At 36.5% G+C, this 288,358-nt stretch overlaps 13 protein-coding genes and 1 long non-coding RNA gene across 21 annotated transcripts; 3 read left to right on the forward strand and 11 right to left on the reverse strand.

Moving 5' to 3' along the window:
* Nucleotides 1-17,103: 17,103 nt before the first annotated feature.
* LOC122361482 lies at nt 17,104-59,343 on the reverse strand. The gene is made up of 4 exons (XR_006252965.1): nt 59,148-59,343; nt 41,396-41,507; nt 34,643-34,764; nt 17,104-17,736 (listed from the first exon to the last, which is right to left on the reverse strand). It is a non-coding gene; the product is annotated as an uncharacterized LOC122361482 (long non-coding RNA).
* A 22,715-nt stretch (nt 59,344-82,058) lies between these two features.
* Nucleotides 82,059-128,636, reverse strand: ryr2b (ryanodine receptor 2b (cardiac)). Its single transcript, XM_043263700.1, is given in 104 exon segments — nt 82,059-82,779; nt 82,936-82,987; nt 83,622-83,722; nt 83,996-84,060; nt 84,392-84,548; nt 85,047-85,181; nt 85,477-85,623; nt 85,714-85,774; nt 85,990-86,117; nt 86,852-86,894; nt 87,050-87,180; nt 87,553-87,741; nt 87,936-88,022; nt 88,143-88,269; nt 88,796-88,863; nt 89,145-89,849; nt 89,931-90,460; nt 91,129-91,210; nt 91,300-91,404; nt 91,669-91,797; nt 92,059-92,147; nt 92,921-93,001; nt 93,136-93,209; nt 93,510-93,586; nt 93,717-93,796; nt 94,286-94,385; nt 94,575-94,625; nt 94,699-94,750; nt 95,145-95,254; nt 95,803-95,899; nt 96,107-96,219; nt 96,364-96,444; nt 96,538-96,588; nt 96,711-96,881; nt 97,173-97,265; nt 97,986-98,073; nt 98,154-98,394; nt 98,560-98,856; nt 98,953-99,071; nt 99,996-100,077; nt 101,008-101,246; nt 102,166-102,226; nt 102,492-102,541; nt 103,332-103,453; nt 104,100-104,176; nt 104,984-105,099; nt 105,193-105,316; nt 106,332-106,407; nt 106,648-106,725; nt 107,849-107,986; nt 108,080-108,169; nt 108,270-108,348; nt 108,539-108,702; nt 108,898-109,038; nt 109,126-109,216; nt 109,413-109,636; nt 110,515-110,684; nt 110,925-111,045; nt 111,234-111,345; nt 111,425-111,611; nt 111,696-111,831; nt 111,923-112,026; nt 112,124-112,256; nt 112,439-112,553; nt 113,328-113,604; nt 113,781-113,921; nt 114,029-114,134; nt 114,614-114,814; nt 114,962-115,772; nt 116,201-116,427; nt 116,807-116,893; nt 117,124-117,283; nt 117,602-117,762; nt 117,858-117,972; nt 118,056-118,363; nt 118,511-118,719; nt 118,850-119,024; nt 119,135-119,343; nt 119,841-119,988; nt 120,144-120,303; nt 120,402-120,485; nt 120,566-120,669; nt 120,739-120,843; nt 120,977-121,196; nt 121,348-121,540; nt 122,314-122,555; nt 122,657-122,790; nt 123,070-123,188; nt 123,305-123,400; nt 123,476-123,611; nt 123,698-123,881; nt 124,025-124,146; nt 124,509-124,676; nt 124,828-124,984; nt 125,085-125,159; nt 125,234-125,330; nt 126,078-126,195; nt 126,272-126,384; nt 126,488-126,546; nt 126,548-126,564; nt 126,645-126,719; nt 126,800-126,904; nt 127,004-127,120; nt 128,513-128,636. Coding segments are annotated over 104 exon segments (14,613 nt in total). The 5' UTR covers nt 128,558-128,636; the 3' UTR covers nt 82,059-82,683.
* Nucleotides 128,637-128,978: 342 nt separating this feature from the next.
* actn2b (actinin, alpha 2b) lies at nt 128,979-143,539 on the reverse strand. 3 transcript variants are annotated; one of them, XM_043263127.1, is made up of 22 exons: nt 143,240-143,539; nt 140,036-140,150; nt 139,647-139,766; nt 139,336-139,422; nt 138,978-139,065; nt 138,770-138,848; nt 136,688-136,769; nt 136,022-136,107; nt 135,839-135,931; nt 135,522-135,752; nt 134,990-135,137; nt 134,705-134,855; nt 133,608-133,716; nt 133,400-133,540; nt 133,096-133,278; nt 132,787-132,921; nt 132,444-132,623; nt 132,037-132,183; nt 131,320-131,397; nt 131,001-131,066; nt 130,232-130,390; nt 128,979-130,136 (listed from the first exon to the last, which is right to left on the reverse strand). In XM_043263127.1, exons 1-22 carry the CDS (start codon nt 143,366-143,368, stop codon nt 129,978-129,980), a joined length of 2,766 nt encoding a protein of 921 aa, XP_043119062.1. In that variant the 5' UTR covers nt 143,369-143,539; the 3' UTR covers nt 128,979-129,977. The 3 variants fall into 3 exon arrangements, with proteins under 3 accessions (XP_043119062.1, XP_043119061.1, XP_043119060.1); XM_043263126.1 differs by lacking the exon at nt 131,320-131,397; XM_043263125.1 differs by lacking the exon at nt 131,320-131,397 and having other exon boundaries at nt 135,839-136,107.
* Nucleotides 143,540-144,467: 928 nt separating this feature from the next.
* Nucleotides 144,468-154,350, reverse strand: p4ha1b (prolyl 4-hydroxylase, alpha polypeptide I b). Of its 3 annotated transcripts, none has more exons than XM_043263129.1 (15): nt 154,136-154,350; nt 151,806-151,882; nt 151,414-151,510; nt 151,163-151,314; nt 149,972-150,109; nt 149,561-149,800; nt 149,054-149,268; nt 148,790-148,966; nt 147,579-147,649; nt 146,301-146,400; nt 146,116-146,169; nt 145,631-145,696; nt 145,463-145,531; nt 145,272-145,368; nt 144,468-145,124 (listed from the first exon to the last, which is right to left on the reverse strand). In XM_043263129.1, exons 2-15 carry the CDS (start codon nt 151,879-151,881, stop codon nt 145,054-145,056), a joined length of 1,623 nt encoding a protein of 540 aa, XP_043119064.1. In that variant the 5' UTR covers nt 151,882; nt 154,136-154,350; the 3' UTR covers nt 144,468-145,053. The 3 variants fall into 3 exon arrangements, with proteins under 3 accessions (XP_043119064.1, XP_043119063.1, XP_043119065.1); XM_043263128.1 differs by lacking the exon at nt 147,579-147,649 and adding an exon at nt 148,438-148,508; XM_043263130.1 differs by lacking the exons at nt 147,579-147,649; nt 154,136-154,350 and adding exons at nt 148,438-148,508; nt 153,242-153,373.
* A 764-nt stretch (nt 154,351-155,114) lies between these two features.
* On the reverse strand, nt 155,115-159,918 carry LOC122361948 (probable rhodanese domain-containing dual specificity protein phosphatase). Its single transcript, XM_043263181.1, has 5 exons — nt 158,329-159,918; nt 157,958-158,100; nt 157,634-157,787; nt 157,381-157,517; nt 155,115-156,332 (listed from the first exon to the last, which is right to left on the reverse strand). Exons 1-5 carry the CDS (start codon nt 158,346-158,348, stop codon nt 155,671-155,673), a joined length of 1,116 nt encoding a protein of 371 aa, XP_043119116.1. The 5' UTR covers nt 158,349-159,918; the 3' UTR covers nt 155,115-155,670.
* Nucleotides 159,919-160,224: 306 nt separating this feature from the next.
* si:ch211-248a14.8 lies at nt 160,225-165,911 on the forward strand. 2 transcript variants are annotated; one of them, XM_043263182.1, is made up of 5 exons: nt 160,225-160,399; nt 161,097-161,244; nt 161,484-161,691; nt 163,079-163,376; nt 164,476-165,911. In XM_043263182.1, the coding sequence occupies exons 2-5, from the start codon at nt 161,213-161,215 to the stop codon at nt 164,862-164,864; spliced, it is 927 nt and encodes a 308-aa protein (XP_043119117.1). In that variant the 5' UTR covers nt 160,225-160,399; nt 161,097-161,212; the 3' UTR covers nt 164,865-165,911. The 2 variants fall into 2 exon arrangements, with proteins under 2 accessions (XP_043119117.1, XP_043119119.1); XM_043263184.1 differs by having other exon boundaries at nt 161,114-161,244.
* A 133-nt stretch (nt 165,912-166,044) lies between these two features.
* ecd (ecdysoneless homolog (Drosophila)) lies at nt 166,045-170,715 on the reverse strand. The gene is made up of 13 exons (XM_043263180.1): nt 170,563-170,715; nt 170,196-170,426; nt 169,903-170,108; nt 169,216-169,394; nt 168,944-169,136; nt 168,692-168,820; nt 168,417-168,542; nt 168,183-168,268; nt 167,812-167,918; nt 167,427-167,622; nt 167,273-167,340; nt 166,887-167,080; nt 166,045-166,800 (listed from the first exon to the last, which is right to left on the reverse strand). Exons 2-13 carry the CDS (start codon nt 170,404-170,406, stop codon nt 166,591-166,593), a joined length of 1,905 nt encoding a protein of 634 aa, XP_043119115.1. The 5' UTR covers nt 170,407-170,426; nt 170,563-170,715; the 3' UTR covers nt 166,045-166,590.
* Nucleotides 170,716-171,467: 752 nt separating this feature from the next.
* gnrh3 (gonadotropin-releasing hormone 3) lies at nt 171,468-172,959 on the forward strand. 2 transcript variants are annotated; one of them, XM_043263359.1, is made up of 4 exons: nt 171,468-171,841; nt 172,366-172,504; nt 172,654-172,728; nt 172,822-172,959. In XM_043263359.1, exons 2-4 carry the CDS (start codon nt 172,367-172,369, stop codon nt 172,891-172,893), a joined length of 285 nt encoding a protein of 94 aa, XP_043119294.1. In that variant the 5' UTR covers nt 171,468-171,841; nt 172,366; the 3' UTR covers nt 172,894-172,959. The 2 variants fall into 2 exon arrangements, with proteins under 2 accessions (XP_043119294.1, XP_043119292.1); XM_043263357.1 differs by having other exon boundaries at nt 171,468-172,504.
* Nucleotides 172,960-176,073: 3,114 nt separating this feature from the next.
* mgmt (O-6-methylguanine-DNA methyltransferase) lies at nt 176,074-180,254 on the reverse strand. The gene is made up of 5 exons (XM_043262158.1): nt 180,135-180,254; nt 179,756-179,892; nt 177,039-177,175; nt 176,825-176,964; nt 176,074-176,736 (listed from the first exon to the last, which is right to left on the reverse strand). The coding sequence occupies exons 1-5, from the start codon at nt 180,195-180,197 to the stop codon at nt 176,581-176,583; spliced, it is 633 nt and encodes a 210-aa protein (XP_043118093.1). The 5' UTR covers nt 180,198-180,254; the 3' UTR covers nt 176,074-176,580.
* Nucleotides 180,255-180,281: 27 nt separating this feature from the next.
* ebf3b (EBF transcription factor 3b) lies at nt 180,282-185,919 on the reverse strand. Its single transcript, XM_043262157.1, has 16 exons — nt 185,551-185,919; nt 185,215-185,371; nt 185,056-185,119; nt 184,907-184,962; nt 184,581-184,654; nt 184,352-184,420; nt 183,902-183,983; nt 183,580-183,697; nt 183,202-183,335; nt 182,779-182,905; nt 182,509-182,597; nt 182,309-182,374; nt 182,054-182,207; nt 181,707-181,979; nt 181,222-181,301; nt 180,282-181,100 (listed from the first exon to the last, which is right to left on the reverse strand). The coding sequence occupies exons 1-15, from the start codon at nt 185,625-185,627 to the stop codon at nt 181,261-181,263; spliced, it is 1,581 nt and encodes a 526-aa protein (XP_043118092.1). The 5' UTR covers nt 185,628-185,919; the 3' UTR covers nt 180,282-181,100; nt 181,222-181,260.
* An 891-nt stretch (nt 185,920-186,810) lies between these two features.
* bnip4 (BCL2 interacting protein 4) lies at nt 186,811-189,065 on the reverse strand. Its single transcript, XM_043263860.1, has 5 exons — nt 188,856-189,065; nt 188,372-188,519; nt 188,218-188,284; nt 187,413-187,642; nt 186,811-187,330 (listed from the first exon to the last, which is right to left on the reverse strand). Exons 1-5 carry the CDS (start codon nt 188,896-188,898, stop codon nt 187,285-187,287), a joined length of 534 nt encoding a protein of 177 aa, XP_043119795.1. The 5' UTR covers nt 188,899-189,065; the 3' UTR covers nt 186,811-187,284.
* A 570-nt stretch (nt 189,066-189,635) lies between these two features.
* smndc1 (survival motor neuron domain containing 1) lies at nt 189,636-193,032 on the forward strand. Its single transcript, XM_043263120.1, has 6 exons — nt 189,636-189,796; nt 190,320-190,439; nt 190,678-190,820; nt 190,942-191,106; nt 192,078-192,231; nt 192,326-193,032. Exons 2-6 carry the CDS (start codon nt 190,320-190,322, stop codon nt 192,461-192,463), a joined length of 720 nt encoding a protein of 239 aa, XP_043119055.1. The 5' UTR covers nt 189,636-189,796; the 3' UTR covers nt 192,464-193,032.
* Nucleotides 193,033-193,095: 63 nt separating this feature from the next.
* On the reverse strand, nt 193,096-202,646 carry add3b (adducin 3 (gamma) b). 2 transcript variants are annotated; one of them, XM_043263117.1, is made up of 15 exons: nt 202,468-202,646; nt 201,515-201,762; nt 199,894-200,029; nt 199,582-199,733; nt 198,517-198,597; nt 198,225-198,374; nt 197,913-198,056; nt 197,545-197,643; nt 196,686-196,856; nt 196,283-196,543; nt 196,006-196,122; nt 195,818-195,907; nt 195,313-195,430; nt 194,272-194,379; nt 193,096-194,164 (listed from the first exon to the last, which is right to left on the reverse strand). In XM_043263117.1, the coding sequence occupies exons 2-15, from the start codon at nt 201,734-201,736 to the stop codon at nt 193,824-193,826; spliced, it is 2,190 nt and encodes a 729-aa protein (XP_043119052.1). In that variant the 5' UTR covers nt 201,737-201,762; nt 202,468-202,646; the 3' UTR covers nt 193,096-193,823. The 2 variants fall into 2 exon arrangements, with proteins under 2 accessions (XP_043119052.1, XP_043119053.1); XM_043263118.1 differs by having other exon boundaries at nt 201,515-201,831.
* Nucleotides 202,647-217,485: 14,839 nt separating this feature from the next.
* sorcs3b (sortilin related VPS10 domain containing receptor 3b) lies at nt 217,486-268,953 on the reverse strand. Its single transcript, XM_043263702.1, is given in 28 exon segments — nt 217,486-218,391; nt 220,163-220,398; nt 220,628-220,733; nt 222,578-222,677; nt 223,466-223,597; nt 224,333-224,445; nt 224,582-224,705; nt 226,585-226,718; nt 226,982-227,107; nt 227,110-227,167; nt 228,144-228,315; nt 228,454-228,567; nt 230,375-230,508; nt 232,117-232,234; nt 232,531-232,638; nt 234,695-234,786; nt 235,495-235,571; nt 236,821-236,923; nt 238,008-238,154; nt 239,004-239,183; nt 239,268-239,357; nt 241,238-241,356; nt 243,520-243,584; nt 245,782-245,855; nt 246,025-246,183; nt 246,273-246,372; nt 251,875-251,942; nt 268,203-268,953. Coding segments are annotated over 28 exon segments (3,693 nt in total). The 5' UTR covers nt 268,785-268,953; the 3' UTR covers nt 217,486-218,329.
* Nucleotides 268,954-288,358: the final 19,405 nt, after the last annotated feature.

Below are 288,358 nucleotides of genomic sequence, written 5' to 3' on the forward strand. Positions count from 1 at the left end.
AGCACACTCAGTCTCCTGTATAAACACAACAGCGGGAGAGGAATGCTCAAGCTGGGAGTAAGAGAGGGCTTACTGTAGGACATCGGCTTAGGGACGTCCATCGGTGCAGCTTATATCAACAGCATTGTTAGAGCCGAGATGAACACGGACGTGTGTATGGGTCATAAATGTATTGATCAGGAAGGATGATCGTGGTCCTGTTTACACACGGTATTAACATCACTCTCTGGGAATCGCAAGTGGTCAGCCGAAACGCTTTGCTGTTTACACCTGGTAATAACATGCATCTCAAACATGTCTCCTGTGACAACTTGTAATCAGATTTTGAGGGTCCCTCTTTTCTCATAGCTACATACATCATTTTTCACATCAATGTGTTACAGTGGAAAGCACCAAAAAGTCTGCACCGTTTCTCGTAAGTATCTAACCACAAATAAGATGTTTTATGTTGAAGTGCAATTCTCACTAATATTAGTTCATACACGTATATAACCCTTAAGTCTTAAGTCGCTTATTTGCAGCAATAGCCCAAAATGCACTGCATGGGTCAAAATTGTTGATTTTTCTTTTATGCCAAAAATAATTAGGACATTAAGTAAAGATCATATTCCATTAAAATATTTTGTAAATGTCCAACTGTAAATGTATCAAAGCTTAATTTTTTATATGTATTGCTAAGAATTTAATTTGACAACTTTTTCATAATATTTAGATTTTTTTTTTTTATCTCAGATTTCAGATATTCAATTAGTTGTATTTCAGCCAAATTTCAGCCATTTTCCTATCTGAATAAACTACATAAATGCAAGAAAAATATGCAGATTTATTTTTTAAATAAGTTTTGTGGTCCAGGGTCAAGTATGTGTTTTTCCAAATGTATGTCCAACATTTTCTTTTTAATTACAATATAAGGATATAAGAAAATCTTTTAAACCGTATTTGACTGCTTTCATTTATAAATGGTGCTTGATCTGCACATATGTTTTTTTTTCTGATACAGAAATAAAAATAATAAGAAGAACCGAAGATTCATGTTTTAGCTGATTTAAAGGATATCTTAAAGGATTTATTACAAACGTGGAGCTTTTTGCTTCATAAATTCGGGTGGATTACTTTTGGATTATTGTGATGTTTTTTTTTCATCAGCAGTTATTATAGTCATTATAACGGCACCCATTCACTGCACAGGAGCCATCTACAGGTGCTCAAATGACTACATTTGCACAAAATCTATTCCAATAAATAAACTAACCAATCAGCACAATTTTCATTTTTGACGTAAAAATCATGTCCATGTTATTTTCATAGTCATAGTCAATGTGAACTGTAAAAAAAGCAAGTTTACATGAGTCCTAAAAAGCATGAAAATGTAAATTATTCTAGTAATATTGTGTCCCTGCCCCTGTAAGGGTGATTGTGGGCAAGTCCTTGTTTCGTGGTTTATATGCATTCTCCATTACATTAGTAATGATCCACCTACATTTACTTTATGAATGCAGTAAAGACGTACAGCATTGTACTTGAGAACTTGAGCGTAGGAAACCAACTCACATCTGATTTCTTGCAAGGATGTTTTATTCCCTGCGAGTTCAGTGCAATTATTTTCCACAGAAGCAAACTCATCTCCTCTGGATATGTCTCTGTATATTACATTGACTCCTGGGTTGGAGCAAAATGAATGTTCCCTTTTCCCTTTCATCCGACCATAACCCTGCAGCCAAAATTGCATTAAATATTCCTTTTATATCTTCACCTTCGGAGGGCAGTCCCTTGTAATTGCTTGGCTGCACTGTATGCCAATAAATAACTAATAAAAAAAACACACACACACACACACACACATACACACGCACACAAACCCTAATTTCTGGTCATGCTGGAACAGATCCTGGGAGAAATGCATTCTGTATTCATTACAATGACATCGTGAGGACATGCCTGGAATTTAGTATGCTCGAAAAGCATAATCTGAGAAAAACAGTTTAGTTTTTTCCTGCAGCGTACAAAATTTATCTACAAGTAATGTGTACACTGCAGTGAGTGTACAGTATATTGGCAAACAAGATGCCTGAGGCGGCTATGAATATTTAAGAGCTTTTTTAATTTAGAAACGGCAAAGTGAATCATTGTATACTTCAGTCGGACGGGGGGTCTTATCAGGGACAGATCCATAATCACTGATACCTGACTGTATGTTTCATTACTCACAGAGGCGCACATGAATGTCTTGGCAAAAGCGAAAAGAGAATGAGTAAAAAGGCAGTATATACAAACTACTGATAAATAATATCGACCTGTAAAGCTGCATACTAGTGGAACGTGTAGAATTTCCTGCGAGCGAGGATGCTAGAGGAGGCAGGAGTGGTGATAGATTAGCTGTGCCGGTGTATTAATGGCAGGCACTTAGTGGCTTGGTGGGGTGTCATAAGCAAGGTCAGCATAATATATAAATTACTTAAACACGGACATGCTGTGTTCCGCCAAAATGATTTCTTTTTTCTTGAAACAAAAACTGATCATTACTCTATTAGTGAGTGCTCTTGGTCGTACTGTGAATGATTAATAAAGCTATTTCTAAAAGAATACAATCGTCTTTATACGTTTTTATCAAAGTAACTCACTTTTTCTATAATTACTTTTTAGAGTAACCAACAAATGGCCAAAAATAAAGGAAAAGTCTCACCAAAAATCTAAATTTGCTGAAAATCTACTCACCCTCAGGCCATCCGAGATGAGTTAGTTTCTTCATCGGAACAAATTTGGATAAAATTAACATTGCCTCATTCGCTCACCACTGGATCGTCTGCAGTGAATGGGTGCCGTCAAAATGAGAGTTTAAACAGCTGATATGAACATCTAGTGATGTGAATGGCTGTGTGTTTGTAATAAACAAATTCATCATTTAAAGGGGTCATATGATTGTAGGGGATCAGAGTCAATCAGACACTTTAAGATAAGATCGGAACATTGAAACAGGAGGAGCTGAAATTCCACAAAGTGGCCAAGACAACCGGATGCCATAAAATTAGGGGCAACCAGATCCAGCAGACTCTGTCATAGGACAGCTTGCAACAATAACACAATAGAATACTTACTGATAATCCAAACTCAGGAAAGAGATTGTCAATTTTGGGGCAAGTATTCTAGATTAATATTTAAAGACACAGTACATCATGAGCATCACATGGGTACAATAATGAAAGACTATTGGATGGATCTCCATGCACCTCTGGTCTTCACAGAACTGCACTTACATTTGTGAACTGGCGCAGAAACTGCCCTTTTCGTGCATATACATGCTCAGAATCATTTTAACGGCATATTACATGTAACCCACATTTAACTATCATCTGCTAATCACTCATTGTGCGAGTTTTTTTAATTCGGGCTAAACTGGTGAATTCAATGCGAGGGTAATCATGTGACTGATTGTTGTTCAGGTCTATGCAATTGCACATATTGCTAGGGATTTCACATATCCAATCTCTTAAACTCATTCTTTTCTCACTCTTCCTGCAACTTGTATGAATGATTGTGTTTATGTGTTATATTAGTTTATGTGCCTTAGATTTATCCATTAAAGCCTTTTGAAAAGAGAAGTATCTTGTGTTTTGTGCTTAGTTAATGTTTTAACTGCGATCTTGTTAATGTGGTAATTAATAGTGTTTTCACTATATTTTGGTTTGATGTTTCACACTCCATTCAGTGAATGGCTGACCGACTCAGTGATCACCTGTAAAATACATACATTTTTACATAATGCTTCCGTCAGTGAAAAAAACCCATCTCCTGTCTTCCTCTCAGATAGAAACCCACCAACATATTTGTTTAGAACCTTTTTGGCTTATTTTTATTTCTAAATGGTGTGCATGTGAATTCTTGTGATGTTTTAAATCAGCTGTTTGGGCTCATATCCTGATGGAACCCATTCACTGCAGGGGATCCATTAGTGAGCAATATATGAAAGGTTCAGTTTCTCTAAATCTGTTATGATGAAGAACCAAATTTTTGTACATTATTTTCTGTAGTAAATTTCCAGCAAATTCAAATTTTTGAGTGAACTATTCTTTTAAGGACAATTTTAGTTAACTCACATTCAGCCACTTTTAACATCCAACAAATTTCACATAACATACCATTATATTGTCAATTCACATATGATTATTTATAAAAATGAATATGTTGAATTTGTGACAGAAACCTAATGTTATAGGTAGAAATCTGTTGCCATTGTTTCTAATAAATGCATAACAGCTTATAAGTGTCACCTAGGATGGGTAAAAGTCTATAATTTCTCACAGTGCATTAATAGAGAGGTCGTCACATCTCTTACTCTTGCTGTTCCCACTCGACTACAGTATCAGGAGGCGGATCGCTGCTCATTTGCATAAAGTCTGCTCAACTTTTTCCACATCGCCAACAGTCGCTGTCACTCACGTCGTCTCACATCACCAACTCTCCTCAAAAATGAATTAATTCCGGGTTGCTTTGTCACTTCTGTCACTTTTGAGATCGTTTCCCTGTTTATAATTTCCAAATGGTTCAGTTGGCTCCATCTCATTAACAGACACCGAAGAGGTTATGACAAAAACAGCAGTTTCTAACACGGCAATGAAAATGTAACCGTTTCAAATGGAGAAAATCTGAAGATCTGAACTCAGGAGTTGGCTGAACTAAATTTATGTTTAAGATTTATTAAAGTGAGGTATGTAATATCGTTAGAGCCAAATATTTCTTCTATTCCAGTTTATCATGCAGAGACATAAGTAATCCATTCCTAGGCTGATTTCCCAGATAACTGTAAACACGGTAGCTCAGTGGTGCTTTCAAAACATTGCTGTTTGTTTTAAGATCCAGGACAAACTGACACAGCACTACTGTCCCAACCAATGACAAGACATTAGGGTGGAGCTACCAGTTTGGGCAAATGATTGGTGTATTACTGTATTAAAATGATTATTTTTACTTTACTCTGTATGGTGCATAAATTACACCCTTCGGCTTTAAATCTGGCAGTGGAACTGCAAGGGTAATCTTTCAGAATGGCGAATGTCTACTCTATGCATCATTTCTGCACAGTTAGACCCCAAGAGAAGTGCACATATTATAGTGAACACAGAGCAGAAGTCAACCGCTGACAGCCACTCAAAAACATGTGTGTCACTACAATAACACACAGTACATCAAGCTCTTTGCTGCATATTTATTATTCCAGAAAGGCATTCAGGTGTACTTATATCTCTGGTTACGATATCAAGTAAATATGAAATCACCAAACTCAAAAGAGCACTAATAAAGCAGTGTTGGGGAATAACTAACCAAAGTAGTTCACTTACTAATAAATACATCCATATAACTTTTAAATACAGCAGCTCAGTTTTTAGATAAACATAAGTAGTTAGATTTTCTGTATGTCCCCAGCAATAACTGAGTGAAAAAAAACTCAATCATTTCCTAATTTGCTGCCTATTAATAGATAGTAAAGTAGTTGTCAAGTTTAGGTTTTGGTAGGATTAGGAATGTAGAATAAGGCATTAATATGTGCTTAATTATTACTTATTGCTATTAAGAAACTGTTGTCTATCTCACATTGGGAAGAACTGAGGTATGACTGATTTCTGCGAGTCAGTTTTTAGTGCATTGTGATTTTAGTGCATGGTTCGTGTAAATAAATGATCAAGTAAAGTCCATGCACAGTCCTGTAGCAAAATATTTAGTTAGATGCTTAGCGCTTAGTTAAATGCCATTTCAAAGTAACTTCCCAAACATTGCTACGCTTACATTACATTACTGCAAATGAAACAGCTAAGGACGCAGACGCCTGCCAAATACTCTAAGGAGAAAGACGAGAAGAGAACGAGAGCCAGAGAAAAACACAGAAGGTGTTCCTATTACTGAGAACATGCACACCAGAGTTTCCCCTCAAGTGTGAATCAATTCAATATTAAATTGTATACAAATTTAATGTGGACTGTGAGAGGTACAGAGCTCTGATCCCAAACCAGCAATAATAATTCCTCGTCTCTGAAGTGCTCCCCAGAGATACCTTAAATCTACAAACCTGAGCAAATGAACTCTCGGCTACTTAAAATGTGTTTTTATGCTCACACTTCCCCGTGGAGAGCATTATCTTAAGGCTATTATGTATTTCTCTCACTACTGTAATGTGATGATAACTAGCAGGAGCTTCCACGGGGAGATGGTTGAGTTATCTTGAGTGCCTGACAGGGAGCTGATAGTGTTTATGACTGTGGTTTGTGGTTCTGAATTCCCAATGCATTCTCAACCAAATAAAATACCTCACACCAGGTCTTTAAGCTTCAGCTATGGTTTATGGTGATAAAACATCGGCTTATGCTGCTGCACGCTGATGACTGTCTAAAACAGTATATAGGTGGTCTGTCTATAAAGAAAAAAGCATCAAAGGAAACTATAAAGGAAACTCACGAAGACCTGGACAGGTGTGATATTGCTTTGCTGATCTGTTCCATACAGTCAATGGGTTTTGTACAAAAGATGACAATCATTGACTGACAACCATAAAATATGGACTATCTGGACCATAAACTCGTCAAACTATGAGGAAGACTAATAACCTCCTGTCAAACATCAAAGGTGGGAAATACATCTCAGGAAATTTTTAGCAGCACTTAAGAAAAATTCTTTGAAAAGAAAATGCATAGTCAAATGGCACTGATCTGATGCCATACATTAAATGATTCAGAAAGGGCCTCTTCATATTTACACAAAGTTTTTAACACAAATTATTAGGGCAAAGCATTTCAGAGTCAAACATTCTAATCATATATAATTATGGCCTTTTTCTGAAACGATTTCTGAAGGACCACATGACACTGAGGACTGGAGTAATGACTGCTTGAAATTCAGCTTTGCCATCGCATTTATAAATGAAATGTTAAATATATTTATTTTAAATTGAAATAATATTTCACAGCATAACTGTTTTTACTGATGAATAGTAGAGTCTTTCTTCAAAAACAAAACAAAAAAAAATTGAGAGGCCAGATGCTTGGAAAGCGGTTTAAGTTCATCAAGACATTATTCTCTGTTAATTATGTTCAGAAGTTAATATTTTTACATTTTATCATAAAATGTGTAGTATCACTACACATGGGTCACCAATAAAAAATTATGTGACAAATACTTAAAGTATTATACAAATGTTACTTATTAACAAATCATAATTGACTTTAATTAATGAATCCATTTAATGTCACCAAAGTTAAACAGCTTTAAAATATTGCATTAAAACAGCATTAAATAAATAATTATTTTTCTTATGTTGACCACTAAAATTATCAACTCAAAATGAGTGAAATTATATATATATATATATATATATATATATATATATATATATATATATATATATATATATATATATATATATATATATATATATATCTTTAGCACACACATGCTTGTGATCAGAAGTCATTTTAAAATGCAAATGTTGATTTTTAAAAAGCTGTAGTTGTGGGATGTTTTTTGTCCCACATGTCTCAAGAACTACTGAAGTGATGAAGATGTTTAATAACATCCGAGGGAAGACAGTTTGCAAAGTAGGGCAGGAAGGGCACGTAATGGCACAATGTAATAATTAACCAAGAATAAAAAAAACAATAACAATTGGAAGCTAGAAATCATTCCGGCTGAATTATGTTCCACCTCCTCAACCGACTTTTCAATCTGCACGTCGGCCTGACAAATTACTCTCTCACCAGCTCTATTCTGATTACGGCCTGATTACAGTCTGATGAGAAATACACAACTGCCAAATACAATAACAGGGTGCAGACATATGCCTATCAGGACTTAATTTGGGAGACATTTGGCAGAGGCGGTTAACCTTCTGAGAATGATGAAGGATGGGATATCCAAACTTTGCAAAGAGTCCAATCCCACAGTAATCCTAATGACACAGAATTCTGTCCTCTAGCTAATAAAAAAGCAGCTCTAATGCAGCCTCAACTAGCCTGCAATTTTTAAGCCAAGTTTAAGGACTTAAGTTGCTGGACTTTGTGTGGGGCTTGCAAGTCAAAGAAACCTGAACCCAGAGAAATGATATGTCACTCCCCAAGCCCCCAAGGCACTGATAGACCTGAAAATGGAAAAGCTCTTGAACTGAGCGAGCCAATCGGTGTCATTCAGCCCAGACACTAGAGTTGAGGCTCAGGCACCGCGAGCCAATTTGGGATGCGATGGATCAATAATTCTGTCAGGGAAACAGCTGAATAGGGAGGGAGGGATGCAGAAGAAGGGCATGGAGTCTTTCAAAGACATCGGAAAAAATATTACCCCAAGTTTGCATATCTCTCTTTGCTTGCCAAATGATTTGAATTCCAAAATTAATAGAAAATGAAAAAGTGCAATATGCAAAAAAAAAAAAAAAAAAAAAAAAAAAAAAAAAAAAAAGACACAAGAAAGACACACTGGTAGTTTGTATTCTGTTTATAATAAATGCCATTATAATTATTTTATATAATACTTTTCTTTTAGATATTTCATTCCCTTTCTCTTTTTGGGCTTTAACCTTGATGTGTTTTAATGCCATTTACTATTATTGTTTTCAATGAATGAATGAATGAAGTAAAATTTGCTAATGCCATTCACTATTCAATAAAAATAAGTTTTTACTTGTAGGTATTTGGGTTTCTTAGTTCCCAAAGCTATAATGAACCGAATGCTATACATCTTCTGAAAGAAGCAAGTTTCTTAAGTAACTTTTTGGCTGAAATAAAGATGTATTAATCCTACTAATGAGATTTGGCTCCACTGTAATAACGAATGTCCCTCTCTTACAGCACTTAATTGGGAAAAGCATATGTTGCAGTTTCAGTACAGAAAGCTTCTTCCCAGTTTCAGTCGAGGAAGTACAGAGCAGTGAACCATTCAGGCTGATCAAAGCAGAGCTGCATTCACAACAAATCACATTTAACCGACTGTATAACGATTGCTAATCTAAATGTTTCTTCCTGTGGAAAACTGCATGGACCATAGACAGGTAATTGCTGGAGACACATCATAAATACTACAAAGCGCAGACAAAAAACAGAAGTCTCAAGTATGTCATTAAAACAAATGTTTTTCTCTTAAATTGAGGCATTTTTTCTGTTACTACTAGTCTGAAAAGTGAGAAAAGCAGTTTTACCTTTATTTTATTAACATGCAGTGTGGCCAAGTAATTCGAGGCATTTTATGCTAGAAGCAGCTCTGTCACTGTGTGCGGGCATGTTTTGAGGGTGTATGAGGCTGTACATGAGCTGTGACCTTGTTCAATCCGCCTAAGAAACAGGCATCCTGGGATGGAACAAATGTGGCGGTGTGAACGCACCACATCAACATCTAATGTTTCTGGAAGAAATATTAGAGGTGAGGGAAGCGCTGTACAGGGATTTGGCATAATCAGTTCTTGGTTTGGATGGGTCTAGACACCTAAAACATACACAAACATGCAAAGATGGAATGTATGCCTCAAGTTAATGAAAAATAATAAACAAGAATGGTTTTATATAAAACTGCACCACAGCAACACGACGAAAAAGCATCGGTCTACATCACCACCCAATTACATTTTGATTTCAGCAATTAGATTTTTGTTTTTGTGGTAACCAAAAGCATTCCATAACGCTGATGCCATGTAATGTTTCATTTACTTTCATTTACCAGTGTTCCTCATTAAGGAACCGAGAGGATTAGGACATCTTAAATTTCAAATAATTTCAAATCCATAACCCAAACAACACAATCAAAAGGCCTGCTCATGCCAAGGGGTAAAGTTTTCCTCTACTGGTACAGCAGTATCTGTCTCATTTAAAACCCGTTCAAAAATAGCCCCCCCAAAAAAGTAATAAATATATGAATCAGGAATATATCTGTATCAGATTGGTTACTGAATATGTAATTGTGCGTGCTACATGCATGCAACAGGTAAAATAAAATGATAATCATTTATTAACGTAAAAATATAACCATAAAAGCTTGAGACTTGAAAAAAAAAAATATATATAGTAATAATAATAATAATAATAATTCTTCTCATTATAAAATAACATTTAGGTTGGACTACTTAAAAAAAATAATAATTCAACTTAATCTGAAAGCGAATAACAATTTAAGATATTGTACAGCATACAGTACATGTTTTATAAACTGTAAAGCATGTTATGACTTTTTAGCTGCTAGTTTTTATTTTATTAAAAAAAATTGTATAGAGCTGTAAAACTGTACAACATGAAATTAATTACTGTTTATCACATTAGCGAAATTTAAGTTTCGATGCATTTTTTAAATTTCGACGTGTTTTCTACTCAAAGTAAATGTTTTTTAACATAAATGACTGCCAAGAATGAAACAAACAACCGAAATGTATGACAAGAATTATGCAAACAACTGAAACAAATCACTATTCAAACCAGGATCAAAATGAAACGCACACACTTTAATGTGAGAATCAGCCATCTGGCACTATAGATTTCACATGCGTGGTGTGCAAAATACACACCATCTGATAATACAAATTTCAGACACAAAGAGGGGAAACAGAGTTAATAGAGTCTTGCCTTTACAGCAGAAGAGTGACAATTTCCCATTTCTCGGCGTACACCGTGCACAAGATCCCCCAATCTGTCAATTCAACCTTCAGATATGAAGGAGGAAGCTGATATTAATCATCCAAGCTGATCTAGAAGAATGACAGCACGATGTGCGCTACCTGTAGCTACATGCAAGCAGGATGTATGAGTTCTCATTCCGCCAATCATGTGCGTTCTCCCATCTACAGCAGCTATTGATCATCTTTGGTTTCCTACTACAGAGGTGAAAGCAAAAGATGACATAAAACCAGAGGGGAAATCTGTGTAATAAAGAAATGGAGTGTGAGCAGAAGTGGATTCGTTAAAATCCATATGGATAGAGAAAAGCATAACTTCAAGCTTGATTATTGCCAAGATCAAAGCCATCTCAGGCCAGTCACCTCATATCAATACTTCTGTGTAACGGCACGACCGTCCGCTCGCCAATTAATCTGTAAAATCAAAGGCTGAGATGGAAGAGCAGCACAGAGAGAGAGAGAGAGCGAAGAATTCACAGAAAGGAGGTACGATCAGACTTAAAATTGGCTTAATTCTCCAGAACAGCCTTGCTTCTATTATTAGGGCCAAATTAATAATTCACTATTTGACTTCCCCCTCCATCAGTGTAACCCGTGCACCCTCTGACAGCACAAGAGAAAGCGCTGAATAAAACATGGTAATGTAATTTGTTCTCACGTTAAGGTCTTAAAATGTCTCAATCACGATCTGTCTTGAGTTTCGCTTTGACATCTGTGTCCTTCAGCCGTCCAACAAACGAGAAGCGCTGGTCACTATAAATGAGACCGGCCATGCTGCCTGAATAAAAAAACATAGAGCGAGTCGATTGGCCGTTTCCAATGCGATCATCCATAAAATTCGACTGACGGCATTAAATTTCCTCTCGCAATTAGCACCTTGCATTGTCCCGCCATCAAGTATTAAAATCTCATCAAGCAAAGGTTCATGTGTAAGTAAAAGCGATTGACATTTTAAAACATGGCGTACGCTTAGAGCACGTAAGAAAGTGATTTGTTTGAACACAAGCTTAAAAAAAAAAAGTTAAAAGCATGGTTAGTTTGAGATAATAATCTCTTCCTTTAAAACAAAGCCGTACCTTTTTTGTTCTGTCTTGCATCCATTTAAGTCTAACGTTAACCAGACACTACAACCCCAATCACGGTATGAAATGTCACATTGCTTTAATAAGCGTTTCTAAAACATGCTCTGTTTGGCCCTCATGGTTATTTCCACTCGCCTGACCTTTAACGGGTCTAAAGGTAGTATCTAATGAGTTTGGCTCCATGCAAATGTAACATGAGGTGTGTCAGGTTTAGTGTGACGCTCAGTCATCAGGCTGGGCAATGAATAATACAGCAGCGCAGTGTGAAAGGCAAGACTTAAACAAGGCTGATGCTCAGCAATTTAAGAGCATCACTTACACCACAGTTTAAGAGCAGAGACCGCACATGCATTGTGAGAGTCGCTTTATTTGAATCCTTTAAAGCGTGAGCTAAAACGTAACAGGTGCTCATATGACATGCTAGGGAGCCTCATCTATATGCGCAACAGATTATTACAAGAAAATAGAGGACTGCAAGGTCTCTATTTTAATGAAGCACACAGATCTTATTGAAAGTGGCTATTTTCAGTTTTTTTTATGTGTAATCTGACCATCATCAACAATTATTATTATCTCCTTTAGATTTAGACCTATGACTTCAAATTATACTGTTTAAGAATACTTTGTATAATTCTGATTAGCTCTTTAGATGATAGTCACTGAAATGTGTGAGGAGCTATTAAATACGCTGTTATTGAAAATGCTATATATTTCAACTTTTCAAAAGTTCAAAAGAAGTCAGTAATTTTTTTAATGAAGGCTTTTATTCAGCAAGGACACATTATTTTGATAAAGTGAAGACATAAAATTCCAAAATAGTTATATTTTTAATCAATTCTGATGCATCACAGTTTTTAGAGATTATTATTATTAAGCAGTACAGCTAATGAGAATAAAATAATAAACAATAAAAAAACGTTTCTTGAGTACCAAATCATATTAATGGATGCTGAAAATTCAGAGGAATAAATGGCATTTAAAAAGGATATAAAAAAATAAGATGGTATCTTAAAAATATGAAACAGTATCTTAAATTAGAAAATTTAGCATAAACTAAATATTACTGTTTAACTGTTTTTTTACATGTATTATAGTATATATTAATTGATACACTGCTTTAAAAATATATCCATATAAAATATCAAATTAACTGAAGAAATAATTACCAAATTAACCAATTATCAAAACAGTAAATAACTGTCCATAACTTGACGTTTTCTCTACATAGCCTAAATATGCTGCAGGTCCTACCTGTGGTTTCTTTCTTCTTTCACTGTGTGTGTGTGTGTGTGTGTGTGTGTGTGTGTGTGTGTGAAGATGAGGACTGCATTCATGGGCACATGTCTGAATTGGCTAATTAAGTTTAATGGCTCTGATCATCTCTGAACACTGCAGATCTACGGCAGACGAGTCACCTGTGTCCACGCTATTTAAAACCTCATTTCCAAACCAGCCCTAAAGTGTCCTCCCTATTTACCTCTTAAAGAACAACTCACGCCGCATTGACTCGCCAGTGGGTTCTTACATTCACTTCATGTTAGTCTCGTAGGTACGCTCTGTAATAATAGAAAAATCACAGCTTCTAAGAGCCTAAAATCATTTAAACTGTGATTTTTGTGCTATTGAACTAGTCATATGAACTTCGTAACATTAATACTGTTGTTTAAGGCAGAGGTTAAATCATGTATACAATGTCAGTCTGAATGAGGTTCAGATACTTGGCCTTTGCACTCAGACTATTACGGCTCTTCAGCACAGGTCCTTATGGGAAATGAAGTGCACACTCCAGTCATCAATCCTTATGAATATGAAATCTACATGACCTCGGTGACCAAGGAGACTGCTAACTGGATAACAGCACACCTTACGCAGCAATCTACAGTAAAAAGGAGATTCCAAGGGCTATTTGATGGACGAGCTCCCTGGTCAGAGCCCTCTGAACCTAAGTCCCAGCTAGCCTCTTACAGAGAACAGGAACAACCGCAGAATAAACTGCAGACTTGAGTGACGAAGGTAACACAATGTACTTGGGCTATTCCTGTTCTGCTGTGCCTTGTGAACTCTTTAACTTATAAAAAATGAATACCCTTGTGTTGTAATTTAGGGAAGTATTTCCATAAAAGGGTATATTGCAGCAGACTTAAGCTCAGCCACATAAACTTTATTAATTTAAACCTAACTATTTACACAATGGCGAGAAAATGTTTCTATCAGCTCTAACAGGATGAAACCAAACAGGATGAAAATTTCTCAGTGAGGGATTAGGAGTTAGCTTACGTCAAAGTCAATTTTGGACAGTTTTTTTAATCATCTTTCTAATTTCAATAAGCCATTTTAAGCTGTAACCATTTTGTAAAAGCCTCTCGTACCTTATTGCTTACATATACAAGGCAGAATTTAGAATTTTTCATGACAGTATATACGCTTTTCTCTGTGAGAAAATAACACTAATTAAGACATTCCTAAAGTTCCCTTTAGGGATCGATAAACAACATCTGTTTATATGTTAATCTCCTTCTGACTGGTAACATATGGGAAAATGAGCAACTATGGCCTTTCAGTGTTTATCAGTGATGCAGCTGGGTATCAAGAACTGGTCTTAATTAGATTTTCTAATCTAAATATAACAAATATAAGGTAGACAACTGTAGGTTTGTTTTATTGAAAAAAGTGCCAAATCTGTCTGGCCTCACACCACAACACTGCCTCAACCAGTCATTGCCCTGTCATAATGAACATCTTAAACAACGCTGAGGTGTCTTGAGTAATTGCTTGACAGGAGACGATCTGTGAGGGTAATATCAAACACAGCATCAATGTGACATCCAGATGGGCTTCTTGTAGTGTCTACTATAAACACCATCCCTTCCTTCACAGTCAGCCGATATTTCAGCAATGATTAATCTTTACTGCCCTGTGGGAACAAGCCATCATCTGAGGAAAATAGATGGACTGGTTGTTAAAGAATATGAAAATACATTAAAATATGCATTAGCACACTGTCAGGAAAAGAACTCGCCTGCAGTCAGGAGCTGTGTAAAAATATCTGTTTTTTTCCATGTAGTGACAAAATCCAATGTATAAAATATAGTACTAGGTAAGTTTATTTTTTTTTTTCTTGTGAGCTTTGACAGGACATGGTGATTATCAACTATTTGATCTTTAAAAACAATCTTGCACAGAAAAAAATACATTTGGAGTGAGTAAACATCCTTTCTGAGTTAACTATTCCTTAATTACATCACCTGAGATACACTGTATTAGGAATTATCAAAATGCAAGTCAGCTTATTACTTTTCTCTCTTTCCCCTAAGATTAAAAATGACATTTCAGTGAGTTAAAGTTTTGGACTTTGAAGACTTTGCCATGAAGGTACAAGATCCTTGACTCCCCCGCTGGCCCTGAGGTCTTCACATTCTCCATTCCCAAAAACCCTCATTAAAACGTTTACACATGACTGCCCACATCTCACCACCTACGCATTTCAAATAAAGATCAATCGATTGGAAGAACTCATGAAATGTTATATTGTTATTACCAAACATTGCTGATTGGGTTATATTTATATGTTGCTGGCTCCTTAATATTTTGAAAAAATGCACGTCATTCAAAAGTTTGGGGTTACCAGAGATTTTTTAGTTTATAGTTTTTTTGGTTATGGCAAAGCTGAAATATTTTTTTATTTCTCACGATTCTGCGATGAATAGAAATTATCCTTCTTTTTGCTCTCTCCAGACACACTTTCTCAGATGGACCCAAAAAAAAAAAACAGAAGGCAAAGGCTTTGAGACAGGCTGAAATATGGTGGCAGCTCATTGCGATTCACCCTGAACTCAGAAACAAATCAAACGGGAATCCTGAACCCAATTGTACGTTACATTTTCCTGCATCAATTTCCTTTTTCAATTAGTGAAACATTGCGTTTCCATTAAAGCCAACATTATGAAGTGCCTGACTCCTCTTTCACGCTGTCTTTTTCTTTCCATCACTGCTCATTAATACGAATCCGAATCTGTTGTTTCCTGTCAGCACAGAGAGCGAGCAAGTGTGCGCTACAGAGAGAGAGCGAGAGAAAGAAATAGGCTGTGGTCTTTAAAAACTGTAGGAACGGTTCCTGCTCAGACACATTCCTTCAAAGGATTTCCTCATTATACGGTGAATGAAGCGTATTAATAATAGAATATGAAGTTCATCACTCCAAATCCTTTTATTAAATATTGACATTATTCAGAGCCAACAGGACTTATTGAAGGTGAATACACATGTCTAAAATATCTGTTTTATGTTCAACAGATTCAAGAGAGAGGCATTATCAATAATAGAAGGTACTTTTTCTTAAGTACTCATTACGCTTTGTATAATACCGCAGCAAAAAAGCTCCACACTGGCACTAACAGGCTTGTCTTCCTCAAAGCCTAGGAAATCTAGCTCATACCAGATTCTAGTGGTTTTTAGATAGTAAAACTTAATCATTTATGGCTATTAGTTGGTCAAAGATCTGTCCTAACCATGAACACCGTAGTATGTTTCAATTAGGAATGCAATATTAAAATTTTGTGTGATACCGATAAGCCAGTAGTTATCTTCATGATAAAACAAAATCAATATAAGACAGAATTTGAACGTACAGTATGAAATATGGACTTGCTCAAGAATCAAGTATACAGAGCTGCAAGGACAAAAATCCATTCATTCGATAAGAATTACTGCAATCAATCTTGTTTCCATATTCCCTATTGAACACCGTTCCGAAAAGATAAATATGCAAACACTTCTAATGAAGTGATATTTGACATAACACCAGCCTCTGACCTCTGCTCATCACCAACAGTGAGACGAGGTTTATTGATGAACATGATGGATGGATTAAACAGGGACCATTGAAATCTAATGACTGTGACATGCTGGCAGATGCCTAGAGTGCCTTAATGGAAGTGAGACAGTTGTGTCAATCAAGTAATGAGGTAAATTAACATTGAGAGCATTACAGAATTATGATTAGAAGGCGTCCATGAGGTCTAGCGTGAGGAACGAATGCTAATGCTAACTGTCCCTCAAAAGAAAAGTCAGATACAATGAATAACATACAAAAACGATTGCTCAAATCTTCAGCTTTGTTATGTTAGGTTTTCATTTATAAAAGGTGAGTGGCTGACCATGGGTAAATAACATTTCTCAAGACATTTGATTTTTTGTTTCGAGACGTTAAGTAGCATTTAGTTGAATTCAGCTGAATTTAGTTTTTTGTTAAAACAATGCAGACAGCATGTGCAATAAAATAAACCAAAAACACTTTTATTTTACAAATATGCATTTAATGAATGAAAAATGACAAAAAACGTTTACAATATTACAAAAAGAAAGATCGATTTCATATAAATGCTGTGCTTTTAAACTTTCTGTTCAAAAGAAATAATAACTAGTACTGTTTTAAACAATAGTAATAATGAGAAATGTTTCTCGGAAGCTTAAAATTCAACTTTGATTTCACTGTAGTAAATTACATTTTAAATTCTAGTGACATTAAACAATGTTACTGTTTGCTGCATTTTTGATCTAATGAAAGCAGGTTTGTGAGCATAAAAGACTTCTTACCGACCCCAAACCTTTGAACGGTAGTTAAAATAAGACCAGCCTCAGTGTACAGAGGTTTTCAGATATTGTGCCTGTTTATTTTTATACCGGGACTAGCAAACAACTTGAAATGTATGTCAAAAGCCTTTAAAGACTTTTAGTGAAAGCAAGATTAAAGCTTATCTGGCATCCTTTCAGGCCTCCAGTCAACACATTCTACACCACATTGGACATAGTACGGTTTTCAGGGACGCAATCTTCAGCTCCGTTGGAGATGTTTCTCTCCGCTCTCAGAGCGCTGTACAATATGCTCTGTTTCAGATGCTGTCTGGTAGGGTGCCAGAGATGAAACGCTCACAAGCCATCAGTATAAATGACACCGGGACCCAATAGAAGCAAACACACATCTACTTCAGCCAGGCAGGCACATGCATCAAGATGGGTGATCTGTCAATAGCCAGAGCCACAGTTTAGACACGAGCATCTGATTTATTAATATGAGCCTGAGCTAAACAGTGGGGTCATAGAAATGGCTCATAGTTTTGAGATTAATAACTTGAAAGGCTGTCGAGGAAATGTAAATTACAACATGATATAGATGTGTCACTGAGCAAATGAACTGTTATAAATCAGTTTTTGTCAGAAATTATCAATATTCAATGAATACTGAGGACAGAACTGAATATGGCGATACCGAAGGATTTTAAACTAGTTCAGACTAGCTGGGCCCTCACACACTGGACTATTTTGAGAAGTCTGAAATAACAGTTGAAGTGTGAAATCGGACACAAAAAAGAGAAAGGAAAAGCTTCATTCAGATCAGAGCTGCAGTATTACCTAGTTCAAAGCTACTAAAAGTGGTACGACGGTATGAATGTGCAGGAAGATTTCTCTAACACACTGTCAGACTGCTGTAATCTGTGTAAAGGAGAAACGGCTCTGAAAAGACTTTTAAGAGACTGTTAAATTACCGGGCATGATTGATTGCCAGTGCTGACTTTAGCCATTCCTACTAAATGGGAAAGATTTAAACAACAAACAGGGTTACTAAGCAGCAATGCTGTGTGTCTCTACACTCGTAAGTGTTTTATAACCATCCTCTTTACCCGCTGACATATGACCATGCTCGACATTTACTGCCAGGGACTCTAAATTACCCACAATGCTTTTCTATAGGACAGGCACCTGACCTACGGGTGACAGAAGAGGACACTTTTCATGGTTAGTAGATTATGGAGGATGAATTCAATGAGGTGCAAACAGAATCAGCACACTTGGTCTTGTACGTTCTGTCAGGCACACAACAAATCACATCTGCCCTTAAAAATAAACACATAAGGTCAGAGACATTGCTAAATCCTGTTTAGTGATGCCAGCAACCTTATCTTACATTGCAGTACCCGAAATTGTATTTATTTATTTATTTTTTTCTGTTCTATTCTTGCATTTGTCAAAACCTGTGGCTGCCATTCGGCAATGCTAAGATCTGGCAGAAATATGATTGGCTGGCTTCTTTTCAAAACAAAATGACTGCAAACCAACTTGTTATTTTTGGAAAGAAATCCCAATTAGGAATTGTTAATTGTATACACATCTTTTCGCATTTGGATGCGCTACTTTGTTGTACGCTGATCTAGTATTTCAGCAACAGCTATTTAAGATTTTGATCACAAAAAATAATAATTAATTATAATAATAATCATTTAATAAAATTGTATTATAGTTTATCTGTAAAGTATATATATATATATGGAATAAATAATATTAATAACAATAATATCTTTTATTTTTAGATTACAATATGCAGCTAAATTAAAGGAGGAATAATAATAATAATAATAATAATAATAATAATAATAATAATAATAATAATAATAATAATAATACCATTAAATCATTGCTACTATTATTACTTCTACCAGAATTATTAGTATTAGAAAATTCAAACATATGCACATATAAAAATAATTTTACCTGCTTTAAAAAATGTACATGCTTCATTTCACTAGTTCCAGATTTTTTTTTGTAAAATTCAGTATTATTGTTGTTGTTGTAAAATTCGAGAAACTTAAAAAAATATACAACAACAAAAAAACTTGACTCTTAATTTGACCTAATTTCAATAGGTTCCAGATGTCTGGGACGTAATTGACTGATATCATATTTTACATTATGTCAAAACAAAAATACTAGAGGACCTTAAACTACCAGTTGGATCATGTCAGTAAGAAGCCCTCTTCCTCTCTCAGCGGGTGGCTGTACAACGTGTTCCAGATTTTATTGCTATAGTCACAATTTACTACATAAAGGTTAATAAAACTAAATGAAACAAACAAAATAGTCTGATATGACAGATCTGCTTTTAAGTGGTCACAAATGCTTGGTCTATGATTTGATCTTGGTTCTGGCAAAGAACAAGAATGTCTGGAATTGCTCTGTTACTCAGGCACGGATGTCTCCTCAAAGTATTTGTCAGGTGTTTGGCCAGTTCTTGACGGTCAGTTTCACATTTCCTGTTTCAGATCTCCACACTTGATTCCTTGCCTTATAATGCTATATGCCTCTAGAATGTTCTTTAATGCTTTTCTTCACGTTCTATTTACACTTCACACTCTCTCTGACTTATGAAAGGGATCTGATTCCCTTTCAAATAAACGCATGCAGCGGCTGCAGAAGAAACTTTCTGTTTTGTTCCTTCTCAAAAGACTGATGATTGATTCTGTGCAGTATTCACTGCAGGTGTGAAGTATTTATCAGGCTGCATGATGATGGAAAGCCAACGAATCTGGCAAACACAGAACCTCTGTGGTCCATAACAGACGATCACTCACTCTCTCACTCCTCCTCTTCTCCTTCTTGACATTACCCAGCTGTATTTTTCTTCTCCTTATTTGGCTCTTAATTGAGAGAAAAACACATACTGTATGATTAACTCTCCAGTTTGAAGTTAGTTAGAAAAAGAAACTCTTGTATGGTCAATTAGAAACCCAAACAGTGTAGAACACTTTGTAGGATGAAACAGACTTGCCAAAGTTTGCCATCATGTTTGAAAGTTGCTCATTAGTAGGATTAACAGGAATATTCCTGTTTCTTTCCATTTACTTCATATGTAAAGTAAGTAAGATGCATTTTGTTTATGCAGCAGATAATCAACCATTTATGAAGAATTATGGTTTACCATAATTTGAATAAAATGTATTTAAGTTGACCAGTGGCGGCATTTCACAAAACCACAGGGTATAAACATTTTTTTTAAATAATTAAACACTGCGTCATCAGCTCGTATTATAACGTTATTAAATAATAATACTGATGGTGCTTATTTTTTTGTTTGAATGACACTGTGCACCTTCTATATATGTTACTGTTTAAAAGTTGCTTTGGGTCATCATGTGATTTTATCATCACCACCTGCCTTTGGTGGTTATCAGTGTATTTTCAAAAGTGCAAAACATTACTATTTCAGTACTCTAATACGTTGTTTTAGTAGCATTATATCAGTTAATGAAATTACGGTATTTAACTGTAAATTTAAGGTAAAAATCGTACCATATCTGTTACCGTATTTTTTACGGTAGAATTCCAGCAACCACAGCTGCCAGTTTTCACCATAAATTTTACAGGATTTCTTTTGCAGCGTAGCTTCAGATCTTTATTTAATCATTTTTTTGTTATTTGTTGTCACATCCTTTCCGGTTTCTTTCACCTGTGAAATTTTACAGAGCAACAGTAAATAACCACATCTTAGTTGACTGCAAGTTTACAGAAATAGAGAACATTTCAAAATTATCTGTTTGCACGTCCTAAAATAAGTCCACTGGCATAGACCTCTACAACCAAACAAACAAATGGTTAGCTGTGGGATTTGGGCAGCTATGTTCTCACACACACACACACACACTTCCTGAAGACATTGGATCTCTGACCACACAAATGCTGACTATCACAACACAGAGCTTTTGCTGATGGGAGACTTCCTCCACCATGTGTGGGGCTATTCCTGGGTCTATAAAACCCAGACAACCAGGACTACTGTAATGACTCTGCCCTTAGGAAATTACAAGCCATTCCTCAAAGTGCTGAAGGATGCACTCAGAGCTAGAACGCTCTTTTCTTTCATTCACTTTCTCTGATGATCGACTCTAGAGTCTGTCAACACCGCACAGGTTAGCAAAGTTCACAGTCAGAGCTGAACAGGCAACCTTATTAAGCTAAGATAAGCTAAGTGCTGAGAATGTTTTTTAAGAGAAATTATGAGCTATGTTTGTAAAAAAAAAAAAAAAAAAAGCTACAATATAGGAGAAGACTCAGAAGAAATGACTTGTGTATGGTGACAGAAATCTAGCAATATATCACAGTCGTACAAACCATCTTTATTGCACTTCTCTATCCTTTTTTCAACTTAACTCTTGACACTGAGACAAATTATGACAGAAATTTCATTTTTAAGTGAACTACTGTACAATATCACAAACATTTCAGTTGGCAGTCATGAGCTCTAGCAGCTACTCTGCTGTGTGCTTTAAACTTCATTATAACGAGATCAAGAAGCGAGAAAAAGTACAGTAAATACAGCTCAGTGTTTCCCAGACATTAAAAGAGCAAGAAATGAATAACATTACCTCAGCATAGAAAACTTGCCAATCATTTATGTAATACGCTCTGTGTCAAGAGCTTTGGGTTTCTCGAGGAAAATAAATGAAATGAAACTTTTAAAACAAAGAGTGATAGGAACTCTTGCTGAACAAATTTTATCCGTTGACCAAGACCAATGACACCAATAAAAACAAAGGCAGCCTTTAATCAGGTCAAAGTGAAAGCATTTGTCATCGTAGAAAGGAGAAGGTCAATAAATGAGTTCTTCTCAAAGGTTCTTATTACAACGTTTTTCAGAGTTTATCTGGCAGATTATACATAAAGCGGAGCTTATCTGTGAAAAAGGGACAACAAAACAAGGCAGGATTATTATTAAATCCATATAGTTCTCCCAAAAAATTGTTCTGTTATCATTTACTCAGCCTCAAGTCATTGAAAAACAATATGACTTTCTTTCACAGAAAACAAAAGAGACACTCTAAGAATATTTTGCTAGTTCTAATATAGTCCTAAAACAATAAAAGTAAATGAGGATGAGGGCTAAAAAAAAAAAAAAAAAAAAAAAACATTTTATTGGAGTTATGTTTGAGGTTATCTGAAACCATTGATAGCTTTGTGTGAAAAACAGATCAAGTTAATAAAAAACTTAATAAAATATGTTGATGAATCGGACAGATTCAGTTCTCAGTTCATTTACACAATGATCTGGACGCTAACAGCTCAAAGAAAGAACAGTGAATAATGACCTAAATTTCATATGTTTTCAGAAGACTTGGAATGTAGTGCAAAAGCGTTACGGCCCACATTTATGACAGATTTATGATGCTTCTGCATTCTTTCTGTAGCTCCTAATTTATTACAACTGCATGTAAAAATGTTTTTGTAATTATTTATTTCAAATTTATAATGAATCCAAAATCAAACTAAGGTAATGAGGTATAAATTCCAAATACACACTAATCCCTTTTTTTCTTATTATTTGCTTTGTCCTGTCCATTAAATTTTGGCAACCTAGAGTGTACTTGACAGTTCACACTGATAGCTTATCTCGACTTGAATCAGGCACACACAGAGAGCCATAAGGCTAACCTGCTCCAACGCCTCAAATCTCATCTGCTCATAATATAAAAAAAAAAGAAAAAACTTTTGAAAAAAAAGTTTAGCAATCAAGACACCAGAACATCCACTAACAGCCTGCCAGGAATAAAAATTAGCACATGCACATTTTGAAGGAGTTGAGAAGGAAAAGAAATAAATTTATATTGCAAATAAATGGGTCCCTGTATGAAACTCTTAATTAGTTTTGAATTCATAAACAGTTCCAGCAAACTGATTTAGACTGCTGAGAGACCTGGCTGCTTAGAGAGTAAAAATTGCCACGTTTTTACTCAAACACTAACAACTTAATAAGTGACTAAAAGAAATTTGGGGAATTATTTTACAAACTAGGAGAACTGATATGAGTTAATTATCCCAATATGAAGTACATACTAAGAGAAAAAGATGTTGAAAGGTTTTTGAACCTGATAAGCCAGTCAAAGCGTGCAGGACATGTGATAAAACATAGATAATGAGGACTTAATTTAAATTCCTTAAGGAATCTAATCGAAGTTCTCCTCCGTGGTTTGCATATAATGTTTCCAGTCTCGTTGACCCTTGTAATTAGAAATAAATCACTGAAAAATTAGCCAATCTCTCAATGTTTGGTTCATTTAAATGGACACGGAGAGTGGATAAGAAGTCAGGAAATCATTTCTATTACATTTTCAGTATTAGCTGAAATGTTTTCAGGTTTCTGACTTTATGAAATCCTAGGACTTTGGAGTGCAACTCTGTTTCAAAATATGGACCTGTTGGACTGGGAAAGAAGTTTTAAGCTCTGAAAGTAACAGTGTGTTTTCACAGTAAATGAACTCTTTTATCTCAAAAGATCAAGGAATTTCAGTTTCTCATGATATTACTCCCCTTTAACGACATAAGCCCTGCAGCAAAATGCAAATTCGCTTTATAAAATCCAGGTAAATACAAGAGTTATTCCTCTTTTCTGCAGCCCACGCCAGCTTAAGTCTCTATCCCTTTAAGTAGGCAATATTATGACTGACGGAGTATGCAAATTTGGGTGATCCCACTGTGGTGAGATCTGGTACCCGTGGGCTTTACAGCACCACATTAACATTCATGGACCTGGATGCCAGGGGTGTGTTCCAGCTGCCTACAGTCGCTCACGGCCTTTTGCTCTGCCACTCAAATGCCAATCTGTTACCGGGCAGAGGTGGACACTTCTGGCTGATCTGAGATCAGCAGCCCTGTCTAGATCAGATATGTGATGAGGCCGTAAGGCCGATCTGGGTTCAGGCACACAAGGGAACGTCTTCTAATATCACCTGTCAATAGTGCAAAAGGACAAAACATGGGTAAGTAATTAGGACTATGGCTCCTTTCCCAAGACGATTTCTCCTGAGTACTGAAGGGAATGTTAATGCAAAAACAAAACAAAAAAAAAGTCTGGCCAAGAGAGATTACAGAGGGCAAATAAAAATGTAGAATGCACAAATAAACATTTAGGGTACAAAAAATGTATTTTGCCGTTAAGCATATTTGAGACTTGGCACATTCCCCTTTTGATTATGACAAATTCAACTGGACTAAAGCTTTTTTGGAACGTGAAGCCAGTCCACACACATGTTGGGAACATGTCCAAGTGCACCGGAGCGTGACATGAGTTTGGAGGGATTCCACAGAGCTATCGACCCACTATACGCAGAAATCATTCAAACAACTGATAATGACTTCTCCAAAGGCGCGGTGTTGTGTTAAATTACTTTCCAAGGGCCATTCACTGAACTGACGACCTTTAACCTCCTGGGTTAACGAAAAATGCTTCTAGATCAGGACTGAAGCCTGACCTAATTTTTTTTTTTTACGTTTATTGCCGCCCTATAACATTGAGTCAGGACTGCATAGAGATTACCATCTGACAGGTGATGACACACAGCTCTTGTCTGTATGAGGTCTTCTTTGTGTCATGTTTCTGGTCAGTGGACAAAACCATCTAATCTCAGGCCACTGATAAGGTGACGAGTAGAATGGATTGGACATCTTGCTAAGAAAAATGGCTTTATATTTTGGCTTTGTTCTTTTTATTGGTGGTATCGTACAATTTCGGTCTGGCAATCAGACAAATACCTACACTGAATGAGATCAAGATCCTCAGAGCATATGGAATATAGTTGCTCTGTAACTGAGGTGTAAATGCTTACTTTTAATATCTTGGGGTGTAAAAAGTGCAGTGAGCAATAGAGGGCTAGTTCACCCAAAAATGACTATTCTGTCGTAATTTACTTATACTTAATGTTGTTCCGAACCCATACAACTTTCTTTCTTTTGAAAAAGAAGACGTTTAGCAAAAGGACTGAGCTGTTCCTTTCCTTACAATGCAAGTGGATGGGGACCAAAAAAAGCACAAAAAACTTAATTAATGTGATCCAAATCATTAATGAACTATTTTCCTGATCCTCTGAAACCATACAATTGCTTCATTGTTTGAGACATTCTTAATTAAAGAAAACCTTGCTGTTTTTACTATTCACTATCACTGTATGGAAAAGAACAGCTTGGAGGGTTTGGGGTGAACTGTTCCATTAAGAGATAACTTCATACAGTGATGACATAATAAAGAAAGGATAATAAGGAAATGACAATGGAAAAACATTTTGCTTGGACAAACTTGTCCTCACCATTTCATAAAACTGTATTTCTAATATAATATAATTATTGCTGTCAAATGATTAATCGCATCCAAAATAAATTACACAATAAATTAATACATACTCTATATATTTATTACGTACATATAAATACAAACACATGCATGTATATATTTAGGAGATTTATATATGGAGATAATATATATATTTCAAGATATATACTTTGCCTGTGTGTGCATTTATATATACATAATAAATATACACAGTACACACAAATATATCATATAAAAAATAATAATAATTTTGGATGAGATTAATCACGATTAAATGTTTGATTTAAAAAGATACAGTAAAACACTAAAATATTGAATTTTATTATTCAATATTTGAGGTTAACCTAATTAATATTCTGCATTAAGTGATGCCATAACCAGACCGTCAAGTAGCACACACACTTCAAAACTTGTTCTGGTTTCACTGTCCTCACCACTTAACACAAAGTGACGCCCATAAGCGAAGAGTAAGTCCGTCCCACAAGCATTGCTAATTCTGGCATAGATTAGCATAGCCTGTAAAGAATTGATGTGATCACTAAAACAGGCTATACTAATTAAAGCCAGAATCATCAATTCAGATCTTCAGGATTTTTAAAGGTTTCCCTCCAAAAGGCAGCACTGTAAATAAAAAGCATTAGTTTTCATCAGAAAGCTTTTGAACAAAAGTTGAGAAAATAAAGATACTGCATAACGGCGCGCTTGAACTGAACCCTTTGGGGGGCTGCTATTTACATCATATGACTTGCGGTGCAATAATACGCCTTTTCAGATTGCAGATCCACAATTCATCCCTGTTCCACAATTGCCATGTTTTCCCAGGCGACTGTTCTCAAAAAACAACTGTTTTTCAAAAGTCGTAGCTCTCACAAAGATGAATGTCTGACTAACCTGTAATAAACATCTGTAAGTCACAGGGCAAGTGATTATGGCAATAACTAACCCTTTCAGAGCAAAGTCATGATGAGTAATAAAAGCGTAAATATGCAGGGTTCTTGGAAATCTAAGATGAATGTGAAATGAGGGGTCCCCTGAAGAGGGTCTTTTCATCACACTAAACATCTTCTCAGTGAATTATCCTCTTCACAATATGCAACCTCCGTCTCCTGCATCCATTATTTATGCTTGAATGATGCATGACTCTGAATAAACAGATAAGCTAACTGTCACGTATACAAATGTTCAGAAAATTAACAATTAATCACAGATGTTTATTTGCACACACTGGATGCATAGTTTTCGTTGCCCCATTTTATCAAAAGAAGCATGCAAATCAGTGTAATAGCATAAATGCAAATACAAATTCTGCTCGACACAATTTGCATGGTGCAATTTCTGACTTTGCTGGCCATTATTGTATTGTCAGATTGATAAAAACGCAGCAGACTACCAAGATATGGCATACTTTACTGGGACTGTAAGAAACACACCAGAAAACATCCACACTTCTGGACTTATGCCTGCTTATAATGCTTTTCCACATTAACTGATCATCATTTGATAAATCACTGCATCCATTAACTGGAAATGTACACAAACACCTCTTTTAAATGAAACGGCGTGAGTTTTGCAAATAACGTTTAATCTATAATGACTATATTTCATTTGCATATAAAAGAGGTGTGTTTGCACTGAATAATAATGAATTACAACGATAAATGTAGTGGTCTTGTTCTATCAGTGCATTCACACCTTGTTAAATTGGACTAAAAGTTTTTGGCTTCGCATCATGTCTCCAAGATTACTTGAACCTTAAAAAGGCCTTGATTAAGCAGGGAAAGTTAATGTTGTTGTGGTCAGGATTAATGAACTGAAGAGCAGTCATTACGGCTTGGAGACATTTAATGTCGGTCAGAGGTATTTAGAAGGAAACAATGATATTTCTACTCCATGCTAGTTGCCATTATGGGCTTAGTTCACATTAGCATAATGCGATAATTGTCTGGCTTTCACTGTGGTCTCTTCCTTTCTGTCATTAGGCTAATTACAACTAGCCCGTCTCTCCATGACAACAAGTTGATTCGGACAGCTTATGGCATTTTATGATAGATTTAACGATAATAATGTTCAGCCGAAGTTGTTACCTTGGAAAGTGTTGTAACAGCGCTGCATCGCTGTCAAAGCATATTCAGCAAGTCTCGATCGATTTGTATAAAATTACCCTGAAATTAAGACAAATCGCTTACAGTCAATCAGTTTGAGATAAACTGTCATAACACATCATGAGAAGAATACAATGAAATATAAAATGCTCATTACAGGCATGAGTTGCACTCAAGCCAAACCCAGGTTGAAAAATAAATGAAAGCGTTTTATAATGAGATTGAATTGCAGCGAGGGTGAAGCATCTGTTCACGAGTGGCTGAGGTGGGGACGACCATTTAGGAACTAATTTCACATAAAACCGAAATGAGAGAATGAGTCATTTGGTACTGAATTATTGATGAAAATGGCAAAATCAGCTGCCTCCCGGGGTAAGTTTAACTCGCATTTATTCAAATTACTACTTCTGGATAAAAAATGAGTGATTGTGTAACATAGGTGCCAAAAAGTATTAACTTTACAAGCTCACTGCATCACTTTATCAAAAAAAACCAAAAACAAAACAAAACAAAGAAGTGAATCAAAGTTTTTCAATTCGGTGTCGGATTCTGTCTGCCATCCTCTCTGTCCTTCTGTCCTCTTATACGTTAAGAGAAATAACAGAAACTCCATCTTTCACTGAACCGCTGCAGGACGTGGATTGAGTGTTTTTTTTCAACCTCAGTGATATTTACACAGAGTAAAGGCATTTCATTCACAAGCAGTGACCTGAAACGGTCTCTTTCAGCAGTTGTAGCTTTCAGTTGTCAAGAATATGGTAGTTTTTGTTATTAATATTATATTACAAGGACAGGGATCCTCCGTCTGTCAGGGATTGCACTATAAGAAGTGAAGGCAGTCAAAAAAAAGTTTGGGGTCAGTAAAAAAAAATCATTAATACTGTTATTCAGCAAGGACACGTATAAAACACACTGCTCCATGCTTGTCAATTCTCCTGCATCAGCTCAACTGACCTGTTCATTTACCCTAAGAATGAAATAAACCAAGTGACCGCGGATGAACCGTTTGATCCATTTCGACTAACTCAAACCGCAGCGTTTGCTCAAAATTTGACACGTAAATCACAGTTGCCTGCGCTCTGTGAAATCCCGCTATCTCACATCTCAGACGATCAAAAGGGAAAGCATCTAGAGGGAGATTCGGTCTGTCAAATTGTGCTCTGCCATCTCTGACAAAGTGTTTCAACTTAATTACCAAATACCGCAGCTGTTTGACAAAACACAGAAAGATAAAAACTCCAGTGAAGGGAGAAGGAAGGAGTGACGTCAAACAAAAGGTTGAATAAAAACGGTTTAGACTTCAGCTGAGTGAAAAAGAGCAGCATGGAACTGATGTGGTTTGAGTGATGGATTAATTGAACACACTTGAAAAACATCAAACAACAACGGTCTTCTTTTAAAGATTTTATGACACACACACACACACACACTTTTTTCACCTGCACCATAACACCTGCACAATGCCAGTCCAGACGAACTGAGTGTGTGAATCGAGAACAGAGGATATGAGGAGAGAGAGAGACATGTGGACATTGAAATCCATCCAAGTGGATGAAAAGATAACAGGTGCAGGTGAAAGCACCTGTGAAGATGAGGAATTTACCTCTGGAGGCAAAACATGAGCTTATTCAGAGCTGATCCTATTCTGTGCCTCAAGAAACTTCAATTATGACACACACACACATGCACGTACCATTATCTGTCTGTCTGTCTCTCTTTTCAAACGGATAATCTAACTTCGCCTCCCACCATCTGTTCGGCGAGTAGTCCGCGGATATGTAGAATATTCAAATGAGCTTTTCAAACTTTGCTGGAAGACTCGGGTGCTGCACAACTGTGATGTGTGACCTTTCTTTTATGTTAACGATTTCACTGCGATAGGTTATTAGTCTATAGGTAACCCTAATTAAACAGGCATTTAAAGGCACTTATCCCCACAGTTCATGAGTTAAGATTTTACCTGTATTTAACGCCGTCTCCTATAATGCAAGCTATTTACTATTAATGACACTTTTCATTACTACAGTTCAAAATAGTGTCTTAGTTTTATATTCTAGTAACATTTAAACTAGATATTAAGCTGTTCACAAAAAAGTAAATAAATACAAAATAAATATACAATAATAATACAGTTGGCAAACAGGTAAAATGTAACTGTAATAAAAATGTATGATTTTTTTTTTTAATTTTATAAACAAACTAAACAATACAACAAAAAAACACTGAACTGGATATACACAATGTAAAATAAAATTATTTGAGCAAATATCGGCTTGTAGTTATTGCTAAACTGAAATACTTAATGCTTAAATAAAGAAAATGTATTGATTTAGTCAAAACTATATGGTGAAAAATAACTAGTAACAGGGATACGGGAGAAAGCTCAATATTTCTATTTAAAATAATATGCGGTATATAAGGAATTATATTTTTGGTGAAATAGATGGGTCATATCTGAAACTAGAAAAATAACTTTTGGCTTATCCTAGTAAACACCCACCTAAAACAATCATAAAATAAAACTAAAACTGCATCAGTGGCAACAATAAACACCACAGCACTGTGATGATGAACGCCGCTGACTCATTTTCTCCCCAAAATGTAAAAATCTGGTCTACCATGATATAAAGTACAGCACCATTAAACACTGATAAATGAGACTTGATCTTTGCGAGAGGCAGAATTACCGTTGGATAATCCAAGCGTTTGGAGGCATTTAGCGGCGTCAAGTAAACACAATTTTTCAGCACACTGTTCAATGCTATTTACTCATGCAGGCCGGCAGTTCAATGTGATTATTCCCGCTCTGTTAGAAACGCATTCCTGGCATACGCTCTGCGCTGCGGTTCCTGTCAAAGCCAAAAGACAGAGTGTAGCATGCGTGACTGACATAGATAAACCAAAATTATTCCCCTCTTTCCATAATTACCAATTTCGACAGTGGTGATCATTTTTTTCAGTCGTGGTAGTGGTGGCAGTGTGCATGTGTGTTTGTGTAACATAATGTCTTTGGGGATAAACTCTCTCCCTGTCGTGCTTAGGAGGATGCTGTGATGTGATTGGCTAAGAATCATGAGGTTCAATAGTGAACGTGGCCTTGGGCCAGTGGGGCAAAACTATGGCATTATGCATGCTTTTCTGTGATAAAGTTGCTTATGACTGAACCCAATCAACCAGAGAGAGTCAAATGGGTTTACAGCTTCTCAGAAAAATTGGAATTCAGATGGCAGCTGTTTAACACGATCAGTCAGGGGAACAATGTAACACAGAGAATGACAATGAATAATACACCATACACAGAGTATGATTAGCTACTAAAACATGCATGTTTTTAAATTACAATTATCAACTATTATAAATTATGAAAGCACCAAATAATTCATGAAGGGATTTTTATTTTTTCCTAAATATCTTCCTTTGCGCTGTTTTGTTGCTGTCATCAGTACCTATTAAAATTAGTTTTGTTAATTAAAACAAAGCTGAAATAAAATATAAATACTGAATGAAAACTGGCAAATCATTAACGCTGAAATACCAAATGACTTACAAAAATGACTCCCCTCTTTCTAAAATTTCTAAATAAAAATACAGACTAAAAATATAAATTTAAGCTAAATTAAAATTAAAACAATAAAATGAGAAAAGCATTTCAGTAAAAAATAAAATAATGAACTAAAAATAAACACAAATTCAAATATCATTATAATACATACAAATATTAAAATAACACTGTTTACATGCAGAAAAAACAAAATAAGGTGAATTTTATTTTTCAATGAACTATTGCTTCAGGTTTAGTTCCATATGTCATGTTTGCCCATAACATGTTCAAACTCACATATATGCAGCCTCACACACTTAAACTTTACTCTATGGTGAGTGTGTTAGTGTGACAGGCAGGTACAATACCCTGCAGCCTGTACAAGCAGCCAATTAAATCCCATTGCAGACTCGTTCTCCCATCAACGGCTCACCGCCCTCTTTCTTTTTTGCTCTATTGCACTTCTCCCCTCGTCGCAATCCATCTTTTCCTCTCAGCACTGGACACTCTCTACCTCCCTCCAGTCTTCCCCTTTCAGAGTGTTAATTAATCCCTGATAGTGGATGAACCAACACACACACACACACACACACACCTGGAGAATCCAGACAGATGCGGGGGAGGGCTGTGTATATCAAATGAGAACGTGCTCAAATGGCCGAGCTTCATTTCAGATATGGGAAGCAATGCTGGGGGTTTTTCGCTCCCTGCTGTCAGTAACCGGAGGCAAAAGAGGCCCAACTTACATCAGCCTCAGTGCCGAAGCCTTACATGTCAGTCTTATCTGTTTGAAACACGGGGCAACTTTGCAGAAAGTTCAGGCTGTATCTCATCGTTGACAATGTACACGATAAGACAAAGATGAAAAGACACACTCAAAGAGAGGGTGAAACAACAAATAGTATAAATCAGTGCTGAGTGAAGGTGCAGGATGATACAGATACAAAAAAAAAAAACTGAAATTAAAAATAAATAAAGAAATAAGTGTTAGTGTGTAGTATGTATATTTAGACTGTCGTTTTCGAAAGAAGTCTCTTATGCTCACCAAAGCTGTATTTAGTTGATCAAAAACACAGTAATACTCACAATACTGTGAAGCATTATTACAATTTAAAATATATGTATTTCAATGTATTTTTAAAATTGATATATTCCTGTGGTGGCAAACACGGCCATTCTAATTTATTCACTGTCGTTATTAAAGCTGAAAGTTGAAAATAATTGCCTTTTTGAACAGTATAGTCTTTTTATAGTTTTTATAGTTATAGTACAACAGTCTGACTATTTTCTACAGAACCGGCCTGACCTCACTGCTTATAAATAAATGCATTCATATTTTGCATTACTTTATGTCATTTCTGTTTGAGTGGCACTATGCTGAATGCATTTTGACAGACTTCTGATTCGTCTGTGAATACACAGACCGCACTGGTCATTTAAATCCATAAATAAGCAATTCATCCAAATCAAATGTGTACATAACACAGTCTCTCTAAAACTGATTTGGATCTAATCGAGACGAGCAAAATAATCTGCCTGAATCTTTCAGCGGGTCACCAGAAGAGGATTAGAGATGTTGAGAAAGTGTCCCCTGTTATTTTATACTCTAATCATGCTATCTAAAAGCTGATCGGGGGGAAAAAACAGGAAACTGCTTACAAAGTCAAAGGGTTTCCTTTTATCCTGACTAACCAACCACATAATCAACAAAATTTCAGTCCAATACTGTCTAATTCTCCACATTCAGGACGACACAAAGCTGAAAATATGCAGGACGTGACACCGTTTTGCTCTCAGTTACTGTTTAAAACAAACCCTGATTTAGTGATTCAGCGTATCAAGTAAATACCACTTATTGATTGCGACAAAGACATATTGGCACTGATAAAAGACCAAGAAGCACACTTTAAATATCAGACTGCAATATTCTGACAAACTAAAACTAAACTTCAGTAGCTTAGCTATAAGTATTATGAGCATGAACTGCTGTAATATTTATTGAAGTGCTTTCGAGTAGTAAATACCACGGTACATGAACAGAGCAATTTTGTAATGCGACGATACTTACCAAAGTATGATCTGTAATTTTTTAGGTAGCAAAATGCCATTTTCATCATGAGAAACCCAAACATCTATCATAAATCTCATCCATCATTGTCATTCAGCACACAAACACACACATATGTCGCTCTATGTAAAGTCATGCACCTCGGATGGTGTTAATGATGGGTCGATTTTGATGTTCATGTTCAATGATTACGGCGAGAGATCGAAACGTTTCATTCTCCCGACGTGACAGGACCATAATTAAGCTCCGAAGATTTCAGTGTCAAGCTGCTAACCGACACACCCACGCAGAGAGACAGAGACCTTTCTGACAGGGAGAGCAATCGCTGCTTTGGATTTGAACACAAAACACATTAAAGTTACCATATGCTTTTCCTGAGCACCTCAGAACAAGGTATGGATCAAAGAGATTGCAGAGAGGAGCAAAAAGGTATTTATACACTTTAGCTATTTTGACACATGCACGCTAGTGTTCAAAAGTCTGGGGTTAGTATGATTTTTTTTATTCATTCACTCATTTTTTTGTTGAAAGAAATTAATGCTTTTATTCACCAAGGATTCATTAAACTGATTAAAAGTCACAGGAACGACATTTATAATGTCTCAGAAGATTTCTGCTTTAAATAAATGCTGTTCTGTTTAACTTTGTATTTATCAAGTCTTCAGAATATATCACAATTTTGACAAAGATAATAAGCAGCACAACACTGATAGTATGAAAAAATGTTTCTAAAACACCAAATCAAAATATTAGAATTACTAAATTGTATTTATTTTTTTAATAATAATAATTATGTGTCATTTTTGTTTTTAGTTTTGTTGGATTAATAGTTTTTATCTTTAAAATAAATTCCCATTTTGTAGTCAAAATACGTTATGTTCACTTTATGACAAGAAGATGTAGCATGAGAGAATATGACAAAACTGTTCCTTTCTCTCCATAAAAATAGACTGAAGAGACACTGAGGGAATCAAAGTGAGATTTAAGAACATGAAGATTAAATTATTCTACAAAAAGTCTCCCTTACTGACATTTCCTTCAATCGAACGTATATGACCTTTAATGGCCTTTCAGTAATAATCAGCACGAAGTGAGTTGTCTGAATTCAGAATGAATTATTTTCATAATCATTACTTCCTATCAAATTAATTCCGTTATTTTCAAAGGCTCACCTAAGCTGCAATTTCACGACAGAAGAGTAAACTACAGCAAGAAAAACTGAGCTTAAAACTAAATCTCTCTTTCAACAACAGTGCTGCGTACGGTTATTAATTCTGGTCACTCACCCTGTAGAGTTTGGATTGGGGCAGAGAGGTCACCTTCTGACAGGAGGGTTTAGGTTTACCTCGACCTGAGACTTCGGTTGGCATGGAGACAGGACATCAGTCAGGTTCATACTGCCCCAGACCTGCGGACACACAAACAAATATACAGTCAGATCTGTTTGATCCCAAAAAGAATCAGTCTGAAGCAGCACTCTCCTATCATTATTCAGACATCAACAAATGAATAATTCAACTTTGATCTGTAAAAAACATGTAATTTTAGCTGCCACTGGCTGAACACTCGACAAGAATTTAAACTTCTACACAACGGAAATAACTTGCCCTATCCAAAGCTCATAAACAAGTATGTCATGGGCTGCTGTTAGATTTAATCCTCGAACCGCTGAAGCTACAGAACGAGTCGAGGGATACAGTCAGCGTCTCAAAGCATCTTGAAAGACTTCCAAACTGTCTGCTTTCATGTGACAGTGTCCTGAATAGACATAAACCATGCTTGTTGTTTTAATAGGCTAACAAGAGCAGTGATGTTAGTCTTGAAGTCACTCTAGCTGCAGTCATTAGGTGACGTTCATTCATTAAATGTCTGATGCATTTGCAAAAACAACATTATCTGATTAAAATCACCCGCTTCAATCTGATAGGCTGGCTTCTGCACTTTTTTTAACAGAGGGTATTGCTCAATATGATTTTACAAAGAATTTCTATATTGCAGCTTTTGACCTTGCATTAAAAATTGTAAAATATGCTGAAAACTTCTAAGCGTCAAACGCTATAATGTGTAATGTTAATATGTGGGCAGATTATGTAGTAATGTAGATGGTTAAATCATCATTCAGGGCAATTGGTGAAAGCAGCTCGTAGCAGAAAATCAAGCAAGATTTTAGTAAAAAAAAAGGAACGTACATACATTGGATTTCCATTAGATCTTACTGCAAGATGTGATGAAGGGAATTTACTATGCACTGCAATATCAGACAAATATTGCTCATCTTTAGGTGGCATTAGCATAATTTGCTATTCAGTATGATCAAAAATAAAGGGATGGCAGGTAGGAGTTTTTATTACACTTCATTCACACTTATCTAATCAGCTCATAGACACAAGCAACATTGAAAAACACAACTTTATATGAATGCCTGCAGTGTGATAACAGTACAGCTATATTAGATATGAATAGATAGATAGATAGATAGATAGATAGATAGATAGATAGATAGATAGATAGATAGCGAGAGAGAGAGAGAGAGAGAGAGAGAGAGAGAGAGAGAGAGAGAGAGAGAGAGAGAAAAAGAGAATTACAATTTTCCTAGGCCATTCTTTCACAACACAATTCATTCTTTCTCTACGTGAATGTTATGTGGGGTCTAAAATCAACAAAGCACAATGGCCCCAAAGAAAGGATAATAGAGGTATTAATGAGAATTCATTAACAATGAAATGGTTACAAATAGTAAAGATTGAGAATAAGGGAAAACTGAACGAGGCAGAGAAAGAATATATCAGCTATCAAGTCTCTTAGCATGCAAAATATATGAGTATCCCCCCTTGTTTAAGACCCTGTCTGAGGCAAACAATAGACCACCACAGCGCTGAAAAAGAACTGCTGGAAATAATTTATACAACCTAACAAAGACAGTTCCTCCACAATGACAGAAGCATCCACTGTGGTAAAATGTGCGCAGTATGGGCTTATCACATGTAGTCACATTCATATAGCTTCCTTAATCATGCCGGCAAATTGAACTAATTATGATGTGACAGAAATAATGAATTGCTATCCTCTTTCTGTTTTGTACCAGCATACGAAACATTGTAAAAATGACTTTTTTGTCTTGTTAACTTTTTTTTATGTTCAACATGACCTACACAAGCTGTCAGTCATGCATTATTTAAACTTTCAGAGGACCATGACAGGGCTGTTCTTGTGTTTAGCTCGAGACGTAGCGCCTGGGAATTGAATGAAATTATTACGGCCCAATGTTTTGAAACTGACACTTTTCGATAGGGCCTATTAAAAATGCTTATGCGCAACACACTAAATAGGAACATTAGAAAGATGCGACGCAATGTTTAAAGATGCCCGTCCACCACATTTAAAAGCAGCAGAGCGGAATAATATGGAAACATCCTATCATTAAATATCACTTTAATGTTTTATTGAAAATACACAGTCAGCTGACAAGAAACGCAGTAATAAATGTAGTGCTGAAAAAACTATGCTTTTGGGAAGTATCCTAAATTGCACCGCTTTTTTAATATAGGGAATAATAACACATTTCATCCTCTCTGCTTCTATTATTTTGTTGTTGTTTTATTTGGTTCATTCTGAACGGTTCTTACTAAAAAATAGACTACTGTACATTGGAAAGCGCATTGAATTCTAGTCAATCGGTTCATCCTAATGTTCTCAATATGAATATTCATTCTAGTGAATCAGTTGATTCTAAATGGTTCTCTTTCCAACACGCCATTTGAAGTTTCACACTTCTGAATCTTTCGGCCTACAGTATGAGACTGTCGTGTGATTTGTGTAAATAAGAATTAGTCACCAAATCTGTGAACTATGTTTTCGACTTGGTTACGTAAATTGAGTTGATTACGTTTGTCACTACACCAATGCCATTTTCATCACACTGCGGGCCGCTATTGTTTCTTGAAAGGACTTTAGTTTTCAGGTTGCCTACATCTTGTTCATTACATTATTGTACATTATTGGATTTCTTTTCTTAGCTGAACAACAGATAAGTTACAAATCTAAAAGAAAGGCCACTTAAATAAGTATTTTATGTAGCTATTTATTTGTTCAGCAGCGTGTGGGGGTTTATTTTGCGACGACAACGGCTGACTGCTCATGAGTTAATCTGCATATAATGTGATTAATTCATTTAAAACTTTAAATAGACTGACATAATTGTAAGTCCAAAAATATTACACACTATTTCTGCCGTGCGTAAAATCTTCAGCATCTGAGGCAGAACATAGAGCATTTTAGTGAATAATGAGCAAGAAGATACAAACGAGTAGATCAAGGCAAGACGGAATTAATTTCTTCCTTTCATCTGGACACAGATTATACTCCCGTTTTTTTCATGAGACGAACCTGGGATGCAACAGGGTGTCTGACAAATTACTTGGGACACACAATTTCTGCTCATGTCAGATATGACCAAAAATCTGCTACAACATGAAACCCAACAAACTGAGCATGACACCATAAACTGAGCCAGCGAAGGAACGAAGCGAAGCGAGAATGTGTGTCACTCGTAGAAAAGCAGATTGATCTGGAATCCACCTCATTATTTAGAGTGTCCTGTGTGTCCTTGTTATTTGCACTACAAGACACAGCGTCAATTTTAATGGTCTAATGTCAAGTGAGAGTTGAGGTGGTATGTTTTGTATTGCGGGCTTCTGAGGTAAGAAGCATCTGTTTGAAGTGTAAATGCACACTGGCCTACCTAAAATGTATAAATGTCACTGCATTAGATGACATTTGTGGAAATCATTTTACAGAAATCTGTGGAATTAATTTTACAGAAATAAATGTTTGAAGTGAAATTCGTGTTTAAGGTAAAAGGTCGTTGACAGAGTTCAAACATACCCCCATAAAGCCTTATATGAGACAAACCCAACCTGTTCTCATACCATTCAAATGAAACAAAGCGCACGTAGCCCACGCTCTAAATTTTCAGAAAGACTTGGTATGCTCTATCAAAACACATTTCCAAATCTTGTCAGAGCTTGGCAAATATCCTATCATAACCACTTTAATGAGTACAAGGTTTTGTCTGAAACATCCATTCATCTTTAATCTAAAGCAGATGTTATTTCTGGCCATTTCTAGATTTAAAATGGCTGATGCAGGTTATCACTTAAACCTGTTAAGTTTGACTGTACCTTTCCCATGAGACTGCTATTTGTTTGAATTCAACGAACAAAAGGTCACAAATGTAATGCATTTAACAATGCGTTCACTGACTACTGCTGTGGTCAACTCTTATAAGGGTTAATATAGATCAATTTAGAAGAAACATCGTTAAAAAAATATATATATATATTTTTTAATTAATGAATAAAGAACCATGAAGAACCTTAAACATCTATGGAATGTTCTGAGTGCAATGCTCTTTAAAAACATGACTTTTTAAGAACTCCAATTGATTCTTCTATGGCATCAAAAAAAAGTATAGTACATTCTGATCCTGAAAGGTCCCTGTTTCAGGATGTTCTAAACAGGTGCAATGCAACAAAAATACTAAATGCTTTACTTTACTTTACTACCTACACCACGAGTGAGTGGAATAAAATCCCACGCCAGATTTATATCGAACATAAAACTGGGCAAGGTGAATTTTGCTGTGAAAACATTGGATATTGTGTGACAAATGCCTCAAGTTTCACAGGGAAAACCATAAAAGGACTTGTCCGCATGCTGTTCTGATTGGTTATTACTTTGCTGCACCCCACAGTGTTTTCGTCTTATCATGGCTGGTTAGGACACTGTGAAACTGCTGAGATCTCAGGAATATTGCAGCAACCTGGAAATCACAATCAGTTAATTCATCTGAAGAACATAACTCGCTGACTACAAAGAACACATACAAATTGCGAACTGTTATCCGACCCTACAAGTCTGCTCTGCTAATTCAACTGGTTTAACACCAAAAATACATAATGAAAATGTCCTAAGACTGTACGTGCCAGATTTTTATTACTTGTTTATTACTGTTTTTTATTACTTGTTGATTTATTACTTGGGCAGTTTTAGTTTAATGCGAACAGGTCTCTGGCCTTTTTTGGTTGTCAAAGCTCATTCAACTGACCCTTTCACAACCCAGAGTCTGTGCCAAACGAAACATGGCTCCCATCATGGGTGAAGTCGTGTGTTCCTCGCATGATTTTGTTCAAAGTGCCATTCATGACTAATTGACACAACAATAACGGTGGAATCTGAGTAATGCTTTATCATAACAAACACAGAGCAGTTCTGGTCTATAAAACCATGACACTTCTTTATACAAGTACTATAGTAGCCTATATATTGAAATTATATCAGCATCATCTTTAAAGCATCACGGAGGACAGAAAATGCATAAGAACAGGTTTATTACATGTAGCTCATATATGATTTAGTAGTATATGCATTAAGTGGGCTCTGGCATGCACTTGCGTTAAAAAACAGCTATTGTTTATGTGCATGTTCCAGTGATGGACGAGAAAAGGGTGCAGGAGTCTTCCTTGTTTGGTCAACTGGCATAAGCGCAGCACATGTTAGGCTGGGGAAAGCTTAGCCTTCTTCTGGCAGGCATGATCTGTGTATATATGAATATAGAAGCTGATTGGGAATTCTGATTGCTGCTCCAGGGCAAGGCTGCCCGCAAGTGCTAATCTAGGATCAGATTCAGCAGCTAAAGGAAAACTCTATGCTACATCATTAGCTGCACGCATGCGATGATACATTTTCTTCATTTTTGGAGTGAAAACACATAAATAAAAATAGAAATCTATGTAAATTAAGGATTTATTAAATCATGGATTCATTTTAAACTGAAGTATTTAAAATGTACTTTTTACGTGACATACATATTTTTCATGACGCACATTAAAATCATGACACAATAAATCTTCAATTAAGTTAAAACGTGGTGATTTGGTGAAAATACATTTGTGAAGAAGACAACTCTAAACTGGATCCCAGCTTTCTAAAAACTAACAAAGAGTTTAGTTTCTAACTATTTTAGGTTCTGACATTGTCAGTAGTGACTACATATGATTTTGGGGTATAATGCAAGATTGATTGCATAGGATTTTACCATATTAGGTGAGATTATTAGTTGATTGAAATACCACTAAAACCAGTTCATACATACATGAGCTGCCTAAATAATATGATGCTAGTATTAATTTGTGATTGTCTGTGCAAATTGCAGTATTAACAAATGCTGGTTCTTTTTATGAGGTACATTTGATCATTTTCTTTTTATTAGATTTATTAATATTTTAAACTACAAAGAACTAAAATGTCATTGTATGTATTGTTTCAAGTTAGTTTATATTTTAGTAATTATATGTTTTTCTCATTTAATTTTTTTGTTTAGTTTTAGTTCTTTGTTTCTTTTCTATTTCTATACCTATATCTTTCATTTTTATCTCAAATTTTGTTTATGAAATGTACTTCAACTTAAATTTCTGTTGACTACCTGGAGGAAACACTACTTCTACCTACATAAAGTTTTTTTGCATCCAATATTTATTACATATACTAATATTTAAATATACTTTTCAATAAAAGAAAAAGTTATCCATAACAACAACGCTGCCTCCAGCTATCTGGATAATAATCAAGACCTCCCATCCGCTGTGAGTGAGTTTGTGGTAACGTTAAAGGACAGGTTGCTTATATGTGAGCGGCGTTTTGACTAATAGGGCAGTGAGAAGACACTAGTAGGTCATGAGTCTTCAGTCTTGGAATGGAAAATAGGTAAAGGGTGCCAGATGAGAACTGAAGCTCCTACAGTTAGAGTACAAGCTGTCTACACTCTCACGAGAATGAGTTTAAGCACATATAAACAGCTTCACACGACCTAGGGTTACTTCAGTCTATAAACATGTCACCTACAACTAGCTGATGATGACCTTATTCGAACGTTCCCTACACTTCCTAAAGTTTATTATTGAAAAAAAGCCCTATTTTCAGTCATCCATGAATATTAGCCTAAAAGCCCCTTGAGATTTACCCTTGAGAGCCGAGCTCACCAGAGTGTAGACAGCTTTTCTCCAGAACGTTTCCTGACTCTGACAGTCCTGTTCACCGCAGGCAGAGGTGTATGCAGCCGTCTCCTGCCTCGCTGTGTTTATGTTTCTGCTCCTGCAGGGACCATAGCAATAAGACAGATGATATAAGTGTCACTGTCTGTTTCAGACAGGATAAATCAGACAGAGATTTCTCCTTATGAGAGACGAGAGGAAACACAGAGACAACGACGTGTGCCTACTTCCAGCAGCCTGTTGAATTGGGTGAATACATTTTCATATTTTCCATTACGATATGCTCGTACTATTTAGTACAAAAACTATGGAACAGTGCCGCCTTTGCTTTGTATTAAATATGAATAATTATTAATAACTGAGTTGAACTAGAGATATCAATTTATTGGATTTGTGTGAATTACTTAAAAAGTTGGCATTCAAATATGTTTCACCTTTATTTGTGAGCTTTTCTTGGCATATATAGATACATGAAATCAATCATTCATTGCATTACTTTATTAGATATAATAAAATGCAATTACCTTTTTTAATTGATTACTCACATTGTATGAAAGGAAATTCTAGAAAACTCAATATAACTCAATACAACTCAACTCAATACAAATATAATAATAGGTTATGAGGTCTGCTATAATAATAGTTGTTTTTTTTTGTTGATGTTTTTTTTGGAAAGTTTATGGATACCTTCTTTAACCCCTAAAACACAACACAAATATAACTGCTTTTTATTAACAATTAATTACATTAAATCTTATTTTGTTTTTTAACAGTGTGCTTTTTAAATGTGTATTTATTGTTATTTATTTAAAATGTATTAAACTTATGTATTAAAATCAGATTTTATGTTTTTGTCATAAGTAATATATTTAAATGAAATTATTTTTTTCGTTTTTTAGATTGTTATTGATTTTATAATTTACATAATGCAAACAAAAGCATGCACATGAATCTCAGATGGGTGCTCGACTAAAAGACAACTAGAAAAATTGTATGTAAATGCTGACAACACCAAAGCGCTAAAAATGTTACAAAATGATTTTAAAAACATTTGCTTCGAGCATGCAGGTATTGGCAGTATTGATATCGTCATGAATAACAGAAGCAAAATCTAGCCGCATGTACATAATCTTTTGTCCTTTACAGACTTGTTTGGTGGGTTCATAAATAATGATTTCAAAAACATTCCAAAGTGGATGCACTGATTATTGTTATTATTTTTGAAATAATAAAAAAAAAAACATTGTAAGAAATGTCAAGTGTCATTGGCTCTGACGGAAATCATCGCGTTAAAAAGTCCAAAAATAATGTTATTTTTATAATCGTGCACAAACTCACAGTCACACCTCCACAAACAAATACTATCAAAGTGTGCCTCTGACACAGTTCCACAAACATAGAATCTTTTCAGGCATATCTCCTGTTGAATTTATTCTCCTTCCCTTGAATGCGGATGTCAGAATGACAGACTGTTGACAGCCCTAAATAAACGGCACATAAAAATATGGAACGGGCTCTGTTTGCTTACTCACAGTCCTGGTCCCCCAAGCTGCTCCCAGAACTCAGAAATCATTTCAGGCTGAATGATGCGATGCATTTACATGCATTTGGATTAATGACAATTTGCATGTGAGAGAGAATAGGAACACCTCGTAATATAAAACACTTCACAAGCTTCTCACCTGATAAATCAAACGTTTCTCGGTGAGTCATGGGCAAGGTTTTTGCAAGTCTGCTTTTCGTTTCAGGCATAGATTTAATGAGGTAATACTACAGCAATACCTGCCGACCCCAGTCACTGATGACATCACATTACTGATGCAAAATCATTTAAATCAGGCAATGCTGGAGTGTTTTTAAATGCCCTAAAAACATTCTCCAGCTTAACAAATTAATAACCAGTCACTGGGAAGATGCGATTCAAACGATTACCCTGAAACCACTGGAGTAGAAATGTGCGGTTTTAAACACTCATTTTAATTATTCCGTACATTAAAGTGTTTTACCGTTATGCGTTATTGATGAAATTCCCTTCAGTGAAGTTTGCTTAATTGGAACTGTTTAACAAAATGATGTTCAAATATGTTCATTTTGCTTCATTTTTGCTCTTCGTGTTGACGGTTGCCATCTTCAGTTTAAACATTATACAGCAAATTGTCCTTGGCTAAACCGTATCATTTGGCCCAGACAAAGTTAGTAAGTAACTTCATCATACTAGTATTGTGTACAATAAGAAATGCTGTGATTTTTTTAGCATTTGCCCCAGTGCCACGTATTGCCTGCATGGAAAACATTGTTTTCTAAAGTAATTGACAGCCTGACAGATGCTGTTGAAAGAGCCTATTGAACCCAAAACAATCTTTTAAGACTGGCTTCTGTAAGAGAATTGAATTATTTTCTAATCAATGATCTTGGGAAATCTGCAGAGCCATATCACCTGTTACTGTGTTTATAGAAAACATACAATAGAGCTGAATCCATTTAGGAAAAGCATGACTTTTATTAACTCAGGTACTGTGTATGAAACTAAAACAACTTTAAACGAATCCTCTCACTCCTCTACACATTTTCATACCGCTGACCTTAACAGTAAACTCCTGACCGCTACAAATCAAGCTCCAGTAATGAGGGTTAACTCACACTGGGGTGTGTGTGTGTCCTTAATAAACTCTAAGTGGATTGGACAGATAGTTGACTCCATACCGTGACACCTCAGGGGTTATGAGGGGAACCAGAGGAAGGAATGAAGGGGAAAATTTCAGGAAAAACCAAACCATCCAATCACTGCGAAACCTAATGATTTATGATTCTTAAGGTTGCTAGCTACTAAGAGCTTTTTAAGGCACCTACTGTTTCACATTAACGGCATGAAACTAATCAATCCCCAGATCAAATGTCCAATCAATCAATGTTCAGCCATCAGCTATTTGATCAATATGTCAGTCAGTTCCGCTAGATTTTGCTCAGAAACATTGCTGTTCATGTTTTGGTTACCAAACGGGCTAAAAATCAGTATTATATAACAAAGTGTCACACAAGTGTCAAAGTGTCAAGTAATTTAGTGCAATCGTGATGCTGTACATTTTAACATTTTACAAAATTAGCATTTTTAGGAATTGAAATAAGATTTGATTTCATGAGAAAGAAGAAAAATGTATGCTCACCAAGGCATTTATTTGATCAATATGCATTAAAAACAGTAATATCACTTATTATTACAATTCATAACTTTCTTAATCATTTATTTCTCTCTTTAAAAAAAATGTACTGACGCCAAACTTTAAACAGTACGCACTGATATAAATCCACATTGCACAGAATGCACAAACTGGACACAAATAATCAATTATTTATTTACCCTGCGTTCTTTTTTATTTACGTGTTTGATAAGGTGTTTTTCCTCCGATGGACTGAAAGCCCAGCCTTGGAATGATTCATGAGGTAAAAAAAAGTGTTTGGATGATCTTTAGTATTTAAAACATGTAGGGAGACTGTATATACACAGACACGGGAGCATTCCATACACGGACAGAGGAAGTTGAAAGAGAGGAAATGGGGCTACTAATGTCAGCCAGGATGATATCTGCTAGACTATATTAAATCCAAGCCAAAGCGCTCAGAGGTAAACTATTTCTGACACTAATTAAAGACTGTGTCCTGACTATATGCCTCACTGAACCATGACCTCAATGTATGTGTGTAGATCTATAGGTATGTGCCTGAATATATGAGCTAAATCAACCATCCTTAAAACATTCATTGATGTGGACTTAGAATATAGAAGATAAGAAGCTTCTGTTCTTTAAGTCACATATTCTCACACCAGAGGGTCAAGTTTAAAGGGCTACAGCTCACTTAACATAAAAAAATCATAAAAATTATCATTGAGGTTCTCAAGTTTCAAAAAGGATTAGAGTGGCAAGTATAGAAAAGAATCATTAGAGTAGTCCATTTGACTCGTTCCCTATGTTTCTTGTGAAGTCAAAAGATAGACCAAAATCATTATTGACTAATAATCTCCTTCGGTGAGCTGTTTACTTATGTTTCCAGTTCACTGAGTCAGATCAGATCAGTCTAATTTATGAATGGTTCATTCAGATCAGTTTTATGAACTGGATCAACCGATTCACTGAACAGATCAGACTCAAAAGAACCATTTTTTTGTTTGAACCTTTTAGACATCACTACTGTTCTTCTCATTAAATTTCAAGCTTATTTAGCCATATTAAGAAAATACACAAGTATGTAAACAAAAACAAAATCCACAAACTACAAACATAAAACATCAGTTTCAGTCCTAGAGCCTGATAGTGTCACGCTTTTAAAAGATAACTCTACTTTGTATATAAAATCATGCTCATATCCCAAAACTAGCAAACATTTGATGAAAATGCCTTTAATCTGAATATTTATATGTTTAGAAAAGGATACAAATATATTTAGTGCCTTCTATTGAAGCTCATCTTTTAAACAAACAATTTACTCAAGCAACCAGACATACTATTTTCTCACGACATCCTTTCTGTGTTTCTTACGTAATGGTCCATAAACCTGCAACACAGAACATAGTTAAGTGTGTGTGAGTGGGTGTGTGGTGGTTTTGTGGTTTATGGAGACACAAATTTGTTTAATGAAATGGTTATGAGAGAGGTATTACAGTTTGAAGGTGGTTTACGAGGACACTGACATAATTAGGCCTAAAAAACAGTTTTTTTTTTTAAAACCTAAAAATGCATGAAGTTTCTTGTGAGAGGAACACAAATACCAACGTGTGTGTGTGTGAGTGTGTGTGTGTGTGTGTGTGTGTGTGTGTGTGTGTGTGTACGAAGTAAATGCACAATGACAAAGGAATATTTTGATGCAGAGTTAAATGAATTATGTTTTTGAAGGCAGTTTTCTTGCAATATAAATGCCATTTCATCATCTGATGTACAGGACATAGATTTAAAAAAAAAAAAACTACTCAGTTTGGGAAATACCTATCAATTTGAAATTTTACAGAGAGAGGCATGACCATATTTCACTCTCTGGCTCTTTGAGTCATTTCTCAACTGCTCTCACTTTACAGAATTCTCCTTCACATGTATAATGGCCAAAAGCATTGTGCTCAGGTACACACTGACTTGTGAGTTTGCTGTCATGTCAAAGATAGCTTTTAACTCCCCCATCCTTCTATAGCATCCATTTGACAAAATTTGCATTAAATTGTGACAGGTTCACAACACAATCTTCTCGTAAATGCAACAAATAAATGGTTAGGCTCAAACTGAAATGATCATGTGAAACATGAATCCTGCTCTCTTTGTTTTACCTTACTAAACACGTGGTATGTTTTTTTTTATCAGAAAACAGTAATTACTGATCTGTAAATGTAGATGGCCTTCAGCTGATGCATTCATCAGTGTGAATTCACAAAGTTGCATATGTTTTGAGCTTGAAACTAGCAGTGTGTTTGCACCTTAAACTATTAAGTCCACTCCTTTATACAGCAAAATACTTTATATGGAGTGATTTGTTTCAGTATTCATTTTATAGTATATAGTCATTGTGAGGCAACATGTTCCCCCCTGACACTCTCGAGAACATATTGCTCTGTGTGGTCTCTGTGAAAAAATAAAAATGTGTTGACTCTGGATCGAGTTTAGACAGCAGGACTCTTAAACTAATTAACTGAGCATCTGATCACAGAGGGGACTGTGGAAAAATGAGACAAATTAAAACAAAGACACAAAACAAAAGAGACGAGATACACAGATAAGAAGAGTGTTTTAGGCAGAGAATAAAAGCTGGATATACAGAAAGCAAAAGACATGAGAGAGAGAGAGAGAGAGAGAGAGAGAGAGAGAGAGAGAGAGAGAGAGAGAGAGAGAGAGAGAGAGAGAGAGAGAGAGAGAGAGCATCAGTCATCTGGTGCAGACAGGTTTGACTTTGATTGACAGCTATTAAAGCAGATTCCTTCTTATATCCTGCAAGGAAAAGTAGAAGCCTTTCTATATTGGCCTTTTCCAAAATACATGTCTATACTTCTACACAGGCATGTTGTGTGTGGTCTTGATGGTTGACTGAAATGGCAAAATATTGCATGCATATACATATACACGCACAGTTGCTTCAATAAAACGTTTACTGTATTAAAAGCAGTGTATTGTGTGTAGTAGAGCATTATGAGATTTTGAAGCAAGTGGGATTAAATGCATCTGAAACTGCATTCATTTATCAGACCAATCTCATATTCTCAATAAAATATACATTTGAATGTCCAACAGGTTTGTAATATCTTTTCATCTGATCCCTGATTACAGCCCTACATTGCATTTGTTACAAGATTTTAGAAAGAAAAACATTTACAGGATTTTTTTTTTTTTTAGTTTTGGTGTTTATGTGCTCTCAAAGATCTCATCTTACATCTAAACTTTGTTGATTACATTTCTCATTAGATATGTGAATGTTTAAGAATATGCAACATAACAAAATGCAGCGTTGCAAAATGCTTTGATGTTTATTAATAAGCAAACATTTGTTTACAGTTAGAAATTACATCAAAAATTGTCAGAATAACTCCCTTGAAACAAGTCATGGTAGATTAATAATTGCGTTAAATTGCATCACAGCTGCATTTCCAAAAAAAAAAACTCCAAAAAAGCTTAATTTTAGGATTTCTGCTGCATATTTTTCAAGCTAACCCTGCTTGCTTAAACCCTCCACCGAGGCCTAGGCTAAATCTCTGTGTTGTGTTTTCCTTGCGTCGTCTTGAGGCAGAACGAAAGTCTAATTTGCTGGAGATGGTTGTGGTCTGCTGGAGACAGCACTGAATGAATGGCTCATTAACTCCTGCATAAGCACTCAGCGAGCTTGTGATGGTGGAAAATGAATTTATGCAGTCTTCTGCCAGACATAACATCAAACTCATAGCAAACTGGGGAAAATCATAAGGGGGGGAAAGGGAGGGAGGAAGGAAGCTGGAAAAAGAAAGAGAGGGAAAGAGGGTGTAAGTGGAAAGTCTGACCTAGGAGTCTTGCCTCAAATAAGTGACATTCTTAAATCTCGCTGAAATGTAAGTCACAGATCCCCTGGTCACGCTGTCCAGCATCAACAGCAAAAACGGACCGCTCATTCTTCTTTCGGACAGATGAACCGGCCTGCGTTTCCCCCGTGAGAGGTGTGTGAGGTCACGAGGGAGTTGATGTAACCAGAATGAACTTTACAACACGTTAGCTGAGGCAGTGTATGCGTCTGTAAATGCAAGTTTCTAGCTTAGTTAGCCGCTCTCTGGAGCTGAGCGATGTATTTTGAACATTAGATTTGAAATTAATGACCTGGCAAATAGCATTTAGTCATAGTTTATTTACTCTGGAATTACATATAATCTCATAAAAAATGAAAAAAATTGTTTAAAATTGTTATTTAATGTTATTTAAATATTGTTTACAGTGCCAGAATGATATAATAATCATGGCAATTCCATTAATGCATATTTATTAATGCATTGCTGAAAAAAACAAAGAGAGCTTGACAATGCTATAAAAGTAATACTAAGGCCTCATATTTTTATCAATCAAAACATTGCGTTATCAAGAATAATACTGTTAATGTTCATTTAAAGACGTAAACCTTATTTTGAAATACGTACAATAAAATTCAATCTTCCGGTACTCAAATTTCTCATCTGTAATGGCATGCAAATATCGTACAATTTATATTCAAGAAAACAAATTCGCAATCAGTTTTGACTGTATTTGCATAGCTTGATGCTTTGCTTCACTATTAAAAAGAAATGGCTCAATGAATTGTGAAATTTTTCGTGAATTAATCTGAATTCAATTTAGGTTGTTTTCAAGTTTACCCTTTTACATCTGTCTGCATTGCTAGTTGCATTGTGTCGATTGCTTGCTGTGCAGATCGAGAAGAATCAACTAAATTTTTCCAAAAAAAAAAAAAAAAACTGACTTAACCTTAAGCAATACAATGCAGTAACACACTATGCAACAGAACTCAAAAGTTCAGCAGGGTAAATGAAATGGACAGAAGGTATATGACTTGTCTCCAAAGGCAGGCAAGGGTCTGTGAAATGAATGGTGTTGAAATGGGGAAGACTCCCACTGTTCCAACATTATCTGTGTTGATTTGGGGTTATGATGTCTGAACACCTCAATCACTCTGTGTTTGTTCATCTCGGTGAGAGTGGGGGAGGGATGAAGAGATGGTGAATGATGGTGCAGCACACGTTAAGATGAAGATTAAGATTGTAGACCAAGGCTAAGATTATGGAGAGAGAGAGAGCAGTCCAGCTCTGTCTGATTAACTGAAAGTCATATTTTGTTTTAATGACCTTAATAGATCTTTTACTAATGATGCGGCAGGGAGACAGTCCAGAGGAAATACCTGTACGTGAACGGCATCCAGTATGAACAAATCAAGAATAAACTCTACTCAGTTTCTAGAGATCTCAGCTAATACAACAGGCCTTATATTCTAAAACTCAAATTATTTTATTCAAGTTAAATTTAAAGGTGGCCTGAAGTGCCTTGAAACATTATTCTATGTGGTAACATAATTTCATTTTTAAAATAGCCAATAACGTTTTGTTTATATCTGCTCTGGCCAGAGCCGTTGAGCTCGGTAAAGCAACATTTGACAGTCGCAGTCTAATATATTACCCCCTAGATTCAACAAGAAACTCTTACTAAAACAAAATAGTGATCATAATCATGGCTGTGTAGTTTTAAATGTGTTAAATATATGCCAAAGTCCGATCGGACACTGCGCAACAACGAGACCTCATTTGCCCCAATCGAAAGCATATTTATACTGACTGAATGAGCTTCAGCATCTATGTATAGTGTAGGAGGTGGGCACTTCGAATTCTAGAGGGCATTTAATAGGTCAGAAGAATTAATGAGAAGCTGACGTACTAGGGGACGTCAAAAAAAGTGATGGAACTGAAAGTTTTGAATGTTTATATATTAAATGCAAATTTTGTCACTGTTTTGGAGCACATTGTCTTTAAGACTAACGTACTACCTACCTGTCATTTTGATCTCAGGGGATAAATGACTTAATATACTTCAATGACATTAAGTAAATTATAAATAAAACACTGTAAAGTTTTTTGTGTGTTTAAAATTCCATTTAAGAGTGTTATTAAAAAATGAGCATGCAATTAAATATATTAAGTGCACTATACTATATTATTAAGTATACTGTATAGTACATAGCAATGGGTGTGTTTCCTTTCCCATTTCATCTCCTCAAAACAGCAGTGTGCCAACAACCCATCTAAACACACCTCATTTTCGAACCAGCACACACATATGTGTGCAAATGTGTTTGCTATTTAAACAACGTGGCATAGTATATGAAAATGATAACCGGCAAAAAACATTTGCGGCATGCCTGGCATTATATTGCGGCAGGTGTATGATAGGGCCCCCCATATGTGCAAAACCCAGAAGAACAGAACAGAAGCATGGTATTTATGCCAGCAGAAAAAAAAAATAATACTTAAAAGGCCCATCATTTCAGCTGTGACACAGGGTCAGTTTCCAGGACATAGATTAAGTCTCGCCTTGGATTAAAAAGTTTTCAATTCTCAAAACCTTATTTGACAGAATAATCCAGGGCGAAGATTAATCTGTGTCTAGGCAACCAGAACTTCTCATGTTGTGAATCCTTGAGGCCTGAAATTCACCCGGGAATATTCTGATGCTGATTTGTCTCTATTGTAAATAGAATCCAAGCGATCCCGACATCTTTTTATTATGATGCAATAGTGAGCATTCACCGGGTTTCCTTGGAAATGAAAAAGGCAGGCATTTGGAATATTTCCAAATTAAAGGATCTGACTCATACTTTATCTATTTCTTGATGTCTCTAAATATAATTTAGTGCATTAATTCTATTTGCTAAAACCATTGCTTCTCATAAGTTAATAATCAGCCATGGAAGACACAATGTCATCATCCTTCGCATGCTGCTTTTTTTCCTTCATCAAAGCAAAGCTACAAGAAGAAAAGTGACATCAGATAAAAGGTTATTTGCTATCCTGACTGTAAACAGGCTGAAACAGGCTTAATATTACCATACTGAAAAACGGCATCGATGTAGAAAAATAAAATAAATAATGACAAATCGTTAAAAGTTAATGAACAGAATTTAATATTACTATCTTCTAGCTGCTATTTGAATCCCAGAAGCATAATTATTATCACAGAAGGGGATGAAAGGAAGGAAAGAACAAAAGAAATCATCAAGTAAACAGCAAATGCATAAAAAATGTTGAATAATGGACAGAAAACGAAATCTAGTGTAGCCTGGTGTTTACTGCATACTGTGCTAAATACTGCTTACTATTTTTTAATAAAACAGAATGCACACTGCAGCAATAAACAATTCAAATAGTTAGTATACACTGTCATCACATAACCTCATTAATAGCAAGATCAAGTGTCCACTTATCACTTTTATTAGCAACTATCCTGAGAAGTGACACGAAAAATAAAATCAATGAATTTTACACGTTTTGCTATAATTTTGCCATAGGTCATTTTCCGTACTACAGTGAAATTTTGATATTTTTCTAGCAAACGTTTTTTTTTATTCATCAAAATACAACATTTTTAATAGCGATCACTGGAGAAAAATGCTTTTTCAGACGTAACCAACCGTCCTTGACCCACTGGTTTGAAATCATATTACTTTTCATTCATTTATTACGTGCAAATAGACGCAATGCATTGTGAATCACCGTTTCCCACTTAGCATGATCTATTGCACGGCTTTCGCACGCGGCATACATATTACTGCAAAATATCAAGAGTATGTCAATATGGTATTCCAAACAAATATCCTCCTGACAATAAGAAGAGACTAGAAGGCATGTGCCCTCCAATCACAGATGATTCCCGGGTGACCTCTGGTTGCAAAATTCTACTTATCAGCAGCCACAGACAAACCACTGAATGATGAGAAGACAGAAAAACAAGTGTGTAAGTGTGTAAGTGTGTGTGAGTGTGAGTGTGTGTGTGTGTGTGTGTGTGTGTGTGTGTGTGTGTGTGTGTGATGAGAGAAAGTGAGTATAGATAAAGACTACTCATATTCTACATTGCAATGAAATAAACTATTTATTCATTGCAGGAAAATGAATTCCAGAAGTAAATGAGGTTCCCCTTTTCTTGGCTAATGCTAACTCCCTTCAACACTAACTCAAATCTAACACACCAGAAAAAATGATCACAAAACGTACATTTTTGGGTGAACAATCCTTTTAACCTGACTAAACAGTAGCACCATCTCTTTAGAGGTTTTCCCTGACAAAATAAATAACTATTAATACCGAGTTTGATCTGGAACATTGCATTGGCAAGGATTTTTTATTTCATGTCTAAACAGGCTCCACCAATAATCAACAGGATTTGGAGAGCCAGAAAAATTATTTACAGCTTTGTGACTGAGCTGTGAAAAAGCAAATCAGACCTTCCACAACAGTTTCTTTGAGTTTTAAAGAATAGACAGGAAAAGGTAGAGAAAAAGATGTCAATGTAACATTTCCCGAAGAAGGGAGCAACCTAGTGATACTTGCTCTGAGGTGACATCCGTTGAGAAAGGTTAGACCTCCACAAAAATGGTCCAGTTCACAGAAACGACACCTTGTCAATGTTCATTCCTTTATTCACTAGGCATTTTTCCCCTAGGGTCCCCTGTGGAGGCCATCTTGGTGAAGGCTTTCATGTTTTCTAGTGTTCCTGCACCTCACAGCCTTGCGAAATGAGGGGGGCCGGGGTCACTTTCTCTGTCGGGTTGCTTACAAAGCTTGATTCACTTCTGGAAGCCCTCAGGGATATAGCACTACAGTCTGAACAGTAAATAATATATTAGCAGCAAAATCTGTCAATTTCGTCTTAATTCCAATGTTGGCTGGACCGCCTCTGCCATGCAAGATTCAGCCTAGACACGAGTTACTTATATAATATGACACATATCGAAAGTATATCGTAGCCTGGTGCTGTGGGATTCTATTTAGAGCAAGTGCACTTTGTTCCAGTCTTATTTGAAGGGAAGTTGTAAATAATTCTCCTGCTGCAGAATGGCGTCTGAGTTGCTAAGATGTCTGAAGTAATTACAGCATATTTATAATGGACAAAACATGCCTGGACCTTGTCTCACTTTGCTTTGTTTGCGTTTTTGGAGGCTTCTGAATGTCAACTTAGACTTGGGGGCTCTAGTCCTATAAGGCGAGCAGCTTTCAAACCAAAATTTTCCATCGATTGTCGGTTATACAATGAATGAGTTTTGAAAGCTCTGCCAACACAACTCCTGTTCCCAATTTTAATGGCTCCAGCTACTCTCTTTGTAAGAGAACAATGATCAGGTTGGACTTTTTCTGTGGTTGGCTCTTGTGGCTTTGGCAGTGAACAATGACCTCCGATGAGGTCCTTCTAATTCATGCTAAATAAATACCAAACACAGCAAGATACCAATTTCGCCCATGGTGCTTGTGTAACCGAGAATTTTTCAGTGGTGTGGATAAAGCTGCTAACAGTAACGTTCGCTTAATAAAATGTTTTATGCATGAAGAAATGACTTCAGTCTGCATCAATAGACTAACGATATCTTACATGAAGTTGGTTGGCAAATGGGAGCTTACATGCTGAAATCATGTGACTTTGGATGATTATGAATAGAAGCATATCAATAAAGAAGTTGCTAAATTAAACCTTTTGTTTTTACATGATGATGCCTCCAGGCATTAGTATGCATTTAAAATCATCGCAGCCATCATAAGTAGTGCACATTGACAAGAACAACAACTGTTGTAAAACCTAATGATATCAGCTTTTCTGCATTACATGGTACAAAAAAAGAGTAATAAAGAGTGTCAAGAGTTTCTATTTACAATGTGTTTTTAGCAATGAGCATTGTAGCCAATCACAGACATAAGCGTGTGAATGCAATGGTCAATCAGAGACATTTAAGTGCATTACTCAAAACTTTACTTCCTTGAATCCTCTCTTTATAACCACTAAAGTGTGAGCAGTATGTAAGTAAGAAATTGATTGCAAATGGAGTTTTTGAAAGGGTCAGTTTGTACTGAACTGAAATGACAGCTTTAGTGATTATAAAATGGGAGCTCTTTGCTTGCTATCTGTTTTTGACACATTCAAAATAAGAATAAAATTATTACTTTTTCCATTGATGCTCAGTATAATTTTGAAGGTTTTGGGAGTGACAACCTTATTTAATCATCTCAGTGATTTTTTTATGAGGTTTTATGCATCCGCAGAAAGGTGAATTTAGTGTTTTGCTATATTTCAGTGTGAATGAGAAAGTTTTCAAAAATGCTTAAAACTCTAGTGCGGATGGAAAGTGTTTTAAAAAGAAAACGTTAAACGTCATTTTCAAATGAGTCTGGAGTCAAGTGGATCATTCAAGTCTTGAGAAACAGAAAGAAATCAGAAGGTGCAACACTCACTGACATGAATTAGTTGGTCTGCATTATAAAACATGAAAAGCAGCTACTACCAAGAACCAAATACAACCTATTTGAAAAAAAAAGGATGTTTATGTAAGATGAATTACAGGCTACAAATTGCGTAAAACCCGAATCACAGACTAAAGAAAGCCCCCTACCTACAACAAAACCTTAGGTGGGCAATGATTGTGTCTTGATTGACAACCCTGATTGTTTGCTTTTGTGTTAGTGTGACCACTTGTGTTAGAAAACCTTTAAAAAACACTGCAGATAAACTCTGAATCCACTTTGCTTTACTGCTTTAATTCAATTCCCAATTTACTGTAAATAGACTTTAAATGTGCTAACTATAAATTCAGAATTCACATCCACTTCGTATATAAGTAAATCAGCTTAGGTGGGATGAAGAGCTACCGTTGGGTGGGAGTCACAATGCTCCTGGATCATGTCTGGATTACATTTGTCAGAAGAACACTTAATAAGAGGGATTATAAACCAGCAATCTAGAGTGCTAATGGGGATTGTGTCAGAGTTACTGCCTCAGCACAGCTATAAGCTAAACATTAATATAACTGAGTTCACCCTTTCAAAGTGTAAATCCAAACTCATTACACGGGAAAATGATAGATAATGAAAACACATGAACTCAGCTTCCTTGTGGTGTGAACTAAATTTTTGACAAAGGTCAAATTAATAATATTTGGTGACACATGTGGAAGATACAACCTCCTAAGCGCAATAATGACTTGCATCGCCTCACTATTTAGTTAAATCCAACCAAATTCTCTCGGGCAATGAAAAACAGAGACGGCTTGATCTCAGATGACTACATTAAACCAATGCATCAAAGAAAACTGGTCTTTTATCAATGAGAAGCCGTAAAGGCTTTTAAAGCAGTGAAATACAGCATATTCTGGGGAATTGCTTACATGAGGAAGTTGAAAAGGAAACAATTAGGCTTCAGATGAATGTGTTCATTTTCCACTACTAAAAATGATAAAGTGAAACACTAATATTAAATGGTAATCAGAAGTTACGTAACAGCAATTGTCTTCAATCAAGTTAGCAATGCTTTGGATATTTATCAGAGGGATATTAACATGAAAGCACACCAGGTGCCACATTGAGTGATATACTACAAACTGACCTAAGTTTGTTAATATAGCCTTCAGGCTAGATATTAGTACAGATATGAAAAGCCAGAGGCAACAAATAGACAGATTGAGCATTACCCCGTAATTCTGCCAACTGCCCAAACACAACAGGTTTTGTAAACATAATTATCCGCGTTTTCTTGAAGATGTCTTTAAAGCATGACAGACAACTAATCACATTCCAAGGTGAGGACATGCGGTCCAGCACATCAGTGTTTGCTTCAGGCACCACATTCAGACATTTGACATTGGGGAGGTCTGAGAAGACTACAGAAGCCAAGATAGGTTAAATAAGAAGAGCTACAATGGAATACCAATGAAATGTGTTCACTTTTGATTTACTGCACATCAACGTGACCCTGACTGGCCTTGTCACACCTTGATTGGTTTAATCCATTAATTTACTTCATTTCACCTGAAGACTTTCACAAAGTATAATGGCATTTGACTAACATAACTATTCAATTAACACATTAAGCTAATCAACAATATTTTGATCTACTTAAAATACTTTTAGCACTGTGGAGCTAACAATTTTGACTTCCCTCTAGACAAATTAAAAATGCATAGCACTGACATTGTTGTTCTTGTGTGATGTTCTTTAGAGGTGTATCTTTTAATAGCCTTAGCAGACTGGTGAAGCATACACACATTGCAAAATCATTTTAAAATTATGTTTGCCTAATGATAACAAGTTAATGAGGCATGACTGACAGGAGGAAAGACAGGTGGGTACTTTGTGGATGTGGATGCTTGTTCTTCCTACGTTGCATCTAACTGTTTCGGAAGTTTATAAATGCGGGTGGGTAGGTGGACAGAGAGACAGATAGACAGACAGACAGACAGATAGATAGGACTAACGGAATGTTATTTTGAATGTTATCAAATCTAACTCAATACTTCAATATCTGTGAAAGCCTTGTTGTGCAGCATATGTGTGTGAAAAAAGAAAGTGACAGACAGGAAAGGTGTGTGTGTGTGTGTGTGTGCGTGTAGGAATGAGACAGAGGAGAGACAGGGAAAGTACAATGAAAGAAAAAGAATGAGGAAAAATGGACTTTGTAAGAAAGACAGGTCGGCCTAAATTTTTAGGGATCACTTCACTTCTTAGAAGGTGTTTTAAATCCTTTCATATAAGGGCATAGCGCACTCCACTGCATCTTTATTCCCTCCTTCCTTTAATCTGATCCTCCGGACAATTCTCTCACGTAGACACACACAATCTGAAACTCCTTTTCCAAAGACAGGAATGGACACTGTGTTCTTTGCTGTCGTTTCCACATTATTAAGGTCCGAACAGCACAGATAAGCCCTAATACATTAAACATGAGCTGCTCTTATCACTATTTGACACGAGCATGCCGTCTGTCTGTCTGTGGACACCTGTGACTCAAAAGCACTGGCCGAATCAAAACGCATTAAGCATTTTGTGCACTTTGGCTATTGGCCCTTGCATTATTGAATGAGAGGCTTTTCTGTCAAACAATGTCAGACGTGATTACCTCATAAATAAAATCAGAACGTGTTACACCGGGAATGTCAAATTTTCTATTAGGGTAAGATTTATTTGTTTCATGGTATAATCTCGCACAGTTACTAATTACAAATTATGCTCACAAAAAAAGGTGTTATTTTACATTTTGCACAGTTACACACAGACACACACACACACACACACACACACACACACACACATATATATATATATATATATATATATATATATATATATATATATATATATATATATATAAATCCCATCTGTATACGCATAAAAGCACACTACTTGTTGATAGTGCAGACTGACTCCACTCTAAAGGGAGAATACATTGACTGACATCTCATTAATGTCAGAACATTCCATCACTACACCCCCACACACCGTTTCCATCAGTTTCATCTTCTAAAAGCTTCCGACCCTGCGCGCAAAGGCGCGTGCGAACTTTCACAGCATTTAAGGGACGTTTCAGATCTATTTTAGTTCACCCTTTCACGCTTTCGGATTTCCCGAAACAAACAAAATATCTGTGGAAGAGCACGTCTGGCACCCGGGTTATTATAACACATCGCTCATCGCCTCTCCCCCGCGAGACGGTTCATCAGCACACAGTTGCGCGCGCTCTGCTCACCATTAAGGCGAATCGGGAAAAAAAGCTCGCAAAATGACCCGTATGCTACTTCATATTTTTATACATATTAAAAATATTGAGCACACGGGATACCGTGGTACAGTTGTACACATCATTACGACATTATTCGTTTACCTTTATAAAGTAGCAAGGTACGCCTTGTATAAAACTATAAATAATAGCTATGCAATGGCTCTCTTTGCTACTTTAAGTGCTTTCGTGTAACGTTGCTGAAACTGTTTTGATATTTTTTTCGTGTGGAAAACGTATTTACCCGCAGTCGTTCACAAGCTGTAGTCTACACGCAGGTGTTGAATTTAAACACCTTCTATATCGCTTAATCTATAGGTCGTTTAAAGGTTAAATTTAAATTGATTTTATGCAAATATCCACTTTATTCAGCGGTCATGTTGTTCTCCGTGTACAGCAAAGTACTGCCAGTTGACAAAACGATTCGGTGCGCGAGTGAGTTGTCCAAATGATTCGGACAGTTTTGAGAACCCGTTTAACCAGTTCATTAAATGAACCGACTCAAAGGATTCATTCGCGAATAGTTCCGAGTCCGAACAGCGTAGAGCAAACGCGGGGCAAGATTTGATTTGTGTAATACTTCCAGCGAAACATTTTAGAAAGCAGTCCACTATTTATCAACACAATTGTTTTATCTACTGAAAAGCCTCGTGATTTAAACAATATCATCTCATTACTAAGAAATGTAGGTTTGTTAAATAGCTTGCAACAGTGACGCTTATTCACTGACCTACGCTATTTTTGTAAATAATAAAGAAAGCTTAAGTATTAGGCTTAACTATATAATAAAATCAATTTCAGAAACATATTCTAACAATTAAATTAATCAAATTGCACAAATGTAAGTTTACAGAAACAATTGTGAAACCGTACAACAGCTTCACTGTCCGTGCAGAGTTTATTTCATGAATTCTTTACAATATTAATTTAATGCAATTAATGATATCAACACTGCTTACCTTACAAGCTAGAGTTCACTGAAAGGTAAAGAACGATAACTTGTTCTTGCCGCTCCTCTGCCTTTTGGTAGATCCACTAAAAGCGCGATGCTCCTCTCCAGAAATGCACGGCTTGTCTTCGATCGTCCGTTGCTGTCCGGATATTTGCGTGTCGGTTTCTCGTATCGCCGTGGTCACTAATTGCCAGGCCACTGGAATCTCCCGGAGCGCACGAGAGGAAGGCTTCTCCCGGCGAGGGAGCGTGATTGGCTAGAGTGCCAGTGACGCACCAGCAGGTGGCAGAGCGTTCATATATAAGAGCCATCAGACAGAACCAACACATTCATAAACAGCACAGACCTGTTGAAGACGACTGTCTGCAAAAACACAATTTTAGAAGACGTTAGAGATATCTTGGATATATATATATATATATATATATATATATATATATATATATATATATATATATATATATATATATATATATATTTTTATATATATATATATATATATATCAACAAGCAAAAATATAACATTTATACATGTAGCATTAATAATTGTGAACTAATAATTGTGCTCTATGTCTTTATTTATTTTCATCTCAGGCTAAGACCAGTTTTTTTGTTTTGTTTTATTTTTAAGAAAAAAAGAAAGAAAAGAGATTTTTAAATTAGCTTGTTTCAGATCCCCATTCGTATTATGACAAATAAGAACTAATTACCCTGCGCATTTAAAGAGCAGCTGTAAAAGGGTTATTTAAATGATGCCCAATTAAATGAATATTGCATTATTTCACTGTTTGTCCTTTGTGTTCAGAGCATGTTGGAGATTATAAACATATGGAACCCTACAGTTTAAGTACTAAGTACAATGAAACGAAATGTTTACGCCAATGTGCGGCTGGCTTGTCCCTGATTTAATGTGAACAAATATGCCAAAAAGGAAATTGAATGTAAAAAGAGCTTATAGAGAATGTAATGACTTACTGTGAATAGTTTACTATGGGGTATTATACTGTTTGAAGTGATCCTTTCCATACACCATAAAAATGTTAGTCTAAACTCCCCAATAAAACCAGGAACTGTACTATTTTATGCATTCGTTATTTGTTATCCATATGTGATATTATGCAAACCTGTCCAAGGCGGTGTTTTTAGTCATTTTATAAAGTGAAGGTCTGGAAAGAGTGAAGGGATGCTCTACTGCTTAGATAAAGATTCAGAGTCAATTCCACTGTCTACAATCTTAATGATTATTCACCTCAGGGAGAAAGGAAAAGATGGAGGAAGACGGGTCTGAGCAGAACAACAATATGAAGAAAAGGTAGGAACCGACTTTGGGATTATTGATGTGAAAAGAAGTAGAAAGGAGGAAAATCTAATTCAAAAGTCAGACTGTGATAACTGTATATCAAATGCCCTCTGTCTTTCCCTGTCTAGCTCTTTGGGACTAATTATATCAGAAACCGTTGTCTTTCCAAAAAAATTGAATGTCTTTTCACCTACAGAGTATTAGCTTGGCAATCACTGTGGTCATAAATGACTTACATTGCAAGTCCATATCAACAAACTTGTTTCCCTGACAACTTAACCACCAGACCGTCTCCACAGTGAGAGGCTGATCCACATATAAAACAGATCACCACCTGTGCCAGCAATGCTAGTAAAACACAGACACACAGATGCACCATAAAGATAGTTTGTAATTAATTAGGCTGTAGATCATTGTGTCTGACTCAATACATCAGGAATAGCCCTTTAATGGATGGAGGGTTTAGTAGAAACTACTATAGGCTACAAACCTCTTTCCAGTGCTACTACTACTTTATTGGCTTCTGTTTTACTCGCACACAAGCAGAGAGTCCTCATTGGCTGTAAGCGATGCCCTATTTCAGTTGCCCTTCCATTTAGTCTTCAAATATAGTAGGTGTTTTGGGTTATCTTTTGCTTTTTTTAGTATTCCTGCAGCTCAACCAGCGGTTTGTTGAACTATAGTAGCAACGTCAAGGTCATGCATTTAATTTGCTGGGAGGACAAATATAATAAAGTGCGCAACTTAAATGCCCTGCCACTTTAGATAGTCTGTCAAATGCATACATGCGATTTACATGTAAATGCCTTTCTCACAAAACCACAGATGGAAATGCAAATTAAGGATACAATTAAACTGACAGAGAATGAATAGACCATAAAAAAAATCAAGCTGGTAATGCAATGAGAAATTGCAACCATTTTAACATTAGCTAGTTTCACAATTTTTAGTATCCTCTACATAAGCAAATGTACCAAAGCTTGCATTGCATGTGTATTTTTTTTTATGCATCGTAATACAATGTAAATAAAAATAATTCTAAAACAAAAAAGATGCATTATTATGAATATTGTCATCTCCAGTAAAAATGTGGGTATATTACAAATGGTCCTTAAAACCTGAATGCCATTCTAAATCATTGCCACTGTATTGAATATGATTTTGCTCACAGAAGGGTATAAGCCACCGACTTGCACTGGTAAATCTTCAGACAGTTAAGTCATATGCCTTGTGTATGTGTCGCTGAATAGAATTTCTTCAAAATGAACGAATGAAAGCGCTCTGCTTTGATCTGCAGTTATTTTACCGGCAATAACTTTCTCTTTTCTCTCCCTCTCTCGCCTGCCGTGAAGAATTTTGCTTTTATTACCGTAAGAAAAGGAGAGTTGCTCCTTGAACTCAGGTTGCGTCAGATTACAGCAGAAAAGTTATTTGATGAAGTGTTCTGACTCGCTGAGGAAATAGAATGATTATTGACCAGAATCACTAACACACAGAAATGCCATTTCTCCCTGCCCGATTTCACTTGATTCATTGCAGTCTGAATAATAATGATCTCAAAGCTGTTTACAGGAGTCCTGCACTCACATTACTATGTTTAGCATCATCATCTTAACCATGTCCATTTGCCTGTCTCTCTCATGTCTCCCACAAGCTGCTTCTGGCCTTGTTGTCAATAGTTTAATCAACAATAATTTGATCATAGACTGTTTTCATCATGAGCTATTAAATTAAGGTGTGCATTATCACTCGCATCTGTAGGAAACATCTCTAATGCAACAACAAAAAAAAAAAAATTGAGAGAAAATTTAATTAGCTTGTCTGCGACTTTTTGGACATTGTGATCTGGGCCAATTAGATGATTCAGATCAGTGCAAGATATTTTAGAGAAACTGAAATTATTGATGGCTTATATTTAGCTCCAAAAAGTACTCACAGTAAATTACGTACTTCACCTTCAGTGTTCGCCAGTACAGTCTAAATTGGAGACTAAACCTTTTTTAATGCATGCAGCCCATCAAAACCACTTGTATCTGAAATTGTTAATTCTGGAGAACATAGGAGATTGATGCTTTTTTCAATTTCTGAGGAAATTCTCAGTAGTTATTGCATATGGGTTGCATCTGCTTAACAGATGTTTGATAGAGTCATCTCCATTTTCAGGAGTCACCTACATGAACACATGGATGCACAAATGTGAAGACTTGCATGCATATGCATATATATGCGGGCCTACAAACACAGGCATATTTAGAGAAAAATTCAAGTCCCTATAATTACCCGAGTCTTTCTAGAATATCAAGGAGATCCAGCTGCATCTGCACAGACTCGCTGCAATGGACTGTGGGTAATGGTTCATCCTTCTTCTCATGTAGTGGCATTTTGAGACTCTCAGGAATTAAACTCCCAGATCACATTCACTTTTTGCCGTCAGTCCAATTTCTCTCACTTGTGCATTCCTGAAATTCAATTAAAATAAAAATGGATGAATGGTCATTGTGGGAAAATATTTGCGTTTTTAATCTAATTTTTGCACCACATATTGAAAGAAAGAATTTGCATTAACTTTAAAAGTATCTCTGCAGAGTGCCGTTCATCCACCTCAATGAATTCTGGGAAAGACATCCAGGCAGGATCATACAGAAGGACGCTGAAGGTCTTATTTGGACAGAAGACATTAAAGCAGAGGACAAGCTGTGAGCAGGTGGATATTTGTGTGCTATGAATGCCTGTGTGTGTTTGTGTGTGTGTGTGTGTGTGTGTGTGTGTGTGTGTGTGTGTGTCACCTTTCCAGGCACACATCTGGGTTTGTGTGCTGGACTCATATTAGTATTCTGTAAAGGCATTGGCATACTGCAGGAGCAGGCTAATTCTCTTTGTAATGGAGAATAAGGCATAGCTGATGGAGTGGGAGAGGCCTCTGATCTGATTAATGTCTCAAAGAGCCCCTTGCGCTATCGTAATGATGCTGTTTTCGTATGGTCGGAGTCTTCATAAACTGTAGTAATAGACGAGAATGCACCTTAAAAGAAGTATAACGGAAAGAAAGATCGGAGAAGAACGCTAGCTCAGTCACTGAAAGAACATTCTCTAAAATTACCATGACAACAGAAAGCGTTATAATTAGATTTGGTATTTGGTCAAACTTAAAATATAGACACATCAATGGGTGTATGTGTACGGATTGAAGCAGGTGAGGTGATCCTGCACAACACATCCACTTCTTTCATTCATTGCAGATCAAAATCGTCTGTATATTATCCTGAGTGTTTCAAGGAGAATTTCCAAAGTACATTAAACAAAGTTATTATATAATAGTTTTTTTCCCATTAATTTTTCCCACAGAGATTTTTACAGATCTTCATTAAAAAAGTTACATATATCAGCTGGTTGGTCTGGTTCAATTATGTAGAAAGACATTATTATATCATCCATCAAATTTATCTAAGCATGAAATAAACATGAATGAACATCAGAAGGTATTTTATTTCAACCGCGAAAAACTTCAATGCACAATTTTTTTTTTAATTTAAAACCATCAAAGTAAATCTACTCTCCTGTCTGAATTGTGTATCAGACAAAATGGCAGATTCTGTGTTATGATTGGTCAGACTGCCTGTGAATAAAGCTTCGTGCTAAGGATCAATTCCAAAACGGCTGCTTCCAAAAGGAAGGAAGAAAGAAAGACTTTGACCTCAGTTGCAGCACACCGGACCAAATCATCAGACAGAACAATTAGTTTTATATTGTTTTGGCACTCTCATTTTTGCAAATGAAACCTGGGCCCCAGATTTGTGGTTAGCACAATCCTATTTGATTACACTGAACACGCTGCTGTTGTCTTTCTGTGTGGTTTCCACCCAGGCGAAATTTAATTGCAATCAGGGTTTGTTTTGCAGGGAGTCAGAAACTAAATCCTTTGTTCCACTCGGTTTCGCCTAAAGCCGAACGCTGCTACTGAAGTGTGTGTTTGCACGAGAGAGACGGGGAGATCGTGTCACTGTATAGTTTAGCATATCACACTACAGATTAAAAATAAACATACAGCAAATGGTAAAGAGCCACTCTGTGAGCTAATAATGAAGGAACGCAAGCAATCAAAGGAGGTCAGTTATACTTACATACAGTGACATTTTCAGACATTTTCTATATAGATTTTTATAACGGCTAGCATATGAAGCATTTTTAAAAAGAACAACGATGCTCCCAAAACTGCAAAAGAGCAAAAATATTTTGTTTTTATCCCGTCACCATCTGATACCCACTGAATGAGATCAGAAGCACTCACAGGATCTTCACAGGCTTTATTTTTTTATAACAAAGAAATGATTCCCGTAGCACAAACCTACAAAAGGACTGTGACTCTGGTGCAGAAGATCTCTATTTATATGGAAATAGTCAGGAAGACATTACCTTCATCACTGACACATCAGCTGCGAACCAAAACAAAAAAAATAATTGGATTGGCTGGAAATGCTTTGTGTTGTTTGAACTGTGGAGGCAATAGAGATTAGAACAGGCCAAGCTTAAAACAAAATCAAGCCAGAAATTTAATTAAGAAAGTTAATTGAATCTAAAACGGGAGAATCCATATTGGAAATGATGTAAAATGACCATAAATGTTCTGTGGACCCACCTGGAAAGTCCAAAATTGCAATCACTTTCAGTGGTGTGATATCTGTAGACAGATCAGGGTTTTACTCTTACTGTAAGTGCCAAGACAGGTTTTTGACAGATGGAGCGTTCAGAGCATCACTTCAGGTGCCAGTGCCTCCATGCACACAAACTGGGACACGTACAGTGGTCTCAAATGGAGGTTGAGATGAAGCAGGACTTTTATTTGTCTCACAGCTGTTAAGAAAAAATGTAATCAGGGCATTTGATTTGCACGTACGCAGACAAACCCTTCTAAAATACCAGCTCAGACCCCCACGCATTTCATTCCTGTCGACACCAGTCTACAGCTGGTCTTCCCTCTTCAGGTTGAAAGCTTGTGTTGTAGGCTCAAAATGTAAGATCTGTAAAACTAAATAAGGGTAAAAAAAAAAAAAAGGCAAATGCATGTTGACATAACTACAAATGTCACATAAACACTCCATCCCCTGTTGCCTTTTCACATCAAAATCCACCGGCATATTTGTTTAGAACCGTTTAGATCTGTTTAGATCAAAAGCAACGATTTGAAAAACACCTTAATGATGGATTTATTACAAACATAGATATCATTTTGTGTACTGGAACGGTGCGGATCACTTGTGGATTATTTTAACGTCTTTGTCAGCTGTTTGGAAGGCACCCATTCACTGCAGAGTATTCATCGGTGAGCAAGTGATGTATTGCTAAGTTTCTCAGAATCTTTTCAGATGAAGAAACAAACTCATCTATATCTTGAATGGCCCGAGAGTAAATTTTCAGCACATTTTCATTTTTAGGTGAGATGTTCCTTTGAGGTGCTTATTTCCTTGTGCGACCTTTTGTACGATCACTTACCCACGGCAAACCTTTATGCATAAATAACCATTTCAATTAATACCTCACTGGATGGGAAGATAGAAAAGGTCAGTTGCGGACACCAATTGGTCAAGGGCACTATCAAAGCAATCAATGATACCGAAAGGCATACAAGCAATCAAAGACTCGCAAATATCATTGCTCACACACACACACACACCATCACACACTCCCATTGTGTGTTCTGGCATCAAGAATCACTTGTTTCAGCCCAAAGGAAACATTTACCCGCGTAATTAGTTTATCCAATCAACATGTTTTGCAGAGCTGAGAAATAAACAGCTGTTTGCATTGCAGCGAATGGGCATAAATATTTAAATATGAAAGAGATTTACTACTCTGACAATTATATTTGCTTCTTCGTTTAAGCATCACGTTTGCCAAAACAGATTTGGGTCAGGAAATTAGCGTCCAAAACCGAATAAACTTCAGCTTCCTAAAATTGTCTGCACAGTTCTGATCTGATCTGATAATCCGTCTGAATATACCCCTAATTGCAGTTTATCGTTTCGACTGTGATTGACCATGACAAACAGCATTTACTGGTAAACCAAGACACCTCTGATATCCGGTTGCGGGAGGGAAGCCGCTGAGCTTGAATGGGCTATTATCGTGATGTGCTAAATATAAATTTCTAATAGAGACGAATTGGCTCGCCGATCGGTGTTTGTTTTCTGATTGTGACGTATACCGGCTGAGGCCAGAGGACAGGTTTTATTTTACACATCTGTTGGAGGAGGGGGAGTTCGTGGGCAGATATTGAGAAATGAGGATGTCATCAATATCCTTGAGGAGAGATATGAGTGAAAACACGCACACATAAAGTGACCAGCGAAACATTAAGGTGGTCTGTGAACACAGCTACAGCAGATAGGATGGGATACAAAGACAACAACACACACACACACACACAAGCACACATGTTGCGCTAAGGTAGGAGAGTTATATTCCTGTTGCTATAAATAAAAGCTCATTGGCCAACCTTTTCACACCCTCACCTTAACTAATACTTTCATAGCTGAGGCCATTTGTTCTGTCTGGCTTTTTCCCCTCTCCATCCGCTCACTCTATATCTTCGAAGGTCGTTTTCTCTCGCATTCTATTTTCTGTTCTTTCAGCCTGCCTCTTTCAACATCTCTCTTCACCATCCTATATTGTCCACATCTCTTTTTTCTTTCTTCCTTGCTTTTGACAGAATAACAACAAGTTGACACAGACATACCCTTTAATAAGTTATTAAAAGGTTATATATATGAACTTTAACCAAAGTTCAAACCCAAGTGATCCCTTTCAGAGAAGTGAAATACAGTATTCCCTGTTATCTTGGGGAACTGAAATATGCTAAATATAATCTGACATGGGCTTCGGCATGCATACGATAAGCAATAGTAAAAACTCGCATAATAACAAAAAATCTAAAAATATTATAGATAAAGATATATCTTTTGATTAAATTATTTGATTGAAGTATTTAAAACAAAACAAATTAATGCATAAACTAATACTATGCAAACTTACATTTCAAACTTTGGTGTCAAGTCTTTTATGCTAAAAAAAGTCTTATTTATTTTAATTTTTTTAACATTTACGTATCTCTTTTTTTTTCATTATGGTCTCAGACTGCACTGTACATTTTTTAAGGCCTACTAACTCCTGTGTGATCGTTCATGCAAACGATGGTTGAAATGCTAATTAAATGTTTTGTACACAAACATTTGTTTATACAGAAACTTAGCAATTGCCAGGGGAGGGTCAGTGATTCTTCTTGTTCTCCAGAGCATTGCTGAAAAGAAATTGAAGAAAAGAAGAAGGAAGGAAGGAAGGGATGACGGGTAACCGGAGTGCGAGCGGAGGCCGACTGCTCATTAGCGTGAGAGGATTTTCACAGCATTGGTTGAGGACTCTCGTTTTCAATGGTGACACAAACGGTCTCACACATGCACACTCACCAATGACAAAGAGACAAATAAATAAAAGAGGAAACGGCAAGTGTAAAACTGACAAAGAAAAACGTGGTATCCATTATTCATGCCCCGCAACAAGGTGAAAGCAAACACATCTGTGCTCATTAACCTCACAACTTCCTCTCAGCTTTCCTGTCCGACCATCATACCGGCTCCTTCTTGAATTGTCATTTTCGTTGCGTGAGGTACAAGGGATAGCTGGTGCCATTTTAATTGTCATTGTTTTGCAGATACATTCGGAGTGTTGTTGTTGTCATATTATAATGAGCAAGAATAAGGCATGTGGGCTTACTGGGGGTCTTTAATGAGGTGATGTTCGCCGTTTCCTACATTCAAACGGAGGACAACTATATATATATATATATATATATATATATATATATATATATATATATATATATATATATATATATATAGGACAGAACAGGAAAGCTGAAGTAAATAAATAAATAATATTCCATTTCCAACACCAAAAATGTGACATTAGACAAAGCAGGGATTTTGGCAACAATTACACTGCTCTCATAAAGAGGGGAAATATCAAAGCTTAATAGTTTTCTGTAAAACTTCCCTTAGATTTGTGTAAACAAACATGGGTAAGGCACTTTGAGGGCATGGTACATCAATCTCCTTTCAACCTCCGCACGCCCCCGTCCACCCCCTCTCCATCTGCCAATCAGGTTAATTTGATCGAGCCTGGTTAATCATATCAAATTTAGAATCACAATTAAAGCTGTCAACCAGCCTCTCTCCTCTCACCAATTCACAACAGCCACAGCACTTCTCTGACAAGTGAATAAGTGAATATGCCTATCTATAAGACACTGCAGTCATAGGAAAATATGGCATTATATATCTACACTGTAAAAAACAACAGTTGTTTTAACTTGAAATAACTTGTTACCCCGCTGTCTAAATATTTTTGTTGATTCAACTAAAATTAGTTGATAAAATTTTTAAATAGTTTTAGTTTTAATAGTTACATTTTTTGGCACCGGGGTAACGTTATTTCAAGTTGAAACAACTATTGTTCATTAAAGTGTCTTTCTATCTCTATGCGTAACAGTTGATGATTCTCTTAATGGCAACCATACAGTCTCAAGGTTTTAAACCTACAGGTCAAGAATCCAGACTTTTGACCAGCAGCATGTCTGGACCACTTTACAATCATCCTTAGGGAAAAAAACCTGAGATTAACTACAGTTCAGCACAGGGAATTTATCCTCAATTTGCAAAACACAAGTTTAAAAAGAGCATTAAAATGAACAAAAATTGCTGCATTGAGGTGTAGAATATTACAAAAAAGCCTTGTAATACGATATGAGTCATTTTATTTCACAATTATTATACATCACAGTATTACTTTTTGGTTTAAATAAAGTTATGATATTAATAGTTTTTTTTAACCATTGAAATTGGTGATCATTCTTATCACCAAAAAAAATAAATAAATAAAACTAGCCCAACATAATTAAAAACTTACTAATAACAAGTAAACAGGCAGTGAGGAAATAAGAACAAAGAAACTAATCACAAGCATTATAAGAAAAACAAATACAATAGAACAAAGAAATCAATTAAATAGGCCTAGGTGAAAACTTTGCAAACAGCACTATTTACTACATAAAAGTATAAAACAGTTTTCATTATATAAACTAAATGTACATAAAGTTTATTAAAGTTACACATGTGATAGAGTCACGCACCAAGTTGCATACTTTTCTGTTGAGCTTATGAATTCTGTGGCCAATCAGAAGTGTTTATATTGTTTTTGTTGTGACTGAAATCTGCACTGTAACATTCTCTCATCGCAAAAAACTATGTAGATGTAGGATACATTTTTATATATCCTATTAATCAACATTAACAAACATAACTACAACGTTGAGAGCAATAATATTTTTCGCAATATTTTATTGAATACATTATGTATATTATGTGCACTGGTTCTCAGTGAAACTAAATCAGCACGTTCAGTGATCTCTTAAGATGTTCCTGAGGCCATTTCAGTGCAGACCGTATCCCTTAGGCTGCAGGGATAGAGGTAATCATTGGCAGATTGGCCCGCAAACATTGATGTTGGCTTAATAGGCTTGTGGTGTATTCAGACACTTCTCATGGAATCTAATGGCTTGAATCTAAACTCACCTCGCTGAAAATCCATCTAAACCCAGCTTAGAATGATAGCTGGTTTTTGGAATGCGGTGGCTGGTTTTTAGTTGGTCGAAAGTAGAGCTTGCACGTTCATTTATTTCGGATAACTAGGAACTACTTGGTCACAATACAAGAGAATGGATTGGTAGACAATCTCAGACCAACAACAAACCAGCTCACTAATTTTAGCAGGTATAAGAGGACAATAAAAAACATGTACAAATAATTTACATCCATTATGCACTTAAATTAGCAATCATAAAGAAGAGAGAAACCGAAGACAGGAATTGTTTGCGGCAAAAGGGACAGATTTTCATCGATTTTCTTCCACGGCCTGATCAGATTCCATTCTTTCAGAGCCTGCGGGATTACTCTAACACTCAACAGCAAAGCCACCTTCTATCTCAGGCCTCCAGTATATATTCTCCTCCATCCTTTCTCAAGGAAAACTTGCGACAGGCATTGCATAGCAGCTCTTTCTCACTCTGGACCGATTAAAAGCCTCAGTTCACCTCATAGAGCATCCGTGCAGGAATGAAATCCTGAGACTACCACACTGTGAAACATTTTCAGTATCGTGGCAGTAGTGTGCGAGGCATCTAAAGGCTTGTCCTTGATAAAAGTTCTTCCTGAACTAGAATTGTAAAGAGGACAAACCACAGAGGAAGCAATTTCCTCGCTCTTTCAAGTTGTGTGTGCACCGACATTATTAACCTTATTAACAGCTTTTACACTTCTTGTGTAAGGTTTATTATTGAGAATGCTATGAACATGTTTTTCAATATATCCTTTTGCACTCTAGGCTTTTATGAACTCTATACTTTACATCTGGCTGAAATTAAATGCTAAAGCTTTTTATAGCTCCATAACCATGTGAATAACCACTTGATTATATGTTATTCACTCCCAAACACAAGAAATAAGAAATATACTGTAAATATTGAAATAATAATTAGTACATATATATATATATATATATATATATATATATATATATATATATATATATATATATATATATATATATATATAGATTTATATACAGATATAAAGATTTTTTTCAAGTTCAAAATTACATTTGTGTTGTGTGTTGAAAAAAAAAAAAACTTAAGAACTATATATATATATATATATATATATATATATATATAATTAACTATATATATAATTAACTATATATATAATTAACTATATATATAATTGAATTAAATTATAATAATATAAAGACCTTTTTATTACAATCATAATCCAAGACATTTTGACCAGCTTTATAAGTGGACTTCACATACAAAAAAAAAATGTTATGCAAATATACAATCTGTATTCTTTATGGTTTGAAAGAAAGGCTTACCTCAGTCTAGTTTTTGTTTCCATCAGACATGAATTCAGAAGCTCAAATGCCAGCTTGCTTCATTAAGCCAATGTTCTCCAATTAACAAGCATTTTTCACTCTTCCACCGGTGAAAGGTTGCCTGGGTAAAAGTTTTACGCCGAGAACATAAATATGATTACATGTTACTTTCAGCTAATTAAACTGAGCAATCAAAGGGCACTGAAGAAATTTAAGTCCAAATAAATCGAAACCACCCAACCATTTATTTCTCCCCTGAGAGTTAATCAAATAAACAAAAACATTCAAGAGGCATATCGTCGACCGTGTTCAGGCATGTTCAAAATGAAACTTAATTAAATTCAAAACTTTAATTGTGAAGTAATTACTGGAAAATTAGGAATGGGGGGTAATTGCTCAAAGAGAAGTAGTACGCAACTAATCTGAGAGGACAGTGCATGGGTGAAATGAGAGTGACAGTGATCAGCTCTGTCTTTTTGAAGATCAGACTGTAATTACTGTGATAAAATGAATTTTCTTTCATCATGTCATGAATACATAAACAGGAAATTACAGGGACACACTTTCCAAAGTACTTACTGTGAAAAAGCAGACCTCGGAGCGCTCGCACACGCATACCAGCTCTGAATATCTATATCTACCTTGCATCAGCCTTACAACACCCTTCTGCTGAGTTTAATCAAGTGATAAATCTGGTTTCCTGTTAGGATCGACTCATCAGGGTGAACATCAAAGTGTGATTCCCTCTCAGCCATGAATGCAGTCTGCTTCAACTGGGCAGAAATCGACACACGAATGCACACGCACACACAACATTACGGTTCCACGAGATTCATTATATCATTCCCCATTGTACGGCCGACTCTTATCTGATTTGTGGTCTCTGTGTCCTGTCTCTGTTCAACTAATGCAGTAGACAGACATCAGTAACAGGCCGACGGCTTTTTAGCCTACAGAGACTCAGTGAGAACATGAGAGGATTGTGTAAAGACAGCGTGGGAGAGCTTAAGGCTCTTTAAAGGGAAGCTATGAGACAGACGAGGTGTTTTGGGAAATGAGTACAACTTTGGAATTCGTAATTTGGTATCATATTGTTGATAAGAATGCGGAGCAGAGCGTGAACTGTAACACATTTTAGTTCGTTTTGTAGGTTAGTTGAATGAATATTTAGGAGTACTGCCGCGTTCAAACCCTCCTGAGAAATTCCCTTAATTGCAGCGCAAGGTGTGTACAAATCCCTTTGGTCGAATGTTTGCGCACCTTTCTGCACAAAACAAATCATGTGCATTGGTCGTTTATGTTCTTTTTCATATTAGGCTTATGAAGGTGCTGTAAACTTTTATATATAATGGTATATAACTACTCATAATATTATCATATCTTGTACATGCAAATAAAGGGATAAAGAATCAGAACAGTTTTGCAGAATCAGAAAAGTTTTGCTAACAGAAATGTTTGCTGTTAATTTACTCACTTTCGGGCATTTGAAGATGTAGGTGACCATCAAAGCATGGTCCTTGGTAATTCACCAAAGGCAAGTCGGCAGCATTATTGAAAGAGAGAAACGCATATCAAGGAACACAATTTAATACCCGATGATATACCGAAGCATATATATATATATATATATATATATATATATATATATATATATATATATATATATATATATATATATATATATACTGTATATAATATATACTGTTAAAGCATGTCAAAATCATATTCACTTTCACATTTTTACATAAGAAAGCTTGACGCTACAACAAATTGATGCAAAAATAAAATATATAAAATATGCCTCAGACTGGATGGAATCACAGCTTAAAACTAAAAAATCTGCACAAGTCTGACTCACCAAAACCTCCTGGCTGTGACTTTTGGCAACCTGGTGCCATCTCGACCAGTCAGCAGATCGAAGGAGGAAAATCTGTGCTTAAGTCATGTAGTTATTTCCGAGTTTTATTGCATGTGAAAAAAAAAGCAGTAACGCTAAGTCAACAATTTCAGCTTAGTGTTCAGTACCAGCAACCAAGCCCCGCTTTTTTTTTCATGCTGAGTAACGTTAGCATACGCAAGCAAGCTGAGATAATTCTTTTTCCCTCAAATGTAGCACTTTAAAGCCCAGTTCGTTCCAGTGAGTCAGGTCTTCCTCAACGAGTCTCTTAAATGGTCCTCTCATAACGTAACGCAGGAAGAAGGTCTGACTCGTTGAAAGTGAATCGGTTCCTAAATGGTTATAGGGCTGGAAAGTCTGATTAATTTTAGTGAATCGGTTCATCTTAAACGGTCCTGACTCCTCTATGTAACCTCCAGTTTATTTTAAGTTTAGGTTATGTACATGGAAACTTGTGTTGGCAAAAACAAGGTAACATCTTATAAACTTGATATATGGCTGGAACCAGTGCTACTGTATCATTATTCACTTTTTTTGTTGCCTGCCAATTTGTTTCATTAGTTTATTTAGGCTTTCTTTGAAAGCTGCCCAATATCATATTATTATTTCAGTCGCATAACGCTACTGAGAATCTGTTCTTGAATTTCACAAATGTTCCCATCTGTGCATGTTTTTACAGCTTACAGTGAATTCAGTGGCTGATTCACATGGCTGAGGTGGTATTAGACACTCGCAAAGATAAAAGTCTACCTGTATATCAACTGTTATTTTTGTTTTCCACAAATCACCTTAGCAGGCTACTCACCTCTAATCCTAGACGGTTCCTCTGTAGTTCAGGATGTCCAGGGAATGAAAGATACAACAGAAGGAGAGTCTACTCGATTACAGGTGTACAACAGTGTTTAAATTGGATTGTAATACACTTTCAAAAGAGGGCACATTTACTATATAGGCTACTATATAGGCTATTAAAGTGCTTGAGTTGATGTTCAGTTATTTTATCTTAATAACAATGAAAAAAACACATTGTTCACATTATTTCCATTAATGTGAATTTACTAATTACATGGACGGATTTAAAAACTATTTATGAATTAAAAAAAAATTCTAACAGCACTTGGAGAGCTTTGCATCTGAGCTCTTCAATTTGAAATAATTTACTAAAAAGTTGTAAAAAAAAAAGTTGTTGTACCTATATGATAACATCCGGTTTTAAAGGAAATGTGAAGGAATTCGGTGTGTTCTTAGGAAAGTGTTCACAATTTTGTCGATGTACTTGTTGATGTACTTTTTTAAGTAACTTTGAACCTGTTGAAACACTATGAGAGAGAAAAAGTTTTTTTTTTTTTTTAAAGTAGTAGACAAGTCAGGGGAGAAGAAAAAATGGGCCTTGGAGATATACACCTTAGGGTTGCTGAAGGTCACCGCTGAGTCTGTTTGAGGGAGATTGAGACTGGGCCGCAGTAAACATACTCACCTCTGAGGTCACTGGAGCAGTGTGAAAATCAACAAAAGGTGGAGCGCAGTCGACCCATCCTGACCGGAGCATTCACACTCAGACTGCTTATCTCCCTCTGTCAGGCCTCTATCTGCTTGGCATAGCGCTAACTATAGAGCTTAGCCATTTGAACGCACACACAAGCACTTGCTTCTGTCATTTAGCATCTCTTATATAGCTCCACCTCAGAGCTCCTGGGAGTCGCGTCACATAAGTTACAAAGCATTCATCAGCGTTCCTTAATCTCCAGCAATAATGTGAAGATTGAGTCCCTCTAAACAAACGCTTGACACACTTATGGAAACGTGACTCATGGAGATTAATGCGGTAGCATCTTGGAAATGATGGAGGAACAGCGGGAGACAGGAAAATACCCGTCATCATTAGCATTATTGCCAAGATTGTAATCTTCGTCATTGTCTATTTTGTAATAGACTCACGACGAATCCGCCTGCTTGCTGTCTTCTGCTTCGCCGCGACGAGTTAATCCTGCTGACATATAAGATCGCATCTCGCTTTATCGATTAGGCTTTAGTTCCTTAATGCTGGAGCTTGAGTGACATCCAGACGCGTCTCTTTTCAAGACAACTGCAGTATCTTTGTTTCAATTGAGCAACATGGTTGGAAATTCTCATTATCATGATTTAAATCAGTAGTTCTCGACCAGTTTTGCTTCAGAATCAAGATTTCACTTTGGATAGCCACTATATATTTTCTTTCAGAAACAAACAAAAAAAAATAGAATTATATTTAATCCAAAATATAATAAAAACAACCTATTCATTTCATAAATTCATTGCCACAAAACATGCCTGTAAAGTAGCCCATATGTAAAACGTTTATATTTTAAAATGCTAAATACGTTATAATGTACCAAACTTTACGTAAAAATACCTATGTTTAATCACATTGCAGTGACTTGCCATGAACACCCGACGTGAAGAGCCCAACAGACCACTGTTTTGGGGTGAAAACTGTGATTATTTGTAGAAAAGGGGACATTTTTGAAATGTAGAAAGGAGGGGGAAAGGATGGCATGGTGAAGTAAATACAAAGAGGATGAGAGAGAGAGAGAGAGAGAGAGAGAGAGAGGAGGGAATGTGTGTTGGCACAATCCTCATGCACTACATTAGGCTGGCGTTGTGTCTGCATTCCTGCCATACTGGACTCACACACACAGGCAACCATACAGAAGTATCTGGAGACGGTTTGGTCAGGTGGATGCTTGGAGCATGTGATCACACAATCTCTTATCATTTGATTTTTAAGGCAGGAAGATTAGCCCCATTCACACAGGTTTTTAAAGAGGTTTAGAAAATCTGGGAAGGATTTAAAAGATCTAGATTAGAAAGTTTGGAAACGTTTGAAATGGTTTTAAATATGGGCATATTCCAACCGCTACAAAATAGCCAGATTCCACGAGGATTGGTTACTAAATCTCTTCTTTCAATGCTTCTTTCAGCACTTTTAAAGTCACATGGGGGGTGGGATCTGGAAATTTGAACTAATTCTCTGCTGAAAACACTCATTTAGAGACTACCCTAAGGTTAATTTATGGAGAACAGCATTCCTTTAGTTCATTAGCATTTTATGAGAGTGAACGATCTGCATTCAGATCTATAAAGTAAGAGCATGTTCCTAACAGAAGGTGTGTGTTGTCTGGGCTGATTGGTCTGCTGTTGGCATCAGGGTTTGTAATCTAAATGGTAATATGGAGAACTCTCTATTTGACACAAAGGTGTAGAGGGCTGTCGGCCGCATGCTTTACAACTTCAAGTCGGCAAGACAACCATTGAAACGGCATTTGGGTTATAGGGTGTGAGAAGAAAAGGCTGATGGACGCATGCAGTGCCCTTTTTATATAAAAGAATTTAATAGAGGAAAAGATAATAATCATTACCACGGTTAATTGCAGATTTAAAAGGACATTCATCAATAAGTAAATAAAAACTGTCAAATAAAGATATTACGTATATACGTTCTTTGTCCTTTTGACCTTTCTTTTCAACAAAGTATCCTGAAGAAAAAATTACGGTTTTCACAAAAATATTTAGCAGAATCTTTTTAATGAGAAAAAATGTTTATTGAGAATCAAATCAGCATATTAGAACGATTTCCGAAATCTTGTGATCAAGAAAAATTTACCTTAAAAAAATAAAATATATAAAACGTTTATTTTGAAATCATAATAACATGTTACAATATTACTCTTTTGTGCTATTTTATCAAACACAAAATTTTGTCACTCTTACATCGTTCCAAACCTGCATGACTGTTTTTTATTATCTCTGAAAATGTTTTGAAAAATGTCTAAACGTTCAAATCACTGACCTTGGAGTCTCTTCCAATGAAACCAAATCCAATTAATCCAAATGTCAACTTTGTGTTTTTGGCCATGTAGGGCTGATGTTTAAATTAGTCTTTGTTGAAATCTGGTGACATGTCTCAACGGGAAGGTTGACTGGCCATACTTTAAATGCTCTCTGTTGCCTATTTTGAGAAATGGATGGGTTGAAGCAATGCCCTTCTCTTTGGAATGAATGTTTTTTGTCATCAGATGTCCATTATATTCAACACTCCATTTTTCAATGCCTGTTTTGTGATAACATGTCTGGTGGATGTGACCTTGGATGCCACATAGCTCATCCGTAATGTATCTGGCATCCCATTACCAATATCAACTTTTTAAATGTTACTTTCAGCAAGGATATCTGCAAAATGACTAAATCGAAATCGTACATTTTTCAACTTGTGGTGCCATTTAACTGTCAAGCTCAAAGTGACAGTTAAATTCCCCCGCTTCAGTGCCAAACGGAGTGAAGAGAGCCATATTAAGCAGCAAAGGAGCATGAAAAGTCAATTCGACGGCATATTAAACATGAGGGTGGATGTAGCCTCAGAAGCAGCCTTAGGAACAAATTCTGTTCTGCTAGAGTCACACAAACTCAGTACAACAAAACAGATGCTATAAAGAAATAAATACAAGAAGCCAGAGGGGTGTATTTGTCTTTAAGGATCGCAGGAGCCTTTTTGTAACGCTGTCGTCTTATATTTGAGGCATACATTTTTCATCTGACAAAACAGCACAGAGGAGCCATTCTAGAGAGTGATAATATCTGCAAAAAAATTAAATATGAAATAAGAAAATAAGAAGATAATTCATAGCAAGTGATACAGCCTCTCCTAAAATAAAAGTAAAAAAAATAATACAAAATTAAGAAATATATCATATAAATAATTCTTAGTAAGTGCTAAAACATGTCCTTAAATAAAAAATATGTTACCAATAATTATAAAACCTGTCTTAAAATTAAATAAAATTATATTAAAGTTTGTAAAAAAAAAAAAAAAAAAAAAAAAAAAAAACGCATTCTCTCTTGTGAGTGCTAAAACCTGACATCCAATGCATCCATATCATGATGCATGCCAATAATAAATGTTGCTTTAACATTCTGAGCAAATTGTATATTTTTGTATATAACGTGTATTTCCATTGAAACTCTTACATTCTCAATTCAAACTCTCAACATTTACATTCATCCATTTAGCAGATGCTTTTAACCCAAGTGACTTACAAAAGAGGAACATCACAAGCTGTTTTGTCACAGAGCCAACAATATTCCTATTGCACAATGCCAAACAAAGTTTCGTACAAACTAGCAAACACTACAGCACAAGTGAAATGCACAAAGGAACAGAAAGAAAACTTTTAGACTCCACAGGGGTCGCAATAAGTGGTTCTGTTTCTAGTCATTAATTAGTTAAGTGCTTGCAAAAACACGCATCTTTCTCTATCACGTGCACAAACACAAAGCTCTCTCTCTGCTGTTCTCTGTGACTGTCCATGTCCTTGACATGTTGTCCTCGTATACTGCTTTTCCAGTCTGTGATGTTACTGCTTCTATATGTTTGTATTCAGTGCATTTGTATATTCTCTCTGCATTCTCTCTGGTCAGCTCTGCTGGCTGACTGAGATGCTTTTGAGATGATGGATCCTGAGAGGAATAAAGAAAACTCAGGAGACTGACAAAAAAAAAAAGACACGGAGAAAAAGAAAAAAGAGAAGCGAGACGTGAAAGAAGAGAGTCTCCTTCAGGATTTCCATCTGATTTCCGGTGCCAAAGGCGAATATGCAAACACACACAAACACGCAGTAATTAATTTCATGCGAACTGTTTGTTGATAAACTACCACTACGGTCGGCTTCATAATTCCCTCAGTAATTAATTTACCCATGTGAAGAATTCATAATGAGTTCCGATAGTCCAAATACACCATGTCCCTCAGACAAGCTCACATGCTGTTGCTTTGATAAAGCAAAGAGCCAAAACAATTCTTAGTAGGGTAGGTCATAGAACAAACATCATTTGTGAAATAGCGAGTTGCTTATGAAGTGTTTACAAACCAGCTAGAGTATCGGGAGTCGTAATGACGTGCTCGAGTTTGACACTGATACAAATGAAGCCAGCGCTGAAGACTCTTCATTCCGCTGGAGAACAGCAGCAGCTGCTTCACAAAAGAAGCACAGCTGAATGTTTGTTCTTCATAAAGTCCTTCTGACTCTCATAAGAGAAATCGCAGTGCTGAAACGGATTAGGAAGATTTCATGCCCGGTCTTCATTTGGCTCTGTATTTTTTGTATTAACCCATACAGCAAAATATACATATTTCAAACTTAGTTTCAAACTTCTTGTACCAAAAAATGGTTTAGGGGCAATACATTTCCAATCTTACAGTGTATCCTACAGTTAGTCTAAATGTTGCTGGAATCAGTTAGAGATCCAAACCAGATTGAGAATGATTCATTAATGCTGAATTTTATGACATTTTTTTTATGTTTACAGTTTATAGGAAAGAAAAAAATGTCTTTAAATGTGATGTGAACACTGATAATAGAGAACATTATATTGCCTATTCATTACATATATTCATTACAGATATATTATTATAAGTCATTATATAGAGATCAGTGGGTGGGAATGATTTTCTTGGATTGAAAATACTGCATACGGATATTTGTATACATTTTACAAAAATGATTTCAAAACATATACAAAAATGCATCGGTAGAAAATGTATTTACTTAAGTATCTTCAAAAATATCTGTATAGGAATTTTTAACTATATATTTCATATATTATGTTATAAAGTGTACTTTTGTTATGTTTTTGTTTGTTAGTGTATCTGCATATCTGTGTTGTATATTTATAAACTTTCTGCCACTTGAATAGGTATTTTGTTAGATTATGCTTTGTCAAACATTAAGTTGTACAGATACTTTTTGGGCTCACTGTATATGTTAAAAAATGTATTGCATATTGCATATCTAAAAAATGTGTGTGTGTGTGTGTGTGTGTATATATATATATAGACATATATATAATTTACAAAATACCTTTAAAATAAATCTTTAATAAAAAATATTTTTTGTTATCTATTATATGTCTCATCATTTAAAATCCCAGTATGATAAATTACAGTTTCTTTCAACATCACAGTCTATCGACAAAATCTATTGACCTTTCAGCCCGACATTCAGTACCTAAAGATTCAGCAGTTCTCAAATGGGAAGGTTGTTTTATCCCAAAGGTCATGAAAGTAGAATCTGAGATCCCAAAAGGACAGTTTTTCTAGCCCAGAACTGCCTTTTCTTTGGTGGAAATTCACAAAATGTTCAGCAGTTGAAACTGTTAGGCAAAAAAAAAAAAACAACAACAACAACAACAGAAAGCAAAAAATCTCTTTTGTTGTTTGATGTAGATGTTTGCTGAACAATGAACGAATGCAGCAAACTTGTCGGCAGTGCGAAGACATTTAAAAGTGTCCGAGAAAAACGCTGCATTCATTACAGCGACAGCTGCATATGTCTCCGATGAGAAGAGGAAGGGTGGCTGCCGCTGGTTAGTGTGTTAACTAAATTTGCGAAATGGCAAATGATCACTAAATAAACTGCAGACCATGGTGACTATTCAAACAGCGTTGTACGAGCTCGCTGTCTATCTGCTTGTTAGCCAAGTCCAAATAAACTGAGAAAGTAAGACAATAATAATAATTACAGCCGCTCTATTAATACATTTATTATAACACTATAGTGTTCAAATTGGGATCTGTAATATTTTCTAGTTTTGAAAGAATTCTCTTCCGTAGCAAGGCTGCATTTATTTGTACAGTAAAAAAATACATGCCTGAAAAATGGGCAAAAAATATTTCTGTAACTGATTCATTTTAAGTTATGCTAGTATAATTATAAGTTTATTAAATTGTTTAGTAAATATTATTAAATTGTTGTTTTGTAATTGATTTTTTTCTTTGAAAAGCTAGACAGTAAAAAGCATATTTTGGCTATTTAATTTATGCCACTGTGAAAAAAAGTCTAAATATATGGGGAAAATGCAATAAAAAAATTTGAGCCTTCAGTTTCATTTTGTTATAGAAAATACGCAAAAATGTGGCCAATTTGGACACTGGCTCTGGAAAAATTGTATGGATGGAACCAGAGTCTCTTCATCTTAACCCTATTCAAACAATCTTCTCTCCACCATTACTCTCAACTAAAACCACCAACATGCTCTAGATTACAGAGTGGTCAGTGAGCAGACCACAGGCTGGGTACATTACAGCGAGAGCCCTGACTCTACATCCATCACTGATACCTCTGTTCACTTCTGTGCATTCCTGGGTGACAATCGGTCACAAAAATGACCAGATCCGATACAGTTTGTAGAACAACACACCTACAAATGAATTACATGAGCATTTCAATTTAAATCAACTATAAAACTTATATTATATAACGTATATATTACGTTTTATAAAAACTTGAACAGCAGCATTGCAATAAGATATTGCAGCACTGCTGATGCCTTCTCTCCTTCTATTACAGATAATGGTAATCAGTCTCGTCCTTTGTCTTTGTAATAAGGCTGACAGCAGCAGGACTGCTCTACGCTCTCGTAGAGGGGGGTTAACGCTTTAACAGCACCTCTGGAATGGCTGGAGATCAATGCGTCATACCCAGTAGCGGCAACAAGTCGACCAGCCGCATGTGATGTGGGCTGCCGTTTAATTTCACGCTCAGGATCTGAGTGCTGCCTCTCACACAGAAGACAGAGAGAGACAGACGCACAGACAGGAGGTGAGAGAGATGAGAAGCGGAGAGGATGGAGTGCCTTTTGAAAACAGGGTGAGGAACGGGAAACGGCTAACAGCAGATGAAAAGATGAACAAGTAAAGAGAAAGGGATAGAAACTGGTACAGAGGCAAACAAATGAATACACTTAGAGTATATATTTTAAATATGTTTAGATATTTTTACTGGAAAACAAGAATACTGATTAAGAAAATAACTCATGTGCAAATTAGGGAGTGAGATTCTCCATAAATTATTAATATCATAAACCAAAGACCTTGGAAGAGCTAAAATAAGTCCAGTAAACTTATTTTAAATGCCATTGCTCTAATCTCACTGCACTGTTTTTGTTATAGCCATGAATAATATATCAAAACAAGTGCCACTTTTTTGCAACAAAAATCTAGCAGTTTACTAATATTTAACTCTCAACATTTACATGAGTTCTGTAACATTTCAGGCTAAAGAAATACCCCATTTTACTACTTCATACTTTTAGGTTAAAAATTTTTTTTTTTTTACTTTTTACTTCACTATTTGCATTCAATCCAAAGTGACAGATTACATTAAATCGTATTCTACGTGTCCAAAAAGAGCTAAATAATCTTGGTTGCTTAAATTCAAAAATGCAATATATTACTTCAACATATATATGGTATAGAAAAAATAAGCACTAAACAAGTACTGAGTCACACACCAGCTTCTTATTATGAGAGGAACATTACAGACATGGAATTCTTCAGCTGAGTTGATCCTCATATTGTTTCCGGAAACAGTCTCCAACGGGAAAGAACTCCCAGCAGCGCTCCTGGAACATCTTCCACACGTATGATTCCTGTTGTGTTACAAAGTGCAACAGTCACAGTTCATTTTATAATATACGGTGCATCTCAACGTTCATTTATCAGCTGTTTCACATTTTAATGTATTATTAAGCACACATCTTTCACTCTGAATCTGTCCAAATATCACTTTTCATGGTATGCTGTACCTGTCCGGTATGTTCTGTGACATCCTTATTGATGAGATACATCAGAAAGAACCTAAGGGGTAAACAAGTATTCCATTTTACTCCACATCACAGTATTTTCTTGCAACATGACATGCTTTCTGTTATTCACACCTAAAGACTATTGGCTGAATAAACACAAAATGGCAGAATCTTCTGGAATCTTCTGGAAAGTCCAAATCTGATTGGCTGGATTCTACAGGATTTCCAGAATACATGCTCTTTACAGACTGCCAGAAAACAAAGCCATTGTGATTACAACTGTGACAATAATTGCTTATCAGGACCAAAATGCTGGATTTTCAAATGTATGTGAAGTTCTCAGCACCCTTGTAGCAGTAAACTTGTATAACAACCGTGAATTGCACTAAGGCCTATTATTATAGGAGCTATTTTTCTTTACTCCCTTAAGCATAACACTGAACAAAACTAACTGTGAGAAGTAGCTTTACATGTCAGTGAGGCATCCTCTTGGGCGGAACTTGGCCAATAAAAGCTGCGATGAAGTCCAGACCTTCTGCCATAAGCATGAAGGTCTGGCAACATGAGACAAGCTCTCTGTCCTAACCAGCTGCTCAACAGACTCATTTTCCAACCAGCTTTTAAAATTGTGAATGAAAAGAAGCATAACTGTTCTCTGGCCTGCTTTTAAAGTCTCTTGCACTCACAGATAGTTGGCCAGGTTGTGCTCCTGCAACGTGTGGGACTCGAAACCATGGGGCACCGTGTCAAAATACTCGCTCCCAATGCCACAGATAAAACACTTAGTCTGCAGGAGAAAATGAGACGCCACATTCACCGTTTAATTATACATGATCAATTAGCATAAAACCCACAGCTACACCGAAGAGAGGCTGACATAGATTAATGACGTATTTACTCACAGAGAAATAAAATATTCATTTACAAGAGCAGTGCAGCTCTGATTTATTATTAAAGAAATGTTTAGTTTTCGATCAATTAATTTAGTGCGTTAATAGGAACAAAAGATGACAGACGTCATAAATCTGAATGGATTCAGGACGTTAATGTGCGAACTCACCTCCATGTCCTCTTTAACCTGCTCCTGCTGGTCTCTCAACTCACCAAATGCATCAATGATCAGACCTTTCAGACGATGACAACAGACCAGTCGCAAACGCAATTAAGTTTATGCCAAACATTTGAATCATTTGAGTATCGTTCCACCCCAGGCACAAGACAATCCTCTAGCATCATACAGTCCCCATAAACCCCTCTCAGCATGTGAGAGCATGATCTTTTTTAATGAAGCTCTCCAGTGCTGCTCAGCACGACTCGTGTTAGAGGACAAACTAAATAATTAAAGCTGAAACACTTTGGCTCATTGTCCTTATTGACATTTGGTGCGCATATTATTCATTTCAAGCGTTATTTGCAATTTATGTAAACCAACTCTCACAATTACTCTGTCTCTTACCCTGAATGATGGCAAGGAGGATGACGATGACGAAAAAGAAGAAAGTGATGTCGAAGACGATACGATAGAACTCAAACTCATCCCCGGCCGGGTCTTCGATTTCATCTCCAATCCCTCCTCCGGCTCGTACACCAACGTACATGTGAAACATGTAACACTGTGCACACATGAACATTAATATTTACAGATCTATTCCACTTTGTTTTCTTTATTCCTGCACCAAACAGTCACAATAGAAAGAAATACTTTCATTCAGCACGGATGTTTTAAATTAATCAAAAGTGATAGTATAGTCATTTATAATGTTACAAAAGAGTTATATTTGAAATAAATGCTGTTTGTTTTGAACCTGCAAAGAATCGTGAAAAAATGTGGCACATTTCATTTCAAACATTGAGAATAATATGAATTTCTAGAGCACCAAATCAGTATGTTAGAATAATATCTGAAGGATCACGTGACACTGAAGCCCGAAGAAACCGCTGCTGAAAATTCAGCTTTGCCATCACAGGAATATTTTACAATATTTTACAATATTACAGTTTTTATTGAATTTCTGATCAAATAAATGCAGCCTTGGTGAGCATGAGGACAAAAAACAAACCTCAAACGTTTGAATATTAGTTTAAGTTAATGATAAAAGAGGGATACTCACTGTGAGCATATCATCACATTTCATATCCACTGGTTCACCGTCTTCACTTTTGTTGTAAAATTTGCGGAAGAAGTTAAAGGCAACCACAGTGTAGAGATACACAACCACAGCCAATAATCCCACTGTCAAAACCAGCTGAAATACAGAAAACAGCTTTTGATCTCACATAAACAGTGACACAAACATTTTGGACAGTATCATACTTAAAAATGTATGAATCTTTATGCAGATGGCATCAACAAAATGAGAAGCCAAAAGGCACTTATCTTAAATATCTACAATTTGTCCAGTATATATGTAGTATGCATGTTTTTACAATGACATTATAATGAGAGTATAATGACATTCATATTTTTGAATTGTGACTTGAGGGTCTAAATACATTTTTGGGCCATTGCTTATACACACAGACATAAACTAAATGCAATACCTGTTTGCCATTATGTGTAACAGATGAAAGTATGGTGCGCAGTGTTTTGAAGCCCATGGCGATGTCTAGCAGGTGGGCAGCGAAGAAGAAATTGTTATAATGACCCAGAACTGACACAAACATATACCAGGCCAGGTAAAGGAAGGACTGAAAGACAGAACAACACAGTTTCATTTCAGATTTGACCAGTCCTTTCAGGTATAAGATGTTGAGTGTTCAAAGAGTCAGGGATCTTACATTGTCGGTGAAAACCACTCCCAGCTTCCATACCTGGTACTTCAGATCAATGGTGTTTAATCTGAAGATGTGAAAACATGAGAATGATTTATTTGATTTATTTTAAGCCTATCGTATTGAACGCTGCTGCCATCATCTGGCACGCACTGAAATCATTTTTTCAATGTCAGTCTCTGCCGATGAATTGATTGGGCTGTTTTGTTGAACAGAAGGTGGATTGGCTGGTGAAACAAATATGGTAAATAGGAAAGACGAGGTCACAGGGTCGTAACTCACAGGGCAACCTTTTGTACGGGTCTCTTGCTCTTCTGAGCCTCTGAGCTGAAGTCCAGAGCAGCTTTATCCAAACCCAGCAGCTCACTGACGCGTGCCGATCCATAGAGCTCTCCATATTTTGCCATCACCTGCAGCACAGAAATGAATAAAACACAGAAAAACAAAAATCACACAGCTTACTGCAGCACATTCAGGGAGTAAAGCATTAGTTGGGCTGAACCCAAGTATTAAATACAGCACACAATTCATCCCAGACTTCATGTTACAGATAAGAATGATATCTCAAAGCATGTGCCTTATTGTGTCTTATATATTATAGGTTTGCTGTTACTTATAGACACTGGATTTATGATTTCCACCAGGGGGATGACAAATAGGAAGCATCCCATAGACTGACACTGAAAGAGGGACCCGAGACTGAATGTCATGGACGCTTGTGAGTGAGCCTGTAAATAACCACCAGCAACCAATCAGAACAACCTAGCAACCGCATAGCAACACTACGGCAATCTGGCAATCACCCACAACATCCCCACCATCAGAGCAATGGCCTGATATGTCATTTTGTTTTCTAAAACATGTAGAAATATCTCAAAATACAATATAAAATAGAAATTAAAAATTAAAAGCTAAAAAGAAAAAAATATTGTCATATTATCGAAAATCATATCAATACAATTATATTAATCTTAAAAATAATAATATTTAAAAATATTAAAATTAGGATTAAGATTAATACATGTCATGAATATTAGAGTTCTACAATATTTTATAGTCAGAAGCATTAATGGTAAAAAACTCTTTTCGAAAGTATAGAATATTTATACTGCAAGAGTCAAATTTTTTGAGTTTTGAGACTTACCTTCCTTTTCACAAATTTATCCCAATAATTACTTGGGTATGATCTAAAAAACAGCAAAGAAAACAAAAAACAGTAGTGAAGTATTAGTGACTGTTTGGCAAACACTGTTCATGCAGAAATTCATATAAAAGATGGTCTCTGTTTTAATGCTTATGAATGCTTATGTGATCCTTTATGAGACCGTCACACAGCTCTTACGGTGTATTGATGACCATTCTGTCCCACTGGCCTTTAATGTCATCTTCAGAAGGTTGCTCTGTGATATAGAGTCCATCGAACTCAAGTTTACGAGCCAGCTCCTTTTCCCGCTTAAAAATGACTAAAGGAACCTGTCAAGAATCAGATGATGATCAAGTTAATTGCATGAGACCATTTTAAAAAGATTTTTAAACTTGTAAATTAATGCTTGATTTGAATTTAGTATATTGAAATCTAAAAAATTAAGGGATAATGACCTAAAATGGAAAAACAAAAGGTCACTTATATGTGACACTGATCAAATGATTCTTTGTACAGATGGTCAGATGTTTCAGAGATCCTCTTTGGATTGAATGTCTAAAGGGATTAATGTAAGCCGAAAAGGTGAAGGCATTATTTAGTCTACCAGAGACATGTTTCACCAGAAGAAATATAGTGGGTATTTGCACAAAACTGAAGTGCCTGTTGTGCTGTTTGAGGTTTGTGTGTGAGCTGTGTATAACCTTTAGGCAATAGTAGCCGATGATACAGCAGAGGGAGATGAGTGTGTGCAGGACAGCCAGACTGTGAAGAATCATTTTCATGTAGCCACTGTTCTCTTCCAGTTCAAAATAAACTTCCTGTGAACCACTGTTGCTGTCATCACAAAGAGCGATCTTCACATCCTCATCATCATCAATGGTTGATGAAACCTAAATAAAATAATTATATATAAATGTTTTCGGTCAAATCTGGGATTGCGTAGGTTACTGTGTTAGCTGGTTTAAACGGCTCTAGACAAGCCAGGATTGGTTACTCAATTCAAGTGTTTTAAAAAAAAATCTAAACAGACCAGCATGAGCAACAACATTAAAGCTGATGTTTTAGCAGGGAAATCAATGCTCACCTTGTAGAACAGAAGAATAAAATTGATGGCAAAAGTAAGGAACAGAGCCAACAATCTCATGTTGTAGAAATTTCTTGCAAAACAGTTCTGCAGAGAAAAGACATGCTTGTAGGTCATCAGATCGCATATGGATGTTCAGGTCCATATGGTTAAACATCTGTCAGTAGCTTGTATTGTACAGCTGGAAAACAAGGGAGAGAAACCTACCAGGAGTTTGGTGCTATGAGAGCAGATCGTTTTCCAAAAAGCTGATTCCTGGACTTCCGTTTCATCCGAGCTCAGCATTCTAAGTCTCTGTTTAGGCTTCTTTACCCCTTTATGTTTATACTCAGCACTGCAAGACACAATTTTAGCCAATTTTTTGCCATTTATAATCCTTCAGATATTATTCAAATGGGCTAATCTGGTGAAAAAAAAATTGCATTCATTTTTTCAGTGTTGAAAATGGTAGTGCTGCAATGGTTTTTGTGGAAACTATTATATTTTTTTCTTTTATGAAAATAAAGTTTAAAAGAGAAGCATTTATTCTGTTTTTACTGTCATTCAACCAATTGAATGAATCAATTTTTTTATTTGTTATTAAATGTGAAGTAATTGTTCATCTTATGTGAGAGCAGCAATATTTTCCAACTTCCAATAATATTTTATTTTTACACCCTTTGAATTGTGCAGAGCCTGAACATCCTTTGTACTCTAGGGTACAATCGAGAAAATTCAAAGATCTCTTCATATGTTTCCTGAGCTTCCTGTGGGGTTGAGTAATGATACACTTGAAAGCTAAAAATCAGCGGTATGCCTTGTTAAAACAGCAGTATTTTCTGTTTTCAGAGTTTTACCTCTCCCCAGTCTGGAGCACTTACAAAGCTCTCTTAGTCTCTGAATCCTCCTCTTCTTGTGCCTCATGAAAACCCTCCTCGCAGATTTCCACCTGTTTGTAATGTTAAAAACGAAGACAAAAAGTAAATGGATATAGATCGAGACTAAGTGGTCAAAAATTTTGACACAAAATTTGCCACATAAATGTCAATCTATTGGATTAAAATGTTCAGTGCACAAATGTGCACAGCTGTCCTCTTATCTGACAAAAATGTCCATTAATTTGATATAAATGTAAGCTTCATAAACTACTTACATTCAAAGACTAACATTCAAATTTAAAAATGTTTTATATTTTAGTGAGCTGACAATGGTATGCTCAAGACTATTGACCTGATATTTGGACGAGTTTAGAAATTCATCCAGACTGTTAAGCTGATCTCTGCTCGACAATGTGTACTTTCCTCCTTCTTTTTTCAAACACAAGCCGAAAATATCTGTGCGGAGCTGGGGGTCCCTAGACACCGCAGACAGATCCATACTCATTCCTCTAAAATCACTGTGAGAAGAAAAGACACGTGTATGACACATGTTCTTCTCTCTGACTGCCCCTTCTCTGAACCCTATGGTCTCTACCATAGTAGGATCCTGAAGGTCACCAAAAAGGTCGGCCAGTTTCATTTCTTTAGCCACGTCAATAATCCATCCACTCAAGAAGATGTGGTAGAGCAGATAAATAAAGAACCAAACCAGACCTAAAAAGGCACGAGTGATAAACAGCATAACACTGTGGAAAAAAGAGAAGATCACTGAGATGGTACTTCTGAAGGTTACAGTCTTTAAATGTTTTCTCATGTTCCTCAGGTTTTCGGTCATCCTGTTGCCTTCAGTGAGGTTTTCATTCTTCTCCACCTTGTCTTTCTCCTCTTTGTCATCCTTTGCTTTCAGTTCTTCTCCTCCCTCAGAACCAGATATCTGTGCAGCAAGCTGCATCTCAAAGATGGTGTCTTCACAGAAGTTGACAAATAGCTCCATCTTTTCCTTTTCTCCTCCCTTATTCACAACATCAAAGATGAATTGCCTTTTGCTCTCCTTCACCTGAATCATTGAGAATACATATTCGTATAAGACAAACATAAGTAGACCACAAAAGCACACAAGCAAATGATTGCTTAATACCTGTGGTTTCTCCCACTGCGTCCGGCTAGATTCGCTGATCTCAAAGTAGACCCTTTCGATCCGTTTCCCGCTGCCCAGGATTTCGATCCTTCCCAGGTGAGGATGGAAATACTTAAGCACACTGTCTGCCAGCTCTAGGAAATTCTGCAAGCGGCTATCATTCGGCATGTGTTCGGACAGATTGGTCAGAAGAACAGCCACGTTAAATCCTATATCTTTGGCCGGTTCATGAAATCGTGTCACAAAATCTGGGTAATCCAGAAGCTCACTATCTGCTGTCTCTGCACAGGATAAAAGGAACTCGATCTCTGATTGAGAGTAGTGCTTGAAGCCTTCCATGGCTCTGTGAAAGTCCTTCTTGGTAATGAGTCCTCTGCCATCTGGGTCATATTCACGAAAGGCTTCAGATGACGTGAGGTCTTTGAGTTTGAGGAACATATCAAAGAACTTGAGGATCATCTGCACATTGCTGGATGATTCTACCAGCATGTCTACCATCTGTTTGCCAATGGTTCCATTCACTACATTCCCTAGAAACACAAATACATATTTATGTATGTCTACAGTGGAGTTGCTTATCACTGAATTAAACTCATGAATTAAATCCATTTTTTTAATTGATTAACTTTACACAGTTATTGAACTGACTGGAGCTGAATAACTATTGTACATTTTTGCATAATTTTTGATCTGCATAAGTTTTATTCAAATACTGTACCTGACTTGACCTTACATGTTCAACATGACTGTACAACAGGTCATGCTCACTTAGGCCATTGTGATAGATAGGGTCTAGCCTAATCCAGGATTAAGCCATAGTTCAATCAGGATATTTAAGTAATTCTTATGAATGTGCCTTAGAAACACATAATTGGTGTGCATCTTAAGACAAAGAAAAAGCACTGGCATGTTTTACCTTATCTGTGAAACTGGTAGTTAGACTCATTCACCCTACAGCTTCGGAACTTCAGAATTTGGTTGGTGCAAAAGTTTCCAGTCAATATGGGTTCACATTTGGTATAAAAACAAGCCCAATTTTGTTTGTGTGTCCAACAAACAATTCAAAAAAATATTGAAACAGACTCGGTATACTGATATTAGAATATAAACATCATTCCAATATTGATTGGAAAATCAACAAAGCTACAAGTGCATGGAGAAGCATTAAAATGAAAAAAACTTTCAATGTTTCTCCTACCTTCAAGCATGGAAAGCAGCATTACCACCATGTCTTTTTGTAAGTCCATCAAAGCCTTCAGAAGCTCTATTTGGCTAGAATCCTGCAGACGCAAAACACCATTCTTTATAAAATGTTCCTTTGCAATAAATAAATCAGCACATTAGATTTAAAAGTAATTAGTAGACTAACCTGAGAAAGCTTCATTTGCATATGGGCAAACACATGGAGGAAGCCAACTACAGCATCCCACAGACGACTGTGGGCCAAACTCTGCTGGTTTCCTGTACACGGACCCTAAATTAGGCAATTAAAAATTTTAATTGAAGCTAGCGAAAGACATTAATTAAATGAATTGCTTCACAACATAAAAACACATGTGGCGTGTGAACACAGCAGGTGTGGCATTAGGCTTCTGAGATGCATATTTTTTTTTTTTTATAAAATGTTAAAAAGGAGAAAATAACATAAAACGTTAGGACATACAGTTATCAGATATTACACAGTATCTCTGCACAGTATTCAACAAAGCAGATTTTTAATTTGCCCATGTGCATTTACCTGAATGTATTCAGTGAGTGTGTTGAATGCCTGCTTGGCCACTGTGATGGCTTTGGAGAAGTTGTGCTGACCACGCTCATCAATCACATCCTTCCCTGAATAATACCAGTAGAAATCGCTGATGGATTCCTGTAGATATAACGCTATCCATCATTCTCAGTATCAGACAAACAAAAAAGAGGTGGCCTGTCGTCAGTGAATGGTTTATGGAAATATTATTTGGCGACAAACTCTGTCTCACTGTTTTGGGCCCTTCTCCATTCGGTGCCGAAACTCTCAAACCACTTACAGCAGCAAACATGCATTTTTCATTCTTTTTCATTTATATTACAGACAAGCAAAATGAAAAACGTAAGAAACTAGTGTTTGGGGTTGAGTCAGGTGGCTTGCCTGGACTCTGAGCAGATAGTCCACAGTAGAGATGATGATGTTGACCGTTGTGTTGTTTCCAGTTTGAGTCCGCAGGTAGTTCTGGAAGTCTGTGGGGGAAATTTCAGTCTTCAGTTTTTATGAATATAGACCAGAATATATTAAAGCTGTAATATTAATATGCGCATCATTAACCTTACATTTTGAATGTACAGACTGTTTTTTTCTTTTGCAATGTTGTGGATTGATTTTCTTTTTACAATACAAAACAAAACAACAAACATGTTTCGGTTGCTAGCCTACAGCTGTAGTGCACCAGTGGTCTTCCAATACAGCCAGTGGTGGTTTTTGCTAATTGGTGATATTTTAAACATGTCAAGTTCCGAATACAATAAAACCCACTTCTAAATTCTTGCAGTTATTGTCTCACCTGGGTTTGATGTATACTACCAAATCAAAAGTTCTTGTAAAACACTTCATTCAAATATAGCGATTTGGCAGTGAAAAAACATTATCAATGTTTAACACAGCTGCATAAAATTTTGTAACATCATTACTTTCCAAACTATCAGTTTTGATACATTCAATGCATCCACTGAATAAAAGTATTTCTCCTAACAAAATCTTACGGAAGGTAGAATAATTCCCATACTGCTTTTGCTTGAGTCAGCTGTTGATATGTTGGTCCATGGTTTTGTAGGACTACAGTTTGTGTACTATCTTTATGCAAATTAGTTTTAAAATGGCTTACTTGCAGTATGGTTAAAGTTGGATATGAGAAAGTATTTAACACAGCACATTCCACATCACCTGTTGACTTTGACAGCCGTAATACAACCTTGCACTATTAAACAAGAACTAAAAACATTATGTTTGTTCTAACCAGTATTATGGCCTTCACAAAGAAGCTGGAGGAATCGGAAAAGATCACAGGTCAGCTGTTCATCTGCCATTACTCTATCTCCTGAAAAAGAGAGAGAGAAGGAGAAAGCAAAATGCAGTACAGGCAAATCAATGGCAATAAAAAGAAAATATCTGCCTCTTCTGATAGACACATTCGTTTTTCAAAGCACTTTGTTGTGGATGTCGGTGATGCACCTGAATTGTCCACGGCGCCCACCCCTAAACTCTCCGCTTTGATCTGCCTTTCGAATGCGTTCAAATCCAGCACACTGTGACACATAGAATTACAACAGCAACATCAAAACCACAGTCCTCTTCTTTTTAAAATACACAGACACTCAACAGACACTTCCAATTACAGCAAAGAAACAGATTGAAAGGGAAAAAAGTAAATGTAAAACGATGTTCTTTTCTCTTGATTATACCAAGTAGCTTTGAAATTGAACACAGGAGGGGGGTTACGGTGATAAATAAGTGAACAAAGCATCTCTCCACTTTTAGATGGTTTGAGCAGCTTTTTTTTTTGTCAGAGAAATTTCTCACAATGCATTAGCAAATAACAGCTGAACCTGCAAGACTGCATTAAGCCGACCAGACTGTGAAAGAAGCCCACGTCTCTCTTCTGTCGCAGGTAATCCAGCATTTTCTAGATAGAATTCAACAACAGAGAGAATGAACATTACATAAAAGTTGGTTTTGGTGTTAAATGTCACTTTTGGGGTTTTGCATTATCACTCAAACATATCTGTAATCCAGCCTGACCTTTTCAAACCTACCTGCTGGACAGACGTGTTTCCTCCATTCAGGATTGCAATGCCCAGCTTTAATGTGGCTGCTACCGTAGGCCCCATATCACCTGGTTCAAATATCACATTCAATTTAACAGCATAACATTTGAGCACTGACAATAATAAAAGTCATAACCAGCTGACTCAAGATCTCAGGATAAAAAAATGAATGTGACCTGTGTCTTACAACAGATCTTTTTGATGCCAACAAACTCATATATGATGATCCCCCTATGAGGGACCATTTTACTAACTTAATGAAAGCTTCTTTTAACAAAAAGGATGGTTATTTGGAAGGTAGGTTTCATTAAATAAATCAAAATGATAGTAAAAACATTTATAAACTTATAAAAGATTTCTATTTCAAATAAATCAAAGTATCTTTAGAAAATGCTTACAGTTTTCACAAAAATTTTAAGCAGAATTATTTTTTACTGCATTTAGTACAATTAGTATTAGTAATATCTTAATGTTGACAATAAAAAAACATATAAATATATAATAGAATTGAAAAATATCTTGCTTTTTCCATGGCCCACCCCTGTTTTGACTGATACCTCTGCTGGCGCTGAGGTTTTTTAAGACCATCTCAGCAGCTCCACGTTCATGAAGTCGAGCCTGCTGATACAGCAGCCTCTGCTTTTCCATCTCTTTTTCCTAAGACAATTAATTAGTTACTCAATCAATTCTCTAAGAAATAAAACATACCAACTGTTTCTCAAGTCTATTATTCCTGAAGTCAATCATTGAGGACTTGATAAATGAACACAAATACAGTTCAGAACTGTGTCAGCATCCTTTTCTCCTACAATTAAATCCATAACAAGTCTGATTTCCATTGCTCACCTCAAATGACTTCAGGACATCTTCATTCTGGTCTTCCTCACTTTGGCAACTCTGCAATGCAAAATTACATTCTAGCTTGAATGCTGCATGTGTTTGGTGAAAAAATTGTCCTAGCAGAGCCTACCTTGGCCATGATGTCAGCATAGCACACGTACAGGTCATCATCCTCAAGTTTACTGTAAATGCAAGTGACAAGAGTGAACCAGGTTGGTTAATTTTACCATTTTCAGTTCAACTTTATAGCGGCATCAAAGATTTTACATATCACATATGACAACGTAACTGAATATAAATATACTTTTTATTAAATATATTGACATTTTCAATAAATATTTGTGATTTACTTATTTATTAGCTTAATGGCATGTTAATTGCAATCAGCAGTGCTAGCTAAATATTCTGTGGGTCTTATATGAAACAAGTTGGTTAGGTTTCTTCTATTGCAGACTTCCTAGGTTTTCAAACAGAGCTGAAATACTTGCTAAAATTATGTTTAAAATGGTTAACCTTGATCTAAACGCCAACAAACAAATGCATGAATCAATCACACTCAAACACACACATACAAACCTCCTCTCAGTCAAAGCACTTTGACTGAAGAGATTGATAAGCTGACGGAGTGGATCGATGTTGTTTCTCTGCTCGGCTCCCTCCTTTAGGATCTCTACATGAGCTGCTTTCTGATGGGTATAAATGTAATCCTATTACTTTAAAATGAAAAAGTTTATAGCCTTGGGTTCTATCTGGAAATCTGTTGCTAGAAGAGACTGTCCTATTTTGTTCTACAATATAAATTATAGTTACGCTACTGTTAAAAAATTTAGATTTTTTTTTCACCAGTGCTGCATTTATTCGATTAAACATACAGAAATTCTGTGAAATATTATAAAAAATTTAATATAGCTGTTTTCTATTTTAATGTATATCCGAAAAAAGGTTAGTACATTTTAGTTTTCAGTGTAACATGATCCTCCAGAAATGATTCTAACATGCTGTATTGGGGCTAGAGAAACATGTTTAATTATCAGTGTCGAAAACAATTGTGCTTAATGTTTGTGGAAATCGTTGTGGTAATATTAATTGCACTCATACATTTAAAACTGTTATTCATTAAAACCCATTACAAAAATTCCCTATGGGAACCTGTGGTGAATTCCAGGTTGGGCTGCACATACGTCATGATTAAACAGCTCGACTGGGGAACACAGCCAATCAGAAACACACTCACAGCCAAATCCTCAATTAGTCTGTCCTCAGGTGAGTCATGCTCAGCTTTCAGCCAGGCTCTCTCATAACCCTGCAGGAAAAGGTTCACCGCTCTGTGCCTACAGAAAAAGAAAAATCTCATGTTAAAAGCTAGCAATTAATATTGGTTGCAGCCCAATGAAACATAAGGAAGATGACAGAATGTCCTCTTTATCTAAGTTAGTTCGACAACATTGCAATTCACGAGTATTTCTGCAGCCTTCAGCTTTTATAATTTGGGTAATTCGTAACGCAATATGAAGATTAAAAGGTTTGCGGGACCAAACCTTGGTAGATTGTACAAAGGAACCATTCTCAAACAAGCAACTACGGCTCGTTTCCTCTGCTTAGACAGCATCCTATGCCACACTGCCCTCTTCGTCTTCTGAGGGCGCTCCACCTGACAGAGATACAGCTTAATGTAAATCAAGAACCATACAAACACCAGAATTGTTAAAAATCTCCACTACACTGCACTGGTTCCTGTTTGGATGTATTTATATACAATTTGCGATCATTTGCAGTAATTCGTTCTCAGTCTAACCTGATCCAGATGGAAAAGAACACGAGCAATGCTGAAGATCCTCTCAACGCTGAGGGGATCTATTGAGTTTTCACACAGATCCTGGCAAAAAGAAAAGTGAGGTGCGGTGAGGAGGCTCGAATCGAATTTTCACAGGACTTTATGTGCTCTTTCACAAGTTGTCTTCTGGCTCACCTGTTGTAGGTTGCTGCGAATGTATGCCCTGACCTCATCTTCTGTGTCCCTCTAGAAACAGATGAACGTTTCAGGCATCAGGTAAAAGAATATATAAAAGAATATTTTCCAGATAAGGAATGGATTGATTTTACAAACCTCGTCATTATTGTTTTTAGTATAAACAGATGTACCTGAGAGAAACGGCTTTTGGCATTAGAGACCAGGCCCTGATAGCCATGGCAACATCCATTCATGGCAACCGAGAGGAGTTTTTTTGGTGCCGCCACAATGAGAGAGGTGTGCGTGGAGTAACAATCGCCCTTCCTCTTCACCTTTCTCCTCTCTGTGTTGCACACCCCTCCCTAACAGAAAAATCATACAATTTAGATTCATTCAATATTATCGAACAGCATATTTGGGTTGAGTAATGACTTGGGCGTTTATTAAAGTCCCTGCAGACCTCTGAGTTTACAGACCAAAGATGAATTTCTTTTCAAAGAATAGTGTAAAAAAATTAGGGCAAAGCAAACTTGGTCAGGATTGAGAGGAGCTAAAGCAAAATGTATTACACAAACATTTAAGGAGTTGATGAAAGGGAAAACCTGAAACGCGTTCACAACAAGTTATACAGAATTAGTGAAAGGAAAAGAGACCTTATAAATCCTGCCTTTGCCGCTGTTCACCAGGAATGTCATGTTGTTAATTTCATTTTGAACAACAAAGTTCTGCTCTTCCCATTTGAAATTCTAAACAAAAATAAGTGTATTAAAGATAAAATGTTAGAAAAGTAATGAATGTACAAAGAATACAAATTATTACAAAGGTAGCATACACAATTTGTGAGCACTTTAAAAAAAGTAATGCTTCTTTTATTACTCTATTTTTTCCCCCGACATCATTTTATAACATTAGTCAGACAAAGAATGATAATATTTTTTATTATTACATTATTTCAATTTAGTGTTTAAATAGGTATCATTTTCGTAATTGTTACTGTGTATTGGATTTCTAAAGGCAGAAAATATAAAATATGATTAAAAATGTAATATTTTGGAATTAATATATTTTAAATGCTTTGGATTTAAATAAATAGCTTGATATAATCAAACTATTTATTCATTCACGGCCAACTTCTATACATTTTTTTTTTATTATTATAGCCATGTTGTACTAATTTGATTCAATTTTGTTAATTTATGGTCATAGTTAAAACAAGGGAACAAATGAGTACAATGTGGCCAAGACTACACTAAATCAAGGGAATTATTATTATCGTTATTAAAATTTTTTATATGATTTAATAAATTGTAAGGACAAAATCTATTTTGTTCTTTCACATGTGATGTGTGGAGCTCTATAAATTATAGCTTTAAAATTGCTAATTTAAGGACATTTTCAGACAAATAAGGTAAATATTAGATATTAAATCATCGTAACTGTCGTAAATATGACTGGGAGTTGCTCACATGAGATTTAGCCCAAAAAATGAAGACTTCAGCTACGAGTGAGAAAAGCTTCTCAGCATCTGTGTCCACCTCTACCAGCCAACTCATTCTGATGATACAAAACACAAGTCGAACAACCAATACAGAATTTGAAACTGAAAACAGGTTGAATACTGCACTGTTTCTCACCTGTGGAGGTCTATAAATGGAATAAGTAAAGGGTAAAATGCGTAGATATCTTGGACCAACACAGTAAACCTTTCCTGGATATCTAACTCCTGTTCTGAGACATCGCCACGCCCCTCTGTCTTCAAATGCTCCTCCTCCAGGAGCACCGACTCCGCCCTCTTCCTCAACTTTTCCATCAAAGGCAGGAAGTGGCTCTTCAGGAGGTGTGGTTCTGCTTTACCGATGAGAGGCTGACCGAATACTAAAAGAAATGGACTGCTGTTTACGGCATCCTTTTGTACCTTCCACTGTAAATTTGAAATGGAATATGTACTGCACTTCTGTTGGTTTTCTAAAATAAGTGCTTCAACAACACATTAATATCCCCATAATCTAATAACTGACTTCTCTAGAAGGCCCAGCTCACCTGCGAGGCGTTTCATCCAAGCACTGTCTGCGCTCCCCAGATGGGATTGGATGATGGAGAGGATGTGGCCCAGCAGGGAATTAGCATGCTGGGGTGTGACACAAGAAAAGTGGCCCTCCTGGGATGCTTGGTTATCAGCTTCCCCCCAGCGAGAGACATAACTACACAGCAGAGGAAGGGTCACCTCAGTAACCTTTGTCAAAAGGGCATGACGGGCCGCTGGTCCCACCCCTGCCAGCTCTTCGACCTCTGAGAAAGCCTCCTGCAAAGTGGGGAGGAGCCAACGGGTTCTGCCAGCTAGAAAGACCACACTAAAATCTATGAGGAAAAATAGCATGCGGCAACGTGAGTGTGTTCATATTTTGTGTTCTATTGAACTCTTCTTGCCTTTACCTTCACTCTCTTGATTACTCAAAGTGTCGGAGAGGGAATGAAGGTCAGTCAGCTCCAAGAAACACACAGGAAAGGCTGCAGATAAAGCAGCCAGACACTCCCCCAAGACCGACCTCTGCCTATCAAAACAAAGATAAAGGCTGATCGACAGATGAACTATAAACCTAGACATGAGCTAATAACTATGGAGCGCACAAGTCTCACAAGGACAAACTGAACAATAAGTGATTAGCAATAACAAATTATCAGAATAAAATAATAAGACCCAAATTAACACAATTTGCTAAGCACCAAACATTTGTTAAAGGGTTAGTTACCCTAAAATAAACACAAACATATGCGTTTTTGTCTTTGTGTAGAGCATAATACGTTTTAACTAGATTATTCACACAGTTATTTTGAATATAGTTCAAAGTGCCAATGTCAAAAGAGAAAGTCATACAATATAGCTGTTAATTTTGACACAGTGTTTTGTTACTATATACAGTACATAACCTGATAAGGCTAAAATAAAAAGATTGATAATAAAAAAAATATTCTCAAGGACAAAATCATCATTTTCTGGATTTCTGAAGAACCGCATGACAGTGAAGACGGAGTAATGATGCTAAAAATTCAGCTTTGCCATTTGCAGAAATAAATGACACATTAAAAAGTTATATATCAAATACACAACATGGCTAAATAGAACATCCTACACTGAAAATTGTTACATTTAAATTGTTATTTTAAAATGACATTTTAATTCACAATTTTACTGTTTTCTGTATAATAATTAATTAATTCCTGGCATGGTAATCATAAGACATTTCTCGAAAAACATTTTAATCAGTAGACTAAGTATAGACTTATATAGAGCAAGAGTAGTATAGATTGGTTTAAAGGTGCATTTATGATGTTTTTTATTGGAATTGACAGGCATGGAAAATTTTTTGTCATCTTCCATGCCTGTCAATTCCAGATAAAAAAGGTCCCCATTTCTTGTTTTCCAAAGCATGATAGCAAATACTGATAGGATTTTCATATTTGTGATAGACTGTTACCTTTCGATGAATGTACCACTGCAGGTGCCAAGAATGTACAGACAGCTGAAGATCCTGTAGCAATAGGAGTGCACTTCATCCACTGAAAGAAGAAAAAATCATATATTTTAAAAACAAATCTTTTCGCCTAGTGTTTTTGCAAGCACTCTTGCATCTCTGGAGTTCAGAGCATTTAAAAAACTGATTCTGCAACAATTCATCCCAACTGCGTGGAAGATTTATTCATAATGCAGTTGAATAGAAGAAGTAAAAGGGGTGAAATTTTTTCTAATGATATGGTAATGAGTTCATACAGAGCAAAAATGTACAGTATGAATGATTCAACGCATGATGCTGCTGTTCTACAAAAGTGTTCTTATCGCAGAGAAGCCTGCTGCAGTCCTGCAGTGTGGAGCAAACAGTGTTTTCTCTTGCCAGTACACTTGTGAAGATGATTGTTTATAGAAGTAATGTAAGGTCATATAGAGGACAATCTCTGGTCACAGAGAATGTGAATGAATACCAAATGCTGCTGGACGAAACAGTGAATGTTTTCTCACAGTAAAGACCTTTGGATCTGCTGCAATACAGTATGAAACATTACTGAATGCACATTTGAGCTGAACCTAAAGAGATTCGTCATTGCCTAGAGGCCTGTTTGAGAATAGTCGATTCAGAAAAGAGGCTGGTTTAAAGTGTTTCGCAATTGTTTATGCCTTAACTGCACATTCCCTAGTAAAACAGACACACATGCCCATGATCAAACATAAGAGAGGTCAAATACAGGGCTGAATCCTGTGCAGACAGGAAATCAAGTGCACTCTAATAGGCAAAACAGAGGTAATTGGAAAAGGAAGTGATCTGCTCAACCCAAAACCTTTGTGAATATTTTTCCACTGCCTTTCCACAGCCTCCATTTATTTTCCCTCCATCTGTTCATTCATCATAGGACACTCTAATCTATTCATTATTCACCCAATTAGCTGCTGCTGTTTCTTTCATCTATTCCGCCCCCTCTTCCGTTCTGTCTTACCGATCAGTCCCCCTCCGTGCTGCCTTTGGGCGTCGTGCAGGAATAGAGCAGTGAGCAACGGGATCAGGGCAGTGGTGGAGTACGTTATGACCTCACTGTCTCTCCTGCCCTGGCCTCGGTTCAGTCCGTACTCATCCCAAGTCACATTATCTACCGTTAGCTCGAGGTCTTCAGCCGCTGCTTCAAAGAATGACCACAGTGACAGTCTGACGGATTCGTTAGTGGTTTTCATTAACATCCTAGAGACAAACAATTACAGAAAAATTAGAATGACCTTCTAATGATGAGCTCTTACGCTCACATGGCACTCACAGTTTCCAGCAGTCACATTATCCTTTAGAAATCATTTTAATAAATACATTTGTAATAATTTTTTTATTGTAATATGCTGGTTTGGTTCAGAAACATTTATTGTTATCAGTGATGAAAACTTTTTACTGAAAAGTATGATGAAAATATTTGTACTGAAGAAAAACAAATTATATATAATTATAAAATATTTCTGCTGTCAAACAATCAATCAATCTCCTATATGCATGTGTGTATATATATATATATATATATATATATATATATATATATATATATATATATATATATATATATATATATATAATATACACAGTACACAGACATATATTATGTAAACAAAAACTTTTATTTTGGATGGATTAATTATTCAACAGGACTAATATATATATATATATATATATATATATATATATATATATATATATATATATATATATATATATATTCATTTATCCCTCCTTTGAGTGACACTAATCTGCAGTGATTGGTCCAATTGGTTGATTTCATTTCCATTTTATCATGCACAAAAGTGGGCGGACAATATGCTAATGTTTCGTGTTAACATGAACATGATGAAATGACTTGGGATTAGTTTTAAAACGACTCGAGTCCATTCTTTCTGTTGAGAGACAATAACTTTATACATGGTGCAATTTCAAATTTAAAACTGATTTAAACATTATACAATTTACTGTTTAATTGATATTTTAACTTTACTAATTATTTACCGATTTCTTAAATGACCAGCAGGTCCCCATAAAAGGTTCCCCACAGTGAAAGACCTAGAGTTAATTTTACACTGTTTTCTATATCACTACACCAAACATGCAATGTAGCATTAACTACCTTCCATCCAGAGATTGTGCCAGGATTTGTAGGCAGCTCACCAAAGCAAGGGCATCATTTCCTAAGAGGAAACATGGCATTGAGCTCAGTGCAACCAGCTCCTGATTTATGTTTTTAAGGGAGGGTGGGTTAATAAAATTAATGAGGTATGTAAGCATTCACCTCAGCACTACAAGACTGGGGTGAGTGAACAATGGCTGTGGATAATGCTGAGAGTGCATGAGATGAATACAAAGTGCCTCTAAATTAAAAGTGTTTCTAGATAAATAATCAAGCAGATTTTTTTTACTACAAAGGAGTATGAAGAAAAAGACACCAACCCTTACCAAACAGAGAGATTCTGCGTCTGGCTAGAGATCCGAGTTTACAGAATAAACTAGGAAATAACAGGAGAGAGGATGAATGTAAGAGAAAGAATGAGGGAAATGAATGGGAAAAAAACAAGATAGATGGAAGTGAAAATATATAATGACAGTAGCAAAGGTGAACATGAAGACACAGACATGCAATCAGCCGTGTGTGTATACACACACACACACACACACACACACACACACACACACACACACACACACACACACACACAAACTCACACATTTCTCCATCTTTGTGTAGTTTTTTACAGAGTGAATTATTTTTCGTCTCTTAAACATTTTTGCATTTTCACATATTTATCATAGGTGCACTCAATTTTTATGCTTCGCTATCTATAAAAAAAACATATGTAACACATTTTTAAGTAATAAATGAATTCTCCTTGAATTCTTGAAATTCATTTGCTGTGTAATCCAAAAAAGGTTACATGCCGAGATGCTAGCATGCCTCTTTTTAATATAAAGTGCAAAAAAAAAAAACAAAGTGCTCAACAAAGTGATATGGTTCTTGGACACCGAAATGGCTTGCATGCACGACCATGCAAGTTTTTATTTACTGTTGCATAAATGCTCTGCCAACCATGTATTCCACGAGCTAAAGCTTTCAAATAATGAGTGTTAAACTGAGTAGTGTTTTTTCTGGTCACGTGGTCTTAACACCCATCAAGGGGCCCACTCAATGTAAAACAACACGGCTTTTATAAAGTTACAGAGGACCACTGACATACGTAAGAAAAACCTGACTTACATAATCACATGCAGATGTAATAGCAGTCCGTCATCACACATTACCTTGTGGCCATTTCTTTTTCTTTGTTGGTGGACTGGCAGCCATCTCTAATTGAACACATTGTAGTGGAGAGGAAGTAGGGATAGTGATTTTGGAAGTATTGATCTAATAGTGGCAGCACAACCTGGAACAAGAAAAAAACAACAGAATAAAACAACAGTGACCAGCCGAAGCATTGTTCATTTCAGATTTTTGTAGTTAGGATTTCGTAGTGAAGATTTTAGTGCACATTAATGAGATTGATAGTTGAGGAGGTCAGGGAACTGCTGACCGTTGTTATTGATCTTCAAGTAGGAATGAAAGACTTTTAAACAGCAAGGCAGCATATTGTCTCAGGGAACAGGGATGGATAGCAAAACACGGCGTCTAATCAATTATGGGATCAGTAATGACATGGCCCCCAGAGATGTCCGTATGGACAAACAATACAAAGCTGTAATTATCTGCAACTCCAAAAATGTACCATGACCACTGCGGTTCAATTACAAAAACATTTAAATATTTATCCCAAAGCTCTGAACAAGCCGAAACGTTCTCTTGGTTACCATCTAAGATACAATAAACAATCCAATGCACTAAAGACACATCTGGAGTATCTTTAAAAGAATCCAAAAATCCATTTAATTTGAATAATCGTTTGGAGATCAAATAAGGGCCGTTATTTAAATAGGTCTGTCATCTTGACTCAGCTGCTATGCTGTGATGAATTCTCATAAATTTCAGTATAAAGTTCTGTTCCAAATGTCTGACCTGCAGCACAGATAACCGACCTTTATAAAGAAATGAATTTGTTGTTCATGGGGAACTTTCTCAGTCCTGTTAATCTGCCCTCGAGCTTGAGCAACCTCTGTAAAACACAAAACAACATACATTTACATTTTATTAGTAGATTTCAGACAAATGAGACACAGTTGAGATAGTTTATTCATTTATAGTGAAAATGTTTATTCACAAAAAATCATAAAATCTTTATTTACCTCTCTATTTATATCAGTTATTTAAGCAGTTTTATATACAACTATACTATTAACATTAATATTTTTACTTTCATATTTTCACATTTTTACTTTATTAATTGTTAGTAGTTTAATTTTCCATATTTAGGCTTTTGTCATTTTTACTATTTGTTTTATTTCTATTTAGCTTTACATTTACTTTAGTGTTAGCTTTAATAATCTTAGTACTTCAACCTGACATAAACTATTTTTAATTGTTGTAGTTAAAAATGATTCACATGTCTATATCGAACATAACGCAACACTATAAATGCTTTTAAACCATATTTATTATGAGAGCCAGTAATTTTATATTTATTATTCAAGATACTTGCACTTCTGTTTATTTTTATTTTATTTTTACCTCGAAGCCTTTGTCTACATGCCATTTGATTATATAAAAAAAGAGCGTTAACTTTTTTTGAGCCAGCTTATTTTGCATTAGGATTTGGAAAGGCATGAGGACGACCGATAACGAAATTTTAACCGCTGTGTAAACTATCCTTTTTGCCTTTCAGATTAGTGAAGTCTTAATATTACAGGGGAGTTATGTAAAAAGACAGATGTGCAAATAAATAATTGGAGAGAAGCAGAGTGGAAGAACAGGGCAATGTGTGTGTGTGTGTGTGTGTGTGTGTGTGTGTGTGTGTGTGTCTAACCCAGCTCTAGTAACTGCTCCTGGGCTCGCTCAGTGAGACAGAGGGCTTGCTGCAGCAGGCCATAAGCGAATCGGCTCGCAATCGCTGGGGAATCAGCATCTGCCACCTTTCTGTTCCTGCGCAGTGAAAATCCAGTCAGTGAAAATAAAATGGACACTTCAAAGGCATGATGGTCATTCTAGTGTCCAGTAGAAGGAAAGCATCCTCACCTCCTCACTGAGTACCCATTGATGTGGAAGAACTTGAGAACATCCTGAGCTTTGTCTCTGACTCGGCTCTTGTCTTTGACACTCAGAGCATCGTAGGGTACAAGCAGAGGGTGACTGCCACCTCCTGGACAAAAACAGCATCGCGTTAACAGCTCTAATGATTATGGTCAATTCCCATCGTTAAAGACGTTTTATATATATAAGCAATGCATTATAGTTAATTAAAGGGGTGACAGTTATTAAATTACTTCCTGCACTTAGTTTGTTGCCTTAATAGTTAGGGCATATTACACAGCTCTATGAAATAGCTGACTGTATTATTTTTAAATTAAATTTCTTTGATATTTTTTAAGAAGTAGAGTAGTGTACAGCACATTAGGTTTATATATTGTTATTATATTATAGCACTAGAGAAAAACACTTCAGGGTGCAACTGATGATTACTTTGCAACATTATTCGTTTATAATATTGAAAATTTAAGTGCAAACAGCAATACCAAAGTTAAGAATAGCTTACAGCAAATATCTTTCATTGCCTATACTACTGTGGTACACTACACTGTCCAAGGGATTGTGGTCTGGATGGTTTGTGAACTCTTTTATGTGTTCATTACATTTTTTAATCAAAATACAGTATATACTATTACACAAATACAGTTTTGTGAATAGGTTGTTACGATATAAAATAACCGTTTTTGTATTTTGTTTTTTAAAAGTAATGGCAAAGGTGAAATTTCAGCAGTCATTACTTTTGATCCTTCAAAACTAATTACTGTTTTGCAGCTCAATAAACCTTCTTTATTATTGTCAATGTTGGAAACATTTGTGGTACATTTGTTAGTTATTTAATGAATAGAAAGACTAACATAACATCATTCATTTGAAATAGAAACCTTTTGAAACCTTTTGTAACATTATAAATGTCTTTACTGTCAATTCAGTTTAATTTCTATTTATTTATTTTATTATTTGTCTTATTCCAAATTTCTGAATGGTAGTGTACACCTCTCGAACACACACCACACACCCAGCTTTCCTATTTCACAGTTCTTTGTTTCACCGTAATACGCAGGTGGCTGCAGGAACCCTAATTTGATTCACTGTATCATTTCTCACAGCGGCCCATCTGTAACACACACCTTTACTCTCCAGTTCCTGCAGTTTCCTGTCTGCCCAGATGTGATGATAATTCTCAGCCAACCGCTCTGCCATGGCCTGCAATGCCAGATTGAAAATACAGCTATTTTTAATACTGTTAATGTACAAAGCTGGCTGGTAGTATATAGAGGTATAGGAGGCAATTTCCAAAATTACTCCTAAAATATGTTCTGCGATTTGCCAACTTGGATTTGAAAAATATCAATAAAAGCAGTAATCAATGGTTATTGATTTAATCTACTCTTTGGTCCCTGTTGGGCTAGTTTATATTGTATGTAATTAATTGAAGCTGCTTACATACTGATCCCAGGATAGGGTGACACTGCTGGTATCTACAGGCTTTGGACTGAACGTGGAAGCTCCTTCAAAAGACAGCTATTAAAAGGCAAAACACAATTTATGTTCTCCAAAGAAACACAATGCATTTATCTGGTTTAATATCAAGCATTTGTCAAACCAAAGCGCAGTCTGTTTTGAATGCATTTCATGTTCTCTGAATAAGCAATGTCTTTTAAAAGCCTAAGAGCTGTTAATCCAGTCTTGGCGAGCACAGAAAGTCTATTCTGAATCCCAATCGCTTTGTGCAGTGTGCAATACAAAACAGCAGTCAGTACGATTTATGCAAAAAGAATTTGCCTTGATGCACAGTGGTCAAAGCTGAAAGCAAAAACAGCACATTATTGGTCTGAGAAATGTTAATAGAAGAGATAATGATGTTACCATTATAGAAAACAATTATGCAAATAAAAACACAAATTAATGTAAACACTGTTTATTTACAATATTAACCAATGTTTTTTTTTTGCTACCTGGTCTCATGGCATAAACATATCTGTGTGCACTTACAAAAAAACGTATCAACATATCACTGCAGTTTCCAAAAGAAATGAACACTAAAGGCAGTAAAACTCAGACAGCTTTTATTTCTTTCCACACAAATGTTTCTTTATTTCGATTAACAAAGAGATTAATTTTCGCACAGCTGCTTAAAGAATATCTTGTTATGAGTATTAACTTTTAACGATAGTCCACGGATATTTAAAGTAACACAAACACAGCAATATGTACCTATATCAACGTAATAAAAACGCGCAAGGGTTCACATATTGAACCTGTGTTTTAGCACCACTTTATTTTTATTTTTTTGATTTTCTTTAAAACTGCCGTAACATGCCTTAAGTCACGTAGAAATGGTGTTGCGAAAAAAAAAGTTTTTATGAGGCTAGGTTGATTTTTTAATATTTAACTATTATTTTTTTAACATGTTATAATATTTAAATATTTAAATATTTAATATTTAACATGTTAATTTTTATGTGGTTCTTCTGATACAGAAAAAAAACGACTTATACATATTTGAGACTTTTTCAAATTAATGATGCCATTATGGGCTCATTAAAAATAAAAAAAAATTTAATTAGCGAATAGAAAAAACTGAAAAAGCACATCACCCACTCTTCATCAGAGTTTTGCAGTTCTCACTGAAGGTGTATATTACCTTGCCAGACTGTGAGATCCTCCTAGCTGGATTGTGAAAGCCTTGTGACTCCCCATCATTGGTCCTCTCAATGGTCCAGCCCAAGACGAGCATGCATTTCACTGTCTCTTTAATGACCCCTCGATAACCTTCTTTATCCTAAAATACAGAGCAACCTCACTGTGTGACAATAAACTGATGTTGTTATTTATAATGTGTCTATGTATTTTGTGTATGACGAGAGTTAGCTACCTTCTCAGATAGAGCTCTGTAAGGTTTTAGGAGTGGATGAACTTTAGCATTCTCAGAAAACTGTTCTGCATAAACCCAACCGTTACCAAACTAGAAAAGAATTATCAAACACAAATGGCTTTAAAACTACAAAATCTCTTAAAGTTTCAACTACATTCTCAAGCAAACGCCTGTATAAGAAACATTTTACCTTTTCCAGTGACCATTTCTCATGTGTATGTTCTGCGTATTTGTTCACCACAAACTCAAGCAACTCTGGGATTGTCACACTATAAATGAAAAACCTGAATTATTATTTACAGAATATTGAATAAACATCCATTCACACTTTTCGGGAGATGATGAAGCAAACGTCTGAGGTTAAGTGCTGATCTCAGAGGTTTTCAAATGGTACATTAAATCTAACTCATGCGAGTCTGTTTCATCTGTTACGGACCTTCAAGTCTATATAAGTCTTACTTTGAGGTGTCCAGGGGTCGAGGAAAAAAACGTCTTTCTGAATCCATTGTGGAGTGTCTCTCTCGTCCTCCTGTGCAGCTCGGGTCAAGGTGGTCAGGAGGAATAGCCCCAGCAATTGCACTGAGACAACCCAGGGCCAGTTTGAATAGGTCTGGATCGTAGGACTGTGGACGAGAATGAAAAACTTTCAATTTTGACTGTGCAATTGAAAATGTGTTCAAAATTCAATTTGAACACTTTGATGCATGAAAAAGAGCAGATATCCTATTCTAAAAAAAATCAAAATAATTAAACGCTACTTTGGAGAAATGATTTGTGTGGTCACTTTTTTTTTTTTTAAAAGAAGGACATTTTCTCACTTTTTTGGCAAGAGCACTGAATATCCCCCAAAACAGCTTTCTGGTCAGACGAAGTTCTTCCTCTGAGGCAGACCCAAAACCACCCCATCCATCATTCCGACAGTAGTACTTCCTGCTCTGCTCATAATGATTGGTCAACAGCTGGAAGAAGTGACCACAAGTGATAAGCAGAATTGCTTAAGGAAAACATAATTTTATATTTTATAAATGTAATGTTTTTCTTTAGACCTTAATTGGCATCTTGGAGTTTTCTGATAGTTGAGGGACGTCAAACACAAAATTATGCAGCAGAGACTGCAACATGGAAGGATTCAGTTTTCTGTGGGAACAATATTGTTATAAATACAGAATTGTTTCTTAAAATCTTTCCTAAAAGAGCCAAAACAGGCAGAAAAGTTACAATGACTTTTACACTAATGGCCTATTTTTAAAAAAAAACTATTATAACCTTGTCGTTCATGGCTTTTCTGGTATTATAAAATCATTCCAAAAAAAGCTAAATCAAACATCCTCACCCGCACACTGCCAGCAGACAGTCCTGGATAGCATCTCTCTGGGCCTTGGTCAGTCCGCTGGCTTTAGAGAGGCTGTAGATACCCTGCAGGAGCTCGTCCACCAGCCTAGTCCGCAGTGAAGAGGAGTCACACAGCAGAGAGGAATACTTACTCAGCAATGGCAGCACAGCCACACATATGTAGCGATTAAGGGCCAGTGCCATATCTGTTCCACCTAATCCTGTCTGCAAAAAGGGACAATATATTTATATATTATATCAGTGTCACATGATCCATCAGAAATCATTCTAATATGCCGATTTGATGCTCAACATTAATTTTACATACATTTTTAATTAATTAAAAAAAAATTAAGCTTAATAATTTGATGAAATTGTGATTCAGTTTTCATGATGAAAGGAAATTTCAAAAGAACATAATTTTATTTAACAGAAACCTTTTTTAACATTAGAAATGTTGTAATGTCGGTTTCGGTCAATTTATTGCATCCTTGCTGAATTAAATTATTAATTTCTTCTTCCTAAAATAATTATTAACCCTAAACTTTTGATCATGTGACTTCTGTGTTTTGGCAATCTCTTCAGTTTTGCAACTACAAGAGCCACACCTGTTTTAGCGGTGGTTGAAATAATAGTTTCTTCTTATGTTGCACTCAGACAGAGCTGGTGAAACATGTAGAACAGAGAACACTGTTGAATGATGTACTGCAAGACTGTAAGACCCCCAAAACCTTTATTTTGGCGTCCACTGAGGGATTCAAACCTTAATTATGGGGTTTAGACTGCACAAACTCAAGATTTTCTGCAAATGAATGACTTAAATTTCAGATTTATTCCTCGAAACAACTGTTTGACTTCAAAAGACTTGGAATATAGTGCATGAGTTCAACTGCTATCATAAAGCTGATGTTTTATGATATTTTTGGAGCTCAAGATCTCCATCTCTCCACTTGTTTGCATACTATTGCAAAATGCGCCACAGAGATTCTGCTAAAAAACAAAAAGTCACACGGGTCAAAAAAGGTCATATCGGTTTGAAATGACATGATGACAGTATTCAAATTTGGGTGAACTTTTCCTACATGTAATGTCTGCCCACTTACAGCATCCATGTTAACAGCCGCTTGCAGGTCCAGCAGAAAACCATTCTCTAGTAGACACAGCAAGAACTGCTGGTCCTGAACTCCATAAACCCGGTCCAAAAACAGCACCATGGCTGCTTTGTGATCCGGACAAAATATCCGAGACATGTCAGGCTCCACCACTAGATCATCTGAGTATAACAAGCACAAAATATTTTCACCCACCAATTAATCACTTTTAGACATAAAAATACCCTACTACACATCAGCTCCAAACTAAATGTACTTAGTTTATTTAAAAACTGAGCTCAGACTCTCCCATTACACTGATTTTAGCTTTTTTGGAAAGATAAATCAATAGTTACAAAAATAATTATTTTTATGTCATGAATGTATATTTAACTTCACTAGTCGCATACTTTCCTACACACCTGTGTTTACAAGTGGTAAACTAAAAGGAATATTGATGATTCCCTCCAGATCATCTCTGGGAACGAGAGACCTCAAGATCGCCCGAATCCGGATGGCCTCACCCTTCCTCGCTTCTATGAGCTACGGGTCATATACACACACAACAGAGACGGCCATTAGCAAACCTTGAAGAACCTTTCAAGCCTTTAATGAAAACTGACTTTGCCTTAAAAAGTAGATAAAACCAATAAGCCCTTTCCAACTAAATCCTTCAAGCACATTACGAGGCTCTTATCTAGCTTGCCCAGGGGGTTTCACAAAACACTTACATGCGTCTCAGGGGCGCAACGACCCAACAGATCAATGAGAGCAGAGTAGAAGGTCATTATGGCGTGTCCCATGTGAATGACATCGTCATCATCTTCATCATCAAGCGTGTCACTAGGAGTGCAGGTCAGAATGAGATATGGACATGAGCGAGAATGGATAAGACAAAAAGATAAATAAAAGAAACACTCACAGCGTCCGGTTGGAACTGTTTGTACTGGCTGCACTGGTTCCGTCTTGCAGGTGGGAAATTCTGATGGCTTCCTCCATAGTCGCCAGAAGACCATTTCCCCCCTCCCCTCGAAGGGCGGGGCCAAAGCACTCAGTTCGGCGAATCAGAAGCCTCACTACCACATAGGCGTTCTCCTCAACACTCTCACCTGTAAGAGGAGAATAACCAATCAAAACCAGGCGTTTAATTAGGTTTCGCTAGGTCTGGATTCAGGATTTAAACTGCTCATTACCATTGCAAAATACTGCAAAACGCAGAAAGTCCAGGTAACGTTCTCCTTCTACAGGATTCCAACCAATATCTGGGTATCCTTTGGAAACGAGCAGAGCACAGCTACGCAAACCACAGCCTCCCAAATAATGCACCAGCTGTAAAAAAAAAAAAAAAAACAGTTCAAGATAACCAAAAGCCATAAAGGGATGTGGAAGAGAGATAAAATAATCAGTCGGTGTGACTTACTTTCTCCAGATCTGCCTCTGTAAGAGCAAGCGCCAGTTCGTTGTTGTCCATAACAGAAGCAGCCGCCACATCCAGAGGTGTTGAACCTCTCATTGAGGGAGAAGCTGATAAGAAAAATCACATTTATTTGTCTACTTCTTTTAAAATGTTCAAGTTGAAGGTTATTTACGAGTTTAACCAGTCAGCCCAATATAAACATACCAAGTCCAACATTACTGTTGTCCAGCAGATAGCTGAGATGATCAAACATGGCCCTCTGATTATGCCGACTGATTCGACAGAAATAACAAAGGAAACGACAGCAGTGCGCGACCATCTTAGGGAACATGATTTCCTTAATGAGGCCAGAGGATAAGAGTTAACAGAGCACCTCATGGGAGTGAATAAATCAAAACACTGCACTTAATGCAATGATTAAGTTCTAATTTGAGTGGTTCAATTATGTAGTTGACATTTTACAACCATAATGAACGCAGAAGCTGATAATCACCAAGTACTTGATGTTATTATGATTACCTTAGATTCTCTAGCACCAAGGACATTCACCATAACTTCCATGACGGTCTCATGCATCCCCAGAGCTCTCATCAGATTAGGATGCTGATAGAAAACTTTATTGTTCATAATGTCACTATACACAAGAGAAAACAAAGGTCTTAGACTGGGAATAAAACGGACTTGGACATAGTAGTCCATCAGAAATATTGGATATTTAGTAATTGAAAATTGCATGATGGAATGTGTCAAAATAAGTAATTCTACTGGCTGAGATGTTTTATTGGTACTCTATTCAGTGTCTGATTAGAAATGTCACTTTACAATGCATTTGTGCTTTATCATAAAAATAAACTAGCCGTCAAAAGTTTGAGGTCAGTAAAAAATAACTTTTTGAAAGAGGTCTCTACAGGAAAATATTATGGAATAACATTTGTAAATAAAACTATGAAAAATATTTGAATATTTTGAAATACATATTTTATTCCTGTGACTGCATTAAAAAAACCTTCTAAACATTTCTGTAATTTTTTTCTATATTCAAAAACCCATATACAGTATTACCATTACATTACCTAAATTAAAATGATCAACTTAAATATCTTCCTTTCTTTGGGTTTTCAGTAAACTGCCATTTTAACGTCTCGATCTTGATTCACAATAAGCACATTTTAAATGAAACTGATAAAAATACAATTAAATCTAAATTGTTAAATTAATTAACTTTGATGCTTCTCACATGCTATTTTAATAGGTAATGTAATAAAGCACAGTATTGTTTAAGATGGTTAACGCTGCATAATGTTTCACTTACTATTTAAAAAATACACAGTATACAGTATATACTGTGCAGTATATATCATAAGTAATTACATAGCATTACATTCCAAACCCAATCATCTTCTCTCACCCTAATCCTCTGATCATGAGTTCCTCTTCTTCTCTGCCCATTCTGGCTGTGAGCAATGAACGAATGCGTGCTAGAGCCCACTGTAGATTAAGAGTGTCTTCCACAGATGTCTGGCTGATACAGTAAGTCTTCTGTAGTGGTGCAGACATGTGGCCTTCCAGCCCAGCATACTGTTGATGCAGCAAGCTGAAAACAGCACGCACCAGAGCTGGGTCTTCTATAATGCCCTCCTGGGTCCACTGCAGCATGGTCTCTGATATCAGCTGCTGTAGTGAGACTAGAAAGATACAGGTCTGTTTTAACTTCACTCACCTGGTGTGTAATTGAAAAAACCTGTACAGTTTTACCAGTAAAAGAATCAAGATGCTTTAATAATAAAGTTCATTACATAACAACGTGATCCTAAAATAATGAAAAAGATCATTTTTGAGAGCCAAAAAGAGACTTTACTACCAGGTTTGTTCACAATCTCTTCAGGCAGGCCTGACATTCTCCTCTTTAAATGAATTATTTTATCCACTAGGCTTTGGAGGTGATTCCTGACTGACTGATTTTCCTCATCCTCATTCTCCAAATCACTGTCTATATCAATTCCTGCATTAAACAAAGTGAAAAAGATGTGAATAAATGCACATAAAAGGCCATGGTGGCAGTTAATGGTAATACAACTATAGCATTTGTTATCTTAATTGGCTGCCTACCACAGTGGCTCATTAGATCCTGATGGAATTCCCACATCAAATCTTGGATGTCCTCTGGACATGGACATTCTTGACCATCTTCCCGGAAGCTCAACATCATGTTTATCTGGCCAGAGAAAAAAAGGACACAACTCATTAGGAAAAGTTCAATCTGAGTTAAATTAAAATTCTTCATCTTTTCTACAATTTTGTTGTTGATCATAATGTGAATGACTCATTTGCTTTAAAAATGTTAACCCCATATTTAATACAAATGTCATAACACAGTGTTTTGGTGAAACAACAGATTTGCCCCTGGGATAAGTATATTGGACATCTCCAATCATATTGTCTGCATAAAACCTGCTCCTTTCTTAAAATTGACTGCAAGCTCACATTCAGAACAGCATATTTCACTCAGCTGTACCTCACAATATGGAGGAAAAGATCTATTGCTATGCCTTTAAGTGGATACTAAATTTTAAAAATATCAGAATAGTTATTCAAACTAATAATGCTCCAGACCTGTGTGACTTTCGGTAAAACACAAAAAGAAATATTTTGAAAAATGTTTCAGTGTTTCTAAAACAACCTATGACCTCTGACCTGTTCCTGAGGTGGAGAACGGAACTCTTTAGTTTTGCGTGCCGTGAGGGCAGCAGACATGTTGAGGGCATCCATAACTTCATTGTATCGGAAGCGCTGGTTGTCTTGAAGACGACCTACGAAGTCGCTCGAGAACGACATTGTGGCTTCTACTCTGTGACGCGCCTGGCAGTCACACAGGTACTTCAAAAGGTGGCACACCTGATGGTGAGAAATTAGAAATTGTGAGAAAGGGGGATACTATGAGATTAAAGAAGAAGAGAAGAATCAGGTCAATAAGAATGAGTAGATAAATGACAAAATGTTCATTTTTTTGGTGAACTATGCTGTTAAATGAACTGTGCCAACCTGTAATTTGACAGCTTCTGGAAGTTTCATCTGAAGAAGACTTTGCATATTATCCTCCCAGTCTCTACCCTCCTCTCTTTCTCCATCACTTTCTTCTAGTTCGTCCATCTCTTCTGTTTTACATGTTCCTCTCATGTAATTGGCTGGCAGGATGAGACTAAACACAGCCTCCAGATCTGTCCCCTGATACACACCCATCAGCAGGAGAGTGTGAAGTAAACTGAGCAGAGGAACTATTAGGAGCTCTATGCTTCCTCCGGCAGGATCCCTCACACCCTGCCATACTGCTGCCACTGCCTCCTTCAGCATTGTTATGACAACATCCTTTAATACATCCAATGGAAACTCTGGGCTGCTTTGGTGCAAGTTACTCCACAAAGCCCTGCCCTCATCTCTATCTAATTTATCAGCTCTGATGAAGCAGGGCGACGTAAAACACATTCTAGGCCATAAGGAAGTGCTGAGGTCACTTCCTGGGAATCTCTGCACTTTCCTTTTGTTTTTGTAGAGCGTAATGGACTGCATGGTGTCCATCATAGGCACAATGTATTCATTGGTCATGGCCTGTCTGGCACTGGCGTGGGCACCAAGGTGGGTGTTGATGAGGAGGTTGTAGTAACTTGTCCGTAGGTGACCTGGCATTCTAGAGCACTGCAAGGCGAACAAAAGTTGTGATTGGTCCACATGGCTGCAGAGGGCGTGGCTTACAAGTGTGTTTCCATGAGCTGAAAGGGCTGAGTAGAGGTGAAGGGTGCGATCATGGAACTTCAGGAGATCACGCAGTTCGGACAGTTCCAGAATGTCAACACACCTGAAAGAGGTTCAATTTTTTGTAGATTTGTATTTTTAAACTGCAGATTTGTGGGGGTGGTAGTTGAATGAATATAGATATTCAAAAAACAAAAATGAATACTGAAATAAAGAGGTTTTGTTAAATGTTATTGGAATGTTAAATTCTAATTCTTTATTAAACCATTTTAAATAAATTTTATTTGTTAAATGTTTATTTAAAACTCCATATATAAAAATGCAAGTAAAGTGTTAAAATTTTTATAGATGTACTAATAATATAAGTATAATTGCAAGTATAGTTTTGTATTTTTAAACAGCACATTTTTATGGGGAAATTACCTGTAAATGTTTTGATTAAAAATTGCACTTTGAACTATAATACTATTTTCTAGATCCATAGACATGAGTGGCAAAGATGTTAGCAGTTACTTCAACATGACCTCTGACCTGTTCTCCTCAGGTATATGCAGGGTCATGATCTGTTGGATCTGACTGCAGCGAGCTCCCCAGCCATATCTCTCCTCCAGACGGGTCACTTCCACAGGCTGAGTGTGGTCAGGGACTCGGGTCCACCGCATAAGCGTTAAGTGTTGAACACACAATCTAGGAGGACACTGAGGTTCTGCATTTGTTCTTTCACTCCGAAAAACTCCTGCTGATAGCGGCATCACATTCTGTGGGCAACAATACAAATCAATAACCTGCCGCAAATATTACAGATAAAAATAAATATATCTTATATTAAACTTATGTGCAGAAATGTTTTTTTTGTAGAAGCTTGCAACTGAGTTTATGTAAAGGTAATAATACTGTATAAGTTACATAAGAATATATAATACAATCTTGCTCTGAGACAGAAATGTAAGTGTTGCAACCCATTTTAAGAAGACTGATACTGCATTCAATCTTTTATTTATTAACGCCAAAGGAGTTGCTGGCAATGAAATGTATTATTAAGGAAGTCCACTGAGCTCAAAGATACACTTTTTGAGAGATTTATTTGGTCTTCCACAGGATGTAATGATGGAGAACAGAACTCATGAACTGGTTTACCTTGATACGTCCCAACTCAAATTGGAAGATGTTAGAACTTGTGGCCCTTGCAAATACAGCAGGGAAAAGCTTGGTCCCAGGTTCCACCTATAAATAAAAAGACATGTCTGACGTCAAACTAAAGGAAAACGTATTCAAAATTAAGTGTCTAGAAAGTGCTTTGCTTTTGGTGTATCGCTAATATCTACATATTATACACATGTTTTGAGGGAAAGTAAGACCATTAGCAAACGCTAAAGCATAACCTATATTACAAATATGATATGCAAAGCTAAAATATTTGAATGGGAATGTTAACACTGATAACTGATGCTCACCTGGTGGTATGTTGTAAGTTCTTTGCCATTAGCAGTGAATGTCAGGAGCCCTGTTGCCGTGTCAACCAGACATCCTATCTCCAGGCCACCGCTGTTGCGGCTATGGGACAAACTACTGCCCTCTGCTGCGCACACCATGTAACAGCTGCTACGCTTTACACTAACAAGCAATTAAAACACACACCGGTTTATTGTTAATTTACTATTACAGTATATATTCATATATGAATTAAACTTTTTATTTAGTACATCTGTTATGTGCTTGTGTCATTTTTAAATACATTTCTATATAGACCCCATTATTCTACATTTTTCATTCTTGTTTTTAATCACTAAAAAAAAGATTTGTAATAGTTTTCATTTTTACATTACCGACACTCAATATAAATATAATATCAAATGAAATGTATTTTAAGATATTTTAAATAATAATAAAAAAAACTATACTTTTCTTTGTTTAAAGCCCTATGATTCTTACCTTTCATGAACTTTGCCCCATTCATCGCCGAGGGTGACTGTGACAGTGCAAATTCTGTCCAGGTCGAAGTTCACATCCTGATGGTGGAACTTAGAAGTTACCCACCCAACCCAAACACAAGACAGCTCCTGACTGTAGGGGATTCTCACAGAATAATAATACTGCAGTCAGAAAAACATAAAACAAGAGTTAAACCAAAAATACTTGTTCAGTGATCAAGTAACAAACGGATAACTAAAAAAAGATTTTTGACTACCGTAGTACAGTGAACAAGGCGGTTGTTTTCATCTTTCTCGATGGCCATCACTTCCTCCAACAGACGTGCTGATGAGTGGCTGGTGTTCAACTCTGGTTTCTTCTTCAGCAGAAACCTACAGCCATCAGTTGATAAAGGTATGTAATAAAGACAGCAGTTTCGTTTTGGTATAAACAAGAAGGAGTGCACTGAACTCACCGCTGTTTGAGTCTGGATGGCTTTTCCTGACTGTGGTCTTTGTGATTACTGAGCTCATCTCTGGATCCTGTGCATCTGTGAGCCTTCATCAGAACCTCAAAGTCAGAATCTGCTTCTCCCTCCTCTATATCTCTGAGGTGGCAGCCCACAGTGACCTCCCCAGAGCTGGAGAAAACCTGTGCGCACTCTATTGGCATGCTCAGACGGTAAAATCCAACATTGCTTGTGCCCCTTTCCTGCTGGTCGAAAAACTTCTGTGTTACTTTCAGACATGGGGTGTTGCCAACTGTTCCATCAACACGAATCACCTGGGAAGAAATTATATATAACATTATATAACTTTGCATTTGACATAAATAAACATTGACATTGAATAAAATTAAGCATTCGGTTTATCTCCAAAAATATTATTTATCTACAAATACCTCACCTACACTGGATGTAAATTAACTAACCTGTATGTTAGGATGGTCATCGGGTATAGGAATGAACAAAGGCTCTCTCCAGCTCATCCATAGCGGTATCTCTTTGCTCATGTTCAAACCAAAGGGCTGGTATCCCTCTTGTAGGCCACAAACACTGAAGTATTTTAGGGAGTCAACCTGGCGACCCAAATTTAAACGTCCCACCTGGTTTATCCCTATGCTACAGACAGGCAGAAAACCTAGAATTCATCAAAGAGAAAACTGTGAGAAATGTATGTTACACCAAGCAGAAAAGTATAACTTTATATACATTTTTAATTTGATAAATTTGTGTCAAAACGGAACTGAAAACGATCGAAGAGAACTCACCATCAGATTTATTAAAATCTTTTAAAGCCAGTTCAGAACCACGACTGTTTAGCAGCAGCTCTCCATTAAGAGTAACCATCATTACACATGTAGTCAGGTCCAACAAACAGCCAATCACATCCCCCCTCTTCCAGCTGCCACCAAATCGCTCTGCCCCACCATGCCACCACTGCCCCTAAAATATGCAAAAAAAAGATATATAATTTATTTTATAATCCTAAAGTCATAACATGTTTATAAGCTCAGTACAATTTGCTTTGACATAATAAATTATTACTGAAATACCTTAGAACCATCAAACACAAAGGCCTGATCATCTGACCCAAGATCCACATCAGGTTTACATCCAGGTCGTGCCCAGCCTACTCTCATCTCTCCATCAGTTATTGCCTCAAACTCAAAGTACCATTTTCCATCATGCACGGCGAAGAGCTGCTCCAGACGGAAAATACGAAATCTCTCTACAGTCACAGACTTAATATTGCAGTTTGAAGCTATGAGAGAGAAAAATACAACAGCGTTCATGTTTAGTTAACATACACTACCATCAATAGTTAGGGTTTTCTAAGCTTTATTAATGTTTCTAAAATTAGTCACTTCTGCTCACCTAGCCTGCATTTACAGTATTTGATCAAAAATGTATTAAAACATTACCACTGTCAAACATTTTTACAATTTAGAGTGGCGGCTTAATATTTAAATATTTTGAAAATACAAGCTATTCCTTAATTTTGAGCAGCTATTACCCCAATCTTCAGGGTCACATAATCCTTCAGAAATAATTTTAATATGCTGATTTGGTTCTTAAGAAACATTTCTAATTTTTTGGTTATAATACTGTGACTTACTAATTTAATGTGTCCTTCCTAAATATAGGTATATATTTTTAAATTCTAAAAGTACATTTGTGAGTAAGTTAAGTAACTGGCCAAATGGTAATTCTCCAGACTGCACTCTATAACTCTATAACATAAAACGATAATGCTCCAACCATGTTCTTGCTCCAGCGTTTCCACAGTATATCCAAACCCAAGAAGGGTACCCAGTGCGTCCCTCATGGCATCTCTACCAGCCTGCTTGGTCTTCTCATCCAACAGGGAGAATGGCACTAATTGAGTACTTCTCTTATACATTACATCCTAAAACATGGAAATGTATATTGAAAAGCAATCTCCTATTAGTAATACTGATGTTCTCAATTAGACATATTTGGTGGTTTCCTGCCAGTAAGTATAAAAAATTCTCAAGATCATATTTATGTAATTTATTTTCAGAAAAATACTTTAATTTCCACCTGCTGTGGTCCACAGCTCCAGCCCTGCCTGATACGCTCTCTGGCCCAGATGTTGTGTTTATTCTCAGCCAGTTTGTCCACCAGCTCTTCCTGTGCAGCTGTTAGCACGACACGGGACTGATCCACCGGGCCTGGTTTATATCCATTCCACAACTCATATCTGGACAGATTATGTAATCGGGATTAATTAACATGCAACACTTTTCACTTTTGCATTCAATGTCAGTTGTCTTAGTGAGGAACTTTATTCTGATATACTTATTTGAAAGGCGGACATATTTCACATTCTCCTCAGCATGTTCATCAGAGAGTCCAATATACACACCAAAAGCCAGAAGAGTCCTTTCACAACACAAAAAGAAGCATGATTAATAATAAACAGCGAATTAATACTTCATTAGGCACAATAATCCATGGAATACCTGATGATATCCTCAGAAGACTGGAGGTTATGAATTCGCTCTTGATCTGGAAGTTTAGAAAACTCAACCATACAGGGGTGTACTTTTCTGCTCTCATCTTTAACCTAGGAGAAAAGATGTATTTTCAATGTACATCAGAATGAGTTATCTAAAAATGTTACTCAGATGCTTACAGCTCCGTAGGTCCATCCCTGCTCTATTTTGTCAATAAGCCAGAGTTCATGAAGGTTTTCTGCTAATCTTTCTCCGATCTGCTCCAGCTGTGGGGGATAGTCGACCTTACAAGATGCAGAGTCGAGAGCAAGGGTGTCAGACTCTCATACAAGTTGTTGCAAGACCGATTGTAGCTTGAAATAAACATACTGATGTTAAATTTAAAATAATCAGAGCGTACATGGAGTTAAATAGTACCTCGTTGCAATCCACTGGAATGGGGATAAAGGTCACTGGGCTTATAGATACCACAGGGCCTAAGAGGTCACGATGGCTTTCGGTGTGATTTCGTGTGAGTTTATGAAACCGTTCCAGCTTGCAGCGGGTTTTGGGGAGGAGAGCTTCGACGCATGGAGAGAAACCAGCTGGAGGAAGAAACCTAAACTCCCCCTGTGTGCCTCCAAACAGCACACGCACCCTAACGAAAGAAACACAACAAGTTCATTTAAAACAAAATAAAGAGTTGGAGAATCAGACCGCTTTTTTCATTGTGTGATGATGAATCATAAGCAAACAAACATACAAGTAACACAACATGCAAAGTCGAAATCCATTCAAAGGTAACTCACTGCACTCCGGCTGAGAAGCTGATGACTGGAAACAGCAGACTGTCCACCCCGAAGTTCTCCAGCATGCCTTGAACTGGCTGTCCATTGACCCGGAAGGAGATGCAGGTCGCACTAAGGTCAAGACAGCAGCTAATGACATCATCTTCCCTTAGCAAGTGCTGATTGGGTGAGGTGACCCTCCGACCTACGCCTCCTACAAAAAATAAACAATAGTTACTTAAATATGTCATTGTGGATTAATTCTCCTTAAAAACTACAAATAGTAACAAATAGTAATTAACTTATAGTAACTAATAAAAATGTATTCCCTTATTTTGCATTAATACATGATTAATGCATTATTTCTGCAAACTGTGTAAATTACTACAATTACTAAATAATGAGTTAATAATGATGTGCCTCAACATGTAAACTCACAACATAAACCATCATATAATAATTGACTAATGACCATCACTGTTTATAAAAGTCATTTATTTTGGCAGATTATTAAATTGTAGTAATTTTCACATGATTTTGCACAAGTAATGCAGTAATTAATCATGTATTAAGGCATATTATTTTACTTGTTTTGCCTGGAAGTTGAAATACAAGGCTTCGACTGACTGTGGTAATTAAAAGTAGTAGTTATTAGGGAATTAATCTTATATCAATTCAATCAACTTGAATTTAATGAACTAATATATTAAGCAGACAGACTCATTATTAGTTGCTAATGTGGCTATCATTAATGAATAGCTTTATGAGCTATACATTCATTCAATTTTATTTGTGCATTATTTAAGCATGAATTAATGCTTATTAGTGTACACGTATTGTAACGTGTGAGCAGTCACTCTTTTATGCTGATTTGATGTTATATTCTATTTATATTCATATAATACTTAAATTGAAATAAGCAATGTTAAAAACAGTTCAAAACATCTTTTACAAAAGAACGGTTTTTGTGCTTAGTCTCCATCTCACCTGTCCAGAGCTGGAGTCCATCAAAGCCATAAGAGAACAGGTCATCTCCCACACCGTTTGACCCCCAGCCGTGACCCCCTGTGGTGGAGGGACAGTACCCTTCAGTGCTGGCCCAACCCACTCGTAGGTGAGTAGGCTCTGCTGTCACAAAAGGTTCCGCCTTCTCAACTACTACCTCATAATACCATTTTTTGTATTGCGCACAGTCATCTCTTGCACACAGGAAGATGTTTGGACGAACACTAAACAGACAAAAAGAATAAAATGTGTTGATACATTTCTTTTTATATAAATTTTCCTTTCACTATTCTTTGTGGTGTGGTGGGAGTTGATAACAAGTCACCTGAAAACTTGGTTGACCAGTCTTGTCTGTAGCAGCAGGTCTCTTTCTGGCAGCAGTGTGTCACAAATCAAATGCTGATTAGAGCGAACAGCCATGCCATGACACACACAGAGTGAACACAACACATCCAAGACCTGCAAATAAATAAATAAATAAATATAAAGCCATTTAAAGTGTGACAAAATATTATTAATTCTTATGAAAATACCTACAAAAATATTAAAAAGCACAACTTTTTTAATCATAATAATGAGAATGTTTTTTGAGAATACACAGGAATACACACACACACACACACACACACACACACACACACACAGGTGTGTTACATTCAAAATTAGTTTAAATTATAATATTATTTCACACAGTTTTTCTGATGAAATAAATGCAGACCCTGGTACTGTAAATGTTACCTTATGGTTCCTTCCATGTTTATCCAGAAGTGAGATGATAGATTTTATGTGACTTTCCTTAATAACGTTCAAAGCTTCAGGGCTTTCTACTAAAACACAAAGTAACACTTCCAATATTCCTGAAAAAAAGTAAAAAATGAGAGGGTGACGCATTAAAAAAAAAAGTTTACTGGTGACTCTAAAATCACCTTATTCTAGTCACAATACAAGCTAAACAATTTTGCAAATCATGTACCAGAGGAAGCCTCCAGCCTCTCCAATCTGCTGACCAGCCAATCCAAAGAACCAGAAAAGTGGGCACAGTTATTCCGATTACCCCTGATTAAGGCAGCTGAGGGGAAAATAGAAAATGTGTTTATTAAAGCTAAACCTGAATATAAATTTTTAAACATTAGTCATCCAATACCTAGCAGCTCATAAAAAGAGTTCAAGATGATTTCCCAAGACTCTCCTGCCTCTTTCCCAGCAGCCTCTGCAAAATGAGAGGCACTGTTGTACACATGCAAGTGATCGATGCAGTCCAGCACCAGAGTGATCATACCCTGTGAGAAGCACAATAAAAAAGTAAACAATTCAGATATGAATGCAAGTGTGTAGCAAGTTTCTCATTCGCCGTAGGTATTATTACCTCATCTTGGAAGAGATTCTGTCTGTTCTTCAGTGCTCTAATGTCTCCCTGTCTGACCTCATGATCCTGACCCATTTTAGGACTTTGAAAATAACCAAGCAAATCCTGGAGAGTCAGACGGACCATCTCAATTGGAAGATCCAAATCAGTGTTGTTTTCCTTCTGGCTGACATCATCTAATCTCCTTCAGAAAAATATGAAACATAAATGTGCTTTTATGAACACATTTTGGCCTTCCATCTGGTCACATAACCATCTGGAAATCTAACTGATCAAGCAAAGTTGATACGCACATAATATTTCATCTGCTACCACTCTACTACTTACCTAATGAATTTTGAGAAGAGAAGGGCGGAGCTTCGAATTAAAGAAGCAGCTTGTGACTCCTCCCTCTGAGAGCGAGAAAGGGTGATTCCATCATCCATGTGACCTTCCGCTTGCAAAACAGCCTACAAGAGAGAACCACTTCATTTTGGTCAGATGGCTTATTAACTTAGATATAACTTGCGGTTAATGAGTTCACTAGAACTGTCTAATGTTTACTACCTTTCAAAAAGTTTGGGGTCAGTAAAAAAATTTTTATTATTATTATTTTTTGTATTTTTATTAAGTTGATCAAAAGTCACAGTAAATGCATTAATAAATTAAATAATTTTAAAATTGATTACAAATTTCTCTTAAAAGAATCCTGAAAAAGTATTTGTTTCACAAACAAATTAAAATAATTAGAAAGATTTCTGATGTTCTGTATTGTAAGTGTTCTTATCTAGTATGACATTAGACCTTATTTTATTTATTTATTTAAGTTGACCTCTCTCTGTGGCACTTCTTCCTTCTGTCTTTTGGAGTCAGTGGTCCGATATGTGAGCCAAAACCCTGTGTCAACGTGCTGAATGAAGCAGAGGGAGTCTCCATATCTGATCTCAGGTGCACCCATGCCATCTCTCCTCTTCAAGCATGGGCTCTCCTGGCTCTCTTCCTATAAAGATGGAATAGCATTTTTATTAATCATAGTAAAAATATATTACCACACTTTATGAGAAAGTGTAGGCAGGACAATGATGATGCTGATTATACAATATAATCAAAAATGCGGTTTATCTGGCTGTTCATAGCTGATATTATCCAACCTTTGATGCACGGAGACAGAACGCAGTACATTTAACATCAGCTCTTTCTCTCTCCACCAGCTGTAGTCCCCGATCATGAGTCAGTCCCAGGTATAATCCGCTGGAAAGGTGGCGAAGACGGAAAGACTGACCCCAGTGTGTGTGGCTGCCGCTCCACCTGCAAACAACCCTTCCCTTCTGTGATCTGACCAGTACAGAAGTAATAAATATATACTTTTATGTACCGTCATACACAAACTAACTGGAGGAAAACCTACGCAACATGTAACGTTTCAAGCCTCCATAAAGACCGTGCCTGAAGAGATACAGAGCCCCCCTCAAAATGGACAGACCTTTAGGAAAAGATGGAAAATGGTGAAATAGGATGCAATTAATGCAATTCAATGAGTTATTTGACCTCTCTGACCTGCGCCCCTCCCGTCTGTGTTCTGCTGCAGGAATGGTCAAACATTCATCTGTGTGTCCGTGTAGCAGACGCACGGTATCCCCGCCTCTCACATAACCTAAAGGTCAAAATCAAACACTTCTATACAAAATTCTATACAAACCTCCAGCAAAAATATTACATTATAAAATATTACAAAAATAACTGTAATTTATAAAACTAGTATACATACTATATTCACAATGCACCCATATATATATATATATATATATATATATATATATATATATATATATATATATATATATATATATATATATATATATATAAAATGTATAGAGATATATACATTGTGTGGGAAAAATTTACAAAGTATTAAAACAAATTTCAATTTTCTACATAAATATAAAATATATACTTGAATATATAGCAATTTTTGGAAATATATCGGTCACACTTTATATAGGGAGCCCTTAACTACTAAGTACTTGCATTAAAAAATAAGTACAATGTACTTATTGTGGTCATACTGTATTGCAAAAAACTTTCACCAATATTGATATGGGATTTGGGTAAAGTATATATAAATACATATATATGTAATTACAGAAATGAATTACAGATGCAATTACAGAAATATTTATAAATAAAAGTACAATGTAAAATCACGTATGTACACAATAAGTGCACTGCATTTAATGATTAATGTAAATGTAAGGTCACCTAATATAAAGCGGGACCAACATATCTAAAAACTGGCATTTCAGGCAATGTATTTAGTCACAAAGCCTGAAAATCAGCAAGTAAGATCTACAGACACTAAACAAATGTCTATATGAGTGACAAAGTGTGATTGATCGTCTACCCTGCGTCTCTGCAGTCTGAGTAGAAACAAGAGCCACGCTCCACAATGTTTGCTGAAAAGCAGCATCCACTCGGCCAATGCCGTTGTCATTACCTTCACCATTACTCCACGACACATGCTAAAATGAGAGACATATTGTATAAAAATACAGGTATACAATCATATAAACAGATAACTAGAATGGATTTACTCACTAGGTATCTCTCAGAGGAAACACTAACTAAGATGAGATCATCCCCCACTCTGACTTTCTCCCCCTCTGACCTCTGTTTAGAGGCAGGGTGTACCGTCCACCAGCACACCTCACCTAAAACCACACAAACAATAATCCTGACACCAATAACATGTATTCATAGCAGGAGCTTTCACGTGCACATTTCACAATATACAGGGGGAGAATTTGAACTTACCCTTCGTGTCCTCCTGCAAACCAACATCAAAAGCCAGTTTGTCTGAGGAGAGGCCAGATGGACAGACAGCAAAGATACTAAAACAAGGCAGAAGACGTTTAACGTTAAAGCATCATTGTCCAAGCAATAAAAAGGTCAAATTTAAGACCGGTCTTACCATGTCGCTATAGACATGTCGAAAAAGAACCGCCTGGCCATAGAGCAGAGTACGACGCCCAGCTGCCTCACTCAACTGAAACAAAACCACTCTGTCGTATTTTACAGCGTTTGGCACAAATTAAATAAATACATTGAAATAAATACATGACCCACCCCTGCATGCTGCTCTTCGTGACTGGCCAGCATCTCCTGCAGAGCTCGGACTGACAGACACTGGTCGAGAACAAACACGCACACAGAAAGGTCTGCGGGAACATTCTGTAAGCAAGAGGTTCGATGACGCACATGGAAGGCTCTTCTTACACACGGAGTAGTAACTTGCTATTAAAAATTTTATTAAACAAATGCTATTCTCACTTTTGAGTTGGTGGTGGACTCGAGATAGCACAGCCGGTCACCGAAACCTTCTGCAGCTAAACACAGTTTCTGCTGATGAGGGCCTGATGAGCAACACCTCAATACCAGCTCATCCCTCTGTAATACAGTCACATACAGACAAATGGAACAAATCGAAATACTATTATGAATTGAAAATAAACAGTATTTTTTTAAATAAATGTTTTATATAGGCAGTATTTAACCCGTTACATTGTACAAAGAAAATATTAAAAAAAAGATCAAGACAGTGTGACACAATGAGGTTTGATTAACTGACCACAGCAACACCACTTTGCTGATGTTCATTTTTTAAATGTAAAATATTCTATTCAGACAATAAATTACTGTCAAGGCAAAATGATCATTGAATAGCATTGCATAAAGGCACATGCACATCAAAACTAAACACACAAACCTCAGTGATATCAACAATGACCAAAATTTGGTAAAAATCACACAAAGTAGTTTGTATGTAATTAATTCATTGGCTAAATAAGGCTTTTTTTTTTTTTTTTTTTTTTTTTTTTTTTGCAATATTTGAAAATCCCCACATGCTATATAAAGTATAAGCTCTACTCTTACAGTGTGGACAATATCAGTGTTTCTGTGTCATTAGTGCAGTGCAGCCTTATAAGGACTGAATACTTAGGACCGACTTATCAGTGAGTGAATAGAGAATTCCAGCACCTCCAGCTTGTCATGTGAGTTTCACTGGCCAGTGGGTCTCTCACACACAACACAACACGTATTCAACCATTAACGTCACTTTTAAAGCATAGATTTAACACAGCATCAAACAATGAACGCTTTCCGCCATTATACTGTTACAAATGCATGTGCTAAAATGCATACAACGAATCTGTGGAGGTGTGTAATGTATGTGTGTGAGAAAGAGAGGGCACAGAATCTCATTTATCTCTGTTTCAGAGATATGGAGCTGAGAGTGAATAGCTCACGCATCCAACAGACTCTCCAGTTCCTCTCTTACTGATAACACAAAGTAAAAATAGACACCAGTGATATGGGTCAATCTCTATCAAATGTTAATTCAAACACTGTAAAATATATATATATATATATATATATATATATATATATATATATATATATATATATATATATATATATATAACCATAGAGTTAACAAATAATAAAAAAATGCAGTTACAGAATGAGCAATTGCTTACAGTTAAGATATTACTAAATACACTGTTAATCTCTGAGGTACAGATCAAAATTTCACATGTGCTGGAAACATGCTTGTTTATCCATACGCATGGCCAAAAATATTCTTTTGTCACCCATCTGGTAGCATCCAATCCAATAATCTCAATAATGACCCATTACATAAGTTGAATAACAAATCTAGTTGTAGTTTAATAAGTAGCCCTTATTCTGTCTGCAGATACAAATGGAGTTCATCTTTAAGAAATAGTCGAGAAATTCATTGCATTCAAATTTGCATTTAATGCAGTCCATTTTACTTACAGTTCGCAGAAACTGTATTTCATCTTCCGCTTCTGCTATATCCATGTTCAGCGCCTGTGTAGCTGGACGTTTCTGTTAAAGGACTTGTGTGCAAGAACCAGAAGACTGAAGAGCTCCACTCACCCAGCCGCAGGTGCTGAACTCATCCCGCTGACCACCATACCACCCATCAAGATCTGATAAAGGTAAAGTGGGAAAGAAAGGGCTTCTCCATATTTGGCAAGTTACAGTGGAGAAAGCAAGCAAGGAAAGAAAAAAAATAAAGGAAAGGAGAAAACAAAAAAAAGCATAAAATAAAAAAATGCAAGTAATTAGTGTGAATGGTCAACTGATTAATAAAGAATTTACTGACAAGTAATACAGGTAATGCATGGTATATTCTACTAAAAACTCTATAATGCATACAGTGTATGTAGGCCTAATTACATTTTATTCAAAACATTCAATAAAAAAGCAGAGACTTGGCCTTTTCATAAGTAAGGTTTATTTCGTTTATGTCACTGTTAAACACACATTTGGCTTTCTTGTTCATATAATTCAACAGCAGACATTCCCGAATCACTTCTTTCACATTCAAACTGATTTGATAGGTTAACAAACTGACCAAAGATCAAACAAACTTCGCTCTATTCAAGAATGCTTGGGATCCGCACACTTCACTGTGAACGGTTCGCATGCTGTTAAATACAGACAAGATAAAAAGTTGTTGTGTGTTAAGCAGGCTGTGTTTGTCTGTCATTCCACATACTTCACATACTTTTACCCGCAACTGTAAATTTGGTATTTCAGTCATAATTTGTTTTTTGATTTATTTTCTTTTTTTTAACAAGCCCTGTAGTAGCGCGTACAGTAGATTGACACAAATCACCAAACTGAAGCAAAGGCACTGCTAGATTTCTGAAGCGAGATACTATTCATGGTGTTTTTTGTTTTTTTTTAAACCAGGGACACTAAAGTACCAGAGCAAAAATAAGAAAAGCACAGTGGTTAGGTGAATCTCATTTGAGGATCATTCAAATGTGCAAAATCTTATATACTGTGAGTTTAACACTACTGCACAAAATAGATTTCACTCTGGAAAAGTGCAACTGGGAAGGTTTAGAGTAAAATGCATAAAGCCTATAATGTACTTAAAAGTATTTCATTCTGATTTTAATTTAATTCCAGTGACAAAATCTTTGCAATTTGTCTTTAGTATAACAACCTATATGAAATGAGACATTCATGCCTTGGATTAAACAATTTATGAGAAAGTGAATCTAAAATTCACAACTTTTTTTTTTATCTTCTTAATTGCATTTTTTCCATTTTCAGACTGCATTGCTTGTGTATTGACTTTTCATAACATTTCATATCAAACATCTAGCAAAATACTGAACTGAAATAGTGTTTATTTGCCATGTTTTCATTGCTTGGGGCTGCTGATCTGAGATGGGTTTGTAAAAGGTCAGAGTTGTTGAGAGAGTTAAAGGTCACTCTCTCCGTAGAGGGCAGTGGAGAAGGCGGTGTAGTCCAGGGCCCCAGGCAGGGCCCCGGGGCCGGCGTATGGTGGCATCCTGCTGATACAGTACTCTGCCTGGTCTGGAGGAAGCTCTCGTCTCAACTCATCTGCCAAAATATATGGCTGCACAAGACACAGTAAAGAACAGATAAGGAATATGGAAATAATTTTTGAGGTATATTTGAAAAAATAAGACACACACACACACACACACACACCTTGTCTGTAGCGAGGATCCTGAAGGAAGCGATGACCTGTTCAGCTGTGTCTGTGTCTGCTGTCTCTCTTGTCATGAAGTCAATAAAAGACTGGAATGACACAACGCCTGAAGCATTTGAATCAACCAGCATCATGATACGAGCAAACTCCACCTCACCCTGAAGAAATACACACATACAAACATTTATAACATTGAAATTAAATTATTCATGCATTAGATATATAATATATATCATATTTATGCATCAGATATATCATCTAAATTTTTCCCGGGAGAAAAATTGATACAACTAAATGTGTTATCCAAACAAAACTGCACACAATGAGACATTTTTAAGAAAATGTATCCACTTTACTTGATATAATATTTTATGTATGATATCATTTTATATAGTATACATAATATTATATAATTTTTTACACCATTGGCAAAGTAGTCGTTTCTTATATTGAGCATTAACTTCACAAAATTTTACTGAAATTAATCTTTACAGAATGCCACTTACAAAAAAATAATAATGATAAAAACACAATAATAAATAATAGGCAAATAATAATAAATCTAACAAACTAAAATTGTCTAAAATAATGAGACTTGTTTAAAAAATGTACACTACATTTTATTAAATTGTATCTTTAAATTAAAATACAATTAACTGAGCAAAATAACAACGATAATAAAATATTTTATACAGGAAAACAAGACCAAAAAATGGTTAAGAAAGATTTTTTGGAGTTGGTAATAGTGAACCCTGTTTAAAACCCTACCAGATCATAACCCATCGAGATCAGACAGGCCCTAAAGTCATCAGAATCCATCGCCCCATTCTTCTTCTGCATGACAAAAGTTAAAGGGCAAAGGTCGAGAGTGTGTGCGTCACACAGTAACATGGTCGGAATAATGAAGCAATGTAGAGTAGAGAAAGTGACAGCACCTGACACAGAAACACACACGAAGAGACAAAACACAACCACAAACAGAAAATAACAGAGGAGAGGTATATTAGAACTATATGTTACTGCCCAGGTGAAACGCATGTATAAATCTGTGCAAAGAACTACACATTAGGGTCATGTTGGTTAGTACCTGTCGGTCATTTCCTAAATGCCCAAAACTGATCTGACATGCTTTAAACTTATCAGGCCTGAGTTTACCCCTCTCTTCCTGAGATTAAGTACCCACAACACACAAAAACGTGCACAGAATGAAAGGTCTGTCATCATTTACTCACCTTCAAGTAGTTATAAATCTGTATGATTTGTTTTTGCTCTTCCGAACACATAGAAAGATATTTAAAAAATATATATTCCTTTGTGTTCCTAATTTTTTTTTTTTTTTTTTTGGAAACTTTAATAATGAATGCTACATTCGACATTGTATTAAAAATATAATTATAATAAAATATAAATACCAAAATACCATAAAAATACCAAAAGTACCATTTAAGCAGTCATTTAAATGTCATTTAGAACAAATTGCATACATTTCACAACTGATTTTAGACGCGCTAAATACTGCAAATGATCTCTCGTGTCTAAATTTAATTAAATTTGTTTAACTAAATGAATAGAAGGATAATTACTACTCTTGCATTGTGATGCCTTTGAAGAACTGAAGGCAAGACATAAAGGGCAAACATGAAATGAATGCGTCTCTGCTAAAATAACAGAGATTTGTAAAATGCTCAGTTGTTGGAAAATGGTTCAGATTAGTTAGTATGGTTTAATGATGATTAGTATAGCGTCCATTCTACAAAAAAAAAACAGGTGAGAAGTTAGAATACACAAAAGCTGAGTACAGCACCCGATCAAAATGGTTGAAAGAGGATCGGAACTCATTCATCTGCTCCTGGCTGATGCCCTTTGCATCACGTGTCAGAATTTGAGTCTCAATTTCATTAATAGTGCGAGCGATCGTAGTCAAAAGGAGCTCCCAGCCAACACGAATATGCTGCAGAGGAAAGAGAAGTACTGTTGCAAAACTTCGTTTGTTCATAGAAATCACTCCAATATGCTGATTTGTTGCTAAAGAAAAATGTCTTATTGTCAGCATTGAATACAGTTGTGCTGCTTAGTACTGTTGTGGAAACCAGAGATTCTCTGATAAACAAATTCAAAAGAGCAGCATTTATTTGAAATATAAATCTTCTGTAACTTTAAAAATGTCACTCATTTTAGTGCATCTCTGCTGAAAAAAAAGTGTGTGTGTACCTCCATAGTGTAGTTAGTGTGTTTGTTGTCAAAGATGAGCGACTCCTGGATGAGTTGGTGATCTCCCTCCAGTCTGTCTATGTTGGGTTTATAGCTGATGATCACATGCTCATACTGCTTCAGCTGCGTCATCTGATCCTCAAGAGTCCCACCCACAGCCATTGAACAACGACCAATTTCCTGATAGATAGATAGATAGATAGATAGATAGATAGATAGATAGATAGATAGATAGATAGATAGATAGATAGATAGATAGACAGATAGACAGATAGACAGATAGACAGATAGATAAAAGAACATGTTTTATGTAGGTTATGTAGGTATGGCTGAAGCCACCCACCTCCATCCTGGCCTGTATCCAAGGTCCGATGAGGTTGGCTTGGGCAGCAAATTGGCGTCTGAGCCTCTCGTTAGCATGCTGTCGCGCTAACTCCTCCTGCAGTGCACTGTCACGCTGGGGAACCAGCTTCTTCACCTAAATACATAAACACAGAACGTTACAATCATGATTACGATTTTGCATTGAATAATCACAGAAATTGTTTAGAATTGCTTAGAATTAGATATTTAAAAAAATGGAGTCATAACTAAATAACACTTCTGCATTTTGGATGGAACAGAATCAAGGTCTGAGGGGTGCGTGTTTGACCTTGTCCCACTTGATGGCAATCTCTTCTGTAGTTATGGTGCTATAGGGGTTGGTGAGGTCTCCTCGAATGCCGTAATTTTGGAAGATCTTGAGGACTTCCTGCTGAATGCCAAGGATGGCCTGCCTTTCTCCATCTGCCTCAGGGAGTGTGGCCTTAAACTGCTCGTGAGCAGCTATCAAAGTCTACACACAGTGAATAACTTATTAAATAAAGTTAAAGGTAAATAAAGTGTGAAGGAAATTCGAATATGCCAGCTGGGAGCTGTGTAAATACTGGTTTGTTTAACAACATATGCATGTGTACCTGGACCTCTTCAGTGGTGTGCACTATGAACATATCTTGTAAGTCTTCCATGGCTCCCTCCATCCAGTTATTAAAGGGAGCAGATCTCTTTGTGTATTCCAAAAACAACTGCTCCACCGTCTCCAAAAGTTTCTCTGTCCTCTGCAGAAATTCAAACTTTGTAATGCCATGATTTAAGACAAACCAGGATGGAAGACAGACAGCATACCTCCAAAGCCTCTCTGCGTTTCTGAGTCAGTGTACCCAGTTGGTCCCAGAGGTCACAAATACTTTGACACCTTTGATTCACTGATGCAACATCATGATAGTCCAGCTCACTTTAGAAAGTTAAAACAAAAGAGAAAAGTATTCAGGCCAAAATGTTGCATTTGCTATTGATTCTGTCCCCCTCTAGTGGTTAAAACTTTGAATAGGAATATTCCAGACATTTGTATCATTTTCTTTTTATGTGCACCATTCTTTTTATGTGTTTGATTCTGTACCTCTAAGACAGCTGTTATGATTGGCTGTCTACATTGCCTTCCTTTGCTTTTTGTGGCTAAATTAAAATTAGTATGCTAATCATCATAAGTATGCTCCATAGATTATCAGTAATATCTCCCTGTCCTTACTGAGACAACAAAAAGGTCAGAAGCTGTCAGTCACTTACTAAATACATGCACACTCTCACACACTCACACAAACACATGCACTAACCAAGCCTGCAGGGAGATAATGAATGTTAAAATAGAAAGTCAGCAATTCAAGCCTTTAAGTATGCTGTAAGCATGGTGCGTGTATATGGATGTCTAGTTATGGATAAGCAGTATGAAAGATACAAAGCTATCAAGACCCTGTCAGGTGATGGGAAATTGAACGTGACAAGTTACAAGGACAAAGTACTTGTGCACCACAATATATGATGCTGTTAAGATTATTTCAAATATTGTAAAATATTATTATTATTATTATGAAAAAACGGTTTTCATTGGAAAATATTTTAAAATATATTCCAAGTAAACATAGCTATACCATTACTCCAGTCCACTTTCACATGATGTTTTAGAAATCATTCTAATATTATTATTACCAATGTTAAAAGATTTGTGCTGCTTAATATATTTGTGTAAACTGTGATAATATTTTTCAGAATTCTTTGATGAATCTTTGATGATTTTTACCGTCACTTTTGATCAATTTAATACAACCTTGCTGAATAAGTGTCTTAATAAAAACATATTACTGACCCTTAGCTATTGAATGGTACATTCAACCACCTAAATGGAATGAAGAACAGCAAAAAAAGTCTTTTTGAAAAGGTCATACTTGAGCTCCTGAGCAATAGCAGCAATCTGCTCGACTCTGTCCTGGTGGGCTGAAAGGTCACTCTCAAACGCCTCGTGTTTTCTCAGCAAAGCTCGGACCTCCATTAAAGACGCTGACTCGTAGTCCTTCCGAGTCAGCATCTCCTCCTTACCTAGTGAAAAACACATGTAAAGCATATATTTAGCATTATTTAGTGGACTTTCTTATCCAAAGTTACTTACAGTTCATTTGTATGCAAGCGCAGAATGATATTTTGTTGACGTCCACTTCACACTCAGCACTCACCTGCAGCCCATGTCTCATGGTTGGTAGCTTTCTGTCTGAATTTCTCTGCTAGATGGTCCAATCTTTCCAGTCTTCGGATCTCCGTCAGCAGCCATTCCTCATAGCCCTTCTCTACCTGTTCCAGCCCCTGCCACGCACTCGCTATGTCCTAAACACACAAACAAATCAGCAATAAAATCAGCGAGAACCTGCAAACATGTTCACCTCACTGGTTTGTCATTTTTTCAACATAAAAATAACAATAACATAAACATAGTACATCTTATAAATAAATATAATACAACACATACAAATTATTTTAATAAAAGTAAAAACATTATATAAAATAGCATTAAAATAAAATGTTCAATAAATTAATAAATATAAAAAAATAAACATAAAATAAAAAACAGAACATATTTAAATAATAATATCTATTAAATAAATAGATTTGAAAATAAATAAATCGATAAATAAGCAAATGGGTTACGTCTAATAAGACATGTAAGTAAAAGTTTGTCATGTGTGCTGTATATGGGAGTCAAATTCTCACCGAAACCATCTTTCCCTCAGAGGGCATGAATGCAGGCCTGTTGCTGATGCGGAGTTTAGTCTGCAGGGTGTTGAAACTGATCTCTAGCTGACACTTCTCCTGCACTTTGGGAGGTTTGTGCATCCTGCGGTAATCTCGAAAATCCTCCAGCTTGCGCTGCATCTCTGACATGGTCTTCTCCGGCACACGATTCTCCAGCCAAGGAATGGTACGTCTGATCCACTCTAACAGCTAGAGAGTAGATGGAATATTTCTGTGTAATATGTGTCTGTGTGCAGAGTGCGGGGTGTATCCGACATGTGTTTATCCCTCCTGACCTCACTAGCCAGTCTTTCATAATCCTCCATCAACTTCTCATTTTCCTGATTGACTCCCAGCACCTTACAGATCCTGTTAGCGGCAGTTTCAGCCTGCGGGAGAGAAACACAGTAAGAACAAAAGGTAGAGATGGATAGAAAGATAGCTGATGTGCTCAACCTAGCACGTGCAAAACCCAATACCTGTTCAGCTCCAGCAAAGGCATGGTAGAAGCAGGACACATATGTCATAATAGCTCTCTCATCAGGCTTAGGGGTACTCAGGATGTCTGCAGAGAGAGAAGATGAGCTAAGAGAGAACCACATGAAGTTAAGATGGAAGTAAGTGGCTGTACACTCAAACAGAGCTATATTTCTAACACTTCTAGAATGAGCTAAGAGATCAAATCTACCTTCTGAACCTCTGTAAAAGTGTTATAATAACAGGGTATATATGTCAAGACTGCTGCTAACTAGGACTGTGGAGCAAAAGCCATATTTTGTAAAGCGAAAAATCTTTATTTGTAAAACTGTTAAAATAAAGATTTCATGAAATCTTTATTATCTATTCATTGTATTTTTTGCTGATTTATTGTGAGGAACATGGGACTAGTCCGATTCTAGAACTTCAGAACTTGGTTCATTCCAAGGTTTCCTACCAAAATAAATTTGTGAGAGTTTTTCTTTGCCACGTTCAATAATGACATATAGACAATAAATGCCATATTTTAAGCAATATTGTCTATGTAACAAGATTTATGACACTATAACATTTTTGTGAAAGACGTATTTCCATATTTCACTGGCTGAAAGCTTTGTATTGAGCTGGAATGGTATATGGAGTAATGTGGAATTTTCTATTTCATTTACCCTCTGCATCCAGCATTTTGGGGATGTCCAGATGTTTTTCAGCAATGTCAAATGCCAAATTTAGATTACCCAGTGGATCATCCTGGATAAAAACAAAAGGAGAGAAAAGGCATACTGTTTCAACATTAAATAAATCAGATGAAACAATACATACGATTAAAAAAATGATATAAATCATAATTATTTCCATGTAAAAGTGAGTGTCAGTATTTAAGGTCCACTAAAGGACAGATAAAAAGTGTAGCTCTGAAATCCTTAGACAAAAAATAAAATACAATAAAAATTATTTCAAATTTCTAAATTAGATCAGATGAATCTAAAAAGGAAACACTGACAAAACTGAAAGACTTGCCCTTTAATATATACAATAAATAAATAAATAAATGAATAAATAAAGCACCAAAACATATTAAAAAGCATATTAAAAATATTTCTGAAGGATAATGTGACACTGAAGACTGGAGTAATGCTTTGGCTTTACAGGAATAAATTACATTACTAAAAACATTAAAATAAAAAAACCTGCTAATTTTTTAACTGTAACAATATTCACAATATTACTGTTTATATTTTTGATTTTAAAACATGAAACCTTTGCGAAAACTAAAACATTAAGCAAAAACATTAAGCAGTTCTTTCATTCTGCATCCTAAATGTGCATGTTTATGGTTATTATAAGTGCTTGTATTTGTGGATGTGTGTGTAAGCAGAGTCTGGGGGTTAGGATTTTGTTCGTTGTGTCAATAAAAAGCCGTATTGCAGGACAGCAGCTGCCGGGGATCCAAAGGGTCCCGGACGCTCCCGATGCTCGTGCTTAAACTGGGACAACTAGGGTCCATGCTAAATGCTGGATTACCCCATTCAAGCTCACCTGGAGCCATCAATGACAGCTGAAAGGGATAGGAATGTCTCTGTGTGTGCGGGGTCTTTTAGTCATTCACCGTTGAACTGACTGACCCTGACAAGCTAAATAAATCCTTAATCTTCAGCGGTCTGATCCAACAAACTAATTAAAACCATAGTATGCATACACTCATTCACATTGACTGGAAACAATGTCTCATTCTGCTCATGCATTTATGATTCCCTATTCTAAGCTGGGAGCAAAGAAATCAAAACTAAAATGTCACTAGAGTAACTAACTTGCTTCTAGAACTACTTAAATTCCATTTCAGAGGGTTATTACACACATTAAGTTGTAATATGATTATTAGAAAGCATATTTTTCATTCCAGGTAAGGATTATTTTAAACCCAAATGGTCTTCTGAGAAAATGTTTCATGGACCAGCTCTCTGATTGTCTCTTGACTGCCTTAAATATACATTACCTCTCAAAAGACAAAGGTCAGGTAAACAAAAAAAAAAAAAAAAAAAAAAAAAGCATTTTGAAAACCTCTCAAGGATCATGCGACACTAAAGGCTCTACTAATGGTTTGTCAGCATTACAGCATCAACAAAACAACTCCAAGTTTCAGAGAACCTCAATCCAACAGGATTTCAAAAATGTAACAAGCACAAACATAGCACACAAAAACAAGCAACTGGAATCCTACTGGCTGAAATATGAACACAGGCAAAATATTGTTTCATCTTTTGAAACATTTTCTAATCAATATTTCAATTGCCTGGATTGCTGTTCTGGGTGAAGCCTGCCATTGAGATACCAACAGATGGCTTTCTCCAAACACTGCAAACAACACATTCAATAGAATAAAGACTTGTGCAAGCTCCAGGTTATGAAAATCAGTCAGTTCTGGTTTGTATATGTGAATAAGTGCACAGAAGCCCTATTAAAGCACCCAAAAAAAAAAAAAGTAGAATTTCAGACTGTACATGCAATATATAATATTTGGATCTACTACAGACTGAAAGTCAAGCTTTTAGTTTTTAGAGAAGGTCCTTAGATTCCTGAGGGTTGGAGTGTGATGAAGATGTTAAACACACATACTGTAAACACACGCCATCTGTGCAGTGATATCAACGAATGCAAACATCAGGATGTTGTGGCAGACGTGTTATTTTAGAACTGTTAGATCAAATGTCTGAAAGGATCAAAGGTTAATCTGGGGTCACACTCGAGACCTTGTTGAGTTTGGCGTAGTCAATGAGGTCAGGCCTGTGCCTGTGGATGAGAGCGCACAGCGCCAAGCCATCCTTCCAGCTTCACCAGAGAGAGAGAGAAAATCAGGCCCATGTTGGAATTAACATAAAAATATAACTGAAAATAATAAAGTATCTGTTTTTACAGAAAAAAAAAAAAAACATTGATTCTTTTTATTACGAGCCTCACCTGACATGAAAGTTTTGAACATTGACATTTCTGTAAGGGGCAGTCTTCCTCTGACACCACAAAAGAAGCCCTTCTTTAGCCGAAGTTTCTAAAGGATGATTTAAAAAACATTATAGAATTTACTCATGACTGATCCTAATTGTTGATATTTGCAATAAAATGATTTACACATTACTAAGTGTTGTGAAATGTGCTATTAAAAATAATAGCCTAATAATATTGTTATTATTATTATTATTATTATTATTATTATAATTAATTAATGAATTTCAAATCAATAACAATGTGATAATAATAATAATTGCTGTTTTTTTTTTTAGATGTTGTGTAACATTTTATGTTTGGGACTTTTCTTTACCTTCAACAGAGATATCCTGAATAGCAAAGCGAAGGATGATGGTCCAAATCATTCCAAGAGTCATTTTCACATTTCCATCCACAATTTCTGCACAAATTTGGCCATAAATAATTTCTTAGTTAAATAAATGCTAAGCATTTAAAGTTAAAATGTCATTACTAATATATATATATATATTTAAAATGTTAAAATATGCAATGTGACATGCAAAATTATTAACCTGCAACCCCTAATTTACTCTTTTATTCATCTTATTTATTTCTATAATATCAGAAATCCAGGTAACACTACAGTTGTGCAAGAAAGCACACCTTCAGCTCCAATGGAAACCAGTTTCACTCCTTTACTGGTGATGAAATCAAGGGCTTTGTTGACATTGGCTATCTTGTGAAAACGCATCTTTCCTCTGTCGGGCTTGGGTAACCTCTCACCTGTCAAATTAACATGTGTTATAAACTTTTTTTATTGGCATATTTGACATTACTCATTGTTGAGGAAGTACAGCATGCTTGCTTTGAACATACAAAACGGTCAAATATCTATATATTGTAATCAAGCTGTAATTATTGCCATGTTCATTTGTGTTTGCTTGAATAAAATTATTACTTTGACGCACTCATTTCTGACTGATAACAGAATGCTTTTTGAAACAACATGCATTGTGAAAAGCACTGTACAAATGAACTTAAAAGCAATTTACCCGAGATGACTTCAAGCAGCAGCATTAGTTTGAGGCCATTCCGGAAGTCTTCCTCTATATTCTCAATCTGTGTCCCAGCTTTCCTCAGGTGAGAGTTACACCAGGCAGTGAACGTCTGGGAAACAAGCACAATACAAATCAGCATACGGTTCTCCAACGTAACAGACACTCTATGTCTACGTCTTACCCGTCACGCACACTAAAATGCAAATACTTTCATACGGTTTTAAAATCATTGGCGTAGCATTTGTATCCACTCAACATTCATCAAATGCAGAATCCTTGCACAAAACATAAGCCAAACGTGTCCAGATTTAAGACTTGACAGGTTTATTGTGATACAAAGGCAGCCTTTGACCACTTTCAGGTCAAAACTTTACTGCATGGGTAACTGCAGAGGACTGGCCAACAAAGTCAATCTTATCTTGTGCCTACGCAAAGTTCTCAATTACTGTATGAAAAAGATATGACAATATATAGCAGAGAATCTGCAATGATCCAAAAAGACATTCTAACTATGAACAGGAAGTGTACTTGCATCAGTCAGCGAGACAATAGAATGAAAAAAAATAAAAAACAACACACACTTGCGCTGAACACGTGAGCATCTGCACTTGAGCTGAACACTGAGTTCATCCTCCAAAAATAACCAGCACTTAACTACACGTAAAGAAGCTACAAAGCCGTGAACTCCAATCTGCTGTATATCTCTGCATCATCTCATGATTTCTTTCCACAAATGCTTATAAAAAGGATATGCACACTTAGCATACAGGAACATCCGTCGACACATTAGCATTTATATTCCAGAGTTAATACCATTTTTGCCCACTAAAATGAATGCTGTTAGATTAATAAATAGATTATAATTTACTACTAGCCACAAAAGAGTTACAGCTCCAGCACCTTATTACTTTACGTGTAGAGTAAAAGAAGCTAAATAAAACTCTATACAGGACCCTATGCTGCCAGGGCTGCAAATTAAGATTCATCAGGCATCAGGTAAAATTGGTTAAATAAAATGATAAAACAAAACATAAGAGAAGCAATATTTCACATATGTGTGACAGTTTTGATCTCAAGTCGCAGAATGTGCTGTTTGCCAAAAATATGTAAGTTGCTCCTACTGTAAATAATTTCACTGACACAGGGATACAAGATAACTATATTTATCTATAACTATATTTTCACATTTGGATTTGGAATAACAAGCAAATCTAATCTAAAGGACAAATGTCAAAGGAAAAAGTTATGGCTCGGGAATGCTGGGTATCATTACATGGAACAAAACGTGGCTGCACTGCTGCCCACATCTGTATTAGGTTGCACTCTCAAATCCACCGCTACCTTTTGGCCATTTTTTAGACTTAATGGAGAGTCTTTTTAATCCCTCAAAGCGGGTTCAGTCATTGCTGGGCAGATGAAAGCTTTACTGCGGACTCCAGAGTGCATTCCTGCGAGGTAAGAGAGTAAATTTAGCTCTCTCTGCGGAGTCTGATAAGAGACCCGATGAAGTAGGCTCACACTGAGGAGAGAGATATGACTGAGAATGCAGTGAATACAATGCGTGCATCGCACTGCTCTGTTGTCTAATCGGACGGGAAAGAATTTCATTCATTCTGTAAAACTGCAGGGTGTGTCTGCAGTTACATGCCAGCGTGGGGCGATGGTCTCTGTATGGAAGAATTAAAAAAAGAGTGATTAGACCCTTACATCATAGATCAACAAGCAGTCTGGCTCTAACATTCACTCAGCTAGGCCTGAACAAGCAATCGTGCTCTTTTAAGCCAACCAGATTTAACAGAGGATCTATATGCAGACCACAGGTGAAGACTAACTTCCTTCCATAACTTTATTGCTTACTAAATGGGGCTGCCTTGTGTGAATAATAGAGAGAAAATTAGAGGTTATTGTTTTTGCTAGACTAAAATTGCCTCTGTGTGGTCTGATATGAAAGTGTCATCACCGAACATCTTAAGAACGTCAAAAAAAATGGCATGTAAAATGGCTAAATTTGTTCTGAAAAAAAAAATTTAACCATGAAAATCAAAGCACTGGTTAGGATTTTATTGTTCAGAGAGTCAGAGTGAAAGATGTTCTGTAATTTTGTTACGGCAAACAATTCGATCAATTCGTTTTCTTAAGTGAGAGTGAGCTTGAAAGAGAAAGAAAACCCACTTATGTGGATCTAGTCAAATTTGTGAATTGTTCAGATGAAGAGAGTTTAAGATCAACTGCTTAAGACGCATCTTAAAGACAGTTAAAGTAAAATCCAACATTAGGAATCCCTTGACAAATTGAAACAAAGTAGTCTACATGTCAGTAAAGCACCTGATCACTTCAGTTCAGTGTATATCTGAAAACATTATAAGAGACTACATAATAAATAAAGGTGCTGTTTATACAAATAAAAGAATTCCCCGCCAAGGACACCGGATTAAGCTACTATAAGGCCTTTTGGTGCTGGAGTTAAATTTAGCCCATGCATTCATTCTAATCCCAAGAACGTCACCCAGTGTTGGAAGCATCTGTTGACAGACCGCATTCCAGTCGTATCAGAAACAGACACACAGAGACGCGCGCTTGCCGCGCTATTGTTAGTTCGGTACCCGCTGCATCCGTCCTCAGCGCGCGCTCCAGAGCCCTCCGTGACTCTGACAGACCACAGAGCCCAGAGCGGGACGGGATTCCTTTGCAAACAACTGATAGCTAAATTTAAGATAAATATCATAAAAAAAATAAATAAATAAATCATAGCTTAAATTATCGACAAACAGACGAATAAATAAATAAATACGATATTGTAAGACGGAAATGCGTCAAGAAAATATGAAAAAAAAGACACATGGAATATACACATGGAAATACATTAAAGTTAACGTTTTAAATTAAATGATGTTTGTACGTGTTTATTTTCTTTTTTTTTAAGTTTTTTTTTTTTTAAGAGTATCTGAAAGCTGTATAAATAAGCTTTCCATTGACGGGACAGGACAATGTTTGAAACTATATATCTTCACGGAACATGATCTTTACTTAACATCCTTATTTTTCTCATAAAAGAAAAATCTTTCATTTTGACCCAAACAGTATTTTTGTCTACCTACATTTGCTACTTTTGGCTGGTTTTGTGGTCTAGGGTCACAAATATCTATAAATCGTTATATAATTATAACATATAAGCGCAATTTAAAGCTGTTTTCTTACCTTCCGTTGCTGTTTTTCCCATGCTGGATCCAATAGTAAATCCCGGTCCCATTCTTCCTCCTGCATCATGTACTCGTCCGGTTCATATCCATTATCATATGGGACGGAAAGCTCGATCTGATTCATCATTTTTAATAGTTGTATTTTCTTATTTGACGGGTAACTTGTGATGTTCTGTTTCTGAGCTTGAGTTTTTTTGTGTAAGTGGCTTCTTCAGTGCCTCAGGTGTCTCTCTCTCTCTCTTTCGTTCGTGTTGGTTTCCAGTCTCGCGGCAGCAGAGCGCGAGCAGTGAAAGAAATGTGAGGAGCGACCGTCAATTAGTACTGATGGGTCACATGACCTCTTCTCCTTCCCGCATCATTCACAAACGTTATTTTAACGTTAAGGTAACGCACCAGCAACCATCTCCGTTCTCATCAAACGAAGTCACACCTTAAAGGCGTTCTAAACTCTCAATATTTAATGTCATAAAATCCTTTTCTCACTGCATATATTTTTTGGGTCTACCAGAAGTTGTCAAAAAGCTAGTTAAATATATGCTGTCGTTTCAAAAATTAACTTGGCGAAATCCTCAAGGTTAAAAATGGCTGCTTCTCCCCAGTCCAACAGGAAATTAGACTATCCACCTTTTCCCTGATGTAAAAATGGGCGCGGCCATTTGAAAATTCTATTGGTTTAGCTTCCGGTGACATGCGCTATTTTTAACTGTACAAAACAGTTCGTTTTGTTGCATGATGTTGAAAATCGGTGTTTATCATGCTATTTTATTTTATTTTACGTATTATCTTTATTGTAAACATACAGTTTTACAGTTTACTGCACATTGTTATTCTCCTCGTTATTTACCTAGTCTAATGAACCGGAAGAACCCATAGGTTTACTTCCGTGTTGAAGAAAAAGGTGGAAAGGCAACAATTGCTAAATGTTTGCACTGACAAACATTTTGATGCATAATTGGTGCATTATTATTGCAGTAGTTTAGTTAGGCTATGGTTGTATGTTTGTTGTACTTATTATACTTATAATGGTGTACTTATTATATGATTATATTGCACTACATTTCAGGTGGTGCTATGCACATTAAATGCAAAAGAACCTGAAGGGTTTTTTATATATAAAGATATTTTAAATTCTCCAAACCATCTTACACTGTGCTAAATGCCTTTTTTTGCTCACATGCATCATTATTTTTATAAACTGAGTCAAACAAAAGACAACTGAACCTCAAAGCATAGAATTTATTTCTGTAGAAAACTATCACACATCCATACACAAATACAAAAAAAAAAAAAGAATGAAAAAGAACAAATACAACTAAAGGTTGTTTGTATCTGTCCCAGATTGAGAAAAATACTCTTTGGTACTTCTGTATGAGTTTCAGGGATTCATAAAACATAGTTTTGTAACAGATCTTAAAAGGTTTGGTTTTACAGTTTGCTATGTTCCCTAACAATTTGTTACATGAATGTTTATGGAGTGTTCAGTGGTTTAAAATTATATTATTTTTTTAGAGGTCTGTTGAAGTTTAAGACAAGGCAGAAAGTGCAAAAGAAACATGGAGTTAAAAATCAATCCTAAATAAATAACTAAAATAAATCATTTGATTGGATCTCTGCATATTCATGGTGCTTACAGTCAAAGCATGTGCTGCCCAGAAACCTCTCAACATTTCAATATTTGGGTAGAAGAGCACAACAATAAAAAAAAACTGCACAGACCAATGCATAGTCATTCACTCCTTGTACAGACGCACATCCCATACTGACCAAAACTGACACCCTGACACTAAACAGGAAACAGAAGAAAGGAAGTAATCATTCCATCTCGGACACTGCACAGGGCCGTCTGAATTCTTGACCTCGTTCATGTATCCATTTGTTCGATACTGGAAGTAAAAAATGTAGAAAAATAGCATTAAACAAGTGAGAAAACAGAGGTTTGTTACAGATGAGGTTGGCCAAAGATTTCTATTTCCATACTCACTTATTATTAAGAGAATAATACATAAATGTCATATTTACTACAGACTCACCCCATTTGTTGCCTACTAATACTGGACAGGCAGCATGTCTTGTGCTGTAGTCTCCTTCTCCGCTGGCAAAAAGGTTATACCAGAATACTGCTGTACCCTTAAAAATAACAACCAAACATAAGAGTCAATATTAAAATGAATTAACCAGTTTACAGATTATGAAAAATGATTCATTATTAGTGGTGTTTCACCTTTTTAGGCCACACTGCTGCTCCAACATCTGGGAAGACTGTAGCACCTCCTGCAGCCACATCACTCATCTACAACACATCACAAATAATGATAGTAAAGTCCATGTGATAATCATTTTAAAGACCATGCAGTGGTGAGTGTGTGCATGTGAAAGATGGGTTACTCACATAAAAGAGCCAAGTGGCAATTCGGTTTCCTGTGCCCAGTTCTTTAAAGGCATCCGGTTCATCTTTCTGTATGTATAATAAAACACTGTGTGAAAATTACGAGACATGTGCTCACATTACTGTTTTAGACTACTGTCCAAATGTTAAATGTTTTCGAAAGAATCCTCCTAATAACTCTGTTGTTGTTGTTTATTCAATCAGAAATACAGCAAAACTGGAATATTGTGAGAGATTATTGTAATTTAAAATAGTTATTTTCTATTACTATTTACAATGTAATTTATGCCTGTGATGGCAAAGCAGAATTTTCAGTAGTCATTACTCTTTATTGTCACACTGACATGATCCTTCAGAAATCCTTCTAATCTGATCTGATTTGGTGTTCAAGAATCTTACTGATCAGACTTTTGAACAGTAAACAATATAATAATGATATGTTGATTAAAAGTGTCTTTTTTATCTGTGAAAGAAGGACAGGAACTCACTCTTCCAAAGTCAAAATGAGGTTCGTACTGACCACCAACTCCATAATTTGCAACCTTAAATGAAAAACATTGATTATGACAACCTTTTCAGCAAAGCAATATTACAATGGGTAGATTCTTGTTACATGAATTTGCCATTAGATTAAAAGCATCTTACTGGCTGATCATGTGAAAGCTCCTCTTACCTGCAGCTCTTCTGCTGTGTCCATTTCCAGGCCTGTCACATCTTCGACACGCTGGTTAATTATTTCAATCGTAGGATGCTCATACGCAGACAGCCAAGCACTAGAAATAGGAAATAGAAATAGGGAAAGTTGAACAAATAAATATAAAAGCAATTAATATGCCATATATATATAAATACATATTAATATATCATCATATATATATATATATATATATATATATATATATATATATATATATATATATATATATATATATATATATATATAATAAACAGATCACATGCCACAACATGCACGTCAAACATTTTCAGACATTTTCTCATCATGTTTATGGTAAAAGGATTTCTCAGATGGAACAAAATGAATTGATTTTATTTAGCTATGAATGTGAAAATGTCTGGTTGTGAAAATGGACAGACACGTGAAATTGTGAAGGGTGGAAAAAACATTTAAAAACAAACAAGACAGCAGTCGGCAAAATGAGTTCACTCTCTCTTTAAACTGATTATCAAGAGCGCGTGCGTGTGCGTGTGTGTGAGAGAGAGAGAGAAAGAGAGAGAGACCCCTCAGCTACTGCAAATCCTCTAAAACATTAATCTTAACCACGTTTTCTGACATGAAACAGTTTTTTTCTCTAAAGTCCTTGCTAACTGACACCTGCAACGCTGATTAAATAAATAAATGAATTACATTTCATACACATTACTGTTAATGTTTGGGGTCAGTGAGATTATTAAAAGCGTTTTTCAACAGTCACACCATGAAAAACTATTCAAATTTAAATAATGTTTTATACATTTTATAATATCATTTATCCCTGTGATGCCAAGCTGAATTATTCAAGGAACCCTGAAATGTTCCAGAGACTCCACCCAGTCTGCCCATGCTGAGACGTGTGCTCTCAAACACTCATAATAACTAGGATAAGTTAAACCACTTTGGGGTGGGTGGAAATGTGAGTGAGACAACAGAACTATGTATAGCTCTATTAAAAAAAGATATTTAAATCCACAGACTCAAATGGCTTGTCATGCCGAAACTCAAGGCACTTTGCTGTACGTGTGCGTCCGCAATTATTTTTTTAACAATCTCAAATATTTCAGTTAGGCAAAATATTAAGGGAACTGTAGTAAAAGACTGGGTCTCATTAATTTACGGCCAAGTGAAGGTTGGATTCCTGGACTTAATCCAGTATCAGAACACACTGTGAATCTACATTTCATACGGCTCTCTTTGGATGATCAGATGATGATGATTTGACCTTTGACCCCTTACCTCTTGGAGACTCTGTAATGGGCAGTGGTCAGTTTTCCCGTATTGGGATCGTGCACAGTGGCTCGCTTTAGCTATTCACCATTACACAAAGCAAAGAGAGAGAGAGAGAGAGAGAGAGCAAAGATTGGAAAAGGAGCAAGGACATACAAAAACATGGACAAAGAAATAAAAAGAAGACAAGACAAGAGAAAAGGAGAGAGAAAGAACAAAAGAAAAAGAGAGGTCACTTTAGTGTCATTTTCTGAACTGAAACCATTTAAAGAACAGGGACAGAACTGTACACCAGTGGCGATGCAAAATAGTTTAAATAGTTTTGATCTTATTAGCACAAATTAATATAAGATTTACTAATCATAAACCTTCAAATTGTCTTTTAAAATCAGTCTGTCCCGGTTCAAACCCTCCGAACAGACACACGATGACTACTGTAAGAAAAAGTAACAAAGTAGAGCATTTCTTACTCTTTCTTTCTTTTATCCAGCACCATAAAGACAGCAAAGCAGGGCTGACAACTCCTCAGCATGAAAGCAGTATCTAGTGTTAAACTTAAAGGAACAATCAACTTTGTGGAGTGTTCCTTTAAAGTCTCAGCTCAAAGTCTCAAAGTCTGATAGTTCCTATTATAACAATCCTTTTTTTAAAGAAAATATTCAAATATTTGAATAATTTCTCATTTAAAAAATATTTTTAGTAATCTAATGCATATTTAAACAGCAACTAATTGAACAATTGTGATTTAGTATTATTTAGGATGTTTTGTATTGTTTCTGCTAAGGAGTTCTCAGATTCTACAAATCGGATAGGGCACGACGGTTTGTCCTGTTGCCGGCGTTCTAGACTCGTACACTGATTGCCTTACCTCTTACTGATCCTGTAGGGGGCGGTCTCTAGCACGCCCGTGATGGGATTGGATATAGTAGCCCTACGGAGCTGAGGAGCCATATAAGAATTACACACAGGCTCCTGCACACCACCTCCAACCCTCACTCATATTTACAAAAAACCTAAACCCTAAAAGGCTACAAAGAATTTTAGACTGTTGTGGTCCTCATATATAAGATGCTGTGTGGAAAAATGATAATCAAACTTGCAGAATGACATGTATAACATATATTTATAATTTATTAAAAATGTCATTATCTGTAGTTTAAATATTTAGTAAAAAAAAAAAAAACGCCCTGCACAGTATTTCTAAAGAAAGCACAACTTACTCTGGGTTTTGCCATCTCTTTCACGGTTTTGATCTCATTGTCAGAGATGATGTCATGATAACGGACGATATGTGGGCGGTCCCATTCATCTTCCTGCTTCACCGGAGCCAAAAGCAACCGTGGGTTACGGTTGTTGTCATGGTAACGGCAAAACAGTCGGCTCTGTCTGCGGGGTGTCTGAAAAAAAAAAAGAATTTGACAGAAAATGTAAAACATGCAAAAAAGAAATAAAATATAACGAATGTTTAAAAATGATCTGCTCACCAGTTTCACTCCCTCTCCTCGACACAGCATTTCATATTTCTTCCTCTCTGGCAGAGGGTCTTTGGAGCGTTTCCTCTGAGCGTCACGTTTGTCCAGCACTTTTTTTTCTCTTTTTTTATCTTCCTCTTCTTTCTTCTCGGCCTCTGGCCTTCTCTGCTTCTCCAGCTGGAACTCAAAGTACTTTAGGTTCCCATTGGCCCTCTGGTGATTCGGGTCTAGGATTCACACATACACAAGTTAGGAAAAAACATATTTTAGTGCAATCAGTCATCATTTCCATGTTGTGTGAATTCACTACACATTTATACTGTGTTTCTAACCCATATGTGTCATTTCAGTGTCATATATGTCAAGTGCCTTTAAGGCAAATTAGTTCACTCAACAGTCATCAAAGCACATAACAAAATGTTTAAAGCTATAATATAAATATAAAAACACATTTTTAAACATTTAAACATTATAATACACTTTTATGACGTATATAAACAATATTAAAAGATGTTTTACCCAGTTTCAACATCCTCTTGGTAAGCTCCAGGGCTCGCTCTAGTTCCCCCTGCTGGTAGATGGCATAACTCAGGTAGTCCATGACTGTGACCTTTTCTATGGTGGATTCCTCGCCTTCATCCAGCTGTGTGAGGGCCTGAGCCATCCAGAGCTCTGTGTGATAGTAATCTGCCTCAGAGTAAGCAATCTTCCCCAGCTCAAAGCAGTCCGCCACTGTCATCCGGCTCTTGTGCACAACACCTGAGGTCACAACAGTAAGAAAAGACACAAAAATGGGAACCAGACAAAGAATCTTGTTTCGTTAACTCATCACAGATACAGCATGATGCTTCTCACAGATGGTAATAACGCAATGTACTTGATAAAGATATTCTGGAATGCATAAACACATAGACATGTACAATTGCTCACCAGGCAAGTCTCCATTAGAGATGGTGTTGGCAGACAGCTGGTATGTGTCCTGTAATCTAAGCAAAGCTTTAGCTGCTCCTGTCTGGTCCTCGTCTGTTGGGAAAAATTGTCTCTGCGTAGTAAGATTGGAGATAAAACCTACAAAAGAGAAGAAACAGAAAAAAGAGGCTTGAATTTGAGGAATGCAAGATGACAACGGATTAAGAGGTTTAGAGAAATTTAAGCAAATAATGCAATTTCTATTAGCAGTGAATGACTAAATTCATATATCAGTGTAACAGTACACTAACAGATTTTAATGGAGACTTACTACATTCAGGACATTAAATTGATCAAAAGTGGCACACAAAAAAAAAGTATAATGTTAATAATTAATAATGTTCTTAATTAAAAACTAATAATAGCTTCCATGAAAATATTAAAAAGCAGAACTGTTTTAAACAATGAGAAGAATTTTTTCTCAAGCTCTGATTCAGCATATTAAAAGGAAATACATGCATCAATCGATACATATCACGGTACAGGGAAAGCAGTACAATATATTGGAATATTTCTTATTTTAGAAATAGGAGAACAGAAAAGAATTTTAGTCATTTACAACACACCACCATATGCAAAAAAATCCCATATAAACTCAAAACGAAACAACTGCCATGAATCTTGTATACATTTTTTTTAAATATTGATATTGCATTTTTGAGAATCGATACAGTATTGCCAAACAAAATATCACGAAACTCATGAGTATGGATATTTTTTCACCTAATTATTACTAGTGTATAATCAATTACATCACTTGAAAATATGAAAAATATCATTGAAGATTGGAGTAATGGCTGCTGAAAATTTAGCTTTTCCATCACTTGTTTATGCTGAAATAATATTGCACACCTTTTACTTCTTGCAAAACATTAAACAAAAATTGTACCAACCACAAACATTTAAAGGGTAATAAATATAATAGAACATTGTTATTTCTGATAAAATTGACTTGAATTGTTATAGATATTTCCTAGTGATGTGGAAAGGGACAACTGATGGATACAAAACAAATGAAATAAGTGAGTAAGTCAGACATCAGTGCATGAGCTTCAGCAACACAGTAACAAATCAGGATATATATCTTTTAAAGAGATGTATAGTTACTCTCCCTATCACAAACTACTAAGTCCGACTTTAAATGCCACTAACCGTTGGTGGTGTCTTTCAGCACCAGGCTCTCCAGATCACCCCACTCACTGTTGAGTCTTTTCATCAGCTTGAAGGCATTGACCGGGTGCCCCAGGAATCCCTCGGGGTCCTGTGTGGCTGTGTTTGTCAGTGAGTCCAGTTTTTCTGCCCATCTGATGCAGGAAAAGAAAACAAATATTCACCAGCTTTTTAGTTATTTGTGAGGCAAAGGACAATAGGCGGGCAGATATATTGAACGTGCGTTTACTCACTCTTTGACCTGTTCTAGTCTGTTCTCCTCCTGTCTGATGTATTCTTTCAGCGATGTCACCAGGTCCTTCTCTGTATATAGTAGGTCTGTCATCTGACCTACAAGTCAAAAAGTCAAACATCAAATCAGAAACACTTTTTCTAATCTATGAAACAGAGTTTGACAAAAGACTAAACATTATAGAAAGCTTTAATGACAAATTTGTTAAACATCAATTAACCATACATTTTCTGATATTTCTGATATATATATATATATATATATATATATATATATATATATATATATATATATATACACTTCCTGGAAGTTTCATATTTTAGTAGGATGTAAAGCCTAATAAGGAATGGATATAGATACATTACAGAACAATAGACTGGAGGATCAACTCACCTATAGAAGTGAAGAAGTCATTGTGGGCGTACAGAGAATGGAAGAGGAAACTCAACAGGAACCAATACAAAGCCATCCTGAGACAAAAAGAGAGCAGTGATTGGTCATGCATCCAAAACAATACAATGCACAACTTCTTCCTGCTTGTCGTAAAAATGTATTTTTTCTGCCTTTCGAGGTGTTAACACAACCAGATGCTACAGCCAACTCTCAGAGTAAGGAAATGCATTACTGAACCAAACAGCACACATAAAATACAAACGAAAATGTGATTTTGTTTGCCAAACACTCGGTGCACACCCATTTGAATACAGAGTGGTCACTGCTGGATCACAATTTTGGCACAAAGGTGGAATCCGGAGGGCAAACAAAGAGCATCTCGCCAGGCCTGTGGGAAGATCCCTTTTGTGTGCTTAAGACAGTGACAGTGCGTATAAACTACATGTCATGTTTGATTGTTGAAAAAGAGAACTACAACAAGCCTCGGGTCAAAGAAAAAGCCTCATTAGACAAATATCCTGACAAATTTACTTACACACACTAAGAGATCACAATCGTAAGCACATATTGCATCTTAAATTTTAAGTTTAATATTTAATAGCATGCAAAAAAGCTTCTGACAAATGAGATATGCAAAAGTAGGGCCCTTAAGGGCCTAGAATGAAAAACAGGACCTGCTCTGCTGTGTTTGCTCATGTGCTCTGCAGGAGGAACCTGTCTGGACAAGCAGGCATCTTGTATGAACTACTCTAATGCCACATGACAGAATAAGATGAATGGTAGAAGGTCATCATAAACAATCCAACGCAACACATGAAATTTGCATGAACACGCATGTCTCAACATAAGAGAACTGGCTTTACCATAAGATCCAAGTAGAAATAGAAATCTTTAGTCAAATAATTGACTTTCAAAGTTAGCATCTATCATTATTTAGAACATCCGCAACTTTCTAGACTCTTTAAAAACATCAAGAGAAATGGAGCCAGAAAAATCTCTAAACCTACATAAACTTAAATCTAAAAAGAAACCTAATCTAAAGAAAAATCCTGATTTTCAGTATGCAAGTGCAACTTTTTTTTTTTAACTATCAAACTTTAACACATTTTTTGAGAATATTGTTGATAACAAATTCCTTTTTTACCTTAATGCGTTTGCTAATATCACTTTCTATGCCACTAGCAATATCCAGTTAATCAAATTGAATCGATTAACCGATTTTAAATTTTAACCAAGGTTGAAACAACTCCACAAATGTCAGTAAGTATTAGTTTGTTTGTTTGATTAATTGCCGTAATATCATCTTATTCATCAGAGTTGACAGTCAGTCCTCAAGCAGTGGCTAACTTTAGTTTTTCATTCCCATCCCTTTAGGATTACAGTTATTACAGTCTTGCCCATATTTATCTAGTATATCCACTTATAGAAATACTTACTTAGGTTACATCAGTGATTTATTAATTTCTTGCAAATTACATACAGCAGTTCAAAATGTAGCCTTCTGCATAATTACAGGAAAGACCCTAGTGGAGTGCGTGAGCTCGTGAGGGTCCAGCATGGAAGCCGACCGCAGTTCATTGGGTGCGGAGCCACGGGATTGCCACGTCTTCTCGCCCCGCCCCCTCCAAAACTACAGACGACTTAACCGAAATGCAAACTCTTAAAGAAGTTCACAGATAACAGTCGGAAATGGCATGAAAATCTGTGCAGAAGGACAGACGATATTCGCTGCATTAAACACGAAATACTCCGCTCGCTGCAGCAGCGTGTCCACCAATGAAACGCGCGCTGCGAGTTCCGCGTGCTCGACGCAAAGAACCAGTGTAATAACGTTTTTGCAACATTAGTGTATCGCTCAAAATATAATGATGCGAATAGCGTAAAGTTCATTTCCCTTCTCCAAACTCGCTTTAGACCACGCATATATTCTTCATAACAAAAAATATAAAAACTTGAAAAGTTTATCATAGGCTAACGTTATATGAAACATTAGATCCCAAGTTTGACATCTCGCTTGATGAGTTCGAAACTTCTATTTTTGCTAAAGACTGAGTCATTGAACGACCCCGCTTTTATTATTGCGACTATATGAACAGTGAAGAATGAGTGCAGGATAAACTCGTGCACGTGCACCACATTTTCTAAACCAAAAGAGTTCAATGTACACTCTTTTTAGATACACAGCGAAGGAGTAGTCTGTATTGTTGTAATAATGAATCGCACTGCAATGTCAGTACCGATATAAAAAGTAATTGTAATAATGCATATTATAATAAACCAAAATAAAACGAACTAAACTTCCTGAGGTTGGCAAGTAAATACAGTCGTACCTTTCAGGCCGAAACGGCGAATCGATTCCAAGGTCGCTCTGGCGATGCTGCTGATGGATGGAGAGCTCTTCTGTGTTTACGATGCTTCTGCTGTGCAGCCGGCCTTTATCCGAGAGGCTGCACCGCTCTTCTTCTCGCCATCTGGCGACGGGGATTCCGCTGCGCTACGTGCAGAGTCTCACACACTCTCCCAAAATCATGGAGCCAGGTGGAATCTCGAACTGCGCATGCGCAGAGCACAACTCCATTGGGCAAATCCTTATGAAGTGGTACTTGATACACATTTAAAAGTTTATACTTATAATGTATCTAATAAAAACATCCAACATAGTCGATAGACATTTTGGTATAATCCATTATGCATCCTTAATTAAAGAAAAAGTTCAAACAATATTTTGGATGGAAAACTCAGCTTGTGGATTACTCACATTAACTTGTGAATTATCGTTTTTATCTCTCATTCTGACAGCAGAGGATCAAGTAAACATGTGAGGTAATGCAAATCTCTTTGATGAAGACAGAAGCTCTTCTAAATATTTGGATGATCTAAGGGTGAGTAAGCTATTCTTTAAAAGCATGCCATTATGTGTCAGTCAGGACTGAAATGCACTCATGTTATCTCCTTGTCCGTTTCTGTTGAATAATGAATATGCACTGAAAAAGGAAGTTTTTTCTTTTTGTTTTATGCAAACAGAGAAGTAGAAGTTTCTTTTTCTCTAACACTCAACATCCTCTGTTGCTTCCTCTCATTTTGATTCACAACGATTTTTGGAGACTTTTTGGATTTAAATAAAGTGGCATCTGATATTCATCTTTGAAGTTACTCCTGCTGATTTCAATTCTGAATGCAACCTTTGCTTTCCAAATTAACACTGAGCTATAAAAGAGGCAAACGTTTGTGGCACAGCCTGAAGAATGTTTGTGTGTTTGCGAAACTCTAGTACAACAGAAACACAACGGCACTTGTTTGTGTTATAAAGACAGTTTATTGCACTCTGTGTAAACTGAAGTAAAGATTTTGAGCATTAAAAAATTATTTACAGAAAATATTTAGTATAATTTGAACAAAACAAAAATAAAAACTTTTAACACAATTATTAGAGACTTTAGCCTTTTGCCATTGCAATGCTAGCCAAACTTCTGACTTTACTACTAAAATAAATTTGGCACATTCTTATAAGTCTGATTCCAAACTTCTTTTTTTCTCAGTCCTCAACGTAAATCATTAAGGGCGAAAAAAGTTCAAACGCTGCAGTCTGCAGCTGTGTATGTTCTGTGCTGTTTGTATTTACTCCAGTGATTCAAACTTGTTATTTTACCGACTTTATTGCCTTTTTTGGTCAACAGATCTTAGTCCTATATTGGAAGAATCAAAAAAACAAAACATTTATATAATTACAAACAAAATTGAACCTAGACACGAAATATTTTTTTACACCTTTAATCCCTCAGGCCATCACATCCTAAAAGAAAAAGAAAAAGCAAAGATAAAAAACATTAGAAATAAAAAAAAAATCCTCCCCCTTTAGTATTTCTCAGAGACGGATGTCATCCAATGAGGTGAGCCGTTGACCGAACAGCAGTTCCTCGTAGTCAGAGAGCTGCCGAAGAAACCCGGCGTTCGGGGCAGCGCAAGCTCGTCTTTCCTTCAGCCACCGAAAAGCATGTAGCAAAGACCAACGACGATGCTCCATCAGGAATCCCAACGTCAGCACCGAGCTACGACTCCTTCCAAGGCTGCAGTGCACCAACACCCGGCCGCCCGGTGACCCCGGTGCCCCCCGTAAAGCCTCAGCAATGAACTGAGAAGCTTCTGGAAGGGCCCGCCGAAGATCCTGCTGCGCGTCGTCACTAAGCCGGAGCCGAAGATAACGTAAAACACTCGGGAAGGCATCTGAAATTTCAGCTGTGGCATTGACCACATGTGTGATGTGGAGGTTTTTGATGATACGGTAGTCGTGCGCCTGGGAGGCGGAGCCCTGGTACAGCGCCCCCTCCAGGATTTCAGAGGGATAGATGGTGAGGGAGCGACGCTCTGACTCCAGCAGTACCATGCGAGGGGTGCACAGAAAGGGATAGAGAGAGTGAAAAGCAGAATAGCCCCCCTGGAGGATTACAGGGTCCATTCCCAAAGCGCTCAGCTGGAAGAAACAGTGCTGGAGAGTAGGAGAGTCAGCGCGTGCCTCCTGACTGCCAACTAGAGCACAAAGCCACATATATACATTCACATTTATACACATTTAAATATATATATATATATATATATATATATATATATATATATATATATATTATTACATTATTTTATTATTATACATCATTTTAATATCATTTTCATTGTTTTACACAAAGTTATTGTTAATTTTATTATTTAAATCTAATAGAATCAAATTGGCCAATTAACATAATACTAATAATAATAGTTTAATATTTTTAAACCATAAGGTTATGTTATATCTTAAATCAGTTAATACAATAGTAACTTATAGTTAGTTGTCAACCGATATGGATTTTTTGAAGGCCAATGCCAATATCTTGGAAATCAGGGTGGCCAATATAACTTTAATTTTAATTCACATTTAAGAAATTTGAAATCATTTAAAATATAAATTATAAATGTGTAACATAAACATATAAGATAAAGTATTTTTCAGCAATATATAAAAATGTAATACATATCAATACAAATTTAAATAAAATTATAATTAAAAAAGCACAGTGAAAATGACATTACTATGACAGTGGGTAAATACATAAAGCGCAGCATAATTTGAAATCATGAGTTTAAAGTTCATTGATCGCACGCCTCAAGTAAAGCTGAACTCTGCTCCTGTCAGCATTTAATTCCCACAGACAAAGTTCATCTAAGTTTGCAAGGTTTGTGAATTGAAATGTTCATAAGTTATTCAAAGATTTGTTAAAATGATATAGATGCATTTTTGCTGAATGCTGATGGCAACGAGAAAGTATTATGTTTGCTTTACTAATAATATTAAAGCAATCATTATAATACTTTTTTGTAAAAACTTGAATTCCTTTGTTTAACTGTTTTATCTGATTATTACATATACTTCTATCCATATCAGCAAAATAAAAGTCCCGAACATATCCCCCAAACAGAAAAATGTATCAGCCGATGACGATATTTGAAAAAAGCCAAATATCAACCGATATATGTCAGCCACTACTTATAGTTGAATAAAATGTTAATCAGTTTAATTATGAATAGAGAAAAAATATTATACCTGGACTTTGGCCTTCTTCAGCATATAGCAGGATTATAGAAAATTCCTGCAGCTGAACACAGCTTATCAGACAGCCCAGTTCTGGATGCATCACTGTCACACTGGCACGGGCTGTGACCAGGTGACTCTGCTTATATCTGCACATGTATACACACACACACACACACAGTTACCATTAAACTTAAAAGCCAGAACCATTCACGATCCCTACATATGTATATGCATGTATTTAAGTGTATCACATCACTGTTACCTCTCTGCAGAGCGGCAGTCCAGTATCAGTATATAATAGGGGTCGTGCAGCGAAGGCTGGCCCGCTTCGGCATTCAGGAGGTTGTATACCTGCTGTGGGGTGACATAACCTCTTTCTATATTTGCCTTTTCGGGAAGTGCAGGAATCAGAAGCTCTTCAACACAAACACACACACACGCAAAATTCTGTGAACATTTCAATCAACTCTTTTTCAATTATAAAATTAGGCATTTCGTTTATTTGTCTTTCGATAATTATTTGCATTCACGATACATTATACGAGTCAACGTTGGATATTTCAACCTCTTTATTCACTGTCATCACCTTCGGTGTTGTTCTGAGAAGATTCAATGACGTTAATTTGAGAGAGTTTGACTGTTCCGTTCATCTCCCTACAGGGAGCGCTGTTCTGAACCTGCAGAGAGCCCCTTGAGCCAGTGGAGCGAACCAGACGACATTTATCAGCTCTGTGAGGAGAGCGAGAGGGGGGAGGGGAGAGAATTCTAGCAATCGAAGTGTAAACGCTCTATACTGTAGCTAATGTAATCAGCAGTTACACACAGATCCTATCAACCACAGAAGATAAGCGATGAACTTTAGGGGCGCATCCGGTATGTACATATATTTTGAGATATTTTCCGCTTTGTTATGTTCTGAGCAAATAATAACATAAGAAAGAAATCAGATGTACTCACCTGGACACCACAATGCCCATGGTTTTGGATGGGAGTCATTCGGGACCGAAGCTCTCTCTCTCTCTTCTATGGGCCAAAAGGTAAGAGAGAGAACGCAGCCATCCTGATACACACGCTCAAGCCAACACCATGCAAAATGCACACGGCCTACAGCATTCCTCTACTCCAAAACATGCAAAACTGACCAAGAGAAATGGAATGTGTGTAGAATTTTACATCCTTGTGGTTGTTAAATCGTTCTCGTCAAGTCACTGTGTGAAAAACAACAGCTTTTTTTGGTTTTTCCCCTTCCATCCTGCTCTTTCCCTCCCTCTTTGTCAGGTCCTTATTTTAGTGGGTTGCCGGGGTAATGCGGGACGGTGAAGTGCTCTACATGAGCAGGGGGTGAGCTGGCCATGACAGTTTAGAGTGTCACACACAGACACTTCTCAATGAAAGTCAAAATGCATATATATTAAAATAGGTTATTTATCATGTAGCCTGCATGATGTTTTGTCGTTGTAGTTTTTTTCTGGGATGTATATTCTTTAATACACTACCGGAATTTTAATGGTTTCATAGATGTTGGCTGTAGTGAAAATGTAGCGAAAACAGTACAATTGTAACGCTTTTTCTTTACCTAAATCTGAATATTAGAAGGATCTCCGAAGGATCGAAGCTATCACAGAAATAAACTGGAATGGCATAAGGTTGAGTATATAATGGCTTGGGGGGAATGTCCTTTCATTTACTGACCCGCCATCCCTCTGCCATTCCACAGGTGATGTCACCATATCGGTATGTTCTTACTGATATTTGACCTGATTAATAAGTGCTGGGTTGCCATGGTGACACTGCATTGACTGTCTGTTCTATTTTTCTCACCCACCTGTCGTGGATATATTGTGCTTGTTTGCCCTCAGTACATTTATTATGTGGATCCAGCTGCTAGCCACAGAAATACTCTCATGTGTACACACATATTCAGACAGAAATGTTTGTCTTGTTATTAGTAGTAATTAATAATGGACCTAATAAATGTTTTATTTACACTGAATGTTGTATTGTATTCATTTGATCTAATTAAAAGCCATATTCGCTTTCAAACATAACATACACTGATCCCTTTACTTTTAATAACCAAAAACAGACTGTTACAGCATCCTGTGATGGTTAAGGTGAGTCACTCAAGTGTAATATATGTATATTAGTCTATAAAGGTGGGACAGCTCGTCCAAATCTAATTTGTCACATCCTGTATGCTGTGATTCCTTTATCGACCCTAATGAAAAACAATCTCCTTTATACACAATTTTTACGGTGAATAAATTAATGGTGCAATTTTGTCATAATGTGCACTAGAACAATTTGTCCAGAATATATGGTTTGTATGCATTCTTTTTAATCATTAATTGCATTATCGCTAATTGTTTTTATGTATATAGCTGCCCTTTAAAATGCCATATCCTTATACATTGGTTATCAAAGCAATAAAGTTAATAGGTGTTGGGGTGGGGGGCGTGGGGGGTTGTCATTTACAGATGGTATTACATGGAACATTTTTGGCTGACAAATATGCCCTTCTTCTATCTGTTTTATAAGTATACCACTTCATTATATATTTTAAGTTAATCATCTTAAAAGTAAAATCACGAGTAAAACAGGAGGTTCCGCAGCAGTATTGATGTAGCCTGTATTGTACTATTTATCAATATATTTTACCACACGTAAAACGTTTAATGTGTGTGTGTGGTGCACAACAACAGAAATGCGTGGCGATAAGAAAATATTTACCGAGCAACGTGAAGCGCGTTCATGCTGCAAGGTGACGTATTCAATTATTAACTCCGCTTGTCCTCTGCCCCGAGTCTGTCGCAGGTACAGATATTATGCTCTCAAAGCGCTCAAACGGGAGGTAACGGACGGACTAAATCTCTCGTCGACGGTAGTTAACGTTAGTTAAAATAGTCAACCCTTTTTTGAGATAAGATCAAAGTTCACTCGTGCTCGGTGTCTCTTGACGGAGACTGAGCAGGCTTTTTCAGTCAAATACGTAGCGGAAAAAAACAAGATCTCATGCCGACCAAGAGATGTGAGTTGGTCTATATTATCGTTTTTTTCCCCTCTGTATGGTGAACTGTATGTTTTATTGTTTATTTTGGTATTTTTTAAAAAAAAAAATTATGAGGATAATGTTATGGTCAGTATATTACATGATTAATATTGTGAGTCTGGACCACAAAACCAGTCATAAGGGTAATTTTTAAATTGATATTTTATACCTGAAAGCTGAACAAACAAGCTTTTCATATTTCATATTTACGTATTTATTTTTCTTACTTGTTGGGGTAATATTTGGTTAAGATAGAACTAGGCTTATTTGAGTTGATAAAAAAATATTAAGAAAATACACTCTGAAGCTCGAAACGAAGTCCTTAGCAATCCATATTACCGATCAAAAAAAAAATGTTTTAATATATTTATGTTAGGAAAATACATACTGTCCTAATGGAAAATCATCTTTTCGTAATATTCTAAAAATGTTTGGCATAAAATATACCTGTGCTATTTATGATTGGGTTTTTGGTCCAGGGTCATATCCATCTGTTGCTTTATTTATGTTTTCCAAAATCTATATTAGCAGACTTTTGTTTCTAAAAGTGAAAACTTTTAAGAAAAGCGAAAAGTAAATTCAGTAAGGATGCATTTAACCGATCAAACGTGACAGTAAAGACATTTAGAATGACTTTTAATCTTTAATTAAAAGATTTTTTTTTTTTTTGTGATAGCTTGTGTTTGTGTGCAGGTAGTTTTACATCCGTCCTTCAAACCCTGATGAAGTAAAGGGGTCAAAATTAATAATAATATTCCACTCCGCTGGTCCTGGGGTGGGTGGTCCGCTAGTATGGACCCCTGGCAAAATCTGGTGTCCAGATGGTAAGGACAAATTTATTTGTGACTGAAAGCTTTAATTGAGCACAAAGCCTGCTTGATATTTGTGAATGCGAATGCTTGCTTGTTAATGTGCTGTGAATAGTAGCCATAAAATACATTTAACATCTTTATCATCAGTGCTTGTGAGATTATACCATTAAACTGCTTTAGCATTTTTAGACGTAGGGATAAAATGTCTATCGAGGCTTAATCAATGTGCTCTGTGTCTATGTGTGTTTCAGTTCGGCGTGGTGGCAGATGCATACGCCGCATGCTCTGAGAGCTTGTGTGTATGAAGTGTGTAAACCTCTGGTGCCGCTTCTGCTGTGCATCGCGGCCCTGGCGGCTGTGATTGTGTATGCACTGGCAGATAATCTACACAGTTTTGTAAGCAGGATCTTCATTCCCCAGTATCACTACCCTTATGCGGTGCCACTTGCATTCATACAGGTACTTTGCCCTCACAGCTACATATTTAGTTATTTATGATTTTAAAGTTGCTTAACGTAACTAAAGGTCAGAGAATTCTTCTTTGGGGTCAGTGCAGGGAGCTCTGGCCAGATTAAAATGAAAAAGGATTAATATATTTAACTAAAACCATTAACACTGAAATAAATAAAGATATTTTTTAACTAGTTGCTGGGAAAAGATTCATCATTTAAATTAAAAACGCGATGTTGAAAAATATATAGACTTATTAAAAGATACTAAACGTGTCAAAAAGCTTCAGAAACTTTAACACAATTAAAAAAGCTAATATTATTATCCAGAATATTAATAAAAATGATGACGCCTAAATGATGCCATTAACAAAATCTCAATAAAATAAAGTTTTAAAGCATCTCACTGAATTGAAGTGAAAAGATGAGTTTTTTAGGCGAAGCTTGAAAAGCCCTCAGTTATTCAAAGAATTTCCGTCTAAGCTGCTTTTCCATACGATGACATTTAAAGGGAAACTTTAATATATTCCGAAAACTGGCATTAAAATGGTCCTTACGACTTGTTTGCTGCATTCCAAGTTTTCTAAAGTCACACAGTAGATTTCTTTCTGTTATTCAGTGGAAAATTCTCCATTCAAACATGAGATGTCAAGATGATTTATGTCTGGATTATGTCAAGTGAACCATTATTTAGTCCTACACAAGTAATTTGCATATAAACCAGATCATCAGTGTTGCATATCTCTGAGTGTGTACAAAAGCTTATTTGCAGGGTGTAAAGCTGTGATGAATCATTAGGTGTGTTACATGTAATCATTTGACTAGTGCTATAAACTGGTGGACTCCTTTAATTGTTTGCATTTAAATGTTATGGTTGGGCTATATGTTTAAAATGCAGACGGGATGTCAGCAGTTGACAAATGTAAGATATCCGCAGTGGAGTCAAAGTTTGAGAATACTAGTTAAAGTATCAGTTTAATTATAGAAGTAGCATTTAGTTTGCCCCTGTTTTGCTTTAGCATGTGATATGAATGAACTCCATAAGCATAATTTGAAATGATCCAAAGACCGTCTTGAGCTTGTGACCACCTCTGTAAAGAGTCACATGATAAGTTTCACAATTTGTTTCATTATTGACCTTTAAAATGTAATTCTACATTTTTTGCAGTTCACTTGCACAGTTCAGGTTTTTTTTTTTTTGCAGTGTGACAAAACTTTTACTGCTTAAATGTCATGTTATCATTTGTTATGTTTATCATTATGCTTTGAAAGCGGTTTTCTTAGATACACAATGAAATGTCAACTCTGGGCATTTATGGCACTGTGTATCACGTTTTAAACTCCAGTGTGTTTTAGCCCTGGTTAACTTCCTCTTTCTTTTGCTTCCATTACTTCAGGTATTTTTAAATCTCCTGGCACTGCTAGCTTTGCACAGCGTGGGTCTGATCCACCTAAAGCCTTTTTCATTGAGGTTGGGCGAGCGTTTGTTTGTGCCTGCGGTCTGCGGGAGCGTCCAGTGCATTTTGGCCACATGGGCTGAAGCCTGTTCCCACTCTGGCCTGTACCCGCTAATCGCCCGCTTCCTCCCAATGGTCAGTCTGAGCTTGGGTCACCTGTTTGCACTGAGTATGCCAGGCTCCATCCATGTCTCCTCTCTTTTGACTGTGCTCACCGTCGCTTCAGTCACCGTCACAGGTACACTGGTCAAGTTTAATTTGGTGTGTTTCTCACTGGTCTTTGCAATAGTCGGTTTCCGGAAGTAAAAACTGGCAATGATAACATGAACCTTTAAAGACTGACCTGTTTTGAGCCCCAACTTTGTCCAGCTTACATTCTCAGAACTTTGGCTAATGTTTTAGCAAGGTTTTCTCAAAGTAATGAAGATTATTTTAGAATTGTTAACAGGTTTGTCTGGTCTTTAACAATATTGTCAAAAACATAATACATCTATCATCTAAACATTACACGTTAATCTAGCATTTTTAAATGATATTACTCAACACTAGAACACTCAAAAGCAACATTCCAGTAATGTTAACAAAAGTAACAAATTAAGTTTTCCTTAACATTAATAAAACTTTTATAAATCTCAACATTTTGAAGATTTAAAGAACATCTTTAGCTGAATTCACTACATTACCCATGAAGCAGTGCAGAAAATTCCACAAATCAGAGCTGGGGTCAGATAATTTCATTCCAATGAGCTTGCTATGAATGCCCTTATTTATGAAGCGCCACAAATTATATAATTATTTTGGTCTACAGCCTTAAAACACTTAATAAATCATTCTTTTCATTCAGTTATAGTCATATTGGTTCCTGGGATTGTATATCTTTCTCTCACTAAAACTGTTAAAGTAACTAAAGTACGAAGTCTTGTACCTTTGTCACTCTGTATGAATATTTGAATACTATTTTGCTTCAAATATATTGTTATTTAGTGATTCAACCTTGTGGCGGGTTAGTTTATAGCTTAAAGGGTATTTTCCCGAACAGGAATCTATCTATTCATAGATTAAAATCAATGTCAGAGCTGTCTAAACTAAAAAACGCTTGCACTGACATATCTAAAATGATCACATGTAATACTTTTTTGCTGTTTAAGTGTCGTCATTTAATAAATGGCTTAATCTAATCTATATCCGGGAAACCGCCCCATAAAGCAACAGTGCTAAAAATTTACTAGTGAAAATATTTTTCACATCAGGGTTTTTTTCATTGCACGATATTTAAATATTCATAGAGGTATAGGCAATTTTTACAGTTACTAATCACATTTAATCTTTTTTTTCAGCATGCAGAGGACTTCATGTGATAGAGCCGCTGGAGTATGTCTACTCTCCCCTTAACCTTGTCCTACACAGCCTCTCTCTTGCCTGGCTAGCCAAAGTTTCCCAAACGGAACGAGGCCATGCCTCAACCTTTGACCTTTACTACACTCTGACAGTGACACGTGCCCTCTTGTTAGGGTTCCTGTGCGTTTTACACCCCGATGGTCCAAAGGCACTGATGCATGGCAACTGGCACAGTCTGCTGTTTCTTGGATACATGCTCGGGATGTTACTGCTGGGTGCTGTCCAGCTTCTCTTCGTGGATGTAACGGCACTGTATTTTTCTGCTCTCCCAGCAGCCGTGCTGCACGCGACCAGAGGGCTGGTTCTGCCCCTGTTCAGTCTGCTATAGGACATATAAACCGATCAGAGTGTAGATCATTCTGAAGAGGAAGTCTGTGTAGAGTAACCAATCAAATCAATCAAACACACGATTGATTATTACAGTATTAAAACCAAATTTACATGCATGACAACCTCATGTAAAGATAATTATAATGAATTAATATGGTAATGCTACCAGTAAGCACTGACGTGCAACTCCTTTCTTCACTTGCACTGAAACTATGGCACAACTATGACACATCCTACAAATCGGGTGTTTTGCATGAAGGAGCTGATACTTAAGTTCTGGAATTAAATTATTATGGTACAGTTTTTTTTGTATAAACTATATATTATTATTTTCTTTTTTGTTTTAGCTGGATGTTTTAAGGAAGAAAAAAAAAATAGTAAAAAGAAAATTATTCTTTTTTTAAAGACCTTTAGGGTTTTTGTGATTTTCATGATGATGAGCTTCATAAATAGCGCAAACTCCTCATTCTAATTACTGCAATGCAAAAATGAAGTTATAGTTGTAGCCCATTGGTTGTACTAAGTTTAGCTTATGCCTTCATTTTATCTTTTTATTATTAAAAAGTCATGAAAATGACAAACTTCCAGATGCATTTCAGTATTAAGAATGCGCTTAACAATGTGCTTAATTGTCATAACTACAAATTGCAAAAGAAAAAAGTACACCTTAAAGAGTGTACAATACCTTAATTTTTAATTTGAAATATGTTTTTTATATTTTGAGTGTGAAATATGATCTAAGCATGTTCTTTTCAAGCTTGGTGAGATTCACCCAAGTATACCATTTGCATACCTCTTACAATAACCTCGAACCAGAGGAGCCGTTCACCGCATAGTTTCTTCAAATATAAACTATAAGCTATAAAGATATACATAAACTGCAAAGCATTGGCTTGAGACTATTAATAGTCGTAATACATTATTTAAATAGAAAACCTGTGACTCATGTATTTATTTAACTCCTAATACACAGTACAAACAGTATTATTGTTAATGTTTAGAGGAAATAAAACTTATTGATGAGGTTTTCTCCTACCTAAACCAGTGTTGCTGTTTTTCTTGTCATATTTTGGTATAAATAGAATTATCACATTTCCAGCGCCTTTTCATCACATCTACTACCCATCTGTATTGTTGCCAGCACAGGCCAAAGTCTGCCCAAGCGAGAATCATGAGGTTAAAAAGGTTCAGCATCAGAGCACTGAGGCTTTGCTTCTAATCAGGCATGATTGATTTATCTGTAAAGACTTGGTTAATGTTACACGAGCATGCAATTTGTTTAGTTTATCAGCAATGTCAGCGCAGATAAGCACAGCGAAATATCGCCATTCCTTTTCTATGATAGACAGCTGTGAATATTTTCTGTTGTAGTGCATACTTATTGGTTTGACGAATCTCAAATTATGTAGTCGGGATTAATGGAACATCTCAGAAAATATTATCTTTATTCAAAAAGATATAGTACTGTAACATTTAAAGGAGAGCAACATCTAAGAGGATACATTCTCTCTAAGTTTTTTTTTTAAGGGAAGTGCTCTGTTGAAGGAAATGCCAACGTTAGGATGTAATAATTCACAGTTCAGTAATGGGTGTGGGGCAGAAGACCATAAATATAGCCACCTGATAGAGGAACAGCTGATGTGTACTAGGTGAAGGAACACTGAGTGAGCGATAAGTGCGTGATAAGTCTCTGCGAGTTGGTTTTTCAACCTTACTTTGACTTATCAGGACTGATCTGTGTCAGGTGGGATGTGGATGCCCAGACTCTGCAGTAGGTTAGAAGCAGGCCCAGCAAGGCCAGCCTGAGAAGAGAGAGACTCCAGTAAATTTGAAACCAGGTTGAGGTCCACATCAAGCGGCTGGATTTCTTCCTCAACAAGATCTGACATTGAGGCGGCTGATGAGCTTTTAGATGCAGCTGCTTGATTACTGGCCTAGAGGAAATGTAAAAATAAATAAATCAATAAAAGTGTCCAAAAGGTTACGTGCACAGGATAAACAACATCTTTGGCTGACTCACTCTGTTGTTCTGTGTAAAGCTTTTGCCAATATTTGTGCTTTGCAGTTCCTGGTCCATTTCATCCATGTATTTCCTCAGATTGTCCAGCGCCTCGGCACCTGCCTGCTCCTGAGACTCGACGTTCTGCACTTCATCATCATCATCATCATCATCATCCTCAAAATCATCAGAGTCTAACTCATCATCCTTACTTCCTGTTAAAGAGATAAATGCAGATTATTAGTGTTTTTTGAGTAGTGCACATTAGCAGTTAACCAATGTATTTTGCATTTGCTAGTTAATTCTATCATTACACTATTAATACCATAATGTTATTTTTCTGTTTATTTATTTTCCCTCCCCAAAAAGTGGGATTGATCATGTCTTTCTCTGAAAATCACACTCACCCAGCAGTCTATCAAGTGCGCTGGTTACTGCATCTGGATCAAAACTGAAGGGCTCAGCTAGAAAAGATCTGAAACACAATAGGAAAAAAAAAGACATAAACTATCACTGTGACTAGTAACTGAAGTGATGACAATTTAAATGGAATACCATTACCTGGGTATTTCAGCTCCTTCATGAGAGGACATGGCATTGATGAAGCTCTTCATGCCTTTTGTTACAGCTATGAGACTGTAGCCAGCTTCCTCCTCAGGTTGTGCCGTCTTGTGAGAGGCATTGCTCACCGCTCGACCTCCCCTCTCCTCAAGAAGCCTCTCCAGCTCCTGAGGTGAGATGTCTAACCACGAATCACCTACAGGGGGCGATTGAGAGGACAACACTATTGATTCCAAGACGACAGAAACCATTTTTGTGCTCAATTGACAGTCTACATTCACTTTCAACAAAAACTGTGTAATAATTATGTAACACAAAAACTTGATATTTGATGCCAATAGGTGCAAAGCACTGAGAAAACAATAAGAGATAGAATGGTACATACTGTCCTCTGCTGGTAGATGTGCCTCTTGATTTTTTAGCTCTTCCAAACTGTAAGAGGCTTCCTCCAAGACTTTTAGCACCTCTTGACCAGGATTCTGAATGTCAGGGCTTGAAAAGGAGAAGAGAAGCATTAGACACAATACTGTTGAAAAGTCATTTATGCTCAGCAAGATTGGGTTTCTTTTATATAAAAAAAAACTATAGTAAATGCAGAAATATAATTAAAATTCAACATAAATGTTCTGTCAAATGAACCTGCAGAAATCATTCTCGTATGCGAATTTGGAGCTAAAGTAATGTCTAATTATTATATATACATATACATACTAGTACATTTACACACAGAAAAAGTAAAATAAACTTCATTCTCACCGGTGAGTGCTGGTTATAGACTGTCTGAAGAAACTCTCTGCTGATGTCATTAGGTCTTTGTATCGAATGGATCCTTCTAGTTCACTCTGGGTTTACAAAAATACATAAGCAAGAGCACACAGGCATACAAAATGAAAGAGACGTCTATGTTTTATTTTAAAAGTTTATCTCGGGCCAAGGAATTTTTGCATCATCTGCTTCGTTTGTACTGTGACCACAGAAACTCTTTCCTACCTTAAAGTAGCCGTTCTTTTTGAGACTATCTACAAAGCCTCTCCATAGTGGGTTACTGCTGACTGGAGCCTCTTTCTCTGATGAAGACTGTCCACTCTTAGAGCAAAGGATTTCAAAGCCATGGGCCTTAGACATGAACAGAAAATAAATACGTATGAAATCACATTTGTAAGCATATTAATAAAATCCACTGTTAAAATACTTCATCTCTGCATTGTAACAGTCAGCTTTCTCTATATGTGACCGGAGGACAAGATAACACATGACAAACTCACCAGTTTCATTCCAAGCTCGTGAGCTCTGTGTTGGGGATGAGAGCGGGCGGGAAGCGTGAAGCCGCTCCTCCGATCCGGAACAAAACTCTGTTGCTGCAGCTGTGCGTACAAGCAGCGAGTAAACTTTACCTACAGAAAAGGGGGAGGGAACAGTTTCACGGTTACTTGAAGAGTTTCCAAAACCTGCATTTCCGGGATTCGTTAATGCATGTTAAAAATCGCATTTGATTGGTACTAAATGCTTTTTCTTACTGATGTCATAACTCTAGTGTCTGAAGGAAATGCGTGGAAAGTTCGACAGGCCTGGAGGTCAACAGGGTCGCGCAGGTAGAAAGCAGACACAGCGGGGGCTATAAGGTCAGGTCTCCGAGACAACACCGCGGCAATGCCCGCGGGCACGTAACAGTGAGCGCGGTGGAAATTCTGCTGGATTTTATCTGGATAACTGCACACGTATACAAACCATAAGTACAGCCTGAAACAAACCTACAGAACTGAAATAGAAACAATATGATCATTCTCACCCGTTCAGCCTCCTGGCTAGAGCGGAGCGTATGGGTGGTTTGGCTAAACAGCTCTCAGCGTGTGAACGCAGCACCTCTAGAGCCTGACCCACGGCAGGCACCGAGTCTCTGGGCCAGCCAACCTCTCCAGCACGCGTGCACCTGGGTAATATATGAAGCTCACCATGGTACAGGAACACCTGAGAAAGACAACAACAGAAAGAAAGAGTGAACAGCCAATGGAAACTGTATATATGGATGATAACATCCAAAAACTGTGGAGATATCAATGCTGGCATTGAATTCACTATAGCATGGTACTAACAGTATAAGATCTCCTTATTACTTTGTAGAGGTATGGAATTCAAAATTGTGATTAAAGTGTAATATATCATCTCAATATTTCAGAAAACTGAAGCATCAATAACACTGCTTAATGACAGAGACGGTTTCTTAATGCAATGACCATTTTACATAATACTGGAGTCATACCGTTTTTTTCTTCACAGCTTCTTCAAACGCTTTTAAACTAAATAATTTGAATATTGGATGTTACTCGAGTTCAACTAACGGTTTCACATCACAGCGAAAGATATGAGACAAATCAGATAGCTGCTATTTCAAAAAGATTGCCATACTTACACTTGAAGGAGTACCACGGTATTGCTATATGATAATAATACGGTATTACATATTTCCAGTACTAACCCTGTTTTCACTGCTGTCAGGGTCCAGCCACTTTGGCAGGTGTTCGGCTGCTTCAATCAGGATAAACTGTCCATCGTTATCGTAGAGAACAGCGGCTACATCACTAAAAGTGCGTGTGATGTGTTTGAGCAGGTAAACGATGAACCATTCGTCCTCCACATTATCACCGAACTGGGTAACGCCGCCCAGGTGCGCAGGCACATCTCCTATGGAGTGAAAAAGAAGATAGTTTTTGGTAACTTCTGTCACATGTACACTCTCTAGAACTGCAAAACCGATGCAGATACGGATACCTTTCTCGGGGTGGTATCTTAGGTTGAAGGCTTGATGTTGCCAGATGTACTGCACCAGAAGAGGGGCGATCTCAGCGACGATGTTTCGCAGGATCTCCTGGAGGGATCTTTCATTGGCTTCTGCGTCTGATTGGTCAGGGTGAACCAGAAAAAGCTGATACTGGACAGCGTCTTCAGGGATAGAAGGTCTTTTTAAAAAATCCATATTCATGGCTCATTATAACCTGAAAGCTGGAAGGGAGCAGCACAGGTCATGTCACTAGAGATTCCTGAAACGTGCTTATCGAGCGCTGTAACTTAATTACATTGTGGAAATTATGCAGAATTATGTGAAATGTGTTAAGTCAGATAACAGTCTAGAAATTACCTGTCGGGTTTTATTTAGCGATCGCTTGATCAGAAAACGCGTGATAATGTCGGTCATGTGGACACCTTAACATGTTTTGGAGCTTAAGCTCGCGGTATTTTCCTTAAACGCCCCGGAAGTGTCGTAGTTAAGCATGCAAGTCCTCTCTTCAAAATAAGGGTCATTTTGAGCTATTTGACGATGAGCTATACATATTACAGTTTTATAAAAGATACAATTTATATAAAATGTATTATTATAAAACACAATAACTATAGGGAAAATGCTGAAATGATATGGAAACACACCGCTGAAGAGCAATAAAAAATACTTTTATTAATAAGAGATGCATTCAATTGGTCAAACGTGATGGAAAATACATTTGTAAAGTTAAATAAACGCTGTTCTTTTGAACTATACAGTCATCAAATATTTCTGAAAATATATATCACATCCACAAAAATTTTAAGCGGCACAGCTGTTTTCAAGATCAGCACATTAGAACGATTTCTGAAGGATTGTGTCACACTTATAACTAAAGTAATGACTGCTGAAATTCTGCTTTGCTTTACTTTAAAATATATTCATATTTCATATTCATATTTATATTCATATTTCACAATGCTGTTTTTACTGCATTTTCATAATAAATGCAGACTTAGTAAGCGCAAGAGACCATGAGAAAACCCTAAACCCAAAACTTCGGATCGAAGATTATATACAAATACAATTAATACCTTATAGAATAATGATACAGAAAAATACAGATAAGCCCACATTAGAAGAGATCGGCCTGCTTCTTTGGTTGTCTGGTTGCTTAGTCAGTAACTTTCAGATTAATAGCTATGGAAATATTATATATCAAAGCCTCAAACAAACATAAAAGGTTTTGAGAAAACAATTATCAAATGTAACAGCTCGTTAGTTATGAAACATAATTTTATGTATGTCTATTTAACAATAGACCCTAGCATATACTTGATTGGCAGTCAGATGACTCAGTCTTTGTTTGACACATCCATTATGTCTTCAGTTCATCTGTTCCCCTGTGTGTTGATGTGGCTGTTTAAACCATTTAAGCACATTATTTAATTCATCTCAGGGTTTAAACAAGTCCATTAGCTGGGTCGCCTGGTCTTAGAAAAGCAGCCCCAGGTGTGCATTAGTGCATGCATTAGAGAGAAACCTGCACCTGTGTTCGCAAGTCTCCCGATGACGATAGAGCAGTACTATTTTATTTTAGAAGAGCTGTATAAAAGAGACCATGAACAACACACTTCATCTAGAACAAAGACAGCAGGTAAGAGACCCTTTACTCTCAAAATGTTGTATTGTTTTAAGAATATCTATGCAGATTGTGATTCTGTAGTTCTAATTTAGACTTTAAACTTAAAAAAGAAAGCATTCGAGTGACTCTAAATTTATATTTGTAATATAAGTCTTAGCTAACCATTATTTTTATGAAGCCATTACAATAACATTTATCCACTGCTTTAACCCCTTAAAAGTTCAATCAACCTCTTTTTATTAAACATTTACATTGCTTAGAGAAATTATACAACTTCTTTGTATGGTTTCTGTTGCATAAACTGTTGAAAAATAAGGATGAGTATAATAATGCTGTACATTTAGTTTTGCCTTAGACAGGTGTGACTTAATAATTTAGTTTGAATATATTTATAGAACCAAATAATTAAACATAGCATTTTTTCTATTCTGAACTGGGAGATACTATTAACTAACTTACTAACTAAACAATCCACCAAAAGCATTTATTATATGATGCAATGTTGCGTATATGAAATGTTTATGCTTGAGTTTTAGCATGGAGTGGAACGGAAGGTTGCTGGTCCAGTTGTTAATGCTGATGTGCGTGTTGGAGGTCAATCTTTGCCAGCACTGGTCATATGGTTGGCTTCCTGGTGGAAAGAGAAGCCTTGGTGAAGTGGAGGCAACATTTAGGGTGAGGTTACCTTCTTGTTCTCATTTGGTTAGATTCCATGTCTACGCATGTCCACTTTAGTCCTTTTAAGTAACACTGGGTGGCATGAAAATATTGAAAGTACCGAGATGCGTGAGTACTAACGTTAAGTAAAAATTTTACTCCATTAGATGATGGATGCTGGCGATGCAGTACTGTCCATTCCTGCAGATTCTCCAATAGAGCGGCTTTCACCGATACACATAGTAAGAGCATAACTTCTTTCTCGCTATAAAGCATCCGCAGCTTCATTTACCAGTGCGCAACTGATCAGTGATGTCCTTCTATTATAACTACAGGTGAATGAGGTGGACGCTGAAGGTTTGCCTCTGAAAGAACAGAGATTTCCCAACAGACGAGGAAGAGTGTAAAATCACAAAGCATGAAGATAAACCCTCGGAGCCAATGAGAATAAATTTAAGTTTTGTTCCACGTGAGCAGCATGTATTTTTGGAGTCCTACTGGAACATCCTCCTCGTATGGTTTTAATAAACGTACTGCATTTGAGGCACATCGCCTATACGGTTAATACCAAGTATGCCTAATTTGTTTATAATTATTATTAAATGTGTTCAGAGATGAAGCAAAATTGCACAAACCGATCAAATACCCGAATGCCTTTCCCCCTCAATACAGACAATAGGATAACGTTACGCATCCAATCTTTTCTTCCACGTGGTGGCGCTGTTGCATCTGAATATGGCTACAGTGACCTCACGAAAAAGTTGCGAAACGTGCTGTAGTTAATAACTAAGTATTTACAAAGATGATCTGTAGGCTAAGCTTATCGCATTTGTTAGCCTTTAAGATTTTAGCGTTTTCAAAGCACTAAATAATTTGATTAAAACTGCGTTTTCGTAATATTTGTGGTTTGAATAAGACATAAACTTAAAATTAAAGTGTAACGTCGAATTATTTAAAGTCAGCTTAAAATATTTTGCTTAACTTACATCGAGTTTAACAAAAAAAAAAAAAAAACAGCATAATGAGCATGTTTTAAAGCATGGTAGCTGGTTTAAACTTGGTTGGTCTATAGCGGGTCGCTCTGGTTTTAGCTGGACACATGCTAGTCCTTAGCAACTAGATCCTGCTCAGGACCAGCTTAAACAAGCTCGTAACAACTAAGGAGCAGCTCAAAACCTAACCAGCATGTGCTGTCAGTAAACCGAATACATGTAAGGTTCACTAAAAATGTGCCAATATATCTTATTAAGACTGAGCAGATGGCCACGCTATCGGCGGCTGAAAATGTACCTTTTCCAACAGTTCTTCTATATTAGGATTTTGATTGAGACGGCTTTACACCTCTCATACTGATGACATTGCTCAGCTCCACACCGTTCTGTGATATTATCAGTGAAACGCGAGTGTCAAAGGTAAATCTGTGAGGTGAGATCCTGGATGGTGTGACACATTAATCATATTTAAGTGCTTAGACATTATCACCTCTGAACATGAAGCTTAATGCAGGATCTACGCGCACAGCATGACGCGTTCACCTGTGACAGACACAAACTTCAAATCTCCTCGGAAAGGCTCAAAGGTGAGGGTTAGCGGTTAGCAAAATCAGTACAGTTTCTTTAAGTAACCCACAACCCACGGTTTGTTCTGACACATTACAAGCTTTGAAGATTATAAGGGCAGCATGAGACTAATGCAGCACAGGGATAATATTGTAAGTCACCATCATTCTGTCCATCAAAAGAAAGTCTTTACTTTTAAGGCGTAGTTTTATTATCATTCTGAACCACTAAAAGTTTGATCACGTCTTACTCTGACATGATTTACAGTAGACTAATTACATGGATACTCCCCCCGGATCACACCCTTTGTTCAGGAGTATAATATGATTTAAATGTTCAATTTTACTTTTAATTTTGTTATGTTGTCTTACCCACAGCAGATTAGTCTCCCATCTGCTGACATCTCAAAAGAACATCACCCAACATTGCTTCCTGTTAAGTTTCAAACTGTTCGTTCTGAATGCTATTACGGCAAAAAAAAAATTCTGCAGCAAACCGTGCAATAAAAGCACTACATTTTCTCGATCCTTGATATCTACTAGTGAACCTATTTTAGTTTTAAAAACATTATAGAGATTAATATAGCGTGAAAATGGTGCTCAATTCAACCTCTACCACAGAAGGGCCTATTTGTAGGAAAAAAATAATACACTATAAAATGTCTTTCCCATTTATACTATTATAGAGGATGTTTGAAACTGTGGATTGCTATTTTTTTTTTAGTAATATGAAACATTTCTTGTAAGTTGCTGTGGACATGGCTATTAACTAAACCAAATTATTAAGCTATTAGCCAAACAAAAAAAAGTTGTTACTTTTAAAGTAATAAAAGCAAACATATTTTATTTTTAGCAACATTATTTTTTTATTTAGTTCAACTTGATCTACTTGAAATAAAATAGCACTGGTTTTAAAGCATCTAAGTTAATTAAACAGATGAGATTTTTATGGAAAATAACAAAAATTCATTTACTCCAAAAATCCAAACTTCTTAAAAATATTATTAAATATTATAAATATTCTATTTATATTATTAACATATTTTATATATTATTTTAATTTATTGCAGTTAAGTTATACATTATTCAGGTTTTTGGTAACAAAACCAAAATAGATTTGGTAATTTACAAATATTATTGAGTAGAAAACAGCCTATTTTTATCATCTACTAAAAAGGAATAAGAAAATGAAAGCTTTTTAGATTCTAGTCCTTTTTGTGTAAAGTGTCACAGGAAATAGATACAAGGCTGTAATGATAGCAGCCCCCACACTCCATTAAATGATTTGAAATTGCAGGGAGGGTTTGAGTTCACTGAGCAAGATCCAACTGTTTTATTCTGTCAGCCACAAATTGCTCTTTTGTAAGGTGGCATGAAGCCGTATGTGAAGGCTTAGTGAGAGATCAGCACAGCCCGAGGCAGTGGAAGCAGCGTATGTCACATGTGATCAAACACAATATAAAGCAGTATCACACCACTGACTGTGGAGATCTCCCCAGGGACGCCCCTCCTTCATCCTCCCATTAAAAGAGATCACGACTGTCTGTCTCACATCCAGAGGAGCTACATACTGAAAGCGGAAGTGTTTGTATGGCAGCTAAGTGGTGATTCTCTAAATTTTGAGTTAGTATAACTACATTTGCATTATATTAGACATATTATGGAGTAACAATGGTCAAAAGCTTGAAATAATGAAGGTGAAATACTACTTTGTATTTACGTAATAGTGAATGATACAATGTACTTATATTCATGTTGTATTGCAAGTCATTTTTTTGCAAGTCAAGTTTAGGGACAGGATTAATGGTTCGGTTAGGTTAGAGAGGTGAATTAGAGGAAGAAATTAAAAAACATTTATGTACACAATAAATGACTTCTATTAAAATCAATCATTTAAATACACTCAATATAATGTGGGTTCTATTTTATGATCTTTATTTAAAAAAAATAATGGAGCAATAATAATAATAAACTCTCTTTTATTTTAATGTATTTTGAATATTTAAATTATTTATTTGGCGAGCATAACAGACTTCCTTTAAAAATATTTAGAATTATGTATTTTCTATTTTTTTTAAATTCTATTAACCATTGAGCCAACATTAAAAACATTTAATTTAATTAAACAATTTAACTTGCTTTACAGAGCTGTTTATTATCTTAAAACACGTCTTGTATAAATGAGATACAGAATACAAAATAATTTGCTGCAAAAATACTACCTTTGCATCTTAGTAAAAAGCATCTTGCATCTTTTTCTTTCATAATCCTTTGGATTAAACAACAAACGTATGTTAAATGAACAATGTCAATGAAACACTGACAACCAGAACATCAAACCAGCTGCTCTCAAAAACACATTTCCAATATATTCTTTACTACTCTATACTAACTATAGAGGATATATAGATAGCAGCAAAGGGTCTATATGCTAAATCGGAATATAATTTGCCCCGTCAACCAGAAATCAAAAAATGGAATTAACGAAATCTTTGTGAAGAAACTGAGAAAGAGCGTGAAGTGTTTTTAGGGTCCATCAGATGGATTTTTCACTCTTTGATGCAGTGATATCCAATGCTTTTTTCTCATGAGTAAGCAACCAAACTTTAATATCATCTCCCTTTCCTCCCATATATGAGCCACTGTCCCCTGTACTACGCAGCACCCGGTGACACGGCACTATCAAGGGAACCTATAAGATCAAAAGATAAAAGGCTGCATCAAATAAAAAAAAAACCTCAAGGTACATCAATCTGTCATGATCATTGCAACAAACTCACCGGGTTATTCTTCATGGCTGAACCCACTGCTCTCACAGCTTTTGGATTGCCAATCATTTCGGCAAGCTGCTTGTAAGAGACTGTTCTACCAAGTCCCACTTCCTTAAACAGAGTCCTCAGCACATGTGCTTTAAAAGAGTCTGAGAAAGAGAAAATGATTTTACTTGAAATGAACTACAGATATAGTGGAGTAGTGTGTGTGCGCGTGTCTAACCGCTCTGCATTAGCGGATGGTGCAAGGCAGGCAAAGGAAGAGCGCTGAGGGATTCGGGTCTCATGAAGTAGCACTGAAGCCAGTCGACACAGCACTGCAACTCAGGGCTCATTTCTGACTTTCCAACAGGGCGCACACTACAAGATACACATTAAAGAAAAATTTGTTGAAAAAGCACTGTATTCATTTGTTCATCAGGACAGATTAATTAAAAATTAAAAAGGAACACTCCACTTTATTTGGAAATAGCGCCACAAGAGTTTTACTGTTTTGCAATCTATTCAATCCAATTGCCAATCTCCAGCTCCGCCGATAGCACTTTTAGCATAGCTTAGCATCGATTATTAGATCCAATCAGACCAGTAGCATCGTGTTCAAAAATGAGTTTAGATATCTTTACTATTTAAAACTCGATTCTTCTGTATTTATATCGTACCGGCGGAAAATATAAAGTTGTGATTTTTTAGGCCGATGTGATTAGAAATTAGCCGTACCGTGAGTGTAGCAGGCACAGTCACATCTTGCAGCATGTGAAAACAGCCAGACTCTGCTTCCACAGTGAGCGTCTCTTGCAAGCTGGGGACTATTTTCCAGCCGTGATACAGCAGCAGCAAACTTCCCTGCTAAATGCACCGGAATGGTAGTATAGTTCCTAATCATTTCGGCCTAGAAAATCTTTTCATTTTCCGTCGGCCTTAGTACACAATATAACTAAAGAAGAGTCAAGTTTTAAGCTGGAAAAATATTTAAACTCATTTTTGAACGCGATGCTACTGGTCTAATTGGATTCAATGATCTATGCTAAGCTATGCTAAAAGTACTATCGCTAGACTAGGAGATCGTCTGAATAGATTCCAAAACAGTAAAACTAAATTTATCATCTCTAGGGGAGTGAAGTGAAGTGTTTCTTTAAGGTTTACGTCACTTGCTCACCGTGGATCCTCTGCAGTGAATGGGTGCCATCGGAAGAGAGTTTAAACAACTGATAAATTCATCATAACAATCCACACAACTCCATCAATAAACGTCTTTCACTAAGTCCAACATGCTTGTGGATCAGCATCCTTGTTGACACTAGAGCCGTTGAGAAACAGAGTTACGACACTCCCATAGACTTCCATAAGAACTGAGAAATGCGGGGGTAAAGCGTGGCATGGAGTGGCCAATAGAGAGTTGAGGAAATCACAGCAGTTTTTTAAAAAGCAAAAAAATACTGAGGGATGTCTTAAAGCAAAACATAAATAAATAAGCTATTATGTCCAGTAGAACTCACAGCAACTGGACTAGAGCTAAACATAATACCTACATATCTATTAAACAGCCATACTGTGCTTAAACCATGCCATTTAGGAGTGTAACTATATGCGTATAGTGTATCATACGGTTTATGGTCATTTTCCAAATCAAAGTGATCATCCTTATCCCCTTGTTAATGCAGACTTGAGTCTGCACATGTAGAGTAGAGCACATGTGTGTCATTATGTAGTTGTTTGGAACACTCTTGGCAAAGGGAGCAAAAGGAGATGTAATTTCCTCATTATCTTCCACTGGGATGTTCCTATGACAACACAGCGCAGATATGCATTCACTATATACTTATTCACTCATTTATTAAATTATAATAATTTATTATTTAACTATTTGTATTATTCCATTTAATCATATAATTATTTACAATATTTTATATTTATTATATTTATTATTATAGCATTTATATACTCACTGATTTAATAATGGTTTAGTCAGGTGTAATATATTAGTCAATTACATAACATTATATTGTAAATTACAATATATATTTTTCATTATTGTTTAGTCTTTTGACTGTCTAGTTTCCAGAACGGTTTGTCTTCATGAATAAGAGATACAAATGAATGTTTATGGAAACCAAAACATAAGATGATGTTTTAAAGCAGTTTTGGTATAACAATACTTGTTGAACTAGTGTTCTTCAAAAGTCTGAGCATTGAAACATGCGCAACAAAGACTATTCAATAAATATCATCATCACTTCCGTCTCTTGCTTCAGCGGTTCACTGGCTTTTGTCTCAGTCAACTTCTTGGTCGATAGATGACTGTTAACAGAGTTTTGTGTATTTTGGGTACCAGACAAGGCCTCCCGTTAACATGGTTTTGGGTATTAGACTATTTTGCAGACAAGCTGTTCTGTTACCAGACAAAACTTAGATTTTCTGATGGGATCTAACGTCTGGGGCTGGATCTTAATTATCTGGCATGGAGGCATGATCTATCTATGCACAAGTTAATAATCACTAGAAATTGCTGCACATATAGTGAAACTGCGGTCCATCCTACCCATTCAAACTATGGTAACAAGTTCTGTCCTTGCCAAAAGAGTGGAAGTGAACTTTTGACCATAGTTGGCTAATGATTGTTTTGGGAAACGCACCCATGGTTGATACTAGAACATCCCGGTCATCTAATCAGAACTGAGGGATAAATCTATAAGAAATGTCAATTTTAGCCTGAATTCATCAATACCAATACAGTCAATTTTAGTTAGATGCTTCTACACCCTTGTGATTCCACTCTCGTTTTATTTGAGATATTATAGGGATAGAGGAAGGTCTACATTTTGGACAATAATGTTGATCCCGGAACATGTCTCACTTTACGAAATCACGGCGACAGTGTGGATTACACGACATGACTGGCTAATAATGCGTGACAGTTTGTGTCATGTTTGCGCGAGTTACCTTTCCTCTTTGTTTGTTCCCAGTTTGATATTAATGGTATGAACTCCCTTCTCGCAGCCGCTCAGCAGGATGTCTCCTACTGGCGAGCAGAGAGTCACATCCCGCAGAACACAAGAAGCGCTGTCAGACATCACAAACTGCACACAGCAAGCAAAGCGCTATCAAAAAGCTGTTAACGCATGCAATATATACTGAAGTCACGTGTGACAGAAAAAACTCGCACGCAAGCCGTAACACGTCATAGACCCGCACATGAACGCTCAAAAAATACTTTTTTACGCACAAGGAAAATTAACACCGACAGTTAATACAGGATCCTATTCATTTTATTGCAATTGTGAGCGTATTAACAAACTGAAAAATAACAGATATTACATACATGGTGGCAAGGAATAATGGACGCCAGGGACTTTTTTAATTTCTTCGGAACATGCCTGAGCATGTTGTTTAATTCTCTTCCTGCTTGGTAAATGATGTAAGGACAACCGACCAATCAGAGAACAGATTATTTGCGCTCAGCTCCGTGATTGGACAATTTCGCTCCCACGCTGCCCTTCTGCAAGCGGCGTATTATTATAACATATTTCATGTTGACTGATTTAGGTCGAGCAAATCTTGATAGCAGAAAAATTGTAATATACTTTATTAATACATTAATTCACACATTCATTAAGAGAATAGCTCCTAATTTTGTACTCTATTTCATAAATACAACTCTGAACAAAAGAAAAATCACACATTGGCACTGTTGGGAAGGGGTTTTCTGTGTATAGGTGACTGCGCAGCCTCCTCTCTCATACACAGGGAGGACTCACTCATGCGCTCAGATTTAGAGACACACTTCATGTTCAGCATTTGGTTTTATTTTTGATGCCTCCTTGTAGTAAAACTTGATCGTTTGAAAGAGAGCTAATATGAGAATTCAGTGAAGTATCTTATAACACACAAATAGAGCTGCCTCCCCTGCCATAAGAGCAATTCTCCACATAATTTAATGAGACATGAAGATACAGTCCGTGTATAACCTGGGCTAAAGTAAATCCTTGTTAGAAAAATAGAGTAAATGCATGGAGTAGCCAATCAGAACTCAGAAAAGATGACACACATAGTTATTTAATATTTATATTTAACCATAAATGCACTAATAACAGAGAGGTGCATATTTTAGACATTTAACAAAAAAGTTGCTTTATCACCAAACAAATATGATATGATAACATACTTTTTATTGTTTTTGTATTGCCTGTACTGAGAGAATCTTCAAAATGCAAGACAGACATTGCTATTCCCTAACTACAAAGATGTCCATGTGAGAGTGTGGCTGGTGTCATTAGTCCATGTAAGGCTGTAAAAGACAAACAGAATAGACACGAGTCTGTTGAATTTGCACACTCAGTACAGTACTGTCACAGAAGAGCAGACGAGAGGAGCTTGTGTGTAAACAAGTGCATGTCATGTGTCATTACCGTGCAGATGGGGACACCTGAAGCTTGTGCTGTTGAGGACTACAGCTTCAGAACTGGAGCAAATGCACTTTTTTGTTTCACTACAGACATGCATAAAATAAAAGGAAGGTTTAAAATAAACATCTATAAAATATGATTATAAATTTGTCTTTAGGATTAGTGTTAATAATTGATTACGATCATTATGCAATTTGACCATGATTCAGTTGGATAATATCTTGATGTATAATTATGTCGAAAAATAATGATTTTAATAACAGAAAATCACATTAACATTTTTTTTTTTTTTGCAAGTATAATTGGGTTAATTATAAATGCTAATTAAATTCTGGGTTGTGCAGCATTCAGTATTTGAATGTGAGGAAATGCTATCAAAATTAATTAGAATTTAGCTAAATTCATAATTCAACTGTAAAAAAAACTTTTAATCGTGACTTTTTGGAAAAAAAACCAAAAATATTTCTCCAAGAATGCTTTGTTCTTACCGATGTATTGTTGAGTGTCCGCTGTGGGACCGTCTACGAATGGCTGTGTGGCCACAGAGAAGTTTGACACAGAAGTGCGTGCGTGTGTTTGTGTGTTCCCAGCTATTGACGAGTGTGTGTTTGACTGTGTGTGTCTTGGGATGTTAGAGTGAGAGTGTGAATGTGTGTGTGTGTTCATGCATGTATTGGTATTGTTGAATTCAGACTGCTGTGATGCGCTGCCTGCAATAAAGCCACTGTTTGAACTCCGACTGAAACCCACTGAAAGAGACACTAAGAGACATTCATCTATTATTACGCTGTTGTGGTGGATACGTACCATACGCAAATGCATTTATACAACATACCTCGTTCTACATCTGGTGAAATTTCTGTGGTTACGGGTAACTGTGCGTCAAAGGAGTTAACACCCATCATTCCGGGTGAATTTGTGTGGGATGGGTTTCGCGGGATGGCGTGGAGTACCTCTGCTATATCAGACGCACGCTTCAGAAACATTTCCTGTTATCAGACACATATAAATCCACAGAAATTACATCATTTCCCGTTCTGGATTTCAGCAGCAAATGAGGATAGCAAGCCCGAGTAAATGTTATGTTGACCTGGTTGTTGTGAGGCATTCCATAAAACATCTCTAAGAGATCAGCTGCCCTCTTCAGTAAGACTTCCTGTCAATCAAAAATCTATTTTTATGTAATTGTATTTTGAAACGAGAATTGAGCGCAGACCAAATTCCATGTTTGGACAGTCAGATTTATTAGACATGCTATTGTATGACTGAACTTGGATGAAATCAACTCACTTTTGGTAGTCTTTCCACATCACCTGGATGATGAGGAAGCACTTTCTGCAGCCGCTGGAACCCATAGTCAATGGTTGGCTCATTTAAAGCTTAAAAGTGAAACACTTTCCAAAGTTAAACTGTAATGTACCAGCCAGAAATTAACAAATTACATTGTCTGAGCTTCTAAAAAGGCATTACATAAGTGGAAAAAAATAAATGTTCTGCTTTTCAGGTATTCTTAAAAAACTACATGGTTACTGTAAACACTTCATACTTTGTAATTCTTACCAGTGTAAATAAAGCGTCCTGGAGGTCCCCTACAGAACTGCTTGGATTTGTAAAACAGTGTAACTTCTACAACCCCAGGAATGTGGCGAGGTGGAGTCTGCACACGAATCGCATTCGGTGTAATCACCTACAAAACATAGGAAGAAACCATCACCCTCTCAGGAAGCAGAAATCCACATTAACTTCACCATCACATACAGATCTCTTTCTGTGGAGAGAGTACATCACGCATATCACTAAATTTGAATCAAATTCACAGAAGTCATATATACCAGCAACAATGTTTTGCACACAATTTGCAAAGCTATGTGGGAACTCTGTGGTGAAGGATGTCCAAAAAATGAAGACGTGATACAAGGAAGCTAAAAATTGAACAAAGAAGTATTTATAGTCATTCAGGAAACAGATATTGAGATTACACACCTCACTCCAGACCACCACTGTCCCAAAAACCACTTGTAGACCATCAAAGAACCGATCTCCAATAACAATCACTGAGGCTCCACCTGATGTCCAACCTTCACTCGGACTGATGGCTTTGATGCAGGGGATCTCAGCTAAATGAACACACGAATATTAGCTCAATACAATGACTATTGCACTTCAGATATAGGCCTACAAAAACTACAGCAAATTCAAGCTAAAAGAACTCCCTTCTTCGACTGCATATTTGCACGCACATTATCATATGAACAAACTGTCAGTAACTACACTGATTTGAACTGTATAGTTAGTTGTGTGCGTTTGATTTTGAATTAAATCATTATGGAATTATTAGAAGCGTGTTTGAAATGACTGTACCATCAATCATCTCGAATCTTCTTGGTCTTCTGCCATGCTTTGAATTGTTATGCACAAATATATTATCCGAAATGGCTAGAATGTGGCCCTTTACAAAGACTGTGGTAGAGACCAGCACCTGCAAAGCATAGGATAGTTAAAATTTTAGTCAGAAAATGTTGGGATGACACAAAAGTAACAGTGTAGGCTACATTTATAGTTACATATATATTTAATTTCTAAAATGTAATTCAGTGCTGTAAGGGACAGTCTTTTCATTTAATATTACATGCTGAATAAACAGATCCATTATCAGACACATTATCAGACATTGTGTGTGTACCTGGAAACGACGAGTGTCTCGTGGGTTCCCTGCATTTTTCAGGCAATTTTGATTACATTTAAGAAAAAATTTCAGGAAGAACCTATGCAATACATAAAAAATCATGCAAAGATATGAAGGTATTTGTGCAGTCACTGAGAAAATGAAACCGACAATTGGAGAGATGAAAGAGTACAATCTGCTTTAAAGAAGACCAGTACCAGTTTATTTAAATAATATCTTTGCTAATAATAGCAATAAAGTTTTCCTTGTCTTCTTTTGTACTTAAACATAGTAGAGCGCATAGATTTCTTTATTCATTAACATTTAGCAGACTCTTCTATCCAAAGAGACTTATAACTGAGGACAATGGAAACAATCAAAATTATCAAAAGAGCGATGATATGCAAGTACTATAACGAGTCTCATTTATTCATTTATAATCTTACAGAAAGCAACTGATTGTCTTACCGATCAATAATGATGGGGTCTGATGGTGTTTCATTCCTGTTTCCACAACTTTTCTTATCACAACAACGGCTGAAAATTCACGCATATAGATTAACACAATTATCACTGCATCAACTGTAAAAATAAATAAATAAAAACGAAAAAGTAAAGTAGCAAATTATAATTACAGCAAATAAATACTAATTTGTACAACTATTGTATAAATGTTTGCATGAGTTAAGTGTGTTACCTGCACATTATCTCATGAGTGAGAAGAACACGACACATTTCAGGGTTTTTATCTTGACCTTCGAACACAATTGCCTGAAAGAGTCATAGAAGAAAAAAAATATATATATATATATATATATATATATATATATATATATATATATATATATATATATATATATATATATATATATATAGGTCAGTATTTATGTGTATTTCAGTGAAAAAAAAAATCACTTTATCACTTAAGAGGTATTATTTTCATTTCATTTTGTTGTCACTGAAGTGATCTTCTAATGCTAATACACATAGCATATTTTTGAAATTAATATTAAAGTGTTTTACCTGTTTGGTCACAGAGTCTATCAAACGGATGTATAGATCTTGCTCTGTTCTGACTCCTAAAACACAGAAAAAGTAATGACAAAGCATTAGTACTGAACAACTTCCAGGTAGAACTTTCTAAAGCAGTCCACACTTTATACAGTACTCACCATTATTGTACAGTAACTGGAGTTTGTAATGGATTCCATTGTTTGTTTTTTCACTTACTGGCTCCTGAATCAAAGGAATGAATAAACAAATAAGCTTTGCTTTGCATGGCTTCATCATCTCTAATTTCCAAATTCATTGTTTCATACATACCACCTCACCTTCTCCTTTTCAACAAAGTCCACAAACGCAGTGCGCTCTATCTCCACAGACTGACCCTGACTATCATATAAAGCCAGCACAAAGTGAAAGAAGTTTGACTTGCGCAGGTTGGCAGGTGGCTGCTTCTCAAAATACACCCGGGCAAGACCAACACCTCTGCCGGAAAGAAAAAAAGCGAATTATTTAGGCTCAAATCATTTTTCAAAATGCTTAAATGCCAGCTTGCTGTGATAAAAAAAAAAAATAAACAAATAAAAATACATTCATAATTGCATTTTACCCTCTAACACACGCTTAAACTTCCCAATTTGAACGTTCTCCCTCCATCCGTTTACCTCTGAGCAGAGAGGTTCGCCTCAGAGTGGAGCCAGGGACGAGCTGACCCCGGAGCGGTCCTGACCTCCTGCTTCATGGCTCCCGCGCTGCCTCTCAGTCCACAGGAACCCGAGAGAACAGCTGACAAGAAAAAGTTCCTTCTCCGCCAGAACCGCAGTCTAACAAACCGCGCGAAAATAGTTGGTTAGGTGTAATATTGTGTTGTATATGGGCGTGGCTGTGACTCACGGGCACGTAAAACAATCAGAGTCAAGCTGGAAGAACTTTATAAGATGGAGCATCATCCCCCCACCAAGATGACGCGGAATGACATCAAGTCCTTTCATACTTCATTAAGAACCTGCTGGCTGCTGATGGCCATGGGTGATTATTTTTACATTTATTATTATTTGTCTTACTGAAGATTTTCAAATAACCCTTTGACATAGTGTAAGCTATATATATATATATATATATATATATATATATATATATATATATATATATATATATATATATATATATATATATATAATAGGCCTATAAATAACATTACAGTGAATAAATTTCAACACGCAATTAGTCAAGTAATAATACAAATTATCATTTACAATTTCCTTCTTTTTGAAACACTTTCGAACATAACATCGCAGGTTCTTTTTTAATGCTGAACGGGGAATATTTTGCATGTGCGAAATAACTGCCTGAAGGTTTCTTATAAAATCTTCACACAAGGCATTAATGAAACCTCCTGCTGTTCACAATGTCAAATCATCAAGCGCTCACAAAGCCTTACACTATTTCTCTCCTTTTCAACCTCCAAAAAAACCCCTGCTCGATAACATGATCGCGTGCACAAATTAGACAATATATGCATAAGTGAAAAAGACAATAAAAAAATAAGAAAATCAAGACATGGACAAATCCAAACAATATTCCACAATTATAATTTATTTAAAATTATTTTGTCAAATGTTGCTGTAGCTCTAACGGGCCATTTTTAAGTCCGTGCCGTCACAATTCATTCTGTATATGCAATTTGATTATTAATATACGTCTTAACCGTGCTCGTTTATCATACAGCAGAATTTTTTCTCTAAGCATGTTTAGTTGTGTATTTAAGATAGCACTGCACGGATATCCATTAAAAGGGTATAATCTTTGGTTATGAGGTGTCGACTTCAACCGAAAAACAAGCAGAAAGTCCCACACCGCCACCTGCTGGGAAAAATTTTAAAGTATTTATTTTTTCAGCAAGAAAATTAATTTCAAGACAACAATTTCAGTAAAAGGCTTTATTGGTTTTCCATAGCATGTTACGTTATAATAAATGACAGAACACGTATGTATATGCCTCTGAAATTTCTGTCAAACATTTTTTAAAAATAATGATTAAAAATGTTGGTGGTCTGAAGGACTACAATGTGACCTGGTCAGTAAAGTGATCTTTACGCTCAAGTATTTAAAGTAGCAAACATTTTAGTTCCAAGCAAAAAAAAAAAAGAGATGAAATCTATTAGGCATATTTTCAGGTTAATCTAATCTGATACACATACAGAACCGGATTAATCTTTTTTTTTTTAAATCTGTGCCAAATTCCCCACAGGAGAACCAGAGTGTTTCCATCTCTCATCATATTTTCACAGCATCCTCTTACATAGCCCTGCATTTCTCCTGGAGAAAAACTAAAGGCTTCCAGGCTGTCAGGTTCTTTCTGGAGACACTGACACACACACATATTCATGCGCTATGACTCAGATAACAGAGCACTGAGTGGAAAGACGTCGTCCAATGCAGATCCTGCAGAGAGAGATTAAAAAGAGACCCTGTTAACAAAGGAGTGACAAACCAAGTCAGACTTCATAAATGAAAAATGTCTCACCCCAACCCAAGCATAAGGATGTGTGTCAGAACTAGAGAGGGTAGCAGTAACTTCAGCAAGTTTGTGTTAATTTCCTTGTCATTTTTGTCTGCGTTTTTGCCGCACATTCTGTTCCGTTTTGGCCGTTTAATAACAAATGCCGTTGGTGGTACATTCTCCGGTCGGCTGGACCAGTCACAGATCCTTGCGACAGCCTCAGCTTCCTGTTTACTTTCTGCTACAACTTCCCCCTGCGACACAAAGAGCAAAGCCTCAAAACAAAATCTGCTATTTCTGTAATCGAAGAAGAGGTCGAGTTTGTTGAGAGTTACAGAAATTCAGCATTACATAACTCGATCACCCGTCCTTTGTCTTAAGTGGGTGCGCGACTCCAATCCATCAGATAACGTAAGGTGAAGCGAAATGCCGTGTGTTTGTTAGAAACAAATATAAGCCACTTTAAGGCATTCTGTTGCAATTCAAGTACAGTTTGAACGTTTTCACTTTAAATTGTACTTGAATTGTGCATATGCTTTTCCTGATCAGACAAAGCAACGTTTCACTTGAGAAGGCATTTAAATATTGTGGATAAAGCACTAGGACTGGTAAGAAGCAATGTTATATAAACATGCTGTTTTTTGCTTCACAAAGTGTTAAGTGATGTTCAAATGCATTCTAATAAAGAATCAAACTCATCCACATCTAAACTGTTTTAGTGCAATATTATATACCACTTAAACCCATTGTTCTTGCCTATGAATTTTGTTGAAGTGTGTTTATATTTTAATAAATGCAAACCTATGCAAGAATAACTTTTTTTTTTTACCTGTGCAATGGCGTGTATGTTAAAGGAGGCTGCACTGATGAGTGGAGGTGTCTGGACACGTTGAGGACTAGGAGGAAACGAAATCACCACAGCCAATGTGATTGGAATTATAATACACACCCTTGTAAAAGACGTGCATGTAGTTTATACACACCTGCTACAGTGAGAACTTGTCCGTGAACTACTGCTGGATTCCCGTTGTGCTTCCAGAAGCATTTTTTCCAGGTCTGTGATATCAGACATGGCTGGTGTGCCCTCACTGTGTTCACTGCATGAATCAAAGTGGAGCTCTACCCATGAGTCTGGCGGATAAAGGTACATGAGAATAGAAAAAAATTATAATTGAAAGCAGTTTGCACGTAGTAGTGAATGATTGATTAGGTTTTTCAGATAGAGCTTTACAAACCACAAATACTTTACTACACCAGAAAGGAGTGTTAGACCATATTTCCATCAAAAACAGAACAAGTGTTTGTTTTAGCAAACAAGTTGCTGACTTGGCAGATTTTAACACAAAGTTCTGCTTTATAGAGATTTATAAAAAGAAAACAGCGTGTACGGGGTAAAAGTATTTATTGTTAGTATTAACGCTCGTTAGTTGACGATGTTGGTTTAATCGAGCAGATTGTGTAACTCACCGTGAAGACTTTCTTCCTGTTTGATAAGTTTTTGCGCTGACATCGCTGTTCCTTGGAATTTGAGATAAATGTAATTTTGAAAATGTAGTGTGTTCCCACACTTTGTTTGTTTGTGAACAAAAGAAAAAAAAAACTAAAGGACGCTCGACCTGAGAAACATACGGGTCAGTGTTGCGCTCCTGGAAAACACTGACGAAATCTTTTGTTTACAGACAGACATCGAGCTCTTATTGGTCAGTCCGTAGACCAATCCTCTCAACCTACGTAGGTCTAGAACCCTGGCGCGAACACGCTGCACTAGAATGTGCTTTGTTGTTGTTGTTTTAGGAAATAAAAAAACATACAATAAATTATAGTGAAATATAGTGATGTTGTTGTACTCACTCCATCTAAAGATTTAAGTGGCTACGTTAATTTAATTAAAAATGTCCGATAATCTAAATACAATCAGACGGAAAAAGAGTACATAATGATTTGTCTGTTCATTAAATATTTAGTGTTGGTGCAATGGTACGGTTCTATGTATGTTTAATACACACCGCTGTAGTGCAGGTGTGTTTGTTTTTGTAAATTTAGTGTGGTTTCTAATGTAGGTGTCTTGAAGTGTGCGTCTCGAGACTATTATACCGACTTAATAAATATTAATAAATTGCTAAAATGCGTTTGACTGACGAATTCACATTCATTATTTATTTTATTTATTGTTGTTTTTTTATTGCAATTTTATTTCATTGCAAAAGTACGACAGCAGCAATACCGCGACAACTTTACTCGCGCGAGACTGTGGCGTCACATCCGGGAAAGGGTCGAAAAGACGATAGAGGCGAAACAAACGTTAAAGGAACGCTATTCTTTACACGAAAATACAGTCGTTCATGGGATGCTCGGACACCTCAATTGATCTGATTTTCATATAAATATTATACGGGGAACATTGAAAGGTAAGAAGCGCGTTAAAGGACGATCCGGTTATTTTGTGTTTATAAATATAAACGTCTTCTGTCGAGCGCTAGGCCTTGTGCTCCATTTAACGTTATACAGTAGTCACAGATCTGCGTGAGACTCACTGCTAATGATGTATTAAATTAAACCTGTGTGTTGAAAATGAGCAACTTAATAAATATTTAATAAATAATTACGGTTAGTTAAATGTGAAAATACGTACATATCACAAGCAAACATCACAACGTGTAACATTTTATATATGAAAAAATATCAGTGCAGAGTATTTCAAAAAACTTAATTTAGGTCTGATTTAGAGAAGTATATTATTCTGAATTTTGTGCTGTTGCAATGTAAATTTGATGCGTGTGTGTATTATATATATATATATATATATATATATATATATATATATATATATATATATATATATATATATATATATATATAATTTGAAATGGTGGGTGCTTTAAGGCCTGATTTTACTTTATTTAAAAAAAACAAAACATTATTTTTCTTCAGATGTCTGAAGAGTTGGTAAAGCAGTTGAGCAATTATAAAGCTCAGCTGCAGCAGGTGGAAGCGGCGCTCTCTACAGATCCAGATAATGAAGATCTGCTTAAGCTGCAGAAGGACCTCCAGGTTTGGAACACAATTATCCACTGCATTTTGTGAGGCATTGCTACAGTAGAGAAGAGTTGTGACGTTTATATGTATCTTTATGCGTGTTTGTTCTTGCGTATGTGTTTGCATAGCTGCCATGTTTTTCAGGGTCCAGTTTTTGTCACTTAGGCTGATGCCCAATAGCTTCTGACAAGATCAAAAGTACCTTTCCATGTAAGTATATTCAATAAGCCATTGCTGTTATGTGTCACACTAGGAGGTGATCGAGTTGACAAAAGACCTGTTGACATCACAGCCGGTTGAGAGTGCAACCAGCACCAAAAGCTCAGAGGCAGTCCCTCCCAGTCGCAGCTGGAGAGTCGGAGACCATTGCATGGCCACCTGGACCCACGACGGACAGTGAGTATCGCACGCAAACACACAGTGATGGGAGGTGTATTGATATTGGTCGGCTGCATTTGGAGGAGGGATTTGTGTGTATATCCGTACTCACCTGCTTACAGTGCTGTGTGATTGGCAGGGTTTATGAAGCGGAAATCGAAGAGGTTGACAATGAGAACGGCACGGCAGCTGTCACCTTCGCTGGCTACGGCAATGCAGAGGTGTTGCCGCTTCATGTGCTCAAACCAGTGGAGGAAGGCAGGAGCAGCAGCAGAGAAGATGATGGGGGAAAGCCCAAATCTAAGTAAGTAGTGTTAAAATTACTTTTAGCTTTTAGTTCAGGTTTAATACTAAATCTAAGCACACATTTATAATGTATTGAATGATTTAAAGGTTATAAAGGCTATGAGTACTTATACTTTTAACAGTTAATACATTAAATAAGGCATAGTGTGTGTGTGTGTGTGTGTGTGTGTATATATATATTATTATTATTATTATTATTATTATTTTATTAATTTCTTTTCAGTATGTAGGATTGTTCCGTTTTTATTTGTTTTATTAATTGTGTGTGTGTTTTCTTTTTCCTAAAGAGGCTAGTGTTCATTTTTTTAGACTGGAATAAAAATTGCTTAATTTACTCTCACTATGTATAATAACCTCTCAAGGCATTGATATTTTTTCCTTTCCCCAACCTTTTGGTGTTCCTGGTCAAAAATGATCAGCTTACAAATAATACTGTATACATTTCTATAGATACATAGTATACATGTATCTAGTATAAATTTCTAGGGATACTATATTATTACATTTAGTCATTTTTTTATTACTAAATATTTTATTACTAAATATTTTATTACTAAATATTGGATTCAATGTTTCATGAACTTGTTTACTTTCAATTAGAACAGGTTTTGTATTTCTTTTTGAAACTGATTTTTTTTTTTCTCCATAGCCTTCATTGATCTGAGCTCATGCACCTCAGTTTTTCAGTAATATTTGACAAAATTATTTGCATATTGTTTTTGCCCCACTCTCTACTAAGGTGCTTAATATCAGATCAATGTGATTAATCCGTTCCAAATGCATAAAAAGAAACCTGGGCTAATTGCAAGAAATCAAGTTTACAAAGTTTGAATGCAAGATTTGCTTTTAACATAGCTAGTCGTTAAGTAGCTCTCTCTCATTATGCTATTTATGAAAGGCCATAAGTAATAATGCACTTTGTGTTTGTGTATGTCTTTTTTTATGTTTTGCCATTGTGTTTTCTCTTAGGAAAGAGCTGTTGGCAGAGCAGAGGGAATATAAGAAGAAAAAGGCACAGAAAAAGGTGCAGCGCATGAAGGAGCTGGAGCAGGAGAGAGAAGATCAGAAATCCAAATGGCAGCAGTTTAACAATAAAGCTTATTCCAAGAATAAAAAAGGACAGGTGCGTATGAGAGAGAGAGAAAGTCTGACTAATCTTATGTTTTTTGTTTTTGACTTTGCCGTCATGTACATGTTTGTGTGATCTTCTTCTCCAGGTGAAGAGGAGTATATTTGCATCTCCAGAGAGTGTGAATGGAAAGGTTGGCGTCGGCACGTGTGGTATCGCAGATAAACCCATGACCCAGTACAATGACACTTCAAAATATAACGTCAGGCACCTAATGCCTCAGTGATCTCCCTTGCGTTCTGTCTGTTCCCATCTGTAATCACCAAACATTAAAAAATGAATCGAACTGAAACCCACTTAGAAATCATAAATGCATCTGATTGGACATGAAATAAGTATAGTAGCCCATTTCCCTCCTTGTTTTATTTCTAGTAATAGTGGGTGTTTATTCTGTGGATATTGGAGCCGTTCTGCACTGAACGAATCTCTGGGTGTTGTAACTAATAAAACATCAGTCCTCAGTGAAGCACAGCTCCTGGTTAGTTTTACAGGTTTTTTCTCATGCTCTCAGGACCAGGTCTCTGCAAGAGCTGCTGAGGACAGGAACTCTGCTCTGTAGTTTTTATAACACGTTGAACAAACATAAATGGAAAGCACTGGTCTCCCTCATACATAGTGGAGTTCGGGAAGACTGGTGTCAATGGAACAGATTAAGCAGTTTTTTTTTATTTTGCTCTCCACCTCTGTGTCTAATAAGCATTCTGCTGCAGTCCATTTGTTGTTACATTTGCTTTTCAGTTTTGTATATTTACATATTTGAGAGAAATAAATGTTGATTTGTTGACATTTCTATAACAACTTGTGATTTATTTGCCTTCTCTTTTTATTCGGATCTGTGTTATGAAATCATTTATTCGCTTTGGAAATTGTAGCACGCCTTTATTTCAGAAATGTTACATTTACACACGAACATGAGACTGCCAATTACGAAAGCAGTTTTTGAACATGGAAGACAAAAATGCATTGGTGAGAACAAGAAAGCATCACTATTAACATAATTACAGCACATAAAATTTAAATCCATGTATTTGATAGTGTAATTAACATATAATGGTTATAGCTTATGTCAATAGTCAATCAAACTATTAGTAGAATAGCAATCTCTTATCAGCTGCATCTCCATTTACAAACCAAGCAAATCAACAAAGCTTCATATCACACTGAATGGCTGTATCCCATGTAAAAATTAATACTTTAATATTCCTAATATGCAGGAATTCTTTCATACAACTCACTGTCACCTCATAAATTCAGCACGCAACATCAATTCATCTACAGAACACAATGTAGAGCCATCAAAATGTTTCCGATACTTGTCATATTTAGTGTTTAGGGCTGTGAATAAGGACTACAATTTTTCTTTGTCTGCTGATTTATGTACAGTTTATAAAAGTGTAGGATATTTTTAGGTTATTTGTTTATATATATATGTAGCAAAAAGTGTTTAAATATGTTTTACAATGACACAAATCATTGCTTTGATGTTAATATCTTTGTCTCCTTTAGCCATCGCATTTAACATTTGGCACTCCTGAAACTACTTTACCCACAAGCCCCTGCACAGTCACACTAACAGTAATGTTTACTCAGTCCTTCTTGCATTCCTTTTCTTCTTCTATCTCCTTTTCTTCTTGCTCCTTCTCCTTCTCCTTGTCCTTGTCTTTATCCTTTCCTTTCTCCTTGTCTCTTCTCTCTTTCTTTTTGGTCATTCGCAGGAAGGAAGGAGTGCGAAATTTCTTTTTCTTCTTTTTGGGTGACTTTGGTTGACTTTCAGAAGAGCTGGTGACTGAAATGTTGTTGGCGACCGTGGTTGTTATGGAAACCTGCATCTCTTTAGTGATGCTGAGCTCTGTGACCTGTAGAGTGAGGTCATCATCCTGCGTCAGGTCATCGCCATCGCTGCTCTGCAGCAGAGCTGAAAGACAGTCTGAGAACGAGAGGAAGAGACATGAGGTTGTCCAGCTCAAAACCATATTTCAGTTGGTTATAAACAACGGTGTGATCATATTTAAGGTGATAGGAGAGATACTACACCTCCTCTTTCAGGGCTCATGAGAGGTGAGATTGACAGGGACACGGTGGAGCCATCGTATGTAGTCATTTCTCCATCTGTGAATTCCTCATCAGCCTCTGACTGAAGAGCTTTTATGTCAAGAAAACATTTGAAAAAGCCAAATTAAAAACCGGTTAAATTGAGGTTTTGAAGGTAAGGAAGCAGTAACATCTCCCCGAGATGGAAAGTATGCATTAGATCAAACAGCTTGCAGGAAATGGAAAGGACTGGCAAACTAAATAATTATATATACTACAGTTCAAAGGTTTGAGGTCGGTAAGATTTTTTATGTTTTTGAAACAAGTCTCTTAAGCTCACCAAGGATGAATTAATCGTAAATACATTAAAATAGCCATATGACAATGTTGTCATACTGTTTTATATTTTAATATGCGTTTAAAATGTCATTTCAGCGATTTCAAAGCTAAAATTTTCATTAGCAGTCTTCAGCATCACATGGTCTTGTAGAAAATTCTCATATGCTAATTTGCTGTTGAAGAATGATTCCTTATTATTGTCACGGTGTGGTTTAGTGTGAAGGAGCACTAGATGAAAATAAATAAACTTAAACAGTTTTAATCCTCTTCAAACGGACAAAACAATAATATGCAGGCAGGCAAGCCGAACAAAAACCACACACATTAACCTCAACGATCAGACAAACTGAATACAAACACACGGGACTTAAATACGCAAGGAAATCACTAAATTAATTAGACACAGGTGAAGACAATGACACAATTAACACGAACAAAGGTAGGGAACACAGAGCACATGGCACAAGACAAAAACAACAACAAAGGATCCAAAGACGTGACAGTACTACTATATTTGCCGCATTTTTCTCATTAATTTGCATAAATTACTCATAAATTTCAATTTATTTGAAACAAAAACTTTATTTTCAATTTACTGCGTCCTTGTTGAATAAAAATAATTTCTTTAAAAAAATTATCTAGCTGACCACAAAACTTGGTTGTTGGTAGTAACATTCTGTGTCCTTTTATTCAAGGTATTTGTACCTGATTGGCTGTTCTTATTCTCCACAGTTTGGGTGTATTCCTGTATCTCTGCCTCTGATTGGTTGAAAGGGTTGGGCGGTAGAGCAGCTGACTGCTCCTCATCCTCATAGATGAATGCCTGCAAAATAATAATGGCAAAGTGGTTTTTGACAATTGTGCCATTTTTCTTTAGGTTTTACTACGACATTGGTTTTGGACTTCATGTTAAATCCCCCAGAGTAAAAAAATCTAAAAGATAATTGTGAAATAAAGTTTAAAATCTGAAATAAGATCACATTGCAGAATATAAAGTCACAATTACCTTTTTTGACAGATGAGGAAACAAAAAACTGAGGAGAATCTAGCTGAAGTGCAACAGCTTTTCTAGGTGGTTGATGTTATTGAGGTTGCATCTCATGTGAGTGTCCTAATTATTTTACCTTATACTAGAAAAGTTAGTGTACTTTTAAAAGGGAGTTCGACTGGTACTTGTGTGCGTGTTGGATTTATTGGTGTAGTTACGCACTGGTCCAGGAGGCTTGTCAATAACAATGTCTGCCAGCAGCTGAGACTTGGGTCCAGCTGTCATCAGATCTACTCTGTTCTGCTCCCGAATCTAAACCAGCACAAACAGAGCAGTGCTTTAGTGTACAGAACACAATCTGTAGAAACAGTCTGTTCAGTTGGTATATTTCTTTCCCTCTGTCAAAATACCTTATTTCTTTTTTCTAGCACTTCACTGGGGTTAGTATTAAGTGGGACAAACTGGTTGGGGTCCTCAATCCTAATTGGGGTGTCCTTGCAGCTTCCTGACTCTTCTGACTTCATCCACTAAAAAAGAAAGAAAACAATGATTTGTCATGATACTAAACACTGACTTTATAATCATTAAACGGATAGAGTGAATTTATAGATGATACAGATCGACGGCCATGTGAAACTCTCAAAGCTGTTTGCAAATATGTTTGTACGTGATTATATGCGAGGATACCGTGGTTTTGGTCCGAGGGCTGCAGGTCCCGTTGATAGACTCCTCAGGTACATTGACCTTTAAGTAGCAGTTCGGTGAGTTCAGCCATCGTATCCTCTCTCTGTCCCGCTTCTGTGCCAGGAAATGCAACGGACTCTGTGGAAAGACGTCCTTTTCCTCTAGTCCCATCCCTGTTACGGTTGCTGGGATCTCAACTTCATTGTGGTGTCGAGGTTTCTCTTTAACTATGGGATGCCGGTAAGTGTAACCTGTTCTGTAACCCTGGAAACACAAGGTGTCATGTTAGGTATCACTATTGTTTTTCACTGTTAAATATTTAATAATACATGCTTAATGGAGTCAAAAAGACACCATTTAAATGTTGCTAACACATCTGGTACGGATTAGCTCACAGGCCACTCACTAAGTTATCTAACATCCTCATAAGCGACTCGAATTCTGCCTCTCCAACCCTCCATCTGATCTGTCCGTCTGGCATTTGTCCGCTGGGATTTTTCGTAGGAGCAGTTTTCAGACTTGTTCTGTCTAACACACACAGGTTGTCAACGCCACCCGCACACAATAGAGCGCTAACCTGAAGAGAAACAAAGACGGAAAGACAGGGATGATGATGGATGACCACTTTATAAATCTACTGGCAGAGTTTAAACTTCTGATATATGTTTTACTGAGTGCATTTGAAGCATGTGCACAGAAAGAGGCTATCACATGACAATTGAGTACTACACAAAAATTTTATATGTCTTACTGCACTTAAAATGCCAAATGCACAAGATTTCAAATACTTGAAAATTACAGAAACCGTCAGTTGTGTCTGTGAAGGTAAACAGCTGGAAACGAAATTGCATTGTTTATATTACATCTGCGTGAGTAATATACAATAAATAAATCAATAAATCCATTGCTCTCTTCTGAGGCTGTGACTCTGAATAGTGTTCTGTGTTGTTCATTGCAGCCAAAAACAGAACAGTTAGCATGATTTGCTTGAACTTTTGCCATGGCATTTAAATTGATATACCGTTGTTGCTTGTGAAAAACAAGCAGATTAAGAGGAGGTAATATTATAATAAAATCCCCTTTCTAAGTCACAAAGCTGGAATGATCTCTGGGCCTTTGATTCCAAAAAAAAATGATTGGAGGCTTGTGTTTTCTAGATTTAGTTTAATCCTTTACATATATTACTTTTAGTGTATGTATATGTATTAGTGTATATTCACATGTCTGAATTTAAGTTTTAAATGTGTGTGTGTGTGTGTGTGTACCTGTATCTCACAAGCTTGGTGGCTGTGATAAAGATAATGAAAAGCTTCCTCTGTCGTCTCTCCAAATGCCAGTAAACCTTGATTCCTCAGGACCAAAACCTAAAAACAAGCAGAATTACATCAGTGTTGTGAATTCCCCACTCAGTAATTTACAAAATATTTCTACAAATATAATACTATAATACTTATAACACATATAACTATAAAAACAAATGTTTAAAACCATTAACAACAAAATCTAAAGCACATTTTAACTTGGCAATGGTGAGGAACTGCTATTTTTTCCTTCTCCGGCTTTGCCATGCTGTACTATAGTGCACTCCTAATGGTTGTCATGCCAACGGGTAGCAGAATTCACAGACTGTCACCTTGGCAGTGGGACCAAGAGCTTTCTGAAGTTCCATCTTCTCCTGCTCGTTGGCTAAATCTCCATGGTAGCTAAAATAAGACACCTCCCCCAGCAGCAAGGCTTCATGGGAAATGGGTAAGATGCCACATTTCATAGAAGAGACCTACGGGACATACAGAAGTTGCAATGTGGGTTACACTTTAGGGTGAATACTACATCTGTGCCAATGCTTTTTAAGGATCTACAAGGGGGCCTCATCAATTCGGGTTGCAGGACATACACATATACTCATATACACTGCTTGTGTGTGTGTGTGTGTGTTATTACTCACAGCAGCTGTAGTCGGTGTATATGTATGTATAACACATTTGGCATCTGGTCGGGCAGAATACACTGCCGAATGTGGTTTGAATCCCAAAACATCCACAGGTAATGCAGTGGCTCCCTGATCAACCACCTCACCAATCAGATTTACCTTCACCTTTGAAAAAACATTACAAGTAAAAAGATTGCCTTACTGCATATATTCTTCCACATATTACACGTAATGGTGTAATTATATTTAGTTGTCATTTGTTTCCAACTTCATAATTCATGTTCAGAATATGCGTGGGAGTGTATACCAGACTAGCTGCTGTGGCCTCTGAGAACGACAATCCTTTAGGAAGAATAAGAATATGATCCTGCTCTTTACTGATGCGCAGCTGGAAAAGAAATTAACAGAAAGAATGAAAGAGGGTCAAAGAAAAAATACAGAATTCTGGTTTCACACACAACTTTATATAGAAAAGGTCGCTACATTTTGCCATTATTTTTAAAGTGATTCCTGTACAACCATTTAGAAAGTCTGCAAGACTAATTCTTGAGCTCATTTTTCCATGCTGGTCTAGTATTGGGGCATAACCAATTTGAAAAAACCCCGCATTTAAACAGCATGTGAAAATGTAATTTTTAAGTGGGCAACATTTGGCCAGAATAAGCTAAAATGAAGGTCAAACCTTAAGCCATTTTTTCTTCTAAATGTCAAAAAACTAAACATGACATTTGACCTTTACTCAACGCAAACCATATTTCTGTGTATATACTGTACGTAAATGCAATACTTAAAACAGTTTTATCATCAATCGGGTGCAAAATAAGTGTGACGCCCTGCCTAACGTGCACTTACATATCAACTGTGAATATATTAGAGCATATGCTTTAGATTCAAAAAGCTGTTACTGTGGTGGCAGGTACCTTTTCGAAAGCTACACCTTTTAACTAAAGGGTGCGTCTCAATACCTCAAATGTACATATTACTATCTAAAGTGTCTATATAAGTACCTAAAAAGTAAATATGAGTACTTTTCTAGAGCACTGCCCCAGTGGCAGCTTTTGTATCTGAGAATGTATGCACAGTAATGTAAAGCACAGTAATCCATCTGATGCTTTTGTCGTTCGGTTAGTTGTGAGTCATGACAGATCGGCGCAGAAGTAGAATTTCGTTTTCTGTCTGTTTTTCCCACAATGGCAGCTATTTTCTTGTCTCTCTCCATTGTTAAGCCATAACTATGGTAACCGGTGTTGTCTGAACAAAAGCATCTGGTGTTATTACATGCAAAATGACAGTAAGCAGAGTCAGTCCTATCAGATTTGAAAAACAATGTGTTCTGCATGGAAAAAAGCGTGCAATGAATTTTAGTACTTACAGTTATATACGTATTTGGGAAGTGGGTATGTCCATACAGGTCTAACAGCCGATACAAGCAGGCAAGTTTACAGCGGCCCTGCCTCTCAGCTTTAGAACAATTAAACCATTCCACACCGCACAGATCATTCACTGGACTAATTGACCCTGTACCTGGAAACACACACACAACCAAAACAATAATAAATATCTGTCTTTATCTGAGCTTCTGGCTGATAACCATACATGCTTGCCATCTGTTGACCATAGCGACAACAAATAATCTTTAATGGGAATGTTTAAAGTGTCAATGAAAGTGTGTTTGTGCACTCACTGCTGGGACTGTATACTCCAGTGTTGCTAAGTGTATTGCTGATGATCAGTTGTGCGATGTGACCGAGGAGACCACTGGAGTTACTGCCTTTGGAGCACTGCTCCTTTACCATACACTCCAGCTCGTCCTTAAAGTCCTGCAGCAAACACACACATTTTAACACCTTATCAACATGTGCGACAGTGCATTAAATAACAAAATATCAAACAAAGTTCGAATAACTTATTTTAAAGGAATAATAATCCGTATAATCAACACACAAACTGACGTTTGCATTCACTAAAAAGACCAGTTGGTTAAATGTACTTGCTAGAAAAGTAGTATTAAGAAAAGCTTACGCTCTTTGCAGTTGCTGCTCCATATTTTTTTATTTATTTATATTTTATCTACACTAACTAAGTTTGGGGTTAGTAATATTTGTTCAGCAATGCACTTTGCAATTTATTAAAATAGTGCAAGTTTTTTTTTCTATTCATCAAAGAATCCTGGAAAAAGGTATAATGGTTTTTTTTTTTCAAAATACTAAACAACAAAAATGATTCTTTTAATATGTTTTAAAATTGTATTTACTCTTCTAAGGCAAGACTGAAATATTAAAGTACACTGTTTACAACAGATAATTATGAGAAATGTTTCTGTTAATATGTTTTATTTTGAATCTGCATAATCCTTCGGTATCGGAATATGTCAGCTCCAAGCTTTTGAAAAGTATGAAAAAGTATTTGATTTTAAGTGTGACTTATAGACTTATACTTTCTCAAAAATAGGACATTCTTTCATGGTATTAAATAATCACTGAAAACAAAACAGGCTTTTAGAGAAATGTTCAAGAAACAGAACATCCAGTCATATGTGCTGTGAAACAGTTCAGAGAAATCGACGTGCCCTGCAGTGATACATGCTATACATAATCGAATACATTTTAAGCAGCATTTTATGCTTTTCATAATTAAAACGCATGCAGCTATGGCCTCAAGCACGAATATTTATACTTTAGCATAAAAATATGCAGCATCAAAGAACTATTTATTATAATCCACTAATGAAGAAAGAACTGTTATTAAAATGATAAAATATGAAGACGTACGCATTATATACATTTAAATTTAAAATACCTAAAACAAAAAGTATGGACATCACATCATTCAAATCTAAAGTTGAAACATGAACTTCCGCCTCAAAGCCTAAGGACTACAAAAGACGAAAGAGTTTGCTGTGTATTTAGCCAAAACCAGGACACGACCTTCATGCGTGTTTTGTTGATTTCACAGCTTTGAATTTTGCATATTATTTGGATATTAAAAACAGATGAAGCTATTATCAGATAAGAGACTGAGCCTCATCTAAGACATCAGAAATGTGCCCGTAGAGTGACGGCCCTCAAACATGATGTACAGAAATCACTCCGGGTTCTTTATTCACTTCACCCACTCCCAGCATTTCTGATGATCTGTGCATGGTTACTAATGGCAACGGATCTCCACTTGTTGGTTGTTATGCAATCAAACAAGCGTGGGCTCCTCTTAAAATGCAAAGGGAGGGAAAGAGAGAGAGAGAGAGAGAGAGAAAAAGCATGCGAATTCTCACATCGGTGCGAGTGTGTGTGGGAGTGACGTCTTACTGGACTCTGTAGAATCTGTGTGACTCTCTTTCTCTGCTCCATCATGTTGAAGTCCTGCCTCAGGTCAGGTGACATAGCGCTGCTCCTCAGAACCTCGGGGGACTGGAGTTCTTCCGCGCTCTCGCTGTAGACCTTCTTCACATTTAGACTGGATGGGGGGCGGATGCGTAAACCGCCCTCTTCATCGCCCGCACTCATCTCAACGCGTTCACCCTCGCTCATACATAAACACAACACACAACCTAATGCTTCAGAGAGAGAGAGAGAGAGGTGGGCTGAGTGTTTCTCTCATCCACTTGAAGCTGTGTTCACAATTGCTGCATGAATACAAAAAGGTCAGGCCACTTTGGGTTACAAATGAATTGTCTAAACACACGCATACAAATAAACACTCTCTCACACACCTGCATGTCTGCTCTCCAGCTGACATCCTATATAAGTCATGCATATCTGCACGCACCCCACAGAGAACGATTCACACCTCAATTGCCCCTCTTTCCACGCAGATAGCCCGAAATCACCCCAACACCCCCCCCAACAGAAGTTTCATTTGGAGTCTGAATTCATTTTGTTCGAATTTAAATGAGTTTTTCTCGACCGACCGCGTTTAAAAAAATCTGCTTTGTTTTAAAACTTACTGAGCTGCCTACCTAGACGACATTTATAGGCATCGGCGCGTGCAGAATTTTTCGGCGTCACACACAATTTTTAGGCTTTATATGCGAGTTCCGAAGCATTTAATGCCTCCAAATGCTGTCTAGGCAGGCGGTTCAGAAGGTTCCGATACACTAACGCTGTGTAGCTGCTGTATTACACAGCTAAACGTCAAATGTAATAACTTATAATTGAAATAGCCGCGCAGTTCTCGCTTCGCTGTCGCACTTTATCAAACACTCCGCGTCCATCTATCTAAGCAAGTCTATTAGTAGTCACATAAAGAACTAAATACTCACCTCACTCGGTCTCAGCTCAAATTTAATCCCAGAGATGCAGCAGGAAACATAATAACTATATAAATCGGCTTAAGCCAGAAGAACGGCAGACGCGTCCGATTCTTCTCCCCTTAAGTCTCAGTTTCTTCCATCAAGAGCCGTAGGGCTACGTTGCGCGTATGAGGATGTGTGAGGAGTGTTTTGCGTGGGAACTTGGTGAGGGGATCACGTGACCGGTCCTGTCCGCCCACAGGACCACCACGACCCCCCGAGCCTTATCTTTAAAATACACAGATAGAGTTTATACAAACGCGAAGATACGATCCAGATGTTAGACATCAAACACACACATTTATACAGCCCTGCTGAGGCTGGGTTGTTTGGCCACTTTAGAGCAGTTTTACTCTTAAACATCCATAAATAATGAACACGGATATATAATCTATCCTATATTGCCCATAAAACGCATATTGTATTTATGTCTCCCATATAAACCGACCCTGAGGGTTTTGGTTTTATTTGTGGACCTGTTTCAGTGTAAAGCCTTTATTAAACGTTTACTTCACTTGTTAAATGACCTACATATTATTACTTTTTTTCTTCTCTTGAAAAGCACTAGGATTTATCCCCCAATACACAAGTTGGTTTAGCTCCAAACTCTCAGCAACCACACTGACCTAGAACTCACAAGATAAGAACAGAATAAGAAAACAAAGCGAAGTTGTAAAGTTTTCTTTTTTTCATGTTGTGGCTCTTCTTACACTTTCAGCATCAAACAGACACGTTTTATAACACAAAACAAACCATATCTATTTCCCCAAGTCCCTGAACTTGAGTTTGTCCTCCTGGATCTGACATCTTTCATGACTGGGTCTGTTCTTTTTCATCCAGCACATTGTTCTCTCAGTGAATCATTTAACCCTGCACACGCCAGCGCTCTGTGACTAACCTTCCCCTTTATGAATGTGGATAATCACCCTAATTACTTTAGTACCTGAGTAAACAAATGACTAACAATGATTCATTATTCTTTAAAAGATCCTGCACATGAGCACCTGCTTTTGTTTGGCTGATGTATCCTAAGAGTTTCCTCCATTGCTAAATTGCTTTAGAATTTTATATTTGTAAATGGATCAAACTGTTTTATGTAGATAATCTGAGTGGAGAATATATAACAAAAATATAATTTCCCATGAAATTTGCTTTTATTCTTGGGTCCCTATGAATTTGATGAGCATGTGTTTCCCAGTTATCTTTGGATTGGTTTTAAAATGAATTATTCCATACATAAAATTATGTGGTAACATTTAAGGTGCCCTTGTTACACGTTACATGTGAGTACTATAATAATACTAATACTACTACTACTACTACTAATAATAATAATAAATGATGCATAATTACATGCCAGTAACCCTAAGACAAACCCTAACCATACAGTAAGAACAAATAGTTAATTAATATTATTAGTACCAAATTTATAACTACACAGTAACAAAGACAAGTTAAAATAATGCGTAACCAGTTATGTAAAAAGCACTGTTCCATACATAAAATGGAATGGATTACACATTTGTGGATAAAGAAATCATCTTTGTTAGATATATACAATATCAAGTTTTTGAAAAGTATGTTTTTTTATCTCTTCTGCTCGCCAAGCCTGTATTTATTTGATCCAATGTTCAGCAAAACTGACCAAAAAAAAAACAACAATTGCGTGCAAAGAAAGACTTGGCTGACATTAAGCTCAGTCCCATGTGCCTATTGTTCCACCTCTGAATTTATGAATATGGCGAATACAATTTAAGCACAACTATGTTGTGTTCCATTACACTCGTATGCTCTGTTCTGAATGTTTGTCACCAAGACGGGTTCGGATGCAGGTCCATGCATTCTGTTTATCATTTGTTAAATAGAACTGGAGGAGGTTGACTACAATGTCTTTGAGTTTCCAGATGTCACAGGAGAGTAAAAATAACCAAACTGTATATTTAAAAGACAGAAAGAAGCGAGCAGAAAGTCTCATGTCTCAAGTTAGGCACATCTGGCCAATTTCCCACGAGGATCTTGCATAACCACAGGGCTGTTTATTCTTGAGGAATACACTCGCATACACACAAACTGTTGTCCAGTCTTCCCATTCAGCTCTGTTCAATTCAGATGATCTGTTTTGGAGATGGTTTTAATGTCATCATGATATCTTATGACTGTAATTAAGCTCTGTTGGAACTGAAAATTACATGTTTTAGCGTTGTTTTGTGCAGTTGTTAAATAACTAAAGTCTCATGCGTTGCAAATATTTGCATTTCAGTCTGTGGTGTTTTATGTAGTGTTTTTATGGCAGGCGACGTGATTGGTGGCGTTTTAGAGGTTATTTGTATTAGTGATGTCTCCCGTTGTTTTTGTGCTGTTGCAGGCTTGCAGCTGACATGCTTTGTTGTAGATTTTTTTCTTTTTGTAACACTACGAACGAAGTGCCATGTTTTAAGGCCATGTGAAATAAAAATGCGTTTTGTGGCTCATATAAAATTTTTGAAGCTTCAGCGGGGCTTAATAATATCACGGTAGTGAAGGAACCATGCTGTATTGTCAGTGAATATTATGTGTGCATGCTGCTGCATACAGTACAGTGAGCTTCAGCAGTGTCTCTTTCTTTACAATCCGCTCTCACCTCCGCCTACACTCACTCCATACAGCCTGACTCATGTTCATGTATCTGAGAGACAGAGAAAAAATTTTTACAAAGAGAAAATGTAATGCATTTTGAAATCATATGGCGTGCAAGGGAACGCTCTAGCATGTGCTTCTAATCGATTTGTTTGCATATCAGTAAGAAAAAGTAATAAAGTGATGCTTTGTTCTTGCTCTGTTATTTTTCCCTTTATTTTTCATATTGTAGCAATTCTCTTTCTTCTGACAACTATTAAAAATTCACTTGCAGAATGAAAAATTCTGACCTGGGATCAGCTCCCGCTGCTTCCTGAATTGTTTTTATTGGAATATAAAAGAGTCTCCTCTCAGCATGGAGTCACGCTGATCTCTGGTGGATGTTTGTTGAACTACAGAGAAATAAGAGATTGTTGATGTCTTAGAACTAATGCTCTGAACTTAAAGGGGGTAGTTCACACACACACACACACACACACACACACACACACACACACACACACACACACACACACACACACACACACACACACGTGTTCCATCTTTTATGGGGACATACTATAGGCGTAATGGTTTTTGTACTGTACAAACTGTATGTGTTATTGTTATACACCAACTCTAAACCTGAATCTACCCCTTACAGAAAACTACTGATTTTTAGATTTTCCAAAAAATAAATCCTCTTTGTTTTATAAGCTTGTTTCCTCATGGGGACCTAAAAAATGTACTGGTATTCCTATCCTTGTGGGGACATTTGGTCCCCATAACGTGATGAATACCAGGGCCACACACAGGCACACACACATACACACACACACGCACGCACGCAAAAAAGGCGCTACAAAAATACAAAAATTCTGTAAAATTATTTTCTTCTTATAAACAAATAAATAAAAAACATAAATGCGGTGCCCTCCACTAATATTGGTACCCTTGGTAAATATGAGCAAAGGTTGTGAAAAAACATCTCCATTGTTTATCCTTTTGTTCATCATTCAGAAAATTCTAACCTATCATTGAAGTAAAACAGTTGAAAGTGGGTGTCTCATTGTGAAAACCATGCTTTTTTCTAGTTCATATTGGCTACAATTATTGGCACTCGATTATTGCAACATCCTTTTCCAGATAGCAGATAGCAGAGTTTTCTCCTGTAGTGCCTGAAGAGTTTGGAGAACACTTGATAAGAGATCAGAGACCATTCCTTCATCCAGAATACCAGCTCCATGACGGAGCTTCTCCTCTTTAGTTCACTTCACTCATTTTCTGTAGGGTTCAGGTCAGAGGGCTGGGACAGCCATAGCAGAAGCTTTACTGTGTTCTCAGTGACACCTTTTTGTGTTGATTTTGATGTTTGTTTTGGATTATAGTCCAAATGGAAGAGCCAACCATAGCTCAATATAAGACTTCTAACAGAGGCAGTCAGATTTAGATTTTTTGCTGTCGGTATGTGAGAAAATCCATCATGCCATGTATCTGAGCAGGATATCCAGGACCTCTGGCAGAAAAACAGGCCAACAACATTAAAGATCCAAGAGTAGACTTTTTTATCCTTGTTTTTACTAAACCCATCTGGTGGGTTTGCTGCCAAAATAGCTCTTTTTTATGGCCCGACCGTAGAAACCAATGTCATTTGAAGTTCTAGTCATGTCTGACAACTGAATATACCGGATTGAATTTTTGGTCTTAATTTTTTTTTTTTTTGGATAAGCAAGGATAATTTTTTCTTGAAACCACTTGAGCAATATTACACGAGGTATGGTCTATTTCATTTTTCAGGCTTCCTGACCCTGAGACTCAACTAATCTCTGCCATTCTCCAGCTGTGATCTTTGGGGAGTTTTGGGGAGTTTTCGGTCACTAAAACCCACCTCTCAACGGTGCATTAGGACAGTGTAGACACACATCCTCTTCCAGGCAGATTTGTAAAATCTTCAATCTTGAAAAAAAATGTTAATTGCAACATCTCAATTATTGCACTGATGGTGGAAACCAGGTATACTTTCAATGGTTTCCATTTTGTCGTACAGCAACTTTCTATAATGTGAATCTTAACTATGCATGAACCTGGCTTTAATCCTTGTGATGAATCATTCAGGAAGCAGGAAATCATAACTACAATTTTGCAATTTAGTTTTATGTTTTTTCTAAGCCAAAAAATGATCATAACACATAATTTTCCCTGATTTACTAAATTTACCCACTAAAATGTAATTCAGTTTAATAATCTTAATAAATAAAAAAAAATAAAATTAATTAATTAAAATTGAAATTAACAAAATATGAATTGCTTTCACCCACAAACACTAATTAGTTGTAATTTTACAAAAAGCGCTTAAAGTGCTAAAAGTACTTTTATGGACATAAAATCTAATTTCTTTTGATGCAGACATCTTAACGTCTTTGACCCTCGTACATACCAGTATTTCATGTTTGGAAGCATATGGGTATATATTCAATATTTCAAATTGAATACCATATTCCAGATCATTAGAAAACATTGCATAACATGCATTATTAAAGAAAAAAAATCTACAATAATATACTTTTCCAAATGAAACTAGATTTATTGCTTATTGGTTTATTGCTAGTTCATGGTACATAATGACAAATAAATATTGTTAATGACTTAATTATTGTAAAGTGTTACCATAATTTCTTAAATAAACATTAACTATTGATATGATGAGAAATTAGAGAGCCTATAGGCTACTTTAATAATTTTTTAGAGAATTCTTAGAAAAAAATAGAGAATATCTTTAGCTTTTTATATTACTAGTCCTTCTGGGTATCTAAAGGCTGGAAATCCAAGTTTTTCTGATAATTAATAATAGCAGATTAGCAAGTTCACTGATATGGTAAAAAAAAAAAAAAAAAAAAAAAATATATATATATATATATATATATATATATATATATATATATATATATATATATATATATATATATATATATACTATGTACGTTTTTTTGGTGACTAAAACATACTATTCATGTTGTCCTTTGAGACACTAGGTGGCAGTAGAGATTAAATAAATACTGCATGCTTCAATATGGCCGTTATCACTGTAGTGTTACAACATCTTCACTAATGAATACTATCTATTAATTAAACCAGTCTGAATGGCTGCTCGTGAATATAATCAGGCTTTTTCATGTCATATTATTACCATTTCAATGCTCAAACCTAAAACCCGGGCAGAATTAGAATTATAAAGATTTAAAGATAATCACTTAGAGAGGTGTGAGGGTTCAGCTTGTTCAATTACCTCATGCCGCTGGCCTGCACTTGAATCATCTGAACCCTGAAACCAACAAATGAAAGGAGGACACCGCCCGGGGGCATCAAATCAATCTCTCCCACGCTCTCTCCCACCGTCATGTTGTGAGTTACCTGAATAATATTACTTACAGACAGCACCTTTGTCTTTATTGCACACATACACCCACCCACCGTTTCCAACAGATACCGTCAGCAGAAACCATTTAGCATATTTACATATTCATTAATACATTAATTAGCATAATGCAGGTTTTACCATCCTTGTGGTGACATTTGGCCCCCACGGCGTGCTCAAGACCAGACCCACGTAAACAGTCGTATTCACGTAACCTATTTTAGACCAAATCCGGAGTGTATGTGTGTGTGCATACTTTTAAGCATGTATTTGTGTCTGTGCTCATATCTCATAATAATTCAAGGCCGCTCTCCAACACAAGAACAAAAAGAATAAAACATCCTCCATCCACGGGAGGATCCGTCTCACCCGATTCCAGTTCAGATTAATGTGACAGATGCCCTCAGATTGTTTGGAGCAGATTATTTACACCGTCCTTTTCAACTCCAAGTCCAAGTATAAATGTGTTTTGCTTGCCTGTGATGCTTTGACATATCCGATTAAATAGAGAGGGGTCAGAGGTCAAGGCTTAGAATTCGTGGACTATCCATCTCAGCTCTTCTTAACGATACATTATATCTAATATAGCCTACGTTCACGTCAGTTACAACGAATTTTCCCGCCCCCCAACTTGAAAATAACAACTGGAATGGCACACTAAAGCTGTTGTCACTAAAACGATACCTTATGTTTTAATAATCATTCTAATTTTATGAGAATAGGGAGAACCACACCAGAACTACAATGATAAAGACGGAGGGATAATATTGTTGTAATTCCTTTCAAAACGATTTTTTCCCCAGTTGATGCTTGATAAAACTACGACAGCCAAACAGAATCCACTTGACTTTAAAGAGCTCAAGCCTTAGCATACTATATAACGCAAACAGAATATTGTGTGTTCGTTTGGATGCTAATATATGATAGCTATCATTGTGGTTATCTTATTATGGTGGGAACAAACACCCCAGCATCAACAAAAAAGTTTCTTTTGATGTTATTAAAAAGAAAGAAATCAGCTGACCAGTTAAAGACGTAGTCAAACCCCCTCTAAAAACCAGATAAAACAAAACTAAGCTTGTTAACTGGTTTTAGCTGGTCATCCATCCTTTTTTTTCAGTAGGAACTTGTTAGGAAAAATTTTCTTTGTGGAAGTATTATATTTGTGTTTAAGATGAGACTTGCATGCATGACCATGTCAAGTTTGAGATTTTTTTCATACTAGTGGAAAGAAAACACACAAAGACACTACGTATATATAGATAGATTCGATTTTTGTACTAGAATTGTATGCAAATTTGCAACAATTTAGAAAATTTATAATGCAAAAAATATTTGCAATTATCATTGTAGTCAAACAGCTGGATAAGTAAGGCAAAAACGATTAGTTATTCACCTGCAGTGTCCCGCCAGAAGAGAGAAACTGATACAGTTGCAAAAAGGGACAGTAAAAGTTGACTGAATTTTTATATTTGGTGAACTATACCACAAGTACGTCTGCTAGATGTCTGTTGAAGATCTGAAAAGCATCTACTGTGTAAAATGAATCTAACAGAAGTCTTTCAGATGTTGGTTTTACATGCATTGTAAATCATAAATATCTTAAAGACATCTAATATATGTCTATTTAGCATCTGCTCGGAAACATCCAGTAGACCTATAGCACATCTTTGTAATGTTCATGTACTATTCCTTCGCACAGCTGGTTGTTATATCGAAATAAACCCATTCAGGGATGATTTAAATCTTTGTAACCCTGTCGGGTTTATTTTCGCCCCAAACTCTTCAATATATATCCTTTTCTGGGATGTAAGATAGACGTGACTGCATTGAGTTTGGGCGAATTCAACAGTGGTATTCAACTTGTGCACATTTCAGCTGTGGAACAACATGTCATTGACAAGTAAAGCATATTGAATTGATTATAAATGTTAAATAATGCATGATTTATGGATATAGATGATAATAACTCAACCTCTGCGCTAAAAGAGTGGTGTTTTGCTGGTTGTTTCGGAATAGCCTGCTGTGTGCAACCTGGTTACTTTGTTGTAATAGATCAAGCGTTCAGATTTAAATGGGTTAGTAGTTTATTCGAGCTCTTGGCACATTACGACTTCCACGACCTTACTGTAATTCTGGTTCCCTAGAAAACCGCAATTTCTCATGCCCGCTCACTATATCCCCTGCCCTCAGCCGCACTGCCTTTAAACTAACATGTTTTCGCTTGTGAGTGTTTATGGATAACATAGTCTACAGGGGTTGGCAGCTCATTACTCCACATTGCAGTCATGACCCATAGCGTATTAGTCACATACGAATTGTAGCCATTCAGAACGAGGGGGAAAATGCCCTAAAGCGATGGATTGAGTAAACAGTGTTGTTGCTGACAACTTGTACCAAACCACTATTATAGTTTGACATCAGAAGAGGTTAATGACCTCCCCGATGGCTGTGATCGTGAATATGCAAATGGACAATGAGTGCATTGTTAACAAAGCTGGCAGGTTTGAATCAGCGCAGTTAAACAGATACAGTTCAGTTTCGGGCTTTATGGCATTTGAACTGTGTCCTCTGGGGAATATAGCGATTTTTAATGTTTACTCTGTTTTAATTAGTCTCGCAAAAAAAAGGTCTAGCTAAATACTCGCCACACAGCGTCCGTTTCTCAACCTGCCATGCATCTACTTTTGGAGACATCGGGATATATTGCTGTTGGTGTCACTAGATGTCACTGCATGTTTGTAGTTTGATGGGACAAAAATAATTAAATAAGATAATTTTACACATGTTGCTCAACTTACAATATATTAGTTCTAGAATATACAGAGTTGCCTGCTGGACAACAATGGCCTAGAAACTAGAAAACTATATATTTTTCACACAATGTAAAAAAAAGTGTGCCATGAAAAACATATTTAAATACTATTAAAAGCTACTTGCATTTGGTCATTGTCAGTCAAATGTATTTATTACAGCTGATTCTCAAAAGAAAAACATTTCTTTTTTAATTTGAGATGGACTACAGCAAAGCAAAAATTCATAGTGAAACACATATTATTAAAAAAGATTTTGGTTCCTTTGAACTTTTTGTATTGATCAGAGAATCCTGAAAAAAAGGTTTCTGCTAAAATATTTAGCGGCACACTATTTTTTTTTACCATTAATTTTTTTTTTTAGCACTAAATGAGCATATTAGAATACGTTTTAAAGGAATGGAATGATAGCTGCTAAAAATGTCATCAAAAAATAAATAAATGTGTCAAATTCAATCAGGAAAAGCAGCCTTGAAAGATCAGTTATATCCTCCTTTGCTAAAAAACAGTGTAATTTGTCCTCCTTCTTCATAGATCCACTGATATTTTCCAGGTAATGATTTTTCAAAGGGTCAGAGAATTAGATCTGCAAAACAGACAATTATTTCTAAGTTTAATATATGTGGCGATTTTTTATAGGCGCCATTTATACAGTGGAGAGTGTCCTGGTTGGAGGCATCATCTCCTGTCTGCAAGTAAGTCAGTCTTGTTATGCTATTGAAACAAATAATTATGTGGCGAAAAAAAGAGCAGCAGTTTGATTTTCACGCTTGCGTAGATGAAATTCGTCTAAATGAACACATGAAATGTACTTCATTTTCCCGCACTAATTAAAGATGATTTATAGCAGTAGAAAAAAACAACGAGCAGATGTTAGTTTTACAGTTTGATGGCGTTGAAGTAATTTAGTTAGGTAGTTAGTTGTCATTATTATTCAGTATAATTCCATCATAAGTCCGCACTGTGGTGTGGGAGTCAGAAAGGCCTCAGTGGAGCGTTAACACACATACACACACACACACACACGCGCAATCTCGCTCATAGTATGTGTAATATATCAGTGGTGACAGGCTGAGAGAGATGTGTCTGCTTCTTTATTAGAATGTGTAATTGATTTACTGACCCTTGTATGGGCCATAAGACACCATCATTAGTCACAGAGTAGGAGTTAACACGTGTGCGCGAGGATATGTGTCCGCAGTGATGCTTGAAGTGTGTGTGTGTGTGTGTGTGAGCATAACAGGTCCCAGTATAGGACGTTAGAGACAGTCATTAGTCAGACCGGACTCCTCCTCAGCAGTGACACACTAGGGAGTCAGTAGAAAAAATTCTGCACTAGCGAGGATGGATTCACCCCTCTGTGTCCCCGTGTGCATAAGCCTGCTGTAGTCCACAGATCTGAGAACAGTGCCTTACTGCATTAATCACAGAGCCTTTTCACTTAGCGGACACTCAACATTAACCGCAGACTTAATAAAAACACTGCTGATAACGAGCTGCTTGATGTAATGGAAATGATGATAAAAGAGCACGAAGGGCGGCTGTTTATTTCCCAGGGTTCCTGATCGGCCCTGATCGCTGTGAAGCACCTGGACCCAGAAGTCCTGATTTAAGTCTTTAAACTGTTTCCAGGTCAATAGACACAACCTGATACACTTGACATCATTAGTAGAGCTTGCTAGAGAAGGCGGCACTGTTACTATCAAACAAATATTTCAGATCCTAACCGTAAGTATTAAGATTGGTAACGTAACGTTATGGAACATAAATGACACCTCAAATCATCAGATGTGGCTGGATGAGTAAGTCTGTGTGTTATTACTGTTGTTTACTATTAGGTAAAAATTCAGCACACTTGCTGTTTAAATGTTTATTTTTGGTTGACTAGTTTTATCGTTTTTTTTGGTAAATAAAATGTTAAAATAGCAGCATTTTATTATTTATTTAAAATAGTGTCTTTATTGCATATATAACCACCCGCTTCTCCTGCATGTATTATACATTTAAAAGATCACAAAATGTTATTAGTTACTTGTTCAGTTACACTTCAGTAATGTAATACATTGCAAAAAGAAATACCAAAATCACTGATGGTCAGCTGCTCTCATCTGTTTTATCTTTCACTTCACCTGGGACCCTTTAAGCATAACACTCAACAGGGGTTATTAGCTATTTTTATTTTTTTTTGTATTTCTAGAAATTACAAATGTAATATGACATTATTACAGTCACATTGGCCTTTTCACTGATGGGATTGCGGATTTATGTGCTTTTGAAAACCTACTAAGCACAGTGACTTTTCCTTTGATGCGGCTAGCTTTATCATGTTCAAACACAATGCATAATTCAATGCATAATTTACAATGATGGCAAATACAATCACAATATATATTTATTTTATTATTAACAACACTGATACACAGTGATTGGGAGATCAAACCAGCACAGCATGAACATCAAATACAAAATACACAGGGAACTGAAGCTGAATTATAGACTGTTTGCACATGCAACCGCTGGCCTCTGTTACACGTACATTATGGCATCTCCTAATACTGGAAGTCAATATTTTTTAATCTCTCTATTATCAATTCCAGATGAGAGTCAAGCAAATCTCTAAACTCACAGGGATTATGCAAGTGTAAATTAAAAGGAAGGTAAGGCTCATCTCTGGTGTAGAGCTCTGCGTGAAAGTGTTTTGCACACATTTTTGCTTTAATTAAATATTAATTAAACTCAGTACTTTGGTTCTCATTAAAAACATTTAAAAAAAAAAAAAAAACAAAAATAAATAAGTAGCACTTTTTCATTCAGGCCAGTAAGCCACATCCAAGCAACCAGACAAAAAACACCTAGCAACCCTTATATTAAGAAAATCTAATTAACATCTGTCCTCACATCTATTTATTCGAGGCAATTTCAGTTTTGTAAAACAGTAAAATATCAACTGTAACAATTTACTCAAAATCCTACATGCATGTTTTTTTTTAATTCGAATGAATATAAAGAAAAACTATTTTTAATTACACTTCGTTGTCCATTAAAAATGGGCATTAGTTTGGATTCTTTAATAATTCACTAGATGCCTGGTAGTAAAATTAGGATATAAATTCCACGAAATATGGATTCACAAAGCAGATCTCTAGATACACAGATTAACAGCAATAAACGTGAAACATGGTCACATTAGCACAAAACAAATAAAATGTCATTCTGTAATGTCTGAGGGGAGAGGAGGTTCCTGCAAATATAAGCATAATCATTAGTTTGATATCACTAAGGACAACCACCTCGTTTAATATCCTTTAATGAAGCACATAAAACAGAATGGCGTTTCATAAAGTCTCACTATTGGAAGGTCACCATGGAAAAGGATATTTCCTATATCAGTCTTGGGCTTGGATTTTATCCAGTTGGGAAGTGAGCTGGCATCTAAATTTGAAGCCTGGCAGTTATATTTGGCATGAGTGAATATATTTCACTTTATATATTAATGCCTAGCATGTTAGATATATATATATATATATATAGTCAAAATTTCAGGCAACGCAAAGTCTCCTGCTGCTCTAATGATGTTTTGACAACTCGGTGACAACATCTCATTTTATTAGAAGGTTTTTTTTTAATATAAAGGTCATGAATAATGATAGTCCACGAAAAAAATGAACACGATTGTTTTCCTAACAATTGCGCCAGTCAGAATGGCACTGAAGTGAAACGGGCCTGATGAATGTGTCATGTGTGAGGTGAACTCCGTAAGTAATGACAGGCGGAGGAGACGGGAAGTACTCAAACCAAAACAGGCCTTTTTAATAATTCATCAGACATTAAATAATCCCTCTGACTTTATCAATGTTTCTCCATCTCTGAAAGCTCAGGATGACCTTTGGAAAATGTTAAATCTTTTTCACACGTGGCAGTGATGAGTCTGGCAGGAAAGGTTGAAACCTAAACACAGTCCGTCAGCTACAGGAAGTACACACACGAAAAACCCGCGCGTGCACACACTCACGCGCTGACAGCCCAAGCTCAATCACTCCGACACGGATTCATTTTTTCAGACTTTATAAAGTGACAGCTGTCTGTCTTTTTCCGAAAGTTATACGGAAGTTGAAATACATTAACTGCAGAAAGTCTGAAACCGGAATTTTATAGCAGCGCTCCCTGACTGTATCACTGATAGTGTGATAATGGCTTATTAATTTTTAGCTATTAATGTTCGCACAGATCCATAAATGCATAAATGGCAATTTTTTTTAGTTGAGCAGAGTGGGACGATTTTTAATCATACATTGCAAAACAAGTTTCCACAATAATGCGAAGTACAGCGTCATGGGACATGTAGTTTTACAATTTGCGTACGGTCTCATTAACTTGCAATTATGCCGGTCACATGTGAATATTGACTGAATTTAAAGTAGGCCCATCACAACAAAATACAAAGCACTTAGCGTAGAGTGTGTGGTGAGACATCCGACTATTTTCTTTGCTTTACATTCAATCATAATGGTAAATGAGATTCTAAAGGAAGCTGTACAGTCCTCGGAGGCAAAGCTCTGTGTGCCATACCATAAAATCACTCAAGCTCTCATCCTACGCTTCTCTCCCTTATCACATAAACATGACCACTAGGGCTCCCTGGACGAGATAAAGCTAACTTTGTTTCATGCAGAGTGCTCTTTTGTCCACGTTTCTCAACTTTAATCTTCAAATGCAACCATACAAACTTTGAAAAATGCTGAGAGTCGTCTGCTGTTGTACCTGTGTGTGTGTGTGTGTGTGTGTGTGTGTGTGTGTGTGCGAGAGAGAGAGAGGGAGAGCGGGAGAGCTAAAATGATGAAAAATATGACATTCTAAAGGCTACTGTGGTGCAGGATATTTAGACAGCCTTTGTCCAGACCAGCAGCCTGCACATTTATGGGTGGATATTGAATAGATGCCTGTTTGCATTTCCTTTGTGTATGGAGTCTTTGAACAGCTTCAGCAGATCCTGGAGTCATAAAACCGTAACATACTGAAGACTTTTATTTGTTTCCTGTTTCATTCATCAGATGCATTCTCTGTGTCCTTTTCAAAATACCGAACCATTTCAGTTTGCAGTTTTCTGTCAAAAAATGTGATTATGAATTTGCTCATTTAAATATTTGTCTTCTTAGTTTGGGGTCAATAAAACTTTGTAATGTGTTTTAATTATTTTTTTATGCCCACCAAGACTGCTTTAATATAATACAAATACTGATACTAATATTTTACAGTATTACGGTTTTCTATTTCAATATTATAATATTATGTTGAATAATTTATTTCTGTGATGGCAAAGCTGAATTTTCAGCAGCCATTACTCTAGTCTTCAGTGTCACACTATCCCACTAAATTATTCTACTGTGCTTATTTGGTGCTGACTTATTTATTTATTTATTTGATCAATATTGAGGCTTTTACTATCCCTTTTGTTTAATTCAGTGCATCTCTGCTGAATAAAAATAATAATTTATTCCAAACCTTTAGTGTAACTGATATATACGCATTAAAAAAATTCTGTCTTCTCTGCTGGGAAAACAGACCAAAATATGATGATTGATCCCATCAGGTTTGTGTCCAATCAAATGCTCTCCCACTTATGCATCCTGATGGTAGCAAACAATGGCTTTGTCTGAAACTGAGTATGCTCTTAAGAAGGTGCTTTTTTAAGTAATTACTTCATGATCGTATACATATATATGAAAGTATGAACAGTTTTTTTGCCTATAGGGAAGTATGTGATTTCAGATGCAACCCATGTTTAATGGCTGTGTCATAATGAAAAAAAAAAGGCTGAGCACTTCAATAAGTCCCACCCAAACATCCTGTTTTAACAGGTAAAAATTCAGCACAGGCAAGTCAGAGAAAACAAAAAATATGCCCGGAATGATTCAAAATGCAGATTATGCTGAATCACACTGTTTACTTTCATTTCAGCCGAGAATCTCTTTTGTATCCTTTCATTTAATGTGATCCTATTAAAGATTTTTCAGTGACACAGGTCATCTGCTGTAGGCTATTTACTGGAGGAATGAAAAGATGATCTGTGTTTGGAAATTGCCTAGAGAAGCTGGGATACACAGGCCATTCAGTAGTTAGAGAAATGTCATGAAAACCCATTGTAAAGAATCAGTGGGCAGTCACTAATGTAAAAATACATTTATTCAGATTAAAGTGACTTTCAGTTCACAGTCAAATATAAAACTGGCTGTCAGCTATTAGTAGCGATGAAACATGCGCTCCAAATGAGGATACTTCTAGGAATATAATATCGTGAGTACTAACCAAATTAAGAATATGTTGCCATCTTACAATAGTAATACACATTGCCAAGGCACAAATGGACATGTTCAGCAGATGAGACTTCTACACAGATGAAGGTACCAACCTCTATTTGTGCCATTTACATCTACTCGATCCTAAAACCATGCTTCTTATATGACCTCTTAACATTGATTCAAATGAGGTAAGCATCAATATAAACATACATAAAGCTAGAAGCATATTTCAAATGATTAAATATTGATTTTTTTCCTGTATGAAAGCATAACATATATGATTTGGGAACTCTAAAAGTGAGCTGTTTTACAAATGTGAGGGAGTTAATCTTAATATATCTACAAGTTAGCATGCGGAGAATGATCTCTTACTTTACAAAAGGAATTTGGTGCCCCTGCTTAGGAAGATTAGATCAGATTCTCTGATCTTCGTTTTAGGAAATGACTGCATTGGGGTGATAGAAACTACTCCTTAAGTGCTGATATAATATACAGTATAATTCCACTGTTTTTGATAGAGATTTTGTTTATTCTGTAATTAAAAATACCTTTATAACCGCTCAAGGAATTGTTCATTTATAGAGCTCAGTTGTAAAACACCACAATAATAAAAAGGCATAAGCACCACAACAACAGGAAAAGTTAGGGGAAAAAAGTATAATTATACATCTAATACAATTGATATCATCTTCAAACCTTCCTTCGTCATTTCAGACGTTGGTGCAGTTTGGAATCTGTCTGGTCCTTTGCCGCTCTCCAACCCCAAGGCCTCCTAAACACACACGCGCACACACACACACACACACACACACAAACACAAAGCAGAAAATCACTGTAATTGCAACCAACAGGCAAGGGCAACTCTGTGATCAATGCTTTCCACTTCAGTGTCATGGGATCAGTCCTTGATTACTGTGAATCAAAAAGTCCTGGGACACACAGAAGACAATCACCTTCTCTGACAGCGGAGTAATAAAAGTAGAATGAATGAATTGGGGTCCATCCACTAACCTCACGCTTGCACACAACAGATACACACAAAAAACAAGCACATCTCTCTTCTTGCTCCTTGAACGCAAATTGCATTTTTATGAACATTAAAGATGACAGAGAAAGACTTTCCTTGTGAAAAAGAAGTGTGCTTAATTGTAGTGAATCTGCTCTTGTAGTGTACTTCAATTCTTGAAATTTCATATATTTAAGGCTTTACTTGTAGATATTATATTAAAAGGTTAGTTCCCAAAATGAACATTTTGTCATTAATTACTCACCCTTCAAACCTATAAGACACAAATGAAGATATTTTTGATGAAATCTGAGAGCTTTCCGAGACAACTGAAATGTTCCCTTTCAAAACAACTGAAATGTTCCCAGAAGCCCAGAAACGTAGCAAGTACATCAGTAAGACTCAGTTGCTTAACTTCAGTTACAGTCGTCCACTATTTTTGGCAGTGTCACAACGCATTTCTGGGCCTGGGATGATTTCAGTTGCATTGGTGTCTATGCAGGGTTAGAGAGCTTTTTCAATTTCACCAAACATATCTTAATTTTTGCTCCGAAAATGAACAAAAGTCTTGTGAGTTTGTAAAGATGTGAGGGTGAATAAATAACGACAGAATTTTCATTTTGTGGAAAATAACCCTTTAATAATAAAATAAAAGACTGCTAGGTACACCTTTCTTTACACATTTAAGTGCACTGTAGTAATGTCAAATAAATCTTTTATCAAGTAAAGATATACTTTAACCCATTTAATCCAAAACTTTTCTTTCTTCATAAAAATATCAAAATAGTGTGTCATTAGTAACCCCTTGAATTAATAATTAATTTTATTTTATTTATAATTTTTTTCTTTTACTTTTTATGGGAAAGTTTTTTGGTCGGTCAACAGTTGTGACTGGTGGGATAATATGTATACTGAAATTAAAGTATTTCTGCAGTCAACAAAACCCTTAAATATCTCAGCCCAGTTATTAACTGCCCATTTTAAATTGTTTCATCACATTCTGTGCTTTCTATTATGCAAAAAAGGCCCTTATACAACACTGAATAGGTATACAAAAAAGACACACAATTTTTTTTTATTATCCCAGCGGTCCTTATTATTGCCATCAACATGCTCACACTAAAGAAAACTTAATTTATCCAAATTCATATATTAATACTAATCACCTTTTCGTCTCTCGATTTGGAGCTTTGATGCAGCCATCATCTTCTCAAGATGCAAACAGGGAATAAACTGCTAAGGTCATGTAAGGTCAAATTGCTAATTTGTCTTTATTAAATTGTTGAAAAAGCTCTCTTAACTAGTTTCCATTTAGTAAAAAATTACACAATGGATTTTCATTTTATTGTAAAAAAACATGCATGCTGCAAAGTAAATAGTTTCCATAAAAAGCAAGCTTTTTAAAATGCTAAAGTATGCTAAAGTGTATTTTTTTTTTACAAGACTTGTTAAGAAGCTCAACAAACAGACACACTCAACAAAGACAGAAGTAAACCTATAACATAAATATTGTGTACGGGATAATGACTTTTCTTACCAGTGTTGTGAGCCTCCAGCTCTTTCTCCATCAGTTCTCTTGGAGGCGGCAGATGGCTGAAGCTGTTGTGTGTTCCGGTGCTGGAGGGAAATGGTGTGTGTGTTGTGTGTGTGCTGCATGTTGTGAATGAAGTGGCTGTTGTACGCGTGCCGTTCTTCTCCTGTCCGACAGCGCTGATCATCTCAGGCTCCTTCTCATGGGTGTCCTCCGTCTCCACATGGATCCATGGGATTTTACTAATGCAGGGGAACAAAAAAAACTTTTATTAAAAAAACTAACAAAACTGGATGAGTTTTTTTTCTGGTTCTAGTAGATCAGATCAAAAGGAAACAGTCACTGAAGCCAGTAAAGTAAGCGAGCATCATTTGTCAGCATTAGTATTTCCAGGGCATATCAAAAAGACAGTGTGTAATTAGCCCAGATTTGTTGAGCAGAACTGAGAGATTTGGGAGAGGCAAGGCTTACCGTTTGAATTTGTAGATGAAGAGAATAGCCAATCCCACAAGACCCAGAGAAACCAGTAACAGCATGGCAGAGCCGCTGGGGAGAACACTGGAGTCGACCAGAGGTGCTGCGGGTAATGTCACACAGTATAACTCATCTCACAGCCTGAATATAAAAAGCATGTACGCATTTGGCAGATGATTCCAAAGTGACTTACAATGCATTCATTGTGAATTCTTATTACTTGCATTCTCTGGGAACCAAACCCTGACCTTGGCTTTGCCATGTTTTTTCTTTGTTCTCCAGTTATAGGAAGGCAAATGCATTCACAAAGCTTTCCATGTGCTTTATTATCAATTGCAAATTCTTATAATAAATAAAGATCAACACACATATTGGCTGCCTTTGTGTCACCATGCACATATGTATATTCTAGAAAAAGTTATTGAGTTAACACTTTAAGGTTCCTTAGTCAACAACATTAGCTAACATGAACTAAAAACAAACAATATACAGTATTTATTCATATTAGTTAATGCTAATTTTGCCATTTGCTAATGCATTTTTAAATCACAGCTTGCGTTTGTTAACATTAGTTAATGCACTGTGAACTAACAATGAATGATTGCATTTATATGAACTAACGTTAACAAATATAAATAAATACTGTAATAAATGTAATGTTCAGTTTATGTTAGTTAATACATTATCTGTTAAATGTTAACAAATGTCACCTTATTGTAAAGTCTTACCATTTTTTATATTAATAGTTAATTACACTGTAGAATTAATAATTACCATATCAATAATAATGCCTAATATTTCATATATGAAGAGTAATCATATTGAAAATGATTATTGAAAAATGATGCAGATATATTTCATTCATTACTGTAATTCCCTTTTCAGAATGTACTGTATTTTGTTCATTAATATAAAACTGACCATCCAATAATTTAACCAATAAGGTGAATATTAATTTTTGAGATTTACTTGCTCTATCATTATTCAATTTTCACTATAACTCTTTGTAATAATATATAATTGTATTTGTGAATAAAAAAGGAATCATGTACAAAATGCAAATGCTTCAAAGATTTAAAATGCATTCTGATAAACAAATGGTTCAGAATCTTATTTCATCAAAATTACCACTGATAAATAGAAATAAAGGATGAATATATTACTTTCGTAATATTATGTTACTAGTATATGTTATTGATACAACAACAGCTAGCTGCAAAAACAAAAAAGTATGTTGACCACGAATGTCTTTGTGGTCTCTTAGAACGTGTCTGATGTGTGAGAGGCATATCCATTTCAGTAATTCTAAAAACTGCCTCACTCGTTCACTGCGCGCACACACACACACACACACACACACTGCAGTCCATCCTTCAGCCCTTTGAGGGTTGACGCATGATGATTGTGACCTTTCGGCAGAATGCAGGAGGCAATCTGAACCTTTTCCTGTTCAGAGCAATGAAGACAAATGGCCGTGTCTGAAAAGGGTAGAATTATATGTGGCAGAGAGACACTCTTTATGATCCTGTAATGTCATTTCCAACTCTCTATATTGGTCATGCTCAGACAGGCTTCACATTATCAATATTAATCTAAAGTCCAGGGTGGAGTATCTGTTCTCTGAGATTTCTAGCACCGAGAGAAGTTTGAGGGATTTGACACAATGGATTGTCAGCAAAGTAATCATGTAGTGTACCTTATATAACCACAGAAGCATAAAGTCACCTCACATAATCACGGACAGCGCTGTAATTTACCACAACAAGGCGGCAATTAAATGCAGAACACAATTGCGGTAGACAGTTTAATGTAACTCAGCTACAGACAGCAGTGCCAAACGAGCCATATAACCGCAGACAGAGGCAGTGCGATGCATTTTGGGTCGTCGGAGAGCATGTATTGTCCTATTCAAATCTATTAAAACAGAAACATGAGTTCAGGGCTTACCCAGCGTGAGCTGAGACACGGATACAGTGACCCGCGTGTCAGGCTTCAGATCAAACTGGATCAGATTCTGATTTAAAGTGTTCATGAAGACCTCTGACATCTGAAACAAGAGAATGATGATGGAGAATGGGGATGAGGAATATGAGAGCTAAAGCAAAGTGGAAAAGACTTGCTTTTTATATTTAATATGCGACATTAAAACAGTATATGTTTGTAAATAATCATTTCAATTACTAAAATCATCACTAAATCTTTGCTTAAGATTTTGCGGATTCTTTGATGAACAGCATTTATTTTAGACAAAATCTTAACTAAAAGTTTACACTATCACTTTTAAAGAATGTATTGCTTCCTTGCATAAGAAATGTGTTAACAACAAGAAATACTGCTCCCAAACACATAAACGATAGTCTATTTGTGCCGAGTTTCTTAAAAAATAGCTATAAATGCTGCAAACAGCTTTATTTGCATGACGACTGTGACGAAAGCCATCTTTTGAAAGCCATTTAAAATGATCATACTTCATTTTTCGTTTTGGAAAGCTGTAGGTCATAACCCTACATAAACTGAGAACACGATAAAAAAATACTGCTAGTTTTAGCATAAATTTGAATTATTGTCAAGTACAAATTTAACTGGAGTTTTTATTTCTCTTTGTGGTTGCTGGGCATTACAACTCAGCCCATGACATTTTTAAAGTAAATGCATGTATTTTTCAGCAGGTTTATCCGCTAGTAATAAAGCCTATTTTTATTGCCGCTATAATTTATTTAGCCATCAGAGAATCATAATAGGTTATTTTAACAGATTGTATCAATCATCAGACCCTGTCATTTGGGGGATCATAGCAAAGCGTTTTGTCTAAATATGTGTGTGTGTAGTTCTCGCCTTATCAAGCTGTTCCTCCGTGTGTGATCTGAATGCCGACTGGTTTGTCTCGGGTAGGATAAAGAGCTCAGCGGCAGTTGGAGATCCAGGAAACACAGAGACCAACAGCTGGTCCTCAGGGAAGCCACAAACCTGGAAAAAAAACAAAACACACACAGATAACCACGCATTTCTCATACGCTAGTAACCATTAAATGAAACAAATTTTATCAGCATGCAACATTCATGACGGGATCTAATTCATGCGTAAAAGCTAGTCAATCATTTCATGCCCTGTTGCACATTAATAATATCTCCGTTAATGTTTGCAAATCATAATAAGTCATTCCAGCGAATCTCGAGACTCTTGTAATATTTATGATATGATGTTGTGTAACCGTATTGAAAGCACTCTGTTCAAGTTGAAAATCCAAAGGTATTGGGAGACCATTATATTTGTGCTTGAGCGACTCATTGTAATGGAGTTCTGCGAAGCAGTTCTTTGGCTCTGTTCTTTAATTGGCTGACTGGCTTTCGAGTCTCTCTGTTGCCGCATCAATATTCACTCTGAACTCCTGTGATTCACTCTCGCCAGTAGCACTACATTACCCTATCTCCCGCTCTCAGACTGAGGGGAAATCAGATGGATGCGTGAGAGCACGTAAAGCCTCTCAGCCAAACACGAACCTCGCCGGAGAGCCCAGAAAGAGCCATCAGGCTTTAAACCAGCAGCGTTTGAGAGAGAGGAAAGAGAATAGCTGAAGAGAGAGGAAGCGTGGTGAGCTATCAGCAGCCTTTCAAGAAATTTCATGAGTTCTTTTCAGCAGTTCACTGACATGAACAGAGCACTCCAACAGGAACTGATGATGGACTTTAAGGTCGGTATACCTGAGAGAGCGTTGCCCTGACAACGCGCCCCACATCCTGTCTCCATTCGGCGACGGACGGGTTGTGCTCTTCCAGGTTCGGAGAGAACGACAGCAGTAAAGAGCGGAAGAAGTCTGGGGACGATAACAACAGAGATAAAGCTCTGCCAAAAAATTCTCTTAATTCTGAATGTGTGTCAGTGAAACTAAAAATACCACATTCTGTATCTCAAAGAGCGCTGCAATGTTGGGAACAACGGGAGGTCTTCACCTTTGACAGTGATGATTTTCACATCCTGTAGGACTGTGCCTCCCGCAGACACCTGTACGGTGACGGAGTTTGGTCCCTCTCGCGTGAACGTGTGCGAAACACTTCCTTCCAGTGTGATCAGCGGCTAAAAACACGCACACATACACACACGAGCGAGGTGTTCGGAAACAGGAAAGCAAATCACAGCTCTGACTGATGTGTGAGTGGCAGAATCATTTATAGAAGAAACCAGTTACAGCCCTATATGGCCAAGCTCCCGCTGTGTTTCACGGTTCAGTTGTCATGTTTTTGATCTCAGGGCTTTTCGTAGATATATTGGTCTTAAGGATCTTCATGTTTTTTCCTAGTATTTCTTAACAAGCCGCTCTGTTCGTGAGATTTACTTGCAATTTACGGAGGGCTTGCTGATTTCATTTTTGCTGCGATTTGTTTTTTTCATTTACAAACATCAGATGGTCAACATGGCCATCTTGGGCTAGAGCATTTCAACATTAATATTCATTCAAAATAATGCGGTAACATTTTAACGCTGCCTTGTTTTCCATGGAAATTAAAGTCGTGAATACAAAAACATTGTACTTTCAGTGTATAATGGGTTAAGTTAATGCATTTACTTCACTTGAATTATTTACAAGCAGATTTTCTAATATTGCTAACACACTGGAGGGTCTGCTTTTTGCCTGGTTGTGCTCTCTGTTGTATATTATTACTTTATTAAACATTAAAAGCAACCAAAAACAAATACAGCTGGCTTATAAAACCAACCTGACTGCAAAACTGTTGGCCTCACCCTAAAATAAAGCCTGTATTATATATAAAAGAGGGATGCACGTAGGGTAAAATGAACAGATAATATTATTACAATTATTTCATGTAGAGAATCTAAATGAGGCATTCAATTGTAATGCAAAGCTTCTGTATAAGTGACTTTTTAAATGCTTTTAAACGGCTCTGCTCTATGGCAGATTTCCAGAAGGAAAATGCTCTAGAACTTAGATGCATAATCATTAAAAGCTGCTCCGCCACTTTTTATGTGTTTCACCTCAGAAATGTTAAACAGACCTGAACTGAATGATCTCATAATTCAGTGATCTTTGAAAGCATCATAAAATAGTAATTCATATGCCGATGATAACTGTAGTGTAAATCCATCCTAATCATTCATGACACAAGAAATCAGTATAATGAACAAATCGGTCAAAATGAAGTCTGTATTTTTATCTTAAGATGAAACAAATATAAAAACTAAATATGTTAGCAATATTCACAAATACAGACTACTGTGGGGGTTGTAAGGTTTTTAAAAGTCTTTGAAAAAATGTTTTCAGTATTAAAATATTATGACAATTTAAATGATCTGTGTTTATTTTAATATAAGTTTATATTTTAGTCATTGATTCCTGTGATGCAAAGTCAGTGTCTTCAGTGTCAGTGTCAAGACAGAAATTAAAACAACTTACTTGAAACATTTTGTAGCATGATAAAGAAAAGATTTTGAAGTATACCAAATTGCTTTGAAAAAATAAAAATAAATCACAGTGACCCCAAACATTTCAACAATAAAATGTTACCTTTTGACAAGCTATCTATAATTAAAATTCTATCTGGGCTTTTTAACTTGGCCAAAATTTCTAAGCTGCCAGCATTTTCCCCTTGTGTTTTCCCAGCTATGCCTGTCATTCATCAAAAACCATTTTGACAGAGTTAGAATTCATTTATTCTTTTTCTTTTGGTAGCAGGTGTTCATACTGCAAAGGGGGAAAACACAGTGTCACAGTATCTTCCCTGCCAAAACGGGCTTTGCTTTTTACTTATTTGACCCCAATCCAAATCCATCTTAATAACAGGTTTACCAATCTGACCCTGGCAACCACAATATCTTTGGCAGAACTCTTGTTTTGTTAGAGGTCAAAAGTAATACTCGAATGGCTGTCTAACCGATATGGGCCTTTGGGCCACATGTGTGTATATAAATATATATATTATATACTCAGCGTTTGAACCTCTGTGCTGTTATTGAACCACCAGTAGAAGGTAGCAGTCCTGGGCTGACTGGGCCACAACACTGCTGTCAAGTTGGCCTCTTTTCCTCTGATGACGACCACCGGTGCCGAGAGAAAGATACGCTCCACGGGACCTAACATGACACATCGGACGTGATATCTCATCAGACACAATATGAAGTCAATAACGATCACATTTAGCACGAACACAACAGCAATTTCTTCTTCTACACATCCTTCATTGAGAGCTGGTCCTGAAATAGATTGTCTAGATGTGCAGTCAGTGGCATAGAGGTAATTTAGTCTGACAGGACACATTTTTTTATAGTGACGGCAGTGGCTTCTTAAAAAGAGATTCCAAATTCTTAGAAATATATGCGTGTGCACATGTACATACTAGTGATGTGCAGATAGAGCGAGCTGCTGTCAGACCCATGACTGTTCTGAGCACGTGCGGTGACCCTGAATATCCCAGCGACCCTGTACGTGTGTGTGATGCTGTCTCCAAGGCGACTTATATTGAGTACGACACCGAGATGCCATCTCCAAAGTCCACATGGAGACTTGTAGACAGTGAGTCGCCCTATAGGAAAAAGGAAAAATAAATACTCAGTTATTTTTTCAGTTTACATTACTGTTTAAAAACATGGGGCTGAAAGATTTTGTCTCTAGAAGTAGAGCTAAGCTATCAGCTAAGGCTGCATTTAATTGAGCAAAAATACAGTAATATTGCAAAATATCATTGCAGTTAAGTTTTCTATTTTAATATATTGCTGTCAAATGATTGTGATTAATCACATTAAAAAAAGTTTTTGTTTGTATAATAATTTATGTGTATGTACTGTTTATTTATTATGTATAAGTAAATGCACACACATACAGTATATATTTAGCAAATATTTATATGCATATTTTTATTTTTATATGATATAAAAATATACTTCAGATATAAACATGACATATTTTTGTTACATATATACATGCATGTGTTTGTATACAATAAATATACAAAATACACAATCATACAAAAACTTTTATTTTGGATTCGTTTAATTGCAATTAATCATTTGACAGAACTATAATGCAATATATTCCTGTTATGGCAAAGCAGAAATGTCAGCATCATTACTCTAGTCTGCAGTGTCACATGGTCATACTAATTTGGTGCTCAAGAAAGATTTCTTACTGATGTTGAAAAATGTTGTACAATGTAATTTTTTGGAGAAACCATGATGCAGCTTTTTCTGATTCTTTGATGTATTTATTTGAAATATATATATCGTTTGTTACAATATAACTTTTGATTCATTTAATGCTTTCTTGCCGTTTTAATCTTACAGAGGCCACATTTTCTAACCTAGTTGGTGAGTCTACTTAATTTCATTGCAAAATATTGGATTATGGGCACAAGGCAGGACTGATCAAAAGAACATCGAATGAGACCCCCTTATGAGAAAAATTGGAAAATTGTTTTGCTCTCATTGTTGGTCCGCCATCATAAAAAGCCCAGCACCTTGTAATATGAATGATTTTGTGTGTCTCTGCACCTGCTGACTTACATTTTGCAATGCTACTCTGAAGGTGATGTTGGTTCCCAGTACAGCAGTGAGATGAGAGTTGATGGTGCCCAGCTGTAGGCCACTGGGTGCTATGGGTTTACACTGTTGCATTCTGGGACTCAGTGTATCCTTCAGACCCTCTCTACAGTTATTCAAAAGCACTTTCCTGTACCTGCATAGACATATGCAAAGACTTGAGAAAACACCCTCTGTCGACAGGAGAAATGCAACAGTGACAAACAGACTCATTTTGACTCATGTATGGATCATACATTGTGTGTGCATCTGTGTATGTGTGAGTGTGTGTTACCCTGTGCTGTTGCGGTAGTGCTGTCCATGGCTGCAGGTGTGTGTCGGTAAATTGACATCATACCAGAATGCAGGTGCACATTTTCCACTGGTCTGTCTCTCAAACCCATAATCACTGCAGGGGAAATCATAAAAACATCAATTATTCAGTTTGGTTAAGCTCCCCTCTATGATGCAATAGCAGCCTATAGAGAAAAGTGGCTTGAATGCTTTATAGACAGCACTTTGCATACACTGAGAAAACCACTGAAGAAACTTTATTTTACCAACACCTTGGGAACCAATTTTTATGTACGGTATATTTTTTATTGTTTTTTTACTATTGTTCTTGTGTTGACTATTCAGAGGGTTCCCATGCTATCTGACAAATGATGATTATTCATTGACTTTTCCAGTTGTTTGCTATAATGACTAAATGTTTTATAGAGCTTGGACTTGCAAGAGTAACTTCCAGCCTAACAAATATTTTAAATCAAAGCATTTTTTAATTATTATTTAAAAATGAATTAAAAAGTTTACTCCTTTATCTGCTTATTTTATGAATTTCTAAAGATTAGTGCTACTTGTTACACATCTATTGGCAAATTATGTGCTACATTATCTTGTTGAATACTTTCTAAATTATAATTACCAAATTACACTCAGAACAGTGTTATTTTTGTATTATTTATTTTTATATTTAGCTTCTTTATAATTTAATTTTTAATTTGAATTTCACTTTTATTTATTTTGTTAGGTGATTTAGGTTTAAATTATTGTTAACATTTTATTTTAGGGTCTCTTAACTAGTTGCTTGTTAGAATGCATATTGCAAGAATATTAGCCATTTATTAGCACTAATTATATTGCATATGGAGGATGCCTGATTCTACATTCCTAATACTACCTAATACCTAAAGTTAACAACTTCCTTGCTATTATAAAAGCAGCAAATTAGGAATTTATTGAAGGAAAACTCATAGTTAATAGTGAATAAATGTTTCCTGTTCTAAAGCGAAACCACTTTCCCTATTCAAATGTGTTACCAAACTTTATTTCAGTAGCATTTTAAAGTTTTCTCATTTTATAGTTACTAAAAAACAACTCTGGCTTTGAATCAGGTTGTCAAACCTTTTTGATTTTAATTGAAGCGATTACATTAAATCTAGTGCAGAGTATGGGATGTGTTTTACAATGAAAAACAAAGCCATCAACAGCAGAAGTCCCATTCTTACCTAGGCGGAACCCCGTTGAGCAAACATTTTAGCAGCATGGTAGCCTTAAGTTGTGATTGGTTAGTGCATTTCTAAACTGCTGCAGGGGATCAGGGCTAAACTCAGTAACACCAGCTCCTTTAGGCTAATCAGATCACTGCCACATTTATCATCTGTTTAAATATTCATTACTTATTCATTTGGAGATAATTAATCATTTGACATTATGCTAATTTTGCGCGCTTCTCATTCATACGTGTAATTTGCCTAAGAGCAGAAGACTCTAATGGAGCCTGTGTGCGGTACAAGGGAGATTTATGTCGTCGTTATGATCAGCGCAGGAGTGTGTCTCCGTGTGCATCGGGGTGGGCTTGTAAAGACATCTCCATCAGTATAGCGGTATGATTATGACAGACTGATGTAAAACCAGGTTTTTACCTTGTCGCCTCAAGCGCAAGCTAATTTAATGTACTGACCGCAACGGTATCATAAACTGCTCTGAAAAAAACAACAACTGAGAAATGAAGGGGAAAACCGTGTTTTTTTTTACATTCAAATGCCACTTAATTAATCTGTATAATTGGTTGGATCCCTGCAGCTTTTGTTCTCTGCATGCAACACTGAGTCCTTTGATCCACAAGAGTTACTGTCACTCATTTCCTCCATTGGAAAAGCAGCTGCTCTGTGTTTCCGTGTGTGCATGTATGTGTATGTGTGCGTGTGACTCACCACTCAAAGTCATAGAGGGTGCAGATACAGGGCTCAGCTGAAACAACTCGAGAATATTCTCGACCCAGAGTGCAGCGTGTGCCAGGTTTCCTCTTCATATACACCTGTCTCTCTCCCATCACACACACCTCACCCTGAAATACACATAAAATACTTTGTTAAATTACTTCAGTCAAAGTCACACGGAACAGTGTTAGTACAGTATAAGTATACTTTCATAAAACAAATAAATATTTTAAATTAACTTTTGTTTTATATTTTCAGTTTTCATTTAAAATTTAGTTTTTATGGATACCTTATGGACACCTTATTTTAAGGTTGAATTCTCACTATTAGCAAACCATTAACTATAACTTTTGTCTCAGTAAACTCCAAATTTGCTGCTTATTAATAGTAAGGTAGTTGTTATGTTCAGGTATTGGGTAGGCTTAGGGATGTAAAATATGGTCATGCAGAATATGTTGCATAAGTATAAATAAACATGAAAGATTTGTTATTTATCACTTATAAGCTTTGTTCATCTTCGAAACATAATTTAAGATATTTTAATATCGATAATAATAATATTATTTTAATATAGATAATAATAATATCTTTGCATCCATATACTCTCCAAAATGGTGCTGCAGTGCCGACTTGTTGAATAAAGTTGTAATATTTGTTTTCTTTTTGTAAAAACAATATTCTCGTAGTTTCATAACATTACGGTTGAACCACTGATAGCAGATGGAATATTCTTTCCTTTTGGGGAGGATTAACCCTTTAATAATGAAAATTAGTTCCTATACTAAACTTTTTTTTTTTGTTTTTTTGTTTTTGTTTTTGTTCACACAAAAAGTAGTGTTGTCTGGTCTGTGAAGCAAAGAGGAAACTTTTCAGTTTTTTTCTGTACTTTTCTGTTAAACAAAATCTCAGCTTTCAAATATTGTCATTTTTAAGAAAACCAAACAATTAACACAGTTTTGTGACTCTTTAATATTTGTCATGACAAACATCAGTAGTGCCAATCACGGTGCCAATGTGCACCAATAATCTCTTCCTCTCTATAGTTACAGCAAGAAAACTACTGAAAGACGTCAATGCACACATTTTTCAATTTAAAGTCAATCTACTCTCCTGTCTGGTTTGTTTGTCAGACAAAATGGCAGATTTGGCATTATGTTTTTTCAGATTGCCTGTCAATCAAACTCCTGGGAAAGTGTCAATTGCAATTCAAAACTAGCCAAAAAATGTATGTGGTTTATGTGTTTTTTCTACTTTGTTAGCAGTGTCCTCTGTCAAAACAGCTTTTGTGTTAGCACACAGTCATTTTTATGAGAATAGTGACAAGAACTCAAGTTTCCCTCCCAAAAACCCAGTTTTCTAGTTACTTCTGCTTAGCTGAGGATGGATGCGGTAGTTAGTACGAATTTTAGAAAACATATCGTGCCTCCCAGGAAACAGATTTGACATGCAATAGATGCTGACTCTGAAACTCAACGTAAAAAACCACAAGTCAAGGCTGACGGACAACATGTCAACAATATTATGTGCCGAGATCTGTTGCAAAATCCATTACGACTCCATTAATTTCCTTTCTGCTTGGGCATGTTACCCCAGAGGTGAAAATAATCTCCCGTGCCGCCCTAATTACTAGCGAATTCAGTGCCAAAAGAAACTCATGTTGAATGTTGAGTGAGTGAATTAGTGCTTTGCTGTTGAGACCGAACAGTAAGGCTTGCTGATAAATGTGAGGTGACAACCTTGTTATGCAGGTGCCACGTCTGAAAGTCTCCGTCTGTGCATTTCCGCCCAAACAGGGAGCTGTAGTCAATCTTTATCAGCTGCCAGTCGGAGTGGTAACTAAAGTGCCCGAAGAATCTAGGAGGATAGAGATGCTTAAGCACAACAGGATCGGTTTGCTTTTAAATTCTTTACAATTGCTAATGGATAAAAGAACCTTAAAGGACGCATATTTCTATGTCAAATGTAAGAAGGAAGTGTCATTGCTATCAGTACATGTAAGTGTGAGGATCGTAGTCCGGGCATGCAGACATGCAAATGAAAAAATTTAATCTGATAATGATGATCCCAGTAAGTGTAGGTTCATTACTGACACCTCCTGGACCATTTGGATGTGTGTGGCTGCTGAGAAGACGAGGTGAAATGATTCTTACGTGATGATGCGATTCTCAGTCTCTGGAGTCATCAAAACCCCGTCGACAAATAAGGGTGTAGACGAAAAGCTGAGTTTGTCCCACTGCCGGCCTTCATCCAAGCTAATCCTAGACACACACACGCATTTTACAAATCATTTCGCTGGCGAAGCACATTAGGTTCGTATTCTGATTAATATCCTGTACAGTGCACATTTGACAAAGACATAAAAATAGAAGATGCATTTGTTCAGTCATCTGAGAATATTTAGCGGATCCACAAAAACAAGTCATTGTGGAGTCACTGCATTAACATTTAATGTGGGCTACATCTGCATAATTACATTAAAATCAAATCTAATATATGCTCATTGAAAAATATCAAGACAAAATTATTCACCATACCCCACTTGTGTTTACATTACCCTCTAATCATTATTAGTCATGTAAAATGCATATTATGTCTCATTACACATTCAGTCTATTTTGCATTTCATTGTTCTTTTATTTTGCATCTATTTATTCTGCTTTCTTTCTGTCCTTTGCATTATTTGTATTATTTTCCTGAAGTAAGTGGCCCTTCAGATTTGGATTTTGTTCTTTCTATGAATGTCTAAGAACGCCTAGCATTTTAAAGCTGATTATTAGTGTATTGAGCGCTGAATGTTTGACCTGAACTGTCATAGTAGAGTTGTGTTTTTGTGAATCTTCATTTAGATTAAGACTATTTCAGCATAATTTGGTCGCATTTTCATACTAACTTTCAGTTACCAACTGCAGCACAATTGTTTTCCCCACTGATAAGAATTCTATGCACCAAACCATTATATTAGAATCATTTCTGGAGCATAATATGTGATTTCTGAAGGCTCAATTTAAAATACATTAAAACAAAACTGTTATATTTCTAAATATCACTGTTTTTACAGCTTTGATGAGAACATGACAAATCTTGGTAGTGTATATCTTCACAATGCTTTTAGAAGCTTACAGTTATTGTTGTTTCTATCACACAGAACAGTTTCTTCACGTAATCATTTAAAGCACAAATGAAAGAATTTCTAGTTTGGTGTTTCTGCTGTTGTAGATATGGGTCAAAGTCACCCGAGTTGATGGCTGAGCACCCGCTCACACACATCTGACTCCTGTTCTAACAGCAACCCACAGGAGGATACAAATTATCTTCCGCAGCCTAATTGATCCTGACAACATTTCAGAGCTTAGCACATCAAAGCCGTGTGTGTGACGTGGCAGGAACAACATGTGAGCGGAAGCCCACCGAATCCCACCTCTGCTTCAAACCTTAACCCCCCCCAACATGAGCATAAAAGCCCTGGCAAACACAGCCACCTGCACAACAAAGCCATGACAGGCACTTTCGCTGAAAGGATTCCAAATGTTTGATATGATAAGACCTATTGCCTGCTGTTTATATCTGCCAGTCCTCAAATCAAAGCTGACGTTTAAGCATGAGAGAACTTCAAAAACTTAGGCTGAATAAAAAATATCCAAAAAGTTTGAGATAAACTGCAGTGAACTCGAACATGCATAATCTCTTCTGTTCTGCTTTATGTACATATAATGTGTCAAGTCAGGTTACCTTTAGTTTTAGAGCACTTTATGCAACAGAGATTGTTTCAAAGCGGCTTAAAAAAGCAGGAGTAATCGAATCGATGCAAACTTTAAAAGTGGCTGTGCAAAAATTCAATTCAGTGATCGGCAGCTTTACTCAAGTGTACTTATTCAACTCGAGTCAGCAAATGGTGATTTGGTTCGATTCGAAGAGTGTCAATGTTACTAAATACATTTATAATCAGATCCCTTTTATACTACAAAAGAGCTCTTCAGAAGACAATAGTGCATTATTTACCTCAGTTCAGTTCACATTTTGTTCTTGTCTGTGTTATTACTTTCAAATCTACTGTATTGCATATTAAGTGTCTTTAAAACCACTACTAAGTAAGCAAAAGACAACAGTGGCAGAGTGGCAGAAACAAATTTTGTGAGAAACAAGGCTCAGTCAGGGGACTAGTTCTCCTCTGCCTAAGTGGATGGAAACAATGTAATAGTGATTTCAAACTGCATCATAAGTCAGATTTGTGAACTGATGTTATTCAGTAAAATCTGTAAGACATGTGCATTTATGAATATTCATTTTTAGGGAGGGAAAAGCATTTTGTCTTACCATAAATGGCGTGTTGGTACAGCAGATTGTGTAACAGCTAATAAAGCCCCTCCATGGTCCAAAAACCAGACACTGTGCTCCTCCTCAAAAATCTAAAAACAGTGTTTACAGAGTCAAAAACCAACAAAGGTACTTCAGCATTCTGTCTCTTTGTGTTTTTCGTGTTTCTTTTAGTTCTAGTTCTAGTGTGTCAGGCACAAGGTGCTTGTAAACAAAAAGGATTAGTTCACTTCCGGAATAAACATTTCCTGATAATTTAGTCAACCATATGTCATCCAAGATGTTCACGTCTTTCTTTCTTCAGTCAAAAAAAAATTCAGGAAAACATTCCAGGATTTCTCTCAATATAGCGGATGTCAATGTGGATCAGTGGGTTAAAGGTTCAATTTGCAGTTTGGTGCCGATTTAAAGGGCTCTACATGTCACACTGGAAAGGTCACACATGGTTTAGTTCTTCTTCTGTGTACACCTTCAAAATTTTCAGACCTCATTGTTTTAACCTTTTTTGTAAAGGGCATTTGAATTTTTCACTTTGTAAGAATTGGGTCGGTACTTCTGCCCTCATCACGTGACCTTTGTACTGTGACTACGTAATGCATAAAGTATAAAAATTCAGCATAAAAAATTCAACCCATTGATCCCCATTGAAATCCATTACATGAGAAAAACTTTTTTCCCTCAAACATCTTGGATGACGTGTTTGTGAGTAAATTGTAAATATTTATTCTGAAAGTGAATTAATTCTTTAAGAATACACTACAGTCAATACTTAACAATATGTGAGCAGGAGAGTGGTTTACCTGTCTCCATGTGTTGCCGGCATCAGAGGAGATGAACATTCCTGTATTAGAGAAGGAAAGCTCGGGCCCAAAGTTACCTGAGAGAGAAAACAGTGCTGTAACTCTCACTGACAGATTATAATTCCCCAATGCGTATGCTGGAGATATGTTGGTGGATGAGATTTGATTCTATCACAGTTTATTAGACTAGAATAAAATAGAAAATAACACCTGCTGGTAAAAACCAACCCCGAAAAAGAGGTACGTGCTGTTAAATATATGCACTACAACTACTGAATTTCAATCTCACATTTAATCAGCAATTTGAAAAAAAAAAAACAGCTGTTTAAATAATTAGCTTTTATACTGTCACTGTACCAAAGCAAACTTATATTTAAATATATATTTTACAGCATATCTTAAATAAACCTTTTTTTCTAAAAGAAAAAAAAGGAAAAAGACCACTATATTTAATTAGTCCTTTAGCACAAAATTATAAAACAATCGATAGTAATCTGATTTGGGACCAGTCTTTGGACAGCATATTAAATATATATGAATATAAAAAAAATATGTATTTCATTAATATTTTAATTGAAAAAAAAACTATATTTTTATACCCACTTTGCAGCCCCCACAGGGAGTTCTTGAATTTCTATTAATAAATTAAATAAGGGGGTCCAGTTTAAGAAATCCCAGGTCTACGAGACCTGATTTAAGTCATTGAATATTTATATTTTGCCACTGCACAGCAAAATAATTCCAAATCTGTAATCTATGATTAACTGATAAATTCCTGGAGCACATTGTCTGGTGTGCCCTCAAGACCACAATCATCATGATGCATGATGAAGAACGTTTGGTAAAGCTGCTGTCAGTGACAAAAAAACACATATTTTTCAAATCCCATATTTATACACTCTGAGCATGGGAAAGTGATTGCGGAACAGCTGTCGGACATGACAGGCAATTATGAATGTGGAAGACACCGGTCATATTTTCTGCGTGCTCTGCATGGCTAACTTTTTGAGCGTGCATCTATCTAGTTTCATGCAGGAAGCTATTTGGGCTTGAGTTTTGAAGATAACTTTATAATGAGTCTGACAAGCAAAAGAACAGAGCGAAATGAGTTTTTGTTCCAATCATGCCAAACTCTGCAGCTGAAAAACACAAAGATGTAACAACTTGAAAGCCGTGATTTGGCCACTCAAACTCCATCTGCATTTAAAAAGCATGCACATTTATTTCCATTCTTCACTAATTTATCAGAAACTCTTGGGGGACTCGAGACGCCAAAGTGTAAAGGCAATAAAGAAGTGGCACAGCTACAAACACACACACACACACCTGTGGCCACTATAATCCCTGGAGCGGAGTGTTTGGTGGAGATGGTGTCAGGCGTGTAGGGATTTTCAGACATCTGCAGGTGAAGGTGCAGGGAGCACGACGGCTGAAAATTAGAACATTACACAGTATTAAATTATATTTCAATACATTTACATCTATCTGCATAATTTCCTCTGCATCAACCGACTGTAGCATCAGCTTTCAAAAGCCGTGCAAATGAAAACGCTTCGGATCTCCTCAGCTTTTGTCCGTATTTTTAGTATCCCTTCAATTAGCGTGACCCAATTTTTTTGCAAACGAAATTCAAATCTTTGATTTCTGAGCTTCAGAAAATCTTAATGTAATTACAGCAATTAGAATTCAGTTGCAATACAGTGTCAAAAATCAGTTACAGTTAAACGCAATCAACCACATAGTGATTCAAAACTAATTGCATATGCAAGTAAGCAGCAAACTTTTGTTCTGTTGTGTACAAGCGTCTGGATTCTTGTACCAGCGGTTGTTTAAAGTTGTTAATAAGTCCCAAAATACCCAAAGCACAAAGTCTGGAAAAAAACTTGTTTCATCTTGTCTTTCTAAAGAATGACAACACTTGTGCAAACACTGAACCCACTGTCTTTTTCGTGCAGCAGAAAAAAAGTAATTAAGACTTTCTGAGATCTGCTGATAAATGGACTCCAGTTGTTCAATGTATGTCTTAATTGAAATCACCAATCTTCCAGAACAGTGTAAAACATCAGTGAAAGTCATTACAAAGATACAGAGAAGGTAGTGTGTCTTAATCAAACCATCAGAAAGCACTGAATTCAGAGCTATTGTTTGGTAGCTGGCGGTTCACCCTCATTTCAATGTGAGACTAAAGGAGTTCCTCTCTGTGGGGCTCCACTGTAAAAATGCATCAAACGAAAAGCGCGTCAACGCTGTAATGTCTTGTTTTCATCTGACTATAGCTAAGTAGGTGTGTCTGAGTGTAATGTAATGAATATAGTGGGTGTGACCGCATCTGATGGAGTGCTTGTTTTCGAAAAGGGGGCGTGTCACTGTAATATGATCAACAATATTAATAGCTGCGTTATGTTATATAGTATTTCACCCACTTTGATGTTGGTTATTTATGCCTTTTCGGCAATGTCTTCATGATTAATAGGAAGTATATATCTGGTTGAGTTCATTCCAGTGGCTCTCACCAGGTTGCAGTTGATGTCATGTCCTGTGGTGTCTTTTGTCGGAGGTTGTAGTAAGCTCCATGTCTGGCCTTTGTTGAAGGAGATGTACGTTCTCATCTGTGCGTCTTCTTTCTTATTGGCTATGATCAGTCCACTGACACCAGCCACCTTTACAAGACAAAAGTCATCTGAACTCAAATTCTTGGATTTCCTTTTTTTTTGTGTGTGTTCATAATAATACAGTATAATTATTTTATTATTATATAAGATTTATTATTTACTAATGTATTATTAGTAGTAGTATTATTAATATTATACAGAATATTTGATTTAATTACATATTAGTTTGTGTCCTAGTTATAATAATAATTATTATATAACTATTATATACTATTAATAATAAATAAGTTATTTATTCTTATAATGGTTAGTGTTGTTTGTATTATTATTGTTTAAATTAATTATAATTGAATTATATTGTATTCGGTTTTATGATGATAACTTATTATCATCATTAATTTGCATGTCCTCTATAATAATAGTATTCTTAATATGATTATTACTGTTAGTAATATCATTATTATAAAAATATTATCAGTACTTTCATTATTATTTCTTTCTCTTTTTTTTTTTTACAATTACAGATATTTGTGTTCTTTGCCTAGAAACTATAGAAAAGAGAACAAAATCAGGTTCTACATTATTGCAGATAAACCTAATTTCTCTTTGCATTTTCGCTTACACTTCATTTTCTGGATGTTTTCAGTTGTTCTCATTATCAGATTTTCTTTTTCTCTTTGTATTCTTAGCATTTAATGGCATAACTTCAAACGCTGCTTTTTTGTGCCTGCATTGCACTCTTTCTCTGCTCTACTTTCAAAAATTCCTGGATAAAGCCATGCTAATTACTGAAGTTTTCCTAATTGCACACAACATGTATTTGTGAACATTCAAGATGGTGGACTTCTTAAACTTAATTGGCGAGCGCCATCAGACCATGCAATCGCATTCGCAGACCTTGTAAACATCCACGATGAGGTTTCCTGCGAGACCACGGGAGGTACGGAGGTTTGGGAGCGAGCGAGTGAAGTAGACTCCAGGTGTGTCAGAGATGTACAGACTGTAGGTGTCATTTTCGTTCCACTCCTGCACCGCTGCCAGCACTTGCCCCTCATCTGTACTGACAATGTGCATGTCCTGCACAGAGAACAGCTGTTAAAGCCACATGCATTTCATCTGACAACTTATTTGTGACAGCTAGTGCTGTGTCATGTATCTTACTTTTGGTAGGCAGTATTTAGGGAGCTGTATGGTCCTGAAAGGCCCTCGCTGATAGGACACAAAGTATGTAGTTCTTCCTGCTGTAGTTAACTGATACAAACCCACACACACACACACAAATCGGAGAAAGCAGTTACAAGAATTTACAACAGATCAGCACTCATGTTTGCTTGTCTATTATAGTGACTTTCTATTGCTCGTGATCCGCTGTTTCAGCATCTCACAGCAGCTTGGTTCACAATAAATGCAGTGAACTCTCTCTCTCTCTGCGTAAAATGTGAGATTTTGGGAACACGCTGTACTCCATTCACATAATTTATAAGATTTTATGTGGACAGGTAATTATAGCATTTCATTAGATTAGTTGAAACACATAAAAGTCACCCAAAACCACAGTCTTCTGCCAAAATAAAACTAGCGCTGTACTTTGCAATGTAGTGCAAAGTAATATATATATATATATATATATATATATATATATATATATATATATATATATATATATATATATATATTTTTTTTTTTTTTTAGTTGAATGAACAGAAAAAAAAAAGGAAAGAAAAAGGGATACAGCATACTTTCACTTACACACTTTTACTCACAATTTCAAGACCAACTGCAATCTGATTAACATTTGCCTTAATGCATGTTTTGCCACAGTTTCAAAGAGAAATGTCTAGTAAGTGGTGCTAAAACACAGGTTTTACCCAAGCACACTTTTATTACGTTGATATTGGTATCGGTATCTGTAATATTGGGGAATGTCTCTAAAAGTTAATGCTCTATCATGTTGGAAATATGCCCTACACCAAATCCAACTCTACTATAAAACTTAGTTTTATGCAGATTTCAATGGTTTTGTTGAACCATAGTTAGTCAGTATTCAAACCAGAGCTTCTTGCCTCTCAAGAATGTTTCTGTACTCTGTGAGCTACCGAATAAACCATCTATGAAAACCCATTGATATGAAGCTGGATATGTGTGATGCTGACGTTCAAAAGCACCAGTTTTCAAATATTCCAGCATATTAATATTGCTTTAAAGTCACATGATCTTCTTCAAATAATTGTGTTAAAATTAGACTTTATTAACTGAAACTCTGCATATTTGTGTCCAAAGGAATAGAAAGGTGTCAATGATATGTACTTACTAGTACCTATTTCGCGACTCTCTAAAAAGTGCACCAAAGTATGTTTATGTCAAGGGACCGGCAAGGTGAGGCAAATGAAGCCAAGATGCAATCACATTATTTAGTTCTCTCAAACCGACTTCACCAAATCCCAAAAAAGCATTTTGGTAGCAAAATATTGTTTTTGTAAAACTGAAATCGAAACGCTTAAAGCGCAATGTAAATGTAGTAACGGTTGGCAAGACCTGACCCACACACACGCACATGTTGTACACGCTCTTATCAAGTAGATTGTAGCTATTAGGCTGTAAACATAGTGCATTAAAGCTCTAATGCTTCGATTGATCCAGTGTCAATAAAGCTTGGATGTCCAAAGAATGAGGCGGTGTGTGTGTGTGTGTGTGTCCACTTGTACAGGGTGAGGATGGTGCTACACTGTGTTTTTCCTGCGAGAGGTGTGGGGTGTCAGACAGTCTCTTGTTCCTGCGCTTTTTGAATCAATAACCTCATTATTCTCTGTCAACTCAAATCCAACAACTTCAAGCTACAAAAGTCAAAAGAAAGTCGCTTATATTGACAGAGGAGGGTCCAGGTTTGGGATTCTCACTCAAAACCGTGTCCTGTCCTCCCCCTGGCCCGCTGTTAAAGATGAAGAGGCTGGTTTCAATGGTTATCACTCACTTACACGCCACTGACAGAGATAAAAGGAGGGCTATAAAAAGAGTCAGACAGAGATTATCGTGAAACACACACACACACACACACACACTTTTTGGTATCACCCAAACCAATCTAAATCACAAACGCTTATGTACTGTATGAAACGCACACACATCTGTACCTGTAAGAAGATGTATTGGTCCTGCACCACAAGTGAGTTGGTGTCGATTCGGCCACTGAATGGATACTGCCTACCCTCCTCTGAACACTTTTGTGCTCGGCAGGTAATATACTGCATTTCTGTGAGACACACACACAGATTTATCAACACAGGATACGCTTGTGCACAAGAACGCCTTGATCTACACCAAACAAAAAACAGATGATCAATATCTCTCTCACTCTCGCTGGCACACACACACCCACACAACAAACACAATCTAGAACTTACACACAAACTTCCCACACATCTCTATGTCTAGCCAAATTAATCAGTGCTCTCCATTATCAGTCTCTCCACTAGCTATCCATCCTCACTCAGAAAGGAGAAAAGGAGGGGGTGGGAGGAAAAGTACAGAGAAAGACAGAAGGGAGAAAGCTAAGACAGAACAAAAATAAGAGCCCAACAAAGAAACAACAGATTTTATTTGTTTCATGTATCTCTGAACAAAATGAAGAGTAGAAGTCTTTCATTTTCGATATATAGTTTGTTTTTGTTTCATATGTTTTCAGGACAAGTAGTTCTTTTTACATGACATTAATGGATAAAGTTTCTTACTGATCTTTACAATGTTCATAAAGAACTTAATAATCCATTTGAAATCTCTACTTGAACATCAATATTCTATCAACAAACACCATCACTGATAACTTGAGGACTTAGGACATACAGTAGTTCACACAAAAATGAAAAAACATCCCTTTATATTCTGTTACTAATCTCTCAAATTAGTTGCATTTTCACTTTCAAACCCAGAATGTTGGATAAAAAGGATACTGATGTCAAGTATGTCTCAGAATGCTTTTAAACTTTTACGTTTTAAACGTTTTAATATTGAACATGCACCATAAACAAATAAGATATGTGTCTGTCACATGTATAGCTACCAATCTATAGTGATTCTATTATTGTTGTTGGTTAAATAAGATTATTTTGCAAATAAAAGAAAATATTATTTCAGTTGTGTGTGTGTGTGTGTGTGTGTGTGTGTGTCAAATGTCTAGTCACTAGTCGATAAAAAGAATTAAGAAGTTCAAAAATAACTTTTAAGAATAACTTTGAATAAAAACTAAGTATAATGAGTTTGGTTGAATTTTTAGTTTAGTTATCTAGACTACTTTTAAGGTGTCTTTGGTTTGTTTGGCCAGTTTATTCTCTACTTTTACCGGTTAGAAAATAATGTTTGACTATTGTTAAACATTTCTCGATTAGATACTTTTATTTGTTAAGTAACTGATATAGAAATTCAACTCAAATGTAAATTTTCCCTCCAAAAATTAAAAATAGTTTTTTACTCTTTTTTTTTTTTTTTTCTTCTTCTTCTTTTATTATTTTGGACATAAAAGGATGTATCTTGATTTGGGATTTGTCTTTATTTGCTGTACAAAGTTGTTGTTGTTGTTTTTTTAAACAATAGTTTTCGACAATTAATTGTAAGTAAATTTCATTATTCTCTTTCTCATTATTGTGTGAGAAACCACTATGTGTGAATGAATAAATCAAACTGAATCACACACCATTTCTGCCCTTTTTGCAAACCCATTTGAGGAGTGTTTCATTGGCAAATCTGGCATCACTAGCTCCTTTCCTGTCGATCCGATTCAGCTTCCTTCAGGTTGTGGCCAATTTGCAGACCATAATTTAAAAAGGGGCAAATTTCTTCATTTCAGAATTTTGCCCAACTCTGATTCCACATGCCTGCTCTACTGTGAAGGCATGGCCAGATAAGATAGCCTATTAAATAGAAGGGACAGAAAGAACTGGTTCAAACCCTTCTTAGAAGTTTGATTATTACTGCCTGAAAACCAAAGAAGCTTTTGCCACCTTCACCATTTCCCCGTGCTTCAAATTTCGTTTGGTGTAACTGCTCCATCACTCATAACACATTTAAATGTATTGTTGTTGTTAGACTGTCCGTAGCTTAGGGCCTGTTGTGTTGTGTCAGGCTCATATCAATAGAGTTTAATGCACAACACTGTCCCACAAGAATAAAACACAAGCGCAACAGTCTGCCAGAACGAAGCCAGAACCATTTACTATTGAATTTACTGTTGTCCACAATTCATCTGTTCATTTTTCAATGCGACACAGGAAAAAAAAAAAAAAAAAAGCATAGGAGGCTGGGGAGAAAGTAAGAAAGACAGGACAAGAGTGCAAGGAGGGGAGGAAGAGAAAAACTGAAAAAAGCAGAGGAAAGAAAGGCACGATTTAAGGGGCAAAAGAAGGAAAAGAAAGAGACTAACGTCCACTGTCAGTTCGAGCCTCGATGTGCACCAGGTCTGCCTCTTTATCCAGACCACTCAGCGCCCTGAAAATGAAAAAAGGAAAAGACAGAAAACAAAAAAGAACAGAAGAGAGGAAAACAATCAGGAAGGGCTCCAGTGGAGAGGAGATGAAGAAGGAAGGAAAGAGAAGGAGGTACCAGCAGGGGACGGACGGATGAGTACGGTAATAGCATGAGAGTGATGGAGTGATGGAAGACGAGAGGGGAAGGATGGAGGGGTAGTGATGGACAGCATAATTCCACTGCTCCAGTAGGAGACAGTCTGTCTCCAGTGAATCCTTATTGTTGCTCTGATAGCAATTAATCAAACACACATACACACACACAAACACAGTTCGCAATTCTCCATCGCATGCGCGCTTTCATCTCTTGCTATTTTCACCTGTGACGCACATACACACTCGCCATCATATCCTCTTTCTGAGGTTTTTAATCATCTTAACGTCTTGTCTTTTGTTATCCGTATTTTCTTCTGAGACAGTTTGAACACAGTCACAATCTGATATCTCACAATCCAAAATTAAACCTTTCAGTAAAAATCTGATATTCCACCTCTACAGGTTTGATATTAAGTCCCACTCTCAGATTAATATTAATCTCAATCTGAATTTGAACATCTCTCTTATTGCATGTGTGATATTAAACCCCTTCTTCTAAACTACTCTGTCAGTTCCAGTGTGACATTAAAACCCCTTAAAAAGGTCGTTTTCTTGAAATCACCATGTAATTTTCTTGTCATTTAAACATAAACGCTTTCACATCATCTTCACTTTAAAACAGCATGCTGATCAGCATTTCTGCGGTCAGCTACAAACTCCAAAGTCCAGGTCCCTAGAGTTGGCAGGCAATGAAATTAAAGATAAAGTTGTATTCTCAATCTCAAGTGTCAGACTTTGATTTGGAAGTGGTCCATTACTGACAGACACTGAGATATATCAGCTGGAGTGGGTTCCTGATGAAAGTAAAACCATCTACGATGCAGCATTGTGCTCACTACACTGTATTTTTAAAAAACAAATGCATGTATATTTTTAAGAAAAATATTTATATAATATGATATTTATATAATATCATAAATATAATATGAATATACATGTAAATATTTTCAATATATATATATAGTATGTGTATTAATGTATACATAATACATAAACATACTACATATACATATATCATGTAAACAAAAACTTATTTTGGATGCAATTAATCACGATTAATTGTTTGACCTCACTAGTAGAAATTACCATTAATCAAGATTAATAAATTGTGTAAATGTATCGTTTATTGTTAGTTCATGATACCTAATGCATCAACAAATCAAACCTTGCTGAAAGTATTACCAAATTAATGCTACATTTAAACACCTTCAATAAACTTAGTCAGAGTCTCAGTCTAAGATTAAAGCACCTCTCAAAATCTCAGTCTGAAAATAACCCCTCTTTCAATTATCTGTCTAAGGTTCAACATCTCTCCCAATCCCATTCAGACGGTAAATTCAGACTTGGATAATTGGGTTGGGTTAAACATTCCTCTCAAACCCAGTCTGATACCGAGACCTATTATAGTCTGAGGTTAAACTTTTCCATTTTCCCTTTCTTTAGTCACCAAACCTGACACAGCAAGGCTTCAGTGACACAAACACAATCAGTACAGTATGCATGTGTGTGTGTGTGTGTGTGTTGCAGTACAAAGCAGCAAAGAAAAGATGCATTGTATATATTTTTGAAAGGATGTAGAAAAATGTGTGTGTGCATAGGGACGTTAAACCCAGGGGTGAAGACATGTTGTTGGTTGTCTCCACAGCTCATCGAGCATGTGACAGGCAACCAGTTATTTTGACTACACCTCACACAAATACACAAACTCACACTGATGGGATTAAAATATAAAACCTGATCAAAATTCCGCACATACTCTAATATGAAGCACAGGGGAGAGAGAAGTGACATGACAGTGAGATAGATGGAGGTAGATAGAGAAAGAGAGAAGGGAAAGAGACATACAAAGTGTGTGTGTGTAAGTTTATCAGCGTCAGTGTTTTGGATGTAGAGAGTGGGTTTAATATTGGATTAATTTTCAGTCTGTGATAGTGTGTGCGCGCATGCAGGTATATTCTTGCAGTCAGATTAATTTTCAGTGTGAAATTGCACTGTAGGCGTGTTATATGAGATTGATGATCAGTAAAAAAATTACTCTGTCTGCGTGTGTGCGTGTGTCGTACCAGTAGAATCGCCCCGGAGTTACTCTCTCGTGAACAAGAATCCACTTTTTACCGAAGTCCACCGAGCTATAAAGCTGCAGCCAAAAGAGAAATAGACACATTCACTGTAAGATCCTTAACTGCAGCCAACAAAGGTAATTATCTTGCTCACACTTAATTATCCACATTATCTGCTTTTAATTGTTCAGTAGAAGTAGAACCTCTTGAGGCTGAGCAAGTAAGTGTGTGTGTGTGTGTGTGTACCCTCTGATCATGGCTATAGGCCAGTATCCAATTCTCCTGAGTGGGGTGAAACAGAAGACTCATGATATAGAAGTTAATATTGAACTTTTGAAAAGTGGCTCCTTCATCAGAACTGATAAGCAAACTACTTTCCACCTCCGGATCAGATAAAATCAGGATCTGAGGAAGAGGAAGAATTGTATTAGCTTGATATTTTCTATCTGAGAGTTTTATACGTCTGTATCTCTGATGCATTTGAACGCACTCACCTTCCTCTTATTGGTCGGACAGACGTACAGATAGCTCAGCATCGTTCTGATCATCACTTTATCTGTCAGCTTCTCGTATGTCGCCCCAAAATCTACTGACCTACAAATACATACAAAGGTCACTGATGTGCTGCTCATATTTTATCTGTTAATTTATTTTAAATATGGAAACAAAAATATTTCTAAATGGTAATTTCAATATTTATATAATAACATTTTCATAAGTTGTATCTAAATATTTGGAAAACTCACAAATTTAATAAAAATATCCTAATTTGTGTGAGTGAAGATCTTACGGGTTTAAAACATCATGAGCATGAGTAATCTATTTTTTATGTAATAAAAGTAGTAATTTTGAAAAGTGTATTATTTGTTAATATAAAGTATTAACAAATTCAGCTTTTAATTTTTATTACAATGTATTATATGTTCAAAATTACTTAAAATAAAAAAAATTTCCAAAGCATTTTTCATTGCTAGATCATTTTAATTAATATAGTTAACAAATAATGAAACCTTAGTAGTTTTCAATTAATATTAAATTTATACAATAACTTGTATGGTATATATATATATATATATATATATATATATATATATATATATATATATATATATATATATATATATAAATATTTTTTTACCATACAAGTTATTGTATAAATTTAATATTAATTGAAAAATATATATATATATATATATATATATATATATATATATATATATATATATATATATATATATATATATATGCATTGCATTCACTGACAAGAGACATGTTCAATAATTGATGATTGCACTGCATAAGTCAAATTTTCCTTAAATGGAATAGAAGTTTTTAAAAACTATATGAAAGCATATAAAGAGGATTTCTTTCCACTTGCAACATATCTTTAGATTTTCTTTAATTTTAAGATGTTTCATTTTCTTTACTGTAGAAACCTTTGTGTTATTGACCCATACAGAAAGAAGGCAAAGTGAAAACGCAAAAGAAGAGCTGAGGATTTTTTTCAGCTTGTTTCAGCCATTCAGCTTGTCCTAACCAGATGTGACATAAGACTTATCCTGAATCATGTGATTTTTCTGTCCTCACACAATGGGCAAAAGCAACAAAAGAGCCATTAAGAACATGCTGAATATATAGCTGTGTGGATCAGGAGTTTCGAACCACTTTATTTCACAAACTGCTACTCTAACAACAAAAACCAAACAACCAAAATGTCTTGATGCATGTTCCTTGTTGCCATCACACCTGGTTAGTAAATAACACTCAAAATAACATGGACATGCAGAGACAGACTTTTGCCTTTTTATTAGACAGGCACAACAAAAAACTGAATGACATATTGACAATAAATATTTTTTAATAATGCTACATTTTGAAAAAAAAAAAAAATATTAGCCTTGTTTTGTCAACACTGCACTGGCTCATTAGACAGATTTTAAAATCTTGTTACTTACTTGTAAAGCCCTGAATAGTTTAGCTCCTCGAAACCTGAGCAAGCTCCTATCACATTATAGTCCTCCATGTCCAACTGCATCGCTGACTATTTTACTATTTAGCATCCAAACGCTGGAGCAATCTACCTAACCCTGCTTGGGAGGCAGACACACACTGTCAGTTTAAATCTAGATTAGAGACCCATCTCTTTAACCTGGCTTACACATAACACATTAATACACTTCTATTATTCAAATTCATTAAAGCATTGTTAGGCTGCATTAATTAGACTTGTTACATTGTAAAATAAATGAAATCTAGGCTACTATTAGTCTGTTTCTTTCTTATTCTATTTCTCAGTTCATATCCAGTTCAGATGGTGGATCAGCACCAAGAGATGATTTGACCAGAACACCTAGAACAGCCCTGTGGACAGATCATGGGAACCACACATACAATAAGTCCTTTACACAATCTGACATAGCGGAGTTTAAAATTGAACTGGAAATTAAGTGCTGGTTCGTCTGCTAAGATGAGAACTGGTCCCCAACTGAACCTGGTTTCTCCCAAGGTTTTGTATTTCTCCATTCTGTCACGACTCCGCCTTGCTTAGTTGGGGACACTTAATTTACAGCAGTTATTGTCGATTTCATTTGATTACACATACTCTGCAATTAATTAAAATTAGTGTTTAATCTTGTCACACATACTATCACTCTATTCTCCTATTTGATACTGTTCATTGCTTTGACACAATCTGTATTGTTATACAAGTGATAAAAGTGATTGACTGATTGACAATGAAGGATGACAGGAAACATCACGGGCCATGTTAGAACCCACATCTCCCACACAAGCACTATAACTCAACGTGTCAGGAGCACAGCGCGCCACATCTGCAGGGAAGCTGGGATTTTCAGAAGTCATTGCCGTAATTAACTGACGTTGTTGTGTATGCGCACGTCTCCGTTCCATCGGAACTCATTAACACCGTCTCTTCTCCGGCAGGCATACGACAGCAGACAGGAGAGTCTACCGAACTCTTACAAGTATAATAACGCTAATGGTTTTAGGCCAGACAGTTGCTGGGGAAGCACACGTGTATGTGTCGTCTGAAGCATTATCTCCTCGAGTGCTCATCTCTGAATGCGCTGAGAGTACTCATACTCTGACACTTTTACCATCGGATACAATTACACGGCCGTTCAGAGCTGTTGAGGTTATTTGGGTTGTGTAAGCTGTAGCGGCACAGGTGAAGAGGAAGATGGTTCTCTGAGCGCCCTCGAACGCTGCTGAGTGCTTGCCCTAAAAAGCTCCTATGACGTTTCTGGTCCGGTCAAGCTTCCCTCTCTCTTTCTTTCTCTCTCTCCTCCAGCAGATCTGCACTGTACTCAAGAGGACATTACTCCTCCAAATACGCCTGGGTACGTGTGTGTGATTTAACAATCGCATGGGCAGGCTGGATACTTTTTAGAGCGTGTATCTTTATTTTAAAACACAGGAGAGTGTGATTAACTAGCTCCTCTGAATGAGCCGTGATTTGTCTTCATATTTTTTTTTTCCTTCTCCTTTTATGCCGCCAACAGCAACATTCATTAATCATTCATACTGTTATTACCGACATCATTTACTACAGCCTCCAAGCTGAGCTTTAACATTCACCTCTTTTAATAACACGATGCCACATCCCTCCTCCCGCTACTGTCTATCTCTCTCACTCTCTCTTCCATTCGCTCTCTCTTTGTTCCTCCTTCTCTCCCATTCCTCCACTTTCCTTTTCCTCATTTCCTGTTTATGCCATTTCTGTTTGTGGAAGTTTGATAATGGCTTTCTGTTTTTTCTCTCTGTAAACCCCCCAGCTCACCTCCCTCTCTGAGTGACACACACCAGGAGAGGAAATCTCATCAGGGCTTGCAGCCAAAAAGAAATTAAACAAAGCCTTCCTTCAAGGTGATTGCAGTGTGTGTGTGTGTGTGTGTGTGTGTGTGCGCGAGCGCGAGTGTCTGTGTCTATGCGCGCGTTTGCAGTGATGGCATGTTGATAAAGGATGATGTCATATTACATATCTCCCAAAACATATCAAGCAGTCCGTTTAATTATTGCAACATTGTTTTCATTATTCTTTTAATTAAAATGAACAAAAGTCCATCCAACTATCAGCTGTACTGGTGATGATGATCACGTTGCGCTAGTGGCTACAATTACTCTTTAGTTCAATTCCATTTACATCCAGGTGTTATTTACAGAGTTTTTTTTTTGTAAATCACAATTTTAATAAGCGGAAAATTCAAGCACATAACTATAATAAATAGAGTAATTAAATTTAAGGTGCAGAGAGGTGGTTATTTTGTATTATTAGGCTGAGTCAAATGAAGCACTGATCATTTTAGGTTTGTCCCGAAAACTTGAATTATTAATATCTAAATTCAATTAAGGACTAAAAATTGTCAATTCAACATCCATTGCAGGTCTGAATAGTACAGAGGCATAAAAGTAAAAGGGGCTATACTAGTTCAGACAGAACCAGTTAGCCATTAAAAAATTGAGGGTCTGGGGTTTTTAAATTTAATTAAAGGTACTTTAATCGCAGTGAGCTGTAGATTTCACTGGGAGCCATTTTAATGGATAAAATAGTTTGGAAATGCTCAAGTGAGAAACGCCCCAGTTGAGCTGGGAATTTTTAAACAGACCCTTTCAGACAGCCAGAGAGAAATGCACCGAAGCAGCCTAATCTGAAACTTAAAAAAGCATACTAAAGTACGACGAGCTTCTCAGCAACTTGTAAAAAGCCAGAAAAAAGTGTTTTGTGAATAGCGAGGGTTTATAAATGAGTAAATGATTGTTCTGTGTGATGTGAAGCTAAAATTAATGGGGGAAAAAATTCAAAAAGTGAGGTGACAGAATGTACAGTCAGTGCTTTCTTTCTCTATGTACAAGCCTGGCTTACACAGCTACCTTGCAATTCTTTTCTTTCCATTGTCTACGCACTATGACAAAGAGAGAGACAGAGAGAGAGTCGGGTCATGGTACAGAGCGTCCCAGGAGAAGACAGGGATTAAGTACTTCACCCAGGGGCATATCAGCAATGGTCAGTGAAAGTGCTTCCGAGCAGAATTTCATCCCAGATCTTTGCCATTCATATAGTCTGCTGTACTTGCCACTGACGCACTTGTGGCTATAATGTACGAATGTGTGTTGATTTGTAATGAACTAAAAGCGTAATACTAATACCACAGCATTATCAGATCATTTCATTCAGGTGGTTCAGCAATGCTGCAGCAGTAAGAAGGTTCACACGAGTTACTATTGGAAGAATGAAAGCTTTATGTCCCTGCCCTTTTCCTAGCACTGATACAAAATAGTCCCTGTGCTCTCACTATAAAATACTGAGTAAAAAATATTGAGTCCGTAACACATACCCATGGGGAACGGCAAACTTTACATATAGAAGGAGTACAACAGAGGATTCTGTATTTACATGAATTTATGATGAGCTGCCCCTTGTGAAAAGAAGCAAGCTCAATTCTACTGAATGTGCTTCAGATCTTAAAAGTAAAAAACAGTTTCTTAATATATTTTTTAAAAAGTGCCCTAATAATGTAAAATTAAATGTAAATTTTAATAACTGTTTAAATAACCATTTGTCTTTAAAGATGTGCATTCTACTTGATGTGTTGACTAACACTTTGATTATAATTATTTTACTGTATTATAATTGTAACATGCTTATGATTGGTTAAAAATGTGTGTGCTTTATGACATGCAACATTTAAAGTAAAGTAAATTACATACTAAATTGCAATTTCAGTACAAATGTGCATTAAAAAATACATGAAAATGCCTGCTAAACAAGTTTAAACAGAAATTGCACAAATATATATTTTAAGTTCAATTATGTACAATGTCTAAACATAATTGGTCAGACTACTCTTTTGTCACCACTTTCCACCAAGTTTCAAAACAAGAGGAAAAAAGCCAAAGACACTTCAGGCAATTTCGAATTTCCAACCAGGACATGTCAGGGAAAAACATGACATATGGTCACCCTATAAGTTCTCTTTTTAAAACGTAATAAAGAGTACTCTGTTTTCACAAGGGGTGCCAGAGCACTGATGCTTAAATAACTGAATAAACTCAGGAGTTTCACAAAAGCAGGTTTACCTCCATAGCGAACTCTCTGTCACGGTTCCCAGGTTAAAGTCGAACAGTTTTGTCAAAATCAGGATCACCTGAAAGAAAAACACACGGACATTTAACAAATCACCCAGCAATCTCCATTTACACATTTCCCCAGCTACAGCGCTCTTAATGTGCTACGCTAAATGATAAAATGTCTGTCAGCCAGCCTCACAGTGATGGATGAGAGTAAATATCAGGTGTGAATTTTATTATCTTGAGATGACAGCAGAATAAGAGGCAATGCACTCAGAGCCAGGACAGCCTGATGGAGGTAATGATGATCAGGGGAAGAGAAGAGAGAGAGAAGAGCAAGAGAGAGATAGAGAAAAAGAAAACACGATGCTGTACACACATACGCTAAAACACAAACACGCTCAAGCTGTCAAATGTCACGCTGAAACGTGGCAGGTAAAATGCTTTGCTCTTCCCACCTGACAAAACATTCTGAGCACACACTCATAAACAACAGTGAACAAACGAGCATCTGTCTTTCCACTGTGAGTTTTTAACCACAAAAAAAGAAAGGGATAGAGAGAGACTTTGAATCAAAAGCAGACAGTAAGTGGTCCCTTTGCGGCCGTGTCTGTGTGAGAACACAGTCTTCAGTATCGCATCCACACACTAATGAATATTAGTCTAAAAGGTCCAATATTTCATTTCACACTCAATGATTGCTCCCTAATGAGAGTTCAGTCAACAGGAGTATTGTCATTAACCTAAAAGAAAATCGAGTAATAATTCACAAAACAGATGCGGATGCAAGCATAGCTGTTATAAGAAAACCTAGTCCAGCCCATCGGCAGTCTGTGACTTTTCTGGCGCTGCTATGCGGGGTCCATGTGTTTGCGTATGTGTGTGCGCGCAACCTTCACTCCTCGTGGCCCCACCTGTGACGGGACGTTTTCATCGGAGGTTAATTAACCAATCAGAGGAGGACAAACTATTAGCATATCCAAATACAGCATATCTGAAAGAGCGGGACCCCAGTCAAATTCACTCAGCTTCCTGAACCAGCGAAACCACCGTGCTACTAGAACTAATTACATCTCCTGAAAGAGTCAAAGAGAGAGAGACCGGTGTCCATGGGGCTGAAAATGAATATTAATATCAAAGTCGAGGTTTCTATTGTCCGTTTCTATGAGGTCAATAATATGTGCAGGGATGCTATGCAGATTTAATTACATTTGCATATGAATGGTGGGTTTGATCAGTTCATGTTCGAGCTAAGATCAGATTCAGTTTAAACATGAATGACTTACTGTCATATTACAGTCAATACGCTGAGGTCTGTTCAGTCGCTTTATTCTTCTAACCTCAAATACTTGAAAAAGCTTCGCCATTACATTCATTTTTTTGTTCCTCTACCTTTTGTTCTCTCAGAAATAAATGTTTCATTACATGTGAAACATGTCAACATTGTTGAAGGTTCAACATTCCTGTCTTTTCCAGCTAGAGCCAGTATGTCATAAAATCCGTATTACACGCTGAATCCTACAACTGAACATTTCCATTTCCATAATTCCCATATCTATTTCATTTACTTTATTGCATTTGGCCATGAAATATGATTATCTAAATTGCAGCTTATAGTGCAGTATATGGCCATTTTGTTGTGCTCTGCGTGATACCATGGAAACAACCCCTGCTAAGACCAATCAGTATCCACTGAAGGCTGCTCACTTGACAGTGACAACAAGTAGCAGTGAAATCAAAAACAATAACCGGAGTAAGAACAGATGGTATAATACTACTAACATAGCTGATGTGTCTCAGAGGAAGTTGCCAATACTTTTTTACAGCTTTTGAGAAAAAAGCAAGACATTACTTCAGGAACCTTTTTTTTGTTTTATTTGGACGTTTACTCTGGTGCCTACGAGTATTACAAAAACAACCTGGTCTCATAGAATTTCCCGCTGGTCTTAGGACACAATATAACTACAGAAGAGTCAAGTTTTAAATAGGAACAATATTGAAACTCTTTGGTCATTTTGGATCACAATGCTACTGGTCTAGTTGGATTCAATTATCTATGCTAAACGATACTAAAAGTGCTATCTCCAGACCCGGAGATCGGCTGAATGCATTCAAAAACAGCGAAACTCAACTTTTGAGCTCTAGTTTGAGAATGAGCCCATTTCCAAAAAAAGTGGTTTAGGTTTTTCTCCAACGTTGAAATTACACAAATAGTGTCTACTGAACCTTTATTCTGTGGCCCAATATTTAACGATGTTATTATGGAATTAAATGTATGATTACATTAAACTGTAATTTAATAACTCAGAATATTCAAACTTTATTTATGTGTTTCAGCCATATTCAATAAGATCCAAAATCAATTCTGCTTAAGTCATTTACATTTAGTCAAAGTAATATGTACCCAGTGGCTTGAATACCAATGCTTTATTTTATTAGTCTTTTTAATCACAAGTATATCAGTACGGCATCTGTGCCTGCAGAATTTCACAGAAACCTTTGCAAATTTCTGCAGAATTACAACACGCGCATTGCATGCTCATAAAAACTCTGGAATTTGATGATGCTTTTAGAAACTAATAAAAGTAAAGTACTCTAAGCACATTTAACATATTTTGCCATATTGCTATAAACTCATTAGAGGTCAGCAGTCTGCATGAATACAGAAAACTTGAAAATATTTTAGCAGATTTCTACATGTTTGACCAATATTCACAATAACATTATAATTAAAGTAAGCGCCCTTTGCACAGATAAGCACCAAAAGGTGTTTGACTATTTTTTCCCCATTGATTACAAAACTGTCTACCCTATTAAAATTATTCTGTTTTATTTATGTTGTTGTGGACTGACATTTTGAAGAAGACTCAAGGCTATTCTCCAAGAGGACCATAAGCCTTTTAAAATCCACTCATGGGAAATCATGATACACTTGTAAACTTCAGCTTTTAAGCCATAACTTTTTAAAAATGAAATAATATATGGAGTGGGACAGGTTGACATTTTAAATCAATTTGTTGACTGAAAGCCTTACTTTCTCCATTTTTCTTTCGAAGCCATTATAGAATGTTGCATTCTTTCTTTTTTCTAAAAGAAGAATAAGGCCTGTGAGGGTTTTCTAGTTTCTTAGCCACAGAACATAAATGATACCGCTATTGACTTAACTAAATGCAACTTGAACTGGGGAGTACTGTTGCAGAATTTTGGCTTCAGTAGAATACCAGCTTCTGGCACCTTAACTAAATCAACATCTTAAGCAACAAATAAACAGCCCCAGGCGAAATGAAATGAAACTACAGCAAAACTGTCAAATAGGCCCAGTGTAAATAATCATGATCGTCTCATCATTTCTAACGCATTAACACACTTAATAATGTGTATGTGTTGGATTTAGTGATTGCGATGCTTATGAAAAAAGTAGATTTCTACAACAGTCTTAAAGCACAACTCTGAAGAAGTGCAAATTCTAAACCAATGCTAACTGAGTAAATGAGTAAACAATATAACAATTCTTAATACAATGATATGAAAAAGTCATATTTAGAATTGATTGTCTTGATGTTTTTACAATAATACAATATTTACTTAACTTAGATGACCAAAGTGGATACGACTTTGGATTTGTTCATCTGGATTTTGCTTGCATATTTTCTTAAGTACAGAACGATACAGCTGTCACATCAAAAACTTCAAAAGATAAATGCGTTAAAAAACAAAACACATTTAATGAATCGCACACAATAGCACATTCACTTTCGTGCTTCAGTTCACAATGCCTGAAATGCCAAACTACGCTAAAGAGCGGAACATTACTGACTAGGCCAAGTAACGGTATCTGCCAAATTACTTTTTTTTAGTGTCAGTATACCAATCAAGCCTATTGGGAGTAAAACAGACTAGAGGCTCATGATTCCCCAGCAGGTTGTCTGAGGCAAAAATAACCTAGCAAACCACGCTCGTACCTGAAAGCAAACAGCGGCAATCTGGGACCGCAAGCACAAACAATCAAGAAAACGCGAAGAACCATTTTAAGTGGTAATTTTACTGCAAATGATGAAGGCCATAATTAAAACCGTTTCTGAAACCCTACGCAACAAAATAACATTAACACTGGTTGGTGATTAAAAAGTCTATATGTTCTGTCTCAGTTTTCCAGTCAGAGACTTTGTTTTCAAACACTCAGATGAATTCAATTAAAATGGTGAAATGAAATGGAACTACCTGCTCATTGTTCCGCTGGCATTCCAACGTTCTACAGTACAACGCAGAATTCCATCGCAATACTGTTTCTGTGAGAGCAGAGAAATACGTTCATTGTGATTCTGCTCTCCAAGGAGTCACGCGGCACATTGTGACTTTTGTTTCTCTCTGGTGGACTTCGCAGCTCATATCTCAGTGTTTTTGGCACTAATTTGTTTCTGTGTACTGTAATACACCCCCTGAGTTAGCGCCAAACTGAAATTTATGCTCACAATTTGAATAAAAGGCAAAGGACGGAGGAATCTTGATTCTCTCATAAATCCAGTGATCATGAACAGACTGGGCATAATATATCAGTTTAACTCTAGTGGAATTGAAACAATCAGTTTCGATGTGTGCTTGGAGTGTGTGGAATATTAATCCGACATTCCTCACTTTTTCATTTCCCCCCTTTTCATTCCCTTTTATAGTGTTTCCTCCACAATCTGTCTTCTAGCACTCTTTGAGTATCATGTTTAGACGCTGCCTTATGAATCAATAAACCTCACGGCATTAAAATATGTTACAAAATGGAGGAGGGGACGGGATGAAAAAGTAGAATTGATTTTTTAAAGTGGTTCATTTTAATAAAATACAGCTGTATTATCATACGCTTCGCATTTCTGAAATGGCATAACGAGGTAAGTCAAAAATGGAGGTGAGTAAGTGGAAGACTTGCATTCATAGCGTCATAAATTCAGTAATCAAATCTTAAGATATATTTGTAGTATTATATTTGCCTGTTTGTGTCCGGTGCTTTATTTGGGGCTGTAGGGTATCGTACTGTTTTACACTCTAATGATAAACCATCAAGGTAAATGAAAGACTTTCTGTGTTTTGCGTTTGCAAGTAAGTCAGATTTCTCACAGCGTGATTTGAAATGCAGACACTCATAGCATGAAATAGAGTTTATGGGGATAATACACACAATAGATGAATTTCAAGAATGAGTTTGTGCTTTGGGGTGAGCGACGTTTTCTCATCAGTCAAATAAGCGAAAGATGTGCGCTCTCACACACATACACACACCTAGAAAAGGAGAATACTTATTCATATTTATGTTTTATTAATGCTCACTGCTTTGCCTTAGGAAAATCCACAAATCATCGCATTGCTCGATTCTGCCTCGCTGAAAATTTCAATCATTTTCACACACTTCTGGATCTTATTTTGTGTTTATTCACCGGAAAGCCCGGGGGCCACACGGGGCCATAATAAAAACTCTGTACATTATCCAGCTCCTTAAACATAATCCTCAAGTACACATCTGCATATGAATATACATGCGTGAATATAAATGACCTTCATACACGTCGCTCTGAGATGATCTCCTGTTAGAGCGCAAGCAGGTGCACATATGCGCACACATTCATACGCAACACGCATACACACGCAGTGCATAAAGTTTCTGCTGAGAGCAGCAGCCTTCATAACGCTGCCAACAGCTGGGAGGTTTATTTTACTGCATGATATAAAAAGAAACCTTCATGTAAGCATACACATAAACACACACACATAAATCTTTACGTGTAACCAAACTTAGCTATCTAGTGCATATTTTCAGCTCCTCTTATTTTGGGTTTATATATATAAAATGCTTGTGCTTTTTTCTCTTTTCCTATTGTTTATTTTGATTTTTTTCTGTAGCTTTTCTCGAGCTTAGAGAACTGGGCAGGAGTTCCAGACTTCTGGTTGCAAGACTGCTTGAATCTCCAGTCATGTTCCACGCTCTGTTTTTTCTGACGAATTACTGGCACATGAGCTTCTTCTGCCAACATACATCCACAAACAAACCATAAAGTCATCAGCTGGTACTTTGGCTATTTGTTTTGCTATATCCACTTAGAAACTCATTTTTGTGAATGTTCCCAAGTGAAATAAAGGTCCATAATGATATCTTAATTAAAGTGCAGGGAGATCTCCACAAGTGTACATTCCAGTTTAACATGCACATGATAAATGAGTGCATGTCTTCCTGATGGCTTTATCTCACCCCATTTAATGATTACATGCAGTTAAAAGTGCTCTGTTTCCGCCTAAAGAAACTGACATTCTGCTGATTACGCAGAAATTCATTTAGACTTTCAGAGATTTTTTTCTGAGATTTATTCCTTGGTTACAAAAGCCAAACACAAATGCCCTTGTACACTTATATCTGTGCAATCATACAGCATTTGAATTTAAATTGAACATTTAGAATACAGTTCTCAGCTGCAAGTTCTTTAAGGATACTTGCTTCACACTTAAGTAGAATGACCGAAGTGCAGAACTGTGCACACTAATTTTGTTTTCTTTAAAAACTGTGAGGCAAATAAAATCGTTATTTTCTTAAAAACAATACCGTTTTTGTCTTGCTGAGTTTCACTGGTGTCAGGCTAGTTTTACACAGGAGTGAATAAACAGCTTCAGACTAATGCCTTCGGGAGCAGGTGTGTACGTGTGATGTATGGGTGCATCTGTATGTCAAAAAAAGCAGTAAATAGAGCCTACCTTTAAAGAAAGTAGCCTTTTCTGTTTCAGAAAATCAATGTGCTTTCAGTGTTTCTTTGTCTATAAGAATAGGACTGTCTGACCTGCCTTAAAGACAATAAAACCTCTAAAGAACCCTATGAGATACAGATCTCAACTATTCACCTGGAGAAATCCAGTGCTGTACCTCCACACATGTAGATGGTACTGTCTTTAGTAAACTGTAAACTTTCTAGTGACTAAAGCATAAAAGTATTCATAACATTTTAAGATGAGCCAAAATTAAACACATGGCCCCTATAATCAAATTATAGTGATATTAAACTGTAATTCTAAATTATACTAAACAGAAATAAAGCAATATACATTGTTTATAAGTTGAACAATATATCTCATTATAATAATTCTCCTAACTGCAGACCATTGACATTTTTTTTAATGAACTGAAATTATTTATTTTATTTAAAATCAAAGGAAACTGCACCCCCTGGCTGTGTAAACTAGTTTAACAGAGCTTAAACGTAATGTTTATATGGCAATTTATTTAACTGAAACAACAACAAAAAAATGTCTCCACTTTATTTTGATGGTCCCTTATTAACATTCTGTTGACAAATAGTAACTTTGCCCTTTGCTTGTCAACTAACTTTCATTAGAGAGTTAGTAGAGTATTAGTAGACTGGTAGGGTTGGGGGAAGAATAAGCTGACATGTTCTTGAAAAGTTACCTATAGTCTGTTGGTAGATCATCACAATAAAGAGTTAGCAGATAATACTTATACTCTAATAAAAAGTTAGTTGAAATATAGGTGCAAAGTTACATAATGGGAAGAGAATATTCATAAGGAACCACCAAAATAAAGTGTTACCCAAAAAATAAACAAAAAGACAGACAATTTATTTTATGATGCAAATAGAGGAGAAACTGAAAGAAGCTTGCAGCACATGATGTGAAGATTGAATAGAAGCAAATGTGAAGAAAAAGAGACGAGATTCGTTTTTTGTCTTTGAAATAAAAAATAGATGTTAAAAATGTTAGATGAACAATAAGCGGTTTAGCTCCCTGAAAAAACTGCTGTTAGATTATTGGCCCATATAAAGCGGTAAATATTCATGGCCCTTCTCCACACAATGTTAAACAGAGGTGTTAGTCATTTTTAAAAGGATGTAGCCTTTTAGGGGAGATTTATTTTTCAGACCTGCCACAGAACATTAGTGCAAGCTGTCACTGGGGTTAAAGGGCTAGAAATATTAGAGAAAGTTTTGCCATTGAGATAAAAATAGATTGAACTGAGCTGTCATCTGAACAAAGTCAAAATAAAGAGAGTCAGCCTGAAACAAAAAGGTTGCATCATTAACATTAAAGACACTCAAGGGATTTAACTTTGACTTGAACGTATCTCTGCTCGCTGTAAACACAGATTCTGTGATGTCACTTCCTTTCTGTGGCAGAACTGGGTTATAATAGCTTGCTCTCTAAATTTCGTGTGACCTCTATGTTATGCTATTTTATTTTGATCTGACTTCCTTTGTTTCTTGTTCCCTGGCTTCCTTTGCTCTTCTCTATGTCTTTCACCGCGGTTCTCTAGAGTCTGGATACCCACTCGACCTCCGCTGCCTCTGCCTTTAATTAAAAAGACAGAGAGACAAGCCGACTCTCTACAGACCAATAATTAGACACACACACGGACACACACAGGTCTCAAAGACATTCACAGGCATACACACACATCAGTGCCAAGCGCGCACACACACACACACACACACACACACACACACACACACTCTCTCTCTCTCTAAAGACCAATGACAAATGCTCTCATCTCCCATCTCCAGGTCACTTCTGACACTTGCTCTCTACATCCAGGGAAAGTGTACAATAACCACAATTAATCTGCATGCTCATTAATATTCAACACTGTGACAAAGCATGGATAGCAGCTCATAATGAATAAATCCGTCACCGCGAATCCCATTGGAAGGAAAAACAGGTCACTGGTCTGCATATATTTGAATGTGAAGGGTACATGGCCGCTTTCAGATATCTTATTATTACTGAGCACAATTTTTATTGAGAAAAACAATGGCCCCAAAAATATTTGGACACTTTATCCTCTACGATATTTCTGTATTTAATAAAAAGAAGATAAAAATATATACATAATGTTACTCTTTTTGCATCTATTATAGGTTAATAAGACTTTTAATTTTTTAAATTTTTAATTTAAAACAATAAATATATCATTCAAAATGAAGAAGAAAGCATATGGACACTTTCTGGTGGAATATGACGCTGTACAAATCTGTATGGATTTATCCTGAAATATCCCACAAAGTTTTACATGCGAAAGTGTCTTCTTTTGTCTCTCAAGAGAAAAAGTCGACTAACTGTAACAAGTTGTTTTTAAAATGAGTCCCAAGCCATTATTGTTGATGTCAACATGAAACATTAGCATTTTGTCCACCCACTTGCATATTATAAGAAAATGAATGAATTTTTTTTTTTTTTACCTGGTATGTGCGTAAACTTGTTGTTATACCTATACCCAAAAACCCATTCATTACCCATATAGAGGCACTTTAATGGTTTTTTTAGTAGCAAGAATTGGACCTTAAAGGTACACTCTAATTAACACTCTGATGAATCTGAATCTCATTACACCAGAAGCATCTTATTTAAAAATGACCAAAGAGTTTCAATATTTTTTCTATTTAAAACTTGACTAGAAATGTTATCGCACAGCGCCTAATATTCTTTCAAAATAAATTGACCACTTACTCTCATTAATCATTAGTAGTATTAGCAAAGTATAAGTTGACTGCTGTGTTAGGGTTAGTAGAATAAGTTGACATAGGCTAATAGCAAAGTCACTTACAGTATAGTCAGCCAAATGTCTGACCATCAGAATAAAGTGTTAGTAGATATTAAGCAGACAGTTTTCTAATCCTCTATAATAGCTGGTAGTTGGCATAATTACTTATAGTCAACAGAAGTTTTCACTAAAACTGACCATAACCTAATTCAAGGACATAGTAAAATTTTTACTTAAACTAATTAAAATATTTCTTTAACACAAGTTCAGGTAAATGTATCTATATCTGTCATTATTAAATATATGATCCTATTTTTACGGTAACTTATGCATATACTTATGTAATACTTAATGCATATTTTGGTTTTTTGATTACACCACCAAGTGTTTTAAATTAAACCTTGAGCATGCTAGAAAAATGCAAGAATGTGGAGATGTGCCCTGTCAGCACGTACAACTTCATCTGGGAAAAAAGAAATCATAAATCTTACATGTTGTACATAAATCTCCATCAGTCTTTAAAGTCCAATATTATTAGAATTGCAGAATTATTAATATAAAATGTTAAAAAAAGACATGATGCATGGATATGATTTATATTTCCGCTGGGCTGCTCACGTTCACATTGACAGACTAAAAAAAAAAAGGAAAGTGCAGTTAGGAAATTTAGCATAAGCAGCTTAAATGACACCCAGCAGTACTGTGCATTAATGGATGCCATTAAAGCTGATTATGCTAAATTTATTTTTCTAGTTCTACGTTTTTTCTTTTTTTTCTAGATGTTATGGGATTTTGGTTGTACAATAAACTGAACCTGAGATTTTATACATTTTGCATGGACTGCCTAGGGAAAGACCAAGGACATTTTTAATACATTCAATATAGTGATGGGTTTTGCCCCCGGTTCAGTTTTCCCGCCTTGGTGTTGATAAAATGTATTACTTGTCAGCCTTTTAATTCAAAGCATTATTTACTGATTCACAAAAAAATCAGACTGGAAAAAAAATAAGTCAGGCTGAATTGGCACAAAGTGTTGTATTGCGGTCCCTTTAAGTGACAGTCAAAAATCTGAACTTGACTGAACTTACCATCTCGAACACATTTGTGAGTTTCAGCAAATATTTGAGTGATGGAGCTTTGGAAATATGCACATATAGCAGAATAACCTGAAAACCTGAAAAGAAGATCAGGAATATAAAAAGAAGTCTAATTATTTAGGTTTAAGGATGACTTCAGGGAACCAGTACTAGATTTGTACATGTAATCCTCTAATATAAGATTGCTAAGCTTTACAACAACATATTTTACAATGACAGGAGAAAGAATTTTTTAATTCCAGATATTTATAATCCTCGGCTGTGGAAATGCTGAGAGTAGGGCTGTTTGTTTCACTTTCCCTCCACTTTGTACATAAATCCCTGTGCTGAGCAAATGACAAATTATTTCAGTTTCAAACTTTTATTGGTACTGGATATTCTTATACGTTGGGAATGGCTGTGTCTCATAAATCATATGATTTTAAAATGATTAGTTAGTGGCACAATACATGAATCTGTAAAACATGGAGTTTAACAAAATATATTCACATTGCTCTGGTAGATTCTAATAATGATTATGAGATTTCTGGGTTTGAGAGAATAAATCCTGAGGTTACGCAAGCAGCTCTGCACATTAAGTGACAAATTATAGGAGGCAGAATGTGGATAGATTCACTTAAACATATAATTCTTAAGAGTAATGCAAGTAAGTGGATATGTCTTGCTGTCCATAACACAGGGACAGAAGCTCTTAAATACCCCTCTACACTACTTTAGTAAGTTGGTTATGGATAGCTAATATCAAATATACGGGTTGATGTCACAGGATGTAACTCTCTTTAGATTACATGAACTTCAGAGAGCTTCATTTTTGTATTAAAGCATAGTTTGCTGAAACTTTTTAAATACATTGTTAAATAAATTAAAGAAAAAGGGACATAAAGACATGTTTAATATACACTACTGTTCAAACATCTGGGGTCAGTAAATTTTTTTCTTTTAAGAAATTATTACTTTTATTCAGCAAGGATACATTAAACTGAGCAAAAGTGCCAGTAAAGTCATAATGTCACAAATGATTTCTGTCATTCTAATAAATATTGTTCCTTTGAAAAAATCTAGCACAGTTTCTTCAAAAATATTGTGCATGTTTCTTGACCAAGTCTGCATATTAAAATAATTTTTAAAGGATCATGTGACACTCAAGACTAGAATAATTTAACATGAAAATTCAGCTAACATCACAGGAATAAATTAAATATTAAAAGATACTATAATAGAATTTTACCAATATATAAAACCTTTTTTTTATCCTTTTTTTGTCTGTAGGTGGTTAGCAGTTAACCTTTCACTTATTTGCTCCATCATAATCTTCTCCGTGTTTTTGAAACTATTGAAAACATTTTAACGGGCATACTCTAAATAAAACTCACTTTCTTTCAAGAAACTTTTACAAAAAGTGACTTGCTGCAAAACTAAAACATTGGCATCCTCTCAAACCGCCCTAATATCAAAAAGTCCTTTAAAACTAACCAGGCTTGATGTGTCCCCGAGTCAGAGTGTTTACTGCTACAAGCTCAGCCACTCTGCTGCCCCGAGATAGAGAGGATGTACGCACGCACACACACACACACACGCAAGCAAGCACACGCACATGAACATACACTCGCTCACACACTCACACACACACACACACAACCACTTTGGCTGTCACTCCAGAGCGAAACTGTTGGAGGATGTGTAGACATTTGGATGGACAGCCAAACTCTTCAAGGACATCCCTCATGCTCTCCGCAGGCCATGAATACCCACACGAACACATGCACGCACACACCCTTGAAAGTTTCACATGAACGCAAGCGTGGACGTAGCTGACTGCCATCTTCCTGTAGGGCATCAGCAGAGCATCAACATGAAACTCCAGCGCAACGGACAGGCAAACAGAATAAACCCTGCGCAACCTATGATTGTATAGCAATAATCTGAGATTCTCTCACAGCGGGTCGGAGAGTTTTTTTGAACGCTAAAATCACTGCTCGATCACAATCAAACTCCCGTGGAGCGACTTCCCCTGGAGATGTGCTTCCTTAGCCGCATTTGCATAAGATCTGTTTTGTCTAGACAACAAAACACACAAACCCCACCTTCACAATGATTTCTTGCTCTGCGGGGGCTCCTCTCAGAGAAAATGTCATCGTGGACTTTGGAGGGCAAACTATGGATCAGGACCCAAGGGCAAGCGTAGCAGGGGCCGCAAAAATGATTCTCTTGCATTTCCATCATCTTTATGGATTTTCATTGATTGTTTTTACAATTGAGAAAGCGGCCAAACAGCCTCTCCATTGCCGTGAATCAAAAGTGAAAGCTTTCAGCTTTCAGTGACATTAGGCCTAAGAGAGTACGCTTTCAGCAGAACACACAGTTTCTTGCTCTCTTACACACACACACACACACACACACACACACACTCAGGAAAACTGCTGAACGCGATGGATCAATTTGGTCGCTAAAGCCACTAAGATCAAAGTATAGCAAATGCTTCAAACATGCAAACGTTACTCTAGTTGAAAGCCGTAAAGCACAAGCCAAACAAGTATCATTATAAAATGAAGTCGAAGTTCACCTAACTTGACAAAATGCATTAATTCAAAACGCCCTGCATCGTCATCATAAACTAACAAATCTTCACTCATACTAGATACATGTGTATTTATGGAAATGTGAACGTGTAATTTAATTAATACTAATTGTCATGTTTGAAAGCATTAAAAAGAGTGGTGTCTGTTGCATTGTCTTATATGAAAACTTGCTGGTTTGATTAAAACCGAATTATTCCATCATATACATTGTAATAAAAGCCATTACATGTTTTACACATTACAAAACCTTTTTGAGTCACAGATTCTAAGAAATATATTTTTCTTGAAACTATAACTACATTGTCAGACCAACAGAGTTGTTATCTGAATAAAGAATTTCATTTTAATGAAAAGGTATGGGTTTGTGAGCCCCCAGCATGCATTGCAGCGTGGATAAATTATGTAGTTACATAAGAATTTTTTTTTGCTGTTTGCTGACTTTAACATGTTAAGTGTCCTAAAAGATTATATGGCTTTTACAAAAAAATCTATTGTATTACTAATTCAAAAAATTGCTGAAGAAAAAAAATCTACTGTCAGATTGGTTAATTTGTACTTTCAAATTGTCAAAAAGTAATATTATGTAGTACAATTATTAAAACAATAGTTAGTGAATAAGTTAAATTAAACGACTCGATTAATATGTATTACGGCGACGTTTTAACCTTTGGGGAAGTTTTGGATACACAGAGTTTTAATAAAGGGACCTCTAAATATTTGTGTTTTAAAGATGAACAAAAGGGTGCTCATTTTTATGACATAATTTTCATTTTTAGGTGATCTGTCCCTTTAAGATGGCCTAATAACCTGAAAAGTAGGCACTTATGATCGAACGGAACACCTTGTCTCTAATTCTTCCGTGATGTCATCACACACACATGCACGGCTGCAGCACGCTCTCTGTGACACCTATGAGTAGCTGTATCCTACTCTACAGGTATCTGTCCATCTGCTCTCACCTTCTGGAGCAAACAAGGGTATTTAACACAGGCTGCACTATAATAACAGCAGTAAAAATTATCATCATCATTATTGCCTATTGCGTCTTAGTGCGTAAATAGCACTTTTGTGTTTGCGTGTCAGTGATTGAGCGAGGTACAATAGAGGTGCGAAAGGCCAGACATTAGCTTTATCACTTGTGTGGTAATAAGACAGAGTGTCTACAGGAAGCAACGGGAAAGGTTTCACATTTGATGAAAACTGGCATGACAGAGGGCTTCATTTGTTGCTTGCCGCTGAGAGGCTACCGGTGTCATCTCTTCTCGCGCTAACATCATTTCCTAAACGGATCTTTTGAAAATACCATATGGGTCTCGTTTTTCATTTAACGGCACGGTTGCGTGTAATGCTTTTTTTTTATGTATTATTGAACGCTATTCTTTAAACTATTTGGTGCTTCGTTATGTATAGCAGTGTCGAATCGATACAGCGAGTGTCTGTGTGCAATGCAATAAATGTGTGTATGCCAAGGCGAGATAGAGACAGAAAGAGTTGGCGTGAATGCTATCTGTTCTCTGACGTTCGGTTTGCATCTGTGGCATCGCAAAACATCACTCATGCGGTTTGGTGATACTCCGATGGCATCAGCAGCACTGCAGAAACGCACGCACACATAAATTCTGCAGGTATTACCCTGCCAATCTAAAAGTCTGCTGACAGAGTCAGTCATTTATATTTCAGATGAGGCACAGAAATTGTGAAGGAAAAACGAATGGGTTTGGGTTACAAAAAATAGGCGTCATTCACACTCAAAACACAGCTGCATACGGAGAAAAGCAAACAGAAAACCCTGGGCGCTGGAGATGTAGATATACAGCAGATGCAGCAAGTAGATTATTGATGAAAGAAATTGATTGTTTAGCAGAAGTAAAGTGGTGCAGGCAGATAATTGACAGTCATATTAAAGCAATATCAATTCATTCTTCTGAACTGTGCTGTTATTGGCAGGTTCTTCTGAAACATCTGCATCCCAGAACAGATGCTCTAATGAAGTACGCATCAAACCACAGGTGAGGAGACGAAAGCTTTGTCCGAAATCCTCTACGTATTGGATATGCAAAGCATTCAAACAAACTGCACCTCATTGGTATTGTCCTTGCAGATGTTGTATGCTGACAACATCTGCTATATAATGCATTCAATATTTAGCCACAAGAAAGTACTTTCTCACCAAAAGCACTCGGCTCGCGATTCTGAAGCATTTTTTTTCTACTTCTCTCAGCTACCGTGGCCTTATGGGACAGAAAAGTGTCCACTAGCTGCACACTTCATTATCTCAGCAGATGCAGTAGGTCATCCGGGTATTGCCTGCCTACAGTTTCATAAATACTACATATTTTGACATCCTACTCTTTTTGCATAGTCTGTGGTCAGGAAGCACAAATATAAGCACACATGTTCAGATATGAGGGCATATGTGAGTTATGAGACACTAGAATCAAGACATCTTGTATGAAATGTGTTGCTCATAAAATACATACTATTAAAGGCACAGTAACAAAACTCAATACGGAATCGTTCATACAATATATACATATGAACCTTCAAATCCGCCATATAAATAAAGAATTGAAAAGGAATTTCAGAGAAAGTTGAGTTTGAGCACAACAGTGACAATGAAAACGAAAGACTATTGTGTACACACATAGTTTGAAATCATAATTGTATGGGTGTTGTAAGAACTGGTGGCTTTCAATAGTCAATGTAATCCTTTATGGAAAGCACACGTTCTTTAAAGAAATATTAATATTAAGAGCAGGTAGATTGATTTTACTTTTCATTTATGGATTATGTTCTCACTGCCTGTTAATTTGTGATCTGTCAAATGCTTGAGCAGGGAATTTGTGCGCTTGGATGGTGCTCCTTTGCAGAGTCTTGCGTTCATAAACACAACATGGATTTATTTTTTGTTTTCGCTGTAAATAAACAAAAAAGGTGACGCACGCGCGCGCGCGCTGGTTTTGCAGCTGCTGCACACCAGTCCTGCGTCTGAAGTACTTCAGAATATCAAAGCCATCGCAATACAAAACTACAGATAAGACGTGCCACTTGTTCAATTTTAACTTTGCAAGTGTACATTAGTAACAATTAGCAATGTATGGTTCTTTCAAGTGTACAACGTTGGATAAAGTTCACACTCACGCTGCTGTTGTGTCCTGACCACAGCACCATGGCCTGATTATGAGCCGAATCTCCGGACAGCGCAAAGGTGGACGTGATCAGGTGTGGCTCATTCTGCTTCGGGGTCTTCCCGGTACCGTAAACTCCCCCAGTGCGCCTGAACTCGAACCGAGAACCGGCCTCGCTGTCAGACGGAAATAGACTGCGCTTTTCTCTCCCGTTCACTTTGGTTTCCTCTGTTGGATAAACTTTTCCGTATTTTTCTTCAGCCGGGCTCGTCCGTTCCGCTCTAGATATGTGCGCGTTCTGCAGTTTGTCTCTCCAGGTCACGAAAGGAGACTTTCTGTGCTCTTCGGGGGAAAGTTGAGCTCCGTCAAGTCTCCATTTCCAGTTTTTATCAGTGCTGCCGTCAGGTGCGCTTTCCAAATCACGGCTGACAAAAGCCATTGGCTTCGCGTGCGCTTCGTTCCGGCGTATTAGTGCGAAGCACGAGGCGCAAGTGATATCTGAGCGCGCTGGGAGCGGCACGAGAGCGCAGAGAAAAAACAGCGTCCAGTACGTCCAGCTCGACTCGAACCCCAAGACATCCTTCATCTTAATCATTAGCCCTCTCGTTTTTACCTTTTAGACCGTACCAAGTCCTCGCAAGCCAACATAAACACCTAAAATAACTTTTCGCCACGGTAGGCACGTTGGGGGGATACCTGTACAACCGTGAATGTGTCTGATGTGCGGGTTCGGTCGGTTCTGAGCGGGGTGTAGTTACCGGAGGGGTGGAGCCGCTGAGTGACACGCTCTCACTCACTCACTCCGGCTTGGATCGAGCTCGGGAGCAGAGTGTGTGACAGGTGCGCGCGCGGGGTATAGCGATGGCCCCGAGGGTATCCGCGAGCAGAGACATCTGGAGCAGTCGAGACTGCATCTTTTCATATTAATATGTAAGCAGGAAAACAGATAAGCTCGTCTGCCGTCAGATCAGTGAGAGACAGATTTAAAAAAAACTGAAACTAAATCACAACCACTGATAAGTGTTGATTTTAAGAAATTAATTTAACAGTGACTGAAGCTCCTTAAAAAAAAACTTTAATCTTTTACTCTCCCTGTTGTCTTTCTACTGACACACATATCCTTAAGAAACGCCTTACTTTTCTGTTCACTGGCAGTGCATTTTTACCACACCTGCCTCAAAAATGAACAAAAATACCAGTAAAGCACTGCAGAATATGGTTATACAAATTTAGATTGTTGTTCCCTTATACTCTAGCTATCTAATTTCACTATCAATTCTGCAAATTCAAAGCGGCGAGTTGCTTTGAAAACATATGATAAGAAATGGTATTCGGCATAAATGGTGTCAAAGATAGCAAGGTGGATTGACGTGGAATCTTTTAAATCTAAATTCGGATGCGAATGAGGTTTCAGAGCTTCAGCGGAGTGTGGGGTAGGAGGGAATTTTTAATACCTTACCTTTTAGTTTGCTCCTTACACAAAGCTAAAGAAGTTTTAAAAGATTTTGGGTGTCTCAATCTGCTTGGAATCAACATTTGCTCAAATTACCAAAATATAAACAGGTAAAATCAAACAAATAAAACATAAAATAAAAAAACAAATAAAATCTTACAAAGAATATTCAACATGATGCCTGAAAGATATTAGCTCTGCATGGTGTGTTGTACCGCAATATTTTTCATACATTGATGTTTTAATGTGTGACTGCATAATTGTGTTGCAGGAAATTGAGTCATCTGTCTCCCACTTTTAAAGTTTATCAGTGCACTTGCTGGTAGATTGATTGACGACACAAGTATGTAAGCAGAACGAATCACTTCAGAATCTAAATAGTTCTTGGGAGATTTTGGTCATTATGAAAACTCTTGGAGTTTGGAGAAGTCTTCAGAAATTCTCTTTTTGTGTTTCACTGAATAAATAACACCATACAGGTTTGTACAGAAGCCAGTTTCTGCCTCAGATTAAAAAATAAAGATATGTTTAAAGAAAGAAATAAAGTCACATTGTGAGAAATAAATTTGCAATTGTGCGCCATAATGTCACATCTGTGATAAATAAGGTCACTATTGTGAGACCTCATTTGTTTCCCCAGTGAAAGAGTCTGGCTTCTGTGCACTGTAAGAAAAAAGGTAAATAAATAAAAAAGGTACAGGTAATTTTCTGCCAGTATGTTATCTGTTAAGTTTACAGACATTTCCATTACCCTAAAAGTCAAACACAATGCAACGTGCATTTTAAAATACAGTTAAAACACCTATGAAAAATCAATACAAAAAAATTCCTTTACATTAACAGTGTACACTAGGCCATATTTTTATGGACTTTTCCTATAGTGTATGTTTGAATCATCAGAGTAAGTAAATAAAGACAGAATATTATTTTCCATGAGCTATTCCTTTCATTTTTATAGTTAAAACCTGAAAATAACAGGTTTAGCATTGAACCCTTGCAAGGCACAATAAAAAGTAATCTATATATAAGTTAAAAGCATCTAGATTCTCTGTATAAACATCCCAATCTCTGTAGTGAACTGCAATTTGGAAAAGATTAAAAAAGGAAAGCAAGCTGGAAGAAGATTTGCATTTATGATTAATTTAAAACAACCTGTCGATTGCATGATTAGAGAGAGAAACAGACATTAAGAGAGAGAGGGCAAGAGATGTCTTTCCTCTCCTTTGGGAAGGAAGTGGTGTATGTTTGAAGCAGGAGGGAGCAAGGAAAACTTTTTATGCAGCAGAGTTAAAATATGCACAATTACAACTCCGTATGAGCTGGAACACTTTCACACATGTACACACATATAAACATGTGTGTTCAGCCTGACATGAGGAAGGTCAGAAATATCTAGTCTCCTTTTTTTTTGTTGCCACGATTAAGGTGATCTGGAAATTACCCCAGCTCTGTCCATCACAGAAAACCCAGAGGATTTAGGTAAGCACCATAGATATCTTTATTTTCCAGCAGTCTCAGCTGAACTCTAACCCTTGCTAACAGCTAGAATGATTTATTGAACTGTATTGCAGTCACTGTCTTAACTCATCAGCTGACCTACCTGTTAAGTTGACCTGATTTAATTTATTAGAACAGTTAAGTTGAATAAACACTTCAAGCAATAAGTGTGCGATGCTTAAAGGGAAAGTTCCCTTCTCAAAAATGAAATTCTGTCATCATTAACTCGCCCTCATGTGATTTCCAACCTTCTTTGTTCTGCTAAACAAAAAAGAAGATATTTTGAAGGATGTTGGAAAGACAAAAGGAGGTCAATGGGTATGGAAATCGGTTATCATCATGCTTAAAAATATCTTCTCTTGTTCAGCAGAACAAAGAATTTCATAAAGGTTCGGAACAACACAAGAAATTATTTCAATTTTGGGTCACTATCCCTTTAAAGTAATGGCACATCTATCTATCCAAGCTTAAAGCTTACACACTTGTGAAGATGAATGGGACTATAAATAATGATAATTTATCTGTGTTTATATGTATGTGAGTTTTCAAAATGATTTCCACCCTGTTTCAGCATCTGAATACAACCGCGCACCTCTCGACAAAGACAGAACCTTTTAAATGCACTAAAGATGTGTCATTTTACATGATTAATTGTAGCATCAGCTTTTTCAATGGGATTCCTTCCCCTTGTTGCATTCATAAATCATTTGTTTGTGTTTTGAAAGGAAGCTTTTTCCTGGCGGAATGCCTGGTGTAGTCGCAATGTGAAGGTGACTGACGGGAATGGTTTGCATGTATCGGATAATTGGCATTTCACTAATCACTTATTGCTGTGTCAATGCTTTGTCAGATTTTCTGACAGTTTCAAGGGTAATAAATCAATAACCTCTTCCTCTGTGACATTTTTACTTTAGGGCAGGATCCGTCAGGATTTCCCTATGATTCCAACCTTGATTACAATACCAGTTGGCCAGCAACAATGATATGACTTAAAAAAAAAAAAATATATATATATATATGGATGTGGCTCATGGCTCTTAGTCCACTCACACCTCCCAGTGTATCACGCTTCTGTCAACACAAACAGAGCGTCTTCTTTTCATTTTACGATATACTGCTGCAAAATATAGACACTTAATGTCACATTCTTCAGACTGACGTATGTTCATGCACATTCAAACACATGCATGTGCGAAGACTCGCAGCCTCCAGGCAGTGTCCCATTTGTAGTGTTCTCAGTCCATGCAGGAGCTTGTTAGCTCTGACACTCTGGTATGAGATCTGACAGACACTGAAATGGCCTCCTCCTGCACACACACACACACACTTATGCAGACATGTGAAAGAGAGTGCTGCAGAGCTTTTATCACTGCAGTTGCCATTGTGTGTAGTGGAAAACACACACACGCGCACACACACACATAAGAGCACATTCATTGGTCCTAGTGGATGGGTTTCTATGTTGCGCAGAAACAGTCAGCTGAGAGAAAGAGAGAAATACCAGAAACTGACATAATGAAGCAGCGACACTCACACTGGTTGGATTTATTTAAAAAAATGAACAAAGGAAAGGGGGGAGAAGAGCAATGAAATTCCTGACTGTCCTAAAACTGAATAATCCATATTAGATTAATTGTTTTTACGAAGACAATGTTCTTTTGTTCATTATGGCTCATTATCTGCGCAGTGTTTTTTCTCTTCATTATGGCTCATTATCCGGGCAATGCTCACAGTCTGAACAAATCTCTGGATTTCAAAAACAATTCAAATACAATCTCAAACTATGTGATGCATTTTTAAACTGCAGAGCCTGGATTTTTGTTGGTAAACACATGGGCATGAGTCTCCAACAAGGTCAGCAAAGGTCTACCCTGATCAACAAAAGCCTTTGTTGTTGCAGAGCTGAAAATAGCGTGTCAGTGGCAACATTATATACTGAACTTTTAAAAGCATTTTCTTTTGGCAGGTAGGGCTATGGTAGGGCTCAAGTGAAAGTCTGAAGCTTAAAGTGTTAGTTCACCCACCTGTCATTATTTACTCGCCCTCATGTCATTCCAGCCATATGACTTTTTTCTCCTGTGCTACACAAATGGAGTTTTGACACATGTTCATCCATTTCTTTTCCATACTGTTGGGATGGATGCTATCAAGTTCAAATCGTACTATGTTTCAAGTAATTTTATGAACGTACAGAAATGAACAACATAGTTTGAAATCAGTGATGCTCACATATTTTGTAACCAGTTGTTGTGTGACAAGTTTTAATATGCTGTGAGAGATTTTTCAGTGAATAATGATTTAAATAATAAATCAAAAAGCCATTCACAAAGCTTCAGAAGATGAGTCAGTTTGAACATGTTCCCTTTTTTTTCTAAAACACAGAAGAAAGAAATTCATGTTGGTTTGGAACTACGTGAGGGTGAGTAATTGATGTCTGAACTATTCCTTTAACTATTCCAGAATCATTAAATTATGTAAAAGCATTTCCGATCAATGCGTAAAGCTGTGGGGAAAATACGAGAAACAAAGCAAATCACTGCAAAAGATATTTAGGAACAGCTGTGCTGTTTAAAAACTTTTTTGAAGCGAAATGAGTCAATCATGACAGATTTTTCATATTTGGTAAACTATCTAGTGCTTTACCTAGACACAAATGTCCATCAGATAGTAAAGTTTTGCTCTTCTAAAATCAAAACATAAAAAATAAAGAAAGAAAGAAAGAAAGAATGAGTGAATAAAGATGTTCTGAATAGCAGGCAAGTACAAATTACTCAAGCAATGTGATCAATTTCATTCAGATGTTTCCCCAGTGGTTAGAGGTCAGGTCGCCAAGCTAAAGATGCTGCATTTACACATTGTTTTGATTGCCTCATCGACCCATCGTCATGGCAATTATGTGACTGATGAATAAAATGTCTGTTTTATTACGTAACAAAATTATAGTCAACAGGATTAGGAATAAGAGCAACTCATTGGTACCTCTTACAACAGACCTCCTGTTAAACTCTCTAAATATGAAAACAGTGACAGACATCTTGAGGGCAATAAACACAGTCAGTCTGAGACCAAACTATCAGTTACAATTACGCTGGCAAATTAACTATTAATGAATAATGAAGACCACTGCACACAAGACGTGGTTTGTCTTTAATGGGGTTTTGAAATCATTCTCGCTGTGTTTTAATGTTGACTCTGTTTCTCTCACTCGCTCCTTTTCCTCGCTCTCCAATTACCGCTGCAGCTTCGCCATTCAAAATCTTAATCAGAGAGCAGCCTATTCATTTATATACGGGCATCCATGCATATTAGCAATACAAACACATGCAGACACACAAATATTCGCAGGTCTTTATGGCTCTGCCGAGTGCATTTGTTTATTGCCACTGGAAAGCAAACACCATCTGTTAATGAACAAACTCTCTGACCCACTTAGTTTCATTCACTCTGTCTTAGCCTTATACACGCACATGCTCCAGACAGACAGAGGTCCACAAGTGTGTCATTTAAGAAAGAAAAGAATACTATTCTTCAGGTACACGGAATAAACTGAATCAGTTTGTGCCTTCTAATGTTTTTCCAAGGCACAGCATGAATCAATACCATCAGATTGACTTTGGCTCTTTGGGAAAACAAATCAATAAATAAGTTGTTTTCTATATGAGTACCTTAATAGACATAAATCAAAAGAAGAGCCTATGAGATGTGCAATGGATTAAAAGAGAGCGTCAGAGAGAGAGAGAGAGAGAGAGAGAGAGAGAGAGAGAGAGTGATGCCTGCCGCTCTGTTATTGAAAGGCTAAAACAATATGTGTAAGAACCATAAGTCTATATCGACACCATAACCATACATTCAAATAATGACAAGCAGATTAAAGACGGGAGTTTATGAGATGCATTGTGCTTCAGGTTATATTGTATTTACTCAACAATGGTGGATACCCAACAATCCTCTTTTTCCCTGACATGTCCTAGCCGGGATTTCTAAATTGCCTAAAATGTTTATTTTCTGCATAATCTAAAATATTAAAAATAGTTGTTATTTGTTATAATATTTATTACAAAAAAAATCTATGCTGGCAGTTGATGTGTGTGTTAATGAGAAGAGAAAGTGAGTGGTTATAATACACTGCTTGCCAGGTGCATACTGTCAAACACAACCACATCAAAAAATCCTATTCATATGACTCAGCAGAAGTTTCTCAAAAAAAAAAAGGCTTTCCAAAAGCAGCCTACTGTGGCAGTACCATAGTACAGTGACGGTATCAGATGCAAAAACCAGTTGTAAAATCAGATCAGATTCATATTTACATACTATGTTATATGAATGTCAATCTATTCACCTTATTTTAAATGTAAGATCGGACATGGCCTCAAAAACAGCATTTTATGCTACATGATATTGCAAAGTATTTCTTATACTATTTAAAGTATCTTTATATTCAAGTACACTGGTTTAGTGCAAGTAGTTTTGCTATTTACTACACTTTATTTTCGTAGATATGTAACGGTTGATCAATTGGCATTCTCACAAATTCACAGAAAAAAAGCTTTATTCTGCATTACAAAATAAGGTGGATAATGGTAATATTATTTTTGTCACTTCAAGTGTTTTCGTGTTTTTGATCGGTTTATTTTTTTTTTTTCTTGCAGTACAGAGTCATTTTTCACAAGCTGCAGGTGTTGAACCTAATGAAGACGATCTTAATCTCTGCCGAAGGATAGAATACATTTGCAGGTTAGAAACGGCTATAGGTAAATATAATTTTGTTCTGTGTTTTTTTTTAAAGTATACAATTACTGTGATTGTGTGAGCTGTTTCAATGATTCACATTTGCTAGTTCTGATCCAAAACAGCTGGACAAGCAACTTCACTGCTGAAATATTGTCAGTGAAAATGTAATGCTATGGTGTTTGTCAGCAGTACCCCACTGCTTCATCAATAAAGTAAAGCTCCCTACTCAGAAATGTAGTTAAACTAATTGTAGTGACGCTATTGCACAGCGCTGATAGTCTGTTACAAAATGGCAAATATGTAAAACATTTAAAGTGATAGTTTAGCCAAAATTTTTATTCTGTTATCATTCCCTAATCCTTCTGTTATATCAGGCCTTTTTTTCTTTGCAGGACACAAAAGATAAGATTACAAACAATAATGGATTGATTGGCTTTCATTGTATGGACATAAATTAAAATCTAAATCTCTCATGTATGTAAAAGTATTTACAATTTGCTCAGTATATCAGATCACTGGTAAAAATGTAATTTTTCGCACAAAACACAAAGCAAAGGGCTGCACAAGATCTTTTAGAAGAGCCCCTGGCCATGTAATGTGTCCTGGTAAAAGTCCTCCTTCTACCTGGCCTGATAAAACAGAAAAAAAAAAATCGATAAATTCAGGCCCTGGAGTCCAGATCAGTTTAAACCAGTGCATGGAGAGAGAGAGATAGGACAGAGCAAATGTCAGTCTTTTAGTCGCTCTTTTCCACTCTCTAGATATCAGAGCAAAATGAATAGAAGAGAGTCTTTTGACTTCACAGGGCCTGAGAGGCTGGTAAAAAACCTTAATGATTATTAAAACAACAGGGCGTTGAAAAGAAAGACCCGTCTATGTTGCATCAGTCTTTAATCAGTGTAATCCAGTCTTGAAATCGGTTTAATCCAGTTTTAAAGCTTGAGGTTGACTTTAAAAACAGTTTTAAAAGCAGATATAGCAAAGAAAAAGCCATTTCAGGTCATAACTAAGTTGCATAGAAGACTGGATTATTTTGTCATGTACTAGAAACCTTTCTCACAGAGCTTCCTTAGATTGTCGAGAACCACTCGTGATTCGAAATCTTGCATTATGAGTTTGCTTTATTGCCAGATTTTCCAAAATTGCTATTCTAATAGAGATAACACTGCCAGGTGAGCTGTCAGATTTCTAAGCAGCAATATTCTGTGCAAATCACAACAAAGTAATTAATTTTGAAATATCGTCTGGTCCATTTGGAAGCTGGTACTGTACGCGTTGGGTTTAGCCAGTAAGGACTCGAATCCTTTATAAATAACTTTTTACAAACGTGGTACAAAAAAGTTCTAAAAATGGACTGAAGTAAATGTTTTTCCCCAACAAATAGTCTGTTAACAGTTTGCCTTCGGAAAATGTTGATTTTCACCCTGGGAACAAAATAATATTATATGCTCTGCTTTATTTTCTGTTTATTTTAGAGGTTTGCAGGTTTTTTGGGACATGTTTTACAGTTAAGCCCTAAAGTATGTATCTATATTAAAGAAACATACTTCAGAATGGGTAACAGAGCTTCTGCGTAAGAAGATCTGAGATCTGCTCGAGGATGTCTGAGGTCTTACAACAGCTATATGAGAGAATGTCTTGTGCAGAAATAATTCTCTTTCATTTTCCTTTTCAACTTTGTGTCTTTTTCTCACTCCTGTGAATATGTGAATGATAACAAGTGAAGCCTCATATATATGTGTGTGTTTGCTGTGGGGGAGATTTATTTTGCACAGACCATATTACATGCGGGTCAAGATCTGTTGATTTAAAATCTCACAATATTTCACCATGGGGTTTTTATTTCAGCTGATGTTGTTGTTGTAATGTTTACAGTGACCCCATGCCATGTTCTGCGGGCTATTGCTCAGTCGGGATTTAATATGCCCGGGATAACAGACTACACTTACTAGTGTGCATATGTTTGTGTATGTGTGTGTGTGTGCATGGGAGTGAAAGTGTGTTTTCGTCTCTTCAAGTAATTATTGATGTGTAGAAGCTTTTAGAGAGCAAATGAGTGCGTAACTAGATTGCAGATCTATCTTAAATTAATATGTCACTGATTAGGAGCTAGATGGATTGATATCAAAATGTTCACTTTTAATTTGATCATTTTAATTTTTTCCATACATTAGATTACATATTTGTCTTATCATACTTCGTAATATAATGCTACGATAAGGCTGAATATAATCAACAGCAGAAAAATAAGTTTAGTGTGTGTGTGTGTACAGCACATGCAATTTTGAGAAGGTTACTTTGGAAATGCGAAAGAAGTTACCCTATTTAATGTAATAAGGAGTGTAACTATTTCAATTACTTTATATGCACCCGTATATGTCTGTTAAAGGATTCGTTCACTTTTAAGATAACAAATTTCATGTTAGATGCAGCTTCTGTTCCACCTTTGCTGTTTAAAGACGGTTGCTGTTAATGTTGATCAAATTCTATTGGTAATAAATTGTTTAAATGTAAGCATCTGACACTAAAGACAACACAGATACACATAAGTAAAAGCTCTGATTAAGACATTTTTTCAACTAAACAAAGCAATGCTAGAGCGCAATACACTGCAGACAAGCAACCTGTAGATACTGTAGCTGAGGTTAAGTGCTTTACAAAAGGGATCAATGTTGATTGAACCGGACTGTGATAGCAGTCACTGCTCATTTCCAGGGTCAGCAGCACTTGGGTTTGTACCTGCACTGCTTATTTTTGAGCCACATTCCTATCAAGCCATAATAGCCTTTACGTTACCCTAACTTTAACCCTTCCCCAACAGTCAGAGGTCAGTATCTGCTCGATATGACGTGCACACGAAGAGCAATAGTTGATGACCCAGGAACAGGTCGTGTCAAGCTGTATGTGTACATATAGACTCATATCCCCCTCCTTTTGCGCTAGACCTCATCCTAGAGGCTTAAATCTCTTGTAAGTATCTTGTAAATCGCTCGCTCTGCGCAGCTCTGCAGGTGCCGCATTAGATCTAACAAAAAATGCCATCCCGCAGATGGCCACGTCCCAGTCTCTGTGTCCAGACAGTTCTTCTTAACTTCTTCGCCGTGGACGTGCGGCATTATATAAGGCGACTGCTGGCAAGATGCAGCTTTAGTTCAGGGCATATGTAATAGCAGCCTCAGACAGACAACATTAGACAGTAACATGAATAACAGATGGAGCAGAGTGCTGTTATGTTCTCTCGTCTAAATTCCCAAAGCCCCTTATACTACTCTCTCTCTCTCTCTCTCTTTCTCTCTCTCCCTCCCTCCGCTTTTCCTTCACTCTCCTTTTCCCTCCACGTAAAGGAGATTGGCACGTTGCTGCTCGAGGATGTCTGAAATATTACAACAGCTATATGAGAGAATGTTGTGCAGAAATAATTCTCTTTCATTTCCGTCCTCTGACTTTATGTCTCTTTCTCTCACTCCTGCGAATATGTGAATGATAACAAGCGAATACGAGAGCGTCTCATGTATGTTTGTGCTGTGGGGAGGGGAGTCATTTATTTTGCACATGATATTATATGTGGGTCAAGATCTGTTGATATCAAATCTCACAATATCTCACTGGACTTTTTGTGGATGACGTTATTATAATGTTTACTGTGACCCTGTGTCAAGTTCTGTAGGGCTGTTGGCTAGTCAACTTTAATATGCCTTTGATGAGAAACTATTCTAGATAGATGCGTAATATATATGAATATAGATGTGTGAATGTGAACATGAATGAGTGTGGCTTGGGTCCTTAGAGGAATTATTGATGTTTGGATGCTTTTAAGGGACAGATGAGTGCAATCATACATAATTACATACAGTTGCATTCACATACATAAGAGAATGTGTTGCCCTTATACAGATGCACTACAGTAAGATCATATATAATTATCCTTATTTAAATGACCAAATGTTCAAGTGCAGTCTGACACTCATCTGACTTGACATGCAACCGCACACACACACACACACACACACACACACACACACACTTAAACCACTCAAGGGATTTCAGAGTACCTTTGCCTCATCTGAACTCTTTGTACAAATGAGTCAGGACATTTAACGATATATGTTCATTAAAACACTACCAAAGAACCATAAGATCCATGATGTGTCTTATGTCAAAATATCAAGTATAAAAAATTATGTCTTATGTCAAGTATTTATAGAGTATTAATGTTTATCAGGGCTTATTTTTATCTTATTTAAAAAAAAAATTGCTTCAGTAATGTAAGTTAAAAATAAATATTCTAAATGGTAATTCATGGTAACACTAGTACAGGGACCAATTCTTAATATCAGTTTCTTATTAGCATGCCTATTATTAACACATTAGCTGTTTATTAGTGGTAATAAAGCACATATTCTGCATGATCATGTTCTACATACCCTCAGGGTCCTCAGGTCCTTACACTGGCTTCCAGTTGCATTTAGGATTGATTTTAAAACACGTTTACTTGTTTATAAATCACTCAATGGCCTGGGACCTAAATACACTGCAGATATGCTCACTGAATATAAACCTAACAGACCACTCAGATCATTAGGATTGAGTCAGTTAGAATTACCAAGGGCTCACACAAAACAAGGGGAGTCTGCTTTCAGAAATGATCCCCCCCCACAGTTGGAATTAGGCTCCAGAAGAGATTAGATGTGCTAAAACATTAGCCACATATAAATCTAGACTCAATACTCATCTGTTTAGCTGTGCATTATTGTAATGAGCCCCGTTCTATGTCTGAACTGCCTGCACTGTATTTTATGTAGTATCATTTTCTAGTTCTAATTAAATTATAAATAATAAATAAAACTACCCAATCCTACCAAACACCTAAACAACTGCTGTACTAACTGTTAATAAGCAGAAAACCAAAATATCCAAAAGTATGTTCACACACACAAAGAATTTGACTTTATCTTCCAGTGCAGAAGGGCATAGTGCAAACATACATGATATATACATACAAAAAATAAATTGATATCTGAGACTGACAGCTTCTCTGAATGAACCGAGGTGCCAGCTGACTTTTTTAGGAAAGAGATTGGAGTTGTATTTACCTTATTTTAACACAAGACTCTTATACATCAATCAGCAGACAAAAACTGGCCTAGTCAGGCTAATTTAAAAAAGGGTTAGGGACATGTGTTTGCGAAAAGTTGTGTGTGGGCGCGGTGCGACTCCATTTAATTTTGTACTTTATAGACAGGCCTTTGTGTCTCTTCTCTCCGATTGCCACCGGAGGGCACCCTAACCAGAGTAGCAACTGTCATTCAGACTGCATTTCCCAGAAACCCCGTAGCTAGGACTAATTACTACCAGGTGTCACCCATTAATGCCCCTTTTTAAGCTGTGCCCTGACTCACAAAGTGTTGTTTAGCTCTCTCTGATGTTTCTGAACATTTTCCTTCTGTTTGGCAAGAGAAGCAGTTATACCTTTTATTTTAACACTGTTTTAACAAACACTGCCTCCGTAGGGACTACCATTGTTGTTTTGCAGCCTATGTGACATCAGATCGGGGAAGCCCTGTGAAACACTGCCACTGAGTGTGACATCATGATTGACATATGAGACTGACAGCTTCTCTGAATGAACTGAGGTGCCAACTGACTTTTTTGGGATCTTCAGGAAGAGATTGGAGTTTTTACCTTATTTTAACACAAGGCTCTTATACAGCTTCTTATATGTTTGCAGTCGACTTAGTAGAAGTGTGGGCAGGATGCAACTCCATTTCACTTTCTACTTCGTTGACTCTGATCCCAAGTTCACTACTGTGCAGACTCTGGTCCCAAATCAGAGCAATATGGCCGTGTTGTATTGGGACAATGGGGATCTATAGTGCAATCTTTTGCAATACTGCAGCTGATGGCTGCATGGTCACAATTTTATCTCTGATAGTATTGATCTTGGAAGTAATGTAGTTCATAAAGTCATCTTGGGGAATGTCAGCACCTGTTAATGCTTTATTTTTCATAAAATATTGAATAAATACTGGGGATTATGTTTTCTTCTAAAAGAGACAATAATCAATAATCAGATCTAGCAGTTTTTAATGCTTTTCTGTATGATAGTGTACTTTCCCGCCAGGCTATACAAAATACCTCTAGTTTTGTTTTCCTCCATCTGCGCTCCATTGTCTGGGCTGCTCTCTTTAGGGTGCGATTGTGCACATTGTACCACTCAGATTGTTTTCTTTCATCTTTCAAATATATAGGAACAACTGTATCTAAAGTGCTAAGAAAGAGAGAGTACATAGTGTCTGTTACATGGTAAAAGTTTTCTGCAGTATTGGATGTGCTAAGGAATTTAAATAAATTAAGAAGATTACTTACAAAGCACTTTTTTGTAGTGGAAGTGATGGTTCTACGATACTTGTAACAAGGTGCAGAGTTTACAGTTTTAGCTATATGGAGTTCATACAAGACTAGACAATGATCTGAATGATATCATCACTTTGCTGTAGAATTTCATCACCATTAACATCAATTCCATGTGAGTATTAAATCCATTGTATTTTTTTGACAATGAGGTTATACATGTGTTGTTTAACCTCAACAGAGTTCAGAATGTCTAAGAATGCTGATCCTAATGCATCTTTTTCATTATCAACATGGATATAAAAACTGCAAACATATAATACTTCATCTGCAGAGTACTAACTCAGTTAGAATATTTGCAAATTCTTTAATAAAGTCTAATAAAGTGGTGCCCTGGTGGCCTGAATGCAGTAGCCAATACAAACATCACGGGGGATTTATCACTTGTTTCTCTAGATAATGTTTTATGCAGTACCATAAATTCAAATGAGTTATACTTAAATTCTGCCCTCTGAAAAGTACTGAGAATGTTGCTATAAATTGTAGCAACACCTCCCCCTTTACTTTTTGGACATTGCCTTTTGTGACATGAGGAGGCTGGTTTCCTGACTTGGGCCCCAGTCAGTCAAATACGAGCTCTAAGACTATGTGCCATATTTCTAGAGAGAAGAGCGGGACCACCCCAAGAGGCATTAAGACCGTCTCTTTTTAAGAGGTCAAGTCTGCCCTAAAAACTCGTCCGATTGTCTATAAAACCTATGTTATTTTGCGGGCACCACTTAGTCATCCAGCCATTGAGAGACAATAGTCTACTGTATATCTCGTCACCCCAGTAAGCAGGGAGGGGACCAGAGCATATTACAGTGTCTGATATTATACTTGCGAATTCACACACCTCTTTAATGTTATTTTTAGTGATCTCTGACAGATGAAGTCGAACATCATTAGCGCTGACGTGAATAACAATTTTACTGAGTTTACATTTAGCATTAGCCAGAACCTTTAAATTTGCCATGATGTCAGGCACTCTGGCTCCCAGTAAACATTTCTCAGTGGATGCGTCACAGAGTGGGGAGAACCTCTTTAATGTTCTGATTGGAAAGGAAGAGCAGTGTTTTGACTCGCAACCTTGCCATCTCATGGTCACCCAACTGCCCTGCTGCATGGGATCTAATGCCGGAACCGAACAACATACATGATTCACTGAACTAGTCACATCCAAAGCAGTGTTTACAGTCCTCACATTCTTACTGTCCTCAGTTAAAGTTTGGAAACCAAAGCTACAAACAAACCTCTCAGCAGAGCAGCAGACAGGATTGTGATGAGTACAATCACTGTTGTGTATGTGTCATCAGTGCTATGGATGATATGAATTGTGGATGAAATATGGATGAAAGTAAATTAAAATTAAAATACAACAGTGATGTAAATGATAAAGTGATAAGGTTAAAATGTTTATAACCCATTATGCTCATTATAGTAATTTGTTTTGACATAGTATAATTATTAATAATTTTTATTACTGCCCTTCAGTGGACTAGCATGTCCTCAAATGGATTGTAAAACCTGCAATCACAAACATTAAGCCAGGCAGCAGTCCCAAAGTGGTCTTTGAAGATACTACGAGGGATTTCGATGCAGAAGGCTATATAAAACATGTGGAGTTTTTTATTACATTTTTAACAACTACCTAATAGCTGGTATTATTTCAAACATTGTGCATTATATTGTACCCTGATGTTCATAAATAAAGTTACAAAAATTATACAGATTTTTTCGTTTTCAAACTATAGGCACTTTGGCATGGCTGAGAGTTTGAGGTGATCTAATATATGTTTGAAAAACCCTTTTTTATTTCATATAGAAAATATCATTAGCTCTGTATAAAAATAATAGCCTATAGAAAGTCCTCGGCATGAAGAAAAAAACAAACACGTGTGCATGTGTATGAGTTTAATGAATTTGCAGTATTTATCAATCTCTTTTAATCTTCTCATCTCTCAGTTCTCTCTGTTCTAAAACAGTTGAACACTTCAGAAAAGACTTTATTGCATTATATTTCTCTTACGGTCGCTTTAATTGGCCTCAGAACTGGCTGATAGAAGGGATGTGTTTGAAGGCTTAACTGTTGTCTTGAAACTGCATTAAATTGAATTATGTGGGTCTGAATGAGACGGTATGCTATTATCCAAAGAGAATCTTTCTGTCAGAAAGTTTTGCTCTAATAGTGTGATTTTAGTTCTTATTCTATTTAATTGTGGGCAGATCTTTTTCTGGTATTACCTTCCTGGTATGTTTCAGAAATATTGTCTGTGTGTTTGAGAAAAAGATCCAAGTATATTTCCAATCAAAGATGCAAGTAAATTTTCCTTTCAGAGCTATGTTTGCAACATAAGAAAAATGCCTTTTAACTCTTTCATGTTTCTCTGTCTCTCTCATTCCCGTCACTGTCTGTGTGTGACAACTCATATTTCAATGATTACTAAAAATATTTCACCCCTTAAGTAATGTATCATATTCTACCTACACGTTGTAGACCTGATAAGCTGCAAATCCAGTCCAAAGGCAGTAAAATAAAGAGCAGACTTTGATCTGCTTTCTTCCCCATATCTCTCTTCTTCTCTTTCTTGTGCGACTTTTGACAACAATTTCAACCTGTGGTGTGCCGCTGGACATAAGAAATATCAGAGACTATGGCACAGGAAACACAGAAAATCAGAGAGGAAGCAGCTCTGATAGAACTTCACAGCCCTGGAGGAGAGAATGAAAGTATGGAGAGGTTGTGTGCGCCTGTGAGAGACGTGTGTGCATGTGTGCGAGAGAGAGAGAGAGAGAGAGAGAGAGAGCGTGAGTGTGTTGGTTGGCTCCTGTCGTTCAGTCTCTGAGAGGATCTGTGAGATCAAACGTTGGTGAAAATGAATCTCTTTATATGTCTCTGAGGGCAGTGAGAAAGAGGCTCTGATCTAGGAGTGTGAGACGTTTGTTGGTCGGATCAATAACAGACTCATTATGGTGCCAATTTTACAAAAATTGCACAGAAACAAAGACATCATAACTGTTAAAAAAAGTGTTGATTTTTTTCTTTTGATTATTATCTAGAGTATTAATATGAATATTTGCTGAATATTAACGAGCAATGAATATTATTTGCAGCTGTTCCAAAACATTCTTCTTTAAGAAATAGTGCATGTTTTGTGACCCGATCATTTTTGGCAATCAGCTTTTTCTAACCAGAATCATTGACAAAAGCAGTATGAACAATTTTGAGTCTGTTCTTTCCAATAAATATTTCATTTGGTCGAAACATGATTTTGATCATGCGTGCTCTATGTCCCAACTTTCTTCTGCAGTGGAAGCTCCTGTTGTCAAGTTAAATTTCTTGTGTGTGTGTGTAATCATGCGTGGTAATAAAGCTCTTTCCGACTTGTGCAACCAGCCTGAATGATTTGTGTACGAATCAATCTTTTAAGTCATAGTTTTTCTCTCTATCTTTGATTCATATCACAAAAATATACAGATTTTTTTCAAAAAGCTACCCAAAAGCATTGTTATTTTAATATGTTATATGTGCAGCCCCAGTATTTCATAGTGTACATGCTCAGCATGTTGTGAATGTATGCACGTCTCTTTATTTGCTCTGCTGCAGCAGAATGGTAGCAGATCTATTCCCCCAAGACCAAGCACATTAACACTGTTATGTACGTTACAACAGCATCGCAAGCTTACTTGGTTGGAACTACAGCTCTCAACCCGTGGTCAGAAGCATAGTTTCTTGTTAGTAAGACATATTGGTTTAAATGAATTTATTCTCTTGGGTGCAATAAGCAAGCTAACATGCAGTGCAATCTATATATTCCATTCTATTGAAATATTTATGCATTTTAACCTATATATTTTTCCACATCCTCAATATGCCCGATTTTTTGCGAGTGCGTATGTTCATAAATACCTATGGGAAACTTGGAGCATGATGTATGTGAACCCACGATAACATTAACATCAAATAAAGCAAAATTACAGGAATAAAAATTAAAAATTAGTCTTCGGTAGTCTTTTCAACATAGAAGCATCTCAGAGATCTGTACATGTACGTGACGTCATTAACAATCCATTAACCTCCGTTGATAAGCAAATCTGATTCAAACAACACAGATGTTGTGAATGTTGTGAGTTTGTTTCCACTACTACGTGTAACATTATTGTATGAGAAATGCACCCCTTAACGCTTTATTCATAAATCATTCTTTTGAGTCTGTTTTTTTTTTACTTTATGTTTGATTCGGTTCACAAAAACAGTCTGCTGTCACACAAACCTGACAAATGCGCCATTTTTGCTGCTTTTGCATTGCAATTTAATGAAGCTCACAAGCTTCAGCCTCTATTCACTGTAATTGTATGGAAATCAGTGAGTAGGAAAGTAACAATGAAGAAAATGTTCATTTTGGGGTAAACTGTACCTTTAAAAAGATAGATATAGTTGATTTCTGAAACACTATCATTAATACTTCTACAGCACATCTCTTCTGTGAAGCCCATCTAATGAGCAAAAAGTCTGGCCTTTAGCTCACCAGCTAACACTCATAGTTCCCTTTCCTGAAAATGTCACATGTTAAAATCTGGCACAAAACAAATTGAGGGCTGTCGTTTAGTCGAGGTCTGCGCTGAAAGATCCAGAAAGAAATGAAAGCAAGCGAGTTCTATTGATCTTTCACTGTATGAATGAGAGGGAATGATATTATGATGACCTATCCTTCAGGCTAGTCAAAAAAGAAAGAAATCTTTCACTCTTATCCAAACACTATCAAGACGCAGACGTGTGCAGCTCCGCAATTTTAGGATTTTGCAGTCAAGAATAACTTCCACGGGTTTATGCGTAAATCACAGTTCTTGATATAAACATTAAAGTCTTGATCTCTCAGAGCCTGAGGGAATGGAGAAGCTTACCCTCTCATTAAACACCCATCTGCAGAATATCGCCAGTCATTAGGATTACTTAGCTAATTTCATGATAATTTAACAAATGAAGTTACGGATGAAATATGTATTAGATATTAATATAGGATAATGCGTGGAACTGCTCGAAGTCATTTGGAAGCACCCTGTTTTGATGAACCCTTTCTTTCTTTCTTTGCATGTGTGTGCGGAGACGTGTAAAACCTGTAAAACACTCCTGTGATGAACGAGAGGCTCAGAAAGCTGCAGTTCCTTAAAGCTGGAGGTATTTTGTAGCATTAGGAGGCTCATAGTGTCTTTGAACAGCTCTTCATATGCTAATAAGGGAACTTTAATCAAGGGTTCTCGTTAAGGTCTCGTTTAGAGCCCTTGCGGGAGCTCGTTAAGGTAAACCTGCCCCAGGATTACACATAATTAACAAACTCTAAACCAAGCGGAAAAATGACCAACGCTGAGAACTAGCAATAGGTTTGCGAATGCGAAAGGGTGTTTTATTCTAAATGTCTACTGAATATTAAGCGCCGTCTCCTGGGTGTTGTTTGAAATGCTCCTGTAGTTTTATCTCCATAATGACTCCATCAAATTACCTTAGTTCAGTGGTACAATTTCTCAGCTCCCTATAATCGTCTGGTTCAGGTGAGTTTGAGGGCAATAAAGTCTTCTAATGCTTATTTGTTTTTCCCTTGTTATCTTTATGCACCGCGAACGCGCATCCAAACGCACTCGGCGGGTTCTCGTTGGGTGTTTAAGCCCCTCACTCCGTGGCTAATTCTGACTGATGTTCTTCAGCAGTACTCAAATATGTAATTAATTCAACGGAGCCAATTAAACCCTCATCTGACTTCCATCTAAGTGTGTGCGCATGAGAGAGACTCATTTTTGCAATAGACTCTTGGTCAGCATTACTGAAGCCTTTGATTTTCTAGGACTCCATGATCACAGGTTTAATTTATCCCAGGAATTTCGACTTTCTCTGGTCGACTGGCTTTGCACCGATTGTATACTGATGGATCTGCAGTATGACTGAAGCATAAATTAGAGGCGGCAGATCGCCTCGGGCTGACCTGTGGTGAGGCCGATAAGACGGCTTACATACAGTGAATCGTAATATCTCTCATATACGCGGTCAAAAACAAAAATCAATTACACATTCCGTAACGCGTGTTTTGGATCGCTGCTGTGTA

Source organism: Puntigrus tetrazona, chromosome 17 (genome assembly GCF_018831695.1).
Source record: "Puntigrus tetrazona isolate hp1 chromosome 17, ASM1883169v1, whole genome shotgun sequence".
Classification (NCBI taxonomy): domain Eukaryota; kingdom Metazoa; phylum Chordata; class Actinopteri; order Cypriniformes; family Cyprinidae; genus Puntigrus; species Puntigrus tetrazona.

Bases quoted from the DNA above. Each gene is read 5' to 3' on its own strand.
- LOC122361948 (XM_043263181.1), bottom strand. From the start codon at position 158,348: ATGGGCATTGTGGTGTCCAG. The intron at 158,101-158,328 runs GTGAGTACATCT...CTCTCCTCACAG, and splicing joins ATGGGCATTGTGGTGTCCAG to AGCTGATAAATGTCGTCTGG. The intron at 157,518-157,633 runs GTAACAGTGATG...ATACATGTGCAG, and splicing joins GACTGCCGCTCTGCAGAGAG to ATATAAGCAGAGTCACCTGG.
- si:ch211-248a14.8 (XM_043263182.1), top strand. From the start codon at position 161,213: ATGGACCCCTGGCAAAATCTGGTGTCCAGATG. The intron at 161,245-161,483 runs GTAAGGACAAAT...TGTGTGTTTCAG, and splicing joins CAAAATCTGGTGTCCAGATG to TTCGGCGTGGTGGCAGATGC. The intron at 163,377-164,475 runs GTACACTGGTCA...CTTTTTTTTCAG, and splicing joins CGCTTCAGTCACCGTCACAG to CATGCAGAGGACTTCATGTG.
- smndc1 (XM_043263120.1), top strand. From the start codon at position 190,320: ATGTCTGAAGAGTTGGTAAAGCAGTTGAGCAATTATAAAGCTCAGCTG. The intron at 191,107-192,077 runs GTAAGTAGTGTT...GTTTTCTCTTAG, and splicing joins GGGGGAAAGCCCAAATCTAA to GAAAGAGCTGTTGGCAGAGC. The intron at 192,232-192,325 runs GTGCGTATGAGA...CTTCTTCTCCAG, and splicing joins CCAAGAATAAAAAAGGACAG to GTGAAGAGGAGTATATTTGC.
- actn2b (XM_043263125.1), bottom strand. From the start codon at position 143,368: ATGATGAATCAGATCGAGCTTTCCGTCCCATATGATAATGGATATGAA. The intron at 133,279-133,399 runs GTACACATGCAT...CACTGTGTGTAG, and splicing joins ACACCACTGAAGAGGTCCAG to ACTTTGATAGCTGCTCACGA. The intron at 131,067-132,036 runs GTGCTGTACTCA...TTTGTCATGCAG, and splicing joins CTTTCAACCATTTTGATCGG to AAGAAGAATGGGGCGATGGA.
- ebf3b (XM_043262157.1), bottom strand. From the start codon at position 185,627: ATGAAGCAGGAGGTCAGGACCGCTCCGGGGTCAGCTCGTCCCTGGCTC. The intron at 182,375-182,508 runs GTGAGTTGATTT...TTTGATTGACAG, and splicing joins ATGTGGAAAGACTACCAAAA to GAAGTCTTACTGAAGAGGGC. The intron at 181,980-182,053 runs GTATGTTGTATA...AATGTCTCTTAG, and splicing joins TTCACCAGATGTAGAACGAG to TGTCTCTTTCAGTGGGTTTC.
- p4ha1b (XM_043263129.1), bottom strand. From the start codon at position 151,881: ATGGCTTTGTATTGGTTCCTGTTGAGTTTCCTCTTCCATTCTCTGTAC. The intron at 150,110-151,162 runs GTTAGTGGCATT...TCTCTTTTGTAG, and splicing joins GCTGAAAGACACCACCAACG to GTTTTATCTCCAATCTTACT. The intron at 147,650-148,789 runs GTAAGTTGTGCT...AATGGTGAATAG, and splicing joins AAGAGATGGCAAAACCCAGA to CTAAAGCGAGCCACTGTGCA.
- add3b (XM_043263117.1), bottom strand. From the start codon at position 201,736: ATGAGCGAGGGTGAACGCGTTGAGATGAGTGCGGGCGATGAAGAGGGC. The intron at 198,375-198,516 runs GTATACACTCCC...GTTTTTTCAAAG, and splicing joins AGGCCACAGCAGCTAGTCTG to GTGAAGGTAAATCTGATTGG. The intron at 196,857-197,544 runs GTACACACACAC...GTTTCTCTTCAG, and splicing joins ACCAAGCTTGTGAGATACAG to GTTAGCGCTCTATTGTGTGC.
- mgmt (XM_043262158.1), bottom strand. From the start codon at position 180,197: ATGCTCAGGCATGTTCCGAAGAAATTAAAAAAGTCCCTGGCGTCCATT. The intron at 179,893-180,134 runs GTATGTAATATC...TGCTGTGTGCAG, and splicing joins CCATTATTCCTTGCCACCAT to TTTGTGATGTCTGACAGCGC. The intron at 176,737-176,824 runs GTGAGTTTGTTG...TTGATCTTATAG, and splicing joins CAGCCATGAAGAATAACCCG to GTTCCCTTGATAGTGCCGTG.
- gnrh3 (XM_043263357.1), top strand. From the start codon at position 172,340: ATGAAATGTTTATGCTTGAGTTTTAGCATGGAGTGGAACGGAAGGTTG. The intron at 172,505-172,653 runs GTGAGGTTACCT...TTACTCCATTAG, and splicing joins AAGTGGAGGCAACATTTAGG to ATGATGGATGCTGGCGATGC. The intron at 172,729-172,821 runs GTAAGAGCATAA...TTATAACTACAG, and splicing joins GGCTTTCACCGATACACATA to GTGAATGAGGTGGACGCTGA.
- bnip4 (XM_043263860.1), bottom strand. From the start codon at position 188,898: ATGTCAGCGCAAAAACTTATCAAACAGGAAGAAAGTCTTCACG. The intron at 188,520-188,855 runs GTGAGTTACACA...TTTATCCGCCAG, and splicing joins ACAGGAAGAAAGTCTTCACG to ACTCATGGGTAGAGCTCCAC. The intron at 187,331-187,412 runs GTGAGACATTTT...CTCTCTCTGCAG, and splicing joins ATCCTTATGCTTGGGTTGGG to GATCTGCATTGGACGACGTC.
- ecd (XM_043263180.1), bottom strand. From the start codon at position 170,406: ATGAATATGGATTTTTTAAAAAGACCTTCTATCCCTGAAGACGCTGTC. The intron at 168,543-168,691 runs GTGAGTTTGTCA...TTCATGTCTAAG, and splicing joins ACGAGCTTGGAATGAAACTG to GCCCATGGCTTTGAAATCCT. The intron at 168,269-168,416 runs GTAGGAAAGAGT...TTGTAAACCCAG, and splicing joins AAAAGAACGGCTACTTTAAG to AGTGAACTAGAAGGATCCAT.